Source organism: Molothrus ater, chromosome Z (genome assembly GCF_012460135.2).
Source record: "Molothrus ater isolate BHLD 08-10-18 breed brown headed cowbird chromosome Z, BPBGC_Mater_1.1, whole genome shotgun sequence".
NCBI lineage: Eukaryota > Metazoa > Chordata > Aves > Passeriformes > Icteridae > Molothrus > Molothrus ater.
In genome coordinates, this window is record NC_050511.2 from 33,067,180 (window position 1) to 33,295,125 (window position 227,946).

Genomic DNA, 227,946 nt, shown 5'->3' on the forward strand with positions numbered 1-227,946 from the left:
GAGCTGATGGTGACTCCAAAACAGACCTTGCCTGCCATGACAGGCACAGTTCTTCAGGGCTGGACCACAGTAGGCAGCTAGATACTGATGACAGGGTCTATCAACAGCCCAGGCATGGCAAGGGGATGAATCAAGGCCCGAGTACAATCAGGGGCTCCTAGATGTAGCACAGCACAAATGTTACATAGCAGCTTTGATCTTGCCGTACTGCCAACTTCAACTCCTGACAGGTAGTAAGACCTTGTGATAGCTTGTGATAGATTTACAAGTTGGTAGATGAGGGACTTATCATGTGCGTATTTCTGAAGCCTGTAAAGATGAATGTAGCACATCTACACTGTAGTCTCTTCTGCTTTGCCATTTTTAGTTGGAACACAAGCACACTCATTTCATTGTTCCACTCAGGGTCCCTAAAGCTTGTTGTCATATCAGATGTAAAAGTTGAGCCACTGTAACAATCTGTATGGAGGGACTATGAGAAAATATTTGTTGGATTAATACAGCCCACAATATGCCTGATCTAGGAGAAGACAGGTTACAGAGGCTTCAAATATCAAGTCAACAAAATGCAAGAGGCACCGTGCATCAGCTTGTGGTGCAGCTTGTGGCGCAGCTTGTGGTGAGATGACCTCAAGAACAGCCAAAAGAAACAATGTGGCAAAAGGCCAGAGGACTCTGGTGGGTAAAGCCCCAGTCTTCTAGCACTCCAGTAGCTTGCAGAGAAGCTACAAAATTGTAATTGATCAGTTGGAAATATGATAGTATTTTCAGGTTAGTACAGGGGTTTGGCAATATCCTCCTGCAGCTCCATTGCTGTGAAGCATCGACACTGGTTTCCAGAGTGTGACTGATGTCTGCATGTGTATACAAAGTGGTGGTGCTATCATTTGTACATGCTTAATGTTAATTTTCCATTCTCATCACAAATTAAAATTTCCCAATAGAAGAAGAATTGTATTCCAACAGTGAATGTGCCCACTTTTGTGCAACAAAAACCAGTGACTGCTGACTAAACATGCCTCTACCATCCTCCTCCTCTGAGCCAAAATTGGATATTTAAGCCAGAACCACCAAGGCAAGTTATAAGAGAGAGCTAAACTAAGCCTATGTCAATTGGTTTCATGTAACTAATACTGCAGATCATTGCAAACAATTATCTCTACATTTGTAGGCCCTGTTTAGATTTTATTTAAAATCACTGTGGTAATTATTTAATAAAAGATTAATTAAATAAAGTTTTAAAATGTATATTTAATATTATATCTAGCAAATTCTTTCTATCTTTCCATTCATTCACTTTACAGCCTTTTGTTACTATGCAGATTTAATATTCTTTTCTATAGATAGAGGATGTGCTTTTAATCTAAACTTAGAATTAATTGCCCATTACTTGCAAAAGCCAAGATTAGCCAGGTACAGCAAATCTGCCTGACAAGCCTTCTAGTACAATCTCTGAGAAATGTGGTCTGCAATGAGATGAAGTCTCTCCTTTTAATACATAAAGAACATTAAAAGCTGGATGAGAATTGACAGGCCATCCATGATAAGGAAACTTGAGTTGTACAAATAAAAACCCCAAATTTCAGTCATAAGAGATGGTACAAAGAGACAGACAAAATTTATGACAATAGCCTTTACGTCAGATTTGTTAAAGCCAGGGAGTTTGAATAATCATGGGGTAACAGAAATTTGTGCAATAACCAGCAAGATGAATGCGAGCAAATATTTTGTGAGTTTATTTGCTGCTTATTGTTCCATTAGCTCAGCTGTAAAGACACACTTTGGCCAAGTGCTCAGTTTTTTGGATGCACCACAACACACCAGTATCTTATAGAAAGAAATTGCCTTTTCAGATAATTTTCTAGTTTTTTTTCTTTTCTTCTAATTTTGAGTATGCAGTTACTACTGTGCTATGCACAGCTTTTCTGTTCTCTCTTGCTTTCTACAGAACATTAGGCATAGAGCCAAGACTCTCAAAAGCTTCAAACAGGTTCCAATGCGACTTCTAAACTACTGAGTCAGATCCTTAGATTCTGGGATTTTTTTACTTTGATATTCATGTTGTATTTATCTTCATGGCTCAGGCTTATATGATTGCCTAGTAAGGAAAGATGTGGGATCTGGTGTTGAAGTGCTAGAGCCAATGCCATGTCCCCATAGAATCTTGTTATTAGTTGTTTCTGCAGCCATTATGATTTGAGTTGATGCTCTTCTGTCAATGGAAGGTCTCTCCTGAACTACTGAAACACGGAACTCTTGGCCCAGTGTCAGGGAAAGTAAGGATGAATTTCACAGTTTTATGCTTATTGATTCTGGATCAAGTGTGGAGAGACAAAAACTTTGTTAGCTATGTGTACCCTGCAGTCTGTCTCCCAGCATGATCTCTAATAATTTATGTGGTACACTCCTTGTGAAAAAATCCATGAAAAACAATGAAAAACAATGAAAAACTGGTAGATTAAACCAGTTAAACCATGTTTAAACCCAGGAGTAATCTATCCTGAGTAATCTATCCTGACCAAACAAAGAGCTTTTAGATGCCTTTTATCTGACTTTATTTTATGTGAAAAACTGGTAAAAGAGAAGACTTCACAAATACAGTAAAACTGTATTGTAATCAGCACATTGAACATCATTATTTCCCGTTTGGGAATTGCAAGCTTCCATAGCAGCACTGGTCTCTGCTTCTTGCATATTTCATGGCGTTGTGGTTTGTGACTGCTTGGCAATCTGAGCTCATATTTTTGTGGTATATCCAGCTCAGGGAAAAAAGGTAGCGTTTCTGCTTTATTATGTTATTTGTATACTAAAAGCAATTTTAATTTATTTTTATTATTCAGGTAAGTTTTGATTTGACCCATGAACTGAGGACCTACCTTAATAAAAACATATTGATGTATAAAAATAAGCTCTGTGTTCATGTAGTATGGTTTGTTGTTGACTTTGGCATATTTTAGGATGTGTTTGCATTTTGGGGAAAAGTACTATTATTTCTTTGATCCATAACCTGGATTCGGGTATAGCTAGCTTAAGCCATCATGTGAAACTGCTTTGCTTTCCCTCTCTGATGCATTTTAGAGAGAAAAAAAAAATTGTGTAATTAATTTTCCTCCATTTAAATTTTGGAGCCAGAGTTAATGTTGACTTCAAAATTTAAATTAAACCTTTGTTGTTTTCTAAAGCAGGAGCTGTTTAGATTTGAAGGCACAGCAGTTTGAAAGTGAAGAGAGAAACACTGCATATCAAGTAAGGCCAAGGGGTTTAAAAAAAAAAAAACAAAACATATCTTTAAAACTTCACTTACATTTTGCATCAGATTTGTCTCAGTGAAGATTCTCTCTTGATGTCCTGGTTACTCAATGGGAAATTCAGTCTGAATGGACTGAGCTATGGAAACTGCCCCAAGATCAGTGAAATGTCACAAATCAGTTAAGTCTCTGTTAAGAGCACAAATGTCTCTCTTTTTTTTTTTTGCATTAAAATTTAAGTATATTACCCTTAAAATGTGCATTCTATATGTAGATAATACACACCATTCTATATCAAAAGTAACTTTCTCCTGAAGGCTAATGGGTATTCTCAGTTTTATCCTAAGTTTGAAAAGAGCTGTTCTTTTTACAGAAAAGAAAAGTATTTAATAATTCATAATTTTTGACCATAGCAGAAAAAGAGATTTTTCAGGTAAGAAATGTGTCAAGCTATAGATTTGCTCAAGCTTTCACACAGCTGTGACTCAGTCTCATTTATACTGTTTTCAGCTGAGGATTCTTAGAATTGAGGCAGCTGTAGCAAGTACCACACTTTTTCTTTATTTGAAAGCTGTACCTGAGAGTTGTGCTGTGTCTAAGGCATCAAGGGACCAGACACTGGTAATTACAGGAGGGGATGCAATGGGAGAGGGAACCAGAAGAGGGGAGAAATTTCTGGAGAGCAGATGAGTGGTTATCTGTCTTCATCACACATTTCATTTTTACTGATGCTTAAGGAGCATGATACCCATGTCTTGTTTTCTCCTGATAGTCTCCTATCAGCTTAAGGTCCACTGCACATTTTCCTTTTTTGCTGAGCAGTTGCTGATTGCTTCACATATAAAGATTTTTAGATCTACCACGCCTGAGCTTATACATGGATAATACATTTTAGAATATCACCTTTGCATTTCATTTTGTACAGGAAATTCCAAGCATCTAAAGCATTACCTTTTTCGTGTAAGCTTAGGCTGAAAAAGTTGTAAAATTTCAGATGGCAATTTAATGTTCAACCAACTTCCCAAGCCAGAAATATAATGAAAGTTTATTTTAGTCAAAACATGTGCAACTTCCCATGCATGGAATTGCCCTAAGTACAATTGTGTTCTACCAGGGGCTGCACAGCAGAAATTACAATTCTTATAGTATTTATTATTCAACTGGTGCTTTTCGGGGTAGGTTTGCTTGAGAAATAAGCTCTAGGTCTCTTCCTGGTTTGTCCTTTGCTCCACAGAAGAAGGAAAAGTAACTGAAACCAAGTGAAACATCAAATCAGTTATAAGAAGTATGTGATAGCCAGGTGCAGTGAGAATTAAAAATTATTTCTTACCCAAGGTTTGTGTGTCTGTAGTCAAAGACAATCCTCTCCATGCTGCTGAAAGCTGTATAAAAATTTCTTATTTTAACTAGCTCTTAATGCATTGGTAAATTCTGCTGTGTCATCCTTTGTGATTAATGGAAATTGCCTGATCAGATTTTTACTGGAGTGGGGATTGATCTGTAGAAAATTGTATCTTATGTGATACAGCAGTGAAGACAGAACAGAATATGTACAATTTTTCTAATATCAGTTGATTATCAACTACATTTATTATTTTCCATGTATTTTAAAGCCAACCATTTGTTGAACATCCTAAATGATAAATGTATAAGCAAAAACCTACATGGGGCACTTGCTAGAGAGCATTTTTAGTTTTAAATATTTGTATTTTTGGAATAAATCAGAACATCCTTCTGAGCTAATAACTCAATCTTTTTCTCTCAACTTTGACATTACTACTTTGCTGTAAAGACACCAATGGTGTTTATGAACACCGTTTATTTATTTATTATTGCTTTTCATTGGTCTTTTGTAGAATACAATGTGCTAGAATCACATTGTGTGTGCAGCCTAAGCATTTGTCATCTACGTGTGATTGAGGTCTGAGTTCCTCGGGGTTGTTAGGTTAACTGCCCCAGAGAAGACTCATGAATTTATTTTCATAGGAGTTTGCAACAGAGACAGAATGGGTGGAGTCTCAACAGAGGGAAAGAACTGTAGAGATTTTTCTCTTCACTTCTATAAATTTGGTAGTGTTTGAAATAGAGCAAAGATTTCGCCTCACTCTAACAAGTGGAAGTATTCTTCCATCCTATGAAGCATATTTGCTTTTCAAACCAATAAACAAATAAGATAAATAAGATTTCTGGCTGATTTCAATTCACAGTTTTCTCTTTGGATCTGAGAGTCTCTCAGCTTCTCAACAACTGTACAATGCCATTGAAAATCAAAAAGCTGCTATCATTGAGTGTAACCTATTAGTTATATGCTATATTGATAACTTGTTATTTTTGGTAGCATGTGCACTTCCTTTCTCCACGCTTCTCTTTTCTTTAAATCCTTTTGTGGGTAATTGCTGAAAGCAATGAGCTTTCTGTTTCCACTGCTGGCAGGTGTTAATTCTTCACTATGGGAGCAAGCAGACATTATTGAAAAGTCCAAAATTTAGAAATTCTCTGTCTGCTGCCAGAATTCAAGAGGTGATAAATGCTATTAAAAGCACAGGATCTGTTGTGGCTATGCGAACATTTTCTTAGTTATTGTGGGCATAAAGAAGGGACAGTGACTTAGAGGCATTTGAGTGCATAAAGGATGAGTAAAGGAAACTATTTCCTTGATCTGTGAGGTATTAACATTCTGTTTTCCAAACCCATTGCTACACAGAGCATAGAACACATGTTGACTAGTTTACCCTTCCCCCGCCCCAATTATTTTCAAGACTAGTATTCGTAAATCTAAATTCCAGTGTGGGATGAATCTGGAATGAGATTTGCCCCCAAAATTCACACCCAAGATAATTCTAAACTATTCTATATTCTCTTACCTATGGACACATACAGCTCCACTGTTCTTCAATATGCATCTAATTGTACTTTATTTCAAAAAGTCAACACAAAAAATTAGACAGGTGGGTCTGCATTTTTGTTGGGGTTTTTTTTCTGCAGGAAGAGAAAACGCATTTCTAACTGTAAATCTGACTCTTTCATTCCACTCAGAAAAAAAAAAAAAATCAGAATATGTATCAAATTAAGAGAGAATCTAGCACACATGTGGAGCCTTTGCAGTACTGTAATAAATGACAACTGTTCCGCTGATTTGAATGGATGAAAAATGAATTCCCAGGGCAAATGATCCTTCATTTATGTCAGAGCACATAAAAGAGAACTTTTTTTTTACTTACCTTTTTGTTTTGGCATGGATAACAGTATCTCTTAAAAAAACCAGTGTCTGACAATGCCTTAGCAGTAGTGTTTGGAAAGGAGTATTTGAACCAATACTCAGGAGAAAGGACATTATAGTGTCACACAGCTAAAGTGTTCTGTGGTTCTTATAATGCAAGAACAGTATCATGTTTCAGGCAAAGGCATAATTTCTTTGATTGAATAGGATTATTTAAAGTGATTTTTTAATAAATACCATAGAAATTTGTTTTCATGTTTGATTGCAATTTCAATTTGTGTTTTGAAGTGGCATTTTGAGTAACTTTCATGCTGACCTTTATTTGTAAAGCATAGTACCTTTCTGCATCTACTCAATGTCTTTGTAATTTTTATAATTATATCACATGCTTTTCAAGGCCCAATATTGTTTTCAATTTAGACACTATTTTTTTACCATCTACATTTTTCATAATGTATTTCATGCATACTATGCCAGGTTATAAAGATTGCAGAAAATAGCAGATGCAATTCTTAGAGGTGTTTAGGCTTATTTGAAGAGTTTGACTTTGTATTACATGAAGAAGATGAAGTTTCCTCTGATAAAGCTTTAACGTCATGAAGTCATTCAGTTATCTAACCCCAAAATCAGACTCCTAATTGTCTTAACAAAATTAATGGTGTTACACAAGCCATATCAAAAAAGTAAGTCTCTTAGAGTGGCAGGAGCAGTTTTGCCTGAGTTTTAAAAGCCAGAAAATTATCTCTTATATACTTCACTCCATTTTTCTTATCATAAGAAAGAAACATAATACCATTCTGCGTATGTAACAGCTTCTTTACTGAAGAATCTCAGAGTACCTCAGAAACTAAAATGAATTGCTAAGAAATTATTGCAATGAGAATTGATCCAGGACTGTCAGTCCTTTTAACGAAGTGTAACTTCTTTAATCACTGGCTGCAATTCTTGGAGTAAGCAGAAAACTATTAATTGCATTTAAAACAAACAACAAAAACCCACCAGTTACCAGCTTCTAAGAATGCCATTTTCATTTTTGTTTTGACTTTACCACTAAGCAGAACTTGGCTGACATTCTGCTTTTTCTAATGCTTGCCACAGTCAGAGCTGCTAACTAGCAACACACGGCATAAAAGTGAAGCCCTAGGAAAACAGCAGCAGGGTTTTTGCCTTAATGATTTGGGAATGTCTGCCACTTTGCATACTTTTGACCTTAACATTTTCTGTTAGTTGTCCCACATCTCTCTCCCCCCCCTACAAGCATGCACACCCCCATGCTGAAATACATGCACTTGTGTGCTCAGATGAGTTGCCTATCATGTACTGGCATAAAATAGCAGAGCACTAATATAGTGCCCAATTCTTAATGAGGTAAGCAGCTTGCTTACTAGTCCAGAGGAGAACTGATCCTCCTATGAAGCCCAGCTTCATATGGACATAGGGAACTTAAAAGAACCTGACTGCAGTGCAAACAGAATTAACCCAGAATGAAGGAGTGCAATATCAGCCTGAAGATCACTAATCCTATCCTAAAGATTTGGATATTTTGTATGTGTTTTTGCTTGGGAAAGAAAAAAAAAAGATATTATAATTTCAGTGCTTCTGCCACCTCCTTGGTGTTATTTCAGTCTCTCCTAAGTTTCAAAAGGACATACTGGAATTTATACCATAGAGCTTTTCCTGGATATCATTTTTTCACAGGTGTGCTGAAGGCACAACACAGAACTTTGGGATAACTAAATGTTAGACAGATGAGTGTGTAATTAGTGTGGTGCTTTAACTACAAAAAGCATCCACCAAGTTCCTGTCCTCCAGACTCCTTTAGAAAAAGTAAATGTATTTCTCAAGTATGTCAGTCTTTCAGTGCGTATGAAAAAAACCCCAACATTGCAGCAAATCTTCTAAAGGGGTCTACTGTATATTTCTTAGAAACATGTTGAACTGCAGTTGTACCCAGGAGCCTTGTTGAGGTGATAGTATCAGTTAAGTCAGAACAGCTGACCCTACTGCGTCTGAGTTATAAAATTGCATTTTCTTTTTAAGACGCTACATGTTTTCTTAGGCATGGGCTTAATTCCTCTAGAGTTGGCTGCTACTAAATATTAGTTCCTTTTACTACAATTTGGAAGCAAAGAAATCACTTGAAGGGATCAAAATATATAATATAAAATATATTAATTACTCCTACTTACTTAATCCATTTTTAAAAACAGACACTGAGTCAGATAAGCCATGAGAAAGAAGCACACCAGCTCACTTTTTAGTTATGTTCTCAACAGCATTAATGGTTCTAAAACCTTTTTCCCTCTTGATTTGTTTACACTAAGTTGGTGTTGTTGGATTATAATACAAAATATTGTAGTAAAAAGTCTTTAGTTGCAAGTCCACATTCTCCAAATTAGAATACATTATGCCCTGTTTAAAAGTTGACATGGTAGAAGTTAAGGGAAAACAGCACCTGCATACTAGTTATATAACTTTGCCTTTATGATCAAACTGATCTTCACTTCTGCCACTCAGAAGTTAACCACTCTGTCTATATTCTTGGATTCCAAAACCAGGAAAATCCTGTAATAAGTTGGTTCAGTAAATGTGCAGATTACATGGAAGTAAGAAAGCAACTGAGTCTTGCAGGACTTCCAGAGTTAGTTAAATCAATCAGAGAAGGGGAGGTCAGTAAATACTACTTTGCATGAGATGCTGCAGTGCACTGCATTGTATTGTGTGTTAGGGCAGAATTTTTAGTATTTTTTGTAATACAGGATGAGGAAGAGGCAAGAAAACCCATTGACGGGGGGGATGTGTGCATGTGTATGCTTGCTATGTGATAAGTGCAGATGGTGGTAATGGAACAAAGAAACATTTCTGATTTACTTGTGTATTCACCACTCTCATTTCTGCCAGAAATTTACTATGCTATTGTGAATTAATATAGAAAACTGACAAAATCATCTCCCCACATAATTCAAGTTAATGAGAGGTTCTATTTGGCCAGGAGAAAAGAAGGAGTTGAAGTTAAGTGGGAATATGAGAAGGAAGACTTCCCAAAAAGGACAAAACATGGATGATTTCTAGTCTGAACCAAGTTTCAATTAGTTTTATTCTTTTTAGTAGTAAAAGGTTCTGAAGTTTGGGTAAACCTGAAATTGAGCACCTGCTACTTCTGTTCTAAAGTGAGATTGTTCTTTTAGCTTGAACAGTCAGGAACCTTTTTTCAGTGGTCAGTAAAAATATAGGGGCATTTTCAAAATGCTATGCTGTTCCCAGTGTTAGAATGTGGAATATGGAGAGTTTTGGCCTGTCTGTTTTCTTCACCTTGGCATTAATGAGCATTCCTGGAGGAATAAATAGTGGCCTAAGCTCATTCACTTCACAGTTTTCAATTGCTGGGCTGATGCCAACGTACAGTCTTTTTGTGGTTTTATTCTGTAAATACAGCTACCTTGCTGTAATAAAGCTAAGGCATAAACCCTTTTTACACAGGCTCAGAAATCCCCTCTTGTCTGTCCAGTGCCCAAGTTTAATATTGCTGAGCCAATGTCTCTGTCTGTTTTGTTTGACATCAAGGCACAGACTCATTACAAAGTTTTGGCTAAGTAATTACTAACTGGGATGATGTCACAACCCTTTTCACTCACTGGATCATCAGATCCTCTTTTTTAAGTAGCTTGATGTCAAGGGACGTGATTTAAACATGGGAACTGTTTTGCATTGGTAAGCTGGTTTGCTGTCAACAGCCAGACTTCTATACAGATTCCCATCTCAAAAAAAAAATGGAGCTGCTACCAGAGCATTTCTGTATTTTTTGTGTTACTGGCTCAGTATTTCCCACATGTCACTTTGATTTCTATGGTTAGGCTTCTCCTTGTAGGATTACTGGCTCAGTAACCTAATTTTATTCAGCTAGTGTCAAGATCTAATGAAAAAGAAAACTCAGTTTCCCCCAATATGACGGAGCTGGCCTCAAGGCACAGGTTTCACAGTACATTTTTTGATGTGCTATGTTAGCACACTTGGAGACAGACATCTTCAGCTGCACAGGACAAGAGTTCTTCAACTATTCTATAATTCACATTTTACAGAGATCTTTATCAGATCCTGAGGCTGATTAGACCCCTGCTTTTACAACTTCATATCACCACTAACCATCCAACTCTATTGCCACACTCTGACACTCACTTTATTGATTCAAAATAAATCTAATAGTTGCCGTTTCAATACTAACAGATTCATCCTGTACCTAGAGATAGATCTTTCTTCTGTATTTTTATGATTTTTTCCAACTCAGCAACATAAAGTTCATTTTTCAAATGGACCTACATGCTCTAACACTAGCTGTTCCCATAGTGCATCAAATGAGGATGAGTATACGCATCACATATGAAATTTGATCTGCAGAAGCAGACATAGGTTTTAAAAGAAATCTTAAAGCAGTATGATTACTGTGGCAGTTGTGTGTGGAAAACAACAGAAGATAAAGATGGAAGAAGAAAGCAGGTAAGATGTTTGGCTCTTACAGTATTAGTGAGCAAAAAGCTTACCTCAGTGTTTTGTAATTACATTATTCCCTTTGATTCAGTACAGGTTGTACATGTACAAACAAAAGAGCTGACAGAATTCCATTTGGTCAGAAAAGGAACAGGGGCCCTGTTTGAAGAAACCATTTTTTGCATCATGTTATTAAATGGAACACTTAATCAGCTTGTCTGCCAGAAGAAAGCTTCCCGTTATTATATATAAACTGTGTTAGAAGAAAAACATTGAAGAAAACTGAAGTGCTGTAATGCTGAATATAATGTCCATGGTTCATCCATATGCTAGTCTAAGGTACAAAGAGCAGACTGAAACTTAAGTTTAGGGCTATGTCTTCTGGTAGGTTTGAGTTTCAGCTTTTGTAAATAACTCAAGATATTTACAAAACCATTCTCTGTAAATAACTCAAATTATTTACAAACCATTCCCTGGATGGTTTTGTCAGTCAGATTTCTCCCCTGCACTTTTTCTGAGTTTCTTCCAGGTTTAGTATTATTTTATCCAAAACAAATTACATCATGGAAAAAAGGAAGTACTGTCCCATGAAGCTGGTTTCAAAATATAGTCCACAGTAAGTTTGTATGAAATTACAAAAGATTGATATAAATCTGTTCAAGATCTTACCATCTAAGTCTGTTTGGATCTTTGCTTTGCTCAAAGGAGGCAGAAAGACTGGGAAAATTGTACGTCCATATACTTAGAGCCAACTAAACTCTGGTTTGCCTTCAGAGACATACAAAAAACGAAGTATTACATGCTATCCTTTGTTTTACCCAAAAGCATTTCTATGGTAGTATTATTTTTATATACTTATTCTAAGCAGAACATCTATTTGATTTTCTATGTCAATCAAATGATACTAAGGCAGATCTTCAGCAATATTAATTAACTTTTTGATAAGTTAATAGAACTTACTATTGATTTACCCTAGCCAAGAATCTGACCTTTGCCATCTTGCTACACCAAAGAGAAAACATTCAATCTGTGAGAAGTTGGGACCAAGGTACCTCAAAACCAAATGGCTAATGCTGTGAAGACTGAATTTCTGACTTCTGTGGCATGCATCTCTTTGCATAGTCTCTGTTGTCTAAATCATTTCTGAGAGGAGAACCATCTCCTTAACAACAAATCTATGAAGTTTGCTCTAGGAGTAGAAATGCGCAAGAATTTTGATTGAATTTGCTAAAATAATCAATATTTCTAAATAGATAAATAGATCATAATGCTCATAATAGAGTGGTATTAGATATAACAGAGGTGAAAGGAACCATAAATACACACTTTAAAATTGCTAAAGAAAATGGTTTTGCTAAGGCAGTGTAGCATATCCTTTGGGTATAAAGAAAGTATAGTTGTAGTATTTATGTTTAACCTTTAAAACAAATGCATTATTTTAGTGTTCTAAAATTTTCAGTCGCTACCTTTTAGTCATTACGTAAGCACAGGTTATTAGCATCTGGTGCCAAAGGAAACAGTACAGCAATCGCTTACATGTGTAAAATACCATCTTCCCCTCCCTTTCCCATAGGAAACAGGCCATTCCTCACACAGGCAAGCTATATATTATAGTGTATTTATTCATGCAAGCTGTATATAATACTAGTATATTTATGAGTACCCTGTGGGCATACCTTTGCCAACACAAAAATCAATCCCACTGCTGTCACATTTGGGAGATAAAGTTTTTGTCATTTCAGGGGGTGTGTGGTAGGCCTGCTGGAAGTTCAGAACATTTTGGTGTTTAGCATATGATAGGATTGTTCAGTTTGACTGTGGAGAAAGGAACAGACCAAGCAGAAAAGTAAGCATCTTGCATTTAAAAAGAGCAATTACATTTTATGCCTATTAAGAAAGATATTTTGATGTAGAAGGAAAAGGACATTTGCCAAAGAACAGAAAACACTTCTTCAGCAGTAGCTTGCTAAAAACTGCATAGTGTGCATAGATTTGCATGTAAAGGTGCTGTTAAAAGTACCTAAATTCACATACCCATGCAGAACATACCCACACATCAACCTTTCTGTAGTTTGGAAAGCTCTTAAAGGAACCCAGTCATAATGGGACTTTGTTCACATGTTTCAAATAAACGCAATCACACTTAAAATCAAATACTCATGGGCATGTAAAGAAATACTCCTTTCACTGTTGTTGAAACAGGTAACAACAAAGGTTTCTTTTATTTCCTGATTATTCATTTTCCTACAGCAAGTAAGCAACATATGAACATTTTAAATGAGTATACATAAAAAAGGGAAGTCAGGAATAATTGAAACTTGTAAGCAAGGCAGTATCTGCTAGAGATACTAGCAGATATCTAGCAGATACTGTCTGATTCAACAGAAATAATTTTTCCAGTTCTTACATTATATGTTATGGTTGAATGCTTTCCTGAAGGTAAGGTAGTGTGCATTCTGACTAATTTATTTTTTTTTCTGATTTTGAATATTCAAAACATAGAGTTAGCACACATTTGGAAGCAGGGTCTAGAAAAATCACTTGATTTGTCAATCTCATCCTATGGAATTTTTGGCAACAGAACAGAACATATTTAATGAAAAAAGATCCACAGAATAATCATGTGATAGAAGATATCAGGTGGAAGCACCCTCCCAACAGGTAGTGTCAGCTTCATTGCCTCTGCCCTTACTTCTTTTGATCCCAAATCTAATTTTGATCCTAATTACACATTTAGTTCTTTACAGGTATACCATTTCACCCTGCCCCATGATATTCTTTTTATAGATTCTTTGTGTTCTGTATGAGAATTCAACCTCCTCTGTTCCTCGGGAATCTTGAATTGATAGACAAATATTTTAACTTCTTTCAAAAGAGGATGGGAAATTTATTACTGTTTTTAAAAGAAAAAATGGAGATTATTTGATGGAAAGATTATATGTTTTGATGTAATACATCATTTGAAAAATAAGAAATGCTACCCCATTCTTCAGAATAGAGGCTTAGTGCCTTTCTCATATTGTACAGTCAGTGTGTTATATTTTATGTAATATTAAACTTGGCATAGGTTTTGGTTGATCCTCTTGGAAAAAACCTTTTCATATTTGGAGAAAAGTCAAAGAACATAACAAAGCAAACAAGACTATTCCTGTCCTCTGTTTCTGAGATTTTAGTGGATAATTATGTGTTCAAGATTGTTTTGTTTGGGATTAAGAAGACTTGATCCATTCTCTCTTCAAGCAAAAGTTATACGGCAGAGAATATATTTGTGCCACAGTTAGTTTGGGGCCTTTTTTGTTCCTTGTTCAGTAATACTAAATTATCCTTCAAAATTAGGACAAACACTCTGTAACATACTGATTTCAAGAGACAAGCAATGATACTTTAGGAATAGCAATGATACTTGAAGAGTAGCAAATCTCACTATTGCGAAGTATGTTTGCTAATGAATTTTTAATTGATAAAAAGCCTAGCAGAAACCCTCCCAGCTTCTATCTAGTTTTGAAACATGTTAATACTCATTTTCTAACCACTGTTTCATGCTTGGAAAACGCAATTTGTACTTGAAAATACAAGAATCTCTTCACCTGCTGCTTGCCCTCTGAATTTTGAAGGTGACTTTTGGTGTTTATTCTCAGCATATCATTCAGTACTCATATGCACATCTCAAGATACTAATCCTCAAGGGTTTCATTGGTTTCATTGGTAGGTAGGATTCATTGCTCACCTGCAATATTGAAGCACATTGTCATACAAAAGCAGAAAAGGAGTCCAGAAAAGGGAGCATGAGGTAGCTGCCGCTCTAAATTGAGCAATCGAACTGCATACCCTAGGCTGCCCAAAAGTGTACCCCACTCAGAGCTGGTGGACATCAGTTTTCAAAGAAAGATTCATCTGTTGGGGTAAGGTGGATTAAATGTTAGTATGGTGTAATTTGGTTAAGCTAAACTCCTTGCTTCTTGCTTTTACTCTGTAATGATGTGTTCAATTCAGTGTAATCAAATACCAGTTAAGAGTCACAGAATGACAGAATCATAGAATAAACTGAATTAGAGGGGACACACAAAAATCAAGTCCAATTTCTGGCCCTGCACAGGATGCCCCAAGAGTCACACCAAGTGCCTGAGAACACTGTCCAAATTCTCTTGAATCTAGACAGGCTGGTACTGTGACCACTTCTCTGGGCAGCATGCTCCAGTGCCCAAACAGCCTCTAGGTGAAGAACCTTTTCCTATTATCTGACATAAACCTCTTTTGATTAATGAGAATGCTATGCTTTGTCTCCTAACAAGCCTGCTTCACATGTAGCATTGTTTTTTTCATTTGGAGCAGGCAGTAATTAAGGATCAGGAACAAGATCCACTGTTCAGCTGATGCAATCTTGTATATATGTGTAGACTGATAGTTTGATAGTTTGGTCTTGAGGTTTGTTTTTTTTCTTCTAAAACTTTTTTTTTATTTGATAGTTTGGTCTTGAAGTTTTCTTTTACAGTTATGTTCTTTGAGACTTAGGCCACTTAAAACCCAATCTATTCATTTTCCCCTAAAACTTAGGTAAAACTCAGCCCTTATACAGGTTTGAAGAATTCATTTAATAACTGCTTCCCCTTATGCGTAATGATATACAGTGAGTGGAAGATTTCAACTCTTTGCTTTATGCTGAGAAACAAGATCTGCAGTTCTTTCATAAACCATATCCATAGGAACTACATTAAAATGAAACACTATCAAGGATCTAATGTCTAATACAAACTGTATAACTAATATATTATTACGTTTTGTTTTTATTTCAAATTTGGTATTTGTAAATTATTATTGGCATCTGCAGGCATTTTGAGTTTGCAGGCTTCTTGGTTTTAATATGAAGGAATATATTAAAAATGTATAAAGAAGCAGAGAGCAGAATATCATATGAAAAATATCAAGAATCACCGATTTGCAACCAAAATAAATTAGTCAGTAATGTGCATACTAGATATGTTCAAACTGGAAAATACTCTGTTTTCTGTTGTCTCTTCAAAAAGTCACAAATTTGAGTTATTAACAATGCTCTGTGTCAGTTTTTTAGCTCAGATATGGTCTGTAAAAAACACAGCTTGAATACATTTTTATTGTGTTTTAATTTTGTGTTGATGAGGAAAACAATGAAAGTTTACATTATAATGAAAAATTAAGATATTCATAATCTGTATTGATTATGAGTACTAATTATATTTGTGGAATGCTTGGGTAAGGAACACATACATGTACAATTCCATTTGTTCCTGTATTTATCTTCTCTTCTAGACAGCCACTACTGGCTCTTTTTGGAAGCAGGATAGTGAAGAAGACATTTGTTTTGGCCCAGAAAATTTTTAATGCACTCCTACAGGAACAAATCTGCTAAGAAAGTACTGTATGTCTTGGTAGACTTTAAAAAAAATTGATAATCATATTATGAAGGTAAAGATAGGCAAAAAAATGCACATGCATGTGTGTGCATTACTGTATTGCAAATGGACTGATGACTGGATTAAATGTACATTCAGAAAAAATACCCCTGTGAGGGTGTAAAGTTTTAGAAGAAAAATGTGACTTATAAACAGCAGCTTATAATTTGTAACTACCATTTTCATTTCTAAGATCCTGTAAGTGGTGTTTTCTTATTATAGCCAAACCAAGGCAAAGTACTTAAAATTGCATTCATGTAGGTTTTTTTATTCAATGCTTGGATCTGTTCATTTTTTGATTTTAAAATTATCTTAAATTAGTCACATTTGAAAACAAATTTTTAAACAGTTGTTAGTGAGTAACTAAAAGAGCACAATAGTTTCCTGATATTAAAAAGGAAAAAAAAGTTTTCCCCAAAACTAATTACTGTAAAGTAAAGGGAACATCAACTATGATACGTGTAACATGTACCCATGGCTAGTGGGTATCACACTTCACAAAAAGGAAAACATGGCTGGCAGATAAATAAATATTCTGTAAACTTTTGCCCTTCTCTACTGAAAGGAAATGCTCCTGTAACTTGATATTTTTCCCATAATTATTGATTTGCCTTCTCAAATATAGCTTCTAATCTCTTTACTCAGTGCATTCTCATATTTCAGTATGTAGACTATTCCTTACTTAAAATAAACCATTATAGGAAATTAATAATATTATCATATAGGATTTTTGTGGATAAAATGTACATATAAGCCCCAATGTTTGAAATAAGTGGCTTGATTTATTTTATTTAATTTTTTTCAATTGTTAATAAAGTAATGTTAATGTTTCCTTTGAAAAAAGACAGGAAGTATTTAATGGGGAGAAAGCCATCTTGCAGGTAAGTACCAGCTGTCTGTTACTGGTTATGCTACTGCTTGCATGGTATAAGGGTTAATGAACCAATTAGCAATTTAGCACCAGCATTCAGCATCTCATACCTGTATGTACCATATAAGTGAGCTCTGTCTCTCTTATTTCATGGTGGCTAGCTGTATCAGCTCCCCAGCTCTCCCTGAAACCCACTTTTACCAATTTCTCCCAGGTGTTTCTATTACGTCTTGAAGGTATTTGGTGTTGTAGAAAAAAAATCTGGCTACATGCCCAATTCTCATGTTGTTTTTATTGCCTCATAGAGATAAATTGCTTTCTGTTTAATTTAAACAGGAATCCACATTTCTGCTTTGATTCTGGAGGCACAAGATAATATCAAAGAAAAAAATTTTTAAAATAACAACTGAGGTGAACTCAGTGATATCTTTTTCTGGTCTTATCCTCCTTTTTAGTCTGATCCTTTTCTTTAGCAAGAAAGTCCCCAAATCTGGAGATGTTTTTCCTGTCCTTTGGAGAAGGGCAATCAGGATGTCAAGGCAAGACTATAGGTGATATCAAAAGACAAAAGATTTTTTGTTTTGTACTGTCTTGACCCTTTTGAGGTAATTTTGGTTCTTCTTTCTTCACATGGTGATCTGTCATTTGATGAGCTGTGTTGGTGAGACATCAGAAAAACACAGGGCTTTCCTTCCTTTTCTCAATGCTCTCTCCCTCTGTCACGCTTTTTCTGTCCACCTCTATTATCAGATCTTCTTTTACCTGCCTCTCTGAATAACCAGTAATTTTTCCAGTAAAATGTGGATTTTAGTCTCCCTGTATAACCAGTGTCCTCTTAATGGGTCCGTGTTAGTGTCAAGAGCCCTGTATTTCCACTTCCTGCCTAATGTCAGTAATAATCCACAACTGAAGAGTTTTCTTAAAATATCATATATTAAAAGCAGAAAGCAGTTACAAAAGGAGTCACATCAAAAGACCAAACATGCTAATGAACAAAACACTATAAAAACGTAGTGCTATGTTTGCATGGCTGACTTCCAGGAGAAAACTACTCTCTTCACAAAGCAGCCTGAATACAGTTTCAGAAGATCTTTAGGCACAGTAAAGGTGACCTGGTGATGGGAATGTGCTATGGACCTCCTGGCTGGGGTAAGGAAGTCAGCAAAATGTTTTTTAATTAACCTGAACACTGGTTACAGACTGTAAGCAAGGTGAAGCTGTCAGGGTGACAAGAATTTGATGCCAAGCAACACAGCTAAAAAGGTGCAAGGATGTGGTAGGGCTTTGGTCGCAGTAGACATGAAGAAGTAGATCCCACTATGGGTGAGGGAAAGAAATAGCAACACATGGATCCTTTACTCAAAGGGAGCAAATCTGGTCATACTTTGGAAGCAAGTTGGATCATAGATTAGTTAAAACTTTGTAATTTTGCTAAAACCTGTGGATCCCCTGGCTGACAAGGTCTAATCCTTTTTGCCCTGTATTATTAATTTTCCCTTACACTACATGTAACACTTTAGTCTCCTCTGAGTGCATAATGGGTTTTTTTAGCTTTTTCTTCAAGAATTGGGAAGAAATATGGGGTAACAAGAAGTCTACATCAGCCTAGCTGTTTCAGAAATTTTGGGCACAGTTCAGAAATTTTCAGAAGCATCATGTTTAACTGACGACAAGTGAAGTTCAGAATCACACAATACTTCTCTGTGAGGTGCTTTTTAGGATTTGGGGCTGTGGAAACTCTATGCCTTTATAATATGTGAGCAAAAACCTACTGTGCTTCTGAGGTATAGTATGCTCAGTTTAAAATTGTTTTTCCTATGCAGCTGAGTTGTATTTAAATACACAGTGAATGAACTTATCTTATAAAAAAGTGTTTGGGTACATAGCACTGACATTTTAAAACAAACATTTTAACTGCTGCAGAACTGGGTAGTGTTTATGACTTCAGGGAACAAAAAAAGATGAAAGAAATGTTAACATTTCAATGCAGAGAAATTATGTGAATTTAATTTCTTCAAAAAGAAATGGAAAACATTCTTTTGCCAGCACAGTATTTGCTGCTTTTTCTCATGTAGGCAAATTATTAGATACATGATACCAAGCTCTAATGCGGTTTCTGAATACCCTGCATCTCAACCATTTTTGATATTATTATCAGTGGAGCTTGATGTCAGGATAGACGACAATCACAAAAGTAGAGGCAACTAGTCTGGAGGAAAGCACATCAAATCTATCATAGTGTTTTCAAGAAAAAACATTATCTCAATAATGACCAAACTAACAAAAATGTGGAGAAAATAACCTGAATTAACCTGAGCATATGTGTGTATAAGACACTGTTGTTTGCCTTTTCAAATATATAGGCTGAAGGAGAGGAGCAAACATAAAACACTGCCTGTGGAAGAATTATCTGGATTTGTGACACTCCTTAGAGAACTTTAGTCCTGTGAATTTGAATGGATTACCTGGAGAAATAGATATAATATTTCCCAATGTGACAGATATAAGTTGGTCATAATATGTCAGAGAAAAACATGTTTATCTTCCTCAAAAGGCAAACACTTCTATATCTCAAGTGATAAAAGACTTCAAAGAAGACGTAAACTAAGAAATATTCATGACTCTTTATCTGTCATAATCTTTTAAGGCTGTATGTGAGAGCAGAGTGAGTGCTGTTTTATATTTGTGATTTACAGCACCATGTGTGGGCAAAAAATGTAGGATTTTACTTATTCAAAGTAATAGATGAATTTCCCAAATGTTACAGCACATCTTGCACATAACTTTCATATTTAGAGATGATGTGTCACAATGAAGTATGTGGCATCCACAAAATAGTAAATCAATAGAGAACAATTTGCCAAAATTACCCGCCCTGAGTTCGCTGCTGTTCAGAATTACATGGTGAGGTAAACAGAACATGCTCAGGAAACTCTAAACCTTTTTATCCTATCTTTTTTGCTACCTTGATCTGCTAGGGTTTCTGACAGAAACCTGTGGGTCACTCTTGGGCAAGTGAGAAGTCCCCATTCGAGGCCAGTGATGTGGTGGGACTGTCTGGAGTCAGGCTTTACCAAACCTACAATCTTCAGTGTTCCCATGTGGGTGGCAGAAATTTCCCTAAGGCAATATTTTTGCAGTCCAAGCTGCTGAGTGGTCTGTGGGATAAGATAGCAGGACCAAACCAGCTGGCCGTTACTGGTACATGACTGCATACAACATTTCTGGTGAAGAAGTTTTTAGTTGATATATTCCCGTAATGTCTTACTGATAAATTTCTAGATATCAGTATATATGTAGTGTATGCATTTCTCCCTGCCCCAGCATTGTAGTGGTGTTTATAAAAGGATGTTTTTTATGTTACGTTTTGCTGAATTATATTTAGATTTGTTTGCTTGGGCTTAGTAGTTGCATGTAATATGTGAAACATATTATGATAATATATGAAACATATCATAGTGCCTGCTGTTAGTCCTCCAAACACAACTGAAAACATTAGTTCAAAGAATTCATCATTCAGATACTGTTTTTCTGTTCTAGCTCTGGAATATGCCTTTCTTTGAGCCTTAAAACTCTGTCAAAATAAATCAGAGGCACTATATTGAATTTAGGGGTTGGCCAATATTTTTTCCTTAGTATATGTTGTACATCAAGTTCTAATCTCATAAAATTGTAAAGAAGTTTAGTGGAAGAATTTTTTTCATTTTCCCATAAGTAGATAAATTTTGTGTCCATTGCTGCTAGAGTGCCGGAACAATTTTGGGCGATATTACACAACTGTGCTTTGAATTCACAAGTTTACTTTCTAAATTTGACCTAATGGGTTTTACAGTTTCCACCACATATTAAATTACTCTTTGCACAAACTTTGTTTTCCTTACTTAATAAATGACCACATTGTGGTATAATAGAAATCTCTACCATCTTCAAAAAAGCAGTCCCTTTGGAGGAATTTTTATGTGGCATGGGTAGGAAAATGGGATGTTGAATTGGGTAAGGGGGGAGGAGGGGTGGGGCACAGGTGATGAATTTAAATTAAATGACATTTCTGGATACCTAGTTCTCTGGCCACTATTTCGATTAAAGTTGAATCACACTTACAGAAGCTTTCAGGATAGCTGTCTCTTCTGTGAAGTAAGCTAAATACTTCAGATTTCACAGGAAAAAAAATTGCTGCTTTTACATGCCCTTTTGGATTTGCTTGTGTAAGCCTTTCATATACTGAACTCCAGCTGATGTGGATGGAAATTCCACATATGGAGGGACTGGAGAGTCAAACCCCTTGCTTTTCACATATTTTTCCCTCTCTTTCAAATATGCAGGAATGCAAGCATTGTACTGGTGTTTTATAAATTTTATGACTATTTCCAGAGCTAGCTCCAGACTCTCAGCAGAAAACGCAAAACCCTATCTTCCCATCCCCCCCATCCCTCAGGGTTAGAGGCAGAATGACTTTTTTCTCAGTCTTAGGTCAGAAAAATTTGACTGTCTCATGAGAGATAATCAGCTGGGTGGTTTCTGGAAGAGGCAAGGGGAGACAGAGAACCAGGCTGGGTCACTTAGGAGGCAAAGGGCAGTGAAAGGTCAGTGGGTCTATGCCTTACTGTCTCCCTGTTTTTTTCTCTTCTTCACATTCTCCCTCAGCTGCCACTCTGTTGCCTTCTCAAACCCCTGAACTCTACTGTATCTGTAAAAAAATTTTTATGAACTCTCTATAACTTGAGACACCACAAAAGGTGTAAGGACAGTAGCCATAATAAAAACCATCTAATTATAAAACATACATTTTAAATTTTTTATTATTGTTTCCTTTTCTTTTTAAAGGCCAGTGACAGAATCTGTGGAAATGTGTCAAAAGGAAAAATAATACAGAGTCTAGTTTTGGGCAATTTTTTGAACAATAATAAGAGGGTAAACCTGCAGGCATTGAGAAAGGATGTTCACCTTAAAATCTGTATTCAAAAAAAAAACATTGAACTTCTGCCTTATAGTGCTGTATGTAGCAGTCATAAATCAATACAATTGATGACTTGCACATCACTGAAGACAGGGACATTCTTTAATTTTAAAATTTTTGTCTGGATTATATTTTCATTTTTTTTCTCATACTGTTTAATGTCAAATTGTTTAGACAATCAGTATCTATGCCCCCTGTTTGTTTTTATTAAGAAAAATGTTTTGCAATAATGTCTTTGGTAACTGACATTTTGAGAAATTTCAAACAAAACCTGACCAGTATAATTTTTGTGTGCAGTTAATGCCTGCAATCTATAAACTTGCAGTCTGTATGGCAGTGCCAGCAAAGAATAAAAAGTGCTCTCTGCTCCAGAGAGCATCTGATAGGCAGTGCCTCAGCTCTCAAGTGAATTGCAGTATGTAAGCCATCAGAGCTGACAAAATGTTTCTGAGAAAGGCTTTTCCTGATTCTACAAACATTTTCAAACTCTTTGGTCTTCCACAGAGAAGGGTGTGTAAGCAGGAAAATTGCTTCTCTGGTGTTCATGCAGGTCTTGTCCTGCTGGGGGACTTCAACCACACCAATGATGTCTGCTGGAAAACCAGCACAGCAATCTCTAGGCAATCCAGAAGATTCCTGGAATGCATGGGGATAACTTCCTAAGCCAAGTGATAGGAAATCCTACCAGAGGAAATGCAGTGCTAGATACGATAGTCACCAACATAGGTGAGCTAATCACGGATGTCAATACTGGAGGTAACCTGGGCTGAAGTGATCACACACTGATGGAGTCTTGAGGAATATAGGTCAAGTAAGGACTCAAAGCTGGACCCTGAATTTTAGGAAGGCAGATTCCAACTCTTCGGGGAGACTGTCATTGGGATCCCCTGGAAAACGGCTCTTAGGAACAAGGGAGCAGAACAGAGCTGGTATATCTTTAGGGAAGTCTTCCATAGAGCACAACAGCTGGCAATCCTCAGGACCAAGAAGATGGGCAAGGAAAGCAAGATACAGTGAGTGACAGAGTAGGGAACTGCTGGTCAAACTAAAGGAAGAGAAGCAAATGCAGACAGTGGATAAAAGGACAGCCTGGGGAAGGTGTAGACATGAACCACAATTATATAAGGAGGGGGAGAGGAAGGCAAAAGCAAAACTGGAATTGGACATGACAAGGGACACAAAGAATCACAAGGGCTTCTACAAGTATGTCAATCAGAAAAGGAAGTTCAAAAAGAAGGTGTACTGCCTCTGATAACTAACACTGTGAACAAGTAACACCTGATCAGGAGAAGGCTGAGGTACTCACAACTTTTTGCCTGTTTTCAGTGGCAGCTCCTTCCTCTTAAGGGGATGGATAGCAGGATGGGGACTGGGGTGTCGAAGTGGCCCCAATTATAAGTAAATATTGGGTTCTTGACCACCTGAGGAACTTGAATTTGCACAAGTCTATGGGACCTGATGAGCTGCATCCTAAAGTTCTGGGGAAATACATTGATGCTGTTTCCAAGCCACTCTTCAGGGTGGCTTGGAAGATATTTGAAAAGTCATGGCAGTCAGGCAAAATCTCAGGGGACTGGAAAAAGGGAAACGTACCCATCTTTACAAAGGGAAGAAAGGAAGATCCTGGGAACTACAGCCCTGTCATCCTCTGTGCCTGAGGAGATCATGGAACAGAAGCTGTGCTAAGGCACATGGAGGACAGGGAGGTGATTCAAGCCAGCATGGCTTCAGTAAGGGCAGGTCCTGCCTGACCGACCAATTGACTTTCTGTGATGGAGTGACTACATCAGTGGGCAAGAGAAGAACTACAGATGCCATTTATCTGGACTTCTGTAAAACTTTTGACACAGTCGCTCACAACATCATTCTCTCTAAATTGGAGAGCAATGGATTCATCAAATCAGTAGATTAGGAATTGGTTGGACAATTGCATCCAGAGGGCAGTGATAATGTCTCAGAGTCCTAATGGGCATTAGTGACAAGTGGTGTCCTGGGCTCCATATTTGGACCAATGTTATTTGATGTCTTCATTAATGACACAGACAGAGGGATTGAGTGTGAATTTGAACCCTCAGCAAATTTGCAGATAACACCAAGCTGAGTGGTGCACCTGATACACCTGAAGGACAGGATGCCATCCAGGGGGACCTGGACAAGCTCAAGAAGTGGGCCCATGGGAATCTCAGGAGGCTTACTAAGACCAGGTGCAAGGTGCTGCACCTGGGTCAGGGCAAGCCCCAGCACCAACACAGGCTGGGAATGAACAGATCAGAGCAGCCCTGCTGAGAAGGACTTGGGGGTGCTGGGGGATGAGAGGCTGGACATGACCCAGCCATGGGCACTCACAGCCCAGAAAGTCAAATGTGTCCTGGGCTGCATCCAAAGCAGCGTGGGCAGCAGGGCCAGGAAGGGGATTCTGCCCCTCTGCTCTGCTCTGCTGAGACCCCACCTGCAGGGCTGCATCCAGCTGAGGAAGGACATGGACCTGCTGGAATGAGTCCACAGGATGCCACCAAGTTGATCAGAGGGAAGAGAGCACCTCTCCTGTGAGGGAAGTAATTTTCCCATTATTGGAGCTGATAGAACTGGAATTCCTCAGATTGTAAAAGAGAAGGCTTTGGAGAGAACTAATTGTGACTGTCTAGTACCTGAGGAGAATTTACAGGGAAAACGAGGGAAGACTACTGACAAGGACAAGGAGGAATGGGTTGAAATTGAAAGAGAGTCGGTTTAGGTTAGATACTAGGAAGGAAGTCTTAACTGTGAAGGTGTGGTGAGGTGCTGGAACAGATTGCCCCGTGAACAGTTGTGAATGTCCCATCCCCAGAGCTGTTCAAGGTCAGGTTGGATGGGACTCTGAGCAGACAGGTCTAGTTCCAATTCCCTACAGCAAGAGGATTGGAACTAGAACCTTTTGATCTTCAAGGTCCCCTCCCAACCCAAACCAGTCTATGATTCTATAACTATCCATCTGCGTTGAAGCCAAATCTCTGTGTTGTGTGCCTTTTCCTCTTGACTTCATTTAGGTTCATTTGAAGGCAAAATCTAGCCTGTTGAGTATTACAGAATTATCATGATTTTGCTGAATAATAGGACTTTTAGTATCTGTCCTGCACTTACTTTGAGTAAGTTTGAAGAACATCTAGGGAAGCTCTTTCACTTCTATTAGTATGACCTCATGTGAGCACCTTGCTTATTTATTTTTTAAAAAGCAAACTGAATTCAAGTACCACCCAGTAAAAGACATGTAATTAATAGTGCTATACTGAGAATCTGACACAGTTATTTTTTCCCTGGCTACTGAGAAGTTTCATGAACAAAAGCGAATAGCTTATGATGAAAGGTTGGTAAAGTGGCATATAGTACTTCTCATTGTTATTCTCAGAAGCAATCTTTTAATTAGAAACACAGCTATTGAACTAACAATGCAATGAGAAGTATGTTAATAAATACCAGAGGACCATGTGACATTTGTGTTGCATAGTGCTTCTTAGAAAGCAGCATCCATGTGAAACACAGGCTACTCTGAGCACTGAAAATTGCCACTGAAAATTGCATGCCTTCAGTGTTATTTTTGCTATTCTCTCAGAGAAGTGGACATACATCATTTTTTAAGGTGCTTCACCACCTCCTCTGGATTCTTGAATTCTTTAAGAAAGGGCAAGGATGGGAGAAGAGAGCTCATTAAGGAGCCCATTATAGCTGTTTTACCATCCATTTTGTAACTTGAACACCTTTGCTATTTTCACCTGGGGAAACAAACATTCTGCCCTTATAGAGAAAGCCACCCAGGCTGACACAGCCACTTCCTACTAATTTCAAACAGCTGGGAGTAGATATCCCAGTTGAGTGAAATTAAATTAATATAGCTAATTTCACATTCCTGTGGTGGGGATACCTTCTTCTACAGCTGGTTGCTTTTCAGCTCTCTAATCTAGAGAAGATCTCATTTTCACTCTATGACAACCCTGGCCCTTCCTGGGTTGCCAAGGGGGCATTTCGGGCGGGTGGTGGACCTTGACCGCCAACATACCCGAGAGTGCTCCTTTTTGCAGGGGTGAGTTTTTCTTTTTGTACGATAGAATTTTGAGGTTTCATTCTTGGCTGGTCTGTTTGTTTTTCTTCCTTGCATCCACTCTGAGTTGTTTCTAATACTGCTGCTATGCCTTGTCTTGAACTTTTAGGCATAGCCTAAATGGGGCTGCTGCACTACTGGCCTCTCTGCAGCAGTCAGCTGCTAAGCTGCGTACTAAGCCAGGCTATCACCATCATCAAATTCTTGCACTTTCCTCTGGCATACACTTCATGGAACTGCACTTGTATGCCTGCATGCAGAGGTGCAGGATTAATCCCTGACTGGCTTCTAGTGGACTGTCTTGAGACCATTTTGGGAATGAATGAATATAGGACAAACTGCAATGACTTTATCATTCAAAATTTATACAAATAAACTACTCCTTAAAAACCAGTGATCATGCCTGAAACTGTGAGCAATGTTTATGACAGAGAGCATACAATAACATTTCAGGGAGTTAGTTTCAACAATAATTTCTACACAAAAAATACTGTAAAAACTATAAAAGCAATCACCATAATGACTCCTTGCCACAACTCTGCCCCATTCTCTGGGCTCCTCACTGTCAATGAGGAATGTGGTTTCTTAGAGGCATTCATTAAATATTCTGTCTGAGTTTAAACTGTTCTACCCACAAAGTTTAATATGCAGGCTTGATGGCACTAAAAGTACTGATGATTTGGTTTGCAGATTACTAGTTGTTGTGGTTGTAAATATGTTGTCATGCAAATGCCTACGAGATGCTGTTCATGAAGGCAGCTACTTTTTAATTTTATCTGGGGCTGTATTTCAAAGATAAGACATTCTTCCCAAAGATGCTTATAACTGGAAATACTTAGCAGTACAGAAAGCATATAAAGTCTGATCTTAATGCTGTTCAGTGGGTTTTCAGAAGAGCTCAGTTATCTCCTACAGAAGGCTTTTGGGCAAACAGGTCAGGTCAAAAGAACAAATTGTGCAAACACAGGCCATCACCCCTTGACAAACCCAGTTTTTGCAAAAGTGCTCCAATGAACACCTATTTTCAAATCCTCTGGGTCAGAAAAAACATATGTTATGTTACTGACTACTTATGTGCCTTATATCTTTTGCTTAGGATCTTTGGGGAAATATGACTCAAGACCTTTTTGGGAAATATATCTTACTGCGCTCCATGAAACAGTATTAGTTGCTCCAGTCATGATACAGGAAGGATCAGGATAAATCACAGCCAGTGATGACTCACACACATATTGAGGGAGCATGTATTCATGGGTTTTCAAAAAACATCATGAGAAGTTTTTAGTTACACAAGGAACTTCAAAAATCTTGTGATGTAGAAGCCAGTAACTGTGTGTCTAGTGCTGGAAAATCTGGCACGATTTATTCCAAGATGCATTTTTTTCTGGTTGCCAGCTACACACAACTGAATCCTCTCTGTACTGCTCTACCTCTTGTGTTGTCTTCATGACACCAGTGAGATCAAAAACACATCAGTCAAAATCACCCAAATTGCTGTTTTTAGTTGATTATTCTTGACATCATCTTATGTCTTGTTCTTACTTAGGATCAAAAAATAACTCTCTGATATGCAATCAACCATCCATGTTCCTGAACCACAGATTCATTTAGAACCACTGCTTGAAAAATGCTCATTGTAATGGAAACAAAAATAAATTATTAGGAGGTGGAAAACAAAAGTATTTAAACTTTGTACAAAATATTATTAAGAATCCAAATATCTACTGTTTACTTAAAATCATCATTATTTCTCCCCTAATGAATCTTCACTTAAATTGCCAATAGCCTCAAGAACGTGTAAGATTTTTTGACGTGGAGTGCATTAGTATATAAACTGCAGTAATGGCAAGCTGTCTGCTGTGTAGTGCAGCCCAGTATTTTGTGGAACAGTGGCAGTACAGGCTACATGTTACATAGGGATGCCATAGTAAAATATTCATACTCAGTGTTCCCCAGAAGAATAAAAGAAAACATAAAATGAACAGAAGAAAAACATAGCTGTAAAAGGATGTCTTTTTCCTCAAGTACTGAAACTCAGCTGCAGAGTTTGACTCTGCCCTTAACACCCACTCCATTCTTACTGGAATCACTAGTTTGATGGTCAGGCCAGACCTTTTTTTTATTATGTGGAAGAGTTCCTTTTAAACTCTCTTTAAAAAATTAAAATGCATAAGGGAGCCTGAAGTCAGCCCTGTCTCTCACAATTGAAGTGGTGGAGCTACTTCTATATTCATAATTCAGGAGAGGGATATAAAAAGCCAAAGATGAAAAAATTCAAACCAGTAATGTAATGAGTGTTTTATAAAATGCTATCCTTGGATTTCCTAAAGGAAGCTCCGGGTGCCCCTTAACAAGATGGGGGAAGAGGGCACAAAATTATATCTTCATGTTACACACACATAAAATTAACTAGTTTTGGTTTATCCCTCCACATCCAGTTACTATAGAGGATGGGATATAGATTTTACCTTCTTGGGCATCAAGTAATAGGTAATCAATGTTGTTTAATTAAAGTAGCCATGAGTAGCATTTCTTCAAACATAAAGCTCATGACATGTGGGCATATGCTTAGAAGAATTTTCTTTATTTACCACTGAGCTAGTTAGGCAGAGAGTGGTATGGTGATCATTGGCTAAGATTTCAATAAACTAGAGAATTTTCATGTAATTGTCTATACCATGCACCTCATTTTTCTGTATCTCATATCCTCACATCTGAATATGGAAAATAAAAGATGCTTTTGAATCATGTGGTGGTAACTATGCTAGTGGATAGATGTAAATTGCAAAACCTCTGTTTACTGTCACTTACACGGAAGAAACTGGCTAATTTTGTAGTTAGTTAGACACATGGCACAGCGGTCCTGACATGCACTATTATTTCCTCTATACAAATGAGGCATGCCTCATTCGTATGTGGCAACTTTGTCACAGGGGTGGATGTCTCAGGGAGGGCTGAGCTCCCTACTGGGAGCATTAGCGGGATTACAGTATGATTAATGGCACACAGCTTGCTCCCTACCTGCGTTTTGAAGACTCCAAGCAAAGACTGCCTCTCAGTCAGTGGGAAGAAGGCTCTATGAACAGAAAGGCCTTAGAAATGTAAAGCCTAATGATTATAGACAGCATTGAAGGACGTGTATCCATGACATGACATCCATGACATTACAGCCTCTCCTGCTATGTGATACTACAAAAGCACAAATCACTAACCTTACCCACTGCTGTTGTGTAGCATTTCTGAGCAGTTTTACTCTGCTTTTTAATTACCTTTAATTAGTTTTAATTAGTTTAATTAGTTTTAATTAGCATATATATTTCCACCTACATATAGATTTTAGAAAACTGAGCCTTTGATGAAAACTGAGCCTTTCTTTATCTTCATATAGATAAAGAAATCTATATTATACTAAACTTTATTAAGCATAAAGTGTATAGCTCAGCCAGTATGAAAGCTCTAGCTTCTTCCATTCTACCTGCATTAGTTTTTGAATTGTTGATGGCATCATAGGAAATTACTGACAAGCTGACAGTATTCTACAATGCAGTGAATGCCATTTTATTTCTCCATGTAATGAAGATCTGCTTATACATGTTAAAACATTACAACAAAAAAAACCAAACTGGTGTCTCAGTTCACAAAGATACAATGCAGACCTACATGCATGCTTGTTTTGCTTTATCTTTTACTCTGAACTTTGACAGAAGAACAAGACAATATATTTGGTCAAAGCCAGGAGGGAAGTGAGGAGAAGAAGTAATATGTAGCAGGGAAATGTAAATCTTAGCACATAAATAATAATCTAAAACCACAGTAAGTAATTAGGAATGATTAGGTAATCTCATCCATAGTTTTTCATTTTTAGATACAGTTCTTTCTTATTATATCACAAACTTCTTTTCCAGAACAAAGGCTTCCAACCAGTAGCCCTCTTATGCTTTCAATTCACAAAGACACAGTACAGCACAAAGATATTTCATATCATCTTCAGTGATGTTGTGCAGGCAAATAGACAAACCTAAGCGGTCAGAACAACTGCTTATGTCAAAGATATATAAAAGCAGATTTTACAAATTAGGATTCAAATAAGAGAAAGAAGGTTAACACAAAACTGCATTAAGATAGCCATGAAAGTCTTTATAGGTTGAATATAGGAAACATTATTCAATCACAAAGGACCAGCTTTTGAAAATAAGTATGAGTGAAATAAAATATCCATTTCAGTAGATAAAGTGCTTAAATTAAAAAAAATGGCATCTGGTTACAGACAAATATAATGATTGTTGCGAGAGGTTTTTTTAAAAGATATATATGAGGATATCTTTGTTATAGATACAACTTCAAGCAAGATAGAAGATGTTGCAAAAATAAAGGCCTGTCTCTCATGGACTGTCAAGTGAAGTAGCTAAAAAGACACTGCAACAAGATCTCAGAGAATTTGTGACCTACAAAGATTACAGGACTTTAAGCTTCTCTTGTGCAGATAGAGGAAGTCCTTTCATTGTCTTACATTTCTCATAATTATTGTGATTAAAATGTGTATGATGCAATAAAATACCTGAAAAGAGTAGATCCTCATGAGAATTCATCTGGTAAATAACTTTTGTGGTTAAAGCTCTGAATTGCAGATGGTAATTCAGAACTCAATTTTGTCTGCTTTTCCGATGTAAAAATGTTAGCACAGTAGGCTTTGACACACTCACTGTGTAAATAAATGATGGTTCTAAATAATCTAGTCTGAAATTCCATTAGACATCAATTGTTCCCTGATATGCTGGCAAAGTTAATATAAATCAAAGTGCTACAGAACTAGAGCATTTGACTTCTGACTTTGAGGAACCTCAGCCACAAAAGTCCTGTTTGCTCATCCATGCAGCATTATCTGCTGTCCTCTCAGCATGTCCTTAAATACATTTTGATAATATATATTGATCAGTTTGATGAAAACTGACAGATAGGAAGTTCTTGTATGACTGAAGGGTTTAGTTTTCCATGTCTAAAACTAGTAATGTTTATCTGCAAATTCTCCTTCAATTGCTCAGAAATTTGCAAATTCTCCTTCAATTGCAGCAGTTGATTTGACTGGAATATCACATCTTTCTCAAAGGTAAGGTTTAATTTTCTTAGTCTAGACAGTTTTCTTCAGTTCCTTGGTATTTGCATACTTAGTGCCATGATTATCTTTATCTTCAACCACTACATGAAAGGCTTTTATTTTTTAAATTCAGATTCTATGAGCACACATTACATGATAAAACAAACTATAATGCAGACTAAATATCATAAAAATTAGGATTTTACTTCAATTTTCACCTGTTTTGTTTTTTTCAAAGACCCTACTGAGTTCCTTTCCATTACAGCTGATTTCTTCCTTGAATAAGAGAAATATTGAGGCCCTTAAGATTCTATCATCTACTCACATGCCTGACTCAGTACAAGCCAGTCAGATAAATCTACCAGAGACAATCATTCTTCAAATGTTTTTTAGAAGTGTTTCTGTGATGATTCAGTCCACATATGGATTTGAATTTTGAGTTGCCAACTGTCATGAATTCAAACTAGAAGGTCACTACATCCTGCCAATTGTAAACCCAAAAAATAAAAATTATTTCATCTTTTCACCTGTTTCTCTGATAGTGAGAATATTTTCTGCCTCGCTTGAAAGGAAAATACTATCTGTCTTTTTTCACTGCTTCCTGTATTTCTACCATTTTGCAACTGTTTAATCCATCAAGTAGGAACTGCTGCTCTTTGCATAGTGAGCTGCAGTGCTGAGAAATTTAATATGGAACACAATAACCTCCTAGTTATTAACATTATAATCTCTTCCAGCATTTTACTGGTTGCTTAAAAATACATTTTTGTTACAACATAATAGTGCATTCATGGTCACAAACGTATACAGGTAGAAGTTGTTCTCTTTTCTCAAATATTTGCAAGAAACATAAACAAAAAACATGTGTTTCAAATATTCCACTGAATACCTTTTTCCACTCCTATGTGTATGTTGCAGCAATTTGAGTACTCTGCTGTTTCAAAATCCTACCATTTAGTCTCATATTTTATAACATATACTTTATCTTTCTATATTTTAAAATGTGTTTTGTCCCCTAACCTGAAGATTTCTCTTCCTCAACATGGACCCTCATATTTGCTCGATCTCTGTAATTGTCACAAGAACAATTCCAACTTTCAAATATGTCATTAGGTGTCTTTGTGCTAATAATCTTTGCTGTTTTTCTGCATTGCTAATCTTTATTAACTTGGCCAACTTGGGGGTAAGCAGTCTGTGCCTTTTGCTTAGAAAAACACATTGTGACTGAGTGGGTGTTCCAACCATGGAGCATCTTCACTATTGTTTTGATATTCAAAACCCTCTCACTAAGAAAGATTTCTCCAACGCTTAAATATCTTGCTGGCTCAACATTTCAAAGTATGCTTTGTGCTGTCCTGGCATTTTCATTGATTGCTAGCATAAGAGATGGGCCAAAACCCAAAGACTCTGTATCCAACCCCTCTCCTTCCTCCACACCTTCTCTTGTGGAAACTTTGGAAAGCTGAATACAGACACAGAGCTGAGTATTGCAAATTGACCAAACACAAATCCCACCTCCACCTTAAGGGTTTTCCGAATCGTGATCCAAAATGTACTTCCTAGTCTTATTTTTTGTCTCATTTCTTCGTAAGATTATTAAAACTTGCAAATTCTTCACTTCATTATATTTTGGCAGTTTCACATGGTTTAGGTTCACTCATGATGGTCTGTGCCTGCTATAGAATCTCAGTTTTGAAAAGAAGAAAATGGAAATGTAATTGAATCCCATTTGCAATGCAAAAGGCCATATAAATAATTTCCTATGCTTTACTTCCACAGAAGGAAAAACGAGGGAAGACAAAAGCCTTCTAAATTAGATGTTGAAAACCCTGTGAGGTTTTTTTGTTTGATTTGGGTTTGGTTTTATCAATAAAGAAATTTATAACTCAACTGACTTGCAGATACAAAAATATAAGCTCTGTTTCTGCAGTATTCAAAAGCAGTATCATCTGCCCCAAGTGCTGCTGTGTAATCTCTCTAAAATCAGAGGCTTGATAGTTTGAAAAATTAGACTTCTCATTAATTACATGTTTGTATCCTCTGTCAGTATCTGTTTTCTGGTTAATTTTTGCAAACAGCATGCCTAGAAACTTTCATGAAGAACAAAATTCACATATTGACTTGATATCTGAAGTCAGGCCTATGATTTAAAAACACAACAATGACTGTTCATTGATTTTCAAGTTATTGACATACAACAAGTCTCTTACTTGCGTGAAGTTTATTGCAAGATCTGGATGTTTTGTAAGGCAAAGGAAATACTCCGCAATTAATGTCACTTTGCCATACATATTTAAGTGAGATTTACTTTCATGTGATTTCTCATGGAACTTAAGCCCCATATGGGTCCATATAGCTAAGGCTGCTAGTTTGCAACTTCAGAAATGCTGTACAATTCTGTCCTCTGTTAGTGCCTTCATGTAAAATTATGGGTAAATTACTTAATCTCACTTAATCTTACTGTACTTACGGTGCCCTGTTTTTACAACAGAAACTGATTATTTTCTGTGTTTTGTGGGCTGCTTGAAAAGCAAGGCAAGTTTTAGAGCGAGTTAATTTGAGATACAGCACTGGCTGGGAGGCAAAAGGCATGGAAAGAGTGGAAATAAGTAAGGCTTCTTGAAAAAGCTTCTGAAAGTAGATTTCAAAAGGAGCATACAGCAGCACAACAATACAGGAAACTGTCTTGTGTGAAGAAATAAGCCTGAGAATGACATTATGTTGGAAGAATGATATATAAGTGGTTGCCTTTTTCACCTGGAATTCTCTGTCAAAACAGGAGGAGGAAGTAATTTTCCACCTCCTGTTGCAGAATTTCCCTATTTTGTTGTTGTAACTTAGGTTCTCTCAAGCATGTCAGTTCAAGATGTTTGGCTCATCCACTAAACTGCCACACCCTTACAAGGAAAAAATTGAACATGAAGTTAAATTGTTGTGGAAAAAACCCTTCACGAGTCTATAATTGTTTAGACATTTTAGTGAAATTTTGGTTTAGATTTTACTGCTGCCAAAGGTCTGGGTCTATTACTGAAATACAACAGATCATTAGTAAGTATGATATGGTAACAAACTAGCAAGGAAGGGGGGAGTTCTCTGTAGCTCATTACTTCAATAAGTACAGTTAAATTTCAAGAAAGAAGCAGCCTCCATATAGGAATTCACTCCAACTTTTTCCATCATTCCCATGGAGGAAGCAACTGTTCAGCTTCAATATTTAAAGCTTAAAATGTTTCATGTGGAAGCATCTCATAGGTCTGATTTCTGTTCAGCAAAACAAAATGGATAAAGCAATGTTACATATCATCCCTTTCTTGAGACCTCACCTCACATTAGATGTGAGTGTTGAACACAGAGAGATCACGGCACACCTGTTCCTAAGTGGCATCATTTCACTCCAGGGCTCATGGCAACCAGGCTCCTGTAAAGGGCAAAGACCTGGTGAATCTGGAGGCTGAACTATGTATCTACTTCTCTGCTAGGTATGAATAAAGAATTTCTTATTGCTCAGAGATGTATTGTTCCTCCTATCATACTTTTGAGTCTTATCTCAAGTTGGATGTCTAGGTAAAGGTTTGTATGCATCAGCACCTTAACCTTTGGGGAAAAGGGCTTTCATAATCTTACATCATGTATATCTAAATGAGCTGTACCTGGACACTCCAGAATATTACAGTCCTTATAACTTTAATTCTAGTTTCTTTCACAGCCTTCAAAGGCATGCAGGAACACACACACACACATATAAATGCAAATCCTGTCTATATCTCCTTCCAAAGCACTGGTTCCCTCCCACTTCTCACTTTCCATATTTGCACAAGCTTCCAGGTTCCCAGAAATCAATCCGGGTTTACAATAGAAAAAAAAAATCTAAGAAAAACTGCTAATGAAAAAGTAGAAAAAAATAAAAAATTCCGTTTGCTACAGACTGTATGGCAAAAAAGAGGTCCAGCTACCAGGAAGAGACAGGTGTCTTCTGAGTGACAACGGTACGATATTCTCACCAGGGAGATCAGCTCCAAAGCTGAGTTCACTCTTTTCTGCTAGCAAGTATATTGATGTTAACAGGTTTTTTCTGCCTGCATGTGTGTTTGTCAAATTAAGTATTGTTAAATCTGTAGAGCTTAAAATACTGCTTCAGACACCCACCTTGGCTTCTACTTCCATCTCATATAATTTGTAATAGGTAGAGTGCAGTGTTGATTATGAATTCTGTTTCCTTCAAACAGATGCAAACGGATTTAATTTAACACCTTTCAGAGGTGAAGGAAAACTGGAATGAATAACCACTTCAGAAAGTGGAAGGTGCAATTTTCAGAACACAGTGTAGCAAGTATTTGTGCAATCTCCCTTGAGATGGTGAATGACATCTATTTGTAAGGTCAGGGTTTGGAGGTGACATATTTGCATATATATACTCAGAAAGTGATGCTGAATGCAATCCTAGATTCACCAATCCCCAGTATCAGTTTTTGCAAATGATTTTGAGTGTCTCAGGACTTCATCTGTAGCATTAAGATTTTGCTAAAAACAACCTCAGTCTTACTGGGGAAACAACAGTGCTGGGAACATTAGGCACCATCCACACTGGCTAACATATCCCTTAAAGCTTCAGCTATTACTTCTGCTGCAGATAGCAGGCTTTTATTGCTCTGAATTCTTGTATTCCCTTGGGGTATCTGACAGGGAAATTCTGGACGTGAACCGGGCCTGAGTTTTTGCACTCTTCAGGCAATGTTACTTTGTTTAGAGCATCTTTTCCTTTGTAGTGTAGGCTTTACTTTATAAATATATATATGTGCATCCAAAGAAGAAATACCACACTCCACACTCCCAAACTAGTGTTCCATATATAGAATATTGAATATGTCTTTCAGCAAGACAAATAAATTAACCCCATATAAATGCATATATGCAGTATAATAATGTCCTGGACCTAAACAGCAGGACATGGAGATGGGCTCTAGAGCCCTTTCAGGCACTTGATGCCTTAATGTAATTTTTCAGTAAATCTACACTACCTTTCTTTTTGTTGTTGTTGGGTTTTTGTGTTGGTTTTTTTTCATTTTGTCCCGTTATGAATAATTCAAATGAGCCTTTATATAGATCCAATATAGCTCTGTAGAAATTGGCAGATATTGGACATAACTGCTCGTTAAAGCTATAGGCAAGAATTTGAGTAGACCTTTCCCTTGGACTTGATTCATGTGTTTCCATTCCCTGAATTTCACTTTGATTTTTAAGTTCAACTATGTGCAGAAAACTGAAAGCCAAACTGTTGAAAGAATGTGGGTTTTTATTTATAGTGGTTTTTATTAAGAATATTTATGTAGTTTCATGAAAAAAATTACACAGTTTGCATGAGTTCGTTGTGAAAACAAAATTCAAGTTGCATTTTAGATTCTGGTCTAAATTTTAAATGTGCAACCAGAGTATCAATCATGGTGAATTTCATGCATATTGTAATGCTATTATGAATACCATGCTGCTGTGCTAGTGATTAAACACATATCTTAAATAAAGAAAGCTCTTTAAAGTCACCTTTTTGACATGTCTGAACATTGCAGACTACATAATTTTGTAGCATTACTGTAAGACATTCAACTCACTACAAGAAAGAAATTGAAGTTCTGGAGCACATCCAAAAAAGAGCAAGGGAGCTGGTGAAAAGCACAAGTCCTGTGAGGAGCAGCTGAGGGAGCTGGGGGTGTTTAGCCTGGAGAAAAGGAAACTGAGGGGAGACCTTAACACTCTCTACAACTTTGAGTTAGTGGTCAGTCACTTCTCCAAAGAAACAAGGAGAAGAAGAAACAACCTCAAGCATATGTTTAGATGGAATATTGGGAACTGAGGTGGTGTCAGGCTGTTCTGGGAAGCGGTTGAGTCACCATCCCTGGAGGTATTCAAAAGATATGTGGACATGGTGCCTAGGGGCATGGTTTATTGGTGGACTTGGCAGTGTTAAAGTAACATTTTGACTTGGTGATCTTAAAGGTTTTATCCAACCTAATGATTCTATGATTCTATTACATAATACACTCCTGTCTCCCACCATCATTCTTCATGCAACATTCCCATCAGCTGTGATGGAGGTTCCATGATCAGAAAACTGGCAGAATACATTGACTATAAATATAATTCCAAAAATATTAGTCCACCTTAGATGATACAGTTGTCTATTGAGCCTTCTCTACTGATAAGAAGAATATCCTATACTTCATTTTAAAAAAGCCACATTTTCCAAAGTTGAGCAAGAAATGCAAAACGAGGCATTCAGAAATGGCATTCATTATACAATGTTAGTGCAAAATCTCCAGTTTAAAGTCAGACTAAAAAAAAGAAAAATAAACAAAATAAACCACACAAATAAACCCAAACACATGGTTATGAAAACATCTTTGTCAGTTGTTCCATCCATTGTAAGTCATGTAATCATAATTGCAGCAGTTTTTTTCTTAAAAATAAAGCAGTCAAGATTCATCTATTCAATATAACAAATCTTACTGTTTGCATTTAAAAGTTTGTCTAGAGAATTTCATTTACAGGAATTCCAGGAACTACTGTAAGTACTTCTCCAATGACATTAGTCTTGTAGAAAAGGAAAAGAGTAAGGTGGATAACATGCAACAATAGCAAGGAGATGTATGGATAAAATCTTTTTGTGCAGCTCTCAGTATATGTGTTGACTCTGCTGGTGAAGAAAAAGATATGAGGGCTTTACTTGGGGGGCATAATGGTGTTATTTGTAAAAGGTACACTGGATTTTTAGTAGATTTGTATGTTGAGTTTCCTGAGTTTTAAAGAGCAATAGGAAAAGTCATAATTTCTCCGTTGATGTCATCCTATGGTTGCTTCCTCACTTCTGATGGTGCAAAGTGGTCCATCTCTCTCCTTTGCTCCCTGAAGAAGTAACTGAAGTTGCTGTAGACATAGATAAGGATGTACTAGAGAATACTGGAACCTGTTTCAAACCTTTTCTCATCCCTGCTATGTTCAGTCCAGCTACTACATTTTCCATCATAGCGCCTTCCTACTGAGCCTTTTCAGTCTTTCAGGCCCTGGTTCCTCGCCTGCTAATTCCAAAGGTACCCAACCAAATGAATGCTGTGCAGTGAAGGCTGAAATCTATTTCTTCCACTGTTCCTAATTACTTTTATTTCTTTTTTGACATTTCTTCTTCATCCTGATTTCCTAAGGCCCATCTCCATCTAGTTGATATCTTTTCTATTTTGGCCTTCAGACGTCCTCAGTGTTTATGTTTCTGTTCCTGTTGTACAAAGCCAGACACTTCTCCTATCTGACTTCTCAACATCTGTGACTCTTTTTCATTTTTCCACCCAGTTCTTTTCTTTTACGAAGTCTGTATCACTCTCCATCTGTTCATCCAGCTTTTCCCCCAGGCTGGTTTTAATTTCTACTGATGTGAAGTTCTCTTAAACAGTCTGTGGTCTACCCTTGCTCCTTTTTCCTTTCTGTCCCCAGTCCTGGCCCTTGGCAGAGTTTCCTTTTCCTTTGCTAGCTTCTGACTTCAGTCCCTTTTAAGACTCATGGCTAGCATACTATTGTCCACCCCTAACACACATGTACCTTACTCTTCTCCATTGTCTGAGCTTGCTGATGTACCAGAATCACGACTTTGCTGGGCTTTCTATATGCCCATCTGGATGTGATATGCCCTGCAGCACCAAAATATTGCAACTGCAAGGCATCCAGCTCAGCCCAATGTGCGAGAATGCCCAGTGCCTTTAGAAAATTCTTGGATCCAGTCTGCAATTTCTCCTTCAGAAAATAAACAGACAGTAAAAAAAAAAAAAAAAAAAAAAAAAAAAGAATGCTGGAGAATTCAGGCAATGCAGAATCATAGGCAGGCAAGCTAAATGAACTCTGAACAGACTGAGAGCAGTTGTTTGAAATTCCTGTCTGTCAAATTAATACTTAAAAGGCAGAGTTCCCACCTTTCCTGAGGTGTGTGAGTCTGCCTTTCTGTGCAAAATTCTTCCTGCAGTAATCCCACTTTCCTTCCAATAGCTTAGGTTTTAAATTTCCCCAAAAGAATAAAAATGTAGCTGTGGAAAGAGTGTCACCCGGCCTGTTGGAAACATTTTTGCTTCATAATTTTAAAGTGGAGTCAGACTTCTTTATTGCTGAGCAAACGGTCTAAAAGAGAGCACTTTTCTGTAAAGAATCGAGGCTTTAGCAAACTGTGCGTTCTCCCTGGAGGATGTCAGCATTTTCCTATTGGTGCTTTTTATGGCATACGTTATGTATTGACACAGATTAAGTTTCCCTCCTGTCTGGAACAATGCACGCTCGGGAGAGCTACTGACCGAGCAGTAAGCTTGAGCAGCTCATGGCAAGTGGTGGAGCGGAGCTCCAGGAGCTGCAGGCAGAGCGCTCCGTTCAGCTCTGCCATTCTGCCTCTCTCCTCCTACTACTCCTCCTCTCCCGCTCTCTTTTTCCTTCCCCTCTGTAGCTGCTACGCTTTCCCCAGACCTCTTGGCTTTGTTGCGCTGTACGTCTGAGTAGCAGGAGGGGGATTGGCTAAACGCCGGCTCGGGGAGCGCTTCCCCGCAGCTCGGGCCAACCTACCTACTACCCACGGCAGGGTCGGGAAAGCGAGCGGGGCCGATGGAGGCGGAGAGGCGGCACTGAAGGCAGGCTGGCAGCACGCTGAAGGCAGGCTGGCAGCACGCTGAAGGCAGGCAATACGCTGAAGGCAGGCTGGCAATACGCTGAAGGCAGGCTGGCAGCACGCTGAAGGCAGGCTGGCAATACGCTGAGGGCAGGCTGGCAGCACGCTGAAGGCAGGCAATACGCTGAAGGCAGGCTGGCAGCACGCTGAAGGCAGGCAATACGCTGAAGGCAGGCTGGCAATACGCTGAAGGCAGGCTGGCAATACGCTGAAGGCAGGCAGGCAATACGCTGAAGGCAGGCTGGCAATACGCTGAAGGCAGGCAGGCAATACGCTGAAGGCAGGCTGGCAATACGCTGAAGGCAGGCAGGCAATACGCTGAAGGCAGGCTGGCAATACGCTGAAGGCAGGCAGGCAATACGCTGAAGGCAGGCTGGCAATACGCTGAAGGCAGGCTGGCAATACGCTGAAGGCAGGCAGGCAATACGCTGAAGGCAGGCTGGCAATACGCTGAAGGCAGGCAGGCAATACGCTGAAGGCAGGCCGGCAACACGCTAAAGGCAGGCTGGCAATACGCTGAAGGCAGGCAATACGCTGAAGGCAGGCTGGCAATACGCTGAAGGCAGGCTGGCAATACGCTGAAGGCAGGCTGGCAATACGCTGAAGGCAGGCAGGCAATACGCTGAAGGCAGGCTGGCAATACGCTAAAGGCAGGCTGGCAATACGCTGAAGGCAGGCTGGCAATACGCTGAAGGCAGGCTTGCAGCACGCTGAAGGCAGGCTGGCAATACGCTGAAGGCAGGCAGGCAATACGCTGAAGGCAGGCAGGCAATACGCTGAAGGCAGGCAATACGCTGAAGGCAGGCAGGCAATACGCTGAAGGCAGGCTTGCAGCGAGCGGCGCTGGAGGTGACAGCCGCCGGCCGAGCGCCTCGCAGCTTGCGCGCGTCTGAGCGCAGGTCCGGCACCCGCCCCACGATGGAGTGCTGCCGCTGGACAGCCGCTGGCACCCTGCTTCTGGCTGCCCTCCTCCTGGTAAATGCCGTTTCTTTGCTAAAATACCTACCGCCTGTAGCTGATTCTGTATCTGTGTGCATATATGCGGGTGGGCATGTTTTTTTAATCTCTTAAAATTGAAATTGGAGAGAGCTTGTTTTGAACAAGTCGTGTAAGTTTTATCCTGTCTACAGCACTGCAGACTTGGAGCCGTGATATTGTGGGTTGATGCAAGTAGAACCAAGAAGCTGATGTTGGCATCAGCTTTCTAAACTTCTAAATGACCTGTAAAAGGTGATTTAACTGCTTGGGATTCAGAGAGGAGCTGTTTCTCTGCTCTTTAAATCAAACTATATCATGCTGTAATGTTCCTGGAATTTTCTTCCTTAAAAAAAAAAAAAAGTTTTTTTCTGCACATGCCGAGAAAACAGGTACAGCATGTACTGAACTTTTTCCTGAAACCAGCTTAAATGAGCTCTCCTTATTTCTGTACCTCATTACAGAGTCAAGTTTATACCAAACTTTGAAAGATACATACTGTGATATCTGGTATACTTCAGAGCAGAAGACTTGATTATTTTAGTGCATACTTCCCCTGATTATCCTGATAGGATGCTTACAGCTGAAAGATGTACGTGTGCTGTTTGATTGACATAAGATGTTCCATTTTGACTCATACCTAATTTTATGAGTGGTGAGTTGGCAATCAGAACATCTGCAGAAAGGATATTAATATACGCACACTTTTGATACCAGAGTCGTCTTGGCGTAGGTATATTGCCATTTTCCTAGAATTTGATTGAATGTAGTAGTTCAACCAGCAAAGCATCATTAAGAAATACATTTAATTTTATAGCAGATTCCATCTTATTTATCAGTGTCAACCAATCTACAATAATCATTGTAAACTAATCTCAAGACAATTTTTAGTAAACCTCATGGAGAGCTAAACATTAGGATTACCCTGTTCAAAATACTTCTTTTAAATAACTGTATTATTAAAAAAAAAGGAACGGCTTTTTGGATATAGAGTCACTAAATACTATTGAGCACTAGAAATAAGAATGCTATTTGTACTGATATAAAAGTCTTACTTTGTTTGAAAGTCTGTTTTCCATTTATAATACTGAATTCACACAAAATGGCATAAAGTCAGCATAGATTCTCTTTCATGTATGAAAATGAGATGTTTATTACCTGACGACTGTAATAAGTCAGTAATGACTGAGACAGTCCTGCAGAACTAATTAAAGGAAGATCAACAGGAGATATTACTCCACAAGACTGTGGGATTTGGCCCCATGTTAAGCTCATACTCATAATATTTGTATATTACTCTGCTGCTTGTGAATTAAGTTCTCAGTCCCTGATTCATGAAAATAAATAATGCATTCTGGTGCCAACTATTATGCATTTTATTCCACATTTTACCAGTACCAGTTTTTATTTGTATGACTTACACTGCTTCAAGATTTCCCCCCCGCCTCCCGCCAAATCTCTTTGTACCTTAAGAATAGTGATGTGAAGCAAGCTTAACTTTCTTTTTTGAATCAGACCATTCTTTTGCTCCTTCCATAGTTGGGAAAATCTCTCACTTGCTTTCAGCAGGAGATTAGGTAAACATTCCATATTTGATTTACAGCTTGGCTAGAGATAGGGATAAGTTGTAGGATGCCTTGGTATACCTGTTCCTACTGTAGTTTATTGCTGCTTGGGTTCACCAAAGGCATGGTAGAAAGCTCATAGATAGCTCTTGAGAGAAAAACAAGAAGTCCTTAAATCAGTCTGTGACCTGGCTGTCAGCATCCTAGATGTTAGCCTTTAGCCAAGTAGACAGAATGAGTTTGAAATCCATGACAATCAGCGTTTGGATTTTTGTGTATCACCTTGTATCTCTTCTAAAGGCCCTGTCTTTCCCACAATAACCAGCAGCAGCAGCTTCTTGTCATGTGACACTTCAGTAACTTCAGCAAAAGTTCACAGTTGTAAGCACTAAGGTTACTCAATAAATGCTTACACTGTTGGTCTTAGAATAATTTATCAGTTATTCCTAAATTTTCAGTACGACACCGTAGAAGTAGCACCTAAATTCTTCACTCAGCATCATTGCCTCAGGAAGGAGGTTGCACAGCCCAGGCACGTGTACAGCTATGTGCATGTGATGCTAAGACAATTGAGCCTTAGCAGCCTCACAGGCTGTGACAAGTCCACAGGCAGCAACAGCAATAGCTCCTCCTCTTTCTCTCACTATCAGCTGCCTGGAGTGATGTAGTAGTGAGTGCAGCTCACTACTCCATTGGGGTTCTTAGCCTTCTTCAGAAGAAATTGTATTCATTTTCAGTTGAGTGGTGCTTGAGTAAGGTCACTGGGGGTCCCTAGTGTATTTTGTTAAATGTCCTAAAACTTGCTCCATACTCAGAGAGCCAGTTTCTCTAGCATTTATGTGGACTAAGTATTTTCATGGCTACTCTTAAGAATCTGAGCCATAACACTAAGGTGCTTGTCTTGAAAAAGATGAAAAGTTTCTCTTTCCAGAGAAAGACCAGATAGTTGTAAAATTTTGCTTATTGTGCCATGAACTTTTCAGGCTAAGGAAATACTACTTTTAAGAGTAACAAAAGAAAGAGCAGGCATTTTGTTCCAGAGATTTTCCTTTCTGTTAGTTTAAAAATAAAAGCCTAGCACAAGAAATCACAGTTGTCTAACTCAAAGGAATGTGTCCAAACCAAAACCAGCCATGAGTTCAGACAAACTAAAAGTCAAATCATGTCACGTCAGAGGGACATTTAAGCATTTTTGTATTTGTTATTTGCATCTTTTCAGCAGCATTTTTTAGCTCTTTGTTACTGTTGTGATACTTGCAGAAGTAACACTAGGGGCTATAATAAAGTACATGTGTTTTTCTGCAGGATTTCTTTCTTTTTGCTGTGCTAATTTGTACATGGAAAATAGTCAAATAGAATAGTCCATTCCTTCCAGGCTCTTTGGCATTACACTCCCCTATTATCTAACTGGGTCTGTCTTGGATGACCACAAGCGCAATTAGGCAGTGAAATGAATATGTTTCTTGTTTACATCTGAATGTATAAAGCTTGACGGTTTTTCCTTTCATGTGTAGATAGGTCTACCTACTGCTGTGTCAGCTCGTCTGTCTCAAAAATTGTAGGTATATTGAAAGGGGTTTTTTTCCAGTATGAGGTCCAAAGAACACAAATGGATTTTCATGCAGGATCATGTATACATACTGACTAGCATTTGCTCAGATTGGTTGGGTGAGGATGAACTGAAATGCAGAGTTCAGCTACACAAAGCTGAGATTTATTCATGTTACAAAATGAAAATATCTCACCAATGTGGTTTGTGACCCATGCTGCTGTACTTCAGATGTGTCACGTCTATAAAACGAAACCGTTTCTTATAGGAAGGACTAGATGCTACTATGTATAATTTCTTCCTATATTACTCTAGAACTCTGTATTAGGACATATTTTACTAACATCTTCCTTCAGATTCTTGTAGTATATTTTTTTTTCTTTTTTCTACCAAATGCAGAAGCTTGCATGAGCTAAACTAAGGTTGTGTGATGAAAGTTTTTTTGGTTTTGGACTTCAGTGAAAAGAAGTCAGCACTTGATGTAGGCTGTTGAGCTACTGGTCTGCTTCACCAGTGCCATTAAAGTTTAATGTGTTCTTTCAATTACTTTGCTAGATTCATAGGGCTCCAAAAGAATAATAAAAGAAGGTGTGACATGACACTGTGGATTGTCTGAATGTGGTCACCTGTAATCATAGATCTGTCAGCTGGACAACCTTCAATGTTCAGAAGGTTCATGAGTCAGTGTAAAGTCTGAGAAGGCCACATGACCAGACAAAAAATTCATCAGAAGTATCAATCTCTGCATGACTAAATTTTCACTGAAGCAAATAAAACCTTAATCTCTTATAAGGTGTCATAAGGTGTCCAAATAAAACCTCATGGTTTCTGTTATATTATCAAATCTGCAGACAGCAGTGTTGGTTCTATTTGCTTTTCTATAGCTATTTTCTTAACTTTGTAAGAGAACTCAGAATTGTATGGGAGACAATTACATGGGGGAAAACTCGGAAATTGCAGTCTGAGGAAGAAAAAGGAATGGTAAGATCATCCTTATGGAAACAATTAAAAAGCTAAAGGTATTGGAAGAAAAAAGGGAAAACATACCAACTACCAGGTCCTATAATAACATGATGGGGAGCAGGAAAAATAAAAATAAATTATTTGTCTCAGCACAAGCCAAGGACAGTTCTGAAATAAGTCTTCTTATCTGGTGGACAACAACTAATCCAAAAATTGGCATGAAGTGTTTGTTTCATCAGAATATTGTACTGGGGTTTGAACCAAAACTTCTTCCTAACTCTTGAAAAGGAATGGCAAATTTTTGCTGTGGACTTCTCCAGCTTTTTGCATCACCTTATGGACAGCAGGCTTGTCTTAACAGATGGCTGACCAGTTTTGCATACTCAAGGTGCTACAACATGTTCTAACTCTTAGAAGTCTGTAGAGGCAAAATGGGGGAAGTCAGCAAAGGACACATATTTCATGGAATGAGATCTTCTCTTAGGTCTGTTAACCCAGTGTAGTGTTGAAAACAGACCAATAAAAGTCAAAGCTTAGTAAATCTGACCACTTAGACATCCTTCTATCTCAGGGAATGTAAATAATTTCATCATAAGTCTGAGATTTTCATCTATCATCTACCTTTTAAGTATCATCTTTAGAATTTAATTCCATGTATGACCACCTTTTTTCTTTTTCTGTAATAACTGAGCTTTTCCAAACTTCTTATAAAAGTAGCTGAAGTGGGTCAAATTTGAAGGGGAGGGAAAGCAGTGTATGTTTGTGAAATTTTGTTTTCTTACAAGGCCAGCATATGTAGAAGTCTTAATAGTTTAGCCACCTGTGGATTTTTTGGTCACTGCTTATAGGGGCAGTCCTTCTCGCTGTGCAGAGAAATTAGTGGTATGTTCATTGATTCTACTGTACATTAATTTTCACATTGCTTCCACTTTAGTCTTCACTGCCTTTATGAAATATCTTCCAAAGCTTCAAACTTTAAAATTTCTGCTTGTCAGAGACTTCTCATAGAGGAGGTTCAGCAGAGAGGGTGTCAGGGTAGAGGGGAAGGGTTGTATGATAATGTAAGACATCCTGAAGTAAACTCCAAGAGTCCTCAAGAAATGAGACAGGATATTATATGCAACTAATAATAAATTCAAACTGTCACATAAAATAAATATATTTGGTTTGTTTCCGTATGAATATACTGTGTGGGTGTTGAACTTCCCCTTCTAGCTTTGTTGGATATAATCTCAGTCCCTGTTTGAAGTTTGCCAGTATGTTGTTCACATTGTGTGCTATATCAACAGAGCCAGATATGAAAGGAAATAAAGGAAGTAATAAGGTCTCCTACTGTTTTGATGCTGGCATCAGATGAGTGAATTAATTATTTATTTACTTACTTACTAGTTTACTGAAATCCTGTATTTCTTTCAGTCCGAATTGTTAAAAGCATGAGTTGCTCAGGGCCCTTAACAAGTCCAAGGCTGTCTTACTGTAAATGTCTTTTGGATATGACATTTTCATACTTCCTGTAACTTTTTAAAAGAGAGAGGATTTTCAGGATTTTCATTCCTATGGTCTGTCCAATATGTCTCTTAAAGGTCCAGCCATGTTTTAAAAATGGGAGATCTGAGTTAGCTGAAGGGGAGAGGGAAGTATTGTGACAGAAATATGTGAAACAAAAAATTTGAGTTTCTGTGGCTTTTATTCTAAAATTCTGCCACTCCAGACTTCAGCAGTCTTGTCATTCTCCAATGGGCTCATCCACCCATCAGTGCTGGTAAGCACCAGGTCAAGAGTGAGTGTCTTATCGCCTATGTTTGACAGCCTTGTGATAAGCTGAAGACATAGAGAGAAATGCATATCCTTTTTGTAGCAAACTGGTTCAAAATGTGGATGTGTCACTTCTGTTTTTTGAGTACAGCAAGGGAAAAAATTCTCATCACATGGGATTAGAGGGCAGCATGAGAGGAGTTCAATGTAAATTCATGGGAAAAAATATTCAAACAAATCTGGTCCTTCTTTCCTGCCTTCCTTCCTGTCTTCCTGCCTGCCTTCCCGCCTCCCTGCCTTTCTTCCTGCCTTCTGCCTATGTGCTTTCCTGACTCCATCCCCACTATTTTTTACACAAATATTTCCCTTTTGGTTTTCATGCCTCCACCAAGGCTTAATGTTTCAACAACTTGTCATTAAAATTAAGCACATAGACATCTCCATGACATAACTGAGGGAGATGGCAGACTATCAGAAGAACAGGAAGCTTAATTTGTTTTGAATAAAGCTCATAACTGTGGATGTTGTCTGAAATTGCACAAGTCTTTGGAATGTTCTCTTCCTTTGTCTGAAATGCCTCCTGACCAGTGCCATCTGCCTGTTGCAACCTATGTCACCTTGCCTTAGTGCTGTGATCTGCTCCAGAGTCTGGGATGTCCTAGGTCTGAGTAAAAGCTGTGCTGATCAAAATCTGTGCTAATGCAACAATGTCTTCAAGCTCAGACTGTCAGAACCAGGGTTTCTAAACCCAGACAAAATGGTATTTTGTGAGGGGACTCAGTGTGGAACGTTGTGAGCTCTACCAAAGGTTAGGTTGGGAGGGTGAATATATGAAGATTAAGGTCAGTTTACTAAAAAGGAAAATGTCCAATATAAATTTCTTCAATGTAAATGTCTTCTTCTTTGGAGACATGGTGGAGCTTTAAGTGTCAGGTGTGTATTGGCTGTTTTTTCTTGAAGCTGTTGAGCACAGCACAGCCAGCACACACTTTGATTTCTCACCACTGAGAAAACACTTGGCATGCAGTAGGCCTCACCACAGGTTACAATTTTACTTTTCTCTCATCTCCTTGCTGTGCGCCTTGTTTGCTTTTTCCCTGCCCACAGTTCTTGCAATGTGGAAGACAAAACCGAAGTCCTGGAGTGCAAGATGCACTTTTGAACCCGTGCTTTTGGGTGGGTTCCGAATTTTGAAAAGTGATTTCACCTATCCTGCATCTGAACCAGTCCTAGCCTTAAAAACCCTGAGTCAAGACGACAAGTCTGAGGCTGAGCCAGCTTGGACTTGCTCTGTATTGGATCACCCATGCCTGGTGTTTACACCAGCACGGCAGGATTTAAATGCAACAGAATGTTATAACTTCTGTCCGTGAGAGCAAGACAAAAAACTTTTGCATTCACATTTGTCTCCTGATACGTATTTTCATTTGGGTAAGAGGGGTGAGAGATAGGACTGATCTGAGGTTTATAAGGCACTGTTATAAAATATTACACAGAACTCAGCGTGCACACGTTGAAGTGATATGGTGTCAGCTCCATCCTCTGCCAGCAACCCCCTTCCCCGCCCCTCCAGCTGGCTGCTGCCCTTCTATGAGAAGAAATGAGCTCACATTTGGCACATTTCTCCTGGGATACAACTTCCAGTCCAGGTTTAGGAATGGCTGTTTAGCTCTTAATGTCCGGAGATGGCTGTTAATCGATTCCCTGCTCTGTTGTTGCACATTGGAGGCTGTGTCCTCTCATATACACAGCGCAGCTATATGGCTTGCTTCAGGGCTTTGGTAATCCCTTGTGACCATAAGGACAGAAGTGGCAATGTTCTTATCTTTCTGAGATGAACTGATGTGTGGAGATACTGATGTAAGAGGGTACAGCTGTGTACAACACTGAGACTACAGACACAGTGTTTTCAGGAGCTCAGTGTGACACTTTGTCGCATTACTTGTGCAATAGCCATATCAAGTTATGGTTAGGAAGGGATGTGAGGTTAGTGCCCTCTCAATAAACCTCTGCTTTCCTGTGCAAAAGGAAAACATACTGTATTTATCAATTTCTGTCCCCTTAGTAATGAGTCTGTCTTGCTGTTAAGAATAAAAGAGGACAAAAAGAACCACAGCACTGAAAAGGACTAACACAGCAAATTTTTACCACTGTCCCTGAACTGATCTAGCTCTCTGTGTGTATCAGGTGTTTTCCTTTAGGGTAAAGAGAAATCCACCTATTATTCTTTCCTTTTGTTCACAGGAGCAGAATAAGCACTGGGAAACTGCAAGAGTATCTTGGTGAGATTTCCTCTTCAATCCTCATCAAGGTGTCTTCCCCTGTTTCTTTTAAGCAATGGATGCTTTGGGGCAAGAAGAAAGAGTAAATTTAAAACTATCCAGAAAGAGATTTGGATTTTTTTCTTTATTTCTTTTTCAGAGACTGAAATAATAAATCCTGGCCCATTTATCTGCACTAGAAAAATGTGAGCATAATTACCCAAAGTTCAGAATACATGCTCACATGCCTGTGCTTCTGTGCCAGTGCCTTCCTTGGAGTTTGGAGACACTCAGATCAAGGGTTTCCTGTGCCAGGGGTTTTCCATAGGAAATACTCTCTTGATCCTCTCAGAGGCCTTTTGCTTTGACTTGCAAGTAGAAAGGAGGCAAAAATTCCTAAGTTAATTTACAAGACTGTGAGGCCTGGGGCAAGTGGGATGCTACTGTTCAGCTCACAGTTGCATTCCCAGTAGAAGGGAGCCACTAGCCTCTAGGGAACTGGGGGGACAGTGTTCAAGGAATAGTCACTTTCACATCAAGATGTCTGATGCTCACTACAGTTACTTTTCTTTCCAGGTTGTTCACCAGGAAATATAGTGTTGTAGGAGTATTTTGAACCTTTCCATAGGCATCCTTTTGATCTGGCCATATGGAACTGCATGCAGTTGTTCATGGCAGCAATGGGACTTGCAAGTCACTTGGTACTGCATCTCAGGTGCAGTAAACAACTCAGGCAGATTGGGTAAAAGAGCATCTTCTCTTTTCATTTTTTAACCTCTGTGAGAGCAGAACTTCCATTACTTTGGTAAGCATGTCAGGTAGGCAGGATTTTTTGGTTTGTGTGGTCCTTCTGGAAGCTGGCTGGGTTGCAGGTCTGGTGGCAGAAGTCCTTTTTTTGCTTTCACATGGGATACACACAAGACGATGGGAAGACAAGCTATTTACCATACCAGCTAAACAGTGTTCATCTGTCCTGACCCTAAATCTGATCTTTGTGAAAAGAAAATAGGTTAAAGTCATGGTTTGCTAAGGCTGACTTGGGGACCTCTGGTTTCATGAGGCATGTGAAATGGAAAGATACCTACTTGGAACTGAAGAACTATTGTCATGGGAAATCCTAGTGCTTCCAGGGAATCATGCTCCTCAGAAGGATGAGGCTTACTTTCCTAAGTCCTTTTATCAGTATGGTACAGTTATTCTGGAAGAGTAGATGAGCTTTGGTCGTACAGTACCATTTAAAGTGATGTGCAACATTTTGCCTAGATAAATTAAACATTTTCTTTTTGTGCATTGCAAACTTGATATGTCAGAATATTTTACCTATGAAATTTTCAAGTTGCTTGCTTTGAAAAGTTGCAAAAGTTAGTCAGAAATGTCTTCATGTTAACATTCTTTCTGATGGAAATTACCAATATCAATTCAACTGGCTATGAATTTGTTCTGCCTTGTCTTTTTTCAAAAGCCAGAAATTTCCAAACAGTTTCCCACATGGGCTTCCATCCAGTTGTTAACTTGGATGGAATGCAATAAAGATACATAACATTGCGCAAATGAAGTCTTATAAACCGTACATTTACATTGGTTGAAGTTTTTTGAAGTTTTGAAATACATGGTTTTTATAAGGAGTTGAGGTCACTGGCCTTGTCCCCTGCTGTTACTCACCTAGGGAAGTGCTGATAGCAGTTTCTTCCTGGTTTGCTGCAGACAGCATTTCAGTACTGTGTGAAATATATATTTAATCTCAGTGACAAACTAACATCAAAGGATGCTCAAGGATTACTCAAAGAAGAATCTGTGGCTTGGCAAGAATTCATATAGGGATGCATTTAAACTTATCTGAAAAGTCTGGGCAGAAAGACCATTACAGAAGAAAAAATACTAGTTTTCTGTCCCTAGCATGATTTTTACAGTAGCTAAAGGCAAGTTTAGGCAGTGGCCTCAGAGGAGCCCTGCATATTGTCACTGACACTTCATCATACCCTGAAACAGTGAGGATATGATAAGAACCAGATGATATAAATTTATTAAGCAAACCAGTGGTTCATATTATCTGGGAAATAACTGGACTAAATTCTGTATCAATGCTGTAGTCCAACAAGAGTTTAATTGCATTTTTCACTGTCTGTATTGCTGTTTAATCTAAGAAACACACTGGGTGCTTGAAAAAAGGACTCCAGCAGCCTTTTACTGAAAGAGGAGGAAAACTGGATGCCTCAGAACCAGAGGAGAAAGTAAACCATGTGATCTGTGTTTATACACACAGTCTTCTGTGTGGCACTGACAAATAGCTGGATTCTGTAGGGATAGCACTGTTCCAAACAAAATTTTAAATTCCAATATGTGACTAAGATTTATTTTCTTAAGGTTGAACTTCTTTTGTAGACTTCAGGACATGAACAGGTCTTGCTGCTCTTCATTTTTCTCCCTCTATGCACCTACACATATGTGCACAGTTACACTTTTAAAAGAAACCTGGTTCTTATCGGCATTCAGCTCCTAGATGTCCAGGTAGCTGTTGTGATTTAAGGATGTGTGACACTTGTATTCCAGAATAGTCTAAATGAATTCTGTGTACTGTAGGCAGAAAGGGTAGGAAGCACCACTGAATATAACATGAATGCCTGACAACTCTTTAGTAAATTCAGAAATTACTATTAAACACTGAAGCTGGATTTTTTGAAGAATCAGGTTGGAGATCTATCTCTATTAGTCTTACCTGATTATGTCAGATTCATTTTGTTTGTATTATGAAAATTCCTTTGTTTGACTTGTAATTTAAAACTTTTTTTTTTTTACTTCTGTAAGCGTCTTCACCTGAGTACTCTATCTACTGAGAGTGATTTCATTTTTTACACAGGATCCTTTTTGCTTTCTGGTCCAATAGCACAAGCTGTTCTTCGTATTTCTCATTAGACAGCTCTTTGGGAGTGGGGTGGTAGATGCAGAATCACCATCCGATTAAGATGTGTATACTAAGATAGTAAGGGATTAAGATCTGGTTTTGATTAGTGCTAGCAGATTTATTTGTTTATATAGGTCATCAATAAGCAAATTGCTTAAGGGTGGCATTTCTGACTTGATACTTTTGATGTCAGGGCATCCTGAGTTTCGTCTCAACAAAGAAATGGATTTTTTCTGGGAAGCTCAGGCTGACATCCACCTAGAATTGACAGAAGGGATAAGGAAGGTCTGGTACCAGCAACGGGGCATAATGAGCCTTGATGACTGCATTTTCCTTCTTTGACATACTCTGGCATTTTGAGAACCACCAATCTGGAGTACCTCTAGCAGAGTAGAAGACTTTTCCTGTGATGGAACTGTTACTAAAAGAAAGATTCAGGTGGTGCCAGCTTTACTCCTTTCAACTTTAAGGACATATATTCCCCCCCCCCTTTTTTTTTTTTTTCCTTGTCTTTACTATTTATGACAGGAACTTCAGGGCTTTAAAGAAGTTTTGTAGGAGTTCTTCCATTGCAGTACTCTTGACTGCTACTTTAAAGTAAGATAAGTAAGATCTTTAGTTAATTTTGACAAAAGTGGGTAGCAATTATTGACTACCTGTAGAAACTACTTTCAAAAAATCTATGCTAGACAACGAATTCTTAGCTAGTAATTGTGTATATTTCCTTCAAAGCTGGAATAAATCTGTAATGGACAGTTGTTTTCTGATTTGAAATGACTTTTTGGGTATTGCAGAACTTCAAGCTCAATTTTTACTCACAGGAAGGAAAACACTCTACTTTCTTTAACATTAAACATGGGTGGTGTTGAGATGAATTATGTTTATTCCACTTGCTAAAAGAAAACTTGAAGCCTGTTCCAGGTTGAGATCACATGGTTTCTGGGAATATATAGGTCTTAAAGCAAATTTTGGAATGCAAGTAATAGGCTCACAGATCTCCTTTGGGTGGGATCACAATTTATGTCGAAGAACTTGGACCCACAGAATGTCTGTCTAGTTGTGCTGATGGCTATCGTATATGGTGGAGTAAGAGTACTTGGTTCACGTGAGTTTACCTTGTAACCCTCTCAAATTATGTCTTTGAGCTTTCAGCCAAGGGTGAATGATCAGGTCATGCACTCATCTGCAGTTTGAAAGCATTTTTTTTTGCTATAAACTGGAAGCACCAACATGTATTTTTATTTTAAGAGAATAAAACTGTAAATATTCGTTTTTACTTCATAAAAATTACTCTTCAAAAAGCAGTCAGGTGAAATAACCTCAGTAAGTTGTCACGTCTTCTGTCTCCAATGTAAATCTAGAGACTGAGTCACATATAGTCAGAATCTGATTGCTTATGAAACTTTAAGTTTTATATTTACCCTTGCAATTGCTGTGGGGTTTTTTGGTTGGTTTTTTTTTAATAAAGCTAAGATAAAATGAGTGTGTCAAATAATTGTTACACACTCATTAGACAGGGCCCAGATTATCTCTCACAGACTGAATTAATCTTCTTTTTTACTCATGAATAAAATTATTCAGGGCTGATATATTTCACCATATTTCATTACTACTACTCAGCTTTACTTAAAGTGAAATTATTTCAGTGTTGAGTTATCTCTGTGTCTCAAATAATCCCTTGACGTTGCCAACAAACAGGAGGTTCTGGCTGATGGCACAGCATTGTCAGCTGGGCAAGGGAGGGGATTTTCCTGCTCTGCTCTGAGCTGGAGTGGTCTCACCTTGAGTGCTGAGGGCAGTTTTTGGGTGCCACAATATGAGAAAGACATTAAACTGTTAGAGAGCTCCAAAAGAGTACAACAAAGACGGTGAAGGGCCTTGAAGAGAAGCCATGTGAGGAGCAGCTGAGGTCACTTGGTCTGTTCAGCCTGGAGAAGAGGGAACTGAGGGGAGACCTCGCTGCAGTTACAACTTCCTTGTGAGGGGCAGGGGAAGGGCAGGCACTGAGCTCTTCTCTGTGGTGACAGTGATAGCACATGAGCGAATGGCTTGAGGCTGTGAGGAGGAGGAGGAGATTTGGACTGGATATCCGGAAGAGGTTTTCACTGAGAGGATAATTGAACACACTAAGAGGTTTCCTAGGGAAGTGGTCCCAGCACCAGCCTGACAGAGTTCAAGAAGTGTTTGAACAATGCTCTCAGGCACATGGTGTGACTCTTGGGATGGCCAGTGCAGGGCCAGGAGTTGGGATTGATGATTCTGATGGGTGTTTTCCAACACAGTATCTTCTGTGATGCTATGAAAGCTAAAGCTGACTGCTGTAACATGGGCCATGTTTTTCTGTTAAAGTGTACCTTTAAAGTCTCACTCATGTCCTTGTTTTTCTCTCTCATTAATTTCAAGTGCAGTTAGAACTGCTATTCACCAGGCGCTGGCTCATAGCACAAGTAAAGTTTTGAAGGAGAACACTGCCTATCTCCATCAGACACAGGCATTTTTGGTGCAACTTTGCTAGATTAGTCAGTTTTTCCAGCAAAACCACAATACCCACTAAGGACAATATCTATCTATATGGTTAAATTATTTGTGTCCTTATGAATCTATGTTTCTGCGGTGCATTTGCATGAACGAAAATGAAATGCTGAATATAGGTATGACTGCTTTATTTGAGACATATACTGCTATATGTTTATGACACATATGCTTATGACCAACATTCTGATGTTGGTAACTTCTGCTTTTCAGGGAATGTGCTTTTTATTCTTTAAACTAGGAAACAGTCGGGATGAAACAGTTAGGGAAACTTTGTCCAGCAAGTTTCATAGACCTTTAGACAGAGACGTGATGATAGTTCAATTTCCCTATGGTAAGTGCATGAAAGTTATTATATAGAATGCCTTTTTAGCGCATTGATTCACTATGTTGTGTTTCACTTTTTCCTTAGGATCATTTTGGAAGGTTCCTTTCAATATGCCTTTTCATAGCTTCTAACACAGCAGCATAACTTCAGAGCACAATGTCTGATGTCTATAATACTCCATTTCTTAATCAGAAAAGATCCTTTGTTTCTGTTGTTCAAAGAGCTGTCTTAGAGCAGTCTTCACTAGCCTCAAACTGAGATGAAGTAGGATATTCAAAAGATGAAAGTGAATTCATACACATTCCCTACTAAGGAACTGTTGTCAACCAGTAGGCATGCCAGAGAGGAACAGATTTATTCAATTTATTCAGGACTTTTAATAACCAAAACGATATCCAGCAAAAAGAAAGGTTAAACTAGCAGCAGAAGTTTTGATGCTTAAATGTTCTTTCCTTATTTCTTTTTTTTTTTTTTCCTTTTCCCTCTCCTCAGAGCTCCAGAACAGCTCGCTCGGAGGAGGACCGAGACTCGCTGTGGGATGCCTGGGGCTCATGGAGCGAATGCTCGCGCACCTGTGGAGGAGGGGCTTCGTACTCACTGCGACGCTGCCTGAGCAGCAAGTAAGTGGCTGAATGTTTTCTGCTTTATTGATGGAAAAATTCAACCTACTTATATCTGCCAGACCGTAAGAAGCAACCTGTGGAAGTCTTGACCTACACTGAAATTTTCACCTTGTTGTCAAAAAATTATGGTAATGTTTTGGGATTTTTTTTAATTTGGGCAAGCAGCCAATGAGCTTGATAAGGAAACACCCTTTAAAATAAAGCAAGAATCCATGGAGATAAAAAAGTGGTCTGGACAGCTTAAAAGGCTGCCAGCTCCTGAAGTTGAACTTCCCTCCATTTTCACCATTTAAGCAGTAAGAGTTGTCATGTGCTCGTACAAGAGTACAGATTATTCACTACATTTAGTACCCCACAGTCTCAGCCACCCTGACTATAAAAGCAACAGATTAATCAAATGAGGCATCCTGGGCTATATAAGAAAGAGTAACAGTCCTACAAAGGATATCTTGCAAATTGAATTTCAGGTAGGAAGTACTCAATACCAGCAAGGCCCTTCCCAACAGAGATAAAATGGTCTGGTACAAAGATGAATTCTGGGTATTCAGTCAGGCATCTGAGATTTTATTCCTGCCCAGTTACTAGCTTGCAATGGAAAAAGAACAACTCTTTGGCATCTTTTCCATTCTGTACTTTATGTAAGTTTTATCTGCAAAATATTTCTAGCAAATATTATTTCTATCTACTTGAGGAAAAAAATTTACCTGCAGTAAACATGGTATATGTGATAAATATTAACAGATTTCTGATAAATAATATGAAGGGAAACTCCAGACCCAACCTTTCTGGCTTATTGCCATTTCTGATACCTTATATATTGTAGGATAAAAAAATCTAATACAATTTTCCATCCTGCATACTTTCTTTCATATTTTTATTCACGTTCTTGTAAAACTGATGTTAATATAACAAACAGCGATCATACAGTCCAAATAATTTCCTCTGTCTGACACTTTAATATGTGATGTTGTTTAGTGAAGACAGGAAACAGCACAAGGCATTGAACATAACACCAGAATAGGATATTGTGTATTTTAGCTTTATCTCTGAACAATCTCTTAGTAGCCCCATTTATTGAGTTTACTGTGCGCAAAAGTCTGCTGGAAGAAAAGATAGGCAAAGGCATCTGTTGAAATAAGTGGAAAACCAGTACTTTGCTATTGCATTCCCATGGATTAAAAAAAAAAAAATTGACCAGATTCTAATATCTTGTTAGTTTCATGGCTAGTTGTTTCATGGCCAGTTAGTTTGAGGCCAGTTGCATTCACCTCAAAATGTGAAATTTCAGAGATAGGAACCTAATTTTAATCACAGTATATCGTTTTCCATACTTAAAAAAATAAATGACTGTCAATTTGTTTTTTTAATGTAAACATGAAGCCAGACGTACCAGGAGATCTGGGGACTCTGAGCAATAGGTGCTTTCTTTCCTCCCTCATGAGAGCTGTCTCTGTAGGTTCTAGAGGGCAATCTTGGAGTTCCAAATAGTAGTAGCAGTTGTCACAATATGTGACAATGTGAGTAAAAATAATTTCTTCTGGACTCCCTTTGACTCTTTTGCTCTTCAGTATGACCCTGAACCTTAATGAGTGGAACAGGGAATAACCTCATAAATCACACAAAATTAGGTTTCATACGTGACCTTTCCACTGTCCCTTCAGGACACAAGCAATGCTTCCTGCCTTAAGACACCAGCCACCAACTATGACCCATTCAGACATGGAAACCTCCAATTTCTGGGATAGGAAGTGGGGAGTTAATTAGGTGTGTGGCATTTGGTAGCCAGTAGCAATAAATCATAAATAGTAACTTTTGTCCTGGAATTAGCACTCTCTCAAATGTGCAATAATTTTTCATTTTTCCTAGTCTACGTGCAATTGTTAATTACGTAAAGGGTTTAAATGATTAATTTTTCTGCTAAGCAAGCATTTTAAGCTGCTAAGTCAGAGTGGGAACAAGGTAAAGAAACTCATCAAAGCTTTCCAACTAAATTCACAGGAGTATTTCAAAGCTGTCAAGGCTTGACCAGAATGTCCATCTCTGAGAGACAATTTCTTGGTCAGTACAGTTTATTTGTTGTGTGTAATTTCACTGCAGCTTGAAGGAATATAGTAGATTCTTCTGGCAGATGAAAACTGGCAACACATTTAGAACAAATTGGAACAAATTAATCCTAAATATTTCTCATCCTGGGAGGAATGCTTATAATGCCTTGTATCTTTTAGTTCTGTATGAGATGACTTTCAGAGCATCACATGAATAGAAAGAGCTTGGTGCATCAGCTTTGAAAAAATGCAAAGACTAATTGCCCATTCCTAAACACCATTAATATATATAGCTAAATAAAGGAAACCAGCTTTCTTTCCAGCTTTTATTTGCCAAAGTTATGTTCGTGCTTGTGTTGTTTGTTTTGGGAACATGTTTTGCATTAGTCCTTCACAGCTGTGATGAAAGAATGGAAAGTGTCAGTGAAAAATTCTGTATTCTTGTGTTTCAAATAGCAGAAATTTCAGGTTAGTGGCTGTTTAGCAGTACATTTCATCAGAACAACTGATTCTGATTTTGCTAAGGACATTATGCTAGTGATATAAATACACATGCCAGTCACACAAGCAGACAGGGGTTGTAAGCCCAAGTCAGTTTTATGTCCTCATGCTGACAGCAAGCACTGGGTCACTCCAAGGGCAGAATACACCCCAGGAAAATACAATTTTATAAATTAGACTACCAAAGCTCAAAAGATTACACTTTTCATGCTCTTTATTCACATTAACTCTTTATAACTTCTGATATTGTTGTTATTTACACAAAAGGACAGACCCCCTTTAAATGTTACTGGGTTTTGCCTCAACTCACTTGAAGGTGAACCTCCTTGACTAATTATATATTAGGTGGAGGGGTAACTATTTTTATCATTTTAGAATGTTTTCCTTTCTGTTTCCTTATTTTTTTTGATGATCTGCCATGCAGCACTACTCAAGAAAACCTTTACAGAGAAGAACAATTGACCTCTCCTATTTTTCTTGAGCACTTTGGCACTACCAGCACTTGAGCTTCTACAGGGAACCAGGTTTTGTTAGGTATTGGCTGCTTTGGATACAGAGATTATGGAAATATAGTTAGAGAGGCACTGCATTATGGGCTTTGCCCTCTTGCTTAGAATACAACCCTTATTTGTTGCAGCAAGTAAGAGTTGATTGCCCAGCGCTGCTGGCATTTGTCTTCTAGCAAAGAGATTGATAATAACTCAGATATCTTCCATCCAGGTTTTAATATGTGTCCGTATTGATTCAAGCAAACTCAAACAGAGTAATAATAAATATCTGAATTAGATTTCTGAAATTAATGCGTATTTATTTCCTGTACTGGGATACATTTTCAAATTGTAAAAGAAATTATAAATTCTCTTATTCACTTGTTCACCCATACTGATCTAAAAATATTCTCTGTTTTTCTGGAATTGTACTTTTTATATATTGCTGAGTACTACAGTAATAGTGAGACCATTTTGCTCTGTCTAGGCTTGGCAAGAAGATAATTGTGATTCTTTTTCTCATCATCTTCCAAATTCACCATCACTTTCGTTTAAAGTTAGGCTGCATGTAGCAAAAGACAAGCGTGTCCTAGAGATTTGAAAACTGTTTTTTCATAGATATGTGGTCTATTCATTAAACTGTATAGAAACCCTTCATTACTGTTGCTTCTGTTTATGAAAAAACATGTGGCAGAGAATAGTTTGAGCATACAGCAGAGTGCTGAGATAGTTATGGAGTCCCAAGGTTACCGGAGCTGAGCTCAAGGGCCAAAATTTGATATCATCACCCTTATCTCTGGGAAATAATGTGTAAACTTCTGAACAGAGTGAAGATTTTCCACCATTAAGTGAGGGGTTTATGTTTGGTAGGAGAAGAAGTTCAGCATTAACATTTTCATGACAATTTCCCTCAGTATAAAAGTGTCTGAGATTAAAAAGAAAAAAACAAAAATGAAAACATCAATAGGACAAAACAAACAAATGAAGAAAAGCACAAATTAAAACAAAAGATGGAACAAATGTGAGGGAGTTAATCCCAGCATTGTTCCTATGCTTCATACTGTCTGTGTCACTTACTGGAACATATTTCTCTCTCCTTTTGAAATACCTCTCTTTCTTTCTTCATCTGTTGACTGCCTTTTGGTTATGCAGGGGAACCAGAAATATGAAATAGCCTTTTTGCCAGTTTGGCCTGCTAAGTTAGATCAAGTGATTCACTTGCTTAGTTGTTCAGCACATTGCTGTTGCATTCTGCAGAGTGAAAACAGTAAATCTGCATAAATAACTCTCGGCTTTATTGGCATTTGACTTGGCACATAAAATAACAACCAAGACATATTTTTGAAGGTCAGGTTTATTAAACTAGCAAAATTTGCTAAAATTAGGTCTATTTTATGATTTGTGCATTTCTCATAAGACAGAAGGGGCCTAAAATAAATTACATTTTTTTCATTAAGGAGTAATATTTTCTAATTTTGATCTCATATATTGTTGATTTACAAATCCAACATCAAATGGTTTTGTCAGACAGTGATGGAATAGATGCATGTTATTCATGTTAGTTCAAAGTTAAATAAGTGAATAAGAAACCGTTAATAACATTTCTGACTGGCATTGAAAACAGGATCCATCAAATACTGCATATTTGAAAAGATACTGTTTTAACTTTCATCTGTATACAACTTTGATACCAAAATATTAGCTACTGTTGCTGCTTCACTACTGAATTTAGAATGTAGTCCCAGCAAGTGGCTGTGACCCTTATTTTCAGGCTGCATTGACAGAGTCGTCTGTCTCAGGGGCTTTGATTCCCAGAGATTCTGAAGTTTTTCACATCTAACACTGATAAAAGGTCCTTTAAACTTTCTGAGTGAAAATTACAATGGTGCAGTTATGTAGGTTGGGGGTTGCTTCTTTGACAGATAGAAGCCAACATGTATTACTGTAATTACTGTGTAATGATATAAATGCAGTCTTGTCTATCCTGGCACTACTAAATAAGCCAGATTAGGCTTTAGAACATTTATTAAATGTTCGTATATTTTTCAAAATGATAAGTTTAAATACTTGAGAATAAGCCCTTTTCTAGTTCAAGGTCTGTGGAATAAAGAGCAGAATATTTGTGCACAAATGCTATCAAAGTTTTTGAATACATCCCCAAAAATAAATGGCATTCTGCTGAAGCATACCACGTCACTCATGAAGAGTACAGTCAAAGTCATAAAATTCTTAGGTGACCTGCACTATGAAATTATTTAGGAGGATGTTTCTCATTACCTTGTATAAAACTGTATCTGTATACTAGTGTAGTACATTGCTTCCTTCAAAGACCCTCAGGATACCTGAATTTGATACTTCTGCTTCGGTTGATACTTCTAGATAATTTACTGTGTAAAGGACATCCTCCATGATATAGTGTATGATTCTAAATAGCTGGAAAAATTTTTTTTGTTTCTTTAATTTGTAGGTGCTTCTAGTTAAGTCTGTTCCCCCTAGCAGCATTTTAAAAGGAATTTTATTATTCTGTTTACTCTGCGATTAGTGAATACTGTAATTATGAGAATTTTGAAACCATTCTCTGGTTGTATGTGATGAAGAAATGATTCCAAATTTTTTGAGAGAGATTACAGCTCTAACTCTTTCTAATGGCAGAAGCAGCAAGCAACCTGTCTGAGTCAACAAGTCAGCAGTATAAGAAGCTGCAAATTTCACACAGTGTAAATCAGTATGGAGTGACTGCTGATGGTCTTCAGAAAACCAGTTAGACACACTGTGCTGGCTGTCCTAATTTCTGGCTTCAGTGCCTCATTGAAGTATCTAAAATTGTAGAAAACGCTTTCCTAGTGTAGTTTTCTTATGGAACCCTTTGTTAGACCTGACACAGTGATGATATGTATTGGTGTTTTGGGTGAAAAACCAGCGTGTAGTAGAATGAACAGTAATCAGCATTGCAGTTACAGGTGAGTGATGGATATGGGCTCCATAGATGCATCTCCCTATTGACAAGTGGCCTACGAAACAAAATGTCTGTGAAGCTCTCACTCAGGTGATATACTGTTCATATGTCCAGGTTCACTGGAAGAGCTCTTGGCTATTCATACGTCTTTTGATAAATCTGTTCCTGAACTTAAATCAAAAAGAATTAAATCAGTCAGACATTTGCATGATATAGAGTTTTTGTAAGCCTTAATTCCAGTAAGAAACTTATGTGATTCTCTAAAGACTGGAGCACTAGATTGTACACAAGAAATTTCAGTGGAGGGAGGTTAACACACATGCAGACTTCCTGAGAGAAGGAAGAGCTTGCCATCCTGTTCAGCACATTTGTTTTACAAAGACCAGCTGCAAAACCTGGATCCTGCTCCGATTTCTAGAGTGTTCACATTTGGGATGTTAGTACTTTTGGCCTGCATTATGTTCTATATGGTATATTTGTGATATAGCACAGCAGGTGAGATTTTATATTGTAGTTATTTCCACTTCGAATGTGAAGAGACGTCTCATCCTTGTTTTACTGAAAGGTTTTGTTTTTTTTTTTAATTTTTGCTTTTCTGCCTTTCTTGCATTGTGAAAAACATTCACAACTGTAATTGCTTTCTGTATATCTGCAATACATTTTATATGTGCAAATCTAAAGTTAAAGACACTTCTTAAAATATTATTAAGAAAATAATAAATACTGTGGTTATGAAAACAGATGTGAGACTAACTGCTGAAAATGAACAGTACCCTGAAAGCACCTGACAGGTTTTTTCTTTGTATTTTCCTTTTTTTTTCTTAAATTGGATCTTTGTTATTTTAAGTGGACTATCCTGTCATATTTTTGTGAGTTTAGGGCATAGCATTTAATGCCAGCTGTTACTTAGAAAACAACAATCAGTGACTGGGAATAAGACAAAGAAAAACTTGAAAATTAAAATTTACCAGAAGGATACCATGCAAACTGTATCAAAAGCTTTGCTGAATTCTAATAAAAATAAATCTACTAGTCAATGAGATGGCAGGCCTTGTTATGTAAGGAAATTTAGTTAAACGTGACTTTCCCCTTGTGAACCCATCTGTAACATTCACATTCCCGATCTTTCTTCATAGGAGAGGTGTTTCAGCCCACTATTTTTGTGACCCAGATATGCTCGCACAGCTCAGGTTCTGTCTGTTGCTGAGGACACAGACCTGAACACAGCACTCCAGTGACCCAGATGGGGTCTCATGAGAGCACAGTGGAGGGAGAGAATCATCTCCCTTGACCTGGTGGCCGCACTCCCCTCTATGCAGCCCAGGATAAAATTGGCTTCCTGGACTGCAAGTGCACGTTGTCAGCTGATACTTAATTTTTCATCCACCAGTATCCCCAACCCCTTCTCTGCTGTTGATCAATTCATCACTTAGTCTGTACTTATAGTGGAGATTGCTGCCATGCAGGATCTTGTGCTTGGCCTTGTTGAGCCTCATAAGGTGCACATGGGGCCAGTGATGCTAAGTATAATAACAGCAGTTACATCAGAATTATTGATTGCCTAATACCAAGGTTATGGAAATGTTATTTATGAGAAAAGTTTGCCTTTTGTGGCCCCATATTACTACACATGCTTTTATTTGCCTTGCTGATTTTCTGCGTGTAGTGACTGAAGTTGTATTTTCCCGTTTGTTTTTTGATTGCAGAAGTAAGAACATTTATATGATCTGTAACTAAACCTGCCAGGGAAATTTGGCTTGTGCATCCATGCCCACTTTTCTTGTCTCAAAGTTAACTATTTGTGTAACTCTTCTTGTATTTCACATTTCAACATGCAGGAACTTGTAGGAGACAGTTTTCTAAACACAGAGAGTGAAAGATTTCTACATATGCATGGCAAAACATACCAGTGCATCTCAACAATCCACGGTGGCAGGAAAGTGCTTGTGTGATGCCTTTAGAGGCTACCTAGAGCCGAGGCTAGACAGTGTTAAAGGAATAAAGATATTTATTAAAAACACCTTCAAAGCATACACCTTGGGCCATACAAGAGCCCAGCCGTGACTACATCCAAGATGGACAACTGCTCATGAGTCGAGTTTTGACACTTTTATAAGTTTTGGTCCATTTACATATTAGGGTTAATTGTCCAATTACAGCTTCAGGTTATGAAGTCCTATCCTCCCAGACCGCTCTCCTCAATTTGCTGTTGTTGACACTTTTTGGGCCTGAGGTTGCAAAGGTGTCCTTGGTTCTCAGGCTGGAAAAGGATTGTTTTGTCTGACTAAACTGAGAACTTGCTAACACTTTATATGTAGTTCAGAGTTGTATACTAATGCACTACAGAATCTGGAAAATATGACAGCTAAAACTTAAGGCATCATGTGAACAAAAGGATGTGGAAAAATATTTTAAATTCTTTGCAAATTATTGTCAACTGAGTGATTTAGACGTGAGTTTAGCAGACCTGACCAAATAGTTTCAAAAGGTAAACTTCTTAAAGTCAGTTCCCTCCTGATGCGTCTTTCTTGCTCATAACAACAATTTGGTGTTCAGGGCCCTCCTTCTCAATTCCTTTACAGGAAAAGGGGTATGCTGGGTGAGTAAAAGAGACTGACTATTCCTCAGAGAAGCACAAACAAATTGTATTGAGGATGACAGGGGGTCATAACACTGTGCCAGATTTGGGAAAGAGCGCAGAGCAACAGTGTGAAGAAAGGGAGATGCAAGATGATGTTACCCCCATGTGTGTAGCCTGGCTTCATGCCACAGCCAGACTAAGATCTCATGGGAAAAGACAGACCCACAGCATATTTATATCACAAGTACAATGCAGAAACCAGAATCTGTCCCAGAAGTGTGTCTATCAAGGGTTGTGAAAATAAAAGTAGTGGAGATTATTCAACATTTCATCAACTTCCAGACCCTGTAGTGAATAGCTGCATCAAAATTCATATGCACAAAAATAACCCACCCATAGCTCATAGTTGCTTGTTTATGTGCAGACTTGTTTCTTAAGTAAAGCAATTCAAAGTCTGATGACTGCTGAGAGTGGCAGTTGATGAGGTCCTTCTCTGAAAATCTCTTCATAGTCTTTGGTAATTACTGATAAAGGCAGCTTTGGCAGGGGGTTGCTGTTCATTCTGGCATGGATTTTTGCAAGGCTTCTAACTCTAGCTGAGCACAAATACACATCTACTTGAGGCCTTTGAGGGGGGGACTTGAACTAAGTCTGCCTACAAACTGGAGCCTGGAGAAATAAATACCAGGGGTTTGGGTTGTTTACATTAAGAGAAGAGAATATTTTAATATATTAAAAGTTGTTAACCTCTTTGAGAAACTTTACTGGAAACAAGTGACTAAGTTTAAGGAATGAAACATAATTCCCAACAGCTTGCTTTTCTTTCATATTCACATGATAATAATTCCCTGTCAAGCCAAACCCTCAGCTACCTTTTTCCACTGAAAAATCCCCTGCGGTGTAGATAACAGAGATAGCTGAAGTACTGCTTACTTCTCCCACTCTTTCTGTGCTCTTCGAGATGAACTAGGCATATCGGTTGACTTCTGAGTTTTCCTGCTGGCTGTGCGTACTCCTTGTTTGTAGGAGTTGCCATTTATATCCTGAAGAGATCAGAGGATAAATGATGGCTGTATCTCACAACATGGGCTCAGTAGTCTGCCATGATCCTTCCTTGCATGCTGAAGGCTCAGTGCTGTGGAATTCTGCACAGTGTCCATGCTGAGATATGCGTGCAAATCCCATGAGTTTGAATTCCAAAGTAGTTGCTTGTGCTTAAGAGAATCTGAAATACTGTCCTGAGGTAGGGTAGATCTGAAACACAAACTACTATGCAAATCTATTGTGAAAATATATCATGTAAGGCTGAAAGCTGTTACCTGCTTTTGGCTGATGGGTGATACCTAGGAAACTACTGAGTTTAAACAACCAAGCTCCAAAGAATGTTCTTTCTGAGGAAACAAGGGGAATTTTCCAAGAGTGTTTCCTAGTCTTCATGAATCATAAGAGCGCTAGCTGCATCCAGAATTGCTCATTTTATCTGAACATCCCTGGCCGTTAGCCAGAAGAAGAAAAATGGAATAAAATAATGGAATAATTGTTTTTTCATACATCTAATGAAAGAACCTATTATTTTCCCTAACACAGAGAATAAGTGAGAAGTAAGTAGTTGTTTTTTTTTTTTTTTTAATTTCAAAACAGATAATATGAAGAAACCATGAAAAGAAGAAGAAACTGAGAGGCAAATGATAGAAAGGAAGCTAAAGTTTTCCTAGAAGTTCAGTGGTTCTAAGATTAATCAGTTACAGTAATAGAAATTGTGCTAATAGCAAGTCTGGTTAAGCAAAATAATGTTTGATGGTTTGTGTGGCATTTCTGAGAGACACATGGGGCCGGTATCAAGCCTCATGAACAAGCTGTTCAGTGTGGTAAATGAGGCCTGCACTAGGGCTGCCTGCATTCTGCATAATTTACCTCTTTATTTACTATCTATCATTAGCAAAGTACCTTTATTGAATGCAGTATAAGCAGGTTTCCATAGTATTTTTCCAAGCTTGCCTATATTGCTTGGGAATGACTGGAATAGTGTGGGTGGGAATGTTGCTGGGGTGTTTTGTTGTTGTTACTGGGTTTTTTAATTGCGTTTTTTATTTCATAGTCTATTATGAATATAATTTTTGTTATTGTACTGCCCAAACCAATTTTTTTCTACTGGCAGGTACACTGTGCACATTTTTCACTTCTGTGCATGGTTGAGATAAGAATTCATTGAAGTTAAATACACAGTGCTACAAAATCACTTAGTGATAGTGATAGTGATTAGTGATAGTTCGGTTATGCTTTTAATATAATTTTATATGCCAAATGCTACATGACAGAAAATGTTATCTTTCTGCTTAGATTTATTCTGAAAATATGATGAAGTTTATTTACTTGTTTGTCTCCTCTTGTGGTCATTTAGACAACTGTGGTGTGTAAATGACTCCTGGATGAATTTCACAATTAAGTCTTGTGGATAATGAAGACAGAGAGGATGACTTCAATAACTTAAAGAAAACTTGTTCAATTAATTTTAGAGTTAACTCAGTATGGGAAAAGTTTCTCTGCTTTAAAAATAATTTTTTTTAAGTGAAGAAAAATCAGTGCAGATGCTGCTGTCCTTTCCCTTGGATAGTTCAAAATTGTTTGGATTTTACGAATCAGGATTGGTAAGCATTTATTCCTGAAGGAATGTGTGCTTGTTAAGTTGTGGCCAAAAAAAAAGAAGGGGGAGGGGGGAAAGTTGTGAAATTAAGAAATTTAAAGTGTTAGGAATTCTGTTCTTTTGAAGCATATATTTTAAAAGCCAGACTCTGCATTCTGATTTGCATGAGGGCCTTGGCAGAGTATACTGTCTGGACTCAAAAAATACCTGAAGTTTCACCAAAGGTCACATGCTCAGAGTACATGCTGCTGACTGCTAAGAAGGTACCTGGCTGTTGAGCTTTCTTTTAGGAACCCTGCCAGCATCAGGGCTGGTATAGGTCTCCTGTGAGACAAAAGGAGGAGAGCACACATCAGTCTATGTGCTCTCCTTGACCTCACTGGGCCCAGCTGCTCTTTGAATGCTGTTCTGCACCAGTGAATTGAGGGGAAGCTTTATGTTCTCCTTCTTCCCTCATATCAAAATGGGAAAAAGCTATATCACACTAGCCTGAAAGAGGGGAAATCTAAACTGAATGAGAGGAGGTTTAAGTCAATTTTTTTTTTTTTTTTTTTTAACCTGAGAGTGGTCAGGCACTGAAACAAGTTGTCAGGAGAAGCTTTGCATGTCCCATCCCTGAAAGTGTTCAAGGCCAGGTTGAATGGGGCTTTGCACAATCTGGCCTAGTGAAAGGTGTTCCTGTCAATGGCAGTGGGATTGGAAGTAGATGGCCCCTTCAAACCCAAACTATACTTGAGTTCATGCTGCTGCAAGCGTAGTTCCTTCATCCTGGAGCCCAGTTGTTCCCCAGAAGACAAAGCCTGCCTGCTAAGACTGTGCCAGTGCTGGAGTGTGTGCCCAGGTAGACGCAGAGCTATGCCCTTGTGAAATCATTAGGAATTACATGGAGACACAAGACATTATTCAAGTCATTCAGATGTTGTTTTTCAGCTAAAGTCAGTATTCTCACTTCTAATCCCATTTACAAGCTGATGCTACCTTCTAGAAAGTAGGAAACTAAGGAGCTGTAGATTTCTTACCTCAATAGGGACAGATAACTTATTACTTTGGGGAAGAGGGCTGGTAGGGGAGTAGGTGATTAAAAATACATATGGGGAAGTTAATGACACAGTAAACATTATGTGTTGGCTTTTTATATTCAGCTATTAATGTTTTTGGTTTTGTTTTTAATTTTTGGACACAGGACCTGTGAAGGGCGAAACATCCGGTACAGGACGTGCAGCAATGTGGTAAGTCAAGTATATCTTTGATGTGATACAATTCATCTCATATGATAATCGTGTCCATATTACTGCAGATAATTTGGTGAAGTGATAGTGAGAATCTTGTAGCTATCTAAACCGTTTTCATACCACAGAACCCAAAACCATAGGCAAACCTTTGCCAGTTTCTTGAAATATGGAGAGATTACAGCATAGCCTGATGCTAAAACTGTCTGGAAGGGATTGCATTCACAGCCATCATAAATAGAGAGTCAATGAAACTTCATGGTTGCTCTTTACAACCTCTCCTGCAGAATCAAGACATCTTGTGTTCCCAGTAGGGCTTTGGTAACCAGCTGGTTCACGTTGGTTAGTCTGTCAGGCTGGAGGATTAAGCTGTTAAGAATTGAAGACAAGTTAGTAGAAGATCTGCAATTCTATGAGTCTGTATATTTCTGTTCACTTCTGCCCTCACAGCATTTTAATTCTGTTGTGTGTCTTATAAAAGCAGTTTTACATAGCCTGTATCAGTGTTTTGGCATTTCCAAAGGCTCTTGCTGGTTTTTTAAATATGTGGCAAATATAGTTTTCAATACAATAAAGTAAGAAACTTCAACTTCTGTCTCAACAAAGTGAAAGTGTGTTTTCACTGTTGAAAATTGAAATAGAGGCTTTCATATGGAAAGTTTTATTGGGTGCCAAGAATAGTAAAGGCTCTCAAGTTACATGGAGAAATGTCAGTTTTACCAGTAAAGATGGAAAATGAAATCAAACGTACACCGGGCCAAGCTTTCTCATGCCTGATAGGGACATATTCAGAAGCCTTTCAATACATGCTTTGTTTAAAAAGTTTAAAAGTTTAACTTTAAAAAAAAGGAATATATTTGCTCATATTTAGCTTATATTTTCTTCAATAGACCACAGTTCATAATGAAAAAAACTGCTTCTATCTGAGCTGTAGTCTCCTATGCAGTAAAATTGCTCTCAGTTCTTTAGGAGCTGGGCTTTGATAATCCCTGTGAGCCCCTTCCAATGCAGAATATTCTGTAATTCTGTGATTCCTCTGAAATTTTTTCTGATTGTATCATTTGAGTTCCTGAAATACCTCATCAGTCTAGCCTTCACCTTCCCTAGCTGACAGAAACTGGTGTAGTTAATAAATAGATTTGCTGGCAGATTAGCAGTCCAATTTTCCTCTGAGAAATTTCGGCTACACTACCTCTGTGTAAGGAATGGGAAGTTTGATTTTTGCTAGTCAAGTTGCAGGCCATAGCTCTGCCCTGTGACACAAAAAAAAAAAAAAAGGAAAAAAAAAGAAGATAAAGAAAAGAGGGAAGGAACAAATAGATACCGCTAAAGGCTAATTAAAAAAATAATTGGACGACAACGAAACCCATTTGTTTTGTTTTGGTTAGGCATTGCATGCACATTGGGTCTTTCTGTGTCTTATCTGGCCTTGTGCATGTAAAGAGCAGTGAGACCGAGTACATCCTGCTCTCCTGCCATTATGTTCCTGGATCACTCTGATGAAAGGCTGGGGCTTTAGCTGGGTTGTAACCCTTATTTTGGAATCACTGACTTTCCAGGATAAGTAATATTTCTTTAGATGTTATTTTTAGCTTAGGTTCTGCTTTGCAAATGTGCACCTGAACAATTTTCCTTCAAAATAAAACCTCGCATAGTTTTGTCAGGCAATTCCTTTACGTATCTTTTATTTGGCAATACTGACTCTAGAAGTGAGACATACAGCTGCAGAACTCAATTATTTCATACCAAATAATCCAAAATGAAGCCTTCAAGCTTTCAACTTTACTGTGCTGAAATCAGTGGCAGTTTTTCCTCTGAAATATGAAGACCCAGGACTGGTTTTACGATTTCAAACTGGTTTTGGGGGACCGTAAAGAATGGCTTGTGCAGTGTAAATCTACAGCTATTTAGGAACCCCAGACTTGCATCTCTAAAATCCATTCTGTTATTGAATTGTGCAGCTGTAACACTGAAATATACTCTGTCTCTTTCAGAATAGTAAAACAAAAAATTAAATCATGTACTTTGTCATTAATGAAGTCTGCTTTTTTGTCTCCACACACACACACACAAATTGGATCTACATACACAAATTTTTTCTGCATACACACAAATTAGATCTTGAAAACAGTTCATTAGGCTCATAACTTAATGAAGCTTGTGAAATTCTGCACTAGGAAAAGTCCACAATATTGTGTGTATTTTTGTTAACTCAGATTTTGCCTTTCAAGATTTCATCCAAAAAGACAGTGAAAATTAAGAAAATGGAAATTACAGGATCATGAGACCTATATTTTCATCTGTTACATGACAGTCTTTGAAGGCAAAAGAGATCAAATCCCCCCATTCCAAGCTTTCATTACCATTATCTTGTGCATAGCTTGAGGAATGATAAAATAACCACTATTTTATTTCATAAAATAACCAGTATTTTTGTTTTTTTGCAAGCTGCCTTTCTGTGAACTGATGTGTTTTTTTAATGACCCTCCTCTTGCAGGAAAGAATGGGTAATCATATATACTAAAAGCAAATTATTTGAAATGTGAAGTTGGAGAATTGGAAGAATAGTTTTGGAGTCTGGCAATGAATACATTTTATAGGCACTATCATTTGCAAGATTTTGTTACAGCTGGTTTTAATTCATCCCAAAATTAAATTACAGAAGGGGAAAAAATGAGATAAAGAAAAAGAGAGGCAAGGGGAAAGAATGGCATGCCTGTCGTCCCATTTACCTATTTTAATTATTCCAGAGATGATGAATAATTTTGCATAATAGCAAATTTGCTACAGAGCATAATTAAGCTCTGTAGCAAAGACTGATACTGCTGTCTATAAAGTTTCTGAACAGTCCTTAAAACAGTAAATCCAGTTCAGTATATTTGCCACTTGCATTGTCTGTTGATGATCAGAAACTGGAAGGATTATAAAGCCACATGTGTAAATAGTAAAAGAAGGAATGAGAGAATCTGAAGATGATTTAGGGTTGAATTGCATCTGCTTTTCTTCTTATTTTTATTCACATGGATTTAAGCATATTTCCAGCCATTTTGGAATATAATCATGGGAGGGAGAGAAGGAGTAATTTGTTTTTCGTTAGAAAATCAGTCTGAATGCAATGAAAACATGTTTTTGCAACTTTCTGGGTTGTTGTACTGAACATTATGCAAAATAAACAAATATAATTCCAAACTCTGAGTAGGACTTTTTTACTTGTTCTCTTATTTTTTTTCCCTAAGCTAGAACACTCTTTTTTTCCTTCTTCTATGTGCATTATTGGTTGCCAGGTGCTCTCCAGCTTTTATACCAAGCTGTCATACCACCTCATATGCCCTTTCTCTTTTATAGTCCTTCTGCCAGTCTGCTGTCTTCTACTTTCTCTTCCCTTCATTTACATGAAAATCACTCTGAAATTTGTTTGTTGGAATATGTACTGTCTTTATGCCTTCTTCTCAATTATCAGAATTCTTCTTGTGACTGAAAACATTTTTATTTTCCCTGGTATTTTTCCTTTCATTGCATTGCTTTCTGAATCAAAAAAAAAAGGAGAGAAAGAAAAAGAAAAAAAAGATGAGACTGACACTGAAGCTGCACAACATTACTAGCTCCTTCAACAAGGTTTCTGTTAAGCCTAAGATAAAATTTGTAGATTGTCCCATTAGTCAGGCAACCAAAGCTTGTAAACACCACCTGCAACTGTTTTAATGTATACCTCACTTTCTTCACTTGGCTGAAGTACCAGCTGTAATGTCATCCCCCATTTTCTGGCTTGCATTCAGACAAGCTACTTCCATCCCTGTTTCTTATCAGCTCATGCTGCATTTTGTATACACCAGTACCAGTGTTGTTCATCTTACTTTCTACAAAATAACACAATCTTCTTTCCATGCTCTAAACCTCAGCCTGGAAAATGTCAAACCTAAACTTCCATATAAGTACATAATTCTCAGAAGCACTGGCTTATGTGTATGAGAAGTATCATCCCCAAGGAGATATTATCAGACCTACAAGAATGATTAGCAGAGTTTAATTTTTCAACCCAGTGGTGACTGAAATGCCATTTTGCAATTGAACCTCCCAATTTACATTTTGCAGTAAAATATAAAAAACATATTAAACAAATTATAGGCACATATCTCCTTACTAACACACAACTTGTTTTATGCAAATTTAATTTTGAATTGAAAATTCTAAACTCGGATAATTTATTGGGACTACAGTCTGTTCTTCAAACTACCAGATTTTTATAACTTCCATCTTATTTCTGATTGGCTGCATTTTAAAACCTCAGTGTGTCATCTAGAAATTATTTCTTCATACTTTGAAACAAGTGCTTTTAGTATCTAGCAAATGACAGAAGCTTGGATGTCTGGATTTGCAATCTTTTCAGCAAGCAGAACTGTGAATCTGTGACAATTAAAAAATAGAACAAAAAACCCCACATTGTGTCCAGTTAATCTGAATGTAAAAAGAAACTTTGTTGCCCAAATAACCTGAATTGCTTCCCTTACAGTAATATTTCATGACTTGTCAGGACTCTGGGTAAATAAGAGTTTTAAATTCAGTATTTCTGATTTATTTTTTTTTTATTTGAACAGTTCATTTTTGAGCTCTTTGATAATATGGCACCCTCAATGCCTTTAGGAAAATATGCTTTAATATTATGTATTTATATTAGTTTTTGACTGAAGTTCTTGGAAATTTTCATGCTGAAAATAAACTTACTGTATCTAATTTAAATGCTTGTTTTAATACTTAAAAGAGATGGACAAAAAAAGAAATTAAAATTACACAGAAGGCTGCATATTGTACTATTTGACAAAATGGAATCATACTTCCAAAAAAAGACATTATTTTGGTGAAAAAATTATTTTATAAATATTTATGATGACAAATTTTAATGGTACTTTGCATTTGTAGTTCACTGACAATTTTAGCTCTCATCTCCATGCCATGTTTATTTGCTGATATTTCCCCATTTTCTTTGTTCCTATTATTTTTCTCAAGCTTATCTCTGTCAGATATTGCAATGTCTTGGAGTTCTTAGAGAAAGCTTTAATATGAGCCCCTCTCAATCTAAGCAACTAAGTATGACCCTAAGTTATTTCTAAGTTCATGGGAGTAGGCTATTGAAAAATCTGGCTGCACGAAAGGTACTTCAAGCAGGGCGCTCAACAAGGCTTCAAGGCTGAGGGAAGTTTCTCTTAAATCCCTAGATCTCCTAAGTCCCTGTGTTTTTATCTAAAATTCTTATTTGGTCTTAGACAAGCCCCTACTTGAGGACTTCAGGTTTTCATTCTTGGTAGGGAAATTAGTGCAGCTGCAGCACCGTGAGTACTTCATGGAACTGGTTCAATAAGCTGTTCTGTCAGATGCTGCACAGAGTAGTCCAGTTGTTAGTCATTTTTTGTACAGAGGAAGAGCTCCAGGTATAGTAAATCATTCTTGGCCTCTGCAAATATACAAGCACATATATTGTAAACTGTTTTAAAGTTCCTCAACTGTTTCCACCTATCACTGCTTAGATAGGATCTTCTACATTTCACCCACTAAGTAAACTTTAAAAAGTCTGACCCTCTTTTGTCCTGTGAAATCTGATCTACCTGTCACCATCAAGGGACATCTGGGATTCATCTTATCTTTTCCAGTGGATTGTTGATTAATGGAAATTGTTTTGAATGGGATTCAAACATGGCAAAACTCCATCGACCTTATGAATTACAATAGAGTAAAATAGGAGGTCAAGTTTAAAAAAAAAAAGAAAATCGATGTGAGGAAGAAAATGAAGCCATAATAATATGGACCACATTATATGCCTAAGAAGTGAGGATGAAACTCCTGTGTATATTTTAAAATGGGTTTCACAGATCAAAGGAGTTTCTGATCACCTTTAAAATTTTATATATTTTCATTGCTGTACAGGAAATCTTGACCTGACAGGATGAATAGGGATTTTAGGTATCCAGCACGGGCTCAGTGTTTCAGTAATATCTCATGAACCTTTGTGAGCTAAAAGCCATAAAAGACCCAACTAGGACTCACAGAATTAAAGGAGGAACAGTTGTTTCCTATTCACTGGAATTTTTTCATCCCTGAAAGGTCTTCATGAATGGGAAGTTTGAAGATAAATGGATCTAGATTAAACTTTCAAGTTTATTAGTTCTTTCTGATTCTTCAAGGAGTGCAATGGCAGCAGTTCCTCATATCTGCAGGGGCCCATAGATATTTTCTAAAAGAAAACAAAACTGTTAAGACTTGGCTATAGTACCAAAATTGGAATAACCTGAAGCAGGACTGTAGTAGTTTTATGGCCAGATACCAGGGCTGCCACATGCTCCAGGCCAAACACAGGCCATGCAGATGTGGTTAGCTAAATTCCTCACAGAACCACATAGCCCATGCAGAGATGCACTGCCTCGTGCTCACTGCTACACTGACTTGGCCCATGATTTCTGGCTGTCTCAAAGTGCCTGTCAATCTGTTGTGCAGGTAGACAAGCTGCATGCTCTTACACAGCTCCCAGAATCAGACCCTTAGCTGGACCAATATGTAACTTCACTCAGGCCAATGGAGCAGTGCTAGCTGGTAGCCATAGAGGGTCCCCTTCCCCTAAACCATCATGCAAATACCAAAAGCAGGCTGATCTTTTTCAAGAAAACTTTTTGGACTTAGTCTATAGTTTCTCTTGTCCAGGAGCCAGCAGAAGTAAGGCACAGCAAGACTGCCTCAGAACAGCAAGTGGCCTTATCTAAAGGTGTGCAAAGTGTTTAGAAGAAAATAGCAATTTACTTGAAAATATATGCAAAATACCCCACTGGTTTTATCTTATCTTCTGTTTCAGCAAATAGAATACTTATTTATAGGCTGAGAACTTATATCGGGTTTTGATCATATGTTGCACAAATGTCAGCGCAAAGAGGCTCTGAGCTCCACTGACATATAATACAAACAAAAACAGTAAATTTAAGTTGAAAAAAAAAGTGGATGTGCTAAGTTTTGTGCAGTTCCTATATTTTCAGTCTCAGTGACCTCCTTCTAAAAATGAGAAATGTTTAGAATTCAGACCACAGATTTTCTCAACACTGTCCATTTTGGCATAAAAAAAATGTTATACAGCTTGTGTAAGTATTATACTTGAACATGGAAGTACTTGTGCTTTTTTAAGCAGAAGAAAAGATTCTTCCTGAGGGAAAGACATCTCCAATGCCTTCAGGTAAATTTAGGATTCAGGATTTCAGCAGGAGAAAAGTTTATGTGACAGGCTGTGACCTTTTTTCACATCTGTGTGCCAAGATATGTATGTATGTCTGTGTTTCTGACTGCTTGCATGTATTCTTAATTGCTTCAAGTTTCATACGAAAACTTTTTTAAACACAAGCTCTGCTATTTAAATCCATTGTTTTGTTTTGACCACAGTATCAAAGAGTGGAAGTATTTAACATCAGTCCTGGTCACCTGCCGTGTCCTGAAGGCTTGTTATGTTGAAGAATGTTTTTTATTTCTTTGATTAAGAAGTAAAATCCAACACAACAAACCTAGTATTGAGTTCTGTACAAAGCAGGATTATGAATTCTGTATGTCGTGTGCTTTATTGGGCCTTTTTCTCTTTGTAAAAATAAAGCTGTTACAAGCCAGGAAGTTCTGAAGGTAGAGCCAAGTTTGAGCCAAACTAGAGAGCTGGCTTGGATTTCTGCAACCGAGCCTTGGCTTGGGTATCTGCCAAACCAATAGACCTGACTGTATTCATTTACAGACAGAAAAATTCACAGAAGGGTAGGCACCAGAAGATTTTGTGGTAGGAAATAAGGCCACTGTGTTCTTCTTTTCTTGTTTGAAAATAGAACTAAAGCAGATCTTGGGTCAAGCTGTAACTATCTTATTGTTCATCCTTTGTATAAGAGCAGAACATAAAGACCACTTTTTCTCTAATTACAGAGCTGTAGAGGAATAATGAATTCCCCACATATTTTTCTGCTTGCTTCAGTGTCCAAACTTTGTCTTGTATCAAAAATTTGCCCAAATCATAAAAAGACCCTGATTGCCCCTCAGATTTTCTTTATATTTTAAAATCAAACTGAAATACTTGCAACATTTTTTTTTAATCTTCTGTATTATATTGATAGAAAAACTGAGTTCTCCGGCAGTAAAATACCAGTTACAGGCTTTGACTTTCATCCTCCACTTTCAAAAAGGAAAAACAAGCTCTGGGTTATTACTCTTTGATACATATTTCTCTAGAGTTAGATTTAACCCACATCATTTTTTCTCTTATGCCTTACTCCATTGAACCTTTTGTAACAGGAAAGCTATTGCCCTCTACTAAGATCACAGAACTTTTGACTAGAGTTTGACCCTTTACTTTTGGGGTGCATCAGACTCGAACACAAAGCGAATTAATTGAAAATTTCCTCACATGGTACAAAGAAAATTAGATGACAATCTGTGGCTAAGGCCACAGCTTGTATGTGTGCATAGTCCACAACAAAAAAGGTTTGGAAGTTGCGACCCAAGATTATTCAACATTCAAATAAAATAGCCATAATCACATTCCAACAGTGAATGAGAGGCCAGAAGGGCTAACCTGGGTTCAAGCCAAGGGCTTACAAATGACAAATTCATAGCCAAGACTGCCATGTTCCTTTGAGAGGAGATTAGAAAGCTTAGTTTTTAACACAGATTTTATTTTAGATTTTAATAATAAAAAATGATCCATTCATGTAAAAAAGTGACATGCAGCCTCCATGTCTTTCATATCCAAAGCTGTAATAGTTTGCCCTTTTAAAAAAATGCTGTTAGTGAATGACGGGATAAGAATAGATCTGAGAAACATAGGTGACTATTTAATTCTAAGAAGAGATATTTTGCCTCGACAGCAGTAAGACTGGGAGCATAAGAAGTCTGGGAATAAGCCAGACTTATTTTCATTAATGATTGTCTAATAGGAAGAAGTAGTTTGAGGGCAAACAGAAGATACAAATATCCTATAAGTATATTGTCTAGTTATGTGATCGTGTATATATCAAACACTTTTCATATGAAGCCTGCCATCAACACATAGGATTGCCTGTGATTTAGGATTAAAAAAATGTTATAGTCCTCAAGCAGAGGGGGAACAACTGTTCATTTCATCGGGTATTTTACCAGATACCATCCAGGAGCAGATCTCCTTACGGCAGTAAGGTGGAGGACTCCATGGATCTTAATAATCTGAGGTAGTCATTCTGCCAATGTTTGCTTTTTTTTTGTCTCAGTTCTTAGGATGTTTAATGTTTTTTGTAAAGCTTCGCTCCTGCATTCCTGTAATTATGCGAGAAATTCAAGTTACTTCTAAGAAAACCCTAGTGAATCCCTAGCTTTTATGGTTGCTAGCAAAAGAAGACTTCAAATATCATTCTTCAAGGATCAAATACTGGAAAGGAAACAAAAAGAACTCATGTTTATTTTGCCTGAAGACTCATGATTTTAAAGCTCTTCTTGTTCTCTTGAGAACCTGTCTAGTGTTCTTCAGTGCTAAGTAGCAGCAAGAAAATGTATGTGGGTAAGAAAAGCCTAAAAATCTTGTCAACAATGTACTTTATGCAGTAGGAGTGGTCTTTATTTTTTATATTGGTAGACTGACTTCAGAGTTAGATTTATATGTCTCACAAATCTCCTGAAGAATTAAAAAAGGTGTTGTTTTTTTTAAGATCTTCTCAGTTGGAAGTCCCTAATTATGTGAACTATGAAATCTTAGCTTAAAGAAATGCAAATATGTATCAAATGCTTCTGATTCATTTGGCCACAGCAATTGATTTATGTCACTGAGGCAAAAAGAAAAAAAGCTAGTGGCAAGAGCTTAAATAAAGAACAAAATCACATAGTTCTTTTTTGTCTCTCCTCAAACAAAGGGTAAAACCTGTGTGGAACAGAGTGGCTGTGCACACATGTTTCTCCACATATGTGCACAAGTAGAATGAGTTCCAACAAGAGCATGGTGACCCTCTTTTGCTTAACCACAAGGCTGTGGTTAAGACATGTACAGTGCATTTCTTATTTCCCATTTACATATGGTCTTGGTGTTCTTTCAATACTTTCATGGAAAGAAGAAAGAAAGGTATAATCATCTGTTGAATTATGTGTCTTTTTTGTCTAAGCAGAAACTGTCTCCATCTGGCAGCTGTGGAACACCGCCAGCTGCATGATACTGCAACTGGCAGTCCTGAATAGGCCTGTTGATCTTCTTCTCCTTCTTTTCTGCAGGACTGCCCACCAGAAGCAGGTGATTTTCGTGCCCAGCAGTGCTCTGCTCACAACGATGTCAAGTACCAAGGGCAGTTGTATGAGTGGCTCCCCATCTCTAATGACCCTGACAACCCATGCTCACTGAAGTGTCAAGCCAGAGGAACAGCTCTGGTTGTGGAGCTGGCGCCAAAAGTTCTGGATGGGACACGGTGCTACACTGAATCCCTGGACATGTGCATCAGTGGCTTGTGCCAAGTAAGGAAAGAAGCCCTGCCTCAGCCCCTCTCCTCATGACTCCCTCCTCAGATCTCTCTCACATGCTCACTCCCTCTCCTCCTCCATACTTGTGTAATTTTAGGGTCTTTATTTTATTCATCTATTTTCAGATTTCCTTTACTGTTGGGTTTTGGAGTTTTTTTGGAGGGGGTGGGGGTGGAAGGGGGAGACATGTATAACCTAAATATTATTTTCTCACTTTATGCTGCTCCCTTGGGGTTCTTTTGAAGGATTTTATTTTGTTTTTGAACTGTTCTCTGTAGCTGCAGTAGTATATCTGATTTGAAGCACCAAGTATAAAGTAATGTTGTAGCTTTTAATTTAGATACATCAAAGTTTTCAAGGTCTATCAATCAAATTACATTATCTTTGAGGATTATTGCTCCCTGTAAATCAGAAACCTGTATGGCAGTAGATGAGGCACTAAAGTGAAAAATACTGCCATTTTTCCTTTAGGACTAAGCAAGCTGCTACATCTCCTTGGATGTTAGCTTTCCTTATTTGTTACCAATGAAAATTTGTAACAAATGGGGATTTTTGACCCTTCACTTCACAGCGTGTGGAGATCTCTTGGTCATTCAATCAATTTATTTGCATCCTAATTTGGTTTTTTATTACTTTGGTGCTTTTATTTATACACTGATGCTCTATCATTGCTTCTGTTAAATTACTTACTCTGTCTACATCAGACTTTATTCTTTTAAACTACGTGTAGGCTGCTGGTTGATGAAGGCGAGGACTTTTTCACCATCTCTGTTAGGTTCTGAGCACACCTAAGTCTCAAAAACAGTTGAGTGTAGATTCATGTTTCATTGCACAGTGACCTTAAAATCTATGTAAACTTGATGTGTTGTTGGCTTTCTAGTATTTTCAACTGCTTTTTTTTTTTTTTTTCTTGGGGGGGGGGGAAGCTTTCCTCTCTATTTCTTTTCTCTTTGATTTTCTTTTCTGAGCAAGAAGCAGTCCTGAAGTAAATGAAATAGAGTAGATAGTTCCTGGATTAGTCTCATTTGTGATCTGAAGAAGGCAATCATCTAGACCTCTTGACTTAAACCAAGGGCATGCATCTCAAATTTCTAGATTGCCTAATGAAACAGACTATTTTTAGTCTTGTTTTCTGTTTTCAGATCTTTTAAAAACTTGACTGGAAGCACAAAAATCTAGATGGGAAAAAGATTCAACGTTTTTTGCATATAGTGGCCTAGGATTTACAAGCAGGCTGATTTCTGGCTTAGTCCAAATATGAAGCATACTTTTTCTCAATACAACTTTTCCTTAGAAACAGAATTCCTAAGCATCTGAAACAAAGTCATTTGCATTCTCATGACATTCTTACTTGGAAGTCTGAAGGTAACTGCACTGCTAAAACTATAAACACTGATGTTATTTCTCTGTGGCTTGAGAATAGATATACTAGCAGTAGTGTCCCTGTGTAATTTTAGTTAAACTAACTCTTTTCTTATATACCCTAAAATGGTAGTATAATTTTTAATGCATAAATGACTTTATAGTTCCCATGTTCTTCAACATTCAGTTTCTTCAACCAATTTGCCATATATTTACAATTACCACATTTTTGAGGATGACCAAAAAAAAAAAATTAAACTACAAATGCTCATGCTGTATTCCTCACAGTGAAAAATGGGTGTTAAATTTAAATCAACTCAAAATATTATTGTCTCAGTGTATCCCTGTTAGCCTGTCATACCTTTGTGACAGTAGAGGTACTGCATTAAAAAATCTATAATTAGGTTTGTCCTAACTATATGCTATAGGAGAGAAATTGCTTTACCATCTATCACAGCAATAGCTAGTCCTACATAAGTAGTCCAGAATGGTAAAGAGAATGGAATTGTCCATAATAAATGGTGAGCTTCCTTTAAAAGCAATGATCTTCCATTGCTTCTATAAAGGTTATTTTAGAAGTTTTGGAAACCATAGTATTATAGAAGAACCAGTGGGGCATTCTTTCTCTGTAACATTTGTGTGAATAAACTTATTTCTGTAATTATAGAGAATGCGTGGAAACTTCAGACAAGACAAAGTGTGATTTTAGAAATTATTTCTATTCATTTGCAGTAAGAGCTGCAGGCTACCACTTAGCTAAAGTGGTTGACATAAACATAATAATCATGGGTCTCAGTAGTTTGTGAGAATTCATAATGAACCTGGAAGAAAAGCAACATTTTCATGAGATGTCTCTGAAATGGCATGATTTTGGGCAGGCAACTGTATTAATATACATATGTTTTGTCACAACTGCAAAAAATTAAGTCTCCTAACATGTATCTTCCATATAAGGTCCTGAAGATTAAAAAGTGAAGTGTGTTTCTTATGTAGTTTAATTGCAAGAGTTTAATTCTGCACCTGGTACAGGGCAACCCTGGTTTTGTATGCAGATTGGACAATGAGATGCAGCAGAGGCAGCCCTGCAGTAAGGGACCTGGGGTTCCTGGCAAGTTGAACATGGGTCAGCAGTGCCCTGGCAGCCAGGAGGGCCAACCCTGTCCTGGGGTGCATCAGGCACAGCATAGCCAGCTGGGCAAGGGAGGGGATTGTCCTGCTCTGCTCTGAGCTGGGACAGCCTCACCTTGAGTGCTGGGGGCTGGTTTGGAGTATCACAATATAAGAGAGATACTAAACTGTTAGAGAGTGTCCAAAGGGTCACAAAGATGGTGAAGGGCCTTGAGGGGAAGATGTATGAGGAGTGGCTCAGGTTACTTTTTCTGCTCAGCCTGGGAAATCTCTTTGAGGCCTTCTCCATCCTCATGAGGGGAAAAGGAAGTACCCATCTCTTCACTCACATGGCCAGTGACAGGACTTTGGGAAATGGCATGGAGCTGAGTAGTAGAAGGTTTTAATTGGACATAAGGAAAGAGATTCTTCACCCAGAGGTTGGTTGGGCATTGTAACAGGTTCCCCAGCAAAGTGGTCACAGCACCAACCTGTTTGACTTTAGGAAGCATTTGTACAATGCGCTCAGGCACATGTTCTGAAATTTGGAGTGTCCTGCACAGGGACAGCTGTTGGACTAGATGATCCAGATGGATCCTTTCCAACTCAGCATATTCTATGATTCTATAATAACAGGTCCTTTGCAACAGTTGCACTACGTTGAAGGTGAATAATATGTTTTCTGGATTACTCAGAGCAAAACTACTGAAAGCAACTTTAAGTTTACCCTCCTATCGGCTTGCATTGATCCAAGTATTACAGCAACCAAGAAGATGTTCTTGAGATACAATATTATACATAAAACATATCTTTATTTAATTAGGTGTAAGAGTCTTGAATTAGTAAAAGTGACATTAAGATCAGTGTATGCTGAGATAGAGCATTTTTCCCAGTAGGTCAAACAACAGTGTTAATTATCTTAACTAACCATAGGAATATATTTCTTTCTATGCAAGACTTGGGTCAACCCATAGCCTATTGTGTGGTCACCAACTGTTATTCAGATTACTGAGATTAAAGGTTACTTGTGTTGCTTCTGTGTGCCTCAATACTCACTCCTGATTTAAGGGTGATGGATTTCACTCTGATTGACAAGACTGTAATTGTAAAAAGGTGCAGTATTTGGAAATGTTAAGATCCCTCTCTCATATTTATCCTTTATTTTTCATACAGTTTGGAGGTTTAAGACTACCAGTACCTTAACTGCATATTTATGAGTCTTTGTTTAATTATGAGATTTTGAGCTGAAGCCTTTGTTTTGCCAGCTGGCCACTTAGTAGTTAAAGTTAGAAGAGACGTCTGATTCTATTCCAGGCAAGCAAAACCAAATTTGTGTATAGAACAGGCTGTATCCCTGAATCTTTGATTCCAGGAGTATGGTTAGAGATTCTTAAAAATATTTTTAGTTTTATTTATGGAGACAGAGTTTTGGAGAAGTTAATCAGTAGCTGATTCAGGTATACTTCAAGGCATAGGCCAGTACCCATGACTGTGATAGTTCAGAAATCATTCAAGCTGCGAGCATTTTGCCTCTCTCTGTATTATATAAACGTGGATCTTTCCATATTATGTAAATGCATTTTCCCCATGAAGAGATGTATAACTTGCCTTTTTTCTTTGTGTGAAACACCTAAGAAATTAATAGGAATTAATGTCTGAACATAATTTTTTTTCTCTCTATAGTTTTATTCTTAAATGCATCATGTCACAGACCAAACAACAGCATTTCTCAAACAAAAATACTCAGAATGTTATATGTTCTAGTTCTTCCTAATCTTCTTGCTCCTCCTGAAAATTTTAAATGCCTTCCTCTGTGGATATCTCTGTAATTTGGGTGTCCTTTCTTTCTCCTTTTTTTAAAGAAATACAGATTACTTCTCAGATATTTGGGTCTCATTTTGAGTTTACCTCAGCTTGTAACATGTCCCATTGGTGTATTACAACTAGCTTGAACCTCAGTGCTGAAGTCAATAGAATGGTCTTTAAGGAAATAATGATTTGAAGTTCCACATTATGAAATGTCTTTATAGATAGAATTAATGGGTATACTGAGGACAACACATTTAAAACTTCCAGTTTCTAGTTTGACTTCCCCTGTTTGCAAAATAACATCCTGTACTTCAAATCCTTTTTTATGGTTTTGAGAGTATTAAGCAATTTCTGCATAAAACAGTTGAAGGTGCAAAGTTGGAGAATGATGGGTTGATCCTGGCTGGATGCCAGGTACCCACCAAAGCTGCTCTCTGCAACCATGTCAGGCGAGAAATTTTAACTGAAGGCTCATGGGTTGAGATAAGGAATGGAAGAGGTCAGTCACTGATTACTATCATGGGCAAAACAGACTTGGGGAAATGAGCTGAATTTATTGCCAATAAAAAATCAGAGGAAGAGCAGTAAAACAAATCTCAAAAAACATCTTCCCCCCTACCTCTCCCTCCCTTCCTCTTCCTCCTCCCTGTAAGCAATAAAGGGAGATGGGGAGCAGAGGTTACAATCAGTTCATCACACATTGCTCCTGCCACTGCTCAGGGAGAGGAATCATTCCCCTGTTCAGTGTGGGATCTCTCCCAGGGGAGACAGTTCTCCATGAACTTCTTCAGCATAAGTCTATCTTGTGAGCTGCAGCTCTTCACAAACTGCTCCAATGTGGGTCGCTTTCCACAGGGTACAGTCCTTCAGGAACAGCCTGCTCCTCCTTTTCTTTGAAATCAAGCTCATTCTTTGTCATCACACTTCACATTATTAAAGCAAAAAAACCAGGAAATTGGCAGCAGTGAGCATGTGTGTTGGAATACTGATTTATACACTCTGTTTCATGCAGCTCAAACCTTGTGTTTAATCTCTCTGAAAAGGAAGCAACATGGGTGTTTAACTTCCTTCCTTCCTTCCTTCCTTCCTTCCTTCCTTCCTTCCTTCCTTCCTTCCTTCCTTCCTTCCTTCCTTCCTTCCTTCCTTCCTTCCTTCCTTCCTTCCTTCCTTCCTTCCTTCCTTCCTTCCTTCCTTCCTTCCTTCCTTCCGCCACTTCCGCCACTTCCGCCACTTCCGCCACTTCCGCCACTTCCGCCACGTCCACCACTTCCCTCCTTCCGCCACTTCTTTCCTTCCGCCACTTCCTTCCGCCACTTCCTTCCGCCACTTCCTTCCGCCACTTCCACCACTTCCGCCACTTCCTTCTGCCACTTCCACCACTTCCGCCACTTCCTTCCGCCACTTCCTTCCACCACTTCCTTCCTTCCGCCACTTCCTTCCACCACTTCCACCACTTCCGCCACTTCCTTCCGCCACTTCCACCACTTCCACCACTTCCTTCCGCCACTTCCTTCCACCACTTCCTTCCTTCCGCCACTTCCTTCCTTCTGCCACTTCTTTCCTTCCGCCACTTCCTTCTGCCACTTCCTTCCTTCTTTCCGCCACTTCCTTCCTTCCTTCCTTCCTTCCGCCACTTCCGCCACTTCCGCCACTTCCGCCACTTCCACCACTTCCTTCTGCCACTTCCTTCCTTCCGCCACTTCCTTCCTTCCTTCTTGTTTTAATTTTTGGGTTTTTTCTGTTTTCCTCACCCATTTCACTTCTTCCTGTTATTGTAGTCCTCATACTTAGTTCTCTCTCAACATAATTTTTGCCTTCTGCTTGTGTGAATTCTGAAAAATGTTCTTTTTCTTAACTCTGGCAAGGAAAAAGAGGAAAGTCTTTGCTTCCTCTAGTGGGTGATCAAAGATTATTCAGGGCTTCATCTATCTCCAGTACAGATGTCAGAATCTGTTGCTGTGTAATACCAGATCAGGGGTAATTTGTATGGTTTTCATTAAAAATGTGGCCAAATAGTAAATTGTTGTGTAGTTTCCCAAAAGCATGTCCCATCAATATCATGGCCAAATCCTCATCTCATGTGGGTTTCACTTCCCTGAAGTCACAAGTCATGAACAAGACATTTTCAGTCTGGGTAGTCTCTTGTACTTACACAACCAGAGTGACCCTTGTCTTCTGCTATCCTCTCAGCCTCTTCAGCCCAGGGATCCCAGGGGACCTCATGTCACATAAGCTTCTGTGAAGTGTATGATTTGTTCACTTCAAACATTTCAGCAATAGCTCAGGACAACATAAGTTCTTCTCTGTGGAAAATCATGACAGCTGCACCATTTTCACGTTGAAAGGTTAGACACTGAAAATGTCCATAAATAAACTATCTGCTGAAAGGATGAAACAGTGTTAGGTTTCCAATCAAAGGGAAAAAGTGTAGCCATGATCTATGAAAGACAGAGTAAACTTTAGCAGAAAATTCTGAAAAAAAAAATGATGCTACAATCATACTAGTCCAAGAAATTGATGAGAAATGTATTTGGGAAAAGTTATATACAAACTGACTTCTTGTGCATGTAGAAATGTGAGACCTATTGATTCCTTAAATTTCTCTGAAGAAGCAAGATAAGAGTTCTGTGACAGTGTTCACAGGGGTCTTCAGGTGAGGGAAGAGACGAGAACGTTGACTCCATGTTCAGAAGGCTTGATTTATTATTTTATGATATATATATATATTAGATTATAACTAACTAAAAAGAAATAGAAGGAAAGGTTTCCTCTCAGAAGGCTAGCTAAGAATAGAATGGAATCAATAACAAAGATCTGTGGCTCGAACAGAGAGTCCAAGCTAACTGGTCTGTGGTTGGCCATTAATTGTAAACATTCAGGATGGGCCAATCAAAAATCCACCTGATGCATTCCACAGCAGCAGATAACCATTGTTTACATTTTGTTGCTCTAGCTTCTCAGCTTCTCAGCAGGAAAAATCCTAATGAAAGGATTTTACTGAAAAGATGTCTGCGACAAGAGTTCTATTTTTGCTTTCTGCTTTCTACATAAAACTTGAAAAGCTATTCTTTTGTTGATAAACCAAGCCTAATTCTAATTGTATGAGTGTTTTCATTATTGTTATTATTACTATTACTGCTGTTGCTGGGGGTTTTTTATTAAAGACCATAAAATTACTTCATCTATATGATAGAATAACATGACAAATCATATTATAGCTCTAATTGTAGGATCAGATCCAATGATTATAAAACTGGGGATGTCTAAGAAAGCTGTTAACTAAATTTGTTATTACAAAAAAGTTGTTTAGCACCAAAAACAGCCTTTCATTTCTTCTCACAAAACTGGACAACTTTCTCCTTTACATTCTTTTAATTCTACAGGTTATTTGCTAAAGAAAGCTGCATCCCAAATGTCTATATTAATGTTTACTATTTAGAGAGTATTAAATTTCTCTTTAAAGATCTACTTCCACATAATTCTGAAGGGGGTTTTAAAAAATTCTGATTTATTGATTCCTAAGAGTTTATTTGCTGTGCGGCACAGTGAATTCAAGTCAGCTAACAAGCTTAGTTACCTTTAGCTAAGTCTAGTTACCTGGAGCTGGTCAGAAGTCAGACGTGGTGATCTTGGAGGTCTTTTTTTGATTCTGTGTTCAGCCAGTGGCTGGCGGGTTGACCTAGATGAACTTTAGAGGTCCCTTACAACTCAAACTAGTCCATGGTTCTATTTTGTGGTTCTAGATAAACCAGTACTTAAATGGCTCTGTCTGTGTGTGTGTCTAGACTGGGAAAATCTGCTCTACTTTAAATAGGTGACTGTGCTGTATGTCCTGTGTATCATGACTTCATGATAGAGAGTTTCTCCTTCTCTCTTCAATGTACAAACTGTTGCTGTACACAGCCTCTTCTGTTTCCAGTTCAGCCCAGAATACAGAGCTAATCAGGATAATAGTATCACATGTTTGGAGTCTGGTGTATGAAAATTTACTCATTCGCCCAGTAAACCTGCATGAGACAGGTAAAAATAAGATTAGGTGGTCACCTCAGCAGGCTCTCGAAAGCTTACAAGCCTGCCTTGGGCCCTGACTGTCCATGTGGGATACACTTGGGATGTAGCTGCAGGAATTTGCAGCTGGGTCCATGGCTGCTCCTAGTCATTCCTTAGCTTGGGATCTGATTTCTTTGCATGCCTTCCTTTCAACTCCAGTTCTGGGGAATGAGAACACCAGGAGTCTATCCCGCCCCATGTTAACCCCTGATCTGCATTTTTCCATCCTGCAACAGTAATTGGTCTAATATTAGTGACTGTTCTTGTCCTCCTTTAGCACCAGTAACACGGAGGATTGTGTGCTGATTTTCACAAGATCCCTTTTTCTACACTTAGACGTTATCTAACTGTGAAAACTCTGAGACAGGAACTTCCAGTAGGAGATTTTTACCTGTGTTTCTGTCTTTCACTCACACAGAAGGACTGAAAGTGCTGTTATTTGCCTGTTTGATGGCAAGGTGGAGAAATGAACAGCATTTGTTTTATTAATTCTCTACAAACAAACATCATTTTGGTTTCCACCAACCCATATTACTTTGGAAGTGGTTTGTTCCCCATGACAACTTCCAGTAATAATCTTTTTCTTCTGCCAAGGCTGTGACAGAAATCAGGTCATATAAAGGAAATTATTTGTGGAAAAATATGTCAAGGTATTTACATAGTGCTGGGATTTCAGTCTTGTGTAGTTCAGCTATTTCGGCCTCCTGTTTGTAACCTTTTTTTTTTAATAGTCCATTGAAACCTAGATGTCTTCTTCAGAGATAATATTTCAGAAAGTACTGAATTCTTGAATTGTTGTTCGTATGTTTTGAACCTATGTTGGGCTGAATGACTGAATTGCCATTTGAATATTTTGCAGGTAGCGAATCATAATTTTGTTCTTTTGTTGATGAATTTCAGTTTTTCTGAGGCAAAAGAGGTAGCTTTTCCCCTACTGTGACATCTTTCCAGCACACAGAAAGCAGTGAGGTGGAGAACCATGATTCATAAGAGTAGTAGCCAAATGGTTAAATTGCTCATCATGCCAGGTAGGAACAGTTTTGTGGTGGAGAGTGGAAGGGAAATGGGATTACCTTTTGCGTGTGAAAGAATCCTCAGTTGCACTATTAGTACTCCCCTGCCGTGAGTTAGCAATTTTTTACTTTCTCGACAAACAGAGGTTAGCATCTCCTCAGAGATACTTTGCTCTAGTCTTTTAGCAGAAACAACAAATGCTGACCAGCTTATCTACTGCTCACATGTCTTTGACCAGCAGCACTCACAGTAGTTCCCTTAGCTGGTGGCAGAGGGAGGAACATTGTCATTTCGAGGCTTGACAATAATGAGAAATTTAAAAGAGCAGCTTGGAGACTTCTAAGGGTTCTCTTTTAGTTACCAGGAAGTAATCTCTGTTCATGTATTTCTTTAGCACACCTAAAAGCCTGAGTTGTTAGAGTGGTGCAATGGCTTTATTGTTGTAGGGGATGGCAAGATGTCTGCAATGGCAGGGCAGTTTTGAGAGTCCTCAGCAAAACAGGTTTGCGGTTCTCACTGAAGACCTTGGCAAGGGGTCCAGTCACTGTGAAGACACAGGACAGGTGTTTTGCAGGCATTTGAAATAGCTTCGTCATCCCAAATGTCTTCTAGGGCCTGCATGCACTCCTCTTACACACAGAGCAACAGCACGGAGTACCACATAGACTAGCCAAGCTGTTTCAGCAGTAGCCTGGGAACAAGTAGCTTCTCTCAAGTATTTGAACTGTGGAAGATATCTGTTCCTTGATAACACAGATTATGTAACTGCTGAAGCACCAGAAAATCCTTGCTGGCACTGGTATAACAAAGCTCTGCAGCTGGATCTCCATTGATCCGGCCAACAGAGGACAGACTCCTGCCAACAAAAGAAGCCTGTACAGCCCCACAGAAGAGAGCTCAGAATAGCAATTTCAAGCATGTCATGAAGTCACCAGAGCTTACAAAGAATCGCAGTCACATGTAATGTGTCACAAGTGTCAATTAAATGCTTTTTCAATTGGTGTTTCATGTTCTAGGAGAAAAGGATAGGCCCAGCAGGCAGAATTTACTCTTGTTTTCTCAATGACATGGCTACCAAGAAGCTGAGGGAGAGCTACCCTAATGAATTTTGTCTTAGATTGGCCTTTGCAATCACTTTCTGATGTAGTGTTTTAATATTCTTCAAGAACTGATAAATCTTCCCCCTGGAACTGCTAAAATATCCAGACAATAGATGTCATTCTTCTGGAGAAAAGCAAGTATTTCAGTGATGATCTGCTAAAGAGCACTAGCTAAAAAAAAACAGTTAAGGCATTCTTGTCTCCTTCAAAAAAATACACAAGCATGTAAGGACAAAGGAGAAACTAATTTTTACTCCAACTCAATGTGGATATGTAAACCTAAATACAGTGGAAACCAAAGTGTAAATTAAATGGTAAGTGTATATGAATAATCACAGAAGTTTCTTTTCTTCCTATTTTTGCCTGTTTATAAACTCTTGGAAGTTAGTTCTGTTTAAATGTTGCCTTTTACACAGCAGCAGCCTCTGGATTTCTGTATCATCAGAGAATGAATTACAGAGAGCTTTGTTCATATGTCTGTGGACTCTACTGTGGTGGTCCACACAAAAAAATTGATTGGTTAAAAATGAATAACCTGGAAAAAATCAATCTTTTTTTTATCTTGGAAGATTCCTCGTAATTAATTTGCATGTAACAAGTTAACTTTTCCCCACCCAAGACTTTAGAGCATCTGTAATCCTTATTTAGACATGCCAGCTTTAAAATTAGTTTAGTTTCTATTTGTTAAATCAGGGGTAGCTTCAGAGCAATTTTATATTTCTTTTTCCCTGAGAGAAAATTAAGAAATATAAATTTCTCTTCAGTTCCTTCTGCTGCTAGGTGTTTGCTGTTTGCTTCTAGAGCTTTGGCTGAACCATTGATTCTCAATGTATTGTTGGTGTTTTCCAACACCTGTATTGGTATTGCTGTTCTGGTTGAGTGAGGCTATATAAGGGTCTTTGTTTAAATATATTAATAGCAGAGAGCTCTGGCTACCTGAGAATGATGGGACAGGTACCAGGCAGGATCTGCAGATTGGTTGCAGTGGATTAGTGGTAGATAAGGCAACCAGCAGCAACAAATCTACAGTCTGGCCAGCCATGTTTCATGTGTGGGGAGGTGTATCTTAGCCACTTCAATGGCTGTATTTAACAATTGGGGTAGTCATAAGTAACTGAAGTTTGTTTCACACTGCCTGAACAGTTGCAAGGTATGCTTCTCTCGAATTACCTTGCCATTGTGAAAATCATATTATGGTCTTTGATTATAGTTGGAACTCCACCAGAATTCCTAAGGACCTGAGGGAGTCGTGCCTGGTGCTGGTCAAGATTGCCTGTGACAGGATAACGTCATGAGGCTATGCCAGGAAAATGCTGGGGCTCTAAAATGTCATCTCAAAGGCATCGGTGCACTGAAGGGCAGATACCTCATCAACAGAAGCTGCAAGTCCTCCTGTCACAGACACCAACACAAATCCAATTTGCTGTACAGGCTCAAGCTTGTTCTCTCCCCAGTAATCTGGAGAGTAGAGCAGCTCTTCATGCTGATTCTGTAAAACAGGATTTTGAACCCAGTTGAAATGATGGCTCTGATCCAAAACCTTTTTCAACTGAGCAGTGATAATCCACACAAGTCCCACATTGAGCCCCACATTAGTATCTATGTGAAGGGCAACTTTGTTTTTCCCAGATTGTCAGAACTTCTTGCGTTTGAACTGCAGACATGCCCCTTGACAAACAGAGAGATTTATTTGTAATTGCCTGGATTTGCAAGCTTGCTTTATTACATTATTTCCTGCCTAGGATTTCTTAATACTGAATAGAAATTATTATGAAAACTTCTTACTTCAGGGCATTTCCAGACTAGCAGGGCTGTCATTGCTGGTCCAGTTTTATTTCTGGAAAAACCTGCTAAACTGAGCCAGAGTTCAAGTCCACAAGGGGAACACATGCACTTATAACACTCATGCACGCACTCAGTGATTAGTTCCAACTCCTGTCGTTGGACTTGTAGCCTGATGCCTTTAAATGACATGCAAGCAGTTGATCTGCTAAGTTGATAGCCATCTCTTTTCTTGCAGCATCCTGTAAAAATTATTTCGCCGCGTGTCTCAGAGTCAGGAATATCCTTATTTTTGTTTTGTCAACCTGTGAGCCGTCAAGTGGAGTAAGTGGAGGGGGGAGGTTGGGGGGAAGACGGGGGAGAGTCAAACTCAGCATGAAGTCTGGGACTTCAGCCTAAAATATAATATGGAATCTTTACCTCTGAGTAGAGCTGTGGTACCTTATGCCAGAAAACAATACAGTCTTGGCCAACTAGGGATTAGCTGTTATTATTCTGGCTTTTTGTTGCTAGACTTTCTACACTAAACTCATAAGGAGAATAAAAAGTCAGCTCACTTTAGAGGTGATGAAGAAGGTCTGGGCAGGCAGTTGGTACTCACCTGTGATTTCCTCACTCTGGTACTACATGGCTGACATTTTCCATATACTGAGAGACCTCCAGAGCTCTGCAAAATCTGCCTTTACTGCTTTAAGGGCATTGAATCCCAATAGTAATGAGTTTCATAGAAGCACCTTTAGAAACACATAAGAGCTTCATCCAAAATTTATCAAACTTATAAGAACATGTTCTTGATTTTAATGGAATTTGGATTAGATAGTCAGGGAACTTAATGGAGCTGCTTCTGACATTTTGAGCAGTAACAATGTGCAGTTCAAGCCTCTGACCACACTTCAGCAACTTGAAACTCAAAAGATTTCAGTGTGGAAAGTCTGTGCTTCATTACCCTGCTTTAAGGGGAGGAAGCTTAATAGGTAATAGAAATGAGTATGAAAACTGCTTACTTCAGAACATTTCAAAGCACAATTTGTTGTAGTAATCCATTTTCCTTTCTAATGGGGACTTCCTTCCCAGACCTTTATGGATTGAAAAAGACTTCACCTCCCTAAACCCCCCAGGATATATTGAGATCAGAACTAGAATGCATTGGAAAGGGAAGTTTCTATTCCACAGAAACTTCATTATTTCAACATTAGATCCAGCTTCAAACCAAGACAAGGAGTTGACATTTCAAAGCTTTTCAGAGAGTGAAATAATCCCTAGACTTCTGATTCAAAAATGTTATTAAGTTATTTCAAACTATGTCCCCCAAACCATTACTCTGAGCTGTATATCGGAGTTCCTTGGCTTACCATGCTGATGAAGTAGTGCCTTCCATGGTGCTTATTTCCATGATGAGGTCTTCAGCCACCTCTCGTCAGGTGAATATGCCCATAGGCAGTGTCTTGGCGACTTTTCTAGTTCTGCAGACTACTTTTCTGGCGACTTTTGTAGTTCTGCAGTCGACTTTTCTTGGTTGCTGGCCTCTCCTAGTGTCTTGCATCTTCAACATCTCTGATTACAGCCATTTTAAAACCACCCCTCTGTGTTTTGTTCATGCTATGGGTGGATGCTGAAAGAAATAACCCTTGTTAACCCTTTGCAGGTTTTTGGTGAGTGGTGACATATTTTCACCCATTCCATAACCTTTTTCAAGGACTTCTCTGCAGCCTTGATGGACAGTGAAAATAATGCTGTGGAAATAACATGTTCTCAACTCAGCCAAACTTCTGTTTCTTCCCCTCAGAGGCAAGACATACTGCTCTCATGAGCTGTGTATTTTTTCAGGAGCACTTCAATATTTCCTTGTCTGATCTTTTGCTGTCACAAAAGTCCAGCCTGCAAAATGTTTTCATATAGGAGCTACTAAAAACTCATATAAGAGATCTGGAGTAGTGTTTTTCGTATTAAAGCATCAGTGACTCCATTTCAAATACTAGCAATCTTTCTAGTGCATGTAATTACCTTCAAAAGATGGAAGAATTCCCCCAAGTAATGGGAAGAGGAAGAGGGAAGGAGGAGGAGGATGAGGAAGAGGAGAAGGAGAAGGAGAAGGAGAAGGAGAAGGAGAAGGAGAAGGAGAAGGAGAAGGAGAAGGAGAAGGAGAAGGAGAAGAAGGAGAAGGAGAAGGAGAAGGAGAAGGAGAAGGAGAAGGAGAAGGAGAAGGAGAAGGAGAAGGAGAAGGAGAAGGAGAAGGAGAAGGAGAAGGAGAAGGAGAAGGAGAAGGAGAAGGAGAAGGAGAAGGAGAAGGAGAAGGAGAAGGAGAAGGAGAAGGAGAAGGAGAAGGAGAAGGAGAAGGAGAAGGAGAAGGAGAAGGAGAAGGAGAAGGAGAAGGAGAAGGAGAAGGAGAAGGAGAAGGAGAAGGAGAAGGAGAAGGAGAAGGAGAAGGAGAAGGAGAAGGAGAAGGAAAGGAAAAAAAAATAAATTTGGGGATAATTTTTATTTCAGGCATTGGTAATCACTCATAAATTTTTTTAATGAAAATATTCCGTATTCCCAGAGCTCTGCATATCTATTTAGAGAGATAATCTAACACAGTAAAGAAAAAATCTCTGCAGAGACCTTGGGAACAAATAGGAAATTCATTTAATTTCATCAAAACTTTTAATTGCATAAAGTTATCTGAGACACTGCCAAATACAGTAAGGTTAATATACATTGTGTACATACCACAGAAATTTTAGAAATCACAAAGGTCTCCATACTTCACTTTGCTCATACTTCCATTGAAACATGGCATTTCAAGAGAAGAAATATTTTTATGCTGTACACTGGTAATGGCTGTCCAATTCAAAAAAAGAAACAAACCATAATTAAACTTCCTTTCACACCTGAGATTTTCCTGGTGGTTTCCTCCACAAGTTGCAACCTAGCTCCAGATTGCTCAGTTTATAAATTAACTTTAATCTGGTATAGCCCATGGCAACATGTGAGCTGATGATTCATAAAGTTAAAAATGCTTTAAAGTAGTACATGCTGGGGGTTTTTTAATTGGTTACCTCATACCTGGATTTAAAATCCAGCCAATTTCCTATCCAAACAGTTTGCATATTCATTTCAAAATAGGCAAAGGCATAAAGATATGTGTACCACTCTAAACTGCACTTTTCAGCAGATATGAAAGGGAATTCTGACCTTTCTTCTGTTATCTGGGCTCCCCAACAGGACCCTTTTTGCTGTGGGTACTAGTGATCTCTAATGTACTAGAAGGAAAATCTGATTTGTAGCCAGTTTTCAGATCATGCAAATGATCCTTTTTACCCTCTTTTCTACACCGTGGCAATCATGGAAGTTAAAGCATACCAGTCTGCATATGTCAAAGGTGGTTAAGCTCCTGTAGGAAAATTCTAGAAATAAAATAGACAGAAATCTTACACAGTACTATGGATACAATTCGTATATCTGTATTTGGAAGTTTTGTATGGTGCAATCACAGTGAAGATACGCTTATCTTTGCTTCCGTTTTCTAACCATTATTTGTCATGATGTTTCTAATTTGTTAAAATGTCTCTTGCGGTCTTGGTATGGCTAGCTTTTCAAGGAAATGTATCATTTTTGTGACTGTTGCTTCTTTAGGCTTCATTAATTCCCTTAGAGGGATCATAATATAATGTGTAAGCATAGGAGGCTTGGCCCAGTTCTGACCTGGAAGAAGTAGGTAAAATGAAACAAATTTGATAATAGCTTTCATCAAACTTGAATCTATAATGATTTAAATTTAATTAATTATATTGTCAATATGACAGATAATCAAGGAAACAGCTATTCTGCAGCTAGTAAAATAATGATGTTAGAAATGGGAATTGAATTGCTAAAGGAAAATACTGGTTATAAAAGACTGCATTTTCATAGACAGATGAAGAGCAAACCCCAAAGTTTGACAGATGAAGAGTCAAACCCCGAAGCTTATCTCACCCTAGCAAAGATGTATAATTCTGCACACTCAGATTTGCACAAATAAGAAATATTAGTCTATGAATGTTTTAATGCGCAAGTTACACATACAGCTTTTATGAGTCTTGATGACAAGTGCCCTGTTTGCTCTCATCATTTTTAGTTCTCAGATTTAACTAAAACTCAGAAATGTGGGAAAAATTAAAGCTGAAAAAACACTTTCTTTAAAATTCCCTGTATTTATATATACATTCTGTTTGGCTAAGAGCCTTAGCACAACCTCATTAGAAGTTATAGACAATTATTTGTTCATTACTTACTCTGAATGCCAGAATGCTAGAAGGCCTTTAATTTTCTAGTACTTACAAAGGTAATTATAACATTGCAAGGACTTTCTTAATTTCTTAGATTTCTATTATTTATGTAAAAAATTCATGACTTGTAAGCAAAACTTAAAAGTTCAAACAAAAGGCCTACATTAACACTGTGTTAAACAGATAGTCCACTCATTAATTTTAAATGTACCTAATTATAAATTACTATTTGATTCTTCTCAGAATAACAAGGTTTTTGCAAATTGAGAAACCTGGTTTATCCATTCAACTCTCAAAATTTTTAACCAAACAATTTGCATGTAGGAAAAACCCAATTTAAGAGCAGGTTTTACATTCATGCAATGACTCTCAATTCTTTTGCAACCATTCCAGCCTTCTTTATCAGATCTTTTGCAATGTCTGAACACAGGCATTGACAGTGTGGGATGAGTTTATTGTCTAATGTAATTAAATCCACATGACTTTCCCAGCTGCATAGCAGGTAAAATTTCAGAGGCGTGTTGCTATTGATCCATGTTTCTCTTCACTTTTATCTATCAGTCTGCTTCCTATCTGTCTTTTTATCTGTTTCAGGCATTTTCCTTTGTGAAACTCTAAGTGAAATTTCTGATAGGACTCTGACCAAGAAATGTCCGCAATGCCTAAAATAACAACCTCCACCAATACTCTTTTCTTCCTCTTAACTGCAAAAGCCATTGAGTACTAACCTGTTCCCTATCTCTCGCCTGACTTCAGTGCAACTGCCAGCCAGATTTGCTCAGCCTCTTTGATTGCTAAGGTACTTTATGGCCCTCTAGAGATGTTAAGAGGGAAATTTAGAGTAATTAGTTGCAGAGATGGATTGAGTAGTCAGTTGGTAAGTGCTCACGTTGAACTGCACATCTTTCTTTCTTGCCAGATTGTTGGCTGTGACCACCAGCTGGGAAGTGCTGTCAAGGAAGATAACTGTGGGGTCTGCAATGGAGATGGGTCCACCTGCCGGCTGGTTCGAGGCCAGTATAAGTCCCAGCTCTCTGCAAGTAAACGTAAGCTGTTCCTTCTGGTAGAGTGCCACCTTTCCCTTTTAGTGAAGTTTTCATTTTTTGCAGGCTAGATTTCACCCCACTCTTTCTCGGGTACCTGAATAATTGTGTTCAGTCTAGTTGTCCCACAGGTGCTTGCCTCTTCAGTTAAAGCAGCCTTGCTCAGACTGCTGGTCAGGTTGTGGGGGTGGACAGAGGCTTGTGGACAGGTGTCCATCAGCATATTGCCCATCTCAGCTAGCTAGTTGCTTGTGAAGAGCAGGAGAGCAGGAGGAGGTGGCTGTATTGGCTGGCTGTGCACAGGACTTAGTGCACGCTGCTCTCGACAGAATGGTTTATGCTGCTCTACAGCAGAGGGAAACCCTGAGGGGCTGGCTGGTGGTGCCAGCCTGGCAGAGTGCTGTCTCCAAGGCCTCTTAGCATCACGTGTGTCTGCATGCTCTTCATGGTGCCCAGTTCTACAGGGAACTGAGGAACCAAAGCTGTCAGAAAGTGCCGACACAGGCTTGAGAGAGATGTCTACAGAAAAACATGGCCTTTCCTGCATGCTGACCCAGCTTAACTGAGAGTGATAAAGTAGCATTAGTGTGCCCCAGTGAGGGGGTTAATTTATCTTGAACCCCAGACAGATTTTTTCAATCTGTTTATAGCACCACAGATAGAGCTATAAAACTTTTGCGATGGGAGATAGGGTGTGTTCTGTCAGTTTGAAGGAAGGATTAAAAAGTATGTGTATTTTCATGTCTATGTAGACACACCTAAGGAATCACATGTGCTAGCCTGAAAACTTTCCCCCAGCCTTAGAGTTTAATTATACCAGCCCTACCATTCTGGAACAGCTTTGCAATTGCTGAATAGCACATGACTTTAAAGATTCAAATAGCAGTGTAATATCCATTGATGACAGTGTGTGTATACTTGTGGGTTCTGTAACAGGGAAAGCTGCTTTTTACAAAAGCTTCTCTCTGTCAAAGAGTAACTGCGTTGGTATGGAGTGTGTATAGCATATATGGAGCTGTAGCACACAGAGCAGCTGATAGCACAGTGCAGGTGTGGCTCTGTGTTTGCTGAGTGAGGGGAAGGGAAGGGAAGGGAAGGGAAGGGAAGGGAAGGGAAGGGAAGGGAAGGGAAGGGAAGGGAAGGGAAGGGAAGGGAAGGGAAGGGAAGGGAAGGGAAGGGAAGGGAAGGGAAGGGAAGGGAAGGGAAGGGAAGGGAAGGGAAGGGAAGGGAAGGGAAGGGAAGGGAAGGGAAGGGAAGGGAAGGGAAGGGAAGGGAAGGGAAGGGAAACTATTTTGTATGAAGGAAAGAAAAGAATAATCCTCATAAGAGGATTCTGAAGCGGAATTGTACATTAGAGGACAAAGGAAATAATTCACAAAGATTTAGGAATGGAATTTCACCTTGTTGTTAGGGTTTTTACAATAAGCAGGAACAGATTTGGAAATCTGAGTAATAGTGTTTGTGAATTTTTTTGGCAAATGTCTTTTCCTGTAGGAGCAATTAATTTTTTTTTTAGTTGCTTTGTAAAAAGGTGCTCATCTCTTCTCTACTGAAGATAAAGTCATTAATATATTATGCACAGGAATAAATGTTAGTAAAACACAGTAACCAATTTCCAATGGTTTCCTCTTAAATGTAAAGAATGTTAAATAGATAATAGAGCAGATGACAGAGAGCACAATCTTAGACTGAGATAAATGTGAAAAAAAGTTAGAGAATGGATTTCTCAGACAAATTTGCCTGTATATAATTGATATGAAGAGCTAGGAAAATTGTAGATTTTGTTTGCAGTCTGTATAATGTGGCATTATTTCCTTCCCTGCTGTAAACATGCATGTTTTTATGCAACACTGTGAACTTTGAATCTGTGAATAGTGTCTTTTTTTAAATTGGGTTTTTAAAAATCTTAAAGAACCAGTTATGAATCCCCTTCACATGTGTGAATTAATATGATTTTTTTTTGTGGTTGACTTTAAAATGATTTATGTAAATGTTGTGGAAATTCGAGATTTTAAATGTTGAAATTGTTTCAAAAATCTATTGTGTTCATTTTCTGCATTTATCTTCCCCAGCTCTCTTGGTACTTCATCTGTGTCAGGATCTTGCTCATTTGTCACTATAAACATAAATACACAGGCAAATTTGGGATCAGGGCCTTATTCATTTTATTTATTCAGTCATTTAAATGCCTGGATTCACTAGTTGATAGCTAAATTTCAAGTTATCTTTATAAAATGATCCTGGTTTTCTAGAATTATGTCTACTTTATCTGTGGTTTAAACAAGGGATTAAAAGACAGACTGCATTAGGAAAAGCATTAGAAAAATCAGAGAGTATATGTACATCAGTGACTAGATATCAGCAGTGACTAGAAATTTTGCCTCACTTGGGAGTTTTGTTTCTCTAAGAATAGTATTCAATCTTGAGGACTGTTCTAGGGGTTGCACAGTTGACCTTTACTCCAGAGCTGCCCCAATAGTTTCTGAAGCTGTTTATATCTCAAAACCATTCCAAACACAGTCTTGAGCTCATCATACTAAAGTAATTTTCTCTTGGTGCTCACATCTGGTTCCCTTTTCGCTGCTGTTTATATCATGTAAAGGCATAAGAGAAAGAAATGCATAGAGCTTTTAAACACTTAGCATTTCCTACAGAAACAGCTTCTCCACTATTTATAGGGATATTACACAAGTCCCAGTGGCTTCAGAGACAGAAACATAGTAGGGCAGGATGTAGTGTGATGCTGAATTCTAACCTACATTTTCAAGAAAAAGAAAGCACATGTGTCTATGCTTTTGTAAGACCAATAATAAAAAAACTACAAAAACCTTCATTCATTTCAGAAATATTCTTTATTCTTAGGTGCTTTGGGTGGTTCTTTAGAAGTCTGCAGAAAATACATATTTCTCTTTTTTATTTAGTATCTTCTTTTGGGAACTCTGTGTGTCCTTCCTATGAAGATAAGATGCGTTTAAGCAGGCTTCTCTGTATTATTCACTAAGAAGCTAGAGAGTTAGTCTGCTGATCACCTAGTGCAAAGTTGGTATTTCTCTAAAACAGGATTGACATCTACTAGCAAAGTAGAGTAGTTTATAAGCAAATTGTAGAAATTATAATGCTGTCTAGACATTCACCTAATTACTCTTGTTATGGCTGTCAAAAATATATGTGGTTCCAGATTTCTACTGAATATCAGTAGTAATTGGGAGATAGAAAAAACTCCATTTTTCATCATGAGAACTGACAAACCATTTGTCCAAAATCCAAATTAAAAATCTGAAACTAGAAGAAACTTATTTCTTATGGGAATCTGATTTATGTACATGACATTTAACTATTGCCTAAAACCTTGAACTTTCTTCTCAGCCCTGAGCCACTGTTGTCTGGGACCTTTCTTTGCTTCCCTATGCACAGTCTCCAGAGAAAACCAACCACCTGTTAAAGCATTTTGTGTCTTTTCCACACAGCTGCTCAACAGTCTGTCTCTCTGCTTATTGTTGGGAAGAGCTGTGACTAAATGTTAGCCTGTTCAGTTTCATGTCTCCTCTCAGGAAATGTCTCCTCCTTATCACTGTTAACCTCAGGAAATTATCCTTGAATCCCCAGTGCTTCTGCTTTGTGAAAGCAGGAAGAACTGTGATAAGCATAAATCCCACTGAGCTTTGCATTTCACAAAAAGCGTGCTAGGATTTCAAATGGAGAGCAACTACAAGATCAGGTGAAATATAGTCCTAGCAATATCCTGGGGCAGGAGATGCAGGCTGAAAATATAAGTTCACATGGGCTTTAAACTGTCCAGGTTTTTTGTGACATGTTAGTGAGTTGAAATTCTGCAGCACAGAGTGTTTAACTGAGGCAGTCAGATACAATAATGGCATGGGACTGTCTTTAAATAAGGCTTGCATAAAGGCCATTCATATTAGGGTTTTTTTAAATTGAAGTTACTGTTTTTCCAAACTCAGTCCAAAAACTGCTGTATATATACAAGAAACTGATGTGTCATACTCACATATGTTGCTCCCCAAAATGGATAAAATAATTTATCCTACTGGGTATCTTGAATCTGAATGCTAGAAGGGTACCAATAGAGCAGTATTAGAATATTAGTATTTAATTATTTTTTTGGAAATTGAATCTTTGTCTTTCCAAATAGAAAATTTGAGTTATGTATTGATAGGAAAGATTCCTAGCTTTACTAATCAGTGGGGTATCAGAGATGTGGATGAGCAAAACATGTGTTGTGTTTAAGCCTAGTTACAAAAGACTTAGACACTGAAATTTTGGATAGTTTGAGAAGACATACCAAATCAGAACTCGAAAATGGGACATGCTTCAGAAGCACCTGAAAATTTAAATGGTCTTTATGTCCACACAACTTTTATGGCACTTTAAGAGACTGCTTACATTTCTGTCGCACTTCTGGGGTAGTAAGAGGCAACAAAGTGTGAGTATTTCATCCCATAAAGCTTTGAAATATGAGTGTCAAGAATTCCTATGCTGCATTACAGAATTTAAAATTTAAAAGGGTTCTAGTTCACAGGTTTTGAGATATGGTTTGGATGAATGAATGTATTGCTTAAAAGCTCCTGTTTCTGATCGTGTTTCCCCTCTCTGTTGGCTCTCTACTTGTGATATAAAATGACAACATCAACAACTATTTTGCTAGTAAGTAACAATCCTGATTTAACAGGGTTCCAAGAGTTTTCCCAGTTTGGTCTGGGCAGAAGTGTAAGACCCCAACTCATATATTTGAATGAAAGATAAAACGCTTTTAGTGTCTGAATTGACCTCACCTGAAAAACACTGTTTTGAGAGCAGATCTGTAGCTCTGCTAGAAGGCATTTCATAACATAGATGTGAGCAGTTCTAATGAAGAAATAGTGAGAGTTTTTCCTCTCACGTCTACCACCTTCTCACTCTCCATAAAAACCCTTTTCAGCAAGCATACCTTTTCTTTCCCAACTTCCCGTTACATGGGAAGAAGGCAGAAAGGACAGGGAAAAGTGAATGAAATGTGCTGGTTAGTTCAGGTCAGCATTCTCTGGGCAGACCACTGGGCAGAACAGTAGGAGACCATCACATATCATGGATGGGATCATGGAGAAGCTGTGGGGTTTAAGTGAGAAAATGTCAAGTGAGAAATGGGAAAGCTATTCTGGTTAAATATCACAATAAGCTTATGCTTCTCTACCACAAACACTGATTCAAAATACTTGAGTGTTTTAAGTGGAGTTGTGATGAAATAGAAACTTACTAGTTACTTATGAAAACCATAAATAGTTGTGAAGGAGTTGGGGATAAATAAAATGAACAGGTTTGAATTCTTCTAAGCAGAAGGTTCTTACTACATTTAACTAGTTCCTTTTCCAGATTTTTAGTAATAAGTCTTGGTGTTTTTAATTGATCCTAAGGTTTTTCTTTTGACTGCCTTGTAAACACCTATTTCAATGCTTATTTTAAAACAGATGGGAATTTCCTTGCTTATTTACTCCATGTGTTTTTGCATTCCCACAGTGGATGATACAGTGGTTGCTATTCCCTATGGAAGTAGACAAATTCGCCTCGTGCTGAAAGGACCTGATCATTTATGTAAGTAGAAGGAGTTGGTGTACCCTTGTTTAAGAGAGCCTTGGTAGCCTGCAGTGCTCTGTTTACACTGTGGTGTCTGGTTTCCCTCTCTCAGATTACTGATTTCAACACACAGATGAGTCCTGCTCTCAGAAGTTTTCCTCAGACCCAGTTATCTCAGTGGTACACTCTTTTCAAAGCAGACCTTGCCCAACAGTGCAGAGTTCTTTGGCCCTTCATAATTTTTCGGTCATTTCTGTTTGCTTATCCTTTGGCTGGCTCACTTGGTGTCAAGGGCTTTTGTTTAAAATTAATAAAGTACATACCACTGAGTGAAGAAATACTGAGAACAGTAAAGTATAAGCTTCCCTGCAGCTCAGCTCAGCCACCAAGCTGCTCATGACATTAACACATTTCTGTTATGATATTTCTCTCTCCCCTAGATACACATATGCACTCACACTATGTGTGTACACATGCATACACACACAAAATCACACTAAAGATCTGAAACTGCATACAAGAATGAAACCTTGTTCTTTAGCAGTGGTATTGCTCCAAGGAGTTAAGACCACTGAGTTCTGCTAGCCCATCATTTGGCTATAACACTTTGCTGCTTCATCTGTGTATCCCAGAAGCTGTATATCCCTCTTTCCTGGAAGGAGTCTCAGGATTTGAGAATATTCTGCTAGAGCTGAAGGCAAATCCATTTATTTAATGCATAGAAGTTCCTGGTACCTCTCTCTCTCATCTTCCAGTGCAGTAGCTGCTCACAAGCTGCTTCCTTTCTTATCAGCAGGAAATTAATGTTAGAGTATTAGTAAATATGATTTACTGTCAGAATAAAACCCCAATATGTACTGCTTGACCTCTCAGTAGCACAAATTATTGTAAGATAAGTCAGGCTACCCTTTCCCTTTTCCAAAAGTCTTTAGGAATTTTCTGCTGTACAGACCGTTTACGTCTTCTGTGTTTGTTGGTGTAGGTACAAATATGAGTGTCAGCAAAGATGTGAAACACCAAATCATTTCACTGCCTTCCTATTTTCTTTCACCCAACAATTGTATACAGGGTATCAAAATAAGTGATGGCTTACTAGGGCTGTACTATGGCTCCCTCCTTGTGTTGAGAAAACACTGAGTTCTTCAGATTTAAAGCTGTGCATAAAGACAAGCAAATTACAGGTTATAAACCAAGCAAAAAAATGTATTAAGTTTTTGTTAAAAGTTCAAATGCTGCCTGTACCTCAACTTTAAGTGGCCCTTTGTGTATTCCTGAGCTGCTCCAGTATGGCTGATATTATTTTCCCAGTACATGACATGCACTCTTCCTTTCGCTCTTGTCTTCTTTTCTTATATAGATATTCTCTTCCAAGGTAGAAAATTTTGTTCTTTTGTTATTGTTTCAGTGAAATTGAGCTATAAAACAGCTCAGAGAGAAATGAGATTTTCTGGAGAGATGGATCTAAAGCTTCACTCAGGCCGTATCATATTTCATTACAAAAAGATTTGAATCAGCAAGGTCTGCCTTAGTCACTGGTTGAGATTTAGATTAACTGCACTGTGTAAACATGAATACGTCCAAATATATCTCTTTCTTGTTTCAGATGTCCCCTTGAATCTTTCTGTTCACTCATCAAAGGATTTTATATATGTATGAGCTACAGTCAGTTTCAGGGGGAGGGAGTATTTTCCCCTGTGAACTTCGGTTGTGGGAGAAGTCAATAGGAGGCTGATTATATATACACGTCTTAAAACCATCTTTATTCCTGATGCATGCAGCCTTGCCAAAAACAAATAGATGGCCAATTGAATCACAAAGGAGGAGACTGGTATCACTGAAAACCAAGGAATTCATCCTTGGTTGATTATTACAGTGAAAATTCTTAGTGTACTGCCTCGGCAACTTCCTTCCTTAATTAGTCCCCTTAACCCATAATGAAAAGCAGTGAAATTACTGCAATTGCATTTTTTGTTCCCTAATTAACAACTCAATACATGCAAATAAAAACTTTTTTTGTTTGTCTTTGAAAATATAGCTCCATCATAGATTAATAGCATTCCTTAACTGCTTCACTGTGATAGAGTTTTTCTGCCTGTGTTCATAAATATATGTGAAAGGTTTGCAGCTTTGCAATCTTTCATGATGAAAAACCCTGTTGTTTTTAAATAATTACCAGAAACGTTTTATTGGTGAATGTGCTGTAAAGCATAATCTGGAGTTGGTGCATGATGAAACAGACCTAGTTTCTGACTGTTGACTTCTATTTAAAGAATTATCATTACTTTTAATATGACAATCAGAAGTAGCTACTACAAAACAGTAACTGAATTAATGCCTTTTTGGGGAACTGTGAATACAGAGAGAGATAGATGGAGAACTCAGGAGGGTTCAGTGCCCACGTTCCCCTTCTACTCCTCTGGGATGGGTCAGACTGCTTCTGGAGAGGAAATGGGATTGCTGTCATACTGATCTTTCTTTCCTGGATATCCTGCTTTCAGTTAAATGTCTACCACAGCAACATATGGTTAGTGACCCACCTTTGAACTGCAAGAGGGTACAGCAACTTAGCAGTGCTCATGGGCCAAAGTCTGAGTCACGCTCCACACAGGAGCGTGACTTACTGAGGGTGAGTTAAACAACAGCAAATATGCCTAACAAGGAATGGATTAGTGTGTCTGGAAGAGAGTAAAAACATGACCTATGGGTGAGAAGGGGAATGTGAGCTAAAAGTCCAAGGTTTGAACAAAGACAAAAAGCAGATGGAAGAGAAAAAAGAAAAGGAAAATGTGCAAATGTGAATAACTATGGGAAAAGAGTTGCAATATTACTAACTTTTGCTGTTGTTTGGGGTTCTTTTGGTTTGTTTTGTTGTTTTTTTTTTTCTGCTCTCAATTCAAATTGCAATGCTCTGGTTTCCTGACATTTTTTTCTGTTTGTCAGATTTGGAAACTAATACTCTCCAAGGTGTGAAGAGTGAAAACAGCCTCAGCACCACTGGCTCCTTCCTTGTAGAAAATTCTAGCATTGATTTCCAGAAGTTTCCTGACAAGGAGATCTTAAGAATATCTGGGCCTCTCACTGCAGACTTTACTATCAAGGTGAGGGTCATTGGTCATTGGTCATTGACATCTTAGAACAACATAAAGTAAGACAAGAAGTGCTAGAAAGATGAAAGAGATTTTTCTAGGTCTTAATTTTCCCATAGATGTTTATCACAAAGCCTAATCCAGGCTATCTCTTGAACTCTACATGTAATTCTTTATGGTCGTATGTCTGATGAAAGCCTCACAGGAAACTCCTAAGGAGAGAGAGACTGCATTTATGTCAAGAAAGGCATAGCCAATACATGCCCTAAAAAGAAAAGATGAACTCGTTTCAAGAAAAGACAGATTACTTTCTCTATGCACTACTGAGGTACTTATAAATCAATGACATGCAGTTATCTTTGTCTGTGATAAGTGGAAAAATATGTCTTTGGCCCATAGTTTGTTGGGTGTATACTAATGTAGTTGCACAGAAGACTAAAAGAAAGTGAAAAGTCCCTAAGCTCTAAAATAAATGGATAACTTTGCTTGAGAAGTCATGGCATCATTTTGAAGTTCTGCTTTTAGTTGCACTGGCAAAAGGAGGAAAATTGTTTCTTCCCATTAGAGCATTTCTGGTGTTCCAGGTAATATAAAACACATTGCTGGATGCAATGCAAACATTCTGTGGGAAAACAAACATACAAAAATGAACATTTGGGAGTTGCAATAAAATAAATCCTTTTCCAGTAGGTCCAAGGAACCTGAAGGATTTCAGCTGTAAAACTGCAAAACCTGTATCATGTCCAGGACTATGTAAATTTTTCACTGTGAGCCCCAGAGGTAGATGACATTTGCTTTAACCTAGAGCTAATGGCAGCTAGAGGTTTGAACAGTGAACTGGAAAATGTCCTAAGTGATTGTCCTGGGTTAAGCTGAGCTGTGCTGGAATGGGTTAGCTTGGGAAGTAGCACAGTCCTGCAGAATGTCCTCTGTCCATTGTGGTATGTTAGCAGCTGAAAAAGCAAATTAAAATTTTCAGAACTCATTCACAAGGAGAAACCTGGACTAAGGAATATCTTCCTTCCTCTTTGAATGGCAGAACAATGATGACTTGCTAAAATAGATACTGTTCAATTCAAAATATCTAAAACTCATTTATCTCTTTTACAGATGATACAGAGATGGCAAACATCAGTGCAATGTAAACCATATTTCTCACTTTGTTTTATTTCTGCTGTCTGTGAATGTCTGGCAGACTAGTTATAATATGTTTGTGGGAAACAGCTAATCACATAGACCAATTGTCTTGCAATGGCAACAGGAGAGTTTCACTCTCTTCCCTATCTTTCCACGGTTGTCTTTTATGACAGGGAAAATACCTTTATCCCTTAGTGCTTGTATTTCCTTCTCTATCAAAGCAAGGTAAGAAGTGATGGTTAAATCAAAGGAGTACTGTGTATAAATGATGACAGCCTAACCAATGTGAGTGTACAAATTGGCTAGGCATGGGAAACACAGACACTGCTGAATTGAGGTGAAATTATTTTGAGTTCTGCTATGTGTATGTACCTTTGACTCATTAGGTGTTAAATCTGTTGTCTTTTTTTTTTGGATATAGAAAAAGACACCAAAAACCCCTAACCCACTCTTCATGGTTGTAGGATCTTTTCTAAGATTAGAATTAAATTTTACATTGGATGAGGCACTAAAAAATTCTCTTCTCTTGAATCACAGTTCATTTTTAATCAACAGCTATAGAAGATACTTTGGCTATTACTTCATGCAACACAGATATTATTCTGCACTATTAAATTATTTTTCTAACAAAGTTTTTTTCTTCTGGGTGTTTATTTTGTTAGATTTTACCAGATATAAGCATGCACAGATGGGTGTTCAGCTGCATGCAATCCAAGATGCTACCTCTCAGTCATGTCAGGCTTGGAAATTGTTTTTCATACTTGCTTTATCCATGATGATTTTCCCTTCAGGTTTTGAAGTTAAAGTACTTTTCTTTGAAAAAATCAGAATGAATATTTCTCTGTGGTGTTAATAAGCTTTCCTTACAAAGTGGGATCTCTTTGGCTGCCAAGATTTACTTTCCCGGGCCAAGGCAGATTTTTATGCAAACAGATCTAAATGAATTTGTAGATGTAGCAGAACTCTAGTTTTAGAATCATTGTTCCCAGAATTATTCTGGTAATGCTTTTCACTTGACCCTGAATGCTCTTATTCAGACAGGTAAAGTTAGAACCTGGATATAATTCAGAAGTAGAAACTCACTGTGAGAGCTGACACTTAACTTTCCTTATTGGTAACCCAAAGTGCTTTAAAATTGCAAGAAGAAACCTCATGCTGTTCCTGGAGGAGCTGGGTTGTATAATTACTGGATTTCTTTACTGTGTAATAATCAATGGTACATTCCTCCTGTGCAAAACTCTTTGCAATCTTTTCACAAGATGTGTAAATAGTAGAAATAATTCAGTAAAACTGCTGTATTTAAAAGAAAAAGTTGTTATCACAAAATTGAAGCAGGAGCAAAGCTTTTCATGTTCTTATTTTTTATACTGATCATTTGAGAATTATAAGTCTCCACTGTAAACTTTAATTTTTGAAAGGCAAAAGACCTGGCAAATGTGCCAGTAAGCTTAAGTTCCACTAGAACTACTTTTCCTAAATTCTGATGATTTGTCTGTTTTGATGTTTTCAGTACAAAATTCTGGGTCTCATGAATAGAAATGCTTCTTTCCTGTAAGAAAAATGTGTTGTTTGACGTAATCCTGAAGAAATTAAGGTCCACTTTCATTTGGAAATCTGTTTCTGTGCTCTAGAGATAAGAGTAGTAATATCACACAGGGGGTGTGCCCTTTATGGCAGAGCTGCCCCTGATCTGCTCTGTTGCTGGTGTAATGTTAATTCACTTTTCTGTGCTAAATCTTCTCTGTTGGTAGTGTACATTTCAGACCCTAAACAGAGAATCTTGGGGTACTCAGTTCATGTCATGCATCTGCTCTCCTTTGAGCAGGATGAAGCAGTACTGTCAGACAGGATCTACAGATGGCCATTTAATGAGAGCAGACATCACCTGATAACTGTAAAAATGAAATGCATTAGTGGCAAATATGAAATGCATTAGTGCCAGGCTTACAGGAACCACCAATAGCAGCTGCCAGGAAGAGTGAGGCTGGCAAAGCGCAGCCTGTTAGGATCTGCTTCACAGGCTGATTGTTGCACAGCTAGGGCCTTAATCCTGTGGCTGAGGTGTGAGCCAGCAAAGACCATTGAGTTTAAAAGAGGGTCTAGTGAAGGGCATTATCTAGGCTTGGGTTTGGTTTGGAGGATAAATAATTGTAGGCCTAGATCTAGGCTGGACTATTTTTATTTTGGTTTTAAATCCTTAGTATTGATGATGTAGTCATAGTGTTTGCCCAGACCAAGTCCTTTGCATGAGGGATGCATAAAGTTGAATTGCACAAATGTTCGTCTGGAGGCTTTTAGAGGTATTTAGATTAGGATTGCATTGTATTGATGTTGTCTTTTTGTAGTGCTAGGACTGACAAGCCTTGGCTAAGTGCTGCTGCCAGGAGAGACTGTCTGGTTCTTTTTTTGTGTGCTGGGGTGTGCTGCTAGCTGATTAAGAAAAGTAGTGGACTGGGTTCACTTGGGCAGAGTTACTGCTGAAATTAGTGCTTTGGCCACCAATTGTCCAAAAAGTCATAAAATGCATCTCCAAAGTGGATGCTGAATTACACAGAACTCTAGAGCTAGCCAGACAGCTGTTGGCTCAGCTGCAATCTAGCACTGGCAGAAAGTGCTGGCGAGATAAATGCATTTGATAACAGTCCAGGTTAGCAAAAGAAAATAAGGTTGGACTTAGTCTAGACTTCCTGGGACTTGCAAGGGCATGCAGGAGATAATGAATGTACAGGCAGCCAGCTGGCAGAGAGGTTGATGGGCCTTGTCAGTCTAGGGCCAGGATTGGATTAAATGTTACTTTGAGCAAGGAGCACACAGTGATTTACTTTGTGGCTTGAAATAATTTATTTCAGCACTGGCTTTAAGGCAGAGGCCAAATGATGCAAATTTGCTCAAGCAGCAAAGAGCTACTGTTTATGGTTCACATACTGTTGGATATTTGAGGTATTATCATATGAGCATTGGGAGTGAAGACAGTAAAGATCTTCTGTGCAATTTAGTTCTGATGCTGGCAGATGTTTCCAGAAGACATTATACCTCATATTTGGAGAAGGCTTCCTGTTAGGTGGGAAGTGGTGAATCGTGGAAGCACTGACAGTTTGGGATTAAGATGGTGCTCCTGGAAGTAGATGAGATAGAATTAAGGCTGAGTACACAGAAATAGTAATAGTTAAAGTTTGGTGTAACTGATTCAGCTTTTGTGCATCTAGAAGAGATACATAGAATATTGTCAATTTGTTCTAAAGCAAAAGTACCTCTTGAGATATGTGTCTTCCTGAGGTCATTTTGGCGCACTGCAGATGGGATTTAGCTGGAAGCATGTCTGTATCAATGATTTTTATCAACGTATGTTTATATTCAGTGCTTCTTTTCCAAGTAATAGTCATAAAAATCACCCAATCTGATCTCCTCATATCCAAAAAATATACAATTTTTGTAATAATTTCTAGGTTAAACTCACAAGTAATGACCAGCCTGAAAAGAGATGCAATCATTAATTATCTTGCTAGATCTTGTGGCAAGTTCAAGAAAATTATTTTTTCTCCTCTCTTGGCAAATGAGGTGAAATTTATGGAAAACCATGACCTAGATATTTTCAAAACAATTTACAGCTTTTATTTCATATCAACCTTTTTTTTTCTGTTCACTATAAATTACTTCAATTAACAGTATGTAGAACATTGTCGCTGTCGAGGCGGTCACGACATAAAGCAGAGACTACAAGCATTTTCAGTTGGCAACACTTTATTATTGAACATGGCTGATTTTTATACACTTTCCAATTGTTTATGCTTCTTTTATCTTTACTATTGGCCACAATAAATCAACATAATACTATTGGTGAGAAGTTATAGTGACTTAACTAACTTTCTAAAAATGCTTCATCCAGCTGCAAAGTTCTTCTATCTTTCTTCTCTCGGTCTCCTTGGTTACAGCCTTGGAGAGAGCTCCTGATCAGTTTCTTCTACTTCTCAGCTTCTTCTCACTCCTTTAGCTAACAGGCCCACGGTTAGCCCCTTCCACAGAACATAATCATTTTCCTAATCAATATATTTGAACTTTAGGCCTTGCAGTGATTTCCTTAATGAATAATACACTGTGTAAAATGAGGAAGACATCTCATTGTTCAGAACTTGGTGCAATACTTTCACTGATTCTTTCTGGTTCTTCCACTCTGAGAAACAAGAAATTATTACTACTGTTTAGCTCCTTTCTCCTTTACTTCTGTAATTGATATCTCTGCCATGATAATTTGCCTCTTTCCTAGTGTCTGCATAGACTTACAGAATGGTTTGGGTTGTAAGGAACCTCAAGGATTCTCTAGCTCCAACTCTGCTGCCAGGGCAGGGACACCATCTAGTAGATCAGCTTGCTCAAAGCTACATCGAGCCTGGTCTTGAACATTTCCAAGGATAGAGCATCCACAATTTCTCTGGGCAACATTTTACAATGTCCAACCATGCTCACACAAAATAATTTCTTCCTAATATCTAAACTAAATATAACCTCTTCCAGTTTAAAACAAATATTCTTCATCCTGTCTCTACATGCCCTTGTCAAAAGCCTCTCTCCAGCTGTCTTGTAGCCCCTCTATGCACTGAATGGCTGCTGGAAGGTGTACTTGGAGCAAATTCCCCAGCCTGAACTACCCCAACTGTCTTGATGCCTTAAGAACCTAAAAATGAAACAATGCACACTTTCAAGATAATATTAATGTAGGAGGTAATATGAAGGCTGGTCTTTATTGGAGACGTCCAGGGGCAAATGTGGAAAATGTCCACAAAAGCCCACCCACACAGGGTGAATACAGATCACAGAATACTGTATGCAGAAATTTAGCAAATTAACCTGACAAAAATCACAGATTAGGAGCACCAGTGGTGATGCAATTCCTCCCCCAGTCCAAGCCCCTTCTAAATCCTTCCCCTTTAGATAGGCCTAAACTTTTTTTGATAAAAATGTGTCTCCAAGAGCTGTTTTTTAGCCCCAGTTCCCAGAAAGAGCCAAGATAGGATGTGGACTTTGGAACTTGCTTTGTCTTTCTGCTTAGGAAAATACTGAAGGCAAGTTACAGTAATAGGCTACAAAGCTACAAGTATATGTGTAAAGAACACAGAGAATATATGAAAGAAAAAAGACAAAAATCATAAGGCATCAGTCTCAGCCTTTTCTCATAGGAGAGGTGCTCCAGCCCTCTGGTCATCTTCATGTACCTCCTCTGAACTTGTTCCAACAGATCGGTGTCTTTCTTATGTCTTACTCGATTTAATCTTTACTTTTTATCAAAGATGTTCCATAAAAAGTTTATTCTTATTTCCATTCTCTGTTTTTTTCCTGGTTTCAATGTGATTATAGAGTCACAATTTTTAAAATACACATAAAAATATAATTTGTGACTAGTGTTTAATTACATAGATGGATATTTTGAAAGAATAAATTTCCTGTCTATAGATCTATAGTTTAATAAAATGTAATAAAATTATTTAATGTCTATTTGATATGAAGAGATATTTTTACATAAATATATATGTTGAAAAAGAGTGAACTTACACTCTACAATTACTTGAAAGGAAGTTGTAATGAGGTGGGGGTCAGTCTCTTCTCCTACGTAACAAATAATAGGACAGAAAGAAATGGCCTAAAGTTGTGCCAGGGGAGCTATAGACTGAGCACTAGAAAAAGTTTCATGGCCAAAAGGCTGATTAAATGTTGAAACAGGCTGCCCAGGGAAGTAGTGGAATCACCCTCACTGAAAGTGTTCAAAAACTGAGTAGATGTGGTGCTTAGAGACGTGGTCTAGTGGTGAACTTGGCAGTGTCAAGTTAGTGGTTGGACTGGATGATCTTAGAGGTCTTTTCCAACCTTAATAGTTTTATGATTCTGTACACATAATAATAAGGACATACAGATTTTACCTGGCTGTGTACTTTTCTCTCCGTTTTTCTTGCTTTCTGCAAAATTCTCTTGATATTTTTAACTGATGCTGCATCCGGAGCTGATATTTCCAGAGGAATATCTAAAACAACCTTATTATGATTCTGAATAGTAAAAGCTAATGTGGACAACAGTTTTTAAATAATTAGCATATATAATTAATTGGGGTTTCTCATAGGCGTTATTTCTTTTTTTACTGAACTCAAATTTTAGTCTGTCAAAACTTTGGGTGCTTTCACAGATGGTTTCCATTTTAGGCGCCATTCATAAGCAAACTTGATAAGCTCATGATTGACCCTTTATCCTGCTCATCTGTGCAGCTGGCTAACATCTCATGCCGTAGCATGTATCCCTGATGGATTCCACAGTCCTTCATCCATTGCAAGAGCAGGTTATTGGACCATTATTTGTTACCCAGCCATCAGTTCATGGGATTATCTTCTAGGAGGATCTGTCTAGGACCTTTGGTGAGGGACCTAGGAAAAAATCTAGAATAATAAAACTAGCTTTATTTTTTTTGACAAAGTGCTCAGGAAAATTATCTTTCTCAGGGTACTATTGAAGTTGTGTTTTCTTTTTGCATTCTATCTACTCACCCAGTAACTGAGATAGAAGGTATTGGACTGAAGTTTTGTTCATTAGTCATTGCGCGTTGCGCCTTCTGAAAACTGTTAAAAATTTCTATCAATATTTATGTGTTTGAAACCACAGTTTATGCATGTAAGTAGACTGAATATGATCAAATGTGATTTGGATTTGTGGTTCCTGTGCTCAACCAGTACATCATTTGAAATTACTGGGTGGATGCTGTTTGGATCTGAAGATGTGTTACCATTAATTTTACATACTTCTTTAAAATGCTGCTGATCTGAAATGTACTGGCAGGTTTTAAGGTGGTAGAGACAGTTTCTTAGGCATGTAATTTTATATTGCTCTGAAAAAATGCTATTTGTAATTCTTTTCTTTTCTTATTCTGTAATTTTTGTTTATCTATATTTCTTAAAAATCAGTCACTTTTTAGCGCTATGAAGGCCTGTTGCCAACCTTGTTCAGTTTTCACAATTTTAATAATTTGTGTGTGTGTGGCAAAAAATGCCCTTTCAATTAGTTAATTTTATTTTTATCACTATAGGATCATCTTTTTACATTGACTTATTTGCTATTGCCATTAATAAATTAAGTTTCATAAATATTCTGCAGTGATGATTAAGGTGGCTTATTTGAAGGTGAATTCTCTTACCCTGGTTGTTGATAGTGGTGAAATGGTCTTTCCACAATGACTGGGATGTTGGTATCAAAGCAGAGACGCAACACGTCTGGTTTTGTTGTATTTGGGGTTGCCTTTTGTTCCTTGGAACAATTTTGGTCTTCTCATTTGAGAAACATCCATATTTGTTGCACTTACTAGTGGATTCTCTATAGGTTGTTATAGCTGCTACTGCAGGTTCCATTACTGCCAGCCATCCTAGCCAATCCACTGCAGTGATTTTCTCTTTTTTTTCTTCTTTTGGGCAGAATAATGGAACTGGTGAAAGATTTGAACGTTCTAGTTTTCTATTTTGGCTTTGTGAGAGAATTAATATAAAAGCTTTTTAACAGATTTATTGCCTGAAGGAATACTGTTTAATACCAGATTGAGGTGGGGTGAGCAAGTTCCAAGTCAGAGATACTTTGTAAAATATGTAAATCAGTGACAAGGTAATTTCAGAGTGATTTCTCTGGTTGATTTAGAGGCTTAAATTGACAAGCAAGAGATGGAGCTGACTTTCATAAGAGGGACTGCCCTAAAACCAAGCTGATCCAACACAGGACTATCACAGTCAGGGGACAAGAATGCAGAAGAGGACAGTAGATATCTTCCCTGGACCTTCAGGGCAGAAATCCTTTCAGCATTCCAAGGGAATGACAAAACAAACTCATAGGTGGGATACTCTATGGGATAGCACTGTCTTAAAACCTGTGCTTGAAGCCTTCAGCATCTCTCATTATTTACATTTATGTGCTTTTTATGTTATTTTAAACAGTCTTGTAAACTTGTTTTCCCATGACAATGTCTGGCTTCTATTTCCTTCAAGAACAAATTATTAACAGCAACAAATCTCTTGTACATCCTCCTTTATTTTTCAGCGCAAGTTATCACTTGCAATACTGAACCAGCAGTACAACCAGCAATATTGAGGCACTCTAGGTAGAGTATTTTTATACTGACATGAGAAGCACAAAATTACATTTGTCATATTTCTCATTCATTAATTTCATTAGTATCAGTCTGATGATTTGGTATGTGGAACTTGCAAAACAATTCAGGATCAGAATCGGAATCAGAATAATTATATGGGAGAATCCATTAGAAATTATCTAATAAGCATGGTGGCATGGAGCCAGTTCGTAGCAGACCAGATCAAGTTGTGTAAGACAAAATTTGCTGGAGCACTTTCAGAGGAGGACAACAAAGCTGGTGAATGGCCTAGAGAGTAAGTCCTATGAGGAGTAGCTGAGGGAGCTGGAGAGGAGGCGGCTCAGGGGTGACCTTATCACTCTCTACCAGCTGCCTGAAAGGGGGCTGTAGCCAGGTGGGGGTCAGTCTCTTCTCACAGGCAGTCACTGACAGGACAGGAGGACACAGGCTTAAGTTGCACCAGAGGAGGTTCAGGTTGAACATCAGGAGGAACTTCACTGAAAGGGTAGATAGGCAGTGAAATTATCTGTCCAGGGAGGTTGTGGATTCACCATCCCTAAAAATATTCCAGAAACAACTGGGCATGGTACTTAGTGCTGTGGTTTAGTTGGCATGGTGGTTTTTGGTTGAAGGTTGGACTCCATGATCTGGGAAGCCTTTCCAACCTTCGTGATTCTATAATTCTGAGGTACAAAACAATAATTCCCTTTCTCTGTCCCCATTTTGGAACACACACATACACACGAAAGAAAGAAATGGTGTCTTTCCTCCTCATCTACCCCCAACTGCATACAATGAGAACATTTTATTGAATACACTTTTCATGGCTGAGCTGTACAAGTAACACTAATAATTACTTGGTTATGACTGCTGGTTATAAAGTGCTGATTAAATTTTGAAACTGTCCAAGTAAACCACTGTGGTTTTGTAGGTCAGGCCATATGTTCTTCAGAGAACAAAAAGAAATGGTTCAGGCATAGACTGCCAAAATTAAGCAAGAAATGGTTTGGCTTTTGGGAACTTTACTTGTTTGGTTTTATGTGAACTAATAAAATTTTGGAGCTATAGGAAAAACCAGAAAAGTGCAAGGGTGAAGTCAGATGTTGCAGTCTGCTGTTCAAAGAGCAGGTCAGAATATCTCAAAAAGATTACACACCTTTTGTGTTCAAATTTTTATTTTCTTGTTTTCTTTTGGCTTTCTGTGACATGAACCAAACCAAATCTGCTGAGCAACAGTTTTGTAATTCTCTTGCGGCATCCTAGGCAGGAATTAGAGAAATCAGTGTAAAAAAAGTCTAAAAGAGATATTTTTTTCCCAAGGTCTTTCAACAGAGAAAAAAGCTATCTCTGTTTATAGTGACTGTAGGCTAGACAGTGGATATTCTGAAGACTCTAGTATTAACCAGTTCCACGGATGACTGGTGTCATTCTTTAGGGTCGACATCCAAGTGGACATGAGCCAGCAGTGTGCCCAGGTGGCCAAGAAGGCCAAGGTGACAGAAAATAGTGACAGAACAAGAGGACAAGGTCTTAAGCTGTGCCAGGGGAAGTTTAGGCTAGACATTAGGAAAATTTTATTCATTAAAAGAGTGATTAAGGGAATCACTTTTTGGAATAGTCTGCCCAGGGAAGTGGTGGAGTTACTCTCTGGAGATACTTGTAAAAGGACTGGACAGGGCACTCAGTGCAGTGGTTTAGATGAGGAGGTGTGAGGTCTTAGGTTGGGCTTGATGATCTCAAAGGTCCTTTCCAACCTAGTTCATTCTGTGATTCGCTGATTCTGTGAAACTGGTAAGTGCTGCTCTAATGTTAGGAATGCTCCAAAATCCCCTGAAAGTTAAAGGAAGGCAAGGATGATATCTGGGGAGTTGCCATGCACAAATGCAGGGATGAGTGCTCTGCAAGATCAGGGTACTTCTGACTTCAGCTATTAATAACTTTAGATAGGATTTTGTTTGCAAATATAACCATCGGTTGCTATTTTTTCTAGTTCAGTTCTCTAAGTGTGCAAAACACATTGTTATTTACATGACTAGCTTAAGAGTCTCAGGTGATGGCCATCTCTATTTGGATCTTTGGAACTTCTCATAGCTACAAGGATATTGCTAATACTGCAAGGGTAAAAAATTTCATCATATTACAGAGCTGAGTATTTCAATGTGTGGGAGCTGGCCTTGTGCAGCCAAACCACGGCATTTCTTACAGCATTTAGCTATCAGTTCTCACTCTGAGTTTTTCAGGGCTCAAGTAGCTCAAGTTTTTTCCTGGATAAAGATCTTAACTATAACAAGCACTAAAACAAAATCAAAAAAGAAGTTTTTGCTATGTGGAATCACAAGTTATTGTTCCTCTTCTGCTTACAATACCCCTCAAAAATATACAATATTGTGTATGCTTCTTTTATTTGCTTATTGTGTATAATTTGAGCTTATGACTGTGGCTCATTGTAATTCTTCCCCACCTATGTTGTTATTATGGCTGTATTAGTGACTTCCACAGTAAACTGGAAAAAAAGGTACATCTGTCTTTTCTCTGTGTCAAAACAGACAGATAACTCCAAATATGCAGGAATAGTCTGCAGAGAGAGAGGAATTCTTCTTTCTTCCTGATTTTTTTTTTTCCAATGTAAACTCTTTTTCCCCCTTCATTTTATAGTAGCCCAAGTGTGAGCTCTTGGTCTGTTCTTAACGATTCACTGCGGACGTACTGCTGAGTAGATCTGAGTTTAGGAATCACTGATGATCCTTAGAAAACAAAGAGTAAAAGCAGAATTCTCCCCAGAGAATGCCTTTCCTGCACATTGAGATCAGAGACCTCCCCAGATGGCTTCCAGCACAACAGAACATTTTTCCCAGGAGTGCCTGAAGCTTTCATGAGCCTGGAAAGACCCTTCTGAAGTATGTAATTAATGCACCATCCCCGCACAAGGAATTAAGTATCCTGTTTCTGACACACGCATTCAAACAATATTGATCTGTTCAAAAGGCCTCCCATTTGCTGAAGCAGTTGTATTGCTACAGCTGGTTTGGGTTTTTTTCCTTTTGAGAATTGACATCACTGTTTAATTAGAAAAGGGCAGCCTCAGTCTCAGTGGACCAGACCTCATACACACATCAATATTCTTGCCCTCCTCCTGCTCTTCAAGATATATCTTGGTTTGTTATCATGTTGCTGTCTGTCTACAGGGAAAAACAAAACAAACAACATAGGTTGCAAAGTTCATCTCAATTTGTTATATTTTTGCTTCTGTTTCACAGACCATTATTTGACAGTGTCTCTTGGTGTTTGGAAAGAGAGAAGAGTAAGGGAAAAATGGTGCTTCCAAAACTAGGAGACCCATTTGAAACATGAGAGGAAAAAAAGTAAAAGGAGGCAGTGGTCAAACAGTTTAAGCTGTCTGGAAAAAAAAAGGTGGGAGGATTGCTCCTGAGAGCAGCAGTACTGTCTTGGACTAGGGTCCATCCTTTCTAGATGTGATTTGGCAGTTTTCTCTACTGTGATAGCATTATGCCGCTGATGCAGAGATGCCAAGTAGCAACTGAAATACTGTGTCCTAGGACAAGTAATCAAATAGGAGAGGTTTTCAGTAGCAGATTTTTGTTCTTCCCTTTCCAGCTGTTCATGCTGAGGCATTAAGGTAAGGATAGGGGATAACCTGCTGAGATTTTGAAGCCCTCATATCTGGAATAATCAGCATAGATATCAAACAGGAAGGATTTTTTAGGTGCAAGTAGTGCTGCTTTACCAGTGTGAAGGTCTCTCCTATTGCAGTTCTTGCACTACAAACTCTTGTTCATGTGGAACATCCATTCAGCACACCTAGTACTGAAAGCATGCTAGCTTTTCAGCTCAGGTGGCTTTTAGGCTCCAAGGACAGTTTACAGACATGCACTTAGCCCCAGGCAAGATTCCATGCCTATGACTGAAGGAAGCATTTTCACAAGCAAAATAAAATAAGCAGAAGAACAAACTTCATAATAATGACAGTGCCACAAAGGAGAATGAAATAAAGACCTCACCTCAGGAAAAAAAAAGGCAAATTAAAGTTTTTATACTGTTTATTATTTTTCACAGTGCAGCCTCACATGTTTTACTCTGTACTATCCAGTGTATTGTAACTGTTCAGAAAATGTTTTTTGAGAAATGTTAAAGATCTAAAATCTATGTCCATGTGTCAGGGACAGTAGATGGGGTAAGGTAATTTTCTGATGCACCAGTCCCTATCCAATGTCCCTATAAGATTATTCAGTAGCACTAATCATACATTTGCCATGTACTCATTATTTCAGAACATGGTCTCAAAATGGTCACTGTTTATGCCCAGAAATTTCTTTGACTGTGTTTTGAATCCAAGATTTTGCCAACAATCAATGCTTGGTTTTGTATTTAGCTTTCCTATTGCAAAGTACATCTGGTATTTCATGACGCTTCAAGATGTCTTCAATCTGCAAGATGTTTTTGGTGGAATATTTCTTCACAGCATTTGTGTTAGGTTCACTCTTTGATATTAACTCTTTTTCAGATCCATTATGCTGGTGCTGCTGACAGTTCAGTCCAGTTCATCTTCTACCAGCCGATCATTCACAGATGGAGGGAAACTGATTTTTTCCCTTGTTCAGCATCCTGTGGTGGAGGTAATGAATTACCACTGTATTTCAAAAGCTGTCATCTGCATACATGACCTTTCCCAGCTGCTGCCCTGAGTTTTGGACCTTAAAAATGGCAAAATCTAAAAATTTGAATAATTAGAACTAAATGAAGGGAAGGATTTAGCAACATCGTAGTAGCCTGTAGATTTCAGCATTGTGCCAGACTCTGTAGATAAAGGACATGTTGATAGCTACATACCTGCATTTAATGCTATAGCTGTCAGATATTAGGGCTGATAGGACTTGGGGCTGGATTTCGTAAAACAAGATGTCTCCATTTGTCCCTTTTCCTACCAGCAGGTTTACTCTCTATACTGAAACTAAGTGCACAATTCTTGGTGACTAAGAAACCTCAGCCTTTGTTTTTCTTTGCTTTTTCTAGACTTCTGAATTTTTGTTTGACCATACTGGTTATCTTCTGTTTCCTACTACATGTAATTTACATTGCTGTTTTCAATCTGGCCTGTAAAACAACATCTGTTATGTCCAAAAGCACTGAAGCAAGCTAAAATTAGTTTCTTTTTTCCAAACCAGAACTTAGATACATTTCAGAGCCAGACAGGAAGAATATCACATATCATGTTATTTATTCCTCTGTGTATCGCAGGTTATCAACTGACATCTGCTGAGTGCTTTGATCTGAGAAGCAATCGGGTAGTAGCAGATCAATACTGTCACTATTATCCTGAAAATATCAAGCCAAAGCCAAAACTTCAAGAGTGTAATCTGGATCCTTGTCCTGCAAGGTCAGTTGGCTTTAATTTTAAGGGAGACTGAGCTCTAAAGGGGTAAAACAAAGTAGGAGAATATTCTGTTGCTATTTCTCACAGTGTCATTTATCATACATTATTCAACCTCTTTCTCATTCTAAGAATGCACAGTGTAGAACACCTATTTAGCACCTTCATAGAGCAAAGACTGATTTGAAATGGTTGTTTCTTCCCCTCAGAATGTATTTTGCCTCATTATTGTTATCAAGTATGAGAAAACAAATTCTCCATGATACCATCCCCATGCCCTGAATTCATGTGCTGAATACATGTCTCTTAAGTGTTAGTGAGATGGAAAAATTCTTTGCCGGAAAATTATTGTCATCACACTTAGATGAACAATTTTTATGAGTTGTTTTTTTTTAAAATTTTCTCCTTAATGAAAAGTCTGCTTGCATTTATGGTAGCTTGTAAAATGTAATGAGTGATTTTGCTCTAGTTAACAATGTCCTTTGGCCCTGAGTGAAAGTCTGATCTCTGCTGCCCCCAGAGTCACAGAATGGGTCAGGTTGGAAGGGACCACAGGGGGTCGTCTGGTCCAACCACCCTGCTCAGGCAGGGTTATCCCAGAGCACATGGCATAGGATCATGTTCAGATGATTCTTGAACATCCCCAGTGAGAGAGACTTCACAACCTCTCTGGGCAATCTGTGCCAGTTCACTGGCACTGCACAGTAAAGATATTCTTCCTGGTATTATGGTGGAACTTGCTGTGCATTCTTCCTCAGAAGATTAACAATAAAAATAGTAAGATCAGATAGTCAGATTTTTCATGTATGAGAAAAGAAAGAAAACCACAAAAAAGAACAATCCTTTGTTGTACTGATTGCCCTGAACTTCAGTGGGAGTCCATCTGCAGCCACTCAATAAGCAGCAAGCATTTATTTGTGTAATCTAAATCTTTTGGTCTTCTTGTGTGGCTTTGCCAAAAGGTGGTTAAGCATTACCCAGCAGACAGGACAAGGATGCCCTAAAGCCACCATTATCACCAGCTCCTTTCCCTTTAGGCTTGTTTCTTACCAACTTCAATATTGTGAGTTCAAGGTAGTGTCACTGAAAAAGTTGCTGTGTTGCTTCAGATTTCTGGAGGTTGTCAAAGAGAAATGTCCTGATGAGCAAAAGGATACTTAAGAAACTTGTGGGGCTATGTATCCACCTGACTGAGGATGGTTGCTGCCCAAACCAGATGTACCAGCTTTAGAGTAGCTAGGCATTATCATAGCAGAACAAATCACTCTAAGGCAAAGATAAGTTTTACTTCTTATAGGAAGTTTTCACTGAAGTTCACTGACTTTTTTGGAGTTAACCTTCAGATTTCTTTGTCATAGAAGACACCTTTACCTACAGTGTATTGCACTTTCCTCCTTTAAGCACATTTGTTAGAGACAGATGTCAGTAGAAGCCAGGTATGATGAGGTAGAAGGCCAAAACATGAATGTTTCAGGAAAAGGATTGTTGAAAAATATGAATCAACATGGAGCCTATCTTCTAGAGTCACCTATCACAGTCTCAATGAAGGTAATTTTATGTAGCTCCTTTATTTTTTTATTTTTTTTATTTTTTTTATTTTTTTAATTCTAAGATGCTATTTTTTTAAACCTACTCTTCTGAGTCAAATATGTAATTTGCCTCTGGAATTTTTGTGGTGGGTATTTTCCATACTTTCTCAATGATTTTAAATAACATATTCTCAAATGGTGATGCTGATGACTACATGGTATATGAGAGGAAAGAAGAAAAAAATAACAGCTGGGCAGATGTCAGGAAGCAATTTTGTTTTATATAAGACATAACAAGGCAAAGTTGTTGATATAAAGACCCTAAGGGGAGGGAGAAGTCATTTAGAAATACAGCTATGCCATCCCAGAGGACCCAGCTTTTTGGAAACATCTTCACAGTCTGCCAAATTTCAAATTATTATTTTCAAGAGTGCCTTTGTAAAGAATTCAAGAACCAACAACCCAGATGAAAAAAAAAAAAAAAAAAAACAAAAAAAAACAACAGAGGAAATCCATGGTAACTTCTGGATTCCTGATGATTTCTTACAGTAGGGAAGAGGGTAGGTGAAGCAGAAACACAGGGTCAGAAATGTGGACAAGGAGGGCGTCTTGGCTCTGCAGTGTCTGTGCTGTGTGGGGGGCTGCTCTGCTTCACCAGTATAAAACCAAGAAGTTAATTTTTCCTGGCAAACCCAGTTCCATTGAGGCATAGCTGATTAGTGGTTGCTGACTGTTCCTATGGTGTGTTAATGAATGCCACAGAAAATAATCATTGAAGACCATAGGGGCACTGAATAAAGGAACTGAGAGTGGTTGCTCTAAACACTAAACACTAAAATTTTCAGCAAAGGGTAAGAAAAGTTTAAATTAATACCACAAGTATTGTGTGAGCCTGTTGCCTCTTTAGGTTTAGTGCATAGAAATGGTTACTTTATTCTGCTTACTATGGCAATAAACAGTATTGCTGGCATCATGAATAGCAAAAAAGCTTAGTCTCAATAAACATGGGAAAGTATGTGGATGGTTATTTATCAAACACATACAACTTATACATGCTTATTTTCCAGGTTAAGTAGAGGCAGCCACATATACTGTTCATCCAAGTCAGAGCAGTGATTCGTGTCACAGAACATGTAATACACGATGACATTGAGTGCCTTTTAATCCCTACATAGCATTGCTCCATTCAGCCTCTCTTGTCAAATCTGTTTTGCATCCATAATAACCAACAAAGTAAAAAGGAAAGATCTGTTTGTTTACAGTCCATTATGATTTTACAGCAGTCTGCCTTTGACTGGCAAAAATAAGTCTATATGCATATTACCTACTGATGTAAACAGCAGCCAATTCAATCTAGTCCACTCCCCTTTCATGGGGCAAAATCCAATATTAGTGTTTCGCCTATTTAATTAGGTGAAAATCTTGTAGCTACCCAAAGCTTCACAGACTTGAAGGTATTTTTGGCTTTCATCTTTATCCTCCTTTCTGGTGTATTTTAGTAAAAAATGAATGGATTTTTTTTTTCTTGCTTAGAGAAAAGGTTTCTTCAGATTTGCTTAACTGGGTGTGCTAAACACTTAGGACAATTCTAAGGTGCTATAAGCAGAAGATAAATTTGTTTCATAATTCCAAGGCAGGCTTCCCCCCAAAAAGCAATTTTGACAAATGTGAAAAAGACTGCTGCCCCACTCATCATTCATTCACTCACCAGGATACTCTCAGTATTATTTCTAGATTTCGTCTTCAGCTTTTAGGGGCCATTCCTAGCCATGCCATTCTGCATTTTTACCAATCGCCCATATTTTTTGCCTATTCCTGCTACATGTTAATGTGGGAGTTTCTGAGTCACAAAAGGTCTAATTGTATTTTTACCAGGAGATTTCAATGTCATATAAAGATTTCTAAAGGCAGCTTCAGCAAAGATTCCAAATTCATAAAGCAGCTGTCTAAAAAATTTTGTATTAGCAAGCCTCTGGTATAAAGTGTTCTTTTTATCACTTCAGTTCCTGGAGTTTGCCTAGAGTTAATCTGTAAGCCTGCCACTAGAAATATTGTTTATACCTGTGGAATAGTTTGGCGGGGGAGAATCTCTCATTTCAGCAAGGTTTTTAGGGTCCAGAGACCTGAAGAACACTTAGATATACCCTATTTATGGAGTCCTCCAGCGAAATTGCAAACTCCTCTTCCTGCTTGTCAATTTTTCTTTTAGCATTCTCATTTAAATATCGATACCATGGTGGCAGAGGTAGGCATTACAAAAAAAAATTTAAAATTCAATCTAAATTTTAATAAAATTGTAGTTTTCAGTTGTTCATTTGTTCATTTCAGCTAACTTAACAAGCACACTGAAGTACAAGTAAAAGCATACAAAAGACACCAGGATGTTATGGCTATTCAGAATTATTCTAAGCAGTGAGAAGTTCATAATATGCTTGGTAATGTGAAAGTGGAGTTGTAGATGGAAAAGGAGCTGGTACCAATGGCAATGTTCTGGTTGTAATAATTTGGGTTACCCAAGCTCAAGAGCAGCAGATAATTCTAATACCTAAAGAGATACATTTCTTCTCAAGACAAGTAGTTGAAACCTTGAAATTTTGGACAAGGCAGAAGTAATCTAAATTAATCTAGAAAATTTAGATTAGGTAGGGGGGGTGGGCCAGGAAGCACTTGTCAAGCACTTAAAAGATGTGAATAGCAGAGCAAATGCAGCTCTGAGGGGACAATACGTCTTAATGAAACATGGGAAGAAAGGTTTAAAGGAGTTCCAATATGCTTCCAATAATAAGCTGTAAGGTAGGAAAACATGTCATGTACTGTTACGAGCATCAAATACAGGTATCTGTCTACCTAAGATGAAGTTACAGGAAAATTAGTCTAGTTTAAGTCCTAGAAGATGCCAAAACTGCAGCAAGTCATTTACAGAGATTTTCACTGGACATTCAGTTGTTAAAATTTAGTACTGTTAACTACTTATCAGCTCATTCCCTCTTTGTATCAAACACTGCTCATCCAAACCACAACAAAATATTGAACTGAATAAAAAAAATGGAGATGTTTAGAAGTATTAGAGTCGTGCTACTGAAAGGAATTACTTTTTCTGCTTTTGACTGGAAACATCTCTTTAGAGCACTATGAAGAGATCGGGGTTTAGCAGTCTATGGCAATGACAAACAATATGTTGCTTAGAATTTAAAATCTGCACCATAAACAAGACATTTTTCATAAAGGTAAGATACTGTCATGCCAATCAGACATTCTGTTCAAAGCAGGAGGTGTTTTGGATGCTGACACAAAAGAATGGCTTTCTCAATAGTGTTTTTCATTCGTAAGTAGGTTTTTAAAGTATCCACTGACATACCACTTTTAAATGTTTAAGCAGCAGACATTGGCTTTTGCCAATCTGTAAAGTACTAAGAGCATCTAAAAGGACCAATATATACAATGTACATAGTAGTTCAGTTTCACATTGATAGCATCCAGAAACCAGAAAGATGACTCATACTGGTACCATAACTGAGAAGTACTGTTTCACTGCTTGCAGAAGTAGGCACTGAAACCAATGTTGCCTGTACCCATAGTGTTACTGTCATCTGCCCCCGCTCTGAAGGAAAAAGGTAGTAGATCCCCAGAATAATACATGGGAGGCATTAACAGATACCATCTGTTAGAGGGTCTCATTAACTGTTTCTCAACATAGAAAGTGTTCTTTTAGCACAAGGAGATAATGTCACAGTGTGACATCTTCAGAGATCACTGAAATGCAGTACCACACACCACCTTAGTGTCAGGATTTGAAGTGTTAAAATGCAATCTTTTGCACAAGATTGTTGTCTGTCCAGTGATAATCATGGCTTTCACAGAGATGCTGGCTTAGATGCTAAACTGTTGTCTCTGGTGGTGAGCACTTTCATATCTTCCAGCACAGCCAACCCAAGCTACTTAAACATTTCATTATTATTTGTTCACTGCTAATAATGTCTTAAACATATTCCATTGCTTGGATGGCACAGTCCTTGCCATGCAGATAATGAACTCTCAGGTCTGACAGATGTCAGTGAAGGCTTAAATCTTCACATGCAAGTTTGATCAGGAAAGAGGTGTAATGGGTGCAGCCACCCAGGTTATTGCATGGGCAGCCCTGCAGCTGTCAGTAGGACACCCCCAGCAAAACAGAGCCCTCAGCAGAAGTGGAGGCTATGAGCTAGAAGCACGTGAGCATCCTGCAGAGGCTAGGCAGCAGCACAGCAAGGTGCAGGACATCAGCACAGGAGTGGCAGGTTGTCCCCATGTGAGTCACACCACCCTGAGGCACCTTGGGAGCAGATGTCCTTTCTCTCTGCTGGCTCCTCTCTCAGTTTTAGCACCCATGCCCCTGCTTGGCTCAACAGGTTCTAACCTGAGACTCATCAGCATGCAGGAGAGTGAGCTGGGAAAGGCTGGCCTTGTCAGAAAGATGGAGTCATCAGGGAGGTAGAGGAGAAAGGCACTTGAGCTTAAAGCTTGTCATCTGTGCTAAATCCGGTTAAGCAGGAAAAGGAGCAACTGGGGAGGAGTTGACCAAACTTGTCTTCCAAGGCATGCAGCTGTGGAAACTCATCCCAGGGGAAGGCTGAATGTTTGCAGAGGTGGCAAATCTGATTGCAGCACTCTCACCTCTGGCATGTGCAGCTCCCATTCCAACCATGCCTTGGAAGATCAATTGTGTTGAGACTGCCAGCCCTCAGGAGGAAAAAAAAAACAATGTGCAGAATATATGATAGGACTTGTTGGTCTGAAAGGCATGGTAGATTGCAGACATATGAGACAGAACAGCTCTGCAAAGTAATTTGCTTTCTGCTCCTGCTCCTGCTCCTGCCAAATCTCTTGATGTTTTGTGAATGAGTCCTGTTAGCTACTCGCACATATTTCAGTGAAGGAATTATTGTTTCCTCTGCTCGTTTAGCACATCATCCCCTTTGCATTGTCTGAGTAATGTGCAGTAAATAAACCCCATAAAGTAGATCTCTTCCATGTTGTTTATAGGAGTAAGATGGACTGATAGAGTCATGGAATTTAAACCACTTTGTCCCATCGAAAAGTAAGAATACACCAAAGTAATCTCTTAGGTTTGTTTTTTTTTTAAGTGTTAACTTAGTCTTAGGGGTTTTTTTATGGAGCACATACAAAAACCTCACACAAGACTAGCTAGAAAAGTGCAGATGGCATTAATGATACGATGACCATCTGCTCTTCTGTTTTAACTTTTAAGACAATTCTTTTTTAAAGTCATAAATTAAACCATTGTGTATTATTGTGGGGGTCTTTTTCCTTGCTAAGACTTTATGGCTGTGATTCATTTTCTTGTAGTTGCAGAATGAGAGCCTTTGGCAGCCCTTCACATATGGACAAAGACAGAATCAGTAAATCTGTGGAGCTCAATACTGTTTACAGAAATGTAATTTTTGCATGCAAAATTTTTGAGGGTCAAACCTTTCCAATTACAATATTAACCTAGTGCTTTGTAAATATTACTTAATATTCATAACAGTTTTTGAATATGTTACAGTTATTTCTATCTGAACAGTCTTGGAAGTAATGCATTCTAAAGCATGTAGACTTGGATTACCCATAGACAATCATGTTTATTAGAAATAAAATATTTTTCACTGCAATGAGTAAGAAATTGATTGAAATCTGCTTCTTTCTTAGGCAGTAGATGCTTTTATAGTCTAATTATTTTATTTTTTAACTTGCTATGTTAATTTTTTTTCCCAACCACTTCTCAGCAAGCTGATGAGCTGGAAAGTGCAGACAGAGAGCTTCAGAGGGGAACTTCAACAGCAGCAGTTGAAGAGTCAGGAAAACAGCAAATTCCCACAGAAGGGGCAAAAAAACCCTCACAAGAAGTTCCCTTCCATCTTCTTAAAATACTAGTACACAATTCCTCCATATTCTACAGATGTCTACCCATCAGGCTAAGACTCTAAATGACCCATTTGTCTTTTCCCAGTGCCAGAACAACCTCTCCTAGATTTTTAGATTTTTGTGAGGACAGACAGCTCTTCGAAAATGCAAATATGCGCACTCATGCAGAGAGTTCCTGTGACTGCAGTGGCTGCTAATCTTAGAGGGAACTGTCTAGTCCCTCTCACACACTTCCAAGGCTCCATCTGTTTCCCGCGCTTTAGCCGGAAAATTCCAGCACACTGACCTGGCACTGACTCCTTGCTGTGGAAACACAATGGGATCCATTCTTCTATCTTGGACAAGTTATGCATACAAAACCCCTGTTGACTCAAAGGAGAATAGACCCCTTTAGGCCTGGCCTGACAAGACTCCTTTGAATGCTCACAGCATTTTTCAGTGAGCATGTAGGATGGAGAATACTTTCTCCCTTCCCCCTCCTTCACTCCTTGCAGAAATCCACAGCAGCATACCTACCATCTCTCATCTGTAAAAGGCTCACAAAACAACCTCTGTTTTTGACATTCATTTTCATCTCTCTGTAACTTGGATGGAGATACACTTTTTATTTTATTGCAATTAGTATTCACTTCTTGATTCTTCTGTCCACTTGCCCCATCCAAATACCCAAGTGGCTTTGATGAAGGTAATAAATTAGGTCCTCCAAGGTCATCTGCTTTATTTTAATAGATATGTCTGATAACTAGGAAACAACATGGTTAAAGTTACTCTGAGCCAAAATTATAAACAGTGCAGACAAAATGCAATATTTCAGACCAGAAATTCAGTGAGACCCTGTAGTTGACAATGAGAAAAGTGGCATTCATCTCACACATAACTGGCAAGATAATATTTCAGAAAACTCCTAATTTTGATGTATGCTATTGCCTTCTATAACTTTTAGATTTTACATTGTGACACCACACCAATAACAGTTCAGCAAAGCAATCCAACTAGTTTTGACAAACTAAAAAATTCTACCTGACATATTAATCTTTTCTCAGGCTCCTTCTCTTCTTTCAGGGAAAAAAATACAGGTCTCAACTCGTTTAAGGTGAAGAGACAATCATTGCAGATACAAATTCTTGCACTGTGATTACCCAGATTCCTAATCCTGTACCCTGTATAAGCAGAGGTTTTATTTGATGGGCAGAAACAACCATAAAATAGTTATAAAAAGGATTTTATTTAGAGGTCTGCAGCAGATAAAGTTCCCCTATTGTCATCAGTGACTTTGGATCCAAGCTCCAAGAACATATCAAGTATAGAAACATTCTTTTTGATGCTAGATAATAAAAATGTAATTTAAAATAATATTTGGGTCACTTTTAGCAATAGATTGCTTATTTGTCAAACAATAATCTATTTATAAGAAAAAAGTAGTAACCACTGATTTATTCTTTGAATTACTCAGAAAAAGTAGGATGGGAGTATATTTTTTTTAATGGGATAACATCTTAGATAAAATACCTTGTTTTGTTGATTTATAATACTGTAATATAAAAAGCTGTGTAATGTAATACAAAAGTCGTATAATGTAATCATCTAGTGTTTATTTTATTATGTGTACCTTCTACTCAGAGGGTTGGCATTATTGTTCCTAACAGTGATGGATACAAGCAGATCATGCCCTATGACCTCTACCATCCCCTTCCTCGGTATGTAAAAAAGTCAACCAGCTGCTAGGCTTAAGAAATCTGTTTTCTTTTTCTTTTGTTCTTCTCTGTACTCCTGCTTTACTGTCAGGCTAAATTAACAGATCCTGCTTCTCTGGACTCTTACAGATTAATATAGAGATGTTCAAGTGCTAACCTGTTGTAATAAATTCTGTCAATGCAGAACCAAAATTAAAGCCTATCTCAAGGAGAAGTCCAGATTTATTAAGTGTGTGATCCCTTTCTTTCTCTCATTCCTCAACCTCATTTCCCCTTTTCTCTCACAAGTTTCCTATTCTTGCCCTTTACTCCTCTCTGAGCAGAACTGTAATCTATGGCTTTATTGTGAACCACAAGATTTTCTCTCCCTCACCCCCATTTGGCTGTTTCTTGCATGCCTATAATTTGTGAGATTTTGGGTTTTGACAACATTAGTGTTTTCTGATGCTACAAATCCATGCTAATGCCTTTCCCAGGGACATTAGTTCGTCTGCTTTTCTAAGAAGTAGGTGATCAGGGCAGGAATAGGATCAAGACCAGATTTTTATCTTTATTTATCTCACAATTAAAATGCCTTTAATGCAAGACTCAAGATTCTCATGGAAATAATCACATGAATAATTATTTTTAAAGTAGTGAATAAGACTGTTGATTATAAAAAATTTTGATAGCTGAAGGATAATAATCTCTAGGTTTTGAAATACTGCCTGGACATGCAAAAGTATTGTGCTGTGTTTTCTTCTTCATTAATTTATTGTGTCATGTGTTATGCAATCACAGAAAGAACCCTCTAGACAACTTGATAGTCTCATCCAGGTGAGGAAACAACCTCCATCCAAATATATTGAGGCCTGATGCACAGAGGTTTCAGCATGAGTGTACAAATGCAGTGTTCATACTCCACAGTCTCCAGCCAAAACATGGACCAACTTCCAACTGAGAACGAAACTCTCTTGCTATATTTAAGCTACTTGAAATTGCTAAAGTTGCTTAAAACACCTGGAAACTTGTCCCAAAGACTTCAGGAAACTTCCTGGTGTCATCCATTTTTAAGGCTAGTAAAAGATGGCTCAGGTGGGTTGAGCCATCAAATTTTGAGCCAAGCAAATTTTGCTTTTCACGAATTTCAGTTTGTGAATTTCAATCTCTTGTTTGTGGTAGTAAGAAACATTAGCTGTATGTTGGGAAACTTGTTCAGAAGAACCACAGGAAACACATTTAAGTAGAAGTACCCGTAAAATTATATCTTTGTAAAATACGTGGCTTATGATCAGCACATGATGATGGCTGTGCATGGTGTAAAAATTGTTCCACCACTCCTAGTCACAGAATTAATCAGTGGCTTTACTACTCATAAACAACTTTTAATTTAAGCCATTTCACATTGAGTTTTATGGTGCTACTGGACAGTAGCCTGTAGGCAACCTTAGCAGTTTCAGTCAGGGTATTGCTAGGTGCGGATAAGTAGATTGTGGGCTGACATGATGGAAAATTAGGGAGAAAGATAAGCATTTTTCATATTGCTCAACAATCTTGGGGATCCTGTATTTGTTACTTAACAAAAATATTTCCTTTGTTTTAAGTGAGACAATAAAAGTCCTCACCTTTCAGTTTTTTACTTCTTGTCTGAAGGAGGAAACTGGTGGAGTGTTTTTCACAAAAACTGTTCTTTGAGGTCAAAAACTGAAATCTTTTGACCAAAATTGTTGTTTCAAACAGTATTTTTAATGTCATTATGAAAAAGACATTTGCCTTGTGGGCTATTAAATTATTTCATTAAATGTTTCCAGGTGGGCAGGACACACATACTTCTGTACTTCAGTCATACACAGTAATATACAGAAATAGCCCACTAGATCATGGGAATGGTCCCACATCCAATCTGTGACAAAGGCTTGAATATAAGAGAGGCAATACCAGACTATTTTTTGTGGACAGACATGTATATATATATATAAAGTAATACATAGCTTATGGCATATGCATCACTAAAAAAGGGTTATTCTCGTAAGTGTACATAGCTTTTCAGAGCATGCATATGTTGTTAGGATTTTTCATTACATTCTCAATGGGACTTGTAGAGAAAAGATGGGTTCTCAGCTCCTCTCACTGCCTTAACTGTAAGGGAACAAGGTCCACCTGGTTTATCCATCAGAGGACATGTATCTTAGAAGTATAGTCACATTTTTCTTTTTGGTAATTTCCTCATCTCTCTTTCTTTTTTCTCTACTGAGTTGCTTTCTTGGAAAAAACACTGCTCTTTCCCTTTATGTTCTGCAAAAGGGACGTCAGCCTCAAGCACACTGTTTCCTGTGATTTGTGACAAAGATTCCTCAGAATATGAGAAATTATGAAAATATGATAATCCCATCAATTAAAAAAAGGAAAAACAAACAACTAAGTAAAAAGTATTTAGATTTTCTGTGGCAGTAGTAATTGGATTAATGGGAGAGAGGAGATTTCATATTATTAGCTGTGGTGTAAAAGACAACAGCGATGAGCATGCTTTGCTGCTGTGGACACCTGTGAAAACAGATGCATGATTAATTTTTACTGATCTTAGCCCAGTAAAAAAACCAAGCCGAGCCAAGCTGAACCAAACAAAAACAAAAACAACAACAACAAAAAATAAAACCACAACCAAACAAAAATCCCCATACAAACAAGCAACCTTTCAGACAGCAGTTTATGCATTTTGGGGGTACAAGTGGGGGTGGGAACAAGAAGGGTAATGTTTCCTGATGCCTCTTTGTTTTCCCAGATGGGAAAGTACACCCTGGACTGCCTGTTCCTCATCCTGTGGAGGGGGCATTCAAAGCCGCAGTGTCTCCTGTGTGGAAGAAGACATTCAGGGGCACATCAGCCCCGTGGAAGAATGGAAATGCATGTACACTCCAAAGATGCCTGTTGTCCAGCCTTGCAATATATTTGACTGTCCAAAGTGGCTTGCTCAAGAATGGTCTCCGGTAACCAATTTAGTTTTGTTGGTTTTGTGTTTAACACACTAGGGAAAATATCTTAAATTATACTTCAGTGAGTTTTTGGAAGTTAGAACATTTACTGTTTTTTCTCATTACCAACACCTGTATTTTAAATTATGCTGTTTGCTAACTGCAAAGTAACCAGTCAGGAAAAATATATTAATAAGATGAACATGAACAAGGAGAATGATGGAAAAATAAATCAGCTCTATAACATTATTTTGTGACCTTCTACTAATAATAGACTGGGAATATAAGTGAAATGCACAAAAAAAACCCTGATAAGCATGTAATGGTATTTCTGTATTACAGTATTTCAGTCATAAATTGAAATTCTAACTCGCTGAGAAATTTCTAGAAGCACATAAATCTGTATATGACTCTGCTCTTTGGTATCTGTATTTGTCTGTTCCTGACTTCCCTTTCCCTCTCTATGAAAGTAAATGTCTTGGAAATGTCCTTCCACAAAAGTAGTGAAATATTTTAACTTCGTATATAAGGACTTGGCTTGAATATATTTTCTCAGCCCCTCCAGTTTCTCAACAAGTAAATTGTGCTTTAGAAGCTAGGCTAGCTTACCTACAGATGAGGTGATTGCAAAGTGTTTGTTGATTTTCAGATGAAAGCTGCTGTCCAAGAGCAAAACAACATTGGTAACATCCATAGCGCTTCCAACTGATTGGTACTCTTAATTGTCTCCTGTGGAACCAATTATGAAACAATCTGTGCAGGGGGTAAAAGTTGATGAACCAGAGCAAAGATAAATTAAAAAAAAAAAAAACAACAAAACTTAAGGAAGTGTCTGAGAGAAGAAAGCCTGATAGTTTCCCATTCTGTTTGGTGCTTTTTTCCAGAATAGCTGAATGTCGTCCCTGTTGATGCATAAGCCCCAGTACTTCGTCCAAGCAAAACAGAGTGGCTCCAAATTAAACTGACAGGGTGTTACTGAGCATATCCAATATGGGACAGATGGCTACAAGCCAAGTAGGCAACATTGCAAAAGTGGCACTGCAAGAGAAGTCCAGTGGCAAAATGTCCAAATCCAGTAAATATTCTGAGCAAAAAGGCAAAAGTTTCTGTCAATTTTATACCTTATCCATAATTACCACATATTATGAATATTTTATTTTCAAGTTTGGGTGTTTCTGCATCGTGTTTAGCTCTCTTATGTTGCATATTCCCCTTATATTTATCATTGCTTTGTGTGAGTTTTTTTTCTCCTTTTCATTTTCTCCCTTTATGTTTTTTTCAATCTAGTGCACTGTGACCTGTGGACAAGGACTCAGATACCGTGTGGTCCTCTGCATTGACCACAGGGGGATGCATACAGGAGGCTGTAGTACTAAAACAAAGCCACACATAAAAGAAGAATGTGTTGTACCCACTCCTTGCTACAAGCCCAAAGGTAATGAGGCAGAATGTTTCTCATAAATTTTTCAGAGCTCTTTCATGTTCAGCCGTTGTGTTTCGCTGCTGGCATCACTGTTTCCACTTGCACCTGAGTTATGATTTTGCACCTGTCTGTTCCTGTCTGCCTGCCAGCAGCTTGGAGTGAGTGCTGACTCTTTCATCTTACAGGCTTTGGGGTTTTCATAGTTAATTTGTGGTCCAGCAGACTAAGCAATAGAAATGTAAATTTAGCTGTATTTTCACTGTTTACATCCGAGCTAAATGCAGCAAGACACAAAAGAGGTATTGTGCTGCAAACCATCCAAAGCTGACTTCTGCTTAGAATGATGCACGGCCAGCTAGGATCTATCTGTCATGAAATGTCTTCAAACGGGAGTCGTCAGGGAACTTAGTAAATTACTCCTTTCTGGAAGCCCACCCTTGTGAGAGCATGACATCTTTACCCTGCATAAGATCTTGTGCTGCCCTTTGCGGTACATACATGCGTAATTTCTGAATGTAGGGAGTTACTTCCTAAGTCTTCCATTATTTCACATGGGATGAAAAGTTCTGTGCAAAGCTTGGCGTAATTTGGTTTAGTTTTCCTCCTCATCTTTGTTCTGCAACACTCTCACAGTTTTCCCTTCATAACGCAAGGTGATGTGTTTGAATATTGGTATATCTGAAGGCTGAGCAGTGGTTTCAGAAGAGTGTTGGACTAGATGGTGTACAAAGGTGCCATCCAACCCAAATTACTCTATTTTTAGGCTAGAGATTTTTCCTTTTTATTTCACACAACTACAGTTAAAAATTCAGGGCAGAAGAGGTAATGAACCTCTCATCTATTGCATGTTTTAGTCCTAGACTGGTTTTTTTTGACAGCTATATTAACACAAAGCAGAAATCAGTCTTCCTAGCTGACAGAAGCAGCAAGGCAAAAAATGTGAAAGTCTTGCTTCTCTTAACACACTGCAAAAAAGAAATAGAAGGCAAAATTGCAAAAAAGAAATAGAAGGAAAATCGTTCATATACTTTATTTCATTTTAGTTTATTCAAGCCCTAAGGCACATTATATTGCACCAATAATGGGAAAAAATAGGATATCACTAGATTGAGTAGTAATTTTCAGTTTTTATAGAGAATGTATATTAATCTAATACAACTTTCTGTGTAATATAAGTGTTTTTACTGGAAGTGTTTTAAAAGAAAATATTTTACTTTAATCTCCAAAGGTAAAATTTTCTCCTTAACTTATCTTAGAAGTGCTTTTTGTTCATTTTTCTGTCAAAGCATACTGTACAACATCAACATTTATAATCCTCTAACAAATTTTACAGTGTAGATGCTAATTAATTACACCTGTAAAAAAAGGAAGGTCATTTAAAATGTCACAAAACAGGCTGTGTTAGGCAAGAATTTTGCTTTTTACAAGCACTTGCATCTAAGCAAAAAAATCACATAAGTAATTTGTGATTTTTCCAAAACCCATAAAACAAATTGTAGAACATAGAAATATTTCCTACATATTCTGGATGATTATTAAAATATAGATTAACCTAAGAGCTGTGATGGCATTCATCTTTAAATGGCACTAATATGTTAGATGAAGAGCTTGGAAAGCTGTTTTTAAGATAGAGGAATAGTAATTCTATTATTATCCCTCTTTTCCTCAGTTAATAACTTTCTCCAAGGAAATTTGCATGACTAAAGTTGCAGTAGCTGTTCAGTCAAATTGTAGGTGATTTTTCCTTTGTGATACAACTGAGAGATGGAAGATTTCATGTGCATGTGTGAAATGTTCTGCACAACAGAGCCACAGAAAATTCCTGACTATTCTGAATGACATTAACCTGCTCCTGTTGGCGAGTACAAGTCCATCCTTACACAAACCAAAAGGCTGAGGTGATTTGTGAGTAGCAAATAGGTTTGGCTCTGGTTCTCCTCAGTAGTCTGAGCCTCACTGCACTTTGTATTGTTTTCCCCTGATCCTAGCCCAGAATGTTCTGTTGAAGTGCAGAGCACCTTCTCAAACTTTAGTGCAAAATTTGCTTTTGCTTTATACCCATGTAGAGCTAAAACAGCTCTGCTGCCTCCAGCTCAGCTACTCCGCTCTGACCCTGCATTGAAGTGGAGTTTGGCTTGCAAAGCAGCATGGCCCTGCATTCCTCAGAGCAGAGCAGCTCATTACCCTGTGCACACATCCTGGAGAGGGAGAAAAGCAGCCTCCACTGTTTTCCATCAGGAATGACAGAAAAAGTATCAAGTTCATTTTTTTTAATCCACATAGCTGATGAACTGATAAATGGAATTGAAAAGCATAGCTCAGCCATTTAATTATAGTTTTCCTGTTTGTTGTATCACTCATCAAAGCAGGATTTTCTTTATTTTTGTAATCTCCCAAAACCAAGCTCAGCGTGTCTTCTGACATTCTGAAATTTAAATGTAGATACAGGTATGTTACACATTTTGCCATGTGTGATGCAGGCCTGTTACAGTTGCAAGTTTCCCTCCAAAAAATACTTTCCAAAGTGCCTATTTTTACAGTCCCATTGTATAGTCTGAAAGGTGACAGTTTTAATTTGCCTGTCTTGCTTTGGGGCAATGTCCCTTCTACCTGCAACAGTGAAATATCTGGCCATACAACCTTGTAAACAATATAGTCCAGGTGATGAAAGAGTATGTTTCTCTCCCCTGTGTTCTCATTTCTCTTTCTCCTCCTTCTGTTGGCCCCTGTATGTGTGAAGGCACCCATACATCACACTCATGCTTGGTGAGCAAAGGGAGGGTGGCACACATGGCAGTGTTACCACATGCTTCCTATTTTCACATGCTTGTGTTTGTTCCATAGAGAAACTTCCTGTGGAAGCAAAGTTGCCATGGTATAAGCAGGCTCAAGAGCTGGAGGAAGGAGCAGCCGTATCTGAAGAACCCTCGTAAGTCTCAAAAATTTGCTTACAACAAGTTCTTGTTATGTGATCCTGAGAAGCTGTGGTTGCTCCCTCCCTGGAGGTGTTACAGGCCAGGTTGGATGGGGCTCTGAGCAATCTGGTCTAGGTGGAAGTGGTCCCTGCCCAAAGCATGGGGAGTGGGAACTAGAGAATCCCTAAGGTCCTTTCCAATCCAAAGTCCTCTGTAGTTTCTGTGTTTCCACGTGGGAAACGTTTCCTGGGACTGGCACAGAGCTAGCACAATCTCCTGAATGTATTTGACTTCTGCTAGATAGGTAAGAATGAGCCCAGCCCCGTGAAAATCCATGGTCTTAAGGCTGTATCATACTTAGCTGCAAAGAGATAGATTTCAAGAGGGTAAATGCAGATTTAATTTAATCAAATAAATGCATTTTATGTAAGATCGTTACAAGAGTATTATAATAAAAGTGCATCCACCTATGTATTTATGTGCTCTCTATTACCACTATATCTTCACAGCTTGGCAGTTTTATTTATTTTATCAATACCCCTGTGAAGCAAGAAGCAAAACAAAGCAACCAGTGATGATTCCCTCTTGCCTTTTTCCCCAAGGAAAAGCATAGTAACAGCAAAAAAATGTATAAATTTTACAAGAAAATAAACTAGAATCCTGTGATGCATACCACATAACCCTAGAGCAATGAGATTGAGTAATTATAAGTATTCTTATGTTTTATTATAAGTACAAAAACTTAGATGTTTTTGTCTGAAACTGTGATAAATCCATGCTATAATTACAACTTCCATACACAGGGTCCATCAATATCCAGTTTCTTGTGTCTGAGCACATGGCATTTTTTATTACAACTGCAACTATGTATTAGATTAATAAAACGTAAAAATGCAAAGCATTTTTATACAATATAAATGCAGTTTTGGCATAATTAATCAGTTGAAGTAATTAGAAACTGGGGCATTTCCAGCAAGCTGGAGACATATGTAATAAGTCCTCCAAAATAAAAAAAAAATACCCAGCTACCATATGTATATATACATACATATAGACAAATATATGTATACAGAAGCATTTATACACACACATACACAGATAAATATTTTTTACACAGACAAATACATTTGTATGTCTTTATATATATTTGTAGCAGCTATCACATATAGTATAATGAGATCTTTAACTGCTTCCAGAGTTCCATAGACTTTATAGGTTGATTAATTCAGTCAAAGCCTATAAAATTTGATATTTGTGGATATACTAATTTTTCATTTGTAAAGTGCATTTTCTTGTGATTTTTCTCATGGCTATACTAAATTACTTAGTTAAATGTGCATTTATCAACCTGTAAATAAACCTTGGGAATATACATAAAATAGGAACAATACTGATATGCTGCGATCAAATTACTCTGGTCATATTCAGAGTAATTTGTTACACTAGGAAATTTTTAGATCAGTTTTGTGAACAAGGTTGATTACACTGTAGAAAAGGAGTATAGGTATATATATGTTTGTGTGTGTATGTGTATATGCATATATGGATATATGTAGCTTTAAGAAATAACAAGAATAGATTTGTAGAGAATAGGCATAACCTGTTGTTTGCCATGATGTTTGTTTTAATAAAATATTGTGGAAAACTTTACAGGTATATTCCTGTGGTACTAAAACAGTCCTTGAGAGATCTAAAAGGAAAAGGATTTAAGAATTTCAAATTGTTTTCAAGTGCAGTTATGACACCTCCATACTTCATGTCACTGCTCTGCTGCATTGGAGGCCATTTTGTGCAAAGACTGCTGCATTTACTGCAAGGCTCCAGTCATGCCATTGGGATACTATTATTCCCATTCTGGACAGTGGGCCACAGTCCAGACTAGGTTCAGTCTGCCATGAGGTGACATTTCCTACACTTGTTTTCTCCCTGCAAGGCAGACCTCTAGGAGTATTTCTAATCTTTGTTTTTGGCTGATGAGAAACCCAGTTAATTTAAGTTCAAGTACAGATTTTTATATCTGTTGACTTACAGGAAGAATAAAGGGCGTGAAGTCAGGGTCTTCACACAAACTTTCCCAAAGCTCAGAGATGCCTTGAGTTTCCTTTAGAATGATTTTTGGTGATAAGGCATGAGACAGGAAAACCAAATAAAAACTTAGAAAATTGCTGGAAGAATCATCCATGCAATCCCCATTTGTAAACCGTAACATCCATCTGCATATTCTAAAATATCTAATCTCTTTCAGTAATCTTGAGCAGTGAACTTCCAACTAAACTTGGCTTTGGTGCCTCACTATTAACATTGTTTTTCATTAATGTCTGACTTTAAACAGTTATTCATTTTGGGTCCGCGTTATTAGATTGAAAAACTGTGTGCAACAATATAAAAATGGAGACAAAACATTTATAACACACCAAAATACAAGGAACAATCAACTTTGGGGCCAGCTTTCATTCAGCTGTGTAGGGATTTCAAACACACCAAGTGTGAGGTGTATTCCCTGATAATGCATCTTTTGGCTAGTGCTTCTGCAGCTGGGCAGAGACACAATGTAATACTCCATGGCCCATCAGCCTTACAGATGTCAGGCTACCACCCACATATTTTGGCTGATGAATGATCATATTATGGCTGATTAAATGACTTTCCTATTCACTCTGTGTTGGAGCAGCAATTACCAATTTCATTACCCCACTTGGGCAGACATCAGCAAGGATTCATTCTTTTCCCTCACTTCATCTGAGGCTCTTGCCAAGCTTTCTTATGCCACCAAGTCCCTGACTGCCCCCATTCTCCTCTACAGACAGAGCCATTCTTTGTAACCAGTAGACCACTCTTCCCTGACCACTGTGACCCTTTCCCCTTTATCCTTCTTCAAGCAAAGAAAACAAAGCTCAGCTATAAGCAATTCTATTGTCTTTCTCAAAGTTTATATTGAGAATCAGCGTGTTTCTTCTATGAATTGAGTTCTTACATTTGTGAATCTCTGCATTGCTGTCTTCTGATTTTTGTAACTTTCTACTGAATATTTTTTTTTGTTATGAAATTGCATGCTATGATTTATAAAGCTACAATATTTCTCACATACTGTCCTTCCACCTGTAATTTGTGATCATTCTCTGACATGTGCTGACAGAGCACCAGATGCCGCAATTTTATTCCATCTGTATATAATGCCTTCCATAATTTATATCTTCAGGAATTTCTAATGCAAACAAGTCCTGCAGTTTAATTTTGTCTGTATATGTCTATCTGTCAGTTGCCTTCCTCTCCTCTTAGTAATGTCTGAATTTATTGCTATTAACTGATTCTGACAGAGGTATAAAATTATCACAGAGAATTTTACTCCTCTGTCAAACTTGGTTGATATTCTTCAGGAAATTCAGTAGACGTTTTCCACATGTGTCACTAAAATAAAAGACTGAGCAGAATTCCCCAGTTGAAGGAAAGGTTTTAAAGGAGTTCAATCCTTAAAAGATAGCAAAGTATCCACTTGGGCACTCAGTCTTCAAATGTAAATCCATCTTAAATATTTCTTTATTAGTTCTGCTGCTCAAAGAATTAATCACAACCAATTCAGCCTCTACAAGTCTAGAGGGAATAGGTATGTTTGGGTTGTCTGACCTACTGCTCACCTAAATGGGATCAATTAAAAATTAATTGCTGACAGAACTACTATGAAACATTCCATGTTGGTAACAAAGTATTGTAATCTTTGTCAGCACAAATGTTTAAGGTGAGAAGGCCTTGCTGTCCTGTGTTGAGGTGCGTGTTGTTCTCCTATTGCTGTCCATCCCTGAAATGACCATTCACCAGGCATTAGAAATGTTATCTGAGGAAGGAGCCCCTGTATCTTTCTGTCTGACCTCTTCCTCTAGAATTCATTAAACCAGCACAGTGTGACAGCCAGAAAGAACAACAGTTGTGATTTAAAAAGCATAGGGTTTTCTATGTATAGTGAGATTAGGTTTATGAGTAGTGGAGGGTTTCTTATGAGATTTCTAATTTTTGAAAAATGCTTTTGTATGTTAACACCATGTCCAGGTTTTAACATACTGCTATAAACAACCCTGGTGCTAGCCATAAAAAAAAGGCGGGGGGGAATGGCAGATTGATGGGCGAGTGGGCAAACAATAATATCTGGATGCCAGATGGCACCATCATAGTGATGGGGCCAGCTCAGTAAAAAACAAAGGGAAATTCCTGACATGCATTACCAGGGGTGACAAAGCCCTCAGGGAATTGGATACAGACAGAGAGACCAGTGTGGCAGAGGCACCCAATATCTCTTTCTTACTTTTCAGTAGGTATTTATGCTTCTAAAAACACATAAGCTATTTTAGTTTGATTTTCCTTATTGAACAGTTTCCATCATGTTCTTTATACCTGGTTCACAGGTTAGTAAGTTTAAAACTTCCTATTACAGCTGTACTGTAAAAATTGAGCATGTTCTGATTGTTGGATTGCCAAAAAAAAGATAGTGAGGGCATATATCACTTTATCTACTGAGACATTGCTTGTCTACTTTAGATTCACATAGTGAAAAGGAAGAATCTTCATATTAATATCTGATGTACATTGTTGTTCAAAGGGAAGGTGATGAATGCACACATTAGATAAGGATTGCTATCTACTCATTCAAGGACCCACTGTGCACAGTCACAACTACTTAAGATTCATGTGTAACAACAGTACAGGACAGAAACAGTTGTTGTTCCCTGTGGACAAAGGCAGCAGGGAATGAAAAGCACCAACAGCATCAAATAAAGAAACCTGAAGGAAAAGTTATATTCAAGCAACTTAAAAGAAACTATAGAGGGACTGAATGGAATCACTCTGATTGGAATTGGACCTGTGCAGCTGCCTCCAGTTTTAATACTCTGAAAGAGGGAGCCTGATATTTTATTGATAAGTGGTAATGACCACTGTTTCATGTCTCTGAATAATGACACCAGCAGCTATCCAGTGCTGTTATGTGAATATCCTGTGGTGTTACCCAGGCCTTAAAACCCATGAAAAGGTGGTGTTTCCTGAAGGAAGAGGAGGAATTGCATTTCAGCTCAACACAAGGAATCTGGAAGTCTGTGCTGAGTTCTGGATTCATCACAGAAAATTCCCAAGAATTTTCAAGCAAGCCACGGAACATTTCATTTTGTAGTATCTGAGTTTAGAGAAGTTAATAGATGGGTGTCTGTGCCTTGGAATACTCAGTCCCACTGGTATGTGCATGTCTCAAAACCTCAGACTTTACCTAAGCCATGGATTTAACCAGTGGTGTTTTAAAACAAACAAACAAACAAACAAACAAACAAAGCAAAAAGGGGAAAAGCAAACAGAAAAACCATTAAGCAATCAAAATTAAGAGCAATATGTAATTATGTAGCACTGAAGAAAATTAGCTATTTTTCTCCATAGCTCAAAGCACACCAGTATGTATACACTTGTTTTTCTTCATAACATATTGTAGGAAACCATGTCCTAGAGAGAAGAGGCTGTTGCTACATGCATCAAGAATTTTGAAAATCTCTGAAACACTCAGCAGAGCTCTCCGTGGGTCTCAACCTGAACCCACTGTGACCTGCTCTGAAAGGTCTCCCACTGTTGAGCATTGACGTTGTCTTCTGAATTCTCTTCTGACTTCTCCAGTTACGTATATGTTTCTGTATGGAGGGGAGTATAAATCAGTCCTTGGCTGAAGGAATGAGTTATTGCCTTTGGCTTGTTTATTAGGGTTGTTGTTAGAGGGACAATTATTTCAGTGGGATTTAATTAAACAATATGGAATGACAAATGAAACACCTCAATCATTTCCCATTCTCTAAAAAAGTACTTCTCAGTATATCTATTCCACTACTTCCATTTTCTAGGTAACTCAGAGGTTAGCATACAGAAATTCCTAATGCTGAGCAGTGGAAGACGAGCTATATGCAGGACAAATAACTTCAAATTCATGAACTGTCTCCTTTTTATTCATATACTTTTTGGGGTTTGTGCTCACCATTTGGCAACATTTGTATGTCATTAATGTCAACACAAAGATCTTTGAAAGCCTTTATAATTTTCTGGTGTTAGGATGGTGGAAAATTCAGAAACATTGTGGATTTATGTTATACATCCACTTTACATAAATGTTCCATTTTAATGACCATTATTATATGGAGATTTCTTTGCTGGGTTTAATGAATTTCCCAAACAAATTCCTGCTGACTTGGGTGAAATAATATAATACCTGGCATTTATAGATCAAGTGTCATTTTAAAAAGGATCCAGTCTTCTTTAGTAATGTTCTTACTTTTCTTTTGTGTCCGCTCCCTTTTTTCCCACATTTGTATGTATGATACACATAATGTGTAAATATTGCAAGTATTTTAAGTATCTCTGTTTTTCTAAATTAATAATTTTAATATCTTGAAGAATATCCCCCCTTTTGGTTTGGAGTACAGGAGTTCTTCAACAAAGCAAAGTTACAGAACAATTTACAGTGTTCAAAACTATAAGACAGCTTCTGATGAAGACCAGGACTTTTTTTTTCCTCATAATCTGGTTAGTATTTCTACCTCTCAGTTTACCAGGTTAAGAAGCTGTACATTTGAACTAGTCAAAATACCTAAGTGACAGTGGCTGATGCAAACTGCTTAATCTCTGAAAGGAGATTTTCTGCATCAAAATAGAATTTCAGCAGCTGCAGTCCTAGAGTGGCCTGCCTGTGTTGCTGAAGTGTAAAACCCTCTCAAAATTAAAGATATCATCTTGGAAACAAGACTGATATTTTAAGTTAAAATGTCTTATGAGTAGGAAAATGGAACCAGTTTGCATCATGAGTTTCCTAAAAGCTTTGCTCCTAAAAGAATTCTCTCAGTCTTTGTAGCAGCATTATAAATATTTTCAAATATTACAATAATATTTGCAATTCATTTCTTCCCTTTCTGCTACTTTCCATGTATAGTTCTAGTAGTGGATGTCAGGTTTATAACAAGATTTTATAAAGACCCACAAAAAGTGGGTAAAGAGATGCACACTCCCTGCTCCAAAAGATTGTGATCTTCCGGTCAGGGATCCTGATATATACATCCTGGCAAAACACTAGCTTCCGTTTTAGGTTTTGGATTTTTTTAACTTCAGCATGAAGGGAAAGTCCTTTTGTCAGCAAGAGAAAAGCAGGGGATGAAAGGGAGACGAGTGTAAAAATATTTTCAAATATGCTGATCCCAAAACTAAATATCCCTTTTCTTCCTATCAAAACTGTTACTGGGATTCCTATGGTTCCCATTCCAAGGTAAGAAATGAGTTTGCTAGAGCCCCAGACCATAGCAGAAACAGACAGGTGTATTGCCTTTAGCCCTGGGCAAAGCTGTCCAACTCTGGTGTGGCCTATCAAAATAAAAACCAAAGAAAGACAAATACTGTCAGTGACAGCAAGGTTTCCATGAAAAATACATCCCAAAAGCTGAGTTTGCAGAAGCAGACAGATTCCAAACACTTATTGTTAATGAGAGAGTGTTATCAACAGGCATTGTTCTTGTGAGGTTCAGCGAGGATCAGTACCAGATTCAGCCATTCACTCATTTGTTCTAGTCCTTGAAGTGTATCTACAACCCTTGCCTTAGAACTTGCCTGTGGCAGAAGGTTTTGGAGAATGGCCAATGGAGAAGGCAAGACAGTCAGATAAAGCCATCTAAATTACCCTGTATTCATAACTTGTGCCAGTGCTCCAATGCCACTGACATCAGGTATCAAAGCACAGGTATTGCAGGTTACCGAGTGCTCTGAAACTATGGTTTCTGCATAGATTTAGGAGTCAGCTTAGTTCAGCATGAGCTCAGCAAAAAAAGGTGTGTTACATTACTGCAACAGAGTAGTAATGATATGGTATATATATTGGATATGAATCTTAGGCTTGATAACTTTGAGTAAAATGCTAGTCCAGTTTATAGCACTGGCATTGAAAAAGCAGTGACGACACAGAGAAACTGAGAAATCATTCCAGTTTGGAGGAAAATAACAAGAGGTGGAATTCAGTCTGTTTTACTGTAATGACAGCTGCAAAGTGCTTTTAATAAAATATTCATGGACTTCAAGAAGGAAAAATTTGGAGCATAAAAGGGTTACTGATCAGTAAGACAAGTGCAACAGATAAACAAACCCACAATAGAAATTAAACACTGTTGGGTTTTTTTTTAAATGAGAGAAAGGTAAATGTCCTCTGGGAAAAAAATTATTTAATTTTTTTTAAATTGTATTAATATAAATTTTAAAAGAAAAATAAAACAAACAATGATAACAAAAAAAAGCTTAAGAAATTATGAATTTTCTTCACCTTTTGCTAGCTTCAAATTAAGACTTAAAAACAGTTCCTGTACAGAAGAAAAACAATTGAAATTATTTTCCATGTAGTTCTGCAACTACCAGATAACAGCAGCCTGCTCAATACTTACTAGTGAAAAAAAATTAACAACTAAGGCAAAGATTATCTGGTTTGAATACTTGAAAAAGGTAGCCAGTGGGACCATCATGTACATTGGCACATTGGGAGATTGCTAGATGCCTTGCACTGAGATAGTTTAGGATCAAGGTGGGTGTTACAAGGGTTTGTCTTACTTCTTGAATAGGAAGAGACCTGCCACTGAGCTGTCAATAGAACCTCCTGTGTGTAGTTTTTAATAAATCTATGATAGGATGAAGTACTTGTTTTTCATTAAATAAAATTTTACCTGGAGAGGGCTATCCTGCTTTTGTTTCCCTGGCAGTTTGTGGACATAACTTGCCTTGCTCTCTTCCTCTCACAGATTTATTCCTGAGGCTTGGTCCACCTGTAGTGTCACCTGTGGAGTAGGCAGCCAGATGCGGCTTGTGAAATGCCAAGTGCTCCTCTCTTTCTCTCAGTCTGTGGCTGATCTGCCCATGGATGAATGTGAAGGTCCCAAACCTGTGTCTCACAGAGCCTGTTACAGTGGTCCCTGCAGTGGGGAGGCAGCGGAATACGCCCCAGAGGAGACTCAGCTTTTGTATGGCAGTCTGCAGGAGTTTGATGAGCTCTATGACTGGGAATATGAAGGCTTTACAGAGTGTTCAGAGTCCTGTGGAGGAGGTAAGTGCAAAATGTTTCTGTGCTGGATTTGTTTTCCTTCTTCAAGTGTGTGCTTGGCACTTAATACCCATAGACATACTGCTTCGCTATGGCTAGTTAGAATCATGGAATCATTTAGGAAGGAAATAAAACTTTAAGATTGTTGAGTCCAAACATATTTGAAAAGGCAAGATAAGAAATGCATAAAATCCCATGTGCACAACATATTTTAGCCCAGCACTTCCAGATCTGTGCTGATTCTCACTAAGAGTGCTCAGTTTATCACATATTTCTGTTTCCTTTATCAACTGATCACCCAAAGGCAATCACCAAAAAAAGCTAAATGTAAAAGGGGTCTGATGGTACATGCTAACAATCACATATAATTTTTAGTTCTTATCTCTTGGTTTGCTCTGTGCAAACAAAAATATATGGAAGTAAATTGTCCTCCCATAGCAGATGAAAAAAATAATGGATATTTTAAGGGCTCAGCCATTCCCTATCTCCTATCAATAAGGGGCATCAGCTCCAATCACAGTGCAAAAGAAAACTTATGTCAAAATGGCACTAATCATGTGGTTGTCTGCAATAAGCATGCTTGGCAATTGTAGTTTCTCAAAGTTAATCAAGTTCTCAGGTTGCAAATACCACAGACCATTAACACACGTTTCCGACATCCTTTTTTTCCCCATCATTTTATCTAACTAGTTCTGAGAAATATGTCGAGTCCAGTGTCTTTTTAATTAAACCTAGAGCTTTCCAGCTCTTGTCTTTTTACTTTACAACTTTCAGGTGATTTAAGAGAGGATAACTGTAGAAAAATTCAAAATAAATACTGTAGAACTGAAAAAACCTCAGCATTTAATGAGTTAATAATAGGTACAGATTCACAGGTTTTCATGTTATAGTCTTGAAAACCTCAATTAGTAGATAATAATGCAAAGATTTTCTTTGCTTGCTTTTGGCTTGCTGGTGGTAGTCAATATTTAGAGCAGTTCACAGCTGTCAGACTGCTGAAACTTTTGCTTTATTTCCTACTCAAAAAAAAAAATAGAGACACTAGTGTCTGCTAAGTGGTGAGAAACACTGATGTTACAAGAGTATATGTCATGTGTTGGTGTTACTGGCAGTTACATGCAGTAATTCATCACACTTTTACTGTAACTACCAAAACCTGAACAGTTCCTAGAAATATCATCTTGAAATGAAGTAATTTCTTAGAATATAGAGCTCATGCTTGTATTTTTCAAATGTAACTAACAGAGACTGATTTATAGGAGACATTTTTTCTTTATAAAGCTAATCTCTCAATTGTCAGCAAAAAGTTTTAGCTAAGATTTCTTTTCGTCTGACATCAACTCCAAACTTTCCAGATTAGCAGATGCTAAGTCAGATATTTTTGTAGCTATAGGTGCAAGACTGGTCAAACTAATTTTATTGGGTTTAGAGTCCTGGGAGAAGAAACTGGATAGATGCAGAAGTAACCTTTCACCTCCCAAAAGCGGCAACCAGAAGGAATGAGTTAGTCATATAGTCTACTGCTGGTGGCTTCATTTCCCAGAGCTGTCACCAAATATCATGTAACAATTATTCTATCCTGGTAGATATAAACATAGGATTCTCATTTGATGATGTTTTGAAAGTGAACTTAGACTGCCTAGATTCACATCCCACCATTCCACATTTTTATACTGTGATTTCCTATTGAGAACTGATTTCTTTTTTTTTCCTAGAAAAGCAATTTAAAGCAGACAGCTTTTGTTCAATCATATTGTGCAGTAAATAATGTTTTTAATTCAATTACTTGGCAAGTGAACTCCCTGAAATTCATATACTTTTTTAAATTAACTCTGTGCTGTGGAACTTCTGATTTATGATCAAAAGTTTTTATATTTTCTAAATGTTCAATGAGCCATCCTAATTTAAAGTTTATAACCATTTGCCACATTGACATATCAAAAATAAAGGGACAGTTATTGTCATTATGCTGAGACACACTAGTGTGAGATTGAAGAGGAAGCTGAAGAAAGTAATTCTGATAACATGTTTTACTGCTGGAGCTAGCCAGATTTCTTTATCTCTCTCTCCTTTTTGTTGCTTTGTTTGCTTGTTTGGTTGGTTTTTGTTTTGTTTGGGGTTTTTTTGTTTGTTTCAGAGGTTTTTTGTTTGGTTTGGGTTTGGGTTTTTTGTTTTCTGGCACAAGCTATTAAAGCCAAAAAGTGTCAATAAACATTCTAGCAATCATATTCAGACAGGAATCCTTTTCTTTGATATCTATGCTGTCAGACAAGATTACTGGACCTGTCAAAGATAAAAAGAAATTTTAATAGACAGACTAGAATACCTGTAGTATGGACAAGAACTATTGGAATTGCAATCAGAGATGACTTAGATGAAAGTAATAAGCATGAGGAATGAACTTACTGTGAGGTTTAGGGCTGGTTGGATACTGAAAACTGAAGAACAGTAGTATCAGAGCTTAGCTATATGAATTTGATAACCATCAGTTTGAGAAATGGAGAAAAGGTTGAATTCAAGACCTCATAGTCATCACTTTTCAGTATTCAACACTGAAAAAACAGGCAATAGAAAAGTATTAAATTGATAATAATTGTTCAAGAGCTCACTGGTGACACCCTTCAGAGAGAAAAAACTGAAGCTGTGGAAGTACGCTCAGTTTACAAAACTTTATCTGAGAAGGACATACAGAAGGGGAGTGAACTGCCTACCTAGCAAACAGAAACATGTCAGCCAGCATGAGGCAGGAATCTGTAGTTTCTTTCCACAGAGTCTGGAAAAATACTTTCATGGTTTCCATACCTCTGGATCAGCAGTCCTTCTTTCTTGGCTTCATCAAATTGGTCTTGATATCAGGCCTGCACAGATGTTCCATGCAAAATAAAGATCAGTAGTTTGAACACAGTGCCATTTCCCATCAGGTAGAGAACCACCTCTGTTCTTCAGCCAGGAGCATTCCATTCTGGAGAATCCATATGCCTGTGCTTGCTGCACACAATATGATTACATGCTCAACAGAAAAATGATTGAGGTAGAAAAATAATGAACATGACAGGGCAGTGAACATCTTGTTCATATATATAAGTTTTGTAAGTTTCTTTTCCTAGATATAAATCAGTACCATTAGTTCTGTCTTTTTACTAGGCTACTCTTTTTACAATTTTTTTAAGTCTGGAGATTTTTTTAAGTTTGGAGAGATGACTTGAATAACGAAATTGAAAATATGGGGCCACCTTGCAAAGAAGGAGACCACCAACAGCACTGGCTTTGGTGACTGACTGGTAATTTTGATGTTGATGTCCATGTCCAAAACTGTCAAATTTCTTTCTTTTTTTTGGGAGACACACTGCACAATCTTGTGCCATAGCCATGATCTTAATAGGCTGACACACATAGCAGCCAAAAAAATGGTTAACAAGCCACTTTTCTGGGGGCCTCAGCCTATACTGAGATTAAGGAGAATGAATTTGTGAATAATGTCAGGAATACAGGGGCTATGATCAGCTATATGGCATTTTGGTCCTCTTGAAGAATGTGAAATCATTTTTTTGCCTAATGACATGCTCTGGAATTAGCAATACCAGAATATATTGTTAACTCTGTGACATGTTTTTAGAGGTCTTTAAGGTCTTACAACACTTTATCTTGGTTTGGGTTTTTTTCCCTTCACATTAGTGTCTTTAAAAATTTGTGAGATGTTTTGAAAAAGTGGTGGTTTTGAAACTGTAATGCAGTTGGTGGGAGTTCAATCTTTTCCTAACTCAGGTCTCAGGAATGAATGTAAAAAGCATACTTTCATTGTATTTGAACCACTGTGGATCAGATTCTCAGGAAGTTCAGGTCAGTTATTATCCTCAGACCCTCTCAGACCCCTTTTATCCATGGGGAAATAGATATTTTCTCATTCATTCCTCTTCCTTGCGGGATGTAATGTTGCAATCCCCGATGTTCTAGCTTCCTAACCTTGTGATCCAAAAAGACTGTGATGCCCCTAGTCATAGGAAAAGAGAGTAACTGGTATGCCATATACTACATAAGGATTTTGGCTGTCACAAGGATTTTCTGAGTTAAAATATAATAACCAAATCTTCCAGTTTCTCTTAAGTCCCAACAGCTGCCGTTCTTTCCCAGGTCACTCTTACCTGTTCTTCCCCAACTCTCAGATATACCCTGTGGGTTTGCATCTTTAGTTTGGGTGCAGGCCCATGGATGCAGAAGAGTAGACTGAGAAGAGCTGAATTGTCTGACCACGTTTTACTTTGCTTTTGCAAGTCATACTGTTGGTTAAAATACAGCATGTGAAAGCCATGGCTATCTTCACACCTTAGCCTCCTTGGCCTGAAAAATAAAGTGCCTCATTGCACTTTATGCAAAAAAGAAAAAACTAAGAGCACTGGACAATTTTCTGTCCAGGGAGGTGAGCAGTGGATGAATCCATGGACTGCAGTGCTGAGAAACCTCTCAGCTAGCCTGAAAGCAATGACAAGTGTGCAGCTGGGGCTGCAGCCCCAGAGCTGCCAGCCCGAGGCTGGGTGTCACCACGTGCTGCAGCCCTGCTGGTCCTGCTGGACCCACCGCTGGCCTTGGCTGCCCCTGCAGGTACAGAGAGCTGGTTGTGACCATTGTTTGTTGTGTGCAGGTGTCCAGGAGGCTGTGGTGACCTGTCTGAACAAACAAACTAGGGAGATTGCAGATGAAACACTGTGTGTTAGCAGCCGTCGTCCTCCACAGCTGCTGAAGTCCTGTAGCCTGGACCCCTGCCCCCCAAGGTAGGCATAATTTTAAGTGACCCCAAACCCTATTGCCTTTCAGTCTGGAGGAACACACTGCCTCAAGCATGCCTTTCTTAGACTGCAGGGGCTTACACCCTCTTTCTACCACAATCATATTGACCAGGAAGTACAAAGCAGCAGTGAGACCAAAGGGCAAACTTCAGACTGTTTGTCTCTTCAGGTCCTTCAAGTAACCAGTTTATGGATTGGCTTAACTTTACCCAGAGTTTTGTCAAGTTTAAAGAGACTTCTCCAACCTCTCCTCTCAGAAAAGGTTTTGCAGAACCTGCTTGTCCCTGGCCTCAGGCAGTTTCCACAATCATGACCCTAAAACAATAGATCTTTCTCTGCAGAGATTCACATCTTCACCCTCGATGACAGAAAATAGCTTTTATGACATTCTTATGGTTTATTTAAATAGGGCCTGTCAAGTCTATAGGATGTACTGTATACATAGTGTCTTTTTTCCCAGCTGTACACAGGTGCATTTGCTCCACTGTGACACTGCAGCAGATTTTACATACCTTTACATATAACTTTGGACTATTTAAAACACTCAGCAGTGTCCAGGTGGTAGATATACCTTAGAGCATTTATTGATAGGTGTATGTATGATTTATAAGGCAACAGGCTAGAGAGAGGTATGCTGTTATGAATAATAGTAGATTTGGGATACACAGAGAAGGTTCACATTAAAAATCAAAGACAGACAGCATGAAATAATAATAAGAACATAAATAACAGTTTGGTTGGTAATCAGGATTTTGAATTTGTAACAAGCAAACACAAATAGATTGAAATTTCTTTACCAAAGCATTACAATTATTGTTTATGATGATACTGCAACCCTAACTTTGTTAAATTGTCTTTAGTCCTGGAAATAATATAGAAATATTATATAAATGTTTAAAAAAATTACTTTATAGGTGGAACTCTTGTGGTAATTCATAGGTAGAAGCATCAGTGCTGCTACGAGTGCATGGTAGAAGATTGAACAACCACTAATTCTGACATGAAAACTAAGTACTCAGTAGTTACGAAAAAGCAAAACACACTCCTGTAGCCCAGTATTTATGACTTTTGTTACAAAAGTAATCTGAGTAATTGCGTGAATACTCCTCGAATTAATCTGCATTATTATCCATAGCTCTGTGGTAACCTTGCTACCAGAGTGGAGCTACTTTAAAGCAGCGATAGGTATGCATTTCTCTCAGTGGAGTACAAGAGGATCATTCTGTAGGTGAGAATCAGCTTGTGAAGCAAAGGTGAAAGGAGATTGCTGCAGAGGGGGCAGACTAAGCAGCTTTAATCCACCCCTAGGGCTGCAACTGAGAAGAGGGGAAATGACTCTCTCCCCTGTATATGCAACTTCTCCTGAAGCCCCCTCACTCTGGAGGAAATTGCCTGTCTGCAGGCCCAGGATGAAGAACAGCACCTATTCTGCAAAACTGTTCCTCTGATCAGAGCAAGGAGGCCTGCAGACTGCAGGCAGTATGGCTAATGGAAAGAGAGGCAACAAGGCAAGTTGATGTGTCTCCCAGGCAGGCTGTGATGGGATAATTATCTCCTTCATGTTTCTGAAGTGCTAAACCAAGCATTGTCACTGTGTTAAATACCATGGTACATTAATGAAAGAGTGTATAAAATCTTTTGCTTTATAATCATTATTTACAGCTACTCTAATACTTTTTTTAAGAAGGAACAAGTAAAGGACTATTTATTCAAATCAAGATTTTCTCCTTGTTTAAATCATAAAATACTTCAGAATTCTAATTCAAAAAAATTTGATACAGGAGTCTGATGAAAATTTAGGCTAAAATCATGTCCTTAGGTATGCTGATGAAGGCATTTCTACCCACTGAAAAGTCCAAGAATTATAATACACTGTGGCTGTGAACTTAGATCTCTTCTACAGGAGTTTCCAAAATCTGTGAAATATTGATACTTCCCAGAGCTCTTGCTGATGACTGAGATGACTGAGAGAGCTGGCTGGTCTCATAGTGTTGGCTCTTCTCTCTATTTTCCAGCTGCTTAAGTGCATTAACAGAAGCTAAAATTATAAAAACCACTTTCCTAAAATATTCTTGATGTATAAGTGACTGCTGGAGTATGCAGTTGATGTGTGTAGAGGAGGCATTCCACTGAAAAGGCAACTGAGACAGTGATGAATGTCTAGGTAGCAAGGAAACATTGTCCACAGCATGAAGAAAAGGCTGAGAAGCCTTGCCCAAGAGAATAAAAATTCTCTCTTTATGTATTTAGAAAAATTATTCCAGTGACATTTCTTGAACCTAAGCAACCCAGCATGCTTAGAATTTAATGATTATGTCTAAAATCTAGTACAGTTAAAGATCTTGCTTAGGGAGAACATTTAAATGTTAGAACTGCAAAGCTTAATGCTGCTTCTCCTACGGGCATTTTTGGTTACATGGGAGGCTACTCTGTAGCCTCTCAAAGGGCTAGTCCTGTACGATGTAAACAATTGTTTTAGCTGTTTTACTATAGATAGACAAACGCACTGAACTACAGAACCTCATCAGCCTTTCTGGAGGGTCAGAAAAGCCCTCAAGAAAGATATTGTAGAAGTAGTAGGTGAAGAGTAATTTCATTCTGGTTTTGAGCCATCTTTTTTCTTTTGGACACTTTAGAAGAATGATACTGTGCAGATATCAGTAACTGGGTTACTGTTCATTTTGTTCCTTACTGAAAATAGATGTGTATAGATTAGAAAACTTCCTTACTCACTTAATACTTGAAATTAATCTATGGTGTCATCAGCCTTTTCAATCTGTAATTGGTCTGTCTTGGAACAGAATATGGCAAAAGGTAGAACATACTGGCAATATACTTCACATTTATGAAAACACCGAGAGATGATGGTGCTTGTACAGCAGCTGAGAATGCTTTGAAATTTTCTTTGGAATTCTGGCTTAATATCTTAGGACATTACTATTCTGAGTACATGGAAGAGAGACAAAAACTAAACCACGGAAATCTGTCTTCAGATACTCACAGCTGTATGGAATCAGAAAAATTCTTACAGAAGAAAGATTAAGAATCAGGAAGAGCTGCACACAAAAAATTGGAAGATTTCCTCCATATTCAAATCCCAACTGAGTCTCCTGGGGTTTCAGATTTTGTTGAGAGTTTTTTGCTTATTGCTTCAGGAACAATAGCAGAAAAAGAGTCCAGACCCTCTTCTCCTGGAAAGCAGTGTAACAAAATTTCCCATTTTGAACCAAATTAAGAAAATGGGAAACACTGCAGAGCTGATTGCCAAGTTGGGAGCTAATAACTGACTTTCAACACAATAGCTACAGAGCAAAATTTGTTGTCATTAACTTAGTTTAATATTTCTAGAAAAGGATATAGCTTGTTTTGATGTACTAGGAGAGCCAGCATGCTTTCTACAGGAAAGAGAGGAATGAAGACTGTGACAATATTAATTTAGTCATTCAGTCATTACTTAATTTGTGTCAATCAAGCTGTACCACTTGAAAAATTACATAGCCATAACTGAACAGAACACAGTCTTCCAGAAATAAACTCAGAATAGCTGTTCAGTGTCTAGAAGTTTCTTCTCTAAGTGAAAAATGCAAAAGGGAAGATCACTCAGTTTTCCTAATTGCTATGTTAGTATTCTAAACTACCAAAAAAAACCCCCAAACAATTAAAAGAACCCTGTTTCAATGTTAGCTTGACTGTTTTCAGCAACAAAATGACTCACATCCAAAATGTGTCTTTTCCTCAGCCTCCACAGCCTGAATTACAGAGGCAGTCATCATCTAATCAGATATAATTGCTCTTGTTTATAAGAGCAACAGCATGAGCACCTCATGGTGAGCCAACAAGCTCTACCAAAGGGGTGAAAGAGAATGTTGTAATTCTGTTATTAATTATAACTGCTCAATAATTTGGTCGATGCGTGTTGAAAAGTTTTGGTAAACATGTATGGAGTAGTGAAGAGAGAATCAAAGCAATGAAAACCAGATGGCTCAAAATGGAGGAAATTACAGGCAATTTTTACAGCTTTGTTCATGAATATTTTCAAAACTGAACTTTTATTTCTGTGCAACAAAGAACAGCTGAATTTTTCAAAATGAAGAGAAAAAAAAAAAAAGAAGAAGAAAAAGCAGATGGTTCTAGGAATAGTAGGAATAGCACAAAATTTCACCCCAGCACTCTCCCTTTACCATTGCAACCCTCTGTGGTTTGCAGGACAAGACAGGAAACCATCTGAGTAGTTCTGATATCTAACCAAAAGGGCAAACGTTGCCTGAGTTAGCCTGGGCTCTACCTCATTGTCTAATTTTATTTATTTTTTTTTCTTTCTTTTTCTTCTCTTCTGTGTCAGCTTGATTTGTGTTTGTGTGATGAATCACCTGTTCTTATTTTAATGTTTATTTACTAAATGTGGTATTGTCATCTGTTTTGCTCTGTTTCCCAGCTGAAGTTAAACAACAAAGGACTAAAAAAATCAACATGTTTTTCAAGGCATTAGATTGGTGATAGACCAGACTTAGCGTAAGGCATGCTCCCATCAACAATCTGAAGTTAATTCAGTATGGGTGAAAGGGCTAGAGCTTTCTCTAATCCATTACAGGGGACCTGTGTGTGGAAGGGTGTCAATACAGATGTGTTCTGCATTGGTGGGGGGAAATAGTAGAGCATCTCTATCTAGTTCATGAAAAAGGTTAAAAGGTCTGCAAGTCATTATGTCTACAGATATTGCACTACAGCCTTACTGGAAGGAGATACCAATTCTTGCTATTATCAAAAACTACCAGTTCTTGCATTTTGGGGTTTTTTCAGAGTTGTAAGTTAGAATTAGCATTAATGAGGCAAAGATGGTATTCTGTCTCTTGGTGATGCAGAAGGGTTTTCAAATCCTCACAAACCTGTGATGTATTTTTTAAATGGGATGCATTTAGGTCTATTTTTAGCTGAAGCACATTGAGAATGGCTTTGAGAGCCTCTTAAGATGTAGCCCACAGAGCCTCCTGGGATCACAGGCCACAGCTTGGACTGTGATAGAAGAGGTTGGAGAATCAGACATTAGAAGGAATATGCTGTCACACAGGGCAGATTTGCCCTTATTTGATGCCTTCAGTTTGAGAAACATCTTAGACTGAAGCCGTGGACTTGATGAGGGAATCATAAGGTCATTTATTCTCTAGCTTTACTATGCTAAACACAGGCCTATACAGGGGCATCTAAACAAACTGCCCTCTCTAGGTGGCTCTGTTATGCTCTTAACCTGCATAACCTGCAGGACTACCCCCATCACTGTAGTAAAACCCTGGCCTTAATACATATTAATCTGTGACCTAAAAACATTTCTCTTCTCTCCCCTTCTCTATAATATAATCTCCTGCTTTGCACCCTTTCTGGCTCTCAAGAGATTGTCCAAGATGTGTCTGGCAGCCTGCCCTTCCCCTTTCTCTCTGGTTCTTCTCTCTGGCTCCCCAGTGTCCTTTACACAGCTGCAGTTACAGTGATGTCCCCAGGGAGACTCTTCTCAGCCATGTGTGTCACATAGAAATGTGAAGCAAAGCAACTTGCAAGTTCGGAGGGTCGGAGGGGCTTGGGAGCCTCCATCACACCCTGCCTCCAGCTCTTCTAGTTTAAAATTTCAGAGGTCTTCCCCCATTTTGTTTTTAAATAATATGATGATTCCTTCATTACAACAAGAGACATATGCCTTCATTTCAGCTTCTATTTCCATCAGACTACTATCCCCATAAAATATTAGAGTGCAATTACATTTTTTTTTTAGTAACTTCTACCATATATCCTTCTTACTTTGAATGATAAAACACACTTCTTTATTACAATGCTGTATACTTAGATAGATTATTTTCCTCTACACAGATCTCCATTTCACTAATTTCTCCAAGTTAGTACACCGTTGTGTTGAAACAATTCTGTCATGCCCTAACACAGTTTTGTTATAGCTTGATTTGTGATGAGTATTAGCTTTAACTCATGCTAGGGACTTACTGAGTTCCTCTGCAGAGCAGACTTACTCTTCTTTTTCTTCCTGGCACAGTCAATTTTATGGGTTTCATCACCTTAATACAGTCCACTTCTCCTAACCTTTCTCTTCATTTATGCTAGAATTTAGAATCCACTGCCACTTGATATTTTTCACTATTTTGATCAAATACCATCACATTCCAATGTTTCGTATATTAGCTTCTACTCCTCATTTTTTTTTTCTAAATTTATTCTCAATCTTCATGAGTATTAATTTACTGCCTCACCAGCAGGATTTCATTCCCCAAAGAAGCTTTCCCAACAGCAAAAACCCATTTCTTTCCTTTTGCGCTGAATATGAAGTCAAACATTTTGTAGCATATTTAGCAGAATTAACTTTTTCATGTCAGCATTAACATATGAAACAAACTACAGGGTCTTACAAATTGTTGATTTTACAATCTTCACTTCCTTTAAAAAGGGGTGAACTGAGCAGCACCATTATATTTTTCACTTGCAGTATTGCTGAAGTAATTTGTAAGACGCTGAGGAATACCCAGTACTTTCAAACCAATAAACCTTTATGGATGAAAAGATAAGATGAGCAAAAAAAAATTAAAATGTGGCCCTAATTCTTGAAATGTATTGTATGGTTCTGTAACATAGTTACTCATCAGGTTCACACATGAAATAAAAGATTCACACATGAAATAAATGGAGAAGGTGCCGTCACTCCCATTCAGTTTGGAGTGAATTAAGTACCTATTAAAGGAGTCAGACTGATGAAATTATGAATTCTATCTCTGCCAAGCAGGTCTGTCACATCTCCGGAAGCACAGCAAGACCTATTTGTGCCCATGAAAATTTCCATCTTCAATGTGCAATTACCCATTAGAATTTTGACTAATTTTGTCTTCTATATTCTAACCAGCTGTTAGTTCATTCACAGCTTTGGGAGACACTTGGAGCACTCACACTGAGTTCTGTGCATCTAATTACCACCCAGTGGATCCAAAGATTTGTAACTGTGCTGTATGGAAATGTATTTGTTTGTTTAATTGTAATGCTTACGTTGTTCAGGTCTGAACAAAGATTTTCAGGTACATAAGACAAGTACATTTCCCTTCCCATGAGAGAGCAAGCTGCATTGTCTAAAGTGTCTATTTCTTGCAAGATCTAAGAAGCCAGTTTCTCACTCAGGAAAATTTGAAGTGCATTAAGTTGCCATTCTGGAGTATGTAGATTCTGCACACAAATCTTTGTAGATACAGCAATTAGGATGGAGATATGATGTGGTTTAATAGCTTTAAATTTGCCTATGTACATCATAACTTTTATGATACCATCACTTTGAATAGAATTTTTCCTTCCATTGAGTCAGAATCACTTTATACTTCCATGAATTTGAATATTTTAACATAGTTGTGTTTGATGGTTTGTGGGTATAACATGAGTTTAGAGCCTCCCCATTCTAAGTAAGGAGCACCTGTATGTTTTGGTCTCTATGTCAATGTGAAAAAAAGCCTCTTTTAATAGAGAAGAGTGAGTGAAATACTAAATATATTATTGGTTACAGTTTCATGATCTTTAAATATAAAGTAAAAAGGAATAGAATCATAGAATGGTTTGGGAAGGACCTTAAAGATCATGTATTTCCAATACCCCTGCCATGGGCAGGAACATCTTCCACTAGACCAAGTTGCTCAGAGTCCCATCCAACCTGGTCTTGAACACCTGCAGGGATTGTGCTTCCACAATTTCTCTGGGAAAGCTGTGCCAGTGTCTCACCACCCTCACAGTAAAGACTTTATTCCTAACATGTAATCTAAATCTACTCTCAGTTTGAAGCTTTTCCCCTTTGTCCTGTCAGTACATGCTCTTGTAAACAGTCTCTCTTCATCTTTCTTGTAGGCTCCCTGTATGTACTTGGAAGGCTGCTATTAGGTCACTCCAAAGCCCTCTCTTATCCTGGGTAAATAATCTCAATCCTTTCAGCCTTTCCTCACAGGACAATTTCTGCATCCCTCCAATCATCTTCATGACCTTCTCTGGATATGCTCCATCAGTTCCATGTCCTTCCTGTGCTGGGACCCCAGAGCTGGATGCAGGGTTCCAGGTGGGCTCTCACCAGAGCAGAGCAGAGCAGAGGGGCAGAATCCCCTCCCTGGCCCTGCTGCCCACGCTGCTTTGGCTGCAGCCCAGGACACGTTTGGCTCTCTGGGCTGTGAGTGCCCATGGCTGGGTCATGTCCAGCCTCTCATCCACCAGCACCCCCAAGTCCTTCTCCCCAGGGCTGCTCTCCATCTGTTCATCCCACAGCCTGTGTTAACACCAGGGGTTTCCTTGAGCCTGCATGAGAGTCCCATGGACCCATGTTTTGATCTTTTCCAGGTTGCTTATTATAAATATAAAACATAAAGATAAAATTCAGCATAGAATACTGGTTCCGGATGCACCCTTGGAACAAAATTCCTGTACTGCCTTTTTTGCCCTGTATTACCAGAAGCACATTGAAGGGAACTAAGAGCAGAACATGGAATGTAAGCAAACATTTTGAGTTTCCTGAGTTCAATCACAGTTCCATATGGATATATAGATATATTCTTAGGTTCTTTCCCCTACTAAAAAAAAAACTAGAGAAACACTGTGTATGCTTTAATTTGAGAGACAGTCTGTTTGTATCTTCTTCCTTGGTTAAATAGTTCAGGAATAGGTCATCCTGTTGAAAATATTTTCCCTGTAATGCTGCCAGCCAGGTCAGCAAGAAGCTCATGTTATCTGCTGGTTTTGTGGCAGTACTGCTCATAAAACTTGGATTTGCTAGAGAATTACTGAAACCCAGTCACTGTTATCTGAACACTCATTCATTAATATACTTGCTTTGTCCATTCTGTTGACATCTTTACTTCTTTTCTGCCCTTATAATTTCAGGAAAGGCTTCTTTAGATTTAGGGAGAGTCTTGTCAATCTGTAAGACAAAATCACACATTTCATGAATATTGATCTTAGAATTTGTGAAGTCAGGCTTTTTGTATTATTTCTGTGCTGTCTACATCCATATGTAATTTTTTAAAGTTTCATTTTAGAAGGAATTTCAGATTAAAAATCATCAGTTTCTCAGATGTGCTAAAAATCAGCACATCTTTCTCACCTGCAGAGCTTCTTCTTTGTTTGTCTTCTGGTGTCTGTAAGCTTGCTGATGTCTTCCTCAGGAATAGCTGGGTTTTGTAATATTTTCATTATGTTGTAAAGGTAGGCCTAAAGAAAATGTGTTGGCTTATGACATAGTCCTGTATGGAAAGCACCAGTGTGGAAAGAGCTAGGGAGCTTTCAACATAAAGCAGCTCTGTCATGGGCAACAAGGTGTTAGTATGTTGTAATTTAAGCCCAGATGGCAGCTCAGCACCACGAAGCTTCGCACTCACACCCTCACACCTCAGTGGAATGGGAAGGAAAATCAAAACTAAAACTTGTAGGTTGGGAGAGTAAGATTTTAATAATTGAAAGATAAATAACATACAATAATTACAGTAGATAATGAAAATAAGAATGATAACAAAAATAACAAGAGAGGAAGAAAAACAAGGAGGAACAAGAGATGCACAGTATTATTGCTCACCTTCTGACAAATGCTCAGCCCCATCTCTACACCCCAAACAACCCCCCTTCCAGGTAACTTCTCCAGTTTATTTATCAGGCATGACATCCTGCAGTGTCCAATATCCATTTGGCTGCTTTGGGTCACATGTCCTGGCTATGCTCCTTCACAGTATTTTTTTCTGATCCTCCTCATTGGCAGAGCACAAGACCTAAAAAAAGACCTTAACTTAGTATAAACACTATTTAGCAGCAAACAAAACCAGCAGTATGTTATCAACATTATTCTCACACTGAATCCAACCAACTATAGAGAAGGAACTAACTCTACCTGAGCAGAAACCAGGATATTTTTCCTTTGGTTCTTTGCAAAAGAATCATGTAGACTGATCTGCAAAATTTATTTCATAAATTAGTAGTTCTTGTTTTTCTGTGTTACTTGAATGTAGGTTTAGGGCAATGTACATTAGCTCAAACTCACCCTGGTGTAGTTCCCAGTGTGTTTCCTTCATGGACTTCTCATTCAGCTTCTGCCACCTTCTGTTACAAGTTCCACTTGCGCAATTTGTGTTCTATTCCTCAAACCTCCCAATATTATTTCTTAAACCAGCTTTCCACCTTTACACTGATTTACTTTTTTCCTTACCTGTTAACTGCTTCATTCTTGAAAGACCTACCGAGGATCTATTTTCATTGTATCTCACATAATGAATTAAACAACATCCTTGTAACAAGTTGCTGCTTTAAGCATAAGCCAAATCTAAACTGGTATTCATTTATCTCTTTAAACCTAACCTGGTCTGTGTGGTTATATTAAAGACTGCCATTGCTATCAATTACCTCAATGCTGAAGTTACCAACCAGAATAAAAGTCTTCTGTGAGGCACTTTTCAGTATCCAGTATGTCCGCTAATTCCTCAGACAAGTTCCCTTGCCAAACCAGTTCACTTACCTGAAGCTGCCTTTTCATGTTCCTGTGTAGTTCATGCAGTCTGTATCTGCAAAAGTCCCTTGAAAGAGCCACTGCACAACGTCCCTCTGTTCAAAATGTTGACAGCAGAACACAAACTCTCTTTTCTGTCCTGCCTGAATATTTGACGTTCTGTACCTCTGAGTCAAGGGACAGCAAGACTTTTTTAAAGTGCAGAACCTTATAAATATTGCTTGAAGCATGTCATAAGGTTACTCTAGCAATCAGAATTGTCAGCTATAGAGTTGCTTTTACCCTCTGTACTTCTCTGACTTTTGAGTTCCTTCTCTATGTTCCTCTGTTTGACTCTGTTATATAAATACTGGCTCCCTGCCACAATCAGCTATAATGAGCTGCAATGTTAATTGATATTAGTAAGTTTACAGAGTGCAGGCCACTTCTGTCACCTACCAGAGCACTTTCATTGAGCCTTTGATCTGCTTATTTATGTTGTCTGCATATCTCTAATGGCCTTCCTTCACTTCAAGGAAGACACTTTTTGAAGAAACACCTCATTCTCCCTTGAGCACAACAATCTCCTGAAAGTTTTCCTGTCTGTTCAGTTTCCTTGTCACATTGGAGACACTGTGCAATGGATACGGTACAATGGATTTTGTGAGGCTGGCACTGAACAACTCTTAAGTATTAATTGTTTTTTCTGGTTTTGCTGGTGATGATTTCAATGTACTTTCATTGTATTTTCATTTTTTATATTTTAATGAGCATTGATTTTTTCAGAGCTTATTAAATCTCACTTTTCTTCTGAAGTATGTGTGTATTGTATGTATATTTGTAATGTTTGGTCTACTACAATTTGAACCACGGCAGTAGGGAAATACCTTCCTTGAGAAATCAGATCTGTGTTTGAACACCAGGGTTGAGGTCTTTGCTCTCATACTTCATTTCAAAGGAGCAGTCAGATTTTACTGGGAGTGATTTACCATCTGGATGAAAAATAACTTGTAGTTAAAGTCTTGGCTTTTGCCACCTTCTTTGAGACTTCTTTGATTATAAAATCAAGAACTGACTTGGGAGTTCTCATCTCAGTCCTGTAGCTTCACTACAAGAAACTATGCCATCCAAATGGAATGGATGTTACATTTTCCTGCTCCTCAGAGCTTAAGATCACATTCTGGCATGGTATTTAAGATGTGATACTGAGCATATTTACTCAATCAAAGATATATATGTTAAATGAGCCTCAAGAAGCCTCAAATGAGTCTTTCACATCTGAAGCAGGAAACTCTGCCACAAACACTGTTCCGGGTTCATTACGGAAAAGGAAGGGAGGAGATACTTGGGCTGTGAGCAGACCTCTCTGTCTTCATGGCCAAATGGAGAATGCACAGGTTGGAAGCCAGTATTGATATAATATGTGATTTACTCAGCCTGTTGTGTGCACATATACACAGCTGCCTCACAGCCCTTGTGCACTGAGGAATGTCTTTATGCTGGCAGGTGTCAGATGTTAAGTCAGATGCTTCCAGGCAAACCTTTCTCCACATTGATGAATGTTTATTTTAGAAATAAGAAGAGCTATTTTGTATCATTTTCATATGGTTTAACCACATAAAAATGGCAATAATTTCATTTTTGAACTAGTTTGGGAGGTCTTTCTCTAGAAAAGTGTTTACTTTTCCTGTGCAATGTTCAATTGTCTTGGCACTGGTAGAAGGGACTCTGTCAGCATTAAACCACATCCCTAGATAACTGTCTTATAACACCTAACACCTTAGAATGATTTGGGGTTTACCATATATGTTGCGCATATGGGAACTTATCCAAAGTTGTCACCTACATGGAGCTTTGGCTCAAGACTACAAGTTCTACGTACATCATTTACTTTTTCCTGACTGATTACGGGCATTTAGGGAGTGTTTTGTACTGAAGGCTTGTAGCCCTACTGGGGCAACAACTAATTCTACTATCTTATCTTGCCATGCCATGAGTAGCTGCTTACTAGCCAGTGCCACTTTCTGATCTCTCTAGCTAGCAGAAGTATTGTCTGATCTCCAGTTCTTGTGGCAGTGAGAGGGACATTTCAAAACTGAGGTAACAGTGCACTATTGTCCCTGTTGTTACTCATGATGCAATAATGCCTAGAGGCTCCTGTCAAGCTGAGACTCCCACTGTGTAGCTGGTAGAGAAAGAAGAATAAGATAACATCTCTGCTGTGAGGCTACTACCTAAGCAGGCAGCATGGACAAAGCACGGGGGGGGGGGGGGGGGGGGGGGGGGGGGGGGAAGGGGGGGGGGGGTGAAACACACCAAAAAAAAACCCATACATCTCTTCATCTCTTTTTTGTGATTTTGTGAATATGAAGTTGAGACACAGGTGGCAGAATGTTATGATCCAGCCCAGTACTTTACAATTCCCTTTGGATTTAGAGAGCATATACCCATACTCACAGGTAGCCCATGTTTCAGCAGTTCTGGTGTCACTCATCTCTGAGTTCAGCAAAGAGCCAGGAACAAGATCCTGCTCTCTTGATCCTCCAGTTCTTCACTTGAACTGCTGGGGAACAATATGATATTGATTTTTTTTTTTATGTTGAAATAAAGAAGGAAAGCTCCCTTCTAATTAAAAATTAGATGTTTAGAACTTTACAGGTTTGCAGGTTCATGTCACATGTTGGAATTTTCTTAATAGCCTTAAGCTGAAAACAAATGCCCAAATTTAATTCAAAGACCACAGGAAAGATTTTTGTTAGGTATGTCAAGATCATTTCCCTATTACAAATGGCATAGTTAAACTGTCTTTTGAGAGAATCTCTAACATTTTTAGATTTACGGTAATACCATGGAATAATGGTCCTGTGGGGATAACCACAGATTATTGAGTCTTTTTTGGCCATTGGAGCTTCAAAGTTGTTCCCTTTCTTTTATTCCGGGGAGCTGTGAGTATTTACATTTTAAGATGCACTGACCATGATAACTGCAGAAACTGTTTGTTGATGTGGAATTAAGCATATGCATAAGCATTGCTTAAATAAGCTTAATTTATTTAATGAGAATGTTCCAGAAAATAGCACTTTATTATTGGTCCTTTAGCAATTAGACTTATAATTCATAAAAGTGATGGTAGATCAGATTGTTAGTCTAATTCATAATATATATTGGCCGATAAATTTCCCAGCTGGTGTTTTTCTGTTCATAAGATCTATCCATTACTAATTCACTTTGTTAGTTTCTAGTTCCTGGAAATGCAAGAAATGCAGTGTTTTGGTTCACTGAGGTTTTTATTAAATTTCGTCTACTTTTTCCTTATCATTGTGTGTAAGAGGAACTAAAGGAAAACCATTGCCTTGAGCAGTCAGATCTGGTACTTCTGAAACTACTTCAGAAACTACTGAGTCTGCCTTTCTTCACGTGCATTATATGTCCACATAGTTGGCCAACTAAAAAAAACTACTAAGATATCCTTATGGAAGAAAGAAATCATTCATTTGGAAAGTTAAAGGTTTCTGTGATCAGTTTTGGTTTTGAAATTTTGATGATACTTGAAAGAAGTTGTATTTTCGGACCATCCTCTGCTCCCTAAATATTTCCAGTAGAAACCTGTTTTCATCCATGTTCATTTGGAAAATGCTCACCCATGTGTGATACATGTGATACGTGTATCAGGGATACATATATTACTGATAGACATATATTTATATCAACACATCCAGCCCTATAAATTACCTCTTTCCTCTTACATTCCTCTTTGTTAGCCATCTCTAAATGAATCTGTGGTTTTGAATTTATATAGTTTTTGTTCAATCAGTTCAAATATTCAGTGTATTTTATGTATATCAGTAGAGTTATGTATCTATATCCTGAAGAGGATGAAAACATTTTGAAATCTGTTTCATATTAAATACAGTTGTTGAAATATTTTTAAAGTCTAGTTTGGGCTTACATACATAAACACTACTTAGATATTTAGGAGGTGGAGATGGACAACTGGTGAACTGACAATCCTAGAGCTGGAACAAGCCAGGGGTTCAGTAGCATAAATGCACCAAGGTCCTACTGTATGATAAGGCTACATTTTTATGTTGTTTCTCTGTTACCACATGTTAGTAGAGTTTTGGGCGGTAGTGAAGGAGAAAGCAGAAGGGATAAAATGTGTGTTTTGGACCAAAACTATGCAATTCTTTCACCAGGTTCTGAAAAGTAATATGGGAAGTACCAAACAGATGACTTTCAGCTGTTCTATAAACCAGCAAGTATGCAGATTGTTCCTAAAGTCTATACCTTAACAGCAGCCACAGTCAGCTTACAAAGATACCACAAGTTCCACTTGTGCAAGGTTCCTTTAGCTTGATTCTGTAACTACTTTATTCAGCCTTTAAAGTGTAAGATTCTTTCCTACTTGAGTTTTAATTCTGGTATTGACAGATGCATATAGGACATTCCTTTTTGTATGCCCTGTGTATTGGAAGAGTCAGTATGGCCAAAACACCCAGAAGAAAAGATAGAGGAATTCACAGCTAAGTACCACATGAACTAGGACAGGACATATTTCAGTTAGCATTATGTAACACTCTACAATAGGGACAAAACAGCATTACTACAGAAAAATAGTATTATGTATATATTTTTAAGATTATTATCTCCAACAGTACAAGTATTCTAGAAACCAATTGGTAAATTTAGTAGGATAATATTAATTCAAAGTGTTGCAAGCACCTTTAGCTGTTATAAAATAATTCTACAGGCCTGTAATTCTATAAGTTTATCAGTGGTTTTCTCTGTGCTTCTTAGGACATTGAAATTCATGTAATATCATTTATGGGTTCAGTTATTTGCACATCCATACTCCACTTTAGACATGTCTGCTTTACTCTACATTCTTTACTTTTCATCTGTGAAAGCCCATATAAATCACGGGGCTACGAAAGTACAAGGGTAAGAAGTATTTGACCCCACAGTTCGTGAGCTCCTCAAAGGAAACTCCTCTTTAACGCATCTGGAAAGAATTGTGAAAAAACAATGTTAGTTATGGGAAGGGTTACAGATGCAACCTGCAACATTCAGAAATTTTAAACACAAACAATTCAGAAAAACAAATCCCCTTTCTTTATGGAAACACAGCATTTCTTTCTGGAAGAAGAAACAGACACCCTCTTCTGAAGAAGTCAAGATGTCCAAAGGGTTTATGTGGCTTGTTAGCCACTGAGATGTGAATTGCCAACAGAAACATTTTGCATTTAACCAATAACAAACAAAATGTTGCTGGAGGCAACAGCTACTGCCAGCAGTTGAAAAAAAGAAATTCTGGCAACTAACTATGTATCAAAATAGATTCTGAAGTAAGAAAATGCCTGCTTTTCACCACCTACTCAAACGTCTTATTTTAGATTGCACCAAAACTGAAGGGTAGATGATATTTCCAATAATTCTGACAATTTCATGGGAAATTCTGGGAAGACTACTCCCCTCAGATCACTCATATGGAGAACATACTCCAGCTTAGCTTAACTGGCTGCCATATGTTACTCCTTTTCCACTGAGAAATAGCTCCCAGTACATATGTACAGATTAGTGTCCTTCAGCATACTATGGCCTGGAAAGTGACCACGGGAACTTCAGTATGCAAGATGCATTTATTATTAGAAAGGGTTAAACAGATTGTTGTCATTGCTACTAACAGAACCAAGAATATTGTCTAAAAGCAAACTACAGCATCATTTGTGCTTACAGTGAGGCTCAGGATGGATCCTTTTATAAAATCAGAGAATGTCACCAGCAGATGGAGCACAGTAGAGGAGCAATGTGCCTTTGGTCCATCAGGATATCATCTAGGGAGGAAAAAAATTTCTTACCTGCTAGCTGTTTAAATATGTTAAGGGTGTTATTTGAAAGAAAGGAAACATGCTCAAAAAATAAAATTATAAAATAAAAAGAGGTTAGAATTGTTCAGTGATTGTAGGAGAGCACAATCTTAAATGGTTGAGTATTGTGTTTGCTAACATCGTATGTTCTACGTGCACTGAGCTATTTCCATTGACTGCAGATCTCCGAGCATCAGAGTGGGTTTTTTCTGCTTCTTCCACAAAATCTGCTACATTCTGCTGACATGCTTCATAACTTTTCTTCATTATCTGCTTCCATCTGCCTCCATCCTATTTGGAGCCTGAGGGTATTTTCCTTCATAATCACTCTCTTTAAGCTTCTGCCTGGATTTGCTTACTTCAAAGATAAGCTCTCTGAGCCTTCCTTTTCCTGAATTTTTAATTTATTCTCTCAGCAATCAGTTTCAATAATGTCATGTTGGAAATGAAGCTACTCTTCAGACTTAGAAAACACAGCACTATCTGGATTTCATGCTTTCATTTTGGATGTGGGAGTATATCCAGGTCAGCATTGAGTTTTGCATGAATTTGTTGGGGAGGCTATTTTCTTATATTTTCTTCTGAATATAGGACTTATTTTTTGTGTATACATTTTTACATATCACTGAAGTGCTTTCTAGCTGAGACATGAGTGGAAGGCCTAGTGTTTTAAGGAATTTTCTGTGTTTACCTGACAGAATTAGGGGTTGTACAGTTCAAATAGAAGAAATCTGGTTTTAAGGTGATGAACACTGAAATACCATTATCAACAATCCTGTTGATGCGGGATTTACGTAGCTAGTTCAGAGAAGATTTACCTCAGTGACAGGTGTTCATCCAGTGATAAAGATGACCCCCTGCTTTCCCATTGCATCTCTCAAAGCTTTAGTACCTCCTATCTCAACAGCCTAGAAAAGTCAGTCAAGAATACCAAAGAAATTTGTGCTCAGCATTTCAGTTTTACATTCCTTTAATTAAACTTCTGTTAATATCTTCCTTAAATTTTTGTTCAAGATAGTGGGAGAAAATAGGTCAATTAAATCCACTCTATTTTGAAATACATTGTCCATGCTCCTATAGACAAAAAAAAAAAATCCTACTGTAGGCTACAAAACATTTCCTGTGATATTGCATGAATCCCAGAGACTTGCAGTCCAAGAACTTCTGACAGGAGATGAAAATGCAGAGCTGCAAATATTCATCTGAGCCTCATTCTCCAGCTACCCGAGGGACATTGATCTGAGAAGGAAAATTCCCTTTCATTTACTATTTCTTCATCTGTCATTATAATAAGAGAAAAATCAAGGTGATTTTTTTCTGTGCTTAAGATTGTCTCTGCTGACCCCTTCACAGATGGGAGATTGGGAATTGGAGCACTTGCAGTCTTACCTGTGGGGTTGGTTTGCAGACACGAGATGTCTTCTGTTCTCATCTACTATCAAGAGAGACCAACGAGACTGTGATTTTGGCAGATGAATTGTGCTCTAAACCCAAGCCATCCCTTGTGCAAGCCTGTAATCGCTTTGACTGCCCACCCTCCTGGTATCCTACAGAATGGCAAGAGGTAAGAATTTATGTGTAACCTCATTTTATGACTGCCTAAAGTCCTCATTGCACACATTTCAGTGCTCAGAGGGAGCACCCCTCCTATGGAGACAGGCTGGTCAACTGCAGTAGAGAGGATCCAAGGGAGAACACAGAGCAGCCTTACAGCTTATCAAGTGTGCCCACAAGAAAGCTGAAGAGGGACTTTTGACAAGGGCATGTAGCAACGGGGCAAAGAGTAATGGATTTAAACTGAAAGAGGGTAGATTTAGTTTAGTTATTAGGAAAAAATGTTTTAGTGTATGGGTAGTGAGGCAGTGAAGCATGTTGCTCGGGGGAGATGGTGGATGCCCCATTCCTGAAAGTGTTTAAGGCCAGGTTGGATGTAGCTTTGAGCAACCTGGTCTAATGGAAGGTGTCCCTGCCTAGTGGGGGGCAGAGGGGGTTTGGGGTGGGGTGGAACTAGAAGAACTTTTAGGTTCTTTCCAACACAAACCATGCTATGATTCTATGGTTTAACTTTAGCCCATCAACAGGAATCATTAATCATTCCGACAAGCCATTTAAAAACTGCAAAGTGTGCATTTTTTGTTCTTAAAAAATGCATCTGTGTTTCCAGAAGTAAATAATGACTGTAGCTATTTCTAATGCAAAGTTATTGGAAAATCTTAACAGCTGGCTATAGATTTCAAACAAAAATATCTGGAATATATTGGTCAGCTGCAGGGACTGGACTTGGGTGAGCTATGTCTAGGTTTCTAGGAATACTAAACTAGAAGGATTAAGGATAAAAGAGTTTTTAAAGCATTTTGAGTACCTCATATGTTCTCAAATAATAATTTAGTTTAGTACAAGATACATTCCTCATGCTTCAGATTAAGAAATGTGTGTTAAACACTTCCCATTGGGAGATGCATGGTTTATTACAAAATATATAAAATTACATTATATTATAAAAATTATAAAAAATTCCTATCAACACAATGGGTCTTTACAAGGCTTTCCATTTTTAGAAAGCACTCTAAAATAGTTTATTTGCTGAAATCTGGTTGCAAATACTTGTGTAATTCAAAAGACTTAAAGATGTTTCTTTAAGTGGTTGTAATACTACAGTTTTAATAATACAACTGCAGGAATAAAGGATCTTCTAAGTATTTCTGTGTTTTAACTAAATGCACTAGAATCCTTATCATTTTCAGTGGTATGCTTCTGGAGCAGCGTTTAAGCTTTCATTTTACAAGGTCCTATAAATATCAGTTCTGCATACCTGAAATGGGAGACATCCATTAGTAAATCTTCATCCACCTTTGTTTTATTACTGAATAAGTGCTAAAGTCTCAGTCCCAGCATTCTTCATTTGCTCCAGTGCTGTCTTTGCTTCAAAGATAATTAAAACAATGACTTTAAAACAAAGTCAGCATGGAAAAATTGGTGGTATTTTCTTTTATTTTCCTTTCTATTTCTAATCCATACCATAAAATGTCTCTTCAAGTGTCAGGCCTTAAAAGAAACTGAGAGACTGTATGAAAAAAAAGTGTTTACTACTTTTGCAAGTGCTTTATCTTACTGTGGAATCTTAGCAGAGAATTAATTTTTGACAGTAAGGAAAAAACTATATTGTGGTATACCTTGAATAGAGAGCAGTGTAAAATTAAACCATATGGGAGATGATGGAAAGGAACTTGGGGGTCCTGGTTGATGGCAAGTTGAACATGGGTCAGCAGTGCCCTGGCAGCCAGGAGGGCCAACCCTGTCCTGGGGTGCATCAGGCACAGCATGGCCAGCTGGGCAAGGGAGGGGATTGTCCTGCTCTGCTCTGAGCTGGGACAGCCTCACCTCCAGTGCTGGGGGCTGGTTTGGGTGTCACAATATGAGAAAGAAATTAAACTATTGGAGAGAGTCCAAAGGAGGGCAGTGAGGATCATGAAAGGCCTTGAGGGGAAGCGGCTGTATGAGGGGTAGCTGAGGTCACTTGGTCTGTTCAGCCTGGAGGAGACTGAGCGGAGCCCTCATCACAGTCTACAGTTGCCTTGTGAGGGGGAAAGGAGGGGCAGGCACTGATCTCTTCTCTGTGGTGATCAGTGAGAGGACCCAAGGGAATGGCCTGGAGTTGTGTAAGGGGAGGTTTAGGTTGGATATCTCCCCCCAGAGGGTGATTGAGCACAAGAACAGCTCCTCAGGGAAGTGGTCACAGCAGCATCCTGACAAAGTTCAAGAAGTGTTTGGACAGTGCTGTCAGGAACATGGTGTAACTCTTGGGGCTGTCCTGTGCAGGGACAACACTATGTAAGTGAATAAAGTCCAAGAAGCAAGAAAAGATATGTTTTGTATTATCTCTGACAGAGTTGGAAGGGCAAAGATACTTCCTAAGATTTACTGATTGACAGTAGGAACATACTTTGTGATATTTGTAGTGAGTAACCCATTTGCTATCTTGTGTATGATATGATAAAAGTCCTTAGGTAACATTGGAATAATAGTTTTAATCATACTTTTCTTCCTCCTCAGGAATGAACTTTCCTAAAATGAGAGGCTGATAGACATTTTCTTCTGTTGAAAACTAATGTTTTTCTTGCTTAATTTTCTGGAAGCCTTTGAGCTTTGTACCATTCAAAATAAGTAAGACAAAAGCTAATTTTACACATTAAAAGAAACCAAATATAAAAATGTCTTTCTGCACTTCCTTTCTGTCTTTCAAAGAAAATGTTTATCCTAAATATTCAGGCTAACATTAAAGTTCATGCATCTCTTTATCTCAGAGAGAAGGGCCTTTCATGACTGCAAGATTTTTTAAAACACTCCCTTTTTAACTGCTTAAGTATACTTTTTAATACTTCTCCATATTATTGTCTGTTTCTCTTGAATAATTGCCATTTCACAAGCTATAAGCAACTCCTGGTCATGTCAATGTAATGCAAGCTCCCCCTTTCATTTGCTAGAAGAAAGGAGAAAAGGAGTTGAGCTGGCTGAACTGAGCAGAACTGGGAGTCTGTTACCAGCCTCAGGAAAAGGATCCTCGGAAAAAAGGGCTGAGCAACTTAAATTTACAAAAAATATTCAGGAAAACTACTAGATTTGGTTACTCAAAATTTCCTGCCCTGCTTAAGTAGAAAAATGGATGCAGAGAGGGATATTTACATTAAAGACAGAGGGGAGGTGTATTCTCTGGATATTAATAATCTCAATTTACTTATTTACTGCTGGACAAGACTTTTCCACTCTTTCTGACATGGTTAGTGTCAGAGCTCAGACACAGATGTTACTATGTAGATTCTCCACATCAAATGCCATTGTCTCATTTTCCAGGTGGAGAGGACAAATTTCCCACCTCCATACTTCAATGCTGACTCACTGACTGTTTCCATGTCTTTTGAAAGAATACCTTAAAACAGAACACTTCAGAAATACTGAAACAGTTTCTCTAAATACTAGCAAACTAAGCCGCTCCCTTTTTCCAAAATAAATTTGACATTTTTAAAAGAAGTCTACTTCGAGGTCTCTGAAATTTTTGTTTTATATTTTGTATTTGGCCAAGACCAAGTGTTGATTTCTACCCTAATTCACAAGTAATTTTTGCAGCAAGGAGGGTGGTGAGGGTATGGTTTGAGGTGGCTGTCTCTTTTCTCACAGTGTTCACAGACGTGTGGTGGTGGTGTCCAGAAGCGAGATACACTTTGTAAGCAGCGCCTGGCAGATGGAAGCTTGTTAGAGCTGCCAGAAACCTTCTGCCCCACGCCAAGGACCATTACACAACAAGCCTGCAAAAATGAAGACTGTCCCAATGAATGGCTTCTCTCTGACTGGACACAGGTATACTATTAGTTTGCATGAGCATTGTGCAGATCTTGGAGATGAAGTTCCTAAGCCAGTTGGGATAGAGGACCCAAATAAGGTCAGACTTCACAAAGCATGTTATGCCCAGTTTTGTCCTGTAATCTGTCCTCATCATCCTGGCTGGGGATGCTGTCACTAGCTCCATGTTCCTCTGTGGTGTCTGCCTCCAGAAAGGCTTTAGCCATGTGGAGGTGATGTGCTTTAGCCATCTGACCAAACCTTTAAGACCCTTCTGGTGTAAACAACACATCCCCTGCTCCAAACAATAAATCCCTGCCTCTGTCCCTGCCTATGCTTATTATTTCAACCAAGGCATCAATGAAGAGTAATCTTTATTACCCTAGGCTACATGCTCTTTGTTGCCAAAATCGAGCTGTTCTGATCTCAATAGTCTTTTCCTCTTGGGGTCACTCCAACCTTTTCCTATGATGAAGACAATAGAAACTAAGAGGAAGGGAGGGAACAGGAGAGGAAGGGAATGGAAAGGGGAAGGGAAAGGGGACGGGAGGAGAGATATTATAAAAATACAATTTTACTTTATAAGGCCAAAGCAAGGGCAAAGGTTCATGGCAGTGAGTATGAAAATGATTCCACATCTTGCAGTCTCTGCCACCACTCTTCCAGTCCTCTTTCATGGAAGGTAGTGGAAATTGACTTGTGGAAGTTGTAAAAGAAATGCCAATCACCCTAAGGAGCTGTCCCACCTGCACCCTTTTTATGGGGATCTGTCTGAGCATTTTACTCAAATTAGTGTATGTTTTCATAAAGTCTTCTGCCAGGAGACACATAGCCATTCTGGCAGCGAAGATGGTAATTACAGTCCTTTACCCATTTTCTAGTTCCTTTCACAGACTGCTGCTTTGTTCCAGTGCAAAGACACTGTCTGTATTTCTTTTTCCACAATGCTAAATGCATAAATATGAAATTGAATAGTCATGATGAAGTCCATCAAACCATGTCCACCTGTGCAACAAGCACTGCAGTCTGGTATTAGAGGGTTTATACCATTCTGTGTAGGCGATGTGTAGTAACTACAAGGCTGAGGTAATTAATTGGTGACTAAAATATTCATCCCTTTATTATTCCTAAAGGGATTTGCAACAGCAAAGCTTGAAGATTAAGCTTAGGCTGGATTTTATCTGGCCCAGAATGCAACTGTGATCTGCAACTCCGTGAGGTCTGCTCTTGGACATGAGCTGGAGTTTTTCCAGCCAGTAGACACAGACACATAGAAACAAAGCTTAAAGACTGGCTTCGAACTGTAGCACAGTATCATTAAAACAAGAGACACCATCTGACAGAAAAGAAGTGGTAACGAGAGAATGGAAAGAAATTAAGCCTTAAAGGCCAGAAAATAACAAGTATTTCATCTCCTTACTGTGTCTGCACTGTTCGTAGCTGCATGGTCAGATGCTGCTCTGCTTTTTTCTGCTGCAACATTTTGAAAACTGCAGCTGCTTTATCCTGTGGTGTGTGTATGCAATGTGGATATGGGAGCTGAGGAAGGAAGTGTGTGACATGGAGCACCTTTTTCATTTCTCCTAATGTTTCTCATCCTGTTCTTAGTGTTCGGTGAGCTGTGGAGAAGGCACACAGAGTCGAAATGCTATTTGCAGAAAGATGCTGAAAACCGGGGGCTTTGTTATCATCAATTCCTCACTCTGCCTCCCTTTGCCATTCTCATCCTTGATCAGGCCCTGTTCACTAGGCCCCTGTGCACGTAAGTGGAAAAGGTGTTTGGCAGTGTCTGGGGAAAAGGGATTGGAAGTACTTTACTAAGAAATCCATGCTATTTCCTGCTTCACAGCCTGTTTTCACGCTAGTATTACTAAGTCTTGTAGAGTGGGTTTTTCTGTCCGTAAATAAGTCAAGCCAGTGGAGAAGTGCTGCAGATTTCACTAATGGAGCTGGATATGAGCCAGTGTGCTGGAAGGGAAATACTAGTTTCTGGAAGAACTGGCTCAAAATTCTGACCAAAATTTAGATCTTAATTTCACAGCTGGAATGTAGAGGCTCAGACACACAGCACAGCAGCTGGAGGGCTGGAGCAAATAAACTGTCTGCTAGACCAGCTGCAAGGAAAATGGTTGGTAAGGGATTTTGCCAACGATCATTTAAAAACCTGTTATTTCATTATGTCACTCCAAATCCTCTATGACCTGAGATTGCTAATGAACCATGCAACACAAGTTAGATTTATGTTGGTAGTATTTTATGTTGGTAGTTCATGCATTTGTTTTTGCCCATCACAAGTCCCCCTGTATACTCTTCCCTAGTTTACAGTAAGCCAACTGGATATGTGAAAGTCAGCCTAGCTTCAGCTTGCCTCTGAAACTGCTGAATGTTAAGGGTATGTAGGGAGAAAAGAAGATCTGATGTTTAGAACTAAAGCTTAGACCAAATTTTACATGGTATTTACTAGTAATATGCCTATGCAGCTTAATTTAGTGCTTCATACTAAAGATCTCTGACACAGAGATCAGGAAACCAGAAGAACACACTGAACTAGTGAATTTTAATAGTATTTACCATGTTTTTAAGCCTAGCCCAGAGAGTTTTTTCCTGTCCAACATTACACCTTGAGGTAGCAAGACTCTCATTCTACCTTACTGTTGTGAGCTGCAAGATCATGTTGCCTTTGAAGGTTTGGATGATAAACACTTGTCTATTCAGTGCATCTCTTAAATAACAGTCTTTAGGTACTTTAACAATAACTATGTTTCTGCTGAAGTTTTCTCCCTCCCGTAAAGCTTTTATCCCTGGATATTTGGCTTCTGCATATACTCTAGGCTACTTTCACATTCCTGAAGTGTGTCTTGTTATTCCTCTTATTTTGATTGTTTTAGTTTAATGTCCAGCAACTAGTGTCCAGTTTCTCCCATTACTGTCTAATGGGCCAAATGAATGTAAACTAATTGCTTTGTTTTATGGTATCATATACTAATTATATAATGATATTTCAGGGCACAACAGACCGGCTCATAAGCAAAGCCCCTATATTATGGCTGTAAAGCAAGTTTACATCCAGACAAGGAAGCAGAAGAAATTGCACTTCATTGTGGGTGGATATGCCTACCTGCTGCCCAAGACTTCTGTTATTCTCCGATGCCCTACCAGGAGATTCCGTAAATCAATGATCACCTGGGAGAAGGATGATAAGAGGCTTGTCAGTTCAGCTCACATCACCATTGTACCCTTCGGGTACATGAAAATCCATCATCTGAAACCTTCAGACACTGGGACATACACCTGCACAGCAGGGCCAGCCCGGGAGCATTTCATAATTAAACTGATCGGAAGCAACAAAAAGATCATTGCTGAGCAGCCAGCTGGTATTAGGGAGGAAGAAGCCATGAGAAAGGCTGGCTTAAACGATGCCTTGCGAACAGAGGATAAACATCTCAATGGGATTTTCTTCAATGGCAGCAAGGCTGAAAAGCGAGGGCACCTTGCTAACCCTAGCAGATGGTATGACAATATTGTCTCGAGGCTGCTACAGCTCAGGGGTTGGCCAGCGGAAAGTTTGGAGTCCTGGGAATCCCAGGAGTCTGTGGAGAGAAATGCATCCTCAGAACAGGACCAGAGCCAGGAGCATAGCTTGCCATTTACTATGGTCACAGAGCAGAAACGCTTGGATGATATCATAAGAAATTTGTCTCAACAGCCTGAGGAGCTTAAAGATCTCTACACTGAATATCTTGTTGTGCATCTGGCTCATGAGGTTTTCAGGAGCTACTTGGACCACCAGGAATCTGTCCTTAAAGCACCAAGGCGAAAAGTTGATTCAGCCTCAGTGGAGTACCCTTTCCACAGACGTGTTTCTGGATTTACCAGCTCCCTGAGGACATCATCTGCTGAAACATTTATTCCCACTTCTGTAGACCTGGCAAATGGTTTGCACAGGCCTCATCAAAAGCCTGCCATCCTCCGAAAGATTTCAGCAGCACAACAACTTTCTGCTTCAGAGGTTGTCACCCACCTGGGACAGACAGTGGTCCTAGCAAGTGGCACACTGAGTGTGCTGCTTCACTGTGAAGCAGTGGGAAACCCAAAGCCCACCATCAGCTGGGCTAAGAATGGAGAGGAAGTGAAATACAATGATAGGTAAAGCATATTATTTAACTTCTAAGAAAATAATTGATATTTTGACTCATCATGTTCCATGTGTTACTGTCTGTCAGTCCCATGGACAAAACCATGTTTTGCTGTAGTCTGATTTCATAACAGAAAGAAGGGCAAGTGCATGTGAATTGGTAAATGGGTTAAACAGAGCACTGTAAATCTTCAGCAGGGTCAGGATGCTGGGTCAGACTGGTGTGGCAGACAGGAACCGTACTTCTGTTTGAGTAAGTAAAAACTAAGGGATTGTAAAGTACTAAAGGACCTAAGTGCCTAATACAGTCAACAGAGCACTCTGCATCCAGAAACTGGGAGTCTTAATTTATTTTCCCATCTGAAGACAGAGATTTTTGCTATGAAGATTGATATAGAGATAAGAAAACTGGTCATTGGTTGTTGCTATTATCCTCTGTTGGAGCTGAAATTGCATTTCTCCTAGTGCTACAGGAGGGCTTGACAGACATGGTTGTGGTAAGAGAAGATGGAGGAGATGAGGTTTTTGCCTTCCACATATATATCCATGCATTAAACTGCCCCAGGATAAGCTTAAAAGGGCATTACAATCACCATTTACTGTGTATGTTCTGATGAAGGCTGTAAATTGTGGAACCACACCTCATGGCTGTCTGCAGCTTTGCTGTCGTCTCAACAGATGGATCATTTAGCATTTGTCTTCTCATGTGAATTGGTGAATCCTAACCTGTTTAAATTCCAGAATGCTGGTCCCAGGTGTAACCTGAGAATTTGACATAACAAACTGCTTTTATCAGTATACCACAAAAATTACGCTGTTTTTCCTTCAGGTGGCCTTTACTTTCTGATCCCTCCACATTATTCATTTGTGTGGAAGAGCACACAAAAAGGTTATTTTCAGTACAAGTTGTCTGTTTAACTGTGTTGATAACATACATTCTTCTCATGTGTATGCTTGGGATTTTATATTTTGGTTCTGTCCTGTGAGAAATCATTATATAAGAACAGGAAAAGACTGTAGTAGGCAGTAATAATGAGCAACACAGTACAACAGTTGTCAAGGGATCTGCTAGCAACTCCTTCTGCACAAGTTACTGACCTCAGCTAAGATATATACATTTAGTCATAAGATCATGGGAAAAGATGGAGTCAAGACAATTTTAATTTCCAGTGTGGTGCCCTTGGATCATCCAGTAGAGTCTTGATTTAGGTAAAATTGCCCCTTCTATACAGTTATGAAATTATTTTCTTAACTTCTTCTTTATTTTGACTATTGAATCAATGAAAAAGTATTTGCTTTCTATAATGATCTGAGTTTCCTGGTTCTTGCCTCTCTGTCTGAAGGCTAGTAAGTATATTAAATTGAACCCAAAAAAATGGTAACTTTTGAAGGGGTAGAGGTCACTGAGGACAAGAATGTACCTCTGGTGGAAATCACATACAGTCATAATCATGATTTGGACATACAGAATCCCTTCTTTTGGATATATTACTGTGAAAATATCTGTAGGCCACCCCCAAAACAAGTTTCATATATAAATTTTCATCTATTGGGTATATCCCATTAGAATTGGGCCATTAAGTTGAGGATTTTTCTCTACTTGAAATGACTGTAACTTCGTGGCAACAATGAAAGGGAAGGGATGTTACATGAAGTTGATGTATGAGGAATGCTGAACACTACAGTCATGAGAAATTGGCAAGTTTATTTCACACCTTGTAATCTTTCATGGTATCACAACATGTAGATTAATTCTCTTAATGGTAAGAGACACTTATATGATTCCTGAAGTTTTATTTCAGATTTTTTTATATATAATTTCACAATTCTTTTTCAATCCTTTTTTCTTTCCCATTCAGTTTGGCTGAAATAGCCTTAAATATTGTGTTTTGTTTCTGAATTACCAGTCAGTTGTCTGTGTGCTCAAAATTTCTATCAAATAGTCTGAGGAAAGTATCATTTCTTTTCCAGTTAGTGGCATAAATCATTGACAACTCTTCTTTAAATATTGAGGCAGTTTCTGCTTTATGAACTTCCTTCTGTACTCATCATTTATAGTTCCCCCAGGCTGGTGTGTGGGGGAAGAAATGAGCATGCTCTGAACTTCAGGCACAGCTCAACACTATATCTTTGGAGCTAATGAAAATTTAGAAATTGTGGTGTGAAAAAAAATTGTTCTGTGGATTTATATGCTGGGTTCTTTAAGATCAGTATTCTGGTTTTGGCTTAGAAAGCTCTTGCTGCCTGTCAGTCAGCTGTGTCAATGGAAGCTGCAGTTTAAGCAGACTTAGAGTGTACTGCTGTAAACTGCAAGGCCACAGATGTAAATGTGTGGTGGTGTCTGGTATGTTTGAACTGTCCTTCAGCTCTGCAGTTTGTTTTTTTTTGTACTTTCCCAATCATTGAATGGAGAAGAGGATTTGCCAGCCCACCTCTATCTTAATGGGAATAAGGAAATAAAGAGAGGTGGGCTTTCTTGTACCAGTATCAGAGAGAGACCCTTCTTCTGAGAATGGCCAGAGAGCAGTGCTGAAGTTCCTCAGGTCACACCCTATATATTGAGTTTGTAGATTTATTCTATAGATATAGAATATACTGAGATTTCAGAAGTACTTGGTTGCTATTGCAATTCTTAGAATATAGGCTGCCAGTTTTAGGTTGGGTGACAGCTACCTGTTTTGTATAGACAAACCACTGAGATAAAAGCATTCACTTTTACACATTGAGGCCGTGGATTTTGTCTGAGCCAGTGATATCCAATAATGATGTTGATGTATGGTTCTATTCTCATTGCCCCATTCCATGAGCTTTTTCATCCACCCAGAAGTATGAGTCCTACTGCATGACTATCCTTGCAAAAATTAATTTTCTTTGGCTTTAGTCTAGGTACAGTCACAAAAAGATGCAACCTAGGTCCCCAAAAAATGCTGGTTTTCAGTTACTCAGTAAAATGAAAACATATGACACAAATAGCTGCAACAGTTTAAAATATCTCTGCTTCCAGTAAAAGATCCCCAACTTGTGTCTGCCTATTCAGTCTGAGTGCTTATTTACAGAAAAGTCCACACTCTCTCCTAAGGTTAAAGAGTCAAGCTAACACCAGCATGGGTTCTGAATGCCATTTCAGAGCCTACTAGTATCCATACCAGAGTTTTTTGACTGCTGTGTATGTTGGAAAATGTTTTATTTTAAAGAAAATTCAGATTAAATTCCTTAGGAAACAGTTTTAAAAGTGAAAAATCTTTGAGGAATTTATGCACTGTTTCATAAGCCTTGCAAGTATGCTGCAATTTCTGTCACTGGGGATCCATTAGTGCTTGATAATTCAACTTCTCTAAAACAGACATAAATTTTATAAGAGGACATGAAGCAGCATGTGAACAGTAAGTGGTATGGAGTTAGGTGTTTGCGAGGTGTTTGTTAGGTGTTTGTCTGATTTAGTCATTGATATATGTCCTGCAAAATATGTTTTTGTCTTGGAGGCAATGCAGTGTGGACCAACTGAGATGAGACTGATTAAATATTAAGCTGTATTATTTTCAGTCCATAAATGAGATTCTGAAGACATGCTGGTGACATAAAGAATTGCTACAGCTGGTTGGTTTTTTTCTCAGCCCTGACAAGCAACTCAATACCTAACAAAAATAGCAATCTATGAGCAAATAGGGAATTCAGCCAAAATAATTCTATACAATGAGGAATGATAAAGGATCTGCTTTCAAGAAAAGCAGCTATGCCAAATTGTGATGCACAAATAACAGAATTATGGAAAAGAAGAGGACACTATGTTTGTTTGTGGAAAAGGACATTAAAACTTGGGTTGAGAGGATAGGAGGATGGAGCTGTGTTGGAGTTCTATTTTTTTAAAAAGGCAAGTATCTACCTGGACTACCTCTATTTTTAAAATATTTTTGCTGGATCTTGAGATGACTTAAGCTGACAGAGAGAGGTTTGTGTCAGGAGAGGTGGTGATTAATAACAAACAAATTATGCATCCTTGTGTTTTATAAGATGCAATATTAGGCAAGATCTTTCCTCAGCCGGAAGATGTCAGAAGCATTAATTAAAACTATTTTAGGGGTCTTGTAAGTATGAGTTTGTTGTAGACTGAAGATCTGCCTATATACTATATTTGTAGACATGCAGACAGAGCACACAGAACTTTTAAATGTTACAGGCTGTTATAATTTGGGACAACTTCTGAAGATTTAATGAATTCCATGTAATGATTGAAGCAGTCGGTGTTAAACTAAAAATTTATGTGTGATATAGAGATACATGCTAACATTAGTTCTGCAAGTAAAAAAAATCTGTTAGTTGCTGTCACTGTTAATAGTGACTATCTAGTCAGCCCTGCTTATGACTAAGAAGTAAGAAAAACATCCTTGACAGCAAAAATGGGAAGGCAATTATTTCAGCCATTGGTGGTTTTTTAGCTGTGAAAGCACAGATGCAATTTTAGAAGTATTAATATTTGTTTTGCAAATGTGCATTTTTCTAAGCATTTACAAAACTTGTTTAAAAACAGGCATCTCTTTTATTGATAATGACTATTTTTCTTATTACGCACAAAAGGGTAAAACAATAATGTTAACTCTGGAGTTTTTCTCCTATAATAGATTTTGCTGGGTGGCCCTAATCTGGTTTGGTTTAGAGATCTACCACCCACAGTGTTGTACAAAACTGAATATCCGTGGCTTACTCGTCCATGAGACAATAGTTTTTATTGTGGTGATGGGAGTGTAAAGAAACTCATCAATTCCAGGATCTGTGAGCAGATTTCTATTGCATGTGTTTTACAGGCATATCCCTCCCCCAGTTGCACCCTTGCCACCCACTGTCAATCACAGACTCAATTAAGAGTTTACAAGCAACAACTGCTGAAAGTTGCTGATGAGAACAGTAGATTTTATCTACAGTTTCAGCTAAAAAGAAAACTCAGAGAAAGGAGCAACAATCATGAAACACAGTGTGATGAAAACAAGAGTACATAAGCACAAACCCATGGACTGAATTTTTGCTGAAGTAGGTGTATATACCAGTGATGCAGTGCCCGATTTCGGGGAGAAAGCTTAGCTGGGCTAGCTCAATTTTCCCTCGGGGCTGTGCCACCTCCCTGCCCGCTCCCTGCCCAGTCACCAACCGGCAAGGGCAGCGGTGCAGCCAGAGGGTGGCCAACAGTTCTGACTGTGGACAGATGGATTGGCGCACCAAACTCGAGATAAAGGAGCAGGAAAGGTCCTTTGTATGCGTCTCCAAGAGGCTTTATTCCGAAGGGGACAAAATACCTCTGAAGGGATGCAGTGACAGTAGAACCAAGAACAGTACAATGATACAACTTATAAAGGGAGGAGGCCTCAGGGGAGCAGACAACACAGGAACAAACCAGGGGAGAACAGAGGAGGAGCACGAGGCGGGATCACATCGCCTCAGAACCAATGAGGGGTACATGGGGAGAAGAACCCTCTCCCAAAACCTATAGGAATCCAGAGATTACATAGATGACACAGAGGGTTCTAGAATGAGAGGTTGGGATTCCACTTAAATGACAAGGCAGAGGGCAGGGCTACAATGATAGACATAGAAGGATCAGGAATTAGGGATAGGTATTTGCACTAAGAGACAGGAAAGGGGGCAAACAGCATTGGGCTAAACCAACTGTGAGGGGGTTGCTAGGAACGAACCATTCAAACATACTCTTTTAGTGATGTTAATGACTGCAGAAAGAAGGAGAACTAAAACAACCCATAAAATACCTTTCACAATTGAGGACATCCACCTGAATATGCCCCAGTTCTTAATAGGTTTTGAAACCAGTCCCTGGTCTCTTCCTTGATGGTGTGCATCATGTCCTTCATTTTGTTGACTAAGGCATAGATATTCTAGATTTTGTCTGTGATGTTTAAGCAACAGAGTCCTTCAAACTCTTCGCAGCTGTGCCTGTGCACTAGAAGAGTCTGAAGTCTATGGCCACATAATTTTGTAGTGTGGCCCGCCTCGTTGCTTCCTCATTCTCTAGGAGGTCACTGAGAGCAACTGAGGTCAAGTTGGCCTCTTTCACCCCCCAGCACTCTAGGTGGCCCAGTTCACCTAGCGCTTTTGCTGCTGCCGCTCACAGCAAAAAGGCAGAGATGGCAGCTCTTTTTGGATGTGACCAGTGGACAATTTCGGAGTCGCAGTGCTCGTCAAATTCTTTAATGCTATATTTTTGGACTGCCAAATGTTTAGATTTAGATTGCCAGTTAAAACTCTGGGTTTGGTTTGGCACAAACAGGGACAGCTGTACGATGGTGCATGGGCCTCAGATGAGAGGGGATTCCTGCCCAGGCAGGCCCTTTGCTCACAAATTAAAAAGACACCATTTGGCAGCTTGAGCAGTAACTGATTTTTACTTGATGAGATATTCAGGTGTGTAATGGATTGACACCATTTTGCTGCCTGAAACTCTTTTTTATGGATCTTAACAGAAGTATAAGATTTGGAGTAATAAGGGGGTTTAAAAATTAATTGAACATAATAGGGTGCAACAGAGGAACCAAGGAGTTCAAATTCAGTGGGCTCTTTTTCTAAATCGGGTAACTCAGAAGACCACCTGCACCATAAAACGAAAGGGTCTGTAATAGGAACATAACATCAATAAACAAGTGGTGGATTTTTACCAATTTCATTAGTGAGGGCCCGGAGCTGAGCTGGATACTGATTAAAGGAAAAGGGAATCCCCACCAGGCACATTGACACGGGGTCATCCACAGCAGCTATAGACAGACACAGATGGTCCCGTTGAAGTGCATGGGCAAGGGTAACCCAGACATTGTCCTTCAGCTGCGGGACAATCCATGCCTCTGGGGACTGGTCCAGCAGCATCAGAAGCCACAGATGTCTCCACATTTTCATGACCAGAATGGATATTGCTTAAAGAAGAGAAAAATAACATGTGGGAGACTCAACGCAAACTTTCAGTAATTATGATATAAAGAAAGCATAAAATTCATAATTTCTTCCCCCTTGCCAGTGCCTTTTACGATTTGAGGCCACTGATACATCAGTGGGATTGTTCGAAGGGGGTGGGGTGGTTGTGTTGCTGTCCTTGCCCCTGGATAGAATATGGGGCTTGACATACTTGCGTGGGATCCACCTAAGGCCCGAAAGAGTGGACACACAAGCATATCCACACCCCCAGGTTATTAATTCGAAAGGCCCTCTGGTCTCACGGATCTCTGGATCTTTCACCATGACTGGCGGCTGCTCTTTGAATTCTAGCATCTTATTTTGATGGAAATGTCTTATTACTGGGGGGTTCAGGTTCTCAAAGGAGTAGTTCAAGAAGCTAATGGTGAACAGTGCCTTTGAGATCCTGATATGTGGGTATTTTATCTTAACATCCCCTCTCTAATGTTCTAACATTTTCTTCAGATTCTGATGAGCTCATTCTATTACTGCCTGGCCAGTGGGGGAGTATGGAATCCCCAGCCAATGTTGAACCCCCCATTCCAGCAGGAAATCACCAGACACCCTGGAGGTATAGGCCTGCCCGTTGTCTGTTTTAATTGCCCTAGGGATCCCAGGGTGGAGAAGGCTTGCACTACATATTTCTGTGCATATCCGGCCTTCTCCCCTGTGTGGGCTGAGGTGTAGACTGCACCAGAGAAAGCGTCCACCGAAACACACACATAAGTCTTCCAAACTGGGGAATGTGGTTGACATCTGTCTGCCACACCTTGCAACTTCGGGAGTTCTCTGGAGTTCACCCCTGCCCCCATAGATAGTAATGAAGACTCCAAGCAGTTGGGGCATGTGGCCGCGATCGCTCTTACCTAGTAACACCTAAGATGGAACTGATGGACCAGACCAGGCACATTTTGATGGAATTGCTGATGGCTAAGTTTGGCCTGATGGAAGATGTTACCTTAGACAGCCAGCTGCAATGGGGTGGCCAGGGCATCAGTTCTTTGATTCCCCTCTGCAATGAAACTGAGGAGGTCAGAGTGCAATCTCACATGCATTATGTAAAATGATTGCTCTCTTGGTGGGAAACCAGCTGTATAGGTTTTGAGAGCAACCTAAAAATCACTGGGTTCAAGGCCTCCCTCAGCACTGTGTGCTCTGTCCTAGATGTAAGCCGAATCGGTGACAATATTTATTGGCTCTGTGAATCCTTCAAAGACCCTGATGACTGCGTCCAACTCAGCTTGGAGGAGAGCCCTCAACAATCTTGAGGAGAGCCCTCAACAATCTTAACCTTGGCTTCCCACTGCTGAGTTTGGGGGTCCTTCCAAGTCATTACTGACTTGTGAGAACTCCCAGACACGTCAGTTATAATTGTGAGGGTCTTAAGAGTCTTACAGCTTTGTTTCTCTTTTGGGACCAAATTAAATTCCATGTTAAACAATTTGTGGCCTGGATTATGGATGGATAATTTTCCAGGGTAGCTATCAAGGGCGATTTGTAGATTTACATTATCTCTTAACAGTTGCTCTAAAGTCTCGTTGGTCAGTTTCCCAGTGGACAGCTTGATAGGTATGAATACCTATGAAATCATATGAATACCATGAATACACTCAAAATCACACCCTGCCAACAAACGCATGCACGCCCTGGCTTTGCTTATCAGCTGGGCCATCAGCTCTTGTGGCCATGTGATGCTCTTGGACAATTGATGGCCAAGGAACATCCACTCTACGATTAAGAGGGGGTCCCTTTTACCTTTGTCCCACTGAAAAATCAAGCTATACAATTGTGGCAGCTTCTCCAGGATGATAAAATTAAATGGAAGCTCCAGCCAGCAGCAATGGGCCTGCCGACTTTCCAGTGCCAGTTGGACCTTTCCCAGTGCGTCTTTTGCCTCCTCGGTCAGAAGCCTCGGGGCATCCATCTCCTCCCCTCCTTTTAATAAGCTGAAAGTAGGAGATAGATCTCCCATGGTGAGCCCAGCCAGAGACTGACCCAGTTCAAAGACCCACACAACTGATGGAGATCCCTAAGATCTTGAGCTTGTTGCTGATCACCAACTTCTGTGGTGTTGTTCAATTGGTGATCTCAAGACCAAGATACCTCCAGGGCGGCAGCCTCTTCACTTTTTCTTGTTGAAGCTTAAATCTGACACCCACAAAGCAATAACAGTTTCATCAAGAACCCCAAGTACGTTGTCATTGGGGGCACACACTAGCACATCATCCATATAATGGTAGATGATGCACTTCCCTGCTCTGGCATGCACTGAGGATAGGATTCTGGCAACGTCCTGGAAGAGGGAAGAGGAGTTTTTCATCCCTTGGGAAAGAATATGCCAGTGGGTAGCACCTCACGGGAGCCTCTCGGTTGATGGAGGGAACCAAGAACTCCAAACATGGGGCATTGGCTGGGTGTAGAGAAATTTGAAAGAAACAATCTTTGATATCAATTACTGCCAATTTCCAGTCTTGCGGGAGCATTGAGGCAGACAGCATCCCTAGTTGGAGAGATCCCATGTCTTTGATGACTTCATTTATTTTTCTCAGATCGTGAAGGAGGCACCACTGTCCTTCCCCAGCTTTTTGATGATGAATACCGGGGAATTCGAAGGGCTGTTTGTTTCTCTGATACTACCTTTTACTAGCTGCTCCTCCATGAGCTGAGTGAGCGCACATAATTTCTGTTTGCTCAGCACCCACTGATCTATACAGACAGGTGTATCAGTGAGCCAGTTCAGTTTCTGAGTAGGGCACTCTTCATCAGTGGCTACACTCAAAAAACCTGGGCAGTCTTACGGATCTCAAACCTGACTCCCGACTGGTTCATGGCGTGTCTCTCCCACAGAGTGAATTTGGAATTTAACATAAATGGGCGTACTTGAGCCAATTGCCCATCAGGTCCCGTAATTAGTACAATGCTCTTAGACTGCTTTGCCATTTAAATTCTCCCTACACCTTGAACCTCGCTTGCCACATCCTGCAGCTCCCAGTGTGACAGCCATTTGTGCGGAGAAATGTCCGTCACATCTACCCCTGTGTTCATCATCCCTTGCAGTTTTATAGAATGCCCCCTACTCTTAAGGCCACACCAAATGAGGGGCTTGTCCTCTCCCACTGCCTTGGTGTAATAAACTGAAAGGTCCAGGTCATTGAACAGCTGTTGAGCAAACAGAATGGCCTGAGCAATGACCTGGCCTTTAGGAAGAGGCAGGGATGGCAGGGATAGACACAATGTGCCAGGAGAATGAGATACCCCAGAGTAGGTGGTATAACTCCCAGCTCAATCTCAGTGTCAGGGGGTGTGTGTTTTGAGTCCCCTACAACAAGGTACTTACAACCGCCCCCAGTAGAGACCCTTGACCTTTTGACAAATCACAGTGTCCTGTCCTGGGTCTACATGGATTTCATGCCAGTACGGTGAAGAAAACATCATAGATTGGGTTAATTCAAACCTGAACGGCTCTGTCTTGTCCTGGGAAGTGAAAAAACCAGAGGGACCATCATTAAGGTTTTCATTAACAACCACCCTGCGCTCTACACAGGGCAGGTCCACGCTCCCACACTACTTTTAGGAGGGTTGTTTCCTCCCCTTCCTCTTCCTCCCCCTCCCCTCCTCGGTGGTACTGGAGGAGCTTTCCCTAAAAATGGACACTCCTGAATCCAATGTCCTGGCTGCTTGCAATGGAAGCAGTAGTACTTCCTCGGAGTGGCTGCTGGAATGGTGCCCATAACTGTGGCTGTCTTTTCTTTGATGGTAACTCTCTTCTGCTGTTCCACTGGTCTTGCCCTTGCTTTCTTAGTACACTCTTCCATAATAACGTCTAATGAGGGTGGCGGTGTCAAGGGAAGGGTGAGGATGATCTTTCTGCACTCCTCATTGGCATTTTCCATGACCACTTCCAGGATGATTTTCTCTTGGATTTCTGATTTGGCCACCTTCCGCTTAACAACCACCCTGACCCTATCTACAAAATCTAGAAAGGTCTCATCAACACATTGTTTCAAAGATATAAAACTGGGCAAGGGCTCTTTTGTTGGCATAGTTTGGAATGCCTTTTGACCAGCTTCCTTTATATTGTCGAGGACAACCTTAGGGCTTTTTCGGCCTGCTTCCAAGCCAGCGCCCAGTCACCCTCTCCACCTAGATGACTTATTGTGATGGGATTGTCATCTAAATCAGTTGCTGCTTCAGTGTTGCCCCAAAGCTGAGGGAGGAGGTCGACAAGCAGTCCCTTCCAGACATTGAGCCACAGCCGATACTCAGATGGTGTGAGCAGGCTGGAAAAGATTTGTTTCAGATCACCTGGGACTAAGGTGTTTGCCAATAATGTTGTTCTTAAGAGGGCCTTGAAATATTCACTGTACCGGCCAACCTCCTTCTGAGTCTTGTACAAGTCTGTGATGTTCTGGCAGGAGAAAGGCACCCACTTGGGATGCCTCCCGCTACTGTTGTAAGTTAGTGGGGGAGCGAAGATGACATCACCGTCATTGTTCCACCCTCAGTTTCCCAGTGCCTCACCCACAGCCCCCACATCACCGTAGGGACCAGAAGGAGGAGCGTGGGAAACTGGAAGTGGGTGGGGCTGGCAATGGAACCTGGAGGCAGAGCCAGGACTAGTTTGGGTGGAGCAACTGAAGGCAGTGGGAACTGGGGATGGAACTTATGGAGGAGGAGCACTGGGAGGACCCATGGGCAGAGCTGAATTGATTGACACCATGGAATGGAAAGAGTCAGGAACATAGGAGGGGTTTGGGGATAGGAAGGAGCAGGTTTGAGGGGATGGGACAGGGAGAAAGGGATTGTGGGGAGAAGAAACACAAGTCGGGGAGCCACTTCATGTGGTGACCACCATCTTGTGTTCCTTTTTCAGCGTTCAGGAAGGTACCATCTTGGAGATAAACTGGGGGATTTATAACTGGGGAAGTGGGTGAGGTTACAGGGACTGGGCAAGGATCCCTGACAGTGGGGCCAACACTGTCAGGGCACAGGTACTGAGGAGGTCATGGGGAACCAGGGAGACAATCCACAACTTGGGGGCTACCCTGCGCCTTCTCTGGGTGGTTTGCTCCCCCCAGTCTACCCAATATGGAACAAGGGGGATGAGAAACAGGGGATGAGGAACAAGTGGTCTTGGGGTCAACTGGGGATGATCTATTTGTTTGTTTCTCCACTTTCCTTCTAAAATCTTTTGTAATTGATTGCATTTTAATGAAAAGATGAAAAAATTCATCCCCCAATGAGTCGCCTTCTTTAGTTTTTATTGTGAGCTTGGCTCCCACTCCATTCCAAAATGCGACCATCTTAACATCTTGGGGGGTCACATTCAGAAAATGGAAAAACAACCACCTTACAAATCTCTTCAATTGACTCTTAGAAAACACCATTCCCCCACTCTCCAGGGAACTCACAACTTGGAGATAAACTTTCTGCTGTGGGGTTGACATTCTGGCACTCATACTGCCAACACAACTTTTTCCTCCAAACTTCCAAGGCTAAAAGGAACAAACTAAAGAAAAAGGGTCCAAGGAATCATCAGGGGTGGGATGCTAATGCGATGCACCACACTTCCCCTAACCTGGGGATGCACCCACACCCAGCCTGTGAGCACCCAGCCGGGTCTATCCCAGCTGCCAGGATACTGACCAATCCGATGATCTTCGGAAAGAATGACGTTGGGAATGGTCCTCACCCAGGAAGGGTCCTCCTTATGTCCACCACAATGCGTAGAAGGTTGTCCCTTCCTCCCCTGGGAGCCGCAGTGACCAGAAAGCAGGCAAGCTGCTCAGGGGTGCTGATGATCCAACAAGCTTTACAACCCCGACACCTTGGGTCTGGGGGACAGCTCTTGTGTGGGCTCTGGCCACAAGAGGGAAGGCTGCACGTTGGGTGCCAAGCAGACACAGCGTCCGATTTTGGGGAGAAAGCTTAGCCAGGCTAGCTCAATTCTCCCTCGGGGCCGTGCCACCTCCCTGCCCGCTCCCTGCCCAGTCACCGACCGGCAAGGGCAGTGGTGCAGCCAGAGGGTGGCCAACAGTTCTGACTGTGGACAGATGGATTGGCGCACCAAACTCGAGATATAGGAGCAGGAAAGGTCCTTTGTATGCGTCTCCAAGAGGCTTTATTCCGAAGAGGACAAAATACCTCTGAAGGGATGCAGTGACAGTAGAACCAAGAACAGTACAATGATACAACTTATAAAGGGAGGAGGCCTCAGGGGAGCAGACAACACAGGAACAAACCACGGGAGAACAGAGGAGGAGCACGAGACGGGATCACATCGCCTCAGAACCAATGAGGGGTACATGGGGAGAAGAACCCTCTCCCAAAACCTATAGGAATCCAGAGATTACATAGATGACACAGAGGGTTTTCTAGAATGAGAGGTTGGGATTCCACTTAAATGACAAGGCAGAGGGCAGGGCTACAATGATAGACATAGAAGGATCGGGAATTAGGGATAGGTATTTGCACTAAGAGACAGGAAAGGCGGCAAACAGCATTGGGCTAAACCAACTGTGAGGGGGTTGCTAGGAACGAACCATTCAAACATACTGAATATATTACAACAATCACCAAAAGGATTATCGCAACAAAGATCCATCACCACATACCAGGACCTTATGAGTTATACCACTACAAAACCAGACAGTGAAAAGAAGCTTTTCATAAGAGCACTAAGACCATATTAATTCTGTTTAACCATAGGCAGTACACTGAGCTCATGGTAGGGTGCTCTTACTGGAGAGGAAACAAACCGTGGCTTCAGCCCAAGGAGGAGCTGAGAACTCCTCTCTATCTTCACTGATTATTAGGGAAGAATCAAGACTGCTGAGTTTGTACAAGCTGCCCATCAATAAAAGAATCTGAACTTTTCAGACTTTATTCCTGACCCTGTGGTTCACTTCACTTCTTTCTGCATAGCTTCAGCACGTTTCATGATTTTTCCCTTGCAATAATTTGGCTTTATCTTACTATTGCTATTCCTGTGCTGCAGAACTGGAAGACAGCAATGCTGAGAAACTCTTTCAGCATTAGGCACAAGTGGTACAGCAGAGGAGGTTTCACTGGGCAGATGTTCTGATTACTAAGCAGTCTTTCTTTTATGCACATATCAGCAGTAGAGGAACTGGGAATGAGACTAAAATTTAATTTAAGTAATCACAACTTACAGTCTCAATGTAAGACTTTAAATTTCTTCATAGATTTTTTAATTTAACCTAAAGGCCTGGTCTAAGAAAAATACTACCCGAACCTAAAAATTCCCAGTATATATGTTCATGTTCACATGGACTAAGAGACTATTACATTTTTATTTCTTTCTGCTTTATGCCAGGTTGCTCCTTCAGCCTGATGACTCCTTGCAGATTCTAGCGCCTGTGGAAGCTGATGTGGGTTTCTATGCTTGCAATGCATCCAATGCCCTGGGATCTGACTCTGTCTCCATTGCTGTCACACTAGCAGGTAATAGTTTAACCTCTGTGATTGCAGGATTGTCTATGTTACTTGTGTGAATCTGGACAGAAGTTGTTTGTGGGGGAAGAGATGGCTGCTAAAGCTATGTAATATGCACCAACAGAAGTACACTGGTGGAAACACAGGGTGTGAGCTCTGCAAAAACCCAAGGCTTTCATAGATAGTTTGTTAGGTTTATGTGTCTCTGCAAGACATCAATGCTTTTTTCTTACTTACCTCTGACATGTAAACAGTAAAAACAGTATCCTGGTTATTTTCAGCCTGTAGGGGCAGTGCAGTCCAAGCCTCCCAACTTCTGCGCTTCATTTTAAACATAACACTGATCTCTTCAGTATAACAGATGGATTGCAGGAGTTACTCATGTGTACATTAGGCAAGCAAGAAAACTTCCAGAGCTGAATCTTGTACAGGATCAAACACTGTATTGTACTCAATCACAAGCTTGGCTGACACTGTTTCAATTGTGGCAAATAGAGGTTCTCAAAAAATTAGATTCCTTGTTTTTATTCCTCTAGTAACAGATTCTAAAGCATATCCTGTGCTGGTTTAGAATTCAATTCTAAAGAAAACTCATCCAGATAAAAGCCAGTGGCAAAGGGAGTCAGAAGTGTGAATCCAGCTTCTTTAAGGTTCCCGAGCAGACATGGTCAGCAGGCTCACAACCACATCAGGACTAGCAGAAGGGTGGAGCAGCAAACATGAATGAAGAGCTTTTAAGAAAGATAGAGGAACAGAACAGACAATGACAGCTAATGATTGTGACAGGGCAGAGAGGTTTTAGAGAAGGAGGATCCTATTAATCACCAAGGCAAAAGTAAACATGCTAAGAATACTGAAAAGCTTATTGATTTGCAGACTTATCCATTTCACTGCTTCAGCATGTGGAAATGCTTGGAGGCTTCCAATGCATAGGCAGCAACCATCAGCTGCCATTGTATCCATGTATGACTAGAGGAAGGAATAGCTGTTGATAAGCTTTCATTAAAAAAAAATTACACCAAACACAGAGAAAATTTCAGTTGAGAGAAGCATAAAGAAAATGTAATAAGGCAGCAATGGATAGCAGTGAAGCTTAGAAAATCAGTAAATCAACTAGAAAGAGACTTTGTCTTGTCCTTTAGCAGAGTGGGTGAATCTTCCAGGGCAAAAAGAAAAATCTGCATCAGAGCTACAAATTACCTGTAGGCAAAACTGAAGAGACTGATCCTTTTTACAGTACTACTATCAGAAATAACTTTGCTGAACTCCAGGCAGCAAGGTAGTAGTGCTGCTGTTAGGGTAGTGTCATATTTTAGAAGAAGCAGCTCACACTAAACCTACTATGCTGCACCAGCATGAAGCTGAGCATGAGATTAAAAAATCATCGGTCAAAACTGCTCTTCTGTCCACATTGTTTAGTGAGTGTAAAAGCCATAGTTTTTGTAAATGTTGTGGCAATAATTTTGTATGACACTGTAAAAATAAAGTGTTAGGTCTACATGTCACACAGGAAGACTTTAGCTTTTTAATTATAATTAATTATCAAAGCTATAATTTAAACATTTAGGTGAACTAACATTCATGCTTCCCAGACTCAAGCAAAACTCCTCTTAGGAACTGGCATACTTTTTCATCTCACATCCAAGGCAAAAAGTTGAACAGCCTATAAAATGAGACCATAAACATCAAAGTGAAATACTGATCAGTTTTTGGAACAAAGTAACAATCTTTTTCCATAATGGATGTATTTTCTCCAAAAAAACATGGAAAGCTGAGATCATCTTAGAGGAATCAAGAGTGGGGATGAAAGCTTATTTCATTAAAGAATTTTCTGATTCATTTAACACATGCATGGGAAAAAAAGACAGTGGAATATGCTCCTTTTTGTTTTCACAATGGTTTCCTACTCATTTATGAGTTGAACAGCTAAAAGATTTTTAGTCTTGTGGTGGGGTTATGGAAAACAATCAGGAAAATAAAAGGCTGATGGATAGCTGAAAAATTTTTCTTTTCTTTAGACTTTACCAAAAGAATCAAAACTTTTGGAGGTATTCAAACAATAAAATATAGTCTTTTACTTAGCTATTCTTGAGTATTTAAATAATCAAACTAAAAAAATGTAAAGCACAAAAAAAATACCAAACTGATATGACAGGAGTTACAGATGAATGTTATTTTTTAAAAGCCCTTGATATACAGCTATGTGGAGAGATTTATATTTAAGACTGACTTAAATTTTCAGAACTCTCCATGAGCTCAATGAAATCAAATTATTTTTCTCAGATCCATCTTTTCTTCATTGATAAGTGGCAAATTAACATACAAATAAAGCTAGTGAAAGACATTAGCCTGAAACTGCAGCTTTTGGAGTCAAATGAGGATATCTGGTTTTGTATCTGACCACTTATTTCAAACGGGGGGAAAAAGGTGTTTATGGATTTTTGGAAAATTTTGTGTTTGAAAATGCAACGCTGAGTCAAAACCACCCAAGTCTCATGTGATTTAAAGCAGTTCTGTTATCTTCTGCTATTCTGGCAATATCCTGACTGCAGAGCACTTTCTCTGAGACAGGGGAGCACCTTAATTCAGTTCTTGTCAGCTCTGCTGCATTAGCGCTCTCAAAGCTAAGCTTGGGTACCCCTGACCTGTTTTGTGAGCATCCCTTTACAGTAGCCCTACAAAAGGATTTGCGGAAGGTTTCTTGAGCCACTGATGGTGGATAACTTCATAAGTAATCCCTCAAGGACGCAACAGCAGCGAAACACCTTGACTTGCTGTCACCAATGTTGAAAGTACACTTTCTTGTGGGCAAAGCAGTAGCTGTATTAGAGATAAGCCCCTTCCCATCAGATAACCCGTTTTCTGAAATATGTAGTAACAGTGTATAACATTAATTCAGTTTATATCCCTCATCTTCTTCTGCTGGCCATTATGAGCAATGGTCTTCCCCACCCTGTTGTTTCCCCTGTTGTTTAAGGAAACCATGATCAATGTGTAGAAACAGCTTGCATGTTAGTCTAAACTTTCTCTGCTGTGCTTGTAGCCATCATTCAGGCCCCTGGGGTTGGTCTTTACCAAAGGGGGGTGGTGCACTGCAGCACCAGGCAAGCATCTCACTGCAGCTCCAGTTATGCTGGTGTTAATTGATTCAGCTGGTTCTCCTGCAGGTCCATATGGCTTCAGTGCTATTCTGCCTCTGCTTCAAGCATGCCTTTTCTTTCGTCAAAACAGCTTTACTCATGGACTTTGGTGACACTGAAATATTGTAAAAAGCAGGTGGTCTTACACTTCATTTTCCCTTATCCACCTGCTTGTCGTGTCTACTTTCACAAAGAGTGTTCCAGCCTATCTATCCCATTGTGGCGCTGATATGCTTGTTATGATAAACTGTGGTGCTTCTTTTATGCAGGAAAGCCACTGATAAAGGCATCAAGAGCTACCGTGATCAACACTGAATCACCTGCTGTCACTGTTGATATTGGAAGCATGCTGAAAACAATCCAGAAAGCAAATGTTAGCATTAACTGCCAGGTTGCAGGTAAAAAATTATTCTCTCCTGTGCAGGTGTCTTTGGCGATAAATTTCTGTGGGATTCTTTGCTAAATTGCTATCTCCAGTTGCAGCTGAGTGAAATTGCAAGGTTTTCCTAGCTCTTGGACAAACTTCATTGCTTCCATTAATTCTTGTCACAGAACTTGTCTTCCTTTTATCCATGTCAAACAAGGCAAGTGTAGTGGCTTAAGAAGATTAGGCTCAAAAAAAAAAAAGCCCTGAGTCAATGCAACAGGCGTCATTTTAAGAGATACACGGTGTGGTGTGGCTGCAACAAAACTGATACACATGGCTACTGGTTGGGAATGTTCGGTGACAGTATACAAGCATGGACTGACTAATTTTGTCACTGATGGGGATTTTAAAAGTCACTCCAGCTAGTTTCTTATTTTTCTGCCAAACTTATTTTACATTAAAGGCATATTAGCACCTTTTTTTTTCTGTTTTTTTTTTTCTTTTTTGTTTTTTCATCTTGGAGTTGCAGGTGTTTAGAGGAATTCTGCTGAAACAGGATTTTCCCTAAAACTGTTTTCCAGTCAGAGACTGAGTATCCCTCAGTCTTACAGTGAAAGTTTGCCTCTTTCCAGTGGTAACCAAAATAGGTTGACCTTATCTGTGTGTGGCAGTCCTATGGCTGTTGGGAATGACATTGAGATCAGGAGGAGGAGCTGGAAAATCTCCAAAGACCTGGCGCCATACCATGGTTTCATTACACTTTTATGCATAGTATGACACACTCTTGCAATCAGACTGGTGTTCAGTGACTTTTAAGGAAAAAGATGAAAATGATACCTGTTTTTTTTTTCCCAGGCCTCACCATGCTGACCTGCATGGACATTGTGTGAAAGAGACTAAACATTACATTAACACCAATTATTTTGTATTTCTCTCTCTAGGTTCTCTTAGCTGCCCAGGCACATAACACACAGATTCAGACAGTTATTGGTGATCTAAGTGTAGCCATTTCTCTTCACCAAAAGCACCATGTAAACAACAGAATGTGACTAAATAAAGTTTCTGCAGTACTTATAATATCAGAAAACTACAGGAGGGAAGCACAAAATGGTCAGGGGAACAAATTCGAAGTCTTCTCTGAGAGGAAAATAATCTCTAGCAATTTTGTGAAACTCACCCACTATGACAACATCCAAAATGGAAAATTTTAGCTGTGTCTTCTTGTCTAATAGAAGGCTTTTTGCTATCTAGTATCTGTATATTGGAGTCTTCTGTGACACAGAAAAAATTTTCTTAAATCCTAATTTTCTCCATGGGTGAAAAAAAATCTGCTACTGCCTCTACAGAAAATGTTAACTATGGTGACACCAGAGGTTAATGCCCTTGAAATTACCATAAAATCACAAACCCCAAGCTGGGATGTTACAAAGGGAATAAGAGAGTGAGTAATGAGGACAGATATGTTTTATGGGCACTAGAATCCTAATTTCATAAAAATAGTGTTAATAATTCAACAGCAATTACAAAAAAAACTACCTTGAGGAATGATCTAAGAACAGGAATTTCTATCAACTGTCTCACCTACACCTGGAAAATGAACCAGCTCATAAAATCTGTAACATAGTATGAGAATAAATGTAATTTTCCTCCTAATGTAAGCACAAACTTTTTGTTTCAGCTTTATGGTTATTCAACTTTTATATAGTTTTGATCACCCTTAGAACAATCAATTCTAAGGATAAGAGTAACATGCACTACTTCTACAGTCAGCAAATGTGTTGTATACTAGTGACTTCTTTTGGGTAGATAAACTTCACATCTGTATTGTTTGCCAAAGCTCCCCAGAAAACATTAACAATGAAATGGCTACTAAATCATAGTGTGCTGTACAGCCTCTGGTAGAGGACCATGTGTGTATTGGATCTGGATAGCTCAGCTCATGTAAAGACACATTTTTACTGAGAGTCAGCAAGACAGCAGAATAGGTACTTACAGGAGAAATATTAAGGATCAGTTATGGTATTCTCTAAAGCTGCATTTTCTGTCAAGGGCCAGAAATATACACTTGCTGCTGACACATGTTGATAAACCTGGAAAAGTTTCTAAAAATAAGAGATAATGGAAGAGTACACAATCAAAGCCTAGGGAGTAATCTTATATTGCTTTTCCACTTCTTAAGACAGGCATAAGCACTGTCGAAGTCTGTCTTCTGAATTGAAATCTATAGATATTAACTAAAAGACAAGGGCAAATAGAGTCATTCGGGATGCATTAGAGTTTAATTGGCATGTGGTGTGATTTATGTCAAGATGAAGCTCTATTTTAGTTTAACCACAAAGACAGTGTCATGGTTTTGATCAAGATTGAAAGCCAACATTATTTCACTTGACATAAAATAATTTCTTTGTCTATAGAGGTGAAGGAATATATTCTTTAACTATTGTTAGGTGATTATTGTCAATTCCAGACTTCTCCAAAACTAATCCTAGGGGAACTCCCACCTGAAAGTCACTCAGGAGTCTTCCAGATGCCTGTGACTGCCAGCTGGAGGATTTGCTCCAAGCCTCAGAAAGCCAGTAGCATTTTTGGTGTGGGTAACTTTACTGCTGTGCACCATTTCACTTAAAAATAGGATGTCAGAGCAACATCAGCATCACTAGGGAGCTTTCTGTTGATTTCAGTGCTTAAATTATGCAGATATTCATTTGCATACCAGAAACTTCAAGCAATATGGCCCAGACTGTTACTTAAAATACAGTTTGACATGTAAGAAAGAACCAGTTTTTAAAATCTAGTTTGTAGGGAATTCTGCAATGCTAAAATGTCATGTGCAATTAGTGACTGTCCAGTCAGAACAGGTTTGGAAGGGTGGCTTAAAATATGTTACCTTCCTGTCCTTTACCTCCTTGTATCTTTGTTACTCTAATTTGCAGTTCTCTCAGTTCTCCTAAACAGTCCTTTTCTCTGTATTTCACCTACATGCTGAAGGTTTTATTTTCTAGTTCTTGCCTTGATTTATGGCCCGTGTTTATTCATCAGCTATACCAGATTGTGAAATATAATTCACCATTTCAAGAATGTTGCGGCATTGGAAAGTAGTCACCACTGTTAGGAACTTGTATTGCAATGATTCCTTTCTCCCTGAGCCACTGGTTTAGCAAAATTATCTTAATTAGCTTACAAAATTCTGCTTACTAGTATTGCAGGTAGGCTTTTTGTGCTGTATACATACACGTGGATGGAGGGGAAAGCTGAAGAAGAGTAGACTCGGGTAATTACTCACTACCTAAAGTCTTGCCTGCCCAGGAAAGTGAGTTCTGTTTCCAGCTGGCACCTCTCAGACTCTGAGTCTCTGTGATACTTCTGCAAGGGAAGCCCTCAGCCCTCTGTCCTCTGGCATCCGCCATCACCCAGCAGAGGCCCTTGAGAGGCTCTTGCTACCCCTTGCAGCAGTGATGCGACACAATGTGTTTGCTCATCCCTGTGCTGGCTGCCTCCTGCTCCCATCTCGAGGCTATGTGTGTCACTGGAGGTGGGAGCTCAAAAGAAAATAAAACTGCTGCTCATTGACATACACTGCTCATCTTCCCCAAAGCAAACTGCAGGAACAGCTGTACCTGCAAATCTCCTGTAGTGCGGAAACACTGAAGGCAGGGGAAGGACATGCTTGTAGAATGCAATTAGAAAAACGTTTTTGTAGCATTGGTGTAGGCACTTTTGTAGGCAGAGTCTTCTAAATCTAAGAATCTTTCTTAGATTTAACAGCAATACCTCAACATTAAGGGGATCTCACTTTTAACCCCTGTTTCTTCTGCTGCTAGTGAAATGCAGAGGAATCTGCCTTTATAGACTAGGACTATCTGAGTAGCTGCCTGTGAGAAGAAAATTAGTTGTGTCTGTCTCTGTATTTATTTAGTTGTTTTATTTGAGTCACTGCTCTAAATGACTGTGGCCGTATGAAATCTTCCTTGACCCTTCCTCTTTTTCTTTAGCCTTCACTCAGTACTTCTCATCTCTACTTGAACTACTAGCCTTACAAGTATTTTTGCCTTGTAATACTGGTATTAGTTACACTTTGCCAATGTTTTTTCCAGGTGTTCCCGAAGCAAAAGTTACTTGGTTTAAGAACAAGGTCAAGCTATCCTCTACTCACCATGTGCATAATGGGTTGCTGTTCATAGCAAATGTTTCTCTGTCAGATCAAGGGTTATACTCCTGCAAGGCGTCCAATCTCCACGGGGAAGTAACTGAAAGCTCCCAGCTGTTGGTTCTTGGTAAGTCTGGGGTATTTTGGTATTTTGGACTGGCAACAGCAGTAATGTGGCTACTGGCACATCCAGATGACAGAACTAATTGGTTGTTGTGGAAGGAGGAAATGGCATGCAGGGAGCCCTGCTCTAAAGAAAGCATCAGTCTCCTTTTGTACTCTGGGCAGCATCAGCTTAAGCAAGGTGGTGGTAAAAGGAAAGTGGATAAGGAGAAAACATCTAAGGACAGAGATTGCACCTCCCAGTCCCAAGATACTCTCTCAGAATTGCTAAGTAAGAAAAGCATTTATTAACCATGTCTTAAAGTGACTATCTTAAAATGAGAGCGATGGCATTTTTCCCTGTGAAGTGTTCTGTCTCTGCTGAGCAGTCTTCCCATTCAAGGCTGTGTGATACTGACACACTTCACAAAGGTCCATAAAATCAGTGTGCTTCTAAAAAGTACATCTCAAGTTCTGTGAATGGTGAATTTTATTTTCCCCATGTTTTTAAACACCAGACAGAAAGCCCATCTGGCTGATTTGAAAGAGAGTGGCAGCTGTGAGACGTGAGTGGAAGTGGTACCTGGTAGAAACTGGAATTGTGTGAAAGGCAATTGTGGGAAAGGGCGTTTCCTTTCCTAGTAACTCATCTTCTATAATTTCTGCCTGCCTGGCAGCTGACACATCCAGACAGACTTTTTAAGTACTTTAGTAGTGCATTTGGTGGTGAAGTCTCAAATTTTGAAACCATTCCTCACAACTGGGGCAATACCATTAGAGCATCCACTACAGCTCTCAGCTTTCATAACTAGTGAGATAACTCAGCTTTCATAACTACATTCCAGAGGATGTATAACAGTGAGATTTTCACAGACAGTACAAAAATGAAGGTTCAAACTTTTCTCCTACTGATCCAGACTGACTCTAGAATCTCAGTCTAAAAAAATAATCTGAAAAAAAAATCAGCTGAGTTTCAGCCTATAAATAAATACTCCCAGATGATCTCTAAATCCTTTTCTGATCATTGTAGATGGCTTAGCTTTTAAAGATGGTAAATTACTGTGAGTTATGCAAGCTGCTTATGTTTGTAAGCAAATTACATTTTTAGCTCCTTGATGGAACAGAACAGTTCAGGTATCCTTGACCTGTACTCCTGGTGCTGAGTGATATCAGCAGTAGAAAACTTGCATAATGGGTGCCGTAATCTAATTGAAAGGGGATGAAGCCACTGTTCATTTTGATCAAATATCACATCATTTTCTTGACAAGCAGAATTGAGAATGCTAGGCATTACCTCAATTTTTAAAATAGCATTGTGATTAGTAAACAACTAAATCCTGCAGTTCTCAACATAGACTGATCCTCTTGAACTCTGAACTCTTAGTCCTTTGGAGTTCTGCCTAAGTATACCACAGGATCTGGCAGCATTATAACTATATTTAATTAGGGCTTGATCCAAGTTGTAGCAGACACTAGAAGTTTTTCATTAATTGTCATGAACATTTCCTTTGGCCTCTACGCTGTATACATTTGCTTTTTCTTCCAAGCTGCTGTATCTGCAGATACCATATAACTCTGTCACATATGAATAGGGACAACCAGAATGCTGTGGTAACCTTCGAAGATGATTTCTTTCAGTTTGTGGTCACATTGATACAGATGTTATTTTAATAATTTCTCCAGCACCTTACCTCACATGAGGCAAAGTTTCAGTAGTTATCCAAAGTTGCTTAATCTGCCCCTCTGAAATGGCAATGTTGCAGCACAATGAAAATTGCAGCAATATCTGGGGAGGGGGAGGTGGGAGGGGGAGTGGGAGAAGAGGAGCAGGATCTATATCCCAAGATGTTTTCTGCTATAGTGTTGCTCATTCTCCCACTCTGTTACCAGAGCCTCCACGACCTCTTCCTTACCTAGAAGACTTGACAGCAGTGCTTAGCAGTGCTGGGCCCAGCACCCATTCAGTGCTGACTTCTCCTTCAGGAACAAAACTGACTGTCAGTCCAGGGAGCTCTGCTTTCATAGGTAAGTCAAGTGCTTTAAGATTTTTAGATTTTAAAGTCTTTAGAGTTTCTATTACAGTTACGCATCTGGTTAACCTTTACATTAATGATTTGGTTATCCAGACATGGGGACTGAGACAAAAGACATCAAACCAATGGTTTGTTGTGAGTCATAATCACTGCCAAATACTTTTTAGACCTCAGAAATTTATTTTTAGAAAGAAGGTCCTTTAATTAGCCCAAATCTGCATGCAGAATAAGGAGTCCATGGTGCCACCCTTTATATATATACAGCGCCCTGTAAGAAGCAGTTCCTGCCCTGGGGGACTGGAATTATTCAACACAAAGACATGGCAGACCAGAGTGCTACTTGATCTAAAAGAAGAGACTTTGGTGGTTCTGTTTTAATTTTTCTTCTACATTTGAGTAGTTGCCTTTCCAAATGCCTGCTACTCATGTTGTATATCCTTTTTCAGACCCTTTCCCACAGTTTTGTCTATCTCTTTCTATGTTTTGATCTTGCAAGCTCTCTGTTTTAATCTGTTCATTTTATTTCTCTTTTTTATTTCACACAATCAGTGGTTTGCATGAAGCCATATAAGGAATCATTCATCCCAAATGAATGCTTTTCTTCTTTTTATCCTTTTCTGCCTTCCATATAGCTTTACCCTCTTTACACAGCAAGTTTTCTTGTAAACTCTAAACTCCTGTAAACTCCTTTCAGATCTGTGGATGTGATTTGTTTGCAAAGAGATTATCATTCTTTTCTAAATTTCAGGGTTTATTTATTTTATGATTTCATTTCACAGGCTGCTTTGAAACTCTATTAATTGTCAGGCTCAGATTGGCAAACAGCTTCCCTAATGAACACATTACTGCGTACCATGAAAACGTGTCAAGCCCTACAGCTTCAGAACTACCTTTTCTCCTTTTGGGGGAAGGGATCTGAAACCTATAGCAGGGGTTCTGCAGATGTGATGTCCTGAGTGTCAATAGATCTCTGTACTTTCCAAAGCATTCTTTCCTCACATTTAATAGCAATTTTGAGATTTTATTTTCACAGTGGAGACATTCTATTTATGTGATTAGTTTTGTGTGGTTTACTTTTCCAAGTATCTGCATACATCTGCATACATTTGCAATGGCTTTTAGCCTGCAACTCTGGATTACATTTCTGCTTGCACAAAAACTGCATTGAAATAGTCCTCAGTGGGGAAGATATCATAGGTATTTACTAGCATTGAGTAAATCATTTTGAGTATGGTTTTATTGTGCTCACTGATTTAAGACTGGGTCATACTCCTGTTTCATCCATTCCCTCTCAGATTTCCAAAAAGAGGACTTTAGGAGTTTCAGGCAGTTTTTATTGTTTAAAAGAAGTAATTGAATGACAAACAGTTTTCTGCCCTGCCTGTATACAACCACGTCCAGATCAATTTCATTTGGTCATGTTGCTCTGTACCCTGCTGTTTCACTTCATGGGCAAGGAAATTCCATGGATTGTAATTGCAAAATAGCAATCCAGCAAACCAATTCTTGAGGCAGTTCCCTCAACTTCACTGGAGTTTTACTGGTTTGAATTTGAGCCTTGTTATTATTCAAACCTAGCAAAATCTTCTGAGATATTTTTTCTAACAAAACATCAGCATGGAATGGGCTATCCAGTCAATTAGAAAATTGTCCATTGATTCTTTCCATTCTACTACCCACCCAATCAACTTTAACCCTGCTAAGCCTTTCATCATTTATTATGTTGAGGTGTTGGCTCTACATTCTCTGAATGTCCTGTATAAGAACTTTGGGTATATAAATTGCTATGTGTGAGATCCCTTGTTTGTGCTACTGTTAGGCACCAGTATCTCTTGGGACTCAAAAGGTATTCAATTTGACATGTATTTGGAAATCTAGGCATATGAAGAACTGTTGAGTAGTGAAGGAAAACAGGATAAAACAGGATATGTGCAAAGGAAGAAAGTGAAATGTGAAGAAAAGGAGTGATAAGTAAGCTCTGGGTGAACATTTTATTTTACTGGAGTTAAAGACAACAGAGGTGAAAAATTATGTTAGAAACCTGGATGAAGTCATGCATGGGTTTGCCAGAGTTTAAGAAAAATGGGAGCAAAAATTCATTAATCACTGGTTTCATGCCTTGGGGGTTAAAAAATGCAAACAGCAAATATTAATACAGTAATGGAAATCTAAAGCTGCAGATGAGAACTTGCTTGGAAATTAACATCTGCATCAAATATTTAAAAATTGATAAACTGAGCTGCAAGGCAATAAATAGAACTTCCAGGTTATTATACATGCTATACATTATCTTTTACAAAGTGGATTTGTGCAATGCTTCCACCATCATTTCAGCCATGTAAAATTATTAACTTGCTGTCTGGGATCATCTCCTAGGGGTTTCTTCTACTTAAATTTCAAGGGGGTTGCTGAAGATAAAGATCAGCGTCGTAACACACGGATATCTGGTTTGGAGGTTTTTCTTCAAGAGTCATCAAGAAGTCATTTATGTCCCTTCACAATAAAAGCAGAGGAAACTATCTGTTAAAAGACCCATGCCTTGCCCAACAGAGTCAGCAACATTTTTATCTTATATACTTCTTTTGCTTCTAAAGTTTTGATATTCTAGGCCCAACTCATCATCCAGTTGAAGAGCATGATGTGGGTGGTGGCTTGCACAGAGAGATGCTTACCCTACTCCTTCATGAATGTTGAAAATGTGCAGAGTACTGCAGTCCCCCCCAGTCCTCTCATTCATTGTCAGGTTGTGTAGTAGTCACTTGTCTTTATCTGCAGATCACACAGCTGAAAGACAGGACTATCTCCAAAGCAGAGCTAGAACACCCATGAGCTTGGAAATATTTCTGGGTTTTATAGTATTGCAAATTTACAATCAATGATGAGCCATAGACTGTCATACACATTCTGATGTTCTTGGTTCATGGCAGACACACAAAAAGACTTTACATATACATAAGATAAAACTCAGTTGATTTCTGAAGGGACACAAATTTACATTTCTCTGGAAACTTTTCACATTAGGTCTTAAACTTATTAATGTTTCTGTCTTTGGGACTTTTTAAATTTTGATTACATTTTTCCTGAATGTTGGTAATGAAAATGTTATCAGGAACACCACTCTTTTCACCTCTGAAAAAGTATTTTGTTTCTCACCTGGTAAAAATTTTTGGGTTTTAAAAATATTCATGACCATTTGACCTCTGTCAATTCTGAAACTTTATGGTGCTATCTTTTGGAATTATAGGAACATACTAAGCTCATGTATTTTCAGTAGTTTATCAATGCTACAATTTTTTTACCAAGTCCTTAGACACATTTCCATGAATCTTAGCTCTGTAAATGTTAAAAGTGGCAGAAACCAAGCTTGTAGGATCCAGTGTTCCTGACCTCTAAAACTCCTGCAGAAAAGTCTTTGGGCCTGTCAAGAATATGTGCTTTCATTTGGGTTCAAGCTTGTTATTTCCTGTATTTGAATATAATTCAATGGAAAACTGAGGATCTTACAAATCCTCATGGAGATTCACAACAACTTCTCATATATATTGTGTTATTATTGGAGACCAATAATCAGCAGACTTGGCAAAAGACACAAAATATGATTTTAAAATATGTCCTTGTTTAGCACTGAAAAATGCTGAACGTGTTGTAATTGTTTGTACAGTGAAAGATGAAGCTTTAATGACCCTGACATCTATACATTAGTTACATTTAAGTGAGAGTTTTGCAGGAACATTGGAAAAAGTTTCAGAAATTAATACTTCTAGGAATATGAACATGTAGTACTCCCTGTAAAATTTCAGGCTGAAGTAAAGAAGGCAGAAGAAAAATGGTATTGTTGGGAATCTGATAATATGAATAAATGGGGAAAAGCCTAGGCAATTATTTGAACTCTGGTTCCCATCCCTCCTTACTTGTAAGGGATACTGAAAATTAATCTGAAGTTAGATCACAAAGTATATTTTTCTATGACCAGAAAAGTACAATCAGTTGTAAAAAAAAAAGGGGGAATACTGCTGCACTGTATTTATAGTGTTCTCCTTGATTACTTCCATATTTACTCACTTCACAAATTAGAACGTGATTTTACTGTCAGCACTGCAAACATAGTCCTAAAAAGCAGGTTTCATTCTGGTTTTATATATTATCCCAAATGACCACAGAATTAGAGCAGTTTTGCTGTCAATTTCACTACTACTTCAGAAGATGACCAGCTGCACAACAAAGTCTTGTTCTGCAAATATCAATATTTGAAATGCAGCTCTTTCTAAGACAAAGCGATAAAAACTTTTTCACTCAAAAGGTACAAAGGATTTCTCTGTACCAAATTTAATGTATTTCATTCTCATTTTTATTTTACTGGCAGTGGCATATCCCACTCATTTTCCAGTAGAATTGCTTAGGTTCCCAGAAGACCAGCCAGAAAGCAGAATCAAAAAAGAGTCACCTTCTTTGGAATGGTCAGCCTTCTGAGTTTGAATAAATTACATATTTAAGAGGTCCAACTCCCTTGGTGCCAAAGCCCAGAGTTCAGGGTGGGCGTCAGTTTTTTTTATTATCTCAGACTAGTACTGACTAGCTTCTGACTAGTACTTGCCAGTAGGTTTAAGGGTTATGTAGACATGATAGCAGACAGAAAAATTAACCTAGACGTTTCTGCATGTTCTTGATGCATTATAGTGAGCCAAATGTACAGCTGACTAATTTAGGAGAAGAACCAGATCAGATAGATAGACTAATGTCAGGATCAAACTCTTTCAAGCAGAGCCAGAGAAGTCAATGCTGCAATTGCTTGCTAAGAATTGTGCCACAACATCTGGCTCCATAGGACTGACACTTGTTCAAAAATCAGTGTGAAAAGCAATAAATTATCCCAATAAACACAACTGATCTCATCAGTACAAATTTCTTCAGTTTGCTGATATACTCAAGAGCAAGGGTATGTTTTCTTGTAATTTCACTCTGCTCTTCCCATCTTTACCATGAGCCTGTTTTTAATTTTCCTATATTTCGGAATTATTGCTGAATTAAAATTTGAAGAAGAAATGCAAAATAATTTGCAATCTGCACAAAGCTGGCAAAAATAAAATTTGTGAGTAATTGCAGCTAAGGTGGCATCTGTGCTCCCCTTAAGGAAAAAGACAGCTGCAGAAGCTGTGCATTAGGATTCAGATAAAATCATGAATATCTGAGAAGGTATTTTGCACTATGTAATTTTTTCCCTCCTCATTCTCTGTAATAAATTGGCCATCATGTTTGAAAATAAGTTGTAGAATATTTTTTAGCAAATTTATTTGATAAACATTATGTCTAGTGTGATGAGGATTAAGTACCAGGTACATTCATGGGATAGCCTTATTTCTGTCATCTGGTTCTTTCAATTTTTGTCTCGGTGAAAAGTCTGTATGTGTGAGAATTCCCAGGTAGGTAGATGACCTTTCTGTATAGACTAGAATTAAAATTAAGATCAAGAAAATGTGCCATTATCTTTGCATTTAATTGCCTGATAATATACTATCACATTGATTACATCCTAAATATTGTATAAAGTTCACAGAGTGTTGCAGGATCTTCCTTCTACATCAGAGTACAGCAGACTATGTCAGACTACACTGTAGGATTGCATTGAAATGTGTGGCTTTTCTTTTGCATATACACACCATGTACATTTTGGGTTAAAAATTACATGATGATACCTCTGAATGGTTGAAAATTTTGACTACATTAGAACAGTGTTTGTTTTTCAGGCAATCAGACACTAGTCCAGCCACTGCCAAGCTCTGAACACAGGATCCAAAGAGTGATGTCCTCTAGGCAATCTGCTGCTTTGAGTTTTTTCCTGCCTGCTGTTTTGTGCCATGAATGATCTAATCTGACAACAACTGATCTATAGTAGAGGTCAAAAATGCTTCCATATAAAATAATATCACTTTGCTGAATTTTGAGCTTGTTGTAAGAGTTACACCCCTTGAACTTTTGTCTCTAAGCTTTATCTGAATCACTGACCTAGATTTTTTTCTAATAAAAGTAATGCAGTGTTCCACTGAGAAAAATCCTTGTGGCTACATAGAAGTATCAGACTTGCTGAGGGTGTCCTGATATGGAGACCTCCCCTTCTGCCAGCTTTCTTCACATAAATGATCTTTTAGACTCTTGCAAAATTTGAGAATTATTCTAGAGTAAGTATTAAGGGGGTTTGAAATGCTATGGGATTTCTCACATGATGACTAGAGGACTTCTCGATTACAAGTTTTGAAGCAACCCGTCCCTCCATGATAGTTCTCACATCTCTCAGAAGGGCAGAAGTTACAGCCTCTCTGGAGCAAGCATCACTTTCTTTCCCAAACCATCTGCCCTCTACCTCGTCTGCTCTGCATTTTTTATTTTCCAAGTGCCACCTGAGATGCTGTTTCAAAATGTAGCAAGTTTATATTGGGTTATGAAACAAAGAAAAACTTCTACAGCAGCACTGACATTTACCACTTGATAATTGCATTGTGTGCCAGCTCTTGCTCTATCTTTTGTTGAACTCCTTGTGCTGTACTGTTGTTCAGTGCTTGTTCCATGAGTCTCATCTGACTGCCATTTTTCTCCCATAAATGGACACTTAACCTGGAGCTGTGGCAGTGGTGGGGTAAAAGTTTACAGTTTAACTCCTTTTGTGTTTTTGTCATGAACTTAATAAGTTAATGGCAGAACTAAGAACTATCAAAGGTAGCTTAGGTGGTCATTTAAATATGCTGTATCCATTATTGTAGGCTTTGATTTTTGATTTGCTGTTGCAGATTGTGTTCAGAACAGTCCTTAATACATGATTCTCGGTGTGTAGAATTTCTGTTGTCAGACTAAGTTTTAGGAAGCAGTACTACCAGAGCTTGAAAATTCCCTTGCTTTTTAATGGCCCCACCATGTGTCTGTGTATTTGGGAACACTTTTTACAGCCACTGTGGGGCTGGGAATGAGCCTGACTCAATTTTGGTTGAATACCAGGTATATTTGCAATGCAATGTAAGTGATACCTAATAACGACAACATGTGTGGCATGTGTTACCTTGGGTAACCAGTTGAGGTGTTTTGAGAACTGTTAAAACCCATGTCATATGTTTAGTATAGTATGTTTCAACTGCACCTTTGGAGCCATAAATAGTTATTTAAATACCTTCTTTTTTTTTCTTTTTTTTTTTTTTTAAGTGCTACTGTTATCAACTCAATTGGCTTATTTCAAGAATTCCTAAATATTTCATTTTCCTTGTCTAGCATAAATTCATGTTATTTGCATTCCCTTAAAAAATTATAAGTAAAAGTTTTATTTATAAAAATATTAATTCTTTCTTAAGGGTTTTTTTTCAGATTCCATTGCTTTTTGTAAATTTTATTTCATTCAGTGTGTGAAGGCAATGAGAAACAATTTGCATAATAGCAAACAGTCAAGTGTCTGTCACTTTATAGTATATTGAAAGATCTTTCCCCATAAGTCAAACTACAAAGAGATGTCTCTTAGTTTTGCCTCTTCAGCAAAACAGGTATTACATACATATGACTTTCAGACATGGTCTTACCTCCCTTCAGTTGGTTTAAAAGTTGAATACATCCTATCAATTTTTCATCCTTTTTTTACATACAGGATGGAATTGAATTTTAACTCCAATCCATTTAATGTGCATTTCTCATTTCAGTCAGCTAAGGAGAAAATAAACCCTGACAGGAAACTGGGAAACTGTTTCCCACTACCAGTGATCACCTGCATAGTGTGAACACAGTAGCACAGTGTCAGCCACAACACAGTAGTTCAGCACCACACTTGTAATCTATTCAGATTGGTATCTGGCTTCTCCACAGTTTGTTCAAAGCATTTTACTTCATCCTTAATCTGGTTTCTAATTTGAAAGCATACTTTATTTCCTTAAATGTAGAGTTTAGAGTGGAAATACTGTCGTGTTTCAAGTCCTGTAGCAGCATTACATTTATTGCTTTAATACCATTAGTAATCTGCATTAAATTATTCCTGGAAGATAAGAAGGAGATTTTGATGGAACATGTGATTTTATTGTGCTCTAGCTCTCACTTACTATGCTAAAAATATTATCCACAGCCTATGAATCCACATGGGAAATGTATAGGAGATGTCACTTGTGAAATGTGAGTGATAAGTATTAGTAAAGTTTTACTGTTAAGTAATAATTACGCACTGGTAGTGCATATCTAGGCAATAGCTTTGGGGAGTTTTCCCCCATATTACTGATTACTGGCTGTTCCTTCAGTTAATATTTTATATATACATTTTGGAAGAAGAAATACTATGTAAGACTAGTAAAATAGTCAGTACTAAGACGGTAGTGTTTTTCCTAACAATATTTTTTTAAAAGAAAAACAGCATGAACCAGGACCATCTGCATGCTGAATTCAGCTTGATCTCATCTGTGTGTAGCATCAGGCTGACCTTTCTGCTTTCTGCATTTACCCTCTGCAGAGTCTTGCAAATGCAAACAATAAAACTGGGCTCACAGCATGCTTGCTTTAATTGTCGTGGCTGTATGCTGACCTGTGGAAATCACTACACTAGTCTTAAAGGACAAATAAACTACAAAAGAATTGGAATAATCTAGGCAAAAGCCATAGAGCCACTTTTTAAGTTTGTCCATTTCCTCTATATTCCTTTGTCTTTCATTGTTTTTACTTAGGCAGCCTTTAAACTATAAGGCTAAAACCTTTCATGTCACTCACTTACTTGAGAATTATTGTCTCGGAAACTGCAAAAGTTATTTTTCAGCACAGAAGTGGAAAAAAAATGAAACAGCAGGAATAAATAGAAAAATTTATCCCTTACAAAATTAGGGACAGGGAATGAGCAGCAGAGAATGCTGTGTCTTTGTTGTCAGGAAGGGAGTGCTGGGTAGAGATAACTGCCAAGGATAAAACTGTATTAGACCTTGCCAAAGAAATTAAAACAAATAGCGGACTCTTCACCCCTATAAATACAAGTGAAAAAAGGGAAGAGGTGAAATCACCGGGGGCAATCTGCACTCTGTCCTTCTGCCTTTTTATTCCCCCTTTTTCCTTATTTTTAAGCATTTATTTGCGTTTCCAGTACAACTTTGTCATTGTGACTGCAGAGTCTACTGTGCACATGTCAGTCTTTTGCCAGGGAGCCCTTGCTCTCTGAAATACCAGTTTCACAGAGTGAATGAGTCCCAGTGGGCAGCTGTATCCAGCCCACACCCTTCCCCACTGTGCATACGGGCAGGGTTTGACAGCAACAGGGAACCAGCAAAGACTCATGTAGCCACTGCTTCAGTGAGAGCCCCAGTGGCAGACAGTTTCTCCCCAGTGTCTGGATCTGCCCCTCAGCATGCAAATGGCTGGGGCATAGCACAGGTCACCACTGGCATCTTCCACCTTGTGTGAGACCTTCTGCTTTATAAGCAAGAGAACTTCAGTTTTGCTGGGCAAGAGAGTATCTTCTGTCATAGGAATAGTGTGGTTGGAGGTATGATTCCTAGCAAAAAGCACAAAAGTAAAGACTATAGTAACCCAGTCCCCTAGTGTTATTTTACAGGTAAAACCAAATTCAAAAGGGTCACAAGGGTTCCTAAATGAAGTAACGAGTTCCTTAAGTTGAGGATTTGGTCTTAATGATGTTTGAAAATCAAACCCTTCAACCTTCCTGAGCAGATTAATGGCAATGGTATTTTATTGTAGAAACTTTACTTGCCCAGTATATGTTAAAGTTCTCCTCAGGTAGACCAATAAGAATGGAAGGAAGAGCAGTAACAAAAATGTCATGTTGCAGAATCTATTAATTGTGTAGTGCAGCTACAGAGATTTCACATTCACATTTTCATTTGTCTCAGTGAATAATAAATAGTAATCAAATTACATGGAGATGGCAGTATTGAAATACCAGCTGATGGATTCTTCCTTCGTCTTTTCAGTATTTTAAATTCATACTCTTCCTTTTTTTATCCCATTCCTTTTGAGCAGTACTTACGTGAAAGTTGATGTATATATGTTATGTTTGCTTATACAAGATAGTTCTTTCAGAAGGGATTTTGTATACAATATAGTCATTCATGCACATACATGTTAATATAAAAGAAATATATAAACCTTCACTATAACCAACTAACCATCAGAATAGGTTACATTTGCAGAAACTAAGAGACTTTTCATGTCTCAGTGACATACATATCAGTGCAGGACAAGCCTAAACTAGAAGCACTCCTAGTAAAATATGCCATCCCTCACATACAGTGTTTCTGCCTCCCCACCCCTGCAATTGGTGGGGATGTGTTATGCTATGGAAATCACCTAGTTCTTAATTTTTCCCCAGGAAATAGGCAAAAAACTTAGCTGGCTTTCTCAAGTTACACGAGTCTCACAGATTTCCTGCAATTCATCGTGAAACTGGCAAAGTGTTCAGCTGATATGAGAACTACAGTAAAAAGTGTCTTGTAGATACACTTCCTTCAGGCCAGCAGACAAAGAACTCACTGAGAATTTAAATTGCATCATCTGCGCTGCTGATCCATAGATCTCACACAATGCTTTAGAACTTCAGGGTGTTTCAGTTGCTGTTTCTGCTGTGATAAAAAAGAAAAAAAAAAAAAACACAACAGACAAACAAACCACAACACAACCAAACCTGTAAAGGCTCAATTTTATCTCTTTGGTTTTCCAACAGATTTTTTTTTTGTGTGTGTAACAAAAATTTCTGACTTTTAATATAACAGAAACAATAAATAACATTTTAAAATGTTTAAAAAAGAAAGAGTAAGAAGAAGGTGGTCCTGTGGCTTATGTAGCAAATTTGAAGATCAAGTTGCATTTGTATTGCATGTTCAAGAATGGTCCTTGAGTTTATGCCAGGTTTATAGCTCCCCTATCCCACCTTCTTCAATGCCAAAATGAGGATAATCAAAAAAGTGGGAACCTTAGAAGGTCTGATATAAGTAATTCCAAACTAATCATAGATTTTCCAATTTGCAGATTATCTGTCTCTTGGATTTTATTCTAGATGATGAGAAGGTATTCCTTATTACAGAATTACTTTTTATCATTATGAGAAAGTGAGGAGAAAATGGGATGGAATCAACTATTTCTCCTAATTTTGACCACTTCAAAGCATATACCTGGTTTAGTAATCAGCAGGTTTTTCTCACGTACCTGTTTTTTAGGTTGTGCTGTCGATGGGCATCCAACCCCAAACATCACCTGGCTTTACTCTGGTGAGCCTCTCAGCCTGCAGCATCAACTCCAGGCAGCAGGACGGATTCTTCATATACTCAATGTCAGTGATTTCACTGATGGTGAATTCAGCTGCCTTGCTCAGAATGAGGCTGGCTCACTCACACAAGTAATGACCCTGGCTATACAAGGTAACTCTTCAGTTTCAGTCATTTCACCCCGGAAAGTTCTTGCCATGCAATTCCCTGCACTGCCTTTCTCATCCTGAACTTCTCCCCTCTGAATTCATCACCATGCTTATCAGGAAAAAGATGTCTTAATGATTTCTTGTCATGGACATAGACTTGCAGGATTGTTGGGTACATTACAGTGTCTAAGGTTTTACTTTATCAAAATGACACTAGATATTTCTGCCCTGCTGAGCACAAAACACGCCTTTGTGATTCAAGCTATACTTACATTGAGCCTGGACAATTTTCTTGTCCAGAAATTCAAGACAGAGGTGGCAGAGTTTAAACCTCTTAAAACAGAAGCCCCTCTATCAATACATGAAGGTCAGTGTTTCACAGTCTCTTCTTCCTTGAAAACCCTTCACTTGTAAAAGTTCTGGAACTGTTTTTGTTAGTGATCTCCTAGAAAAGATGATAAAGCCACAAGAACACTGTGGTGTAGCTGGGTGGAACAGAACATGCAGCTTTCATTGCTCCAGTTGTCAGAGATGGAGAGGTGAAGAATTTAACTATTCCTTCAATTTTGCTATAAAATTGTGCATGTGTTGCTATTCCCACATTTATCTTCACAAATGATCTGTGTGAACTGTCTGGTAAGAGATATGGTGTTTCAACATGATAGAGTCATAGATACTGCTGGGAACTACAGCTAAACATATCTTCATTAAGTAACACACCTTTAAAAATACAGATGTTCACTGGTATCTGGCTTCACTTAACTGCCATACTATGTTATTAACTTTCCATGCCTGATGCCTCTAAGCACCAAAAAACTGGGTTTGTTACACCAAAGGCAGTCAGGGGTTTGAATCGGGTGCCTTGCAGGTTGTAGGCATTTCCTTTTCACTGTGTCCCTGTGTTTCACCCTGCAGAACATCTTCAAACCTCTCCATTCTAATTATACCCCTAGCATCAGTTTTCCAGTGCTAACATGCCTCTCCCACACTTCCTGGCAGAGTACCGGTGGTCGGTGGACAAACTGACAGCTTGTTCGGCTTCCTGCGGCCACAGAGGGCTGCAGCTGCCCCAGCTGAGGTGCTTACTGGATGGGGCCGAGGTCAACACATCCTTCTGCAGAGAAACCCCCCAGCCATCTCTGCAGCCCCTCGCGTGCAACAGGAGAGACTGCCCTTCACGGTTCGTCTGTCTCGTGTGGAAGTAGCTTACATGCATTTAAGATGTGCTGGAAGAGTTCTCTGTGCGGGTCATCACACCACTGCAGCTTCTCTGGCGCCTGTTTGGAGAAGTCATGGCTAAAAGGGAGTTTTTGAGTGCTAAATCCAGACAGTTGGGATTTTGTAGCAGTATTAGTGGAAAACTTTGACAGTACAAGGTAGAAAGAGAATTCACAGCTTGCAATGTCTTGGGTCACACCCTATGTTTGTTATAAATTTCATGCTTGTTCTGAGCACTGAATGCATGGAAATTTTGTCACCCAAGACCTGTAGGATCATTTCTTTTTTGGCTTCATAGCAGTTTGCCCCAACAATATAACAGACAAGAAGCTAAGTTTAGCAGCTATTTCGTTATTTTATTCTGAGTTTTTTTGTTGCTTGGAAATCAATACAGGCAGGACTGTAGCTGTAGCTGCAGCTGCAAAGTATTACCTTAGCAGGGTGAAAATATCTTTTGTAAAATGGGCACATCTCATAAGATCTAGTAGGCATGAAGGGGGCTGAGTTCTGCCTCTGTTTGGAGTCTGCTAGCTTGTGGTGGCTTTGGAATTGTAACTCTCTACCCTTGTAGTCCCCTGGTTTTTACTTACTGCTATATACAAATGAGCTAGGACAGCTTGAAAAACTTCTGGCTACACATAGGTCTTCCTCTGGCATATCTCAACTACTGTGTCCAATTCTGACCCCTCACTACAAGAAGGAAGGACAGAGAAGCTAGTGAATGGTCTAGAGTACAAGTCCCATGAGAAGTGCCTGAGGAAGCTGAGGTTGTTTATCTTGGAGAAAATGGGGCCCAGGAGATCTCACCACTCTCTGCAATTGCCTGAAAGGAGGCTGTAGTAAGCTAGGCGTCAGCCTCTTCTTCCAAGTGACAAGTGACAAGACAAAAGGAATCAGCCTCAAGTGGCACCAGGAGAGGTTTAGATTGGCTGTTAGGGAAAAATTCATTATGGAAAGGGTTGCCAACCATTGGAACAGTTAGCCCAGGGAAGTAATTTAGTCATCATCCTTGGACAAATTTAAAAGATACATGGATGTGGTGCTTAGGGGCATGGTTTTATGGTGGACTTGGCATTTCCTGGGTTAATGGTTGGACTTGACGATAGTCAAGATCATTTCCAACATAAATGATTCTCAGACTTCACCCCTCACAAAGTCTTTTTTTTTTTTTGGCGCACTTTAGTGCAAACAAGAGTACGTCTTGAGCTTATCCAGAGAGTCAGTGTAGTGTTATGCTCCCTCCATATTAAAAATGTCCTGTTTCTGCATTTCAGTATCACCTTAGCTGAGTTGTGTAAACATGTTTTACCATATTTTTCATGGTGTTATTCCCTCCTCTCCCTTATTTCCAATTTGGATGTGTTATGTTTCAGTATACAAGCACTTAAGTGTAGTGAGCATCTCAAGAGAAATTTAGTACAGCTTCCCTCATTCAACAGACATTCACTCATTCAACAGCGATTTGGGACTTGTTTTAAAAAAAGTCTAAGCTGAGGCAAGGTAGAGGTACTAAGCAACCTGATGAGAAGTGGCCAGATTCACCACTCTTGCTGTGTCTTGGGCATATTGCAAGTTTCTGTTTAATTACCTTTTAAAATATATTCCTACTCTTCTTTGTAGGCAAATGTTTCCTGAGTTGCCAACTGAGTCATAAGAAAGAAACCAAAAGAGATTTGATGAAATATGAAACATGCTCATTAGCAGCAGTTTTCCTTGCTGTTGACAATAAATTCCATTGGAATGGCTTATGTCTTTTTATACCTTCCCTGAATTGTAACACAAACCCAAATCCTCCCTCAGCTCCTGAGAAACTGCTGAGATTTAAGCTTGGAAATAAAAGTTGATTGACATGCCAACCAGAGCTTTTTAAGCAGTGCGGAAATTGCAGGTTCAGCCTCACCCAACTGCATAAAAGTACCAGTGTTCTTGTTTTCCAGGTTGGGAATATGTTTGTTTATACTTGTTTCTGAGGCCACTGGAGTTAATCACCCGCAGAAGACAGAGAAATAGAAACGGATGTCTCTCCATGGGACTGGGGAATGCCTGTTGGCTATTTTGTAAAGTAATCATAAACACTGCTGGTGAGGGACGTGATAGGCAGTATTTTACTCCCAAAACCACACAGATCCTGCCAAGTATCCAGAAACTTAATGAAGCAAACTGCTGGCTTGACCATAAAACTGTTCAGAAAACTAACAATCAGTTGCATTCTCCCTATTCCTACCTAAGGCTTTCCCAAACCTGACTGTATAAGTGTTTCACCTAATGATCTTTACAGTGACAAAATGCATTAGACTATTATTTTCTGTTATGTACAACCTTTTAGCTAGTTTGACTGGATTTTTTAAATGCCAGTACACAGGACTTCAGAGCCTCAGCCTCAACTGGTAAATGCATGGTCTGAGCTTAAGAGGAAAGAGGACTACTGTCCTTCCTTCCCTGGGATAACTGCTCCTGAGCAATGTTCAGGCTTTTCTGGATTATGCCAGCTGTCAGGGATACAACAGAGGAGGCAGGCACCAGCAGGACCCAGCAGGCTTTTGGCTGTTCTCTCACAAGTTTGAAGTGGCCTGTGAGCTACTCCAGCAATTACACAGAGATAGTTTTCCCTACTAAGGAGTGCTGCTGGGCTAGTCCTAGCATTGTACTGCAGCTTGTGACTGAGGCCTCCATGGCACCATGGTGTAAGAGCAGACTTGCCCAGCCCCTCTGTCAGGGATACAGGTATTTACTAAGCCTCTAAAAACAGCTTTAAGGGCAAGAAAATTAATTCTGGGCCCAAAGAGCATTGAGAAAGATAAATTCATGAAAAAGCTGCCATTTTCTCAGTTTTCATCCTCTGAACCGTTTCTAGTGAAAACTGTGGGAGGCTGAGGCACTCAGATGTTCCAGGATCATGCCCTTAATGAGCCAATTGTGCCCAATGGCACATGCCCAATGGTCCAGTTGACAAAGACCAGTTGATGCTGAGGATCCTGCAGACAGCGGCACGTGCCTGCTCCCTGACCTGTTCTGCTTTCTCTCCCAGGTGGATGGTGACATCCTGGTCTCCTTGCACACAGAGCTGTGGTGGAGGCCTACAGACACGGCGAGTGACATGCCAGCGCCTGACAGCCAAAGGCAGCTCTGTCCCAGTGTCCAACGAGGCCTGTGCCCAGGTGTCCAAGCGCCCTGTGGACACACAGAGCTGTAACAGGCAGCCCTGTGTTGAGTGGGCAGCCTCCTCCTGGGACCAGGTAAGGAACAAAGTAGCATTCCAAGGACAGTCCCATAGTGTGGGCTAGAAAAAGAGACAGAAAATGAGAGTAGTGATTTTTCAACCTAGTGTCTTCAGGTTATAGTTTGCAGGCTTTTGAGGCAGGCACTGATTTGTTCAGGTCCTTCTTTCTGTATATGATGCACTGCCTGCTTGGATTTCTGTAGCTTCTCACAATCACTAGAAACGCACATGAACATGAACATGCTGATGAACAGGGCTTTTACTGCAGACCCCTGTGTCCTCCAGCAGAATGATCTGCAGCTCCTTGTTACAGTGATTTTTGACACATCTGGGAAATAGCCTTCTTCAAGTCTTAATTCCCCTTACCAGCCTGTGAGAGTGCTTCAGTCTTGACTGGCTGGATTCAGGACTGATGATTGTGATAAGGTTGAAGGCAGGAGGACTGTGCAATAATTCAGTTTTACAAAGTTGCTGATGTTGCCTGAGAATACCAAAAAGTGTGAAGTTTCTTGACTTGCTTCATGATGAAAGGCAGAATGGAGGGCTAAAAGCATTTTCAAACTACTTCCTGCTGCTTTGCAGATCTTCAAATTTTCTCTTAGCCGATTGCGTTGCATCAGGGTCTTTTATAATGTTGGTAGTAAAAAGTGCCTTCAGCTACTAGAATGTGTAATTATTAACTGCTTGAAAACACCTTTGTTTAAATCTTGAAAGGTGATTGAGTTATTGTAATACAAGTTAAATTTGGAATTATCACTTTATATCAAAGAAGAAAATTTTCACTCCCTATGAAATTTCAGGAAAGGATCAGATCATCTTTGCAAAAACCATTATGGGCTATATTATTCCCCATGATATCATACTCAGCTGAGACAATCAGTTCATTCAGAATTAATTTCTGAATTTTAGACCTAATCTCTATGCATTGTGATATAATATTTATTCTACCTAGCTTACAAAAAAAGGATTCAGGTTCCACATGGTTGCATACTGCCTAGTCTCCAAGCCAGAGGACTGTTACACGTAGTTAAAAATGTACCACTGGTTCAGTATTACATTGCTTGGTGGTATTATGGGGCATCAGCTCACCCATTGCACAAGTGTAGCAATCAGCTTTCCCAGCTCACAAAGAAAATAAACAGCCTACCTGCTCTAGCCCTATGTCTAGAATTAGTTCCTTTCCTTCATTTAACGTTCCTGGCATTTTGTTCTCCACTGTGTAATCCCATGGTGTTTTAAGATAGTGATTCACACTAATGACCCCTTTTTCAACCTTCAGTTTGTTCTTTGATATAATTTCCAGACACTTTGAAAAACAGTTTCCAATAGTTGATGCAATTTTAAAATAGCAGAAATACATGCTTCATTCCTATACCAAGTTGTATTTTAATCAAAGGAGAGGATTAGGAGAGTTAAACTGAAATGTAATTGTTAAACTTGAATATGTTAGGATGGCCTTAATTTTGGAGAAAGCTTGCATATCTTTTGTGCTCCTCGTGCTTCCTGCTTTTGTTTATTGTCCTTCAATGCTTTTAAATTATTCAATGGAGTGGAATATGTCCTTGGTTCAATGCATTCTTAGTTACTTGGCCAATTCACATGCTGCAAAATGCACAGTAAAAGTAATGTATTGAGATTTCCTGTATGGATCATAGGCTCTTGGCTAATGGCATGACAGCATTTAATTTCCCCTAACAGATGTATTTAAGATTAAATTTTGAAGAGAAGAGGTAATGCATCTAGAGAGCAGATACAGAAATGTAGTTTAAATGCTGCTGGAGGAGAGTGAGGTGGAGCAGAAAATGGCTGCACAGTCAGCCTTCAAAGCTTGCAGAGTCCAGAAAGCAGTTGAAACTTCTTACTTTCTCAATAGTCTCTGAATGGCAGTATGCACTTTATTTCACTAGCGGTTTTATAAAAAATGGAACTTGCCCTGTCTTTTACCTCCCCTGAGTGAATTTTCTGTGTTTGCAGTGTAATGGGCCTTGCATTGGACCACGACTGGCTGTACAGCACCGACAGGTATTTTGCCAGACCAAGGATGGGACTTCGGTGTCATCTGATCAATGCAGTTCCTTACCAAGGTAGATACCAAGAAATGTGTTATGTCTGAACTCACAGCCCTTTTCAGAGATATTCAATGGACTAGTGACTAAACTGAAAACTTATGGGTTTCCCCTATGTGGTAAAGAGGTCATGCTGCAACCTGTACAGTATATGTAACAAATCTTATCAGGCTTATAGCCTGGAGTTCCCTATTTACTCCTAGGAGCTTCAGACCAGTTGGCCGAAAACTGGAAAATCTTCTATGCATGCCAAATCCTGACTACAAGTCTGTGCTATATCTTCTTAAGATGCCAGTCTTCTCACTTATTTAAACACAAACTCTAGCAGAAAACAAAGGTTTTGTTTTCCTGCAGATTTCGTTTTCCTGCAGATGGGCTCCACTTTCAACATTGTAATGACATTTGCTTTACATGAGACAGGTAGATAAATTATTATTGATCATGCTTTTTCACTACCTGTGTGACAGATATGAAACAAGTGTGCCTATACATCCTCTGTGAGACTATCTTGAAAGAAAAGGAAGGGTTTCAGAGAATTGGTTCTGTTCCCACTGACTGTAAAGCCATAAAAAAGTTACAAAGTCCTGCTGGACCATATTGGTCACCACTCATTTCACCTTTTAGCAGATCTCTGGTTTGGCCTTTTGTGGAGAGGGCATTTCAGCCACATCCTCAAACAGTTCAGATGGTCATTTAGCCTGGTGTTGGTATACCAGTGTGCACCCACTGAGGGTCTGGTCCTTGAGAGCCATCCAAAACTGCTGGCCTCACCTGGCAGCTTTGGAAGATCTGTTCCACCCAGTACTCTGGGTGAATTACCTTTGGGATATGACATACAGATGGATGTCCCTCCCTCCCTCCCTCCTCCCACAGGCCATTGAGCACCCAGAACTGCTGGACAGATGCCTGTGGCGTGCACTGGAGGGTCAGCCTCTGGACCGTCTGCACGGCCACTTGCGGGAACTACGGCTTCCAGTCGCGGCGCGTGGACTGCGTGCACGTCCGCACCAACAGGCCCGTCATGGAGCACCACTGCTCCTGGAGGCCCAGACCAGCAAACTGGCAGCGCTGCAACATCACACCCTGTGAAAATGGTACTTGGCTCAGGGGAGGGAGGGGAGGCTGCTGAGTGGCGCAGGAGTAGGAAAGAAGGGAGAGTTGTCCCTCAGAAATGCAGCACTGGACCTTGCAGCTGGGCATCCTGGGGAACATCCAGCCCAGCCCTGTGCAAAATCCAGTGTCTAAAGCTCAGCATCCCAGAGAGGGTTGCTGCCCATTGTGGAGGCTCTTGGCAACGGTGTTAGTGCTGGGATTGTGTCTCCTTTCTAGCAGCATGAGATAAATAATTTATGTAGTCTTCTGGGGCAAGTTCACCAAGTCAATCAGAGGGATGGAGCACCTGTCATTTGACAAAAGGCTGAGGGAAATGGGATTGTACAGCCCCGGTTTTAGGGTTGTGACCTACTTGTGGACTTCCAGTACGTGAAGGGAACTTACAAAAAAGATGGAGCAAGACTATTTACAAAGCCATGTAGTGGCAGAACAAGGGGGAATAGGTTCAAATTGAAACAGAGTAGTTTTAGTTTAGATATTAGGAAGAAATAGCCTTTACTGTGGGGGTGATGAGACTGTGGCACAGGTTTCCCAGAGAAGCTGTAGATATCCCGTCCCTGGAGGTTTTCAAGAACAGGTTGGATAGGACTCTGAGCAACCCAGTCCAGTGAAAGGCATCCCTGTCCACAGCAGGAGGCTTGGAGCTACATAATCTTCAAGGTCCCCTTACAATGAAAACCATTCTATGATTCTATTATTAACTTTCCATTAATGGTACAGACAGAAGGAAAAACACAAATCACAACCAGACTTACGGTTGTAGTCCAAATCCAGTGGGTATGTGGATGATGGGAAATCCTGCAGGCAAGACTGCTTTCTTTCAGATTACAAACAACAAATTGGGCCTGTCAGGGAACTAGAAAAGTTACTAATTAAAAAAAAAAAGAAATTAACAAAAGAGAAAAGACAATGTGCTTGTTTGGAAATTATGCTCGCATCCTCTATCTTGCAAGCCAGTTGCTTTGCAATCATTGCAGATGCAGTAGCAGAACCCACATGTGCTTGCCTATATTCACACCAGCTCTGATACTGCCTCTCAACAAAGTGGACTAATAGGTCCAAACTCATGAGTTTGGAGGGCCCTAATGGAAGCTGAAGCAATGAGGGAGATTACAGGTATCAAGCAGGACCTCTGCTGATGCTCCAGCCTCTTTCTGCAATACAGAAGTGTCCCAAATCCCAGGGTCTTGCAGGGATACTGAACAGTTTTCCAAACTAAAAAGCAAGAGGCTGTGGGCCTCAAAAACTGTACAAGTAGTACCAGAACCTAAGCCCTAGAGGAGTTTAAAAGGTGTCTTAACATCTTCATGGTGGGTGGTTTCTGACCTGTGAAAAACTAAAAACTCAAAACAACTCCCAGTCAGCTGGGGTGACACTCCCACACACTGGCTCCTCAAGTGTGGAAAACTGGCCAAAGTGTCCCTCCCTACTAAAACAAGTATCCAGTTTAATTTAGTTTTTCATCTTTGGTTTAACTGTTAGGAAACTCCTAGAGCCTTTCTAAAATGCTGATGACAAACTGGCAGTGTTGGAGCAGCTTCAGGAGCCCTTTCCCCAGTCTCTGAAAGTAAATGTTGCCTACCAATTCTTCATTGATCCTGTGGACTTGCATTTGGTCTTTGCAGCAAGTCAAGCTCACATTCACAGTAAGACTTCTCAACACAAAGGTTCTCCTCTTGGCCACCCAAGGATATATGTTTTCAGGTAAGAAATCCTTTGTTCATAACTTCATCACCATCTCTCCTTCTTGTTTCCCCTTTGGCAGTGGAATGCAGAGACACCACAAGGTACTGTGAGAAAGTGAAGCAGCTCAAACTCTGCCAGCTCACCCAATTTAAGTCACGTTGCTGTGGGACTTGCGGAAAATCTTGAAGACAGATGAGATGAAAATGGAGGAACAAGGGGATCACAGCCTTTTCTTCACTGAGCAAAGGCTTTTGCAGAAAATACAGATGGATGGAATGATCTTTTTCATTTTATTTATTTATTTCCCTTTAAAAAAAAACAAAACCTTTAACAAATCATTGTTGTAAAGGGACTTGACAAGTTTCCCCTACTATGAATCTGGGAGACAGAATGCAGAGAAACATGGTCATGAGGGTAGACCACAAAGAGTCAGAGAGACCCATGACACCAAGAAATGGGTATGAGAGGAATGGGGCTTCCCCTCAATCTGTGTACATGCCTGCAGGACACACCAAGAGTCAGGTGAGGAAAAGGATCACTGTCAAAACCTAGCATCATATTACAGAATCACAGAATCATAAAGGTCCAGGGAGACCTTCAGGGTTATCTAGTCCAACCGTTAACAGCACTACAATACCCACCCCTAAACTATCCCTGGGTGCCACATCCACCCTCTTCTTGGACACTGCTGGAGATGGTGACTCCACCACATCCCTGGACAACTTAATCCAATGCCCAGCCAGTTTTTCAGTGAATATTTTTTTTAAATATCTAATCTGAGCCTCCCCTCCTCAATTTGAGGCCATTTCTTCTCATCCTAGCATTTGAAACATGGCAGAAGAGGCTGACCCCCCCTCATTACAACCTCCTTTCAGGCAGTTGTAGAGAGCCATGTGGTCGCCCCTGAGCCTCTTCCCAGCTAAACAGCCCCAGCTGCCTCAGTTTTTCCTTATAGGATGTGTCTTAGATCTTTCACCAGTTCCGTAGCCCTTCTCTGGGATATGCTCCAGCACCTCAATGACTTTCCTGCAGTGAGGGGCCCAGAACTGAGCACAGGATTTGAGGTGTGGCCTCACCAGTGCCAAGTACAGGGGGACAATCCCTGCCCTGCTCCTGCTGGCCACACTGCTGCTGATAGAGGTCAGGATGTCATTAGCAACCTTGGCCACCTGGGCACAGCTGGCTCACATTTAGTCAGGTGTTGACCAGCACCCCAGGTCTTTTTCTGCTGAGCAGCTCTCATCTCTCTTAGACTACCTTGAGAACACAAGCACATGAGTTTGCTTTATAAGCTTATTTGTTACATCCAAGATTGGAAGCCTTTTTAATTTCTAAACCCCTCTCTCCTTCCTACACCAGGCAAGGGACATCCTTGTGATCTTTGAGGATCTGGTGTCTGGAGAAGTTGAACAATGTTCTGTAACAAAAGTGGGTCTAAAATACACCTTGAAAGTGTTTCCAGTTTGAGCTTGTGAGGGAGGATTGGGGACTTAAGGGTTGTCTTCAGCACAGAGGTGTGATGGTGATGTAAATAATTAACCAGCAAAAGGAGAACAAGTATGATGACAGACTTAAATACAAACCTGCAAACACTGTTCCCTAGAGAGCATAGACAGGAAAGAAAGAAGTTATACGTGATAAACAAGAGACATTTTGCGTACTGCATCCTACTAAGACTTATTTAGAAAAAAAGGTCCTTTACTTCCCAAAGTTCTGGTACTTTCTGACCTGGGGTTTTGGAAAAAAACTTGAAGTGGGTCTTTCTATTTTGTTAACATGAAATTTCTCTTTCCTGGCAGCCAAGCCTTTTGGATAACTGGTAGGAAAAGAACTTTATTCTGAATTTTCATGGTTGTTACTACTCAGTTGAAACAGAATCACTTTAGCATCAGCCCCATTGGACTAATGCAAATAATTTTTAAGAAATTTGCTCCTCTCCAGCTGCCTCCCACAACAAAACGAGTGCTATAAAGCAGATCTTTAAGTCCATGTATAACACCCTGAAGGTACAGTCTAAAAAATGAGACTCAAACATCACACTCACAGCATGATTTTGCATGCAGGCCATGAGTCTTTCCTCCTAGCCAGCTGCAGTGGATATTCAGCTAGTGAAGTGCTACATGATATTAGTTCCTGGACATTCTCTGCTCTGCTCAGAAAAAAAAAAAAAAATAGAGGAAATCTACAAAGAAGAGAGTTTGAGAATTGTGGAACTTTAGAGGAGACCTACCTGATCTCAGGTTTTGCTTCAAGACCTTCTCTAAATGAAAGGTTTGGTTGTGCCTCTCCTGTAACTCCTGTTGGCGCTAGTGCCTTGTAGTATATTTATGAAGTGCTGTTCAAGTACTGCTATGTACAGCTTTCATGGTATGTGGATTTTTCAATAAAACTGGGGGTCCATTATTGAGGTCAGTGCCAGGTTCATGACATTAATTGTCTCAAATTGGCTTACTTCAAAACATATCTGGGAGTGAACACTCTTGGTAGAAATGGGTCTTCAAAAATAAGTCTTGGTGCAACTTTTTATTTAAAAAAAAAGAATTACGTTCTGTGTATGTAAATGTATATCTTTTCTGTATATTTATTAGGATTTCTTGTATAAAAAGTGCAATATTAATAATTGTACATTATTTTGTCCAGATAAAACTATTTTGTTTTTTAATCTCCCCAGAATTTTGTTCCTCTAAAATCAACAGTAATAGTGTATTTCTCTTAATTTTAATAGCACTTGCATTTAATTGGGGATCTGCTTCACTGTGCACACAGTGCTTTATAGATTATGACGTGAGGGAGGGATGATGTTTTTAACTTGTGAAATTATAATTATGCATGGAATGAAGGACAATTCCTTAATAACATAATAATAGCGATGATGATGATGACGATGTGATGGATATTTTTGATACATTCGTTAACAAAATGCAGCATGGGGAAGGATTTTCTTTTGTGTAAAAGCAAAATATGTTCAAGCTATCACATGTTCCATTGTATCTGTGTAACTGTGCACAGGATAAACACAAAGGATCTGATCTGGTGGGGCCACTGTGTTGTCTCTGCACAGTGTGGACTTAATTTCACATGTCTGTCTTCTGAATTGTGACTTGGCAGCATCTCAGTAATATAAGGATTATGGTTATTTTTTAAAAGGATGCTTTCCTTCTCTAAAGAGAAAACAAAACAGCAAACTTGTATTTATATAACTTTTTGTACAAGTAATGCGGCTTATTTAATTACAACTGTCTGACGTGTTGTTTTTTAGTCTTAAAAACAAAAGCCAAAGTAGCAAAGCTGTTGGCGTTCTCTGTCCTTATTCTTTATTATGATAGCAGCACACACCTGTTACACAAAGTACACGTGATGTACCTGCCCTGTGGAAAGAGGAAATGTCTTACCTCCTTGTCAAAACTCTTCAGACATTAAGATTCTGCGCCCTTCAGAATGGAGATATCTTGGAGATATGTTTTAATTCTCCATTTGCCTTGCCTTATTCTTATTTGCTAATGGCTTACCCCTATTGCTCTTGCAGAAGTATAAAGCTGGTCCAAGGACCATGAAGATCAATAAAAGCATACTCCTTTTTTTAAGTATCAATGCTTCAAGACATAACTTTCCTCAGCAATCTATGGCTTGAAGAAATACCTGTTAATTCAGTCTATCCTTACAGGTTGCTGCTGCCTTCAGTAATGGACCTGCCAGCTATCTGAAGTATCAGGTGTGTGTGCAGAAGGAATTGTGGCAATGGTCTGAATTATGAGAGGATAGAAGAAAAAAGTTAATAAGCATTTCTTCTTAACAAAGAAAAAAAAATAGAGTTTTGAAAAGTAAGCTGTTGCCCTTTTCAAACAAAAATGTGTCTCTGCTGAAAGGGAACAGCAGTTTTGCCCTGATTTTTTGACTGTTTCCCTTGTGTGATGATTCTGCAGACGTTTTTTAGATACCTAAACTGCAGGCAAGTAACACCTCACACAGACAAGCAAGTCAAAGACCAGACCTAGACTTCCAAGCCACAGTACTGAAGGCAATGGGAATTTCATCATTCATTTTCAGTAAAACAAATTGTGTGTGTAAAATGAACAGGTTTGCATATGTTCTCAAAAGAATAATTATTGTCTCTTATGTTTGGGGCTTTAATTACTACTCAAGTCAAAAAGTGCTTGCAACCTTAAAAGCAAGCTCCCAGTTTTGCTCTCCTGACTAATTTTCCTCACAAAAGAAAAATAGTTCTGGACCAAACAGAAAGATACAGAAAGATTCCCCACACCCTTTCCTTGTCACATAAGAGGGGTTCCCAGCCCCTGTTATGTGACAAGGAAAGCACAACTGAACTGTTTCAGGCATCTGTGTCTGCATGCATGATCTCAAAAAATAGAAGACATAGCCAGAGTTTTCCAAAGTAACCTCTAGCTAGAAATCTTTTTCCTTCTCTCTAGATGTAGGTATATGGACTGCAGTTAGAGCTTGTTTAGTTTTTAAGTTAGGATTCTTCTTGCAAACTACCTATCAAACAAAAAGGCCTTACCATTTGTTTGGTGCACCAACATTGATTCATAAATTCAGTTTTTCTAGATCAGCATCACCTGACACCTCTATTTGTAGAAGAAGGTCAACCAAAAACTTAATCTTTTCCAGATTTTTAGAACCATAAAGTTCCTCAAAAGTTTTTAGTGTCAGCTTTCAGCAAGTGTCTGATCATTTTAGCTAGTAGTTGAGTAAATAATCTTCATTCATTCAGTTACATAACTTTTAGCAGAGATGCTTTCAAAGTCTTTTGAATGTCAAGTTTGCTCCCAGACCAGCAGTGTATGCAGATGGGCAGCTCAGAACTGCTAATGCTAACTCTGGCTGTACCTATCAACTGCAAACCACAGCTTGGGGATCATCGATTTAACCACTCCCTTCATCCCCTTTTTTAAAAATAGATATATATTTTTTTTATCAGCAGTGTTTTCTATTAAATGTCCAGTTTTGCAGAAAGTAAACCAATAATCCTGTCAAATACTTGAATTAGCACAAAATTGAAGGAGGAGAAAATCACATCTCCTTCTTCTACTGATCTTACACATTTCTCACACCAAAGCATATTGGTTGATCACTATTTCACGTACATTGCTTTTCATCATCTCCAGCCAACAATTCCTGTCCAGTCAGAATTAAATCTAAAATCTGGTCATATACATAGCCATTTTTAATATTTTTTTAATATAAATTTTTCACTGAGGCATTTCAGTAATTGCAACCCAAGTTATCAAAATTTATTAGGGGAAAAGATACATATCAGCAATTCTTTTTCCATTTGAAATACATATTTATATTTTCACCTGCTTTTTCACCTAAGTACAATACTTGTTGCTACACCAGAGGCATCAATCTTGTCTCACAGGGTGCCTCCACACTTGCCCAGGCACACAAATACTCAGGGTATCCATTGACAGACCAGGATAATTTTGGCTAAATCCATGAGATTTTAGGAGGGATATGCAGCAGGGCAGGCAGGACTGCATCAGCTGAGGCCTCAGCTGAACAGAGACTGAGCAGGAGACTCCTCTCTGGAAGCAGAGCAAATTTGGGTTTCACTTCTCTATCCTTCCTGCTAACACACTGCTTATCTCTCAGGAGAAGGAAAAAAGGGAAAAGCAACAATTTTGTCTAGCCTTTAAAGCCTTTGCAAAGAAAGGCTTTATATTTGTGTAGCTATAAATAAAATGCTGTTTTATGCAGCTAAAGAATGCTGTTTTATGCAGCTAAAAGGGAAAGGCACACCAGAGGGTTGGACTCTGGTTACATATAAATACTCTTTTTTTAAAGCAGTGGCAGGATGTTAACAATTCCATAATAAGCATGTAGTTATCCACACATGCTTAGAGGATGACATGGGCATGGGAAACCACTCACTACTACTACTACACTCTTTAGTGCTATAAAGTAATCTTCTGCTTCAAGATCTTGCATGGTTTGTATAAAAACTCCCTAGGGACAGTGGGAAAGCGCAATAATGGACCAGAAGGATCACACCGGAGAAGCCGTATAGAGCTTGCTCTCCAAGTGAGGAGCCAGGACAGATTTCTCTTCTCTTAAGGAAGTGTTTAATGGTTGGACTGAGAAATAGTTTATTTTGGGCTATAGGCAGACTTCCCCCCACTCTTTTCAACTTGCTGGTTGTTTTGGGATTTTTTAAAGCATAAATTATTGGTTTGAATAAATAGCCAATAATGTTGGTGGATGCTTGTTAAAACACTTCACCTTCTGAAACACTCATGGAGTCAGTTTTCAAGTAATGGCATACAACCTAGTGATTTTATTACCAAAAAAAGAAAAATCTCGCTGTTAACCCACTACATACAAATAATAGAAAATCAAATCCAGCTGTGCAGGGAGGATCTCACAGGCACTTTTTTTTTTTTTTTTTAAGCAGAGAGCAAAGCAGAGCAGGGGCCTGCTTGCCCAGCAAAGCAGTATGCTTGAGCCTGTGTCATGGTGTTAGGCAGTGCCACATGAGCCCTCTCACCAGTCTGGGGACAGTTTCTCACCAGCAAGCACAGAACCAGTGAGATAGTGGAAACAGGGAATGCAGAGATGAACACAGCATTGCCATTTTTAGAGCTACTCTATTCCTTCTCTTCTGAATGCAGACAAAAACCTCTGTGGGACAGACATGTAACAACATAGAGAAGTGAAAATCATATTGCCCCAAAGGAGTATTTCCCCAAAAGACCAGAAGAGGAGAACAGGTCATCAAACATCTGCTTCCAAAGGGGGAAGGGGGCAGAGAGACATTACTACAGAAGGGAGAAGACTCATTTTTAGAGGGATCAGCCAAAAGTGAACCCTGTTCAGAATATTCATTATGGAAGTTTCCCATCCCAATGAACTCAGTTCTCTGCCGAAATGTCTCTCTCCAGCTGAGATAACACAGATCCCTCAGGGAGATCATATCCATGCCTCAGGAAAGATTTTATTTGTCTTTCAAAGAAAAGGTTTGCTTTTTCACACATTAAATTCAGCTGCTTCCTGTGTCCTGAATACCATGCCCAAGATCTATATTGCTTCCGTCTGTGATATGAGCACACTCAGTTCTTGCTGAAGCATACTACTTATCTTTCAAGTCCTGAAACACTTGAGGTGCTGACAATTTAATCTCCTTAGTAATGAATACTTCACTAAAGGGTGAAGTCTTTTTTAGAATTTGTGGTAAAGTTTTTTACAAATTTGCTGCTGGTTCATATTTCTAGACCATAAGTACATAATTTACTGGGTTTTTTTGACCTCTCAACTATTGCCAACTGCAAACCTCCAGATGAAATGCCTCCTGCAGATGTAAGGCACCAAGGTTGGTAGTCCTTGCAGACTAGGTGGTTGAAAGACTGATATAATACAAGTCAAAACTGAATTATTATTTACTCCCTCAGTATTACAGGTAACTTCCGGGGTTCTTTAATTTTGTTTCTCACTGAGAACAGACAAATTAAATAATTTTGCTCAGCTTTTTCCCGGTGAGGAACTGTAGTGCTGCCTTCCTCCTGGCTATGAAAATATTCATGACCTTCTATTAACCTACAACGCTTCTAAAATTTAATTTGCACATCTCTTCTTAATTCAGCTTTTGTGCTTAAGGCTTGCCAAACAGATTATGCTTTGCCTGGAGATCAGTAGTGCTGGTGAGTACACCTCCTGTGTCTTTTCAGGGATGCAGGTAGAAGCTATCCCTCCAAGCAGTCTCTGCAGTG

General features: G+C 38.8%; 1 protein-coding gene across 1 annotated transcript; it reads left to right on the forward strand.

The window, feature by feature from the left end:
• Positions 1-48,561: 48,561 nt before the first annotated feature.
• Positions 48,562-223,809, forward strand: ADAMTSL1 (ADAMTS like 1). The gene is made up of 29 exons (XM_036403753.2): positions 48,562-48,657; positions 55,392-55,519; positions 67,921-67,966; positions 78,203-78,439; positions 95,836-95,962; positions 101,474-101,548; positions 104,471-104,628; positions 118,386-118,497; positions 119,120-119,258; positions 128,332-128,382; positions 131,141-131,345; positions 132,618-132,765; positions 135,598-135,682; positions 144,455-144,756; positions 149,393-149,522; positions 167,241-167,451; positions 171,063-171,242; positions 172,833-172,986; positions 174,230-175,370; positions 189,644-189,771; positions 193,172-193,300; positions 197,364-197,543; positions 199,409-199,543; positions 210,723-210,923; positions 211,919-212,099; positions 215,166-215,373; positions 217,332-217,441; positions 218,297-218,517; positions 220,302-223,809. Exons 1-29 carry the CDS (start codon positions 48,562-48,564, stop codon positions 220,406-220,408), a joined length of 5,325 nt encoding a protein of 1,774 aa, XP_036259646.1. The 3' UTR covers positions 220,409-223,809.
• The last annotated feature ends 4,137 nt before the right edge of the window (positions 223,810-227,946 follow it).

Excerpts from the sequence above, each read along its gene's own strand:
- ADAMTSL1 (XM_036403753.2), top strand. The coding sequence starts at position 48,562 with ATGGCTGTTAATCGATTCCCTGCTCTGTTGTTGCACATTGGAGGCTGT. Across the intron at positions 95,963-101,473 it reads CCAGCTCTCTGCAAGTAAAC|TGGATGATACAGTGGTTGCT; the intron begins GTAAGCTGTTCC and ends GCATTCCCACAG. Across the intron at positions 218,518-220,301 it reads CATCACACCCTGTGAAAATG|TGGAATGCAGAGACACCACA; the intron begins GTACTTGGCTCA and ends CCCCTTTGGCAG.